Source organism: Falco rusticolus, chromosome 5 (assembly GCF_015220075.1).
Source record: "Falco rusticolus isolate bFalRus1 chromosome 5, bFalRus1.pri, whole genome shotgun sequence".
NCBI classification, from domain to species: domain Eukaryota; kingdom Metazoa; phylum Chordata; class Aves; order Falconiformes; family Falconidae; genus Falco; species Falco rusticolus.
In genome coordinates this window covers 74,561,124-74,849,481 of record NC_051191.1, presented here as the reverse complement: position 1 = coordinate 74,849,481, position 288,358 = coordinate 74,561,124, and the positions used below count along the sequence as shown (strand labels likewise).

At 41.4% G+C, this 288,358-nt stretch overlaps 7 protein-coding genes across 25 annotated transcripts; 3 read left to right on the top strand and 4 right to left on the bottom strand.

Moving 5' to 3' along the window:
* Positions 1–91,164: 91,164 nt before the first annotated feature.
* Positions 91,165–118,060, top strand: KRAS (KRAS proto-oncogene, GTPase). 7 transcript variants are annotated; one of them, XM_037387663.1, is made up of 7 exons: positions 91,208–91,318; positions 92,318–92,355; positions 92,453–92,575; positions 98,718–98,896; positions 101,260–101,419; positions 108,260–108,383; positions 114,550–118,060. In XM_037387663.1, the coding sequence occupies exons 3-6, from the start codon at positions 92,465–92,467 to the stop codon at positions 108,377–108,379; spliced, it is 570 nt and encodes a 189-aa protein (XP_037243560.1). In that variant the 5' UTR covers positions 91,208–91,318; positions 92,318–92,355; positions 92,453–92,464; the 3' UTR covers positions 108,380–108,383; positions 114,550–118,060. The 7 variants fall into 7 exon arrangements, with proteins under 7 accessions (XP_037243563.1, XP_037243560.1, XP_037243565.1 ...); XM_037387668.1 differs by adding an exon at position 111,294 and having other exon boundaries at positions 92,318–92,575; positions 108,260–108,375; XM_037387664.1 differs by having other exon boundaries at positions 91,222–91,318; positions 92,338–92,355.
* Positions 116,077–121,058, bottom strand: ETFRF1 (electron transfer flavoprotein regulatory factor 1). Its single transcript, XM_037387670.1, has 3 exons — positions 120,975–121,058; positions 120,110–120,210; positions 116,077–120,015 (listed from the first exon to the last, which is right to left on the bottom strand). Exons 2-3 carry the CDS (start codon positions 120,152–120,154, stop codon positions 119,800–119,802), a joined length of 261 nt encoding a protein of 86 aa, XP_037243567.1. The 5' UTR covers positions 120,155–120,210; positions 120,975–121,058; the 3' UTR covers positions 116,077–119,799.
* A 95-nt stretch (positions 121,059–121,153) lies between these two features.
* Positions 121,154–145,162, top strand: CFAP94 (cilia and flagella associated protein 94). 9 transcript variants are annotated; one of them, XM_037388103.1, is made up of 16 exons: positions 121,154–121,191; positions 122,467–122,487; positions 125,786–125,867; positions 127,341–127,432; positions 128,555–128,656; positions 130,980–131,117; positions 133,096–133,242; positions 134,378–134,481; positions 135,907–136,186; positions 137,936–138,038; positions 140,289–140,455; positions 141,396–141,540; positions 142,336–142,550; positions 143,246–143,413; positions 143,642–143,755; positions 144,824–145,162. In XM_037388103.1, the coding sequence occupies exons 1-16, from the start codon at positions 121,189–121,191 to the stop codon at positions 145,091–145,093; spliced, it is 2,151 nt and encodes a 716-aa protein (XP_037244000.1). In that variant the 5' UTR covers positions 121,154–121,188; the 3' UTR covers positions 145,094–145,162. The 9 variants fall into 9 exon arrangements, 8 of the variants coding, with proteins under 8 accessions (XP_037244000.1, XP_037244007.1, XP_037244005.1 ...); XM_037388104.1 differs by lacking the exon at positions 121,154–121,191 and adding an exon at positions 124,033–124,080 and having other exon boundaries at positions 122,471–122,487; XR_005104333.1 differs by lacking the exon at positions 144,824–145,162 and having other exon boundaries at positions 143,274–143,413.
* An 88-nt stretch (positions 145,163–145,250) lies between these two features.
* IRAG2 (inositol 1,4,5-triphosphate receptor associated 2) lies at positions 145,251–184,662 on the bottom strand. The gene is made up of 39 exons (XM_037389778.1): positions 184,080–184,662; positions 183,314–183,421; positions 182,384–182,564; positions 182,099–182,175; positions 181,941–182,019; positions 180,805–180,963; positions 179,522–179,639; positions 178,044–178,094; positions 176,724–176,801; positions 176,115–176,171; positions 173,967–174,026; positions 173,794–173,858; positions 173,599–173,698; positions 171,891–172,022; positions 171,441–171,542; positions 168,007–168,170; positions 166,251–166,365; positions 165,663–165,825; positions 163,323–163,384; positions 162,325–162,390; positions 161,242–161,353; positions 159,960–160,107; positions 159,064–159,145; positions 155,549–155,595; positions 155,396–155,460; positions 155,156–155,269; positions 152,935–153,017; positions 152,727–152,799; positions 151,859–151,913; positions 151,745–151,772; positions 151,040–151,180; positions 150,476–150,610; positions 149,498–149,645; positions 148,587–148,630; positions 147,914–147,991; positions 147,745–147,809; positions 147,169–147,270; positions 146,880–146,984; positions 145,251–145,805 (listed from the first exon to the last, which is right to left on the bottom strand). Exons 1-39 carry the CDS (start codon positions 184,660–184,662, stop codon positions 145,562–145,564), a joined length of 4,389 nt encoding a protein of 1,462 aa, XP_037245675.1. The 3' UTR covers positions 145,251–145,561.
* Positions 184,663–194,456: 9,794 nt separating this feature from the next.
* Positions 194,457–204,327, top strand: SPX (spexin hormone). Its single transcript, XM_037388078.1, has 6 exons — positions 194,457–194,786; positions 195,719–195,799; positions 195,929–195,986; positions 197,407–197,469; positions 198,117–198,200; positions 200,389–204,327. Exons 1-6 carry the CDS (start codon positions 194,781–194,783, stop codon positions 200,445–200,447), a joined length of 351 nt encoding a protein of 116 aa, XP_037243975.1. The 5' UTR covers positions 194,457–194,780; the 3' UTR covers positions 200,448–204,327.
* Positions 204,217–251,615, bottom strand: GYS2 (glycogen synthase 2). Of its 4 annotated transcripts, XM_037388074.1 has the most exons (17): positions 251,075–251,557; positions 249,330–249,353; positions 241,543–241,724; positions 238,545–238,736; positions 237,506–237,691; positions 227,110–227,254; positions 221,247–221,364; positions 220,716–220,836; positions 218,132–218,238; positions 214,914–214,973; positions 214,203–214,281; positions 213,441–213,554; positions 210,390–210,516; positions 209,276–209,371; positions 207,520–207,683; positions 206,258–206,338; positions 204,217–205,134 (listed from the first exon to the last, which is right to left on the bottom strand). In XM_037388074.1, exons 1-17 carry the CDS (start codon positions 251,193–251,195, stop codon positions 204,919–204,921), a joined length of 2,133 nt encoding a protein of 710 aa, XP_037243971.1. In that variant the 5' UTR covers positions 251,196–251,557; the 3' UTR covers positions 204,217–204,918. The 4 variants fall into 4 exon arrangements, with proteins under 4 accessions (XP_037243971.1, XP_037243973.1, XP_037243972.1 ...); XM_037388076.1 differs by lacking the exon at positions 249,330–249,353 and having other exon boundaries at positions 251,441–251,615; XM_037388075.1 differs by lacking the exon at positions 249,330–249,353.
* A 13,632-nt stretch (positions 251,616–265,247) lies between these two features.
* LDHB (lactate dehydrogenase B) lies at positions 265,248–276,814 on the bottom strand. Of its 2 annotated transcripts, none has more exons than XM_037388117.1 (8): positions 276,690–276,814; positions 275,763–275,894; positions 271,668–271,785; positions 270,998–271,171; positions 268,744–268,917; positions 267,409–267,526; positions 266,365–266,488; positions 265,248–265,598 (listed from the first exon to the last, which is right to left on the bottom strand). In XM_037388117.1, exons 2-8 carry the CDS (start codon positions 275,886–275,888, stop codon positions 265,431–265,433), a joined length of 1,002 nt encoding a protein of 333 aa, XP_037244014.1. In that variant the 5' UTR covers positions 275,889–275,894; positions 276,690–276,814; the 3' UTR covers positions 265,248–265,430. The 2 variants fall into 2 exon arrangements, with proteins under 2 accessions (XP_037244014.1, XP_037244013.1); XM_037388116.1 differs by having other exon boundaries at positions 275,763–275,897; positions 276,690–276,813.
* Between the last annotated feature and the right edge of the window lie 11,544 nt (positions 276,815–288,358).

Sequence of the window (288,358 nt, the reverse complement as noted above, 5' to 3'; positions counted from 1 at the left end):
GGACTGAGTGTTTAAAAGTGCTCCCTTGACATGTGCACTACTTAAAGGAACACTCAAGTGATAAATTTGTTTTCCAGTGCTTAAGGGAGATTGAGTGTTCCCCTGCTCATGCAAAAAGTCCCTGATCTTACTGAAGATGCAAAACAGATGCCACTTTGCTGTGATTCTGAAGCAAGGGAGGGATGGAAGCTCAGTCTTGTAGGATGGAATCTCTCTGAGTTAATAAGAAAGTGTTAATAATGAAGATTTGTCTTCCTCCAGGAAGGAAAAAACAATGAGAAGAAAGGTATACTGATGGACAGGAGGAATTTTCTGAACTTACAAAGGGAGTCAGCTACACAACTCCCAATAATCACACTAGGTTAAATACCCAAGGCAGCCTTAGAGGTTGTAGCCTATATAGATTTAGACAAAACCAAATAAAAATGGTATACTAATGGCTTTTTTCCCAGCAAAGAATCTTCTAATTTCTGATGGTGATTGATGCCACCTAAAGTGTGAAGGAGAAAGAGGATATACTACTTTTAATGGAAATGGATTTTTTCAAATGAAAGGCATTGCATAAAAAGTAGAAGAGCAGTGCTGTAAGTATTCTGCCTGTGATATGTTTGCTTACCATTAATTACTGACATCTAGGCTAGTTATTATAAAGAAATATACGTATTTTTTCGATTAAGCAGGGTTTTTCACTCTCAAATCAACTTCTGCTCTTTCAGCACCATTGGAAATTTGGAAATTGCTGAGGTTGATCCTGGCAGTCATTTTGCAAAGATCCTGAGCTGTGCCCCAGAGAAAGTGGAAAGCACTGGGGATTTTCTCTTGAAGCAGGGTGTCCAAAGTCAAACAGTGGCTGTATTTCAGTTTCCCCCTGTGACCAGGACAGGGACCAACTCCACCATGACCGTGAGTGTGGGGGGTTTGAGTGCCTTTTCTCAGCTGGCAGACTAGGGTACACTCAGCCTGGTGGTATAGAGTCAGACTGAAGTCTGTATTTTCAGAAAGGCTAGCACTCACAAATAATGATGAATTCAGAAGCTGCTAATGTCCATCATCAGTACAAGCCTGGTATTTGCATGACACACTCAGCATTTCATGTTGCCCAGCAATGGGAAGCTATCCTGGGAAGTCCTTGTTTGATACATTCCTTTCTCCAGCCAGTGCTCCCAGAAAAAGCTCCCCATACTGTCAGATTATTGAGTTGGGCCAGTGTTTGCCAACAGAGAGTTTGAACCTTGGATTGGAAACCCACAAATAACAGAACTGGAAAGGAAACTAGCTTTACTGGTTGCAACTGAAGCAATTAATATGGTTTTGTGTATAGTCTGAGGTATCACTATAGTAGGGTCTCAACTGAAAATAAGAAGACAAAGGATGTTGCTTTCCAGACTGTGCCCACTATCTGAGTACAGCTGTTATCCAGCAGAAGAAGCCATAAACCACTTCTGTGGCAGTGGGGCTCTGTTCCTGCCTTTGCCTTGGATGACTTTAGGCAAGATGATGACACTGTGCTTTAGTTTCCTATTCTGTAAAAGGAAGATAATGATGTGCTCTCCTTCGATATCATGCCAGAACTATACGTTAAAAATTCAGTGCATGGGCTGCTGCTCTTCAAAAATTACTTCCCCTCCAGCTAGTTCAGATGTATCTTTCTGCTGGTTTGAATAAGAGTTAGAGAGGTAGGTAGGGTCTAAGATGCAAAGAGCCAGATGACTTCATCATACCCCAGAGAAGCTTTAAATAGAAAACAACAAATACCTGCGCCTGATAGCCATGGTAATGAAAAAGGTTTGAATTAAATGTGATCTGTGTGTGGGCTTCAGCCGCCTCTGGGATGTACCTGCACTCAGAGCAAGCACAGCCTTTCCTGTACAGGCTAAAGATGCGGGCTGCAAGGCACCCTGCAGACCTCCCCAGAAATGGTTTTCTCTTAGTTGGCTGTGATGCACCAACTATTCCTACTCATCCCAAAAGTAGTCCTTTCTGAAGTGCTCTGATCAGTGCTGAAGTCATTGACAAGGTTGCTCTTCCCATTATCATTAAAGGGCTCTTGGTTGAACAACTGGCTGAGGTAGAAGGTCCACCACAACTTCTGTTTCAGCAAGTACAAGCAGAAAATTTCTGCTGGTTTATTAATTTCAAAGGGTCATATTCAGACTGCCACCTCTTGCATCTAGAATTCATGTAGAATAGTGCCTGTCAGACAGCCAGCTACAGAGAACTTCCAGGCCCCAGCTCCCTGTGAAAGCAACAGATAAACCAAGGCAAAATGTTCAAGTTAAATGCCAGTGTAGATGGTTGGAATATAGCCTGAAGCCTCTTTTACCACGAGTGTTTGTCTCTTCTTCTGAGATGAAAACTGAGGACTCACAGAATAGAAGGGGGGCAAAGTCCATGTTCATCCCCAAGGTCAGTGCTGGTCATGTAGCCCTGCACGAGCCCTCTCACAAGAAAGCTGGAAATGCAAGCTGGCAGGGGCCCAGAAGAGCCACAGTCAAGCCTGTCTTCTGGTCTATGTGTGAAAAATCCACAAATACACTTTGGCAGAGTGCTGCATGGTGAGCACTTTCAGAAGAGATCTTTTTTCAAGATACTTCTCCTTTAAAATTGAATGAGAATTGTTTTGGCTCCTATGCAATGTTTGAATTCATTTTCTCACAGATGGCAAATGCCAAATCCTTTAGGAACAGTGTTTGCAAAAGCATGTTATGGTTGTCTTATGTAAGAGAAATGTTTTTATAACAGGTCCTTTTGCTACTGTGTTAGTGATGAAGGTCACAGATAATTGTGTTCACTTTATAAAACACAAAGCTGTTAAACCTTTAGTATAAGGAAAAAAAGTACAAACGTTGTATAGTTTCCAGTAGAAACAGCTTTTCCCTGAACAGAGGGAATCCAGAATCAAGCAGGGACTGGAATTTTAAAGCTGATATCACAGATCTCTTCCAATGCCCCAGCTAACTTCAGAAAATAAAAGAAACTGCCTATTTTTAATCTTACTCTCAGCAAGCCAGACCAAAAATCCCAGGATTTACTATCACACCTTGAAAAATGTGTCTTTGCTAATCTCTATTAATCCACAGGAGAGGTACTTGAAAATAATCACTATAACTAAGCTGCAAGTCTTGAAATGTAGTTCTTTCAGCTTTGATTTCACAGATCAAATAGTGACCAGTGTTATAAAAATCAAAAAGGAAAAGGAGAACCTGATGATTTTACTGAGTTCTTATATTGTATAAATAACCAGGAGCCTTTAACCTAATGGCTGATTGATCTTTGCAGGTTTGGGCAGCAGATGCTACAGTGCTTCACACACCTCCTTCAGGTTTCTTTAGAAGGACCTGGAGAGATTTAGGACAAGCCTTGACTGTGCTACCATTCCCTGTGAGCCTAGCAGTCAAGTGAGTGCCCTGAGCAAAATCACCACGTTTCCTTATACAGACAGCTCTATCACTGGACTCCCTTCAGAGATTTGGGATCATATTTTTAAAGTCCTTGTAGAATCAAGCACAAGCAATCCAAACATAGCAAAGCTGCAAGCACTCTCTGTTAATCTTGCTTTAGTGTGGATGCTAATTATTAGGATTTGAAGGACTGAAGAAAATCAGTAAATTGAGGACACCATCTGTTGAATGGAAGGCTAACATCCTCAGCCACTGAAGCAGGAGCTCCACAAGTGTGCACAGCCCACTGTCCCTTTCCACTGTGTTTCAGCCATGAAACATCCAGCTGTGCCCAGGGCTATTCAGTCCATGGCTGTCTATTAGTAACTGTCATTGGCTTGGCAACTGTGTTGAATATTTTTAAGCAAACTTCTGTTGACTTGGGGATGAGAAAAAGTCCAAGATCATTTTTTACCCTATAGTTGTCCAGCAGCAACTATAGTTTTGGTCATTTTTAGCTAGACAAGCTCAAACTGGTGACAATATGGAAAAGACCTGTGATTTTCATAAACAATGTAAGTTATACAGCTTCCCTAAGTTAGCATAATTTACACCTTCCAAACTGTTAAGTGAACGTTGACTTTTGATCTCACCTTTTCACGTTTGCTCCGATTCTACCTCAGTCTGGCTGTACTTGCTATTTCATCAGTACCAGGAAACCAGAGGCTAAAAGGGAACTTGGAGATGTGATTACCTCTGCCAGGATTGCTCCTGGCTGTGGCTCACCTCGGTAGTTCTGGAAAACCTCTAGTAATGGAGGCTCCACCATGTCCCTAGGCAATCTGCTTTAGTACCTCACTCTCTGTATGCTTAGAAGACCTTTCCTAGTACCTAAACTGAACTTCTGCCTCCATTTTAGTCTTTCCTTCTTGTCCTACCCACTGTGGACATGAGAACAGATTGCTTTTTCTTCCTTCAGCAGCCTTTGACATATTTGCAAATTGTCATGTCCTCTTTTCTTCTTTGTCTAGTTTACTTAACTGGAGTAGTGAAACTTCAAGGCTCTTACATGATGAGTCTGCCCTAAATATTTTTAAAGTCTCCAAATGGATTTTGAAGACCAAAGAAAAAAAGCTGCACTTTCGTGGTTGCAATTAGTATTTATCTTTCAAATTATAAGTAAGTCAGAAATACATTGGAGTGCCTACCCTTTCAGCCCTTCCTGGTTTGTCTACAATAAACAATTATCTTGATGAAAAAATGTAGAATATAAATAAGCAGCGATGTGTTGGCTGGCTTTCATTCAGGCTGTGGCTTCGTATGCTCCTCACTACTGGAACAGAAGGCAAGGATGGGTGGCAAGAGAGGAAAGTGAAAAATTTGAAAACGTTGTTGAGAAAGTTAGTATAACAAAGTAAAAAGAAGGATGGGAAAATATGAATTTACAATAACTGATACAAAGTGGAAGGGGGCTAATACATCAAAAACAAGGAAAAAAAGACAAAACTTCGTTAAAAGGTATTTGACATTCATTGTGTGTGCCCTGTAATTGCAGTATTGTGCCAGACTGGTTCTCTAAGTGGATGCTTTTAAATGGGCATTATGGTAAGGAATTTTTGAAAAGTTTTGGAATTTTGAAAATAAGAGTTAACTTTAACCTTCAAACAGGAACCCATCCCAAAACTCTTGATAGGAGTGCATTCATTGTCAGTCAAGACTAAGTGGAAAGTAAAATCCAGGTAAAATTCCTCTTAAAATGTGACTTTATTATTACATATTAGCCTTTGAGCCCAAGTATTTGGATGGCACCATTTGGAGACCACAACTTGGAAAGCTTTCAGCCAAAAATATTGATGCTCACAGAACTATCTTCCTTTGTCTTGAGAAGGGTGGGCCTGAACTCAGTCTTCTCTCAACCCATTGTGCTTTGAACTGGGCTAGGGACTGATAAACATTGCTGCAGAACTGTCCTCTAGTCTTTACATCAAACTTAAAATTGTCACACTATGAACCACAGAAAAAGTGTGGTTCATTGGTCTAGCTGCAGACAGCTTGGTTTGGGCACCCTGGTCTCAGTTAGGAGCCCCTGAGCTGAGCCATTCACTGTTTTCAATAAGGAATGCAACACTGGTGGTTTTTTCTAAGTCCCTTCCAAAACACTGGTTCCAGAGGCTTTTGAGTCAGGTTCGTAACAGAAGAACATGTATTTCAAATATAAAAGATTGGCCAATCTGGATATATTTTCACAGGAAAAGAAGTGAGTCACCCTTCTCACGTTTGGAGTAATTGCTCTTCCCTAAATTTCTTCTCCAGACTGTTGACTGTTGCAGAAGGTGAACAATTTTCAGCATAGGTTAAACTGGCTGTTCTTCACAGGTGTTGTTCTTAAAAATGACCAAATCACTTTTGTTCAAGCTCTCCAAAGAAACTAAGTCAGAAGCAGGGAGAAGTTATGTAAAAATTCAGTGTAAAGAGTTCAAGTCTGGCAGAATTATAGCCAAAAGCAAATGGTAAATTATAATGTGATATGTCAAATAACATAGAAGTTGGCAGTTGTTCTACCTACAACTAAATGCAGAATATGTCAAATATATATGTGCTGTTTGTTAAGTATATTGCATAAATTTAATGTATGTGTGCAGTAAACACAGTAAATCTATGCAAAATACAATAATAAATATGCTAATGCAATACAATAAATAATGCAGTAATAGATAGAATATACATATTTTTTATATCCTGTGCACAAACATGCATGTGCAAAATGTGTGAAATACACACAGTAAACTTAATTGAATTTCTGTTCACGGGGGAAAAAAAGACCTCTACATCCCTTTTCCCTAATCAGAGTCCCTGGTGCCAAAGCCCAAACTCCCCCACACACCCTCACTTTTCTCTGGTTAGACCGTTAACCATGGGGAATGATGGCAGCAGTTTGTGCACACCATCCTGGTGTCAGCCATTGAGGCCTGACCCTGCACCACGTGAATCCAACAGCAGATGTGGTATATGCTCTAGCACGCGTGGTGGCAATGGGCTGGATTTTCTGACACGAATAGCTTAAGACTTAAAATATGTATATGTTACCACCTCTTACTTCTATAGCAGTGGTCTGAAACTTCAGTAATTATGCACCCGTATCAGACAAAAATGTCTGCACATGCACTCCCAATACATGTACATCTATTTATTTGTAAATAATATACATTTACCACTGCAGTAGTGTATTGTGTGCATTAGAAAAAATGCACACAAAGAGAAATGTAAAAGAATGAGATAAAAGTAGAAAAAAAACCCTATTTAAAAGTATTTTTAAATGTAATTTATTAATATCACAAAAATATTTTCTTCCCACACCCCAATGGACTGTCTTGTGCTCCCCCTGGAAGACCACTGCTCTATAGAGCTGCATATTTCAGTAAGATGTGAGGAGGCTATTGTGACTAACACCGATGCATTTAGGAAATGAAAGAAAACATTAGAAATCAGTAAAAGAAAGAGACTCTTATATTGGCTGTGAATTGTTAATTAGGCGCTGCTGAGAAAATCAGCATGTAGTTCAGGTATGTCAAACCCAGAAAGCTGTTGACACACTGGAAAGAGTTCAGGGGAGGATGACAAGAGTGAGAAAGTGTTTGAAGAGATCGATTCATGAAGATTAAAAAGAGCTAAATGTGTGTTGGACAAGCAAGGTGATTGTTGTGTGAGGGGGTTCAAGCATCACAGCAAGAGGAAACAGTCTTGGATCCACAAAACAGAGCTAGAAAGAATAGGACCAAGTGAAACATAGGAAGGCCTAGATTAAATACATAAATAAAAAGGAGTTTTAATGATCTATAGTATAGTCTCCCAGTTGTGCTCATTGCTCCACTTGGTATTTTAAACCACTGACAAATTTTAATTGCTCAGCTGCTGTTAATTTTAAAGGAACTAGGTGAAGATGGTGAGGCACTGGAACAGGTTTCCCAGAGCAGCTGTGATTGCTCCATCCCTGGAAGTGTTCATGGCCAGGCTGGACGGGGCTCTGAGTGACCTGGTCTAGTGGAAGGTGTTCCTGCCCCAGGGCAGGGGGTTGGAGCTGGATGATCTTTAAGGTCACTGCTAACCCAAACAATTCTATGATTCTATGATCCAGCTACTGAATATAGATTTGTAACAGTCACTCTTTCTTTAGTGAACATTTAAAACCAGACTGGTCAAATTATTTGAATAAACTAAGGAGGTCACCCTGTGACTGGTGTGGACAGGTGACTGTGCAGCTTTCAGGAGTTTTTCCCCATTTCTAGGAGTGCCAGCCTAGCAAGAGCCTTTCATTTTAGGCCAGGAAAGTGTTTATGCACCTGCTTAGCTTTACATGCCCAAATAGTAATCCTGCAGCCAGGGGATACTGTCAGGAAGATCCTTCTCAAATGTTAAATCCAGTCAAAGTAGATTAAAACCTGATGGAGTCAGTTGTAATAGACCTAATTTCATGGTTTGTTTCCTGCTGTTGTCTTAATCACTGGTAACATCAGCTAGTCTGTGTCTGGTTTGTGTAATCCCAGTTTGTCTCACGTGCTAATACTTAGTTTGTCTCGTTCTGTGTCACTCTGGTCTTCTGCAGAGCTGGGTCCCCCATACCTGTTCTGCTAGTTTCTTGGAAGCTGGGGAGAGAGGGGGAATCAACATCTGCCAACCGGGGGTGCTGGTGGCATCAGAGGTTGTGTTTGCATGAGCAAGAGCTGTGGACAAATAGGAATAGGTCTGTAGAGCAAAACCCTTGATGCTGCAGACCTGGCATCCACGCTGTACACATTTTAAGGGTAATTTACTTTGTCTCAGCTCCAGGCTGGCCCAACAGGCCATGAAGGGGCACCTGCATCTGTGTGACATTAGCTCTTTTTTGGGTGTGAAACTTCCCAGGCTGCTGTGTAGCCCACTCACGCTCACCACTTCGCTGCACAAAGTGGTCTCTGTCTGAACACCTGCTTACAGACAGAGTCTTGAGGATTGACCCCAGAGGATGTCACCTGGCTTGGTTTCATTCAAGAGGAAGCCAGCTTGCGCACTTGACAGTGCTCTGTGATGTGAACCTGAGCACAGTGAGTGGGGCGAGTGACAACTCCACTCCACAGGTGTGCTCCTCTTCGGACCCACAGCACTATGGACACACGCAGGATGCCCCCCAGTACTTCTGCCAAGCTAAACGGAGTTTGCTGGCATGGCATGGGTGAGCTGCATGCAGTTCTTTTTGCTACATTCTCATCTTACGTTGCATCTCTGCAGATGGAGGTCAGTGCTCTTGCCATGAGCTTCATCTGGTTCCAAGATTTTTTCCCTTACAACTGTTAAGACTAAAAACTTTTTCAATAAAGCAGGCAATATGAAACCAAACCAAACCACTTCTGAGCGTAATGGAATCACGTTCCAGGACACAGGGCTGCAGGCAGAGGGAAAGGGCCTGTGTGCAGATTGGTTTCCTGAGTGTGGGAACTCTGAAGACAGAACTCAAAGCAAGACGGTCTGTCACACACTAAATATATCTGATTTCTGTAGGTTTTCACATGCAACCTGCTCAACCTCGGTCTCTCCTTCTCAGATCTTTGGAAAAGATAATTCAGCTCTATTTAGTTATGGTTCATTTGCAGGTCTTCACTGAATTATGAAACTATTCCTCTTAATACTGCCAGGAAAGTTAATAATATCAAAAATCTCAGATTAAAAATTAAATATGGGTATAACAATTATTTTCCTCTGATAGATATTCATGTCTAGTACATATTGCTGCCTAATTTTTCCAGAAATTAATATATGGAGAGATGTAAGCATCATTCTTATTTTATTACAACACAACACAAAAATTACAAGTGCTTTAGGCAGATTTATTCAAGTATGCCACTAGACATTATTACTGATGGTGGTGGAATGACAGTTTTGAAATATATGATGAAATAATGATTTTGAAATATAGGACTACTTTCTTTTTTTATTTTTGATTTTTCTTGCTTAAAATTTTTTAACTAGCAGGCTTATGAACAACTGGGGCCCACAATAATCTGCAAAAATGTAGTCTTATGTCCTGGTCCAAGAAAGCTTCCCAATTCCGTACAGACTCTTCAACTTGTTCATTGTTCATGAATGCTTCATAATATCAGATTTACAGAAATCAGTATTATTAACTTACTTGTTTTCCTCTGCAAACACATTTTTAATCACTATTATCTTTAAATATGGATATTTTCCTAATGCCGTAACGTAGCAAAGTTAGGTTAATGTCTTTGAGTCAAATTAGTGATTAAAATTATTTTTGCATTTTCCTCTTAGATACTTAATTTTACTGTTCAAGATCAGTTTGCATAAGCTGATATTCAAAAGTACAAAGGCCCACTCAAAACTGCAAAGAGCCTTACAGCTGAAATTGTTTGATGGTATTTTTTTATTAGCTTAAAGTATTTAGTTTTTCTACATCTGTTGTACCCCTTCTGGTTCCTAGCTTTTCTCTATAATAACCAAACATTATCTTCCAGTTACTTTTTGGGGGATGTTAACAGCAGCAGTCTACAATATTCCAGTACAGAACGAAGAGTGTTTAGTGGCATGATTGTGTTTTGAGACTTGTTTGCCTCTCCTCTCCTCATGAGCTCAGCATTTTACCTTTCTAGCTGCTACAGAACAGGGTTTTCACTGTGCAGTTCCAGTGACTCCTGTGGCTTTACTCTTGAACCACTGCCATCGATAAGATGATGGTAGAGTGTGTGGTGGCTGTTCCTTTCAGCACATACCTTTCAATGTGACATTTTAAATGGCATCTTACTGTTTGTCCACTTTGGCTTATGAGTCCCTCCTGAAGCTCCTCTGAATAGTTTTCTTCAGTGCTGAAAACGAAAGACCTTGCAAATTATCTACAAATGGTTTCACTTCATTTCTCACCACCTTTTATTTCTAATATTTTTTATTAATTGTTGAACTGGCTGGCTGGCTTCCTTTTTACCCAAGTAGCCCCATTTCCTTCTCAGACTGAGAGGTAAGAGGGGAAAAGTTGCTACTACCATAGGTCACAAAGTTTGAGCTGAGCTCCTACCTCCCATTTTTCTCAGAAATGCATCACTCTGGTGATGGTGTTTTTTTGTTGTTGATGACAAATTTCACTCTGAATCAAAATGTTCAGCTGTGAATTTTGCAAGGAGTTTAAAAATAACCACGGAGCGTGTTGTGAAGTGAGCACTTTGAAGCCTCAGCCAAACCCAGCAAGTTTTGTCAATCAGAATGTTTCCCCGTTGCTGAGGAACACTATTTAAGCTTTCAGTGGCAAATTGAGCCTGCAGACAAGGAGCATACTTTGCACACATTTTCAGCGAAAAGGAGCCAATTCCAAACACCATCTTCTCTAGCAAGTGGATCAAGCCTGCTAGCTTTCTGTTCTTCCCACTAGTTCACATGGTTTTTTGTCCCAGATATTGAGAGTTGAGTGAGATGAGATGCACTCATGATGCATTTGCTCTCTTGACTTGTCCCAAGGACTTCCATAGTCTACAAGACTGCTCATGTAATTTCCAGTTAGAAGTGAGAAATGTTTGCAGATTCATCTCTCTTTTCGTAGGATGTTGGCATATTATGGGCAAGACTAAGCAGTAACATTGGCCATTATAAATGATGTACAAACACACAGATGCACTTTTTGAGTAGCAAGAGGTAGAACAAGATATTACAGTGATATCCCATAGTAAGAAACTAAGTCAGCTGCTTTCTCCAGTACATCAATTGACCAGTGTGGATCAATGAACTGACCTAATCATTCTAAGACACAAAAAGAAGGATCTCAGCTTGCTCAACACAGTGTCATTCACTCTGGCTGACAGTCAAGTGCTCCGGTATTCTGCACCTTTGAGTGCATTTATGTGCCCTCTGCAATCTTCAGTTCTTCTGTAGCCTTCAAAACCTTAAAATAACTTTTCAGTTTCTTGCTGAGTGCAGATTAATTACCTGGAATTCCAAGGTTCTGCGGTGCTGAGGAAGAGGATGGCCCAGTAAAGGAGACCACTCTGGTCTCAAAATACAAAATACTCAAAATACACTCTAGCTACCAAAATATTCTAACTTCATTTTTTAGGTACCAAATGCTCTACAGTAATTTTTGTTTCTTTATCACTGCTTTCTCAGCCATGATATCTTATGACCTGACACTGCATTTCCCTACCTGCCAGGCAGAATGCCAGTCTGCCAAAAGTATTTCCTTATCTATTTGTTGCTTACTGCTTAAAAAACACTGATGTAATGTCCATCTGTCTATTTCCAGTGCTGCAGGAAAGAAAACAACAAGTTATTCTGATCTAGGATTTTGAAGGAGGGAGAAACTTGAGAAAGTCATGGGGATAAATAATGATTCTCTGTGGTCAAATGTGGAAATTGTGAAAGAAATTAAAAGATTATTGCCCACGTCTTCAAATAATATAAACAAGCACAGCTCTTTCAACTCACCTCCTTCTATCATGGCCAAATAAACTACATTATGAACAACTTCAATGCCACTGAAAAACCCCTGAAGATTTTTCCATGATTTTGTGGAGAGAGAGAGATGAGGTGGTGATCAATAACAGGCTTTCGTAAGACTTTAGGAAACCCAAACACCTCTGCCACTTTTGATGTGGGTGACCAGAGGTGACAGTAGGGGGTGTGTAGCAGGCTGTCCTGTGAACTGCCTCAGAAAGTCAGTAGCACCGACCTGCTTGGTGTTCATTAGCATCACTTACCAGACAAAATGTCATCACCATGCTGAGATGTGCTAACACATTTGGCACTTGCAAACTCCAGTTGCCACTGAGAGGGAAATCTGGAGAGCTGCAGTGCCTTTGAGATGTGAACACTTCTAAGCATGCAAGTCCCCTGGAAATATCAGCAGAGCTGTCTGAATGAAAAGTATATTTATTGGGGAAACTGTGGCTGCAAGTGTCACGTTGGCCTGTGAAAAAGCAATTCTCTCACAGATAATTTTGGCAGAACAACCTGACCTTCAAGAAACCATGACTAAGGATAGCCCTTTTGTCTCCTTGTCACCCATTACAGCCTACAGCCTGTGACCAAGTCATATAATGGAGTGATAAAATGAAGTCCAGAGATTCACTTTTGAAAATTGCTCTCATGTAATAACAACACCCAGCACTTACGAAATCTCCAAGTGAACTTGCTCAAAAGCGGTGTTCATGTCAGTAGAAATATGGAGTAATTTCAAAGCTGATTCCATGGTAAAAGTATGTCCAGGGCTGAGATCAGGTTTGAATACAGCTCAAGGAACTGACAGTAATCCAGCGTCATGGGGTAGAAAAGCTTGTTCCCTCCCTGTCATGAATTTATGGAGAACTGAAGGCACTGAAAACAGGGAAGCAAAGACATGATGATTTTTGCAGTGAGACTTGTGGAGATGGTATAAGGCAGGTGGTGTGAAAGCATCAACTAGAGGGAAAGTGACAGTGAGGAGGAAATTACATGATCTCCATTCAGAGGCTGCTAAGGGTTTGAAGAAGTGCATGCTCATGGACAGCCAGTGCAACTGTGATTTTGGCCAGTCAATGCTTGCTGAAATCCAATTCAACCGAAAGTCTGCAAGAGAGAATTTTATCCTTTAAAGTAAAGGTATCTTAGTGACAGCTAGTGACCTTGCATGTGATTGTGTGTTTATCCCAATGTGGCTTTTATTTAAAATGTCCTTCCATAAAGTCAGAAGAAATAGAGTTTTTGTTGTTAGTATGCTTCTCCTACATTGACTTTTTTTTTTTTTTTTAAATAGGTATGTGGAAATAATGACTGTTGTCATCAACAGTCCCTCTGTATGCAGGAACTAGCTGGAAGAAAAATCCTTCAGTCCCCAGCTGTGAGAGTGGGGAAGGCAGAAGAAGGCCTGCTCAGTCAGCAGGGGTGAGTAGAGTTGCTACAATAGTTTTCAAAATAAACAAACAAAAAAACCAAGGAAAAGAACAGTAGAGTTTTAAAAACCCACAATTCAGGATACAAGAATTTCTTAATTTTGTTGGAAACTCTTTTGGTATTGTTTCTGTGAGAAAGACCTATGCCAGACCACAATGCATTCAGGCATTGCAACTTGATCACAGCTACAAGCATCTAAGTCTAGAGAACTTTGTTTGCACCTTAGGTTTGCTTTCTGTGAGTTTTTTGTTTGTTTGTTTGTTTGTTTTACAATTTACACTGTTCCTTCTAGGAAAAAGGTTTAAGTGCACAAACAGATATATTTTTTTTAATCTGTTTGAAGTCTCTGTTGCTTTCAGTATCCTACATAAAGACCTAGAATCTGGGGTCAGTAAGTAAGCCCTCACACATAAATATGTAGGCCCTCAAATCTGAGTTGTTGCGAGTCCCTCTTTCAAACTTCTTGATTTCTAGACTCTTCTCTGGGAGTTGGTTGTTTGATTTTACTTAACATCAGTTGCATGATTCATTGTAATGCAGGATATTTTCTCTATGTTTGTATTTGTACTACAAAGTATCTAATGATACTGGATGATGTTGGAAACGTCTTGTAGCTTGTTAAATATAATTCTAGTTTCCTATCTTGACTTCTTAGGTTCTGTTACAAAAGTTACAAGAGTTGATGGATTTTGAACATTGAACAACTTGTATATAAAACTTGTTATTATTGCCATAACTACTAAATTGTGCAATATGTACTGATGTTACTTACAATGGTTAATGTTCTCTGAAGTATTATATACATTTTTATATATATATATATATGACTAATAACAAGAAGAAGAATAGACAACCTATCTACAACAGGTAGAAACAAAAAAAGAAAAGAAACTGGAAAATTATTGCTTGTACCTATCTGCTTTCTCACTGTACACATGAAATGGGTTTTTTTTTCCCAGGTACAGACTTAAACAAATACATACATCAGTGCTACAGTTTTGTCTTATGCAAAATTATAGTAATAACTATATCTCCTAGGGGCAGCGTGAGTCAGCAGTGTCTGTAAAAAATCTTTTCTATCTTTAGATGAGAGGCACTTTAGAAGCGCAATGACCTAGTGTTTTTCTCAGCAACACTAGATTAAATACTTTTTATTAAGAATCCCGCAGTTCCCGAGCAACTTGCTGAATTAAAATGACCTGAACACTCAAGAAAATGATGACCAAGTAACTTGCTTTCTAATCTCTAGGTTTGCTACATGATAGTCAGGGTTTAGTGGAGGAACTATTGCAATAGCCGAAGACTACTGTGTGACATTTTACAGCTTTATGGGGACAAAGCCCTTAGCACTACGGGCTTGATGCCAGTTCACACCATGAAAATTTCACGGCTCAGAAAATGGCTCATCCTGTGACCTGTAATGTTATCAGCAGTAACTAAGTCTGTACACACAGTTCTCTCAGAGAAAATAAAAAAAAAATGTTTGCTTTATTTTCAGCAGAAGAGATTTAAAAGAATACTTCAGATTACAGCATATTAAAAGTTTGGCTTGACACCAATGTAGCTGACTTGTAGCAACTTATTAAACCCTGGTGTTACAGCTGTGCTGCTGAGCCCTAAAAATATATCTGCTTCACAGCCAAGTCAACCTTTCATTCAGATATTCCTTACAAAATCCTTTTAACTGATAGTTATGCTTTCAGTCAAGCCAGAGTGTCAAGAGCGCTAGCTTAAATCCCAAGAGAAGCTATGATTTGGGATGGTCACTTGCCCATTTTGCCATGATGAGGTGTCCAAACCAGCCGAGAGAGAGATATGCAAATCTCTAAGTTCTTGCACAGGATAAGAAATAACAGAGCAGCTCAGTTTACTGCAGCTTAAAGGACCATGGGACGTGCTCCTGAAAGTGAGGTGTGTACAGCACCCATGGAGACACAGTAACTTTTTTTTTTGCAGCGTGGCATCTCATGCATAAGCAAATACACAATCTAACTGCCTTATAGAATAAAGATAATTTTATATACTTTACTTCTAGTGATTGTTATAGACAGTTGTTCATGATTTCCCCAAACACTGCATGCATTTGTAGTGCTGTAGCAATGATGGTTATTAAGACAACATTTGGGCATAAGGTCTTTTTACTCACTATGGTCTTACGTCCTTACAGACACAATCATAACGCTCATGTAGTCCTAACTTCTCAGTCATGAAACCACATAGTAGACACGAGATTCTGAGACACCAGAGACTGATGGCTCAGAAGCACAAAAGTTTTGGTCCCCTATAAAGGTAGTTTCAATCTGGGAAACTGGAATAGATACAAGTAAATCACTGAATGCATATTATATGGATAGTCTTATTCCAAACTAGAACATCTTTTTTTCTGGCTTAATCTGTTTCACTTTCAAAATGACATAAACTAAACAAGAAAAAACCCCAAACCACAACCCTCTTATTTTGAATGGGATGTCTACAGAGGCAGTTAAATCCCTGTGGCCTCAGTGGTATAACTATACTAGTAAGTTTTCCCATACAGATTGCCTTAATGAACACCTCCACAAAGTATCCTATAGACAACATGTCTTTTACTATATATTCATTGTAGGGGAATATCTGTAAATACAAACTGAGATCAAATAACTTAATAATGAAACTGAGCTCCTGGTTTCCCAATGAAATACATCTCAGATTGGTACTGAGTGGTTATCTGATGTTGAGAGGAATTGTGTGCTTCTTTCCAATTCCCAGTGGACAGTATTTGCCAACACAATAAATGGGCTTCCTTGGTTTGCTATCTTAGTAGACGAATGAAAAATGGAGTGGGAAAGGACTAACGCCTGGCCCCTCTGGCTCCAGTAGGAGGCATTTCTGAAGATGGAAGTAGCGTGTTAGGATGGAGTGAGGAAGTCTGCAACAACCATAGGCTTTAAAAATTCACTTGGAAGAAATGCACGTGCGAGGACCCCATCTGCCTCCCCCATTCAGCTCATCTTGGAGAGATGTTCACGTCTTACTATATGCTGCAATTTCACTTTTCTCTAGGAGGAAGACAAGCATATCTACCAAACAGTAGGATTTCCCAGGGTGTGGTATCTGCTCACCAGCTGTTAGGAGTAAGGAGACATAGCAACTTGTAAGGCATCTGGTTGGCTTATAAAGGAATAACTTGTTGGACTTCAAATGTTTAGCTTCTCAAGATAGGTGAAGAGGCATGAAATCCAGTTCGGGTGTTTCCTAAGTAGAAAAAAAAACCCAGAACAAACCATACCAAGATAAAACAGTCTGCTGCTTGGTACTCATTGCATTCCTAAAAAAAACATTCATTCCTTTCTCCTTTACCTTTGCTACTAAGCACTTTATGAGTGATTTTTGCTGTTCTTCAGTTTGGTTCTTCATAGCATTTGATGTGAGGAAAATCTGATTGCAACAATCAAGAGGGTTTACCCTTGAAGGTAATTGACAAAAAAAATTGCCTTTTTTCAAGATGGCAAATGAACAGTTTCCATGCCAAATAAGCATTGTGAAAGTTTAGGATATTTGACAAATGTAATTTGATTACGTGACATGGCCCGATTAGAAGTATAACTGTCCATCCCAGTGCAGGTGTCCACTCTGTTGGTGAGAGAAGGCAGCACAGAGAGAACAAGTCTGGTTGCCTTCTGAACTCACGTGTGGAGCTCAGTGGGAACTGGGGGATGGGAAAAGGGGCTGGCTTATTCTGTGAGCTCGCGTGTGGACTGCAGGAGTTGGGACAGGAGATGCTACGTGACCTGGCCCCTTCCCCATTGTAGTGGTCCCCACAGTTGTTTTTCATCAGGAGTCCTAGTGAACTTGTGCATACATTTAAAATCCAGATTTCAAGTCAGCAAGGTCCTGTGGTTGACAAACAATCCTTTTGCCTTTCAGTTTGGTTCTTCTGCAGTAGTTATGGTTCTGTTCCAAGGTATTTTTTTAAACAATGAAATAGAAACAGTCCAAACAAGCTCTGTGCAGGCACACATGGTCAATTGTCATAATAATAGTGCAGAATTAATGTTGATATCCTCCTCACTGCATTTCAGGTCATCTGGAATAGCTCAGGAACAAGTGACACTCTAGATTACTGTTAGAGAGAAGAAGGAACAGGCAGTCTCTCCCGGTACCCTTTTGTTTTCTCATTTTGTTCTACCACACTCCAAGTACCTTTGCAGTCATGCTCAGTGCTGAGACTAAACAGCTCCAGCAGTGGGGATGCTAATGACCGGGATTTAATTGAAAAGGCTCTCCCACCTGTGTGTCAGCTGTGTGGATTGTTATGACGCAGTTATTGTCACAAGCAGATTGCAGCCTGTGTGGGACATGTCCACAGGCCTCAGTTTAGTGTCTAGTAGAGAGGCCATGGCTTTGTGTGCTGCTAGCAGCAATCCCGACAGCAGAGACAGAGACTGCATGGGCATAGTAAAGAAGCAAACCTGTGGGACAGTTTTAAGACAAACGAGATGAGCAGCATAAAAACACTGTTTCTACTGCTTACCTCGTGTTGTGGATTTATGGGTTTATGAAGTTTAGGCTCCAAGGCCAGCAATATTGCTTCTTTTACAAGCTAAGTGAGTGTCAAGGACCTCAAAATAGACTTAGGCTTTTCTAAAGGTCTGTGAAGATAGGCTCGGTGTAATGTTATCCCACTCAGTTCTTTACACCCACCTGAGGTTTCTTTGGATACGGTAGGATAAACCAGGGTATTTCAATACAAGGAAATTAAATCTGCACTTTTTCTCTGAGCTCCTTATACCCTACAGTTTACAGTTTTCATGGTGTGGAAATCCTCTCTCCAGATTAATCCCATTCAAGTGATGGAGGGCAAGGCCACTCCATGTTCTGTCTTACCCTTTAATGAAAGAGATTGTTTCAGAAAAAAGCTTAAGTATTAGTTGAGACAAAAAGTAGTTCTGAAAAATGAGCTCATAGCATGGAGAGGGCTTGACCTATTTTAATCCTATGTGTATATGTTACAGGCAGCACGTCTGACCTGGATACGATATAGCTGCCCATCAGCCTCCTTACAGAGTGGTTAGAAACAGCAGCACAGAACGGACAGTGTCCCAGGTGATGTGTGTGCACTAACTGCACTCTGACTTTAGGAGAGATCAGACAAGTTGTAAACAGGTCCCCTGGCTTGTGTACAGGACTTGGCAGAAATAAGGAAAAGGTGAACCTAGTGGCTATTTAGTGGGTTTTAAGTCTTACTAAGAGAAAACAGTAATTTGCCTTGGAAGCGAAAGTCAGGCTCTGTCTAAAGTGTTTTGATGGGAGACAGGAGAAAGCTGGATATGTTCAACACAATATTTTAGTAGCTTAGAAAATGAAGGTATTAAAGAGTCACTAGTAAAAATGCTTGTTGGGTGATGTATTCTTGCATGGAAGGGTGTGTGTGCACGGTAAGACAGGTGCAGGGGCCTCCCCACCATCCAGGTACCATATCTGACATCCAGCATCATATCACATGCACCAGCTGTGCTCGCCCATGGGTTTGGGCCCTAAGCACCTCATTGTGCAGGAGTATAAGATGCAAGTGCCAAACAACAGAAGCACAGACATAACTCAGTTCTGGAATAACGGCAGTCACAAGAGTGCACAGGCAACACACGGTGGATGGAGAGTGCCCTTTTTTCTTATAGTCTGCCTCTTTTTCTGTTGAAGAAAATACTCGGTGAATCACAATTTTGCTGTATGCTCCATCCAGGAGACACTGTAACACACAGTGAACTCCCCCATGGACTTGATAGGAATTTTAAAAATTTATTGCCCGATGTGTAGGTTGATGTAACTGTGCATAATCCCAGAGAGTTGGTACATGTCCATGTGTCACCTCACATTTTCTTTAGATAGAGCTCTGAAAGCAAAGTAGAATCACAAGCTATTTATATCACAGTTATTAGAAAGACAGCAGATGTAATAGAGCTTAGAAAGATAACAGGGGTTCCTGTGCATTCTCGGGGCACAGTAGAAGCCTACTTTGTAACCTTGCTGAAAGAAAATGCATTCCCAAAACGTTATGAAAGGGCTGTACTTTTGACAAATCCCCTTTTCTTCCCCCCAAAACTTAAAGCCCCCACAAATTTGTCATTGGGTACCTCTTTACAGTTTCAAAGCTCAAGCCAATAACACTGAAAAGCCTTGTACACATCTGCATAAAATGTTTTCAAAGCCAATGCTGGTGAGAAATTTGATGTAAATCAAAATATTTTGAAGGCAGAGACCTGACAAAGAGTTGGAGGAAATTGAGATCCCCACATTTTGGAAAGAGCCAGTAGCTGCCCATAGGAGAATGGAAGAATGTAGTAGTTGGATAAAGAGGTGGTAAGAAAGAGGACGGGGAGCTAACTGCATGTCCTGGTTTCAGTTGTGATTGAGTTAATTTTATCCTTGGTAGCTGGTGCAGTGCTGTGTTTTGGATTTGATGTAAGAACAATGTTGATAGGACACTGATGTTTTTGGTTGTTGTTGGGTAGTGTTTATACTAAGTCAACGACTTTTCAGTTCCTGGGGCTCTGCCAGTGAGAGGGCTGGAGGGGCACAGGAAATTGGGAGGGGACACAGCCAGGACAGGTGACACCAATTAGCCAAAGGGGTATTCCATACCATATGATGTCATGCTGAGTATATCAACTGGGGGAAGGGGGGACATTTGGCATTATGGCGCTTGTCTTCCCAAGTCACCATTACCCATGACAGAGCCCGGCTTTCCTGGAGATGGCTGAACACCTGCCTGCCCGTGGGAAGTGGTGGATGAATTCCTTGGTTTGCTTTGCTTGCGTGTGCGGCTTTTGCTTTATCTTTTAAACTGTCTTTACCTCAACCCTTGAGTTTTCCCATTTTCACTCTTTTGATCCTCTCCCCCATCCCACAGTGGGGGAAGTGAGTGGCTGCGTGGCACTTAGTCACCAGCCAGGGTTAAACCATGACACTGGGGAACCTAGGACACGAGCCAGCTAGCAGATATAAGAAGTGTCTTGTCAAAAATACTGGAAAACATACCTGGAGGATACTGGGTCTTGATAGCAAAAGCTTTGGTACTTATGTGCATGCTGTGTGGACCCAGAAAAGTGATGTAAGTTGCATTGCATCATCACTGGCAACCACTGTGGGGTCATTGTGCTGGCTAATGATAAAGACGTAGGAATCCTCTGAAATAATTTTTTCACTCTATCTTTATGTGACTTTGTAAAATAATTGCTGAAAGCTTTGTTAGTTTTAGTTTATTTTCTATAGTCCCTTGAAGGGGATCAATATGACTCAAGCAACAGGAAGTGTATCATTTTCCATGCCTCTTTTGACTTTCAAAACGTGGGATTTTTGTTCTTCTGTTCTTTGCCTGCCTTTTCTCCTTGACTTGAGCAGACATTTGCAACAGGATGATATTGGTGTCTTCTTCCACCATAACACAACTCTATTTTTGGTTTCCATTTATCCTAAAGTAACTGAACTGCAGCCTGTGAAACAGCTGGCAGGTAAATACACTATGTAAATAGCTTTGTTTCATTAGCTGACATTGGGTTTTAAGGGTGCTGTGTTGTCATTTGCCTTCCTTGCAGCTGTTGTAGCGTGTGCTGGACCATTTCACAGTGTACGCTGAATATGAGCGCATCAAACGGCTGCAAGGTGGAAACTAGACAGAGGGTAGTTTCTCTCTTTAAGTATGAATTACATTTTGGAAAAACAGGTTCAATCTATCTCGGCTTTGCAAACAGTTCTTGCAGAGTTGTGTAAGATCAGTACATGTGTGCACATTCGAAATGGCACGTGGGGCAGGAGGTGCTTTATAAGCCTGCAACATTGCATCAGTGGTCTGGAGACTGTGGGGAGGTGAGTGTGCTGGCTAATGATGATTAAATAAATTGTGAGCAGCCGTTTTCTTAGTCTGTGGAATTGCAAGAACAAGAGTGAGAGGTGCAGGCAGCAAACCAGAACAAGCCTGTCACAACACAAGGCAGGAGAACTGGTTTTGAAAAGAACTGATGTTGGGGTTTTTTTACTGACAACAATTTCCTATTCTTTAATTTTTCTCACTTACAGGGTTTTTTTGTTTCATTATTTACACAAGCTGAGTCTTACAATCTAAACAGAGTTCATTGAGCCACCCTGAAATGTTGATCATTCTCAGTTAGCTCTTCCGCAGACCCAACAATTTGCATTTGGAAAGGCAGTCAGTAATGAATCCAGAGTGCTGTGGTCAGATCTCCTGTCATTTCATCGCTTTCACAACACACTGCTATAGCACATTTAATGGCCCTCCATAAAGTGTTATTACAAATACATAAACCTAAACTTATAATTGAAAATAAATGAACTGAATTCTTTTGGTGGTGCAATATCATCAACTGTTTTAATCATGGGGGGTTGCCTTGCTGATTTGCAAAATTCATTAAACTTCAGTACACGTGAAACCCTGGGCTTCTCAGAGTGTCCAGGCTGATCTTCCTTGAGACTTAACTTTTATCCATAAAACAGAGGGAGCCTGAGAAATGGCAGGACAAGTTTCCTCTCATCATCTGCTGAAAACTGTTCATGACACTTTAGCCTCTGCACCCTTTCATTTGTAAGAGCCTCTGCTGAGAGTGTCAGAAGAGAGATAACAAATAATGCCGGCTGGGCAGTAATTTTATTGAGGGTAAACAATGTCTCAGTAAGGGTGGGGTTAAGGGCAACTAATCATTCACAGAGGTCACCAAATGAGCACGTTGCATTACATTTTCATAGTGCTGGGTGAGTTATTTGTTTTGAGCGAATTATCCAATAAATTTTGGCCTTGGCTGATTTTGGAACAGGCCCTAATTTTCACAAATATGACAGTCGCACAGACGAGTGTGCCATCTTTGTTATTAGGACAATATTACGAATGTACTCGGTACAAATGCACGGGTGCGTTGCCATGTAGGATTTGTAGATAGTCTGTGAGCTTGCCCTTTTTGTTCTTTGTCCTCTAGGGAGCCAAATTGTTCATCTGAGTTTCAAGCTGTGATTGAACCTTTAATAAAAAGCGGTGGGCAGGGATGGAGCTTTGGGGAGCCTAGGCAATACTGCAGTCGGTAGGGCAGCCATTCAAACTTGTGGTAATTTAGACCCTCTGACCCTGTCTTGTCCCTGTCCCCCATAAATCATGGATGGGGCCTTTCTAGTCCCCCAAGAAGTGCTGAATTGCGGTGTTACGGAGAGCTGGAACTGGCAGCACAAAGTGCTGGGGACTGGGCAGAAGTAAAGGTGGCAAGTTGGGTACTATCTGATCTGTGGCCTGGAAGGTGGTGGGCTTGAGAAAGTACCTTCAGGTCATCTCCTCCCACTCCTCACTTCTGTGGGCATTAAAGTGTAGTAAAATCCTGCTCTGCATCTGGCAGTGTGAAGGTGTGGTTGCCAAAACAGTGTAAAGAAAAGCAAAGACACAAACAGTGCATCAGAAACCGTGTAACTTCAGTTTCATTCAGTCCAAGTCTGAATTCTCACATTTGGAGTTGGCTGCAGCAGACCAGCTACTCAGGCAGCAGCAGATCCATCATATCGTATGCAACAACCTCAGTGCAATGCACATTCACAAACAAGCAATTCCCTCACACATTTTATGAGGTGAGGGAGCAATGCACTATCAGACACAGCAGAAGTAACCCTTCCCACACAGTGTGCACCGTTACCTTAACTAGACCTCAGGTCTCTTTGATGCCCATTTTGTGTTTTTCCTGCAAAGCCTGGGGAAAGAGCAGAATTATGTTTTCTGGGGAAGCAGAGCCCTCTACGTCTCCCCATGTAAGTACCCATGCTTAACAGAGAGTAAGTTACATTAATAATTCATATAAAGTCATGCAGCCTACAGAGTTTATATTCATTCCCAACAGCTAATACTTTGTAGTGGTAAAAACACGACATAGTTCCTCTCCCCTCTTCTTTCTTGAAGGAACTGAAACCCAAGGCTGTGTTTCTCAGCTGAAAACGGACTGACTTCAGCGTACATTCTGTGCCAGCTGGGAGTCTGGCTCTGGGCTCTGACTTCAGCAGCTCCGGCCTATCCCTGAAAAAAAAGCTGCTGCTTCTGTCATGTATGGATTCTGCTTTATGTACAAGATACATATAAAAAACAACCTTAAAGTAACCAAACAGTGACCTTGACCGTAGTGTCAGTTAAAGGAGAAGCAAAGAACTCCCTACAGCATGCAACATCATTTATCAAGGTATGCTTCCATCGGCTTTGTTCCTTCTAAGGAAAATATCTTGATATCAGGTTTTATTACTGAAACTTTGGGAAAAGTTTGGGTAAATCTTGGCAGTGGAGGCTTAAAAATTTGAAAGCAGTTAAGAAAGTCTGCTACTTTACAATCTTTCTCCTCCATAGTCCCAAGCAACCGTCATGATGACCATGCAGGTGTACAACACGCTGACTTCCCTTGCTGAGTGATGCTCTCCGGCTGCTGCAGTCCCTCCTCGTGGCAGTATGTTTCAGACAGTGGCACACTGAGCCCGTGCTCTAAAGCACCTCTGAATGCTACAAAGTGGTACTTGTACGCGTAGTATGAATTCAAACCTAACATAATGAGATCTCATCCCCTTGCAAATCTGTGATGTTCTGCTGGCTTCAGAGGACACATGCTGATTTACCTGGGTTGAGGAGTAGGTGTAGAGAGCAGTAGAGTGTATTTTGAAGACTTTAATAAATAACCTCAGAAATTCAAATAGTAATTGCATGGGAGCTGTCAAACTCTTTTTTTTAAACTCCTAATTGCAAAAAAATATATATTTATTGTTGTATAGATAAAGATATAAATACACTTGGAAACTGTCAGGACAGACAGTGAGAGTAATTCTCAGTGAATATTGTATCGGATTTTTCTCTTTTATAGACCACTACCTTTTCAGATCTGGAGCATACCTCATCTCCCAGTTACTTCTTTTTCCTTCCTCTCTGACAGGTTGCTTTTAAAAAGGAAAGTAACAACTGAACGATCTTCCACCATTTCCTTGCTCTGATTTTACAGATATTATTTTCCTTTTCTGCACCTATTCTTTCATTTAAGCTGTGCACAGAATGATCTGTCACTCCTTACACTTGAGAAATACCTACACAATATAGAGATTAAGTCCAGATCCAAGCTTTATTTAAGACAGTCTGTTCAGTAGACTTTGGATCAGGTCCTAAGCATTCCTTGCACAAAGATTCTCCCCAGCTGAGAAACTGCTTATTTAAAGGTATGCCTCTGTGCTTTTAAAATCTTGGGTTTCCTTTCCTCAGAGCAACTTCATAAAAATGAAATCTCTGGCCAATATGTCTGTGTCAAGAACATACTGTTTTCTTATAGCATATTTTGATGACGGCATTGATTTTTCACTCCAGAAAAATGGGCGATACTTAAGGATCAGTGATGTGCTAGTTAACACATTGGACTTCTATATTCAGCTCAGCCTCTCAAGGAAATTGCTTAGCTGCCCGTTTGCCACGGTTTACCCATTTGAATCCAGGGCACAATGCCTCTGTGAAGTTTGAATTATGCTTGTTTTTCAAGTACCTGAAACAAAGGGGATTAACTAACGCAAAAAGAGAAAGAAGCTATTTGTTTAGAGGGAAAAGAAATTAACAGCATTATCATAGGTCTGAGGAACAATAAAAATGGGTTTGCTAAATACGGACATAAAGCTAACCTTGAAAATGTCCTTTTACTCTGTTTTGGATCTCATAACAAACAGGCCAGGTTCATAATTTCAAAGAAATTATGTAATGAATGAGAATCTTACCCATACTCTAATCACGCTTCATGGTACATAAATCAAGCAGATTGCCTATTAGACTCGTGTGTCTCCAGAAGAGCAGATGCAGTCTCACTCTAAATGTGTTGGGAAGACATGTCCTTTTGGGCCAGAACACTGTGCCCTTGGTCAAAGCCTGGGCCTGAAAAAAAAAAGAATTTCAAGTAGGAAAGTAATGTGCAGCACTGAGAAACACCTAGTCACACTCATCCTGTAAAGGGTGGTTTTACTGCAGGAACCTGCAGACACAGAGTTAATTGATTCAGCAGCAGGGCACCATGCTGTGAAGAAGCCTGAGGACACAAAAAGACACATGATTGTTTCAACCATTTCTATTGCACGACAAATACATTGGCCTTATAACTGCACCACATTTCACTAAATTACACACTCTGTGGTTTGCTTTGATTGTATGGTGGCACCACTTGCTACAACCACAAACCACAGGGAATTGACTTTGTCTCCATGATTTCACTGGTTTTGTCATAACCATACCCTTCGGCATTGCTGTGGGTTTCACCAAAAGGAAATGCTAAACTGGATACACCATAGAACATTTTTAAAATGCCTACTCCCAAACTCTTTTAAAGGCACATGTCTGTAGTCAGTGCTTCTGCCTAGTGTAAACCTCCTTGCGAATGCAACTGAGGCAGGTCCCTCCTGCCCTGCCCCTTGGTGGCATTGGACTCCAGGTCACCCAGAACTGAAACACTGCATGCTTTGATGGAGGTCATGGGCCACCTAGCCCTTCTAGCTAGCAGATTTAAATGTGCTTGTGCTTGATAATGAACAAAGCCTAGTTGTTGCTCAGCCTCTTATTTCATCTTGATTACTATATGCAATTGTAGTGTAATACTTGATTGAAGCCCATGATAAAGATACTGCCCTGTGAGATGAGTTGCCAGGTGAGGTGGAGGCCAGGAAACATCCTCACACAGTTGGCACAATTTAGATGGTATGGAACTGAGTAAATCCAGGGATCAAAATACCCTGTTCTTATTATCGGCTCCTCTATAAGAGAAGAAGAATGCAACTGGCTTACAGTGAGAGTGGTTGATCTTTCACTCTTCCACTCCTTCCCTCCACCCAGAGGTAATGGCCTTCACTTATCCAGTTTTTTAGTTTTACGTCCCTTTAGGACATTGCATGTGCTCAGGCAGCTGGAAAAGGAGATCTTAAATCATGATTTCAGTGGGTGGGGCCAGAATCTCATAGCACTTGAAAGCATTTATAAAATAATATTGACAATCTGTAGGGCTGCAGTACTTAGTTCCTCATTATTTCTGACAGTGGAGGTCTAGGAAGATCCAACTAATAGACTGATTGAGGTTATACACATACAATAGGTTATGGTGGGGAACATATTGGAAACATACCTGAGTGGTGCAGCGGGGAGCCACCTCAGGTTGTCCAGAGTGTTGCTGTGCATTAGTGTGTGAGCTCTGCTCGTCTCAGGCAGGCTTCTCCCTGAGTCATTCCAGTACCTGCACCCTGTCCTCTTCAGCTGGGTACACCAGGCAGAGAGCTACCTATACCAGGACCAAGTGACGCCAGCTCAGGTTGGGACAAAACCGCTCAGCCTCAGCTCTTGGCACAGCTGTGTTTCCCCTAGCAAAAGCAGTGCAGCTTCATTCAGTATAGCTTCATTCATGAAGACTGTTCTGCAGTGAACCAGAAACTGCTTGGATTTCACCAGATCCGTGGGACGACCTGTCTGTGCCAGACAGGCGGCCCGCAGAAAAGGGGAGAGCTGACTGTAATGCTGTTTCTGTTGGCAGGAATAGCATACAGTCTCATTACAAGGATGAGAATACACTGACATTTCTTAGATCTGTTCTGTAGAAGAGCAGAGAACTTCAGTTTCAAGTGCTGTTTATTTGGCACATTTTAATAGTGCTAAGGTTCCTTCTAAATGGTGGGGGAATGGGCTGAAGTATAGTGAAATGTGGGGGTGATTTGTTCCAGGCAGTCATGGCCTCACTAGCTTGATTAGTTTTCGTGTCATCCAACTGCACTATTTCAACAAATTAGAGCATTTTTATGGCCGAATCGAGCACTGTGGTGCACAGTCCACTTGTGTCATATAGATAGTTCCATATATATCTCCTGCCAAGTAGGTAGTAAACAAAGGCTATGAATATCTACACCCAGCTGGAGTAGCTCTGTGTCCCATTGTAATTTGTGACCAAAATAACAAGATATGTTGTACACTAATGCTACGGCATATATTTGGCTCTTCTGAAAGGGCATCCTTTGAGATTTTGCATCCACACAAGCACATACACACACTCTCCCACACTCAGATGCTCTCCCTCTCTGCGGGGTTGTACAAAGAGAGATGAAGCACATAAATCTTTCCATTCCAAGAATCTAGTGCTATAAAGAAATCCTTGGCTAGAAACAAGCTTGTATATAGCGGTTTTTCAAAGCAGCATAGTTCATGTTTCAACTAGATAAATGAATCACAGGCTAGATTCTTATTTGACCCTCTTTTGTTTGCAAATTTAATTTAAAAGTAGCAGGAGAGTCACTTTTTCCTCTTAGAATTTACCAGACTACTTGAAAATCTGGAAGAAATAGGTGGACATTGTCTTTAATCTGGTCCAAATTTCAGACTTGCATTAATTTCAAAGAAAAATCATCTATCTTCAGTCCTTCTGATTCTCAAAAGTATTCTTAAATACTGAGATGTTACTATTGGCACCTAACTTCTATGAATGTATCAGTCCCTATTTTTGTGTAATTATATCTGAATGAACAAGATCTGCCCATTTTTGCTTTAAATCTAATGATTCCCCAGTTACGGAGAAGCTTACGAGTGAATGCAGAGGTACCTCCAAGGATCCCCATCTCTGTACCACCAGTAGGACAGGATTCTGTTGGGAAGGCAGGAAAGTGGGACTGACAACCCTTCCGCCTCTCTATCAGGAATGGAAGGCTGCAGCTGTGTGACCTGTTAACCTCATTCTATCTGGAAGTTCAGCATTCATTTTGTAAACAAAGGCAGGATGAAACCTTCAGCTGGTATAACCCAGTACACCTCTGTTGTCAGAAATGAACCTTGCCAGATTACTCCATCAAAGGAATTGACCTGAAGTCATGGGAATTTGTTACTGGAATATAGCTTGAAGGTTTTCAGACTGTATTCCTTCTCCTGAAAACTCACTTTGAGTTTGGTGATCCTCCAGAGGCATTTGCAAAGGCTGATTTTTAATTCATTTGAAATCAGGTAGACAGGAAAAAAAAAATCATTAGAGTTGGCTGGGACTCCAGCAAGAAAAGACCTTATTTAGAGGGAAGGAAAACACTGCTGCATTGAAGTTGCCTTTACTTGGCAGAAAGAGGGGGAAGGAGGCTGTGAAACGCATGATTGGAGCCAAGGTGTTTTCTTTCATTTCTGTGGGGTTTTTAATCGGTGGCAGTGCTATTACTGTGAAACAATACAAAGATTTAAGGCAGCTCATGCAGCCACTTTGGAGGGGAGGTGGAGTCAGCAGATGCTGCAGACAGAAAACCAGCCTCCACCCACAAAGCGAGAGGTACGTAGTGGCTGCAGGCACATGGGCTTCTGCCAAGAAGTGTGTAGTAGCCTTGGAAAGCTTCTAAAAGCTGGGTCAAGGCGTGTGGTCGGTGTGTGTTGATGCCTACACATTCCCTAACGAAGTAGCGATCAGCTTCTTAGGCCATTTCTTTTTCCATACCCTCTGTGCCCATATACACAGATGATACCTGTTCTGGCTACGATATCCATGGAGCTGAGAGCCTTCTGCCTGACAAGGTGGGCAGTTATAAAAGCTGCATGCGTTGACTTCACTATGTACACCTGTGGGGGATGCTCTCAAACTCAGTGTTGCCAATTTTTTTGCATAAGGTGGCGATCCAGAGGGAGCCAAACACTCACTGGAGTGATTTATTTACTCAATATAATGAAGGGGCATCAAGAAGTTATATAAATGCAGCACATTAAGAACTTTAAATCTTGTATTTAAAGATTATTTTTGCTTACTATGCTAAGTACCAAGCAAGAGGAATAACAAGGACATGCATGAAGTATACCCAGAGCTTTTACTGTATTCACAAGGAAGGAGTGAAAGCACAGCGTTAGCACCTGGCTTTCCTTACTGAAGTTTAAGATTGTCACCTAGTTTTCTTGAGGTTGCCCTAAGCTTGATTGGTCCTACTTTTAAACTGGCATTTCCAGAATAAATAGCGCTTCACGTTCTATTATCAGGATCTGTTTGATTGTGTGACAAATTGTTGGGTTTCCACCATGAAGATAGAACAAGAAATTGTTTGGATTGAAATGTAATGGTACTGCAATTTAGAGTAAGACTTCCTTCATTTAACCTTAGGCATAAAAAAATTAGATGTCTAGCCTGGGTCTGGGCTTTGTTGGTAGGCAGTGAAGAGAGAGGTGCTTCTGGAAGATGATTCATCCTACCAAAATAGGTGTCTAGGACTAACTGGACAGTTTTCCCTCTAGAGGTATATTTCTCTCTCCATACAGTGAGGGTTCCTGTATAACTAACTTGGACAGGATCCTGCCTTTTAGATGGTTACATATTTGTGAAAAAGGTGTGCTGAAAGGTATTTGGTTAAAGTCCTCTTCTTTGGCTTCTCTATTACAGTCAAGGCTTTGGATCCAACTAGAGCTCTGATAAGGTTGTAGCAAAACTGGCAGAAGTAGATAGTAAAGGTAATGTCATTCCCAAAGGGAAAAAAAATTACCAAGAAATGTGTATATGCACTGTGGTATAGTTTTGCCCTCCATTGAGAAATGGCATGTTCCACAAAAATGGAACTGAGCTATATGATTTCCATCAACTGTCAAAAAACCCTCCATGTATTTTAAGTTGCAGAACTGAGACTCCTTGGGGCCAAACACATCGTGAGCGGTCACATTCAGCAAGTTGTAAAGATACGGATAAAATCTAGTCATCCAGAATTCCGAGCCCTGTTTCCCAGTCAGTACAAGCAGAAGCGATCTGTGTAGTAGACCCATGCCCAGCCACGTGTCTCTATGATTTGGCATCCAGCTGTGTGCCCCAGCCCTGTATAAGAGACTTGGCCCTGCAAGAGTGCCCTGAGTGGTGCACGTGTGGGTGAAGGGGAGCAGAAGTCGATGGGCATCTGTCTCCGTTCCAGAGATGCTGACTGTTTTGTGGGATCTGAGCTATCACACAGCATGTTTTTGGATCCTGTGAAAGCCTCTGAAAGATGTGGTTTCCCACTGGATCTTCTGAGAGGACAAATTATAACTAAAGTGTTATCTTCCATATCCAATTTCTTACATTGACTTCTTGACACCTGGAGTTTTATTAAAATAGTGTAATTTCTCTCTTTTTATCAGTAATTAAAACTAAAGTGGAACAACCTACCTTCTAAATGTGCTACTCCATAATTACCCCTCTAAAAATCCTTTGCTGTCATTAACAGATAGTCCCCTTTGCTAGGCCAGCAGACTAATTACGCTGATCCATATATTAGGCTGATGTTTACATCTTCTTTCTGATTCATCCCAGATATAGAAGAATAGCCCAAGTGGGTATTTCTGTCCTTTTAATATAGACGTAACCCAGGCCTCCAGGATCATGCTGTGTCCCTCAGGTGACCACCTAATCTTTCTGATGATACCAGGTGCAAGAATGGGGTAAATGACAGAGAAATTGATAATGAGGAAACAAATCATGCAAGTTGGAACCCCTTAAAAGTAAACATTTTCGCTAACATCCTTCCTGAATGAGGATGCTTTCCTGACTTGGAGCAAGATGTTTTATGAAGTTTTACTGCACCTCTTCAGCAGGTCTGTGAGCCCATCTGCCTGGGGACAACCAGCTTCAGTCGCTGCTGCTGGAGTGAATCACTGTGCCAGCAGATATTCCCACAGTCAGTAGGTGACATTGGCAAAGCTCAGAGTATCAACTGCCTCTGCTGCATTTTCCAGCGGTGGGATGCAACATTGTGTTAGAATTTGTACATTTTCATTTTAATCACTAGCCATATCAGACTTTGTGCCCCCAGAAATATGATTCTAGGAGAATGGTGACTTTATCCCAGGCTAATCACTCTGGCTTTAGAAATGCACTCATTATTTCAGAGCAAAATCATCTCTTGTCCAGCATGCAGCATCAGCGCAGAGAGTTATTTTGGTCAGTTTCCCATACAGAAAAGCTTTGCGTCATGTGGGTCATACTGATTACAGATAACCCTGAGCTGAAATTAACTTGGTCCTGCAGATGAGAATGAGGTATCCTTTTGCTGCCCTCTTTCTTCTGCTTGCAAACATCTCTCCTACATGTGTTAGTTTAGTCACTTTGACTTTCATCCAAGGAAGTCAACACTTTGAAATGAGGGGTACAGTTAAAATCAGATTATTTCAAAAAGATTCAATGTAGTGAAAGCCTTTTGAATCTGTGGCTTCACTACATCTCAGAGCATCGCAGATTTTAATTTTTTTGGCAGAGAGTTTTTAAAGGATTCACCTATGTACAGAAATGATCTGTTCAGAGCATCAGTCCCGGCAGATTTATTCCTACGATAGATCTCCTTGTTTAACAGATAAAGATAATCATATTTTCCCTCATTTTACATAATGGAACTTATTTTCCCCTAAAAAATACTTATTCTTCCCAGATATGTATTTAAGATTGCTATTCTAATAAAGAAAAAATATTTGAACATTTCTGATGACCACGTTGCATTGAAATACAGAGATCAAAAATATCAGCAGATATATGTCTTTAAATTCCCCCATGATATTGCCATTTTAAGGACTAATGCTATTTGACATTAGAAGCGTAAGAATAAACAATATCAACATGTGATGAGAATCATCAGAGACAACTTTTCATGCAGCAGTTCTTATTTAAAGCACTTTTTATTTAATCTCAAAGTGCCAATATCTAAGAGTTTTTTATTGGGTTTCTTGTAAACATCTTAAGCAACAACTAAATTACTACTTATTATTAGAAATCAGATAAGACAGAGAAAACAACGTCTGAAAGAAATCATAAATTTTCACAATGGCAAAGGATTATGAGCAGGTGTCTTAATGATCCATACCGCCAGATGTATTCTTTGCTGGTTTTATTAATGGTCTGGACAACTGAGTGTGCAGGGAGGTAAGAAAGTTTCCCAGATGACACAAATTGGTTGAAGGCCACTGAGAACTAAGGATGGCTATGAAAACTTTTGGAAGACTCTAGGAAAGCAAGGTGAGATAGAAAAATGAGAGCAAGCAGAATCTCCTCTTTTGAATAAATACAAAATAATCAGATTTTGGGGAAAGAAGAAACAAAACCAAATGTCAGCTACTGTTAAAGGCTGAAAATTACTCAGAAAAAAAAGTGGGTCATCAGTGGTGACAGTGAAAATCCCTATTTAAAATGCAGAGTCATCCAAAAACCAAATCATGTGAGTACTGCACAGCCAAGGATAGAAAACGGGCTCTGTAAATATTACAGCACTGCTTTATAAACCAAGCGTATTGGCGTAACTGAAATACCGTATTCATTCTTGGTTATTTTTCTCTTGAAAGTATTTTGTGGAAATAGAAAGGTCTAGAAATGGGACATTGAAATGACTAGCTAAAAGTGTTCCTAGGAAGAGAAATGGAAAAGATTGGAGCTGTCATTTATAGACGAATAAAAGGAAAAACACTAGAGAGAGGGCAACTTTTTTTACTTCAGCTTATTCTTTCTTCTCAAGAAGAATAAAAGGAATTTAATTATTATGAGCATTTAAAACAGATCAAAGAGGACTCTCCTCCACAATGTACAGTTAATGACAAGATCTCACTACAGGGGATAATTGAGCCCAGGAGTCATCCTGTGGGGAGGCTGCTCTGCAACCTCCCACTTCTGCCTCTTCCCTGGGAACTTTTGGTCCTGTCTACCCTAAGTGGCTGGGTACTGAACTAAGATTGTCACTGCCTGGCGATCAAATTCAACATCAGCCCCCTGTACCTTGCACTGGGAAACGTCTGTGCTCCTTTGATTTATACTGTAGGTTCATTTACAGCTAAAAGTACTGCCACTCGGCAGGGAATTGTAACAGCCGAACTGCAGGGGCAGCAACTGCCAACACATTTTTCTTAAATCACTCTAGATAGCTGATCCTGAACGTAACCAGCTAGAGGGGCCAAATCATTATAATACTGGTTTTCACTTCCTTTCTGCGGATTTGAGACTTCAAGACTGTGATTAACTAAGCCTCTCAACCAGCCTTGTGTCCTAGGTATTATGAGACTGATGCCTAATGTAACCTTCCCAAGGTTGCAGTGTAAAAAGCTTGTTCTGCCTGTGATAAATCTCTTGAGTTTCTCTTGAAAACTGCTCTGCTGCTTTAGCCACTAGCCCACATCCTTCCACACCAAGGTTTCTTTCTTACTCCTCTGTGAATTTCCAGTCATGGCACTGCAATCATCACAAGCATCAAAAACCGTCTTGCAATATCACATCATACTTGGCATACCAGTGTTTTTTGACAAATGTGTCAACTCACCTCTGTCTTACACCTCATCTTCTAAGTAAATGGACAATTCAAGCTGAGCTGAACATAGTATAAGAGAGATCTGGGACTCACAGTGACTTAACATCATCTTCAACTTTACAACTACCTTATGGAAATCCCACTGACTTAGAAAAAGAACGCAGCATTTTCATTTGTAAGAAGGAGCACTATATAGTTTAGTGAAGTATTGCTAAGGTGCAAAAGTCCATATAAGCCAGAGGAAGACCCTATTGACCCCGTCAAACTCCATATTTGGCTTTTCATTTCATGAGTACTTTAGCAGTAATAGCATCACTGAAATGACTTCATATTCATTTGAGTGGTTCAAGAATTGCATTTTTTCATTTCCATGGTGCTTCTTTGTGCAGCCATCTGAAAACGCTTCTTGTTCTCCTCAGCTTCTTGCATACTGACCAGACCTTGGGAACAGAGTTAAAGACTGCAAGGCAATAAAATTATCAATTTGTTGGCATGAGTTCTTGAGTGCAGTGGCTAAAATTGGGACACTATTTTTTCCCAGATGTAGAGTGGAAAATGTAAACTTTTGACCTTCCAAATATTGCCTGAATGTCATTAGTTTGTACAGTTCAGGTCTTTTCTGTTTGGAAAGGCATCAGTGATCTGCAATGCCTTGGTATTTAGGTTATAATCTCCAGTAACCATTGATTTCTCCAAAAGTAAATTGAATACTCATCACTCACTGAACACCAGGCCCTGCTAGAATAATACCATCTGCATTCTCCATGATTAGTAGTACCCCTGGAAAATATTTGTTTATTTTTTTGCTTGATTTTTTTTGCTCTGATGAAATTCCAGAAAGGAGCTAGGCAGAGCAAATACAGATCAGAGAACTGGGAAAGGCAGGGATGCTTATACTACTAGGGTACCAACCTGACCTTTTTTTTCCAGTGTGATTTACTAGTAGTGGTCAATTTACAGCTGGGAGGGGGAAGTGTTCAATATAAAATTGTGTGCAGTCCAATTCATAATGAACAAATGCAAAGGGAAATAACACCATGATCTTCACTGATACCAATTAGCTTCCCAACAGGAATCTCAGGAAAAGGACCTAGACACAGAATGGACATTTGTTGGACCCTTGGTGTCAGGGCCAAGGCAGCAGAAGTGGCAAAAGAGGTATTTCTGTTGTCACTTGACCTGCCAAATACTGAATAAATAATCAGAAGCACTCATAAGTACTTAGATTACTAAGAGGAAAGAAAAGCTAAACTACAACAGCAGGGATATCATTAAAAATTATTGATTGAATGCTGTATACACTGCCAGTACTTAGAAGAGATCTTGGCTTTTTTCTTGCAGCTTGATTTTGGTGGAGTGGTGTATGTAGGGTCTCTCCCCACAGCTGGCACTGCTCTCCAGAAGTACTTTGTCACTTCATCTTACAGCTCTATGCTACAAGCACATCGCTTGCTCTGCCTTCCAGTACCACTTCCATGAATAGGAAGAGATTATCTGGGCCTTTGAAGAAACAATAATCCTTTGCAAAACAGTTGTGCATGTTTTTGCTTCAAGAAATGAGGAGATCTGGCTCTGTGGTGACACCAGAGACTGTCAGCCTTATCAGTACAGGCTGGCATGTCCCATAAAATTTACTTTAAAGGTTCTTATCACTAGCATTTCACATTAATTCCATATTTGTACTTATGCACACTGAGGTGTGTATAGTATATAAACTTTATATGTATACATGCATGTATGTAATGTTTAAGAGAAAAAAAACATTGCTACATAAGTCAGTGATTTTACCTCTAGAGCTCTTCAGAAGCAACGTCCATTTTGCCTGCAGAGGCATGGGATGTTGAAAAGATTTTGCAGTGTGCTCTCTCTGCTGCAGTCACTGTTTGATTTCTGCTGTAGCCTTATAAGCTACTGGCAAACCATGCACTGGAGTGCAAGCTGCTCATATATCCAAACGGGAGGCAGAGCTGGTCAGGTGGAGTGTCCTCCAGGCCAGCAGGAGGTAATGATCGGATTAGCTGAGACATAATGGCCAACCACAGCCACCACGGCTCCCTTCAAAGGAACTCATCTGATCAGATCTGTCCCCAGGAATATGTTTATCCTGTCAAGAGCTTGGCTTGCAAAGCAATTTTTTTTAGATCCCAGCTCCCCATAAACCTAGGAATGCCGAGACCCCAGAGGCCTTTTGATTTTTACTCATTATGAGAGTTACGAAATTTAAGTCCTGACTCCGCCTAGGACAAATGCCTAGTTTTTCTCCAGACATGGAAAGCTGTGGTTCAGCCTCAACCCTGCTGTTCCACAAGAAAAATTTGCTCTGGTTCTTTCCACTGTTCTTTACAGATTATTTTTTCTTTTAAGACTTTATTAAACTAAGTCCTTTAGCTTTAAGCATCTTCTCTGGATTATGAAATTGCTCCCTTACATGAATGACAGAGAATAGCTGTCCCCACGGGAGGCTACAGAGGTGCATGGTTTCTGCCACCAAGAGAAATGCCACCAGGAGAAATTCCTGTGCTTCTCCTCCAGTGGCAAAGGTTGAAAAGAGTTTCGTGGGCTTGTAGTTTGCATCCCCAGAGGTGCGTTGTTGACCTCACTGATTTTTACATTCCCGTGAACAATCCATATAGCATCAACAAAGCCAAAGAAGCTCAGGCTTTCAACCGGTGACCGCAAAATGTGAGGAGAAAGTCAGCTGAAGTCATACTGGAGGAGGCAAAACAGTTCTCATTTCCTCCCTCTGAAGTCCAGCTTTCTTCTTGGCTGCTTGCACTTGAATCTTTCCCCAGCATTAACACATGCAGCGCCGCTCAGGTGACCTGCTCTGATCCTTTAAGGTGTAATACGGAGAAATACGTGTGCATAGGTGATTCTGGAGTTTTTCATCCAAAATCTGTGTGCATGGATTGCACCAGCGCATCAAGTGAGCTCTCCTTCCCAGACAAGCCAGTTCTGCAGAAGCAATGCTTCTTACAGCTATCCTGACAGTGCAGCAGTTCTAAGCCAATGAGCTCAACTTCTCATTGCTGTTTATTTGCAAAAAGAAAGTCAACTTTTTTTTGTCACAGTTTTTGAGAAGTGCCTTTAAATCCTGGTTCTAACACGTGTGCAGCTGAGAAAGGGGAAAGAGCTGGGAACAGTGAGGTTTACCCCAAAAACTATGGAGATATTTACACCACAGTTTTGGAAGCAGCTTTCACTGATAAGCCAGAAAATCTCTGCTACACTTCAGTAGCACAGAGGGATCTGTACAACTGCCTGTAAGCCAGGGAGGAAAACTGCATCTCTCATCAGTAAAGCCATGCCTGTTTGCTGTGCTTTTTGCTTTGCACTGCATTTGTAGCCTCGCGTTTGTCAGCTTTTCTTCCCTTCTGTTTTGCCAGGCTGTTACTCCCGCATAGAAGTCACTAAACACAAGTTTCAAGCACTTTTTCATTTGTGATTGTGGTACAATGTTGCCATTAAATTCTTTTTTCCATATGCTGGCTCATCCAGAGGGATCTGTTACTTTCTGTCAAACTCACAATTTTTACAGTAAGCCACGCGCTCACAGAAGAGAGTGAGGACCGTGAGGCTTCTGTTAGGAGGGGTGGTGGTACCGAGGGTATTCAATACCTGAAGGGAACTGACAGCAGTGGTGGAAGATGATCAAGTTAATTCCTTCAAGAAGGCCCATGTTGCCATTTTACACCCCTGTGCTCATTCTTCATCCAAAGGATGATGGCTAACAGAGTAACCTGTCTTTTACAACTGCTGAGTTCCCTTACCTCTAACACCGGCTGCATTGACCCCCGGCAGCCTCGCGAGCTGGCTTCCTTCCCGTGTGCAAAACAGCAACTGCAAGCTCTGCACTGCAACACCTTCACTGGGAGCAGCCTTTGATGAACGGGAATAAGGCCCAGCTGTCTAACAGAGAGCTTTGCTCAGACCCGTGAAGCTCCTGAGGTCCCTTAAACCCATTAATCTGAGCAGGCATTGCACTGGAACAGGCTCAGCCAACGTAGCAGCAAATGCGCCCCTGTTTCTCCTCACTCGCCCAAGCTGCAGCATCATGCCAGGATTGCTGGCACAAATTATTCTGCAGGCTAGACTGAAAACATGCTTTTGTGCTATTTTTTGTGTCAGTCACCCCTCCATTTCTGATATGCACAGTGACTGTATCAATGCGAGTAGGGAAAAGGAATTGTTTAGGGTGGGACGAATTGTAACTAGGGGCAATGGGAGGAAACAGAGCAGAGAAATGTCTAGGCTGACTATCAAGAAAAACATCGTAACATTGAAGCCCAAAAAGGCTGTTTAATGATCTCCCAAAGGAAGTAGTGGGAACCTTTATCAATGAGTCATTTCAAACTGTGAAGGACAAAGCTCTGAGTGCGGGGAATAGTCATGTGTTGGCAGGGCATGAAGGGTCTTTCCCATTCCTACTTGCTGACTCCATGCCTTTACCCCTCTGAAAGAAACAGAGCCTGAAAAACACAATGCAAGAAGTGGTTTCCTAACACACATACAAAAAGAAAAACAACATGCTTAAGTGATCCTTTGAGATTGGGAGCCTGGGAAATGCTTTTTAAATTAGCTTTAATAACATGACAGATGATAACAAGTTTTAGAGTAATTTTTTTTTTCTTTTTTTTTTTTTTTTTTTCAGCCGCATTGCCAGAGCGTGTGTCTATCCTGGCAGCAGTCTTCTTGCAAATTAATGAAACATCAAGGCTGCACTACCAGCCAGATTGGAGTAATGTATTTCCAGGAGAGAGCCTGAACTGGCAGATCGTCAGCTGCTACAAATCAATTAAGCTCCCTTGATTCCAATGCAGAGGGCCACCAACTTACAGCTGCAGAGGATCTGGCCCATTTCACGTAGGAACAGAAATATTGATTTCATTTTACTGAGAGCTGGACTATTTAAAATTTAAATGCTGTTAAAAATTAAAATCCCTATTTAATTTAAAATTCCCTTTGCAGTTTCTTTTAGTGACAACATTCCTCATTTCTGCTCCAAAGAGTTGAGACTTTACATTTCCCCGAGACAACCACATCAAGGTTTGCAGGGCTTCAGTGTCCTTTGGCCAGCAGGCATGATATGCCTTGCTCTTGGATTTTTTGCTGATCCCAGCTTCTCGCTTCTGTTTGTTAAGTAACTAAAAAGAATAAACAGCATTAAATGTTAGCCAACAACTCACCACACTGCCCAAATCCCTGGAAAGCAGCAGCATGCCTCAGTACTGGGAGCGGAGTGGAAGCAGGCTGGAAAAGGACACCCTTGCCTATGGAAAAGCATTGGCCGTGGCTTTGAGGCTCAGACAAATGGCTGCAAAGACAAAGCTTGCTTCTCGCCAGCATGACCCAGCCCCGCACACCCTGTTTGTGTGCTGGAGGTGTCAGTTTTGGGAAGGGGGGATTCTCCCAGCTCCCTGGACAGATCTGGGCCCTCAGGACATGTTGCAGGGCTATTGCAGTGCTTACGTTTGTAGGGAGTTTGACCACAGCCACAAAGAGAAGCCCGACATCTGATTGTGCAGACCCTGGCAAGCCCTGGCGTGTTTTGCTGTGTCTTAGATTGACAGGTGGGTGTTTTACCTCATTAAAAGTTATGTCAACTGGTCCCCAGTTAGCTGGGTAATGAGGCTGGCACCAGTGATGAAGAAAATCCTCATTTCCCTCAGCCCATGGCCATGAGGGAAGAGTCTGTCCCAGTTAGCTGCAGAAAAGAGAAAAGACAGTGGTGTCGGAGACAGGGAGTGGGGAAAGGAGACCAGAGGTTAAAGCAACTAAGCGAAATGAGGGTTAAAGGGAGCTTGAAGGGGCTGGGGAGGTGCTGGGAGACCAGGGAGGCTCTAGCACCTTCACCCAGCCCCAGCAGCTGTGCCCATGCCCGTGCCCACAGGGCGAGCTGCACCCCAGGAGGCAGCGCCGAGTGCCTGGTTGGGCAACATCTGTTCAGTTCACCACTTGCCTTCTTGTAAAGATGGAAGATTTCGCACTTCCAAGTTGCAATTGGGTTTATAATTTGGCAAAGAACCTTAAAAAAAAAACCAACTAAAACCAACCCAAAGCATGTCATTACAAAGTGTTACAGCACATGCATTAGCACCTCGCCACAAAGCCCAGCCAAGAGCCAACTTTCCAGAGTAATTTTCCTGTGCATCTGCCAAGTGGTGCATGGAAAGAACCATCTGTGGTGTCTTACAGGGGCATTTCCCGGTCACAGCTTCCAAAGGGTAACTAAAAACTGAGTTCTGAAAAACATATGCCATTGCCCAGAAGGGCTTGAGTTTTATCAAGAATATAAGTAAAAGTTGAGAGAACAAGTGATGACTCCCACTGTTTGGTCTGCTCTGTCTGTATCTGGGGCTAACCAGCCCACTCGGCAAAATTAACATCTCCTAAGTACTTCATAATCCAATTTATATTTTCAGATTTTTTTTCTTTAAAGGATTAATAACATGCCTGTCAGGCAGCGTTCATTAAACATTTTTGGATCAGGCAATATCTTAGCTCACCAAGACCCTGATGGCACTTACATTTTAATCTCAAAATGATTGATTACCCATGGGAACAAGCGATCAAGGGAAATGGTGCATTGCCCATCCCTGGGAACCACCGGTCTGGACTGAGCGCCTTTCTGGGATGAAGACTTTTGCCAGGCACATCTTGTGCAGCTCAGAAGAAGAATGTCTGGATGACAGTCCGTACACAAGAGGCCAGACTACATGATCTAATGGTCTCTTTTGGCCTTAAAATCTTGAATCAGTGAATTAAAATCTATGAAAAAGAGTCCCCAGCTGTAGGAATGAACTGGCTTAATAGCAAACAAGTCAAAATGACAACCTCCTGGATCCTCTTTAAAGTTATAAATTGGATTGAAAGGGATGCAAGTATAATTAAACTTCTCCTGTAGTTTCAAGCTAATACAAAATGCCTCGCTTCCTATCTGACACCCCTGTGTAATGTTTCTGTGCTCTCCTGAAAAGCTGATACATTATTTTCCATGTATCTGTAGAAAGGTCCGGCCTTAGAGACTTCCAGCTGGGCCACAATGTGGTGAGCACCGACTGTGGTTGGACCAACCAAGTGAAAGCCCCCACCCTACCTGGGCAGGCGGCAGACACAAGATGTCCCCTCCAGGTGTTAAGCCAGGTAATTCTTGTGCTGAGCAAAGGAGGGAGACAAGAGGGACCCTCCAGCCCAGACTGCTACTCCAGCGTGTGCCCAAAGGTCAGGTTCACCCACTGGCATGGCAGCTGCCGTTTGCAGGGCCAGACGTTGCAGGGAAACCTCTCCAGTTCATGTGAATGACCCAGGGAGCAGACCGGTGGCCAGGCACCTCCTCCATGCCCCATCCCTGCTCCTTGCAGGTGGCTACACCCAGACCCTGGGGACCAGCTCACCCAGACCCTGGGGACCACCTCACCCAGTCTGGCGAGCAGCTGCCACAGACACCAACAGCAAACGTGTGTCCTGCAGTGCTCCCCTGCAAAGGGCTCTGGTAGCGACGCTCCGCTGGGCTTAGTGTGGAGGGGCTGCAGGGCCTGGGAGGAGGCATTTTTTTTTATTTTCCATGAGTATCTGTACCTGGGCCATTAACTTTCATTTATGGGCAATGGATAGAAAGGTCTCTCATTTCTTCAGCACTACAAAATAATTGCATGTTCAGCACAAGAGCAGGGCAGGGGGAGAAATGTGAGCAAGGGCAGTTTTGCGTCTCCCAGCCCAGCTTCTTCGCCCAGTCCCTTTTTGCTGGGGCCTTGAATCCCTTTGCTCTCTGCCTGCACGCCGACTCCTCTCTCACCTTCTTCCTTCCCTTCCCTCTCCTCTCCCACTGCTGACACCTGTCCTACCCCAGCGCGCTCATCCCCTCCTCTTCCCACAGCTTCTCATCCCCTCTTCCCTCACCCCTCTCCCGCCCCTCCCTGCGTCCCACCACACTTTAAAACACAAAGCCGTTCCGAAATGCTGGGAATTGGATTTTAGAGGCATCAAATACTGCCTGAGCCGAGGCGGTCTGTGAGCGGCTCTCTCGGCCGGCGGCAGCCGGGTGCGGGTGATGCTGCAGCAAGGCCCGCGGCACGGGGGGCGGGGGGCTCAGCCCCGGAGCGCGGGGGGGCGGGGGGCTCAGCCCCCGGGTGCCGGGCAGAGCCGCCGCCGGCGGGCGCTCAGCGGCAGGGCCCGGCAGGGCGCGGGGCGGGGGGCGGCCCGGCGGCCCCGGTGCCCCCCGCGGGAGCCGAGCGCGGCCGCAAAGTTAACAGTGCCATCTTTTGGATACGGCGGAAAACTGTACTAACTTGCCCGGTGCCATCGACAAGCTCTCCAGGCGACCCTCCCAGGGAAAAAAAAGCGCTTTTTTTCTTGCTGTCTCCAAGACCGCTGCTTCAATTCCCCTTGATGCTTTTACCGGGAAAAGTTACTCATCCCTTCGAATTCCGAGTGGCTCTGTGGTACGTCTGCGCGGCATCCAGCAGCGCTGTCTCGCTTCAGTCAGTCCCCTTTCAGCGGTATAGCACAGAGAAAAACACTTTGAATTAGATTTTTTTGAAGGCTCTCGGGTGCCTGATGAAAGCTGCTGCGGGCTGTGGCTGTACCTGCCGGTGCCCGCCAGGCTGCCTGCACCCCGGAGCAGCACAGATGCAAAGGGAGCAGCAGCTCCAGGATTTGTCTGCGCTGCACTGCACTTTAGGGCTGAATAAAGGCAAAAGGCTAAAAACCAAAAATGCCCTGTATGTTATCTTATACCGCTCCACGTAATACACAAGTGATGCTGTTGTAGAAAGGAATACTGCATCTCCACTGGACCTGGGCTTTTAGAATTCAGTGAAACATCCCGATTCCTGGAGGGGCCTTAACCAGGAATATGCTCATCCTCAGTAGTCACGCTGATGCTTTTTGCATCTGAGCCAAGATTTTGTAAATCTAAGTCAGCTCTGTCTCTTGTGCCTAATAATACGAAGCAAGAAATAGCCCAGCCTTATAAAAACTGTGGGGTTTGGCCTCAGCCCATATTGATTATCTCGCTCACAAATGAAGACCAAACTTCTGGTTCTTGTCCAAACAACAATCATCTTGAAGCTTTGTGCCCACAAATCAGACTGGCAGATATTAGCTGTTCTGTTTGCTGTAGTTTGCTTAGATACACACTTCTCAGTTTAAGCTGAGCTTCCCTTTGTTTATGCACGTTTTTCTTTAGTAGTCTTTTTCCAGTTGCGTGCTTTCCACAGAATCAAAATACTCACTGACTTCTGTAGATTTCCTCTGGTCAAATCCTACTGCCATGAAATAAATGGCAAAATGCTGCTGATTTTATTGTACTCAAAATTTCCCCACTGGGATGTTAGTCTTTGAGGTAGCTGCTAGAAAACAAAGGAAACCAGGATAACTAAGCAATGCAATTAAGCAGAAGATATTCTGCTATCCACCCAAGTAACCCCATAAATGAGAGCTGGACAGAAACATCTGAGCTACTTCTATCAGCTCAGCTAGGAAAAAGTGTAACTCTCTGACTCGCCCAGGTCATCCCTGTGTGCCAGCTTCTGTCATGGATCTGCAGCGAGAGCAAGTATCATTTCAGCCCACAACTCATCTCATTGAAATCAGCATAAATAAAGACGGCAGAACATAGCCTGGGGTGCTGCCACCCTGGGTAGAAGCCTAGGACATCTTTCCCATGTTTGCATCGCTGAAGATTACAGCCACCGATTGTCTGCAACAACTGCACCCAGCTGAGAGTTTCTCTCTCCCTACTCGGCAACCAGTGTCACACCTGGAACCCATTCATGCCACTAAAATACCATTTGTAGGTTTAAATGTTGTGTATAAAGGCTACATTGAAATGCTGCTTCTAATTATGACAAATTAAGCACATGCTTTTGAAGAGGTGAAACAGACCCAGAGCAAGCTTTAATTAGCTGGAATTGATAAGGTAAGGCTCGTGAAATCTGCTTGATAGCAGGGCCTCTCTCAGCACACTTGTGGCAGGACAAACTCGTTCAGAGGGCTTTCGCCTTCTCACCCCTCTTTCCCTGCCACATGGAGCTGGAAGTCTCTGGAGATGAGGGGGAAAATGCCTTCGCTCAGGGTGGTAGCATGGATGGAAGGCTCTTGAGCATGGGTGACTTTCCACGCAGTTGGAAAGCCCTTAGATGGGGAGATGGCTGTTGCCCAGGCTGAATTTGTTTTCTCAGGACTGAACACCAGGGAAGGGAACAAAGTGATCACCACATGGGGAATGTGGATCAGATGGAGGGCACTGGTGCTTTTGAAAGGAAGGCTCTCTACTGCAGGACAGGTTTGGCCAGCTGTGGTAGGGTCCTAGGGTACTGAGCGCTTCTGCCCTATCTGGGCAACCGAGATCCCAGGGAAAACCTTGTGAGTGACAGAGCCCACTAAGCTCTTTCGTGGACTTTGAGAGAAGCCCTCAAAATGGTGGGGAGATGCCTGTGCTGATATATATGCACTATTACTCCCTCTATGCCGTTTCCTTTGTGTGCTGGCTGAAGTACTTTTCAATCCCTTGGAAAAATGCGCATGTCTCTCCAGCTTCACAGGTCCCTGCAGTTGTGAATTGTGTGCTGGGATGTCCTTGGAGAACACATTCTGAAGCCACATCATGTGAGTAGGTGGGGGAGGAAAAACCTCCTGGGGTTTATGAAGGTGATTTTGCTGGGAAATGCCAGGTCCTGCCTGCAGACACTGTTTGTGTGCAGCAAATGTGGCAGAGAAGCCAGGAAGAGCAATCCTGGAGACCTGCTTAGGTGAAGGGACGCCTCAGAGAAAACCAGTCCAGTAAAATGAACTTTACTAGGTCTCCATGACAGATGGATTGAATTATTCAAGCTTAAACTAATATAAACTTTCCATATCAGACACTCTGTGTTTCACTTCATGAAGACTAAAGTGTTTTGGGCAGTGTCTCTTTAACATGCTGCTGAAGTTTGCACATGCAGATACGTACTTTGGGCTGCTAAAATAATTCTGTGTAAGGGGGAAACTATGAGCAACTGAGGGAGGAAATAACACTTCTGAAAAATAAAATCTGCTTCAGAAACTGATGCATCCTTTGAAAACCGAAATGTTTTATCACTGAGGATTTCTGGCTTTCAACCACGTGCCAATCTGAATCCAGTTTTGCAATTTCCACTCGGCCATATCAACTCTTACTCTCATTGGAATTTTTGTCTGAGTGGAAACAGGAGCACTGAGCCCTTTGACAGCAGTTGTTCCTTCCCCAGAGAGAGAGCCTCAACAGCGGGGTATGGCAGCAATTTTTTCCTAAGAACGTGACATTGCGAATGTCCACATCTATTTAGCAAATTGGCTCACCCCGGCGATGCACCCCATGCATTTTTGGCCCTGTTTCTTCAAGACTCCCACTTTATGCTTACAGGCAGCCTCCCTGAAATGAAGCTTAGCGTGTGCTTGCATATTTTGCAGCGCAAGGATCAAAATTTTCATAGCCTGGAGCCCAAATAACAGGTTTTTGCTCTGTAAGCCACTGGGCTCTCAGCTAAATGCTATCAATTCAGCTGATGGAGTTAACAGCAAAAATGTAGAAGGAAGCAGAGCTGGCGAAATAGCTTGTGATTATTATCTGAGGGCTGGGTGGAGTACCTATTGGAGAGGCAGCAGCTGGGAGCCGGCATATCCAGAATAGAGAAGCTGACATTACAGAACTTCTTTCCCTGTTAAATGCTTTGGTTTTCTCTGAAGTTCCTAACTTCCCGGGGAGGGGTGGCAGCTATGTGACCTGCAACCCCCGGGGAGACCGGTCCCAGCTTTTAGATCAAGGAACTCAAAGTGACAATGGGAACAGAGAGAAAAACAAATGCTTTTTTTTTAAGGAATGCACTTTGAATTATTCATCTGCATGTTACTGAAATCTGTTCTGTTCCTCACTGTACTAGCTATGAGGCACTCTAATTACAAGTATTTAAGACACCCGTAAATTACCTTGCCAGCCAGGATGAATACTGCTTGTAAGGCCTAGAAGTACTATTCCTGCAACTGCAGCCAAGAAACCTAAACAGACCACCTGTTAGCTGAGATGCAAAATGATTGCTAGCGTGTTATGGATAATTTGAATTCCAGTGAAAATAGGTGACACCTCTGTTGCATCTTGGAAATCTCTAGACATCCTCTGTCCATTTGCTACACACCTAATGTCTGTTCCTTAGGGGTTTAGCTGGGTTCATTTTTAACTAGAAACTTGAAGAACCAGCAAGGTACTGGGAGGACAATGATCTGGCTTTGTGTGGCTGTCCAAAGCTTTGCTGTCCAAATGCCACATGAGTGCTGTACCGGGCTTTCCCTGCCTCCCCACCCCTTTTCACTCTTGCCAGCCTTGAGAAGGTGCTTTTTGTCATTCCCACCAATATTCAGTGGTTGTGGCTGGGGAAAAAATGACAACATGGAACATAACCACCGACACGTAGCGACTCCATGGTTAGTGGTGACATTGATAGATGCAGACTTCTGAAAATACATGACAGACTTCAAATGTCAGGTTGCTTCTTGAGCCCTAAATAAGCCTACTTAGACTGCTTCTTTTGTGTTTTATGGCTGCAAATTTAACTCCTTGCAAACGCATCCTGTGATCTTTCACTTAGTTCAAAGCTGTTGCATGTTTGCATCTCAGACACGCTGTCTTCCAAAAGCCTTAAAATGGCCCGAAGCAAAGATCTGTGGTGGCTGGGGAAAGAGCACACTTGCAATGGGATGCAAAAAAAAAAAAAAATCAAAAAAAAAAAATCCAAGGTTGCAATCGGATGCAAAATCATCCGCCCGGGTTGCAGCCGGGTGCTCTCCGGTGATGAGCAGCTGGGGGCAGTACACACTTCTCAGATGCAGCCAGAGCCACAGGTCCTACCTCTAAAAGTGGCTGGCTGGGGCAGGAACGTTTTCAGCTCACAGAAACTCACGTCTGGGTCATACAAGGTCTGTGTGATTCTCTAGGCTTCAAACTAGACTTAGGTAGGGCAAGAGCGGAGCCCAGGATTCGTGTGAGGTACAGGAAAGGATCGGACCTGCTTAGCCTGTGTACGGTGTCACGGAACAGCTACCTGCTAGTCATCCTGAGACCTCAGCCCCTTGATACATGGCCTTGAACCCGGGCCGAATGAAAAGCCAGTGGTGGTGTGAGGTGTGCTGGTTGGACTGGGACCGCAGCGACACGGGCAGTGTCCCTCCAGCAGCAGCAAGCGTTGGTCAGCTGGGATTTGCCATATAAAGCATTAAGCTAAACTTCGCAAAAGTTTCTGAGGACTTTTTCTGGGGCAGACTGTGCTTTCTCAGCAGTTTTGGGAAAACGCCATGGGGAGGCGGGAGAGATGACATTGCGGAGGGTGGGTGGGGTGGGTGGGGGAGGGGGGCACTGCTTGACAGCCTTTTCCTGATCTGCATTAGCACTTTGGTAGGGAAGAGCTGCAGGAGAGGCTTAGGGCTGCAGCTCTTCAGGCCTGGCACAAGCTTGGTGTCGCTCATCTGTGTATCTGCAGCTCTGAAACTTCCCCTCAGGCGTGACTTGGCGCAGCGGCTCGGTGCGGCGAGGCCTGTGGAAGTGCCCGGTACATTCTGTGGCAGCACCTGCGCCGCGCGCGGTCCAAAGCAGAGCTGGGGGTGCTGTGCCTTCTGCAGAAAGCCTGCAAACCCAGCAACAGACCCTGAGATCACCTCAGCAGTCAAAAGGATGGCGTCAGACAATTAACTCTTGTGGCAGGAGGTACTGTTATGCCTTCCCTGGCAAAACAGTCCAAGAAACCATTCGTGTTGGCAGCATCTGTAGTAATGAGTGCATCGGCCAGGGCCCCTTCTCTGGCCTGGAGGTCAAGCAGGCGTATGCAGAGCCCAGCTCGTGTCCTCTGGGCTGACCTAGTTTTCTCCCCAGGACAGGGTGAGCTCACCCATTCTGCGGTCAGGACCAGCCCTGGGGTTGCCAGCTGGGAGAGCCCTGGGCGTCACGAGCCAAAACTGTGGCAGAGAATGTGCTAACAGTTAAAAAGCATGGAGGGCCGCATGCTGCTGCTTGAGGGCCCTGCCCTGCCCTTCTTTGGTTTACTGGTGTAGATATTGTCACTGGAAATATGACGAGCTGACTGGGGCGATGCTCTGCTCATTTGTAAACAAGACAAAAGCTTAAATTATTGTCCCCTCCCCTGGCAAACTGCCTGGTGGCTGGAGAGAGCTTTCCTGTGTTACATGGCTGCATGGTCTCTCCTCTGCCCTGGCCCCTCTCTGCCTCTCCTCCCTGCCTGCTCACCAAAGGGATGGGAAACATGGCGGGGTGTTGGGCACAGCAAGGCTCGTCTCTCAGAGCCCGGGAAAGATGGCCATTTTACACTTCTGCGCTATTTACAGAGGAGCTTGCCATGGCCTCCCCGCTGTACCGGGGTTGCAGTGTGTGGTGTGGCTGAATCCAATCCCTCCAGTTGAGCTGTATCCCCGTGTAATCCCACCGGCTGTGCAGGCAGCCAGAGTTCAGAGCCTGGCCAAGCTGCTTCCCTTGGATGACAAAGGTGTGAGTCAGTTACAAGCTCGGGGTAACCTATTTATTTATAAAGACTGTATACAAAGACGATTTTTTTCCCTCCTCGGCTATGGCAGACACTTCCAGCAGGGAGAAGCCTCTTTGTTCTGAACTTGCAATGAGTTCCCCCAGCTCTGATGAGGCCTCACTTCTCTTTTTCTTTACAGGATCCATTTGCAGTGGGACAATTTGCAGTCCATAGAGTTAGCCGTGAGCCACAGATGCTCGTTTGCACTTTCCAGTTTGGAGTAAGTGCCGAGGCAGAGCAATGGCTGCAGGAGCCAGGTTGTGGGCAAGATGATATCACACATGTAGCCACCTATAGTGTGACCGAGAGGGAAGCAAAACTCCTAATTGTAAAGTTGTGATCCCTCAAAAAAACCCATCCTTTCAGCTTCTACACAGCTCTAGAGGCAGTAATTTTGTTCTTGACCTTAGTTTTTTCTAAACACTTCATCTGTGTAATCTGTGTAGTCCAGCAGACCAAGTCTCCCCCCTGCCTGGTATTGAAATGACATAACAGGGCAGGGTTTCAGACATGCCAAGGCCACATTCGTTTGCCTAAATGTAGTCACGTAGTGCTATTTTAAGCACATCCATTTACCCTGCCCAGCCTCTAACTGGCTGGTTTACGCATTCTACAATACCCAAAACACCTGTACAGGCCTGGCACGTCTGACACGCAACCCATGAGAGTCCCACACCCTTCTGGACTGGCCGGGAAGGGCTGAGCTGGATACACACATATGCCTAAAATAGCATCAGACACCTCTGCTTCACCAGCTAAATCCTTCCCACCACTAGCTTCAGTGTTTCCCTGGCTGATGTGCACAGTCCCATTGGTCCAGCTGCTAAAGTCTTACTAGCAGGGGCTTATTTTCCATGTCAGTGCAATTTTAATTTGCCAGAGTTGCACCTGGTTGGGACTGGTTATTTATTGTTTCAGCAAGAGCTGGACTTGATGAAATGTTCAAAGCCATATATAATAAAGTTCAGGATAACCTGGCACGCACAGGAGCATTGAACAGTATAGAAATGCCAAAAGCAATACAGGATTTGATAGGACTTGGCTGGCTGCATGGTGTAACTACTTACAGATCACTGACCTGAATCTTTATGGCACTGCATCTTGTGTGGTCATTTATTATAGCATAAAATAGGTATAAGAGTTAGCAGTCAGCCTTAGAAGTACTTCATAGCAACTTTACACCAGAATGAATGACTGCAAAGCATGCTATTATTTCGTACTTTAAATCCACTAATGCAACAACATCTTCCTACCTTAACATTTGTATTGTCTCATGATCACGTTCCAGTCATATTTGTGTTTTGGAGGAAAACTGGCAATCTCTGGGTATGCCTGTACACACAGGTAAAGTGATAAACTTGCTGTGCCAATTGCATCACCTAAGTAGGTTTTGATTACAACGCACCCCTTGTGCAAAAAGTATTTAATTAGACAAACCAACTGTTGTTGTGGTAGAAAGAGCCAACAGACCTACAGTCTAAGTAGGTTTCAGCCGGTGAGCCAGCACAGCTCCATGGGTACCACTGTGCTTGCTCTCCGGTAGAGCTGCTCCAAAAGGCTTTGGACATCAGCAGGAAGCAAAGGGGGAAAAGGGCAGGTATGCGAGAGCAGATCCCCCTTTTTAACTGGCTCTGTTAAGCCAGACTGACTTTTTCTGCTGGGATGGAGGGTCTGTGCTCAACACGCAAAAATGCATTGGCGCCCCGCAGTTAGGTACTGAAAGTTTGAGCCCCGGAGTGCTGGGATTCAGATCCAGCTCCAGCCACAGCACTGCCACCGTGAAGCCCGCCAGCCACCTCAGAAGTCAAGGTGACATGAGGGCCGGCTGAGGCAGCTAGCCAGCCTGTGGTGGGCTCCTTCCCGTGGTGGGCTCCTTCCCGTGGTGGGCTCCAGCCCGTGGTGGGCTCCTGCCCGTGGTGGGCTCCTGCCCGTGGTGGGCTCCTGCGGGGCAGCGGGATGGGAAGGTCCATGCGCGGGGCGGGTTTCGCCGCCTGCCCACCTCTCGGAGCCGTCGGGTCCCTGGCCAGCCTTTAGCTCCCTAAGGATCCCCGGTGGTGGTGGCCCCTGGGAGCGGCCAGGCAGGCAGGGCTCGGGGTTACAGCCGGGGGCGGCGCGCAGGGGGCGCTCCGCCACCGCCGGCCCGGGCTACCCGGCGCAGCCCCGCCGCTCCCGCGGCCACCCCCGGGTACGAGCCTGAGCTCACAGAGGTCATTTAACGTGGCCCGCACAGGGCGAGGTCCCACCTGCCGCCCTGCACGAAGTCCAGTCTGCAGATAGGTCTGTCCGAGCCTCCTGGGCATCGGGACCATTTCTTGGGGATGCAAAGGCAGAAACGGCTTATTCTTGCAGGTAAATAAATAAATAAAAAGCATGAACATTAAAGGTCTGGACTCCTCTCCCTGCCAGTTGAAATGGTGAAACCAGGAGAGGGGAAGAAGTATGAACTGCAGGTTTTAACTGTTACCTTCTAATACAAGAGCCCCTGTTGTATGCTGGGTTGTGATCACATTTTCTGCTTGTCCCTGGCATGCGAATGCAATGGAGCCGTGAAACGCCAGTTAACATGACAACTGAAACTTGCAGCCTGTGGTTCTCAGCCTTTTTTGTTTCCTTTTTCTTTTTACTCTGCATTTCCTTCTTTCGCCCGCACTGTACAAGCCCTGTGACAAGGCTGTCACAAGTCACTGAGGCTGCTGCAAAAGCAGTACTCCCAGGTTATGACAGTGGCAACCATTTAGCGGTTATACAATATCCCATCAAGTGATGTGCTGAAATCCTGGTTGCCCACCCCCCAACCCCTCTCTGTACCACATGTCCTCACTTTAGCTTGACAGTGCCTGCACGGGATCTGTACAGCTGCACCTTTGCTTGCTGCGAGTCGAGGCACCCTCCTGCCCCCCTGGGAGGTGGCTCACCGTGGCCACTCTGTGTTGCTCTGCCGGAGCCCTGTGACGCCTTCTCTCTGTGAACGTGTCCCTGGAGAAGGGTCGCAGGAAAGCTGGCAGACATATTTTCAGGCTAAATTGACAAAATACTGAACACAGGCAGTTTTAAGCTCTTGGGACTTTTTGTGATCTAAAATATCCAATGTATTATTGTTACTGTTGCTGTTAATAAAAGTAGGTCCTGATGCTGCAAGCATCCCCTGTGCAGATCAAATCCATGTTTGTCACAGCAGTAGGACTCATCTGCCCTGAGAGATGCTGGATGTGCGATTAGATCTTCCAGCCCAAAACTTGTTTTCCAAGAGCCAAAAGAGTGAAGAACAGCAAAAGCGAGAGAGATGGAGAAGCAGCAGCCGCTCTTCCTTGGTTCATTTATGGAACAGCTCGTCTTGTGAATGGCAGTCTTCACACTGAAGACCAAATAGCATGGGAGCTTTGAATGTGTTTAAATAAAGCTAGGTTTAATTAGAGCTGTTCAAAAGTTAAATGCAGAAGCAGAGTGTATTTATGTTTGCGCTCAAAAATATATTAGATCCTCAGGCAGATCTAGGGCAGCACAGCTCAAGTAAAATTACTGGGAAATGCAGCACGCGGGTAGGTATCCAGGTTTGCCTGTTCAATGCGAGCAGGTTAACTCCTACGAGTGCTGCGGTACCTGCACCCACAACGCTGGCCTTCAGTATCGCCATGCGGCACAGCTGATGCCAAGAATTCAGAAATCCTGAATTATCATTCATCCAACAGATTCTGACTTATTTCGCATTTTGGTTTGGCTTTTGTCTCCCTCCCTACTTGCGTGTCCTTTATAGCTACCACAATGCATCTTCCTACATATTCATGAAATCCAGAAAAATTTTCTTTTTAATTAAAGCTGAGATCTGTTATAATCATATGACTCAAGAGTGCCATAGGTCTAAGAACACCCGATATCTAAGCCTTGAGGTAATTCCCCATATACTGGCAACTCCAAATTGCATCGCTAAACTGTTACATACTAAAAAGTAAAAAACAAAAACAAAAACAAAAAACAAAAAGCAAAACCGAAAACAAAAGGTATTTTGTTTCCTAAGAAATACTCCGGCTTTTGGTTATGCCTCTTGTTTCCCAAGCGCCAGTCTGCAGGTCTAGACTCTGCCTAAGGGATCCAAGCTGCTTACCCCTGAGTCACTATTTATGTGGATCGCCTTGTTTTCGTGAGTTGGGGACCAGCCGCGGCAGGTGTTGCACAAGCCTGGCAGCATGGCGGGAAATTGGAGGCGCCACAGATCAAAGGGCTGGGGAAGGTCAAGGATTTTTCATGGATGGGCTTTGGGATCAGCTGGGCTTGAGCTAAGGCCCCATGACTGCTGCAGGGCACAGGAGACCTCTCTCCTGTGTGCCCATGAGATTCCTCCTCCTGCCGGCAAAGGAGAGAGGGTCTGTGCTTTGCTAAGGACTTGGGGCAACAGCGTGAATTCCAGGAGCTGTCAAAATTCCACATTTTCATGCCAAGAAGCCTCAACAATTTCTAATATTATTTCAGAGTGAATCAGCAAAAAGTCAACAGCGGCGTTCATTCTTTATTTGGCCTCGTTTGAAATAAAACACTTTCAGAAATTGTAACAGACCTAATGGAGCTATTTGGATGGCCGTTTGGGATATAAAAAAAGCAAAATTTTGCTCCCGCAAAGCACGTCGGGGTTTTTTTGTCTGGCAACTGTTTAAAAGGGAGCTGTGTTCTCAGAGCCGTTTGGACGTTGTTAGTAGCTGCAAGGCGCTCGGTTCCGCGGAGCCAGGGCTGCAGGCTGCCGGCTGCCGGCCTCCTGCGTTTCGCCTCCTACCCTGCGCCCGGCTGCGGTTTGCCGTGTCATCCCTTGACCCCAGCACGCCACGCTGTTGACGTCCGCAGTTTCAAGGGCCTTGTTTGTCTTTCCCACCCCACCTAATTCCAGAAATACACCAGCGGCAGCGCGAAACGCGCTGCCTGCAGCCCGCGCCTCAGCCCTCTGCGGGGCAGGGGGCGGCTTCTGGCCTCCCCCCGCGACCCGCGGCCCCGTGCTGAGCCAGCGCCCCGGGTGGCCTCAGGCACACGTGCACCACCGCGGCTCGGCCGGCGGCCCGGGGGAGCCGCTCTCCGCGGCGCGGGGTGTCGCCGGGCCGGGCGCTGCGGGCCCGCCGGGGGGAGGGCGGGGGGACGCGCCCCGCGGCTGCCGCCGCCCCGCCGGGAAATGGGTCACCGCGCGCTTGCACAACCCGCCCCGCCCCCACGTGACCCGAGGGCCCGCCCCGACATGCAAATGAGCCGGGCGGCGGCGACCAATGGGGAGGCGGCCTCCGCCGTTGTATTTATAGACCCTATTTAAAGAGCCCCTGGGAGCCTCTGTGCGGCGCTGGGCGGTGGCGGGGCGCGCGAGCTGCGGAGGGGGCACGTGCGGCCGGAGGGGGGAGGGGACGGGACGGGGCCCAACCCCGAGCGGGAGCGGCCGCGGCCGGGCCCCGCAGGAGGAGCCGCGCCGGAGCCCCCGCTGCAGCGCCCCCACGCCGCCCCCCTTCCCCTCGCTGCAGCCCCCCTTCCCCTCGCTGCAGCCCCCCTTCCCCTCGCTGCAGCCCCCGCAGCGCGCCGGGGAAGGTCCCTTGTGTGCGGCCCGAGGGTCGGGTGACGGTTGGCATGTGCCCTCCCGGTGCGTACGGACCTAAAGGGACAACCCAGGGCTCGTCTAAGGTAGCCTCAGTCGAAAGCCACCGATTTTCCAAGATTTGCTTTCAGCTCATCCTGTCCGGACGAGGACCTGGGACATGTCCCCTCTTTCCCCACCCTTACAAACCCCGACAAGTGTGTTGCGGGGGGGGGGGCGTCGTGCCCCGGTTGCGGACAGCGGGACGGGGCGCCCGAGGGTGGCAGGCGGTGCGGGGCCGTGCAGCGCTGTGGCAGGGCCGGGCGCTGTAACGCCGTGCTGCCCGGAGCGGCTGCGGTGCGGAGGTCACCGCTGAGGGGCTGGAACCCGAGCAGCTCTGTGTCGGAGGTTGGACGTGAGAACAGCAGCTCTGTGACTTGTATCTCCGTAAGAAATGCACACACACCCCTCCCCCAGCTTTATGCAGCATGCGGTACACCCCTTGCAGTCCTGCTGAAATCAGTAGCGTTTTCCCCTTCACTTAGAGACTGAGCCGTCCATCTCTGGGTGTACGTGTACTCGTACAAATCCTCTCATCCGGCTCATATCCTCTCATTCCCATAGTACTGTTGATCCTTGACTCTAATAAGAATTGCAAATTCTCATTCTCCTATTTTGAAGAAAAAAACCTCCACGACATGCTGCTGGCAAAGCAGCTTGGTGACTCTGCTAATGTGTAACACAGCGATGGGGACAGGGACTGCGCTGGCTTTTGCTCTTCGGCCCACCAGAGGCAGACTGACAGGTTTCCCTCTGGCTTTTATTAGGATTTGCCTCAACCCGGGGAAAGAAAAAAAAAACCCAAACAAAACACCTTAAAAAAACTCTGCAACCCTAAAGCCTACCCCTGTGTTGAGAGCTGATGGACTGCAGGGCTTTGAACAGCCTCCAATACCTGCTGCTAGTTTTGAGCAAGCGGTTTATTTGTTTGGATGGTACTGTTAAGTGCACAGATTGACTTGACCCCTGTTTTATCGAAGCGTCACAGTAGTTTCCAGGATAAAACCTAAATGGATTTGGGAAAGGGAGAAATGTTGTCTCTAATACTAAGTAAATCGGTAAAAAGGACAGCAGATTGCTTGTTGTGCATTTAAAACTGTAACCAATGCCCAATCATTGTAGATTACTGGAACAGTAATTTTAATAGAATTGGGGTCAGACCCTTGAAGAACCTGTGTGCTGAACTATTGTGATGGGTAAAAGCATTTAACAAGGGCTTTTTGAAATGCTTAAGCTGCCACAGCGGGAGAGATGAGGAAATGTATTTCATAGATGGAATGTGCTTCAATTGAGTGGTTTTCAGTTGGTTGGGGTTTTTCTCTGTTTTTTCTAACTGCACTTTTGTTGGCAACTTCTTGAAAAAATGACTGCGATGTTTACATTCAGTTTTAAAGCTGTAGGTTTTAACACCCTCTGCAGTTTAATCTGTAAAGTGAATATAGGGAAATTTACACAGTGAACTTCTTGACCTCTTTAGTGCATGAAGTTGACTAGGCCAGTGATTCTGTGCCTTCTTTGTGCTCAGAATTATATTTCATAATAAATGAAAGCACAAATCAACCAGATCCAAAATGAGTGGAGTTAAACTGGTTGTGAAGCATGACTGGCAAAATACCATCTGCATAGTCATATTGGTCAGTGATATAAAGGATTTCCAATTCCCCACCCCTCTACTCGATGTGTACAGAGATGAACTTCTTTTAAATTTAAAATTACCAGATAGCAGCAGGGAGGAAAGAAAGGAAGGAGGCTTTTGCACATCCCGGTGTAACTGTGATGGAGCTGGGCAGCAAGATGCAGACATCATACCAGTCCCCCACGGCTGCTGAGCAGAAGGCTTTTGTTCTGCAGGGTAAGATCAGGTGGAGAGGCAGGGCCTGTGCTGGCAGAGGACAGGAAAGCAAGCTCCATCTGTGATAGTACAGCCTGTGAGCCTAACTGGCTTTCTGAAAGGCTTGTGCTGAAATTTAAGAGCCTCTGGTGTGCTCTGGCAGGGATTCATACTTGTTGGTGAGCCGCCTGAATTGGGGAGTGATGCTGAAATCCCTCTGTTCTTCTCCCAGGTACTCACCTCTGTGTGTTTGCCTACCTATTGTCCTACTAAAGGCTCATTCTAGTTACAAGCTGTGATGCAGTAGTGGAGTTTTTCGATTGCTACCCCAGAAAACTGAATAGCCTAGTGGATGCCTCAGGCCTGTCAGTGTCTTGTCAGCAGGCATCAAGCTCCACTGGTGTAAAGTCCCCCATAGCTTTGGGAACAGTACACACACTCGCTTACCATAATTGTGCCCACACTGAGACTTGTGCCAACACAGCTCTTTAGTAAAAGATGCTGAATGCTAATCAATGTAGTTATACCTGTATATAAGTGTGTGTATATATACAGAGGGGTGCGTGTATATATAAAACATCTAAAGGGGAAAATCTGGTATTGCTTCTTTGCAAATGTTTCACAAGGGTGTAAGGTTGGGATTCTCTAAACGTGGAAGTTTGAACTGCACTGGTAGAATTAAAACACTGTGGGGCCTGTGACAGGGAAACTATTACACCGGTGTTTCCTATTAATATTTATTCTCATAGATGAAAACAAAATATATGTGACCCTTTGGAGTTTGTAGCTATGTGGTGGGGACTGTGCAGATTTAATGGCTTGTTGGCATCAGAAGGGAAGCGATGTGCTCCCACCCTTCCCTACCAGGCTCCAGGGTGGGTGACACTGGCCTGACCGATACGTTTCACTGTCTCTGTGGCTTGTCTGTTCCCAGGTAAAGCTGGCTGAATTCACTCACAACAGCAGAAGACTACTAGTGCTAAGGCTAATCACAGCAAAAGGTCACTAGTTCTTTGCTTGATTAATGAGTTGAATTGTTTCCCACGTGTTTTGTTGAGCAATAGGGCAGCCTGGAGAGGGAAGAGGTGATGTGCTACCTGTTTTGGAGGCCACAAGCCACTAGCTATGTGCAGGATGCAGCTGGGCAGCACAGCGCAGAGATTTTTCTCCCAGAATCGCCACATTTACCTTCCCAGCATGGTTATTTCAGTGAGGCTGTAGGAAGATGTCATTTTTCACATACAGCTTTTTGGCTGTTTGTAATTGTCTCCTGGCTGAAGACTGCTGTTCCCATCAAGCTGCTGGTCTGTGGGAGCACATTCTAATTCTTTTCAGGCAAAAATCAGGCAGGCTGATTTGAATAGTTGCAATAGTCAGTCTGAGCTCATCTGAAGTGAAAGGAGGAGCGCTTGCTGGAACTGCTCCATCTGCAGTTGGATGAGGCCAGCTTCCAGCAGAGGGGCTCAGGGTGGTAACAGATTTTACCGGCACAGCCAGATTCAGAAGATGACATAAGTTCACAGCCAAAAAAAAAAAATCACCTCTAGATCCAAAATACATCATACCCTTACAAAACGCAGCGTTCAAGCCTTTCTTAGAGTAGCACTCTGACTATGTTAATTCACTTCTTGTTCAATTTTTCCACCTCTAAGTTGTACTAGTCTTTGGATCCTTATACCAGCTTGAATCCTGTCTATCAGTAGTGGTCTGAGGGCATTTCAGCATGTGAAAAGGAGTCAGAGTACAAGAATTGGACTTTGAGATGTGGAGTTCGGCTTGCCATCTGCCTGACAGTGTCAAGGAAATGGCAGGAGTAAGGGCATGCTGAGTAGGATCCCACGGGGAGCACAGACCCAGTAGAGTTGTTGGGGAAGGTGGTTGCATTTTTCATGTGCACTAGAAACCCAAACAGGGTTGTTGATTTTTAGCTGAATTAAGTATATACCAAAGGAACTTTGTGAGAATGGATTTTGGCCTTCTGGAGATAGCCCTAAATGTGGTTCTCAATGCGGTCTTTCTTTTCTCCTCTTTTTTTCTGTCCTTCTGTCTTGTTAATTATTAGTCCACTGTGTTGAGAGCTGCATTCTTCTGAGCGACTCCTCCCATATTTCCAGCCTGGGCAACCTGTCTTGCATTATTAGCCTGCGGACTAAAATTGCTCCTTCATAAAATACTGTACTCTGGAAAGAAACCCAGGTAGGCATAGTGTACAGAAGGTGTGTCATCCAGGCCTTGTGGCCAATTACAAGAACTGCCTTGCTTATCCATTATGCTGCTTTCTTAAATGACCTCTGCAGCGTTCAGTAAAATGGCTTCAGGTTGTTGTGGACTTTGCAGTTGTTTCCGCACATGCAATTAATCAGGAGGGAAAAATAGATCTAGCATCAGAATGAGTATTTTACTGGAACCAAACTGCAATTTCTGTGCATAATTTAACACTTTGGGGAGTGATCGTTTTCTGCTTGCTTGAAGTAATTTAGAGGCAGTTTTGAAATAGAACACATTTGTGTAAACACATCTTGGGATTAAAGATCTCGTATTTAGTTTTCTCCGGCTTTACACCTCTGTTTATAGGATGTGCCATGCAGTGATCTCTGAGCTCTGTTCTGCAAACCGTTTCTTTTATGAATAGACTCAAAATAGTTCTCCTGGCATAACTACATTTATTCCCCCTCAATAAGGGACTGTAGGATAAAACCCAATGCAGGGTAATTCTGTGCCTCTTTTATAGATGGGAAAACTGAGAAGTTTGGCAGAAAGTGGCCTCAAGCTAGTGCTTCACATTTTTCAGCATTTAGCAAGGAAAGCAGCTGTTTTAACATGTGGGTTTTGCCGAAATTGCAACCCTCAGAGTTACAGACCACTTTTTAAAGCTGTCCTGAAGTTACCCGATTAATCTGCGGCAGACCCGAGTGTATCGTTCCAAGGCCAGGTATACAGTTCGTTCTGTGTCCCCTCCTGCACAGGTAATACAGCCCCATTTGTGGACCCTCAGTGCGAAACCCACACTGACAAAGTTGATAATACTTTTTGGTATGAAATTGGTGTGAAATTTGCAACTATGTTCAGGCCCATTGGCACATGCTGTTTACAAACACCTTTGTATTGCCCTTCTTGTTTCTTCTGAGGCTAGGGAGCTTATTTGGGATCAGATGATGTTAACCTGACTCTTTGAAAAGCTCAGCATTTTTGTTCAAGGGCTAAAGGATCTCTCAGCATGCACCACCGCCGCAGGATCTGAATCTCGAGCAACAAGCATTAGTGATGGCATTTAGACATCACTTTTTGCTGTGACAATGTTGTGATGTTTACTCAGCTAAGAATAGGCAGTTGTAATAAATTTTCCTTATATGCTTTCAATATCAGTAAACCAAAAGCTCTCTCAAGTAAATGAGCAGCAGTGTTTTCGTTAATGTGTTTTTAAAGCGAGGGCTCATTTATTTTACAGTTAAATAAAACCTGTTAGGTAGGTTAGGGTGTAGGTTGCCACACTTCAAAACACAGTAATTTACACTCCTTTGCCAGTGGCCTTAGCATTTACCTTCTTGCGTGTTATCTGTAAGACAGCAGAGATTTTGAATTTCTCCGGGACAAGGAACCTCCTTGGTTAGTACAAAAATGCATTTTCAGGTTTCTGGGTCAAGCATATTTTCTGCAGCCTCAGGTGGCACCCTGGTTATACCCACTGCATCAATGGCACAGTGCTGCCTTACCTTGGTGGACCTTTTGTGTCGGTGACTTGGTGCTATGCAAAGCGCAGAAAGCAAGAACTAGTGAGTCCATCACTGGGTGAGACTGAGGGTTATAGCGAATATATGGTTTAGGGGTCAAATTAGTGTTTGGAGTAAGTGGAACTGAAGGGGCACCTAAGTTCCTAAAAGTCCCCCTGTTCAGCTGCTGCTGCACAAACTCCAGAAGTGTCCCCGCTCCCGTCACGCTGCCCATTCAGCTGTGTGGCTTCTGGCACCTGGCGTTCTGCCTGGGGCACTTGGGCACCGTCCCAGCCCGAGTCACCCTGGGGCTGCCCCCGGAGGGGCACAGCTGGGCAGGGTGCCCACAGGCAGCCCTTGGCCGGCTCGCCCTGCGGCTGCTGGGGAGGGAGCCCAGCGTCCTGCAGCTGTGGGAGGGTCAGGGTGTTTCAGCCACCTCCATCAGCTCTGCAGAGGGGATGTAATACCCGGGGGTTAGAGCACCTGTGCAGAGATGAGATAGAAGATGTTAATGCTCTCCCAGCCAAAGGAGGTTCAAAACCATATCTCCCTTTCCCAGCAATGTGCTCTTACACTGTATTATCAGATAATCTGAAAAAGAGCCCACTTTTCCTCTTCTTCTGAAGGCTCCATGAGTTTGATTTTTTTTACTCCAAGTTTCCTAATGTTCCTTTTGCAGACAGGTAAGCAGCTTAGTTGTCAGGATTGGCGTTTCTTATCCCACTCCAGGAAACAGGCCCCTGAGGATGAGGCATGTGAGACTTCCATTGGACCCAGCTCTGCGTGTTTTCATTTGATGCCTTGAAGCTGAATCACTGTTGCTTGGTGGAAACCTACTGCTGTGAAGCCTGAACCCGATCGCTTGCTTGTGGGGTTATGCAGTCAGGTTCCTGGTTCATCAGATAAGGCTAACCTTATTTTCCTATTGATCAGTTAAGCAAGAACTTTCAGTCTGCTGTGCTCAGGGTACAGGATATTCAGGCCTGCAGCAAGGCATGCTCCTGTCTGGGGCAGGACAGTAATTCCACACTCTCCTGCTTGCCCTCCTGCTCCGTGGAGGCTCCCCGCAGGGTCTTGCACTGATCTGCAAATCCACGAGGAGCTGCTGTATTTTGTTCTCATCCCCGTTTTGTACCTCTGTTGGAGGAGCATCCAGAGCTGGCTTGCTTTCTGCCCCACCCTTGGTACAGCCCTGAATATACCAGTGGCCCGTGGTTCCTGGAGAACCCAAGGGAACCACAGGATCGATTTTGGCTATAAGTGATCAAAACGAGGATTTTTAAACAGGTGTTACAACTGCTACTAGTAATAGGTTTTGGAGAGGGATGATTACTTCACTGTAAAGCAAGTTAGAATTTTGCCAGGAATTAGTTTGGCCAAGTGTTCTTACTACACCTCACAACAGAAAGCAAAACACCACCAGTACAAATCCCAGTTTAGCCTGGCAAGCTGTTGTTAATAGTCAGGGGAAAGGTACTTCTGCAAAGCAGACAAAAGCTGCATTAAGTTACCTGTGTGGAGTGGCACACGGAGAAAGAGGAACACATTTTACAGAGTAGGGAAGCGTTGAGTCTGAAATGGGTTGACCTGTGAGAGTGATTGAATACCTTGAGCACGGTTCTCTTGCCTGCCTGGGTTCTGTGCACGCACTTGGAGCATGAATTCTTGCACAGTCAAACCTGAAATTAATTTTCTGCAAATGCTTACGTGTACAACTGAGGAAGTGGACTGATGGAATGTTTTTGCCCAGGCACCTCAAGTGCTTGCAGAAACCTGCCACAAAAAAGCTGCGAAGACTGACAAAAAGATTAACTGAACAAACTGACTATATTACAATATTTGTATTGTTCCCTCAACCCCCACTACAACACCTTGTAGCTGACATTTGCATGAAAAATGCACATGCAAGGGATACAGAAACAAAACCACAGCATTATTGACTGCTTCAGTAAATAGTTCACACATACAAAAAGTTAAGGCTAACAAATTCACATGTAACAGCAGCTGTTCTGTAATATGTTATCCCTCATCAAACCGTGAAGTAATGAGAAAATGATATGCTGACAGTTCCTATCATTATCTTGTAACTCTTGGGCTTTATTGCTGGGCTGTTGCAGGTTTACTGTGTCATCTTAGGCAAGTGACTTGAGTCTGTGGTGCCTCGGTTTCCCCTGCTGCAAAATGGAGCTAACGCCTACTGCACAGGAGTGATTTGGCCTTGGGAAGCAGCTTGCAAAAGCAAACTGAGAGCCATTATTTAAACAGCCCACCTCTAAGATTGCAAAATGTTATTCTGCAGTCTGTTTCTAAGATCGTAGTGAAAAAGCAGCAGTTCTCTGAGTCTAGATGTGAGTCCAAGGTGCTGACCCATACCCATTGTTTCTGTAAAATACAGAGTGTTGTATGTGAGGTGTTGCTGGAGACGTGTGCTGGCATACTTTCTGTACAGCCGTGTCCATTAACAGCTGGTTCATTAGCACAAAACCTCTTCACATCTGTACTGTAAGACACAGTGTACTTCTACTGTGTCTTCTTCTTGGTTTACTTTCTATTGCAGGATAAGTGGAGCTGACTTTTCCTTCCTTCCTTTCTTCTTTCCTTCCTGCCTTCCGTCCATCCATCAGTGAATGTAGTTTTGGTGGGGGCAGGGACCTCGTTCTGAGTTCACTCGATACCTTCATTGAACACAAGTAAAAAGTGTTGGAAAAGTTAAATGTTTCAGTTAATTTTGAAATACTGGTTTTGTTTTGGGAAACACCAAAATAAGAGACTGGCAAGATTTAGGACTTTGGAAGCAACAACTTGTTCTTTTTGAGATTATTTTATTTAAAAAAAAAGTTTCTGTGATCTAAATCAAAAATATTGGGGTTTTTTTCCCATATCCATACAGAGGACAAATGAAAAAAACCAAAAAGGCATGCTAATAATACAGTAAAAATGTACTTATGCCGATGGTAAGGGAAAACAGAGTCTGAAAATAAGAGCTAATTCAAACCAGCACCTGAGATCCAAGCACTGAACGCTTTTGAGGACTTCTGAAATCCAAACATTGGTACTGCAGACTTTTAAAAAATAAGGCAGAAGCATATGAAATGTCAAAAATTGAGATTGTTTTTTAACATTTGGCACTGTTTTTTGGGTTTTTTTTCAGTAGCTATAGTGAGCACTTGGGCAGTCTCTTCCTTCCAAAGAGATACTACAGAAGTAAAAAAAAATAATAAAGAGTGGGCTGTTTTGTCAGAATACAATTTCCCCTGGATCTCATCACATGGTGACAATGCTACTCTACTAGGCAGTACTGTCTCTTGCTGCATCGTGGGTGGTCTGCTTGGCGTGGGTGTATCAGAGAGCAATACGGTAGCTTTGAGGTGGCCTGCGCCAGGATGTATTACCACCCTGGCTTTGGGAAATATCAATGGAAGGAGCTTTTGATTAATTGCTATTATTTACACAGTCACTATTTCACAGTATTCTAGTATAATGCTAAAAACACCCCACCAGGTTGTGGAAAACCTGCTGTATTACTGAGGTTTTGGAGAATTGCAGGGATGATTTCTCTTCTATTAAATTCTTTTTTACTTATCATATTAACTTGTGATTTTATAGATAGCCCAGTCTCTGCTTTTATTTACGCCAGACCTTATCTACAGCTTTTCATGTGTTTCAGTTTTAAATGGAGACAGTAGCAGATGAAGGGTATGGCCTATCTTTCTTTTGTTGTTGTCTTTTTAAAAGTGTAATTTAGGCATGATAAGGGAGAGAACATCCCAGAAAAGTTCTCTCACAGGGACTTCAAAGTCTTTCTAGCACCCTGTGGCATTCTCTTGTGTGGTTTATTTGGGGGTGAACATTGGGAAAATGCCTTTGGAGACTTTATTATAGTTCTGATCACTAAAAACAGAATGGATGTTTGACTGCAGGGTGGAAATGAGAAACAAAGAGACCAGTTCACCCCTCCCCAACACTGTGAACCCTTTAATGCCTGTGAAGCTGTTCAAAGGAGACACTACATGGTAGAACTGGCTTTCTTTGCAGTTCCATGCTGCAAGAGAAGGTAACGCATTCATCGGCTGCCTGTGGTCCTTCTGTCTTGCTCCTGATATGGGTACATGCCAAGCATGGAGAGGGTGAACAGGGCAGAGGTTACACTGAGAGTGTTTGCCTACTCCTTTAGATATAATCCCGCAGCTGTTTTAATTTATGCTGAACACAGGGCAGGTCCTGCGAAGAGGCAAACATTAGAGGCCACCTTGGTGGTCTAGAATAAGGGAGGTGCCTTCCTGTAGAGTCTGATACAAGCCTGGAACAAATCATATGAAATCCTTTCAGCTCTTTGAGCTTAATGTGACGGTATTAAGGGTAAAACTGATGGCATTAAAAACCCTTTCTGCTTTCTTAGTTGTAGAGCAGGCTGTTTACAGCAAAGGTTATAAACCATGGAAAATTGATTCAGGGAGCATTGACCTTGAATCACACTGCATTACTCTGTTGAAATCATCATAGGACCATTAGAACTGAGTACTAATTGCATGTGTTTTCAGTACTGCGCAGGGTATAAAAAGACTGCCTACCCAAAGAGAATTGTCCAGATAGGTGCTTTATAGAGCTAAATTTCCCAATTACTGCAGAACCAGTTTGTGATCACATGCTTATTTTTGACAGCTTATGTTATGTAACCTGGAAGCACTATGATGTACCAGCTGATGGGCTCTCCTTTGGTGATGTAGCAGAAAGTGTTTTTTCCAGGGAAAGCTGCGCTGGAAGGAAGCGGCCTGTTCCCACATACCCAGACAGGAGCTGCTGCTCTCCTGTAACTATACTGGCTTCAGTTTTAATTGTGGACCAGGACAAAGGCTTAGCACTTTCACAATTAGCAGTTGTAAATAGACATGATGTAAGGTCTAAATTTAACTTATGCAAAGTTCTATTTTATACCTAATTTACATGTGTAATTGCCTGCATAATTCCCTGTACAGGCTGAGAAAGTAAATGAGCATATGCTTCTTAAAACCCATTCCATAAGGTAAATTTTCTTCCCCCTCTTCCTTTGGAATGAGGATCTGAGCCTCTTCACTGGGACTTCAACAGGACGTGTCTGAGCCCTCAGAGGTCAGCACCAAAGCTGCTAAAGTTTCCCAGGTAGCATGATGCAGTTGGAGTGGATGGTTGTAAAATTTAGGGATACTGTGGTCTGTGTTGACTCTCCTGACCTAGAAGGGAGTTGCTAAAACTGTGGAGGATATGCCATCGTGCTGATGGTGAACTAGGTGAGCTCCATAACCTTGGCTTTGAGAAAAACTCACGTCAGTTCTTTGGATGTTGGGCAATGTTAGGTATGTTTGTTAAGTCTAATTGTTTTTTAGTTCTTGCTGTTGCTGTTATTGTCCCTTTACAGAGATGATCTCAGCTGCAGTTCTAGATTTCAACTTCCCCATTTTTTTTTCGTTCAGATTAAAGTGCATTGTTCAGTCCATCACCACAATGGGTGGAAGAGTAGAGAACAAAATGGGACAATATGATCAAACGTAAGAGATTAAATACTTAGTTCTTTGTCTGCGTGATATTCCGTGACGGGAGAAATAATGTTGTAGGGTATGAAAGATGGCATTAATGAAGTAGGGCAGGAGACTGATAACTTCAGATAGTCTTCAAATATTTAGCAGTACGTGGAAACAGAAGTAGATGCAGGAGGGGAGTGTATGAAAGCTAGCAGTGCGGGGTTTCCTTGAGACAATTAGATGAATATGCAAAACTTTGGAAGGTAAAGAAAAGGGAAAGGGAAGAATCATCCTTGAGGAAGACCTCATCAGGAGATACAAGAAAGCTGCCTTTGTTCTGCCAAGAGCAAATGCAATTTAGGTGGGCCTGGATGACAGCTGGAATACATGTGCATGGTGTGAATGCTGCCTCTGTAGACTTTCTGTTTCCCTGTGAAGCTGCCTGTGGCTAGGAGGTGCAGTCTTTGGCTCCAGTGTAATAACTGGGAACACATGGGCAAGAACTGTAGTCAGTATAAAATTTGACTTGTCACTGATGGCTTGTAGGTGTAGGAGGTTGCTCACCTACTTTTGATTGCAGGATCTGGGCCTTAGCTGGCAAAACGTCTTCTGAATTGCTACTCCTGGAATCTGTTATTTCTCAATCTTTCAAACATGCCAGAACTTGGCTGGCATTATACTATTCTTGCTGGACAGGAGCATATAAAACTTTAATAGAAACAAACCTCTTTGATCAAACTGATCACTTGATTAGATTGTCTCCCAAGGAACTGGTTTGGTGTAATGATCGTAATGAATGGAAGTGGCTCTTGCTTCACCAGAACAGGGTTGTTCTGCTGCACATCTGCTCACTGGTGGGACTCTTTGCTCAGTGTTAGGGGTTATGCTAGTGGAAGCTAGCTGGTGTGTAACCAGATGTTGAGTAGATATTACATTCTCAAGTACATTCTTGATGAGGCAATGAAGATGAAATGTGAGTCTGTGTTTTATTCTTGTCTTTTGAGTCATCATGGTGCTTTCCTGCAACTTTTAGAAAATCTAACCTCTGAAATGGTTTGCCTCTGAAATAGCTGAAGTAATACATCCAGCAGAGGTAAATAGGGAGTACAGGAGGCAGTGAGAGTTTACAGCAGGTGACCTGGGTTCTGTTTGCAGCCTAGATGCTGATTTTTATGTCCATTTAAGAAGTTTACATAAAACTTCATGTACCTTATATTTCTATACAGTGGGCATCATAGTATTTCCTTCACTTAAAAATAGTGATCTGTAATCCTTGGACAATGTGCTATTGCAGTTAAAAGTACTGTGCATGCACATTAACCTGTATAGCTCCCTTGTGATAGGACATACACTCTTCGCTGTATTTTGGATGGACCAAGTCATCTGGTACTCCTGCACCAAGGTACGGTCAGACCTTCCCAGTCCAGATTCCTCTTGGTTTGAAGGGTAGGAAACCAGAACAGCAGGGGTTAATGTAGTGATGACCTTTGCAGCTGGACTCCAGCCGCTGGTCCCGGCTGCCAGCTGCAAAGAAGGGAAGGGGATAGAGAAAAGAGCTTCTAGTCCAAAGGTAGGAAAGACTCCTACAGAAATGAAAGGTCTCATGCTCGTTTGCCTCCCAAGAAGCCCATTGTACATAATTTTCCTCATTGGTCCCCAGGGAGGGAAGAGCCCTTTCTAAACTTGAAGGTACCCTGGAAGAGATAGAGACCATCCTCTGTAATGAGAGCAGAGCACAGACTGTGCAGAAGTGGAGCCTGAATATGAGCTAACTTTCCCATATTGAAGACTCACCTATGCCTGACATAGCCTTGCATCAGCTGTGACTGTATTCTGCGCTAAAACGGGTGGTCTTTGTCCCAGTTTAACCTCCGTTCACTTAAATGGAAGCTTTTTTCCTGGGGACAACTGAGAGACTTCTTCCATAAATCTGTATTTTTTCAGATATATTTCTGTAGGGGGTGCAGAGAGAAGTTTAATTGATTTGTGTAAAGTCTAGGAGTCATAAACTCTGAAAAATGTTCCAGAACTAATATCATAACCCATTTTTACTGTCAAACCTTTTTCCTTAGAGACCTAGAGGGTGACAGCCTCTTTTTAATGTGACATTCAGTTTTTACATCTCTAACCAAAGATCCAAAACCAGACTATACGTTTGTTCACTGTAATTATGAGTCAGCCTTTACTGATGGTGACTCAAATATGCAACTCTGGCACCTGTTTCATGTCTGTCTGGGTTTCGGATAGTGCTGATGGTGGCACATAGAGCAAAGGTAAACATGAGTGTGTTCCTTCCCAGAAGCTATTTGCTCAATGGGTTGGATGATAAAGAACAAAAGCTGCTGTAAAAAGGTGCTTACAAAATTGCAGCTGTAATAGTGGGGCTTTGTAGGGGGTGTCTTATATCATTTTCTTCATAGAGGGAGTGGCCTCAGGACTGGATGCCAGTGACTCTTAACACTTCCTTTGGTCTTCTTTTGCCTGTTCTGTGCACATTCAGGGGGAAGGAGGAGGAGGGAGAATTAAGTTAGCTAATTGTATTAACACTAGTGAGGCACCTTGTGGATGAAAAGTGCTATTTAAGTGTTCAATATTATTACTATCAAGGGAAAAAAATTACTCAGGGGAGGAAGCTGTTCTGCATCTTGCCCAGTCATGCAACTGCAGATGTGAGAAGCGGGAGGAAATCAAGGCATCACTTCACGCTTGTAAACAAGGAGGTACCAAGTGTGAAATTTAGGTACATAATGCTTATTTTAATATACCCTGGCAAATTTGTGATGTACACCCCCAAAACCAGAACTGGTCGCCCAGCTTTCCCTTGTATATTATTGCCTGAAGTAATTAATTACCATTGGGTGAAATCTCGGTCAGGAGCCAGCACTGCATGAAACAGGCCTGCATAGGTATCTGTCTTAAGTGTGGTTGCCCATGTGCATATTCATGTGAAAAGAAAGTTCAAGTGTAGGGGAATGCTCCTCACCGAGTTTGGCACTTGGTCCTGTCAGGTGAGAAAAGGCATTTTACACCTCTTCAGGGACAGCTGTGACTTATCAGGCCTGGCAAAGGGATTAGTATTTCCAAAAAAGCTACAGTTTCAGGAGGTTTGAAACCAGTTCTTTAAGAAAAGGTCTATAAGGATTGGAAGCAGGGCCAAGATGGGAGAAACGTGAGCTGTGAATCCCAGCAAGTCCCCCGACAAACCCCAAACAAAGGTAAAACTGCAGAGCTGGTGTGATGCTACCGCCTGCAAATGCTGCCCGAGGGCAGGAGTGTGCACAAGAATCAGGTCCTGACCGTATGGGTTAAGAGTGGATCTACAGCTTATCAGCTTATGGGGGAAGGAGAAGAGAAGGATGATTTAAGGATTTAATCATGGGATAAATTATTTTCTTTCTGTCTTCTTTGTCGCCTCTGCCTTTATAAATCTTTACAACATGTAAATGATTTTGGATTTTGTACATAAATGTTCTTACTTGCTTTTACCTTACTATGACTTATGTTAAAGGCAATTTCAAAGTAAGAGCCTGCCATCAAGATACACCCTACCTGCACGAGTGGCAGTCTTAAAATCAGGATACTAGAATATTGTCACTGTGCCCAACAGCTCAAAACCTTTCTGTAGGATATCCAAAAGCTCTCTAGTATATCTCCAGTGATCCACATGGGCCTGTTTGTGTCTCATAATTCAGGAGTCCATGTACAGGTGTTTTCTGGTGGCTGGCATTAATCATGATAGTCAGAACAATGCCAGAAGCCCAGAGCTATGGAAGGGATTTTATGACTGTGGTACAATTGCGTAGTACCTGTGTTTGTTTGCCAGTTAACATGAATCACAGTCTATTCCTGATAAGTCCAGTGATAGCTGTAGCGTTTCAGTGACAGAAAGGGAAAATTACAGTAGTTTTGTTTCTCCTGTTCTTTTTGGGTGTACACCTTTGCTAGCAGAAAATACAGTTTCAAGAAGAAGCACTGTTCCAGCGTGGTAGGGCACAGCACAGAGGAAGCCTTTGACAGAGAAAGGTACGCTTCTGTTTATCCTAAGAGGTGCTTGTTTTGGTTTCTCAGGGAACAAAAGATATCTTCTTGCCCCTCCGGTGTGTCACAAAGAGTATATTGTAACTGGGGAGGGGTAACCTCATGCATTAATACAGGTTGGGGGCCAACCAGCTGGAAAGCAGCTTTGCAAAAACAGACTTGAGGCTGGTGGACAACTTGAATATTAGTAGCAATGTATCCTAGGGACAAAGAATGCAAGAGGCTTCCTGGACACATTAGGAAGAGTGTTACCAGCAGGTTGAAGGAGGTGATCCTTCCTCTCTGTTCATCACTGGTGAGACACGTCTGGAATGCTGGGTCCAGTTCTGGGATCCCCAGCATAAACAAGACATGGAAATACGTGAGCATGTCCAGCAAAGGGCCACTAAGATGATTAAGGGATTGGAGTACCCGCCATAGAAGGAGAGGCAGAGAGTGCTGGGCTGAGGAGGCTTGGTGGATTTTATCAATGTGTATATATGACAAGAGGATATAAAGAAAATGGAGCCAGGCTTTTCCCAGTGGTGGCCAGTGACAGGACAAAAGGCAGTGGGCACAAACTGAAATACAGGAAAATCCACCTTAAACAGAAGAAAAAGCTTTTTTACTGTAAGGGTGATCAAACACTGGAACAGATTGCCCAGAGAGGTTGTGGAGTCTCTGTCCTTGGAGATATTAAAAACCCAATTGGGCATGGTCCTTAGCAACCTGCTGTAGGTGACCCTGCTTTGAGCAGAGGGTTGGACTAGATGATCTCCAGGGGTGCCTGGAGAAGCGATTAGCTTCCTGTAAGACCAGCTAGACAAATCATGATGTACCACATTGGAATACGTGCGGCGTCAATAAACCATACTGTGAAAAATTTAGAAAGCTCTTCAGAAAGACATTGATGGTGTGAGGGAAAGCCAGAATGAACTCAGTGTGTTGCTAAGTGCACCTGACCATACAGAGGCTGTTGGGTCAGGTTTATTTTATCCCTGGTTGGTCAGCCACAATTTGGGATAGACAAAAACATCTTTAGCTTACCTGTCTGGTTGTGTGGCTAAAGGGACTGAAATCAAAGCAGGCAACATAGGAGGCTTAAGCTGTTCTAAGTCAGGTGTGGGAAAAGCAGACAGCCACCAGGAAGCCTCAGAAGCGAGGTCTGGGGAGGTAAGTGGAACTGCGGGAACAGGAGGCAGACAGGCTGAGTAGGACACGTTGCAACAGAGGCAAATTAGCATCCAGCATCTCAGGAGCAGCTTATCTGTTGCATCATTTGTCTGTAGGGGACTGCGTTACAAGGAAGACTCCTTTCGGGTGGTATCTTGCATCTTTCAAAAGGATGGGTGATGGCTCCATGCTACCTGCATTAACTTTCACAGTGAGAAGGAGCAGGTTTGGCTGTTGTCAGGCCTCTTAAGTCCATCATGAGTATCACTTACAGAAGCTCCTTTCACCAAAGTTTTGCGTTATTCCAGGGACACTTCACCAGAAAATCTGAAGCTTCAAGAAGCAAAAGGATGCCAGTATCTTGAGAGTATATGTTAAATTTCATATATGCTAGGAAATCAGTTAATAACACAAGAACAGTCAGAATGTGTTTTGCCTAAACAGAGGACAGAAAAGAAAGAAATCCAAGGCTACCTACTGTCTCCAAGAACACATTCAGAGAGCAAAAGCCCCTTGTTCTTTCTCCCTTCCCTACATCTAGCTGACAAGCTGTAGAAACTTTCTAAAAAATACCTTCAGGCGTTCAGTCCTAGCATACATCCTGTGTCTTTAGATTGCATTCAGATAGGAAAATCTCAGTCTGGGAAGGTATTCTAGCTTTCATATTTCTCCTTGCATTTATTTCTGTTCTCTGTGTTTGCCTCCAGTTTATATTGAAGGCAGGCAACTGGATTGAATTCTTCCATTTCTACCCTTTCCCTCCCCTCCAGATATTGATCAGAGAGCAATTTCATCATTTCCCATTAATTAACCAGGCTCAGTCACCTTCTGGGCTTGATTCCTGATAAATTGGTAACCCATGAAGGTTTAAACTGCTCTCTGCCTTTCTCAGCAATGTGCTGACCTCAGTCTGAGGTGTGTCCTCCCTAAACATATAGATGTCTGAACCGATGACCATACTTCATGCACAGTCACATCCACGCATCCAGCTCTTGATACACAGCATCTACATCCCATGGCAGTCAGACACTCTGGTTGACAAAGGGCGTGGGGTGAAGAACATTCTATTAGAGACTTCTACAAATAAACAGCTGGTGTTTGTGCCATGTGGGTGGGCTGTTCGGGTGTTTTAAAAGGCTTTCCAGAGCACAGAAGTGTTTCAGAAGCAGTGGTGTGCTTTGCCCAGAAGCAGAAATGAGAGGACACAACGTTCTTCATGTTGTGGAGACCCTGGTAGCTAATTAACAACAAGGACATGCTCCAGATCCTGGAGTTGACCACACCTTCGCCCTCTGGGCAAAAACCTAGGGAATCCAAAGGGACACAAGGCAGCTCATTGAGCTACAGTATGCATACGTGGAAAGCTGCCACTGAAGTCATCATTTTTTTGTGCTAAAATCTTTTCAACTTAACTGAGAGAAATTTAATTCTTCCCATATACAGATCAACAAATAACTTGATCCCACCCACGAATATGCAAACAAACGTATAATTTACGCCAAGTATTTCTCCTTCTAGCTGCCAAGTAAGAAAGGGAGATTGTTACTGTGATTTCTATTTTTAAATGCTTGGGAGGTGCTCCAATACTACAGCTAGGGGGACTGTATAATAGCTAGACTTAAGCTGAAAGAACTCCAACAGCAGCTCAAAGGTTGGCTGGAAAGGCCGAGTGGTGAGATTCTCCACCTAAATGATGTTAGCAGACCCATACCTTCTGCTTTAAGTGAATGCACATATTAACCTCCTTGAGCGTAGCTACCTTGCTAATTGCAAACAGGCTGCAACTATCCTAATGGCTGTCCCACAGCTTTGTTGTGCATGAAACCCAGCCCATTAAAACACAGCCTAAACCTTGCCTAGTCGTTCCCTCCTAACTCTATTCTATTTTGGTCCGTGGCTAGGTGTACGGACCAAGCCATTTTATTTGACAGAAGCTTGAAGAAGAGGCCCGTTGTTCTGGATGGGAGGTGCGTTATGTGACACGCTGTACAGAGGATGTGTGCTTGGAAGGGCTGATGTGCAGCAGTCATTAGCAGGGTGTACACAGCACAGATTGGGGAACCCAGCCACAGGAGGAAGGAGCCAGGAAGGGGAGAGCAAGGGGGGATGAGGGTGGAAGGAGCATCGTGGAGAGACAAAGACTAAGACAGCGATTGGGCCAACAAAAGTCACTGCTGGATGCAAAACACCTGAAGATAAAGGGTGCCTAAGGGGGTGAGATTTGCTCTTAAATGCTGATTTGATTACCTTAGAAGAGCTACATCTTCAGGCCCAAATGAGCTGAACTGAATGCAGCACCTGTGGTGAGAGTGAAGTCTGTCAAAGTAATCTTTCTGTTCCCTTAAAATTTTGCAGGGCTGGGATCAGTTTGGCTACAGGGTATATAATCCCATAGCTTCTTAAAATAGTCTCATATGGGTGGTTCTGTTGCAGGGGGTGCCTTAGGTCTGGCCCAGTCAGTGTCCTAAAGAGTTTCCTGATCTGGGTTGGGAGCAGGTGGTATGACCCATCTTTGTACCAAATCTGGATTTCTCTTGGTGTCAAGAAAATGCCAGCTACTCTTTTAGGACACCCCTTTGCCTTTCTGGTATGACACAAAGAGGTTAGCGCTAGCAGCTAGAGCTGAATTTGGCCCATGATATTAAAGGGAGTCTAAATCACAGAAGAGGGATTGTGCAGCAAAGGCAAACAAGAGGGTGAAAGTTGAAGACCAGAAATGGACCTTCCTGTTTGCTCTGCCTGCTCCACACCTTTTCTGTCCCCCTGCTTAGCTACACCAGTGGTTTAGCATCTAGTCTCCATGGAACCACTAATTCCAATCCTGGCAGGGTTGACTCAGCCCCTCTGTAATTCTGAGGCTGAATGAAACTGTAAAACCAAAGGTTTTTGTGGTGAAGTGTTTGCCCCAGTATGCTTGACCAAAATTGTCCTAATGCTTTTTTTACGTGGCATGCTGGGCTGATGGGTGTCCTCTCGTTGGTTCTTCATTTCTTCTAATGTTTGAATTACTGTAATTACTGCCTCAGTATTACTGAATTAGTCACATGTTTTGGGGGAGGTAGTATACTATATGTTTACTAACCCCATCTTCAGCGAGTGCTGGTTGATGTAGTTCTATTACCATTCCTGGGGTTACAATGACTTGTATGAGTTAAAAACCCGCTCATTAAAAATAACTGTTGAAATTCACAACAGTGCCTTGATTTCAGTTTTTAAGGATTATTAGCTGAGATGGATTATTTACTCTTGAATATGAAACAGGCTTGTGGGCAATTTTAAAAGGATAAATCTGAAATATCTTTTATTATCTGTCAAGCTGGAAGCAGGTTGGATGGGGATTTTGTTGCTCTTCTTTAAAGGAAAAACAAACAAACATGGGTGTCAAAATGTGACCCAACCCATGCTTTTTAAAACTCTCTCTTTAACTTTCTAAACTTTAAAACAACCTTCTATGTGTTTCTTTTATTTTTTTAAATAAAATATTGCTAAAAATATTTTCCTGACCTGAAAGCTTTGACTGCCAAGATTTAAGTCTTCAAGTATGCTTTTATGTCCAAGTTACAAATCCATGAAAAATAGATTTATCACTTAAGTAGAAATTAACTTGAATGTCCCTAAGCCAAGATCCACATGATTCCTTTATGTTTCAGGATGAAATGTCTGCTGTTCTCCCCTTTCCCTCCCAACTCTTGTAAAGGCTGTCTATAAAAGCTAGGTATAGAGAAATGCTTTTTAAAAGTATGTTATAACTCAGGTGGTTCAAAGATAAAGCTCTCTAACATAAAACCAGCTCAGAGCAACTCATCATTCAGTTCCTTCTCCACAGATCTTCCATGCTGTAAGTGAAATAATGAAAACTAACGGTGTTAAGTGGACTGTTGCTCAGGTCTCTATTTAGCTGTGTTTCTGCAAATACAATTGCAGCCCCATGGGACAAAGATTTCACTGTCTAGGTCTGTGGGACTCCTGGTGAGAACATCTACTTTACTCTTTTGATGTTCTCCTTGGGGGGGGGTCCTGGCTGTGTACCACAGTCTGAAATCTCTTGGATTATGGTGGTTTTCCAGCATGTCAATCTATGTTTACAGTACCTCATATGCTCCGTGTCCCAGTCAAACTCATGTTCAACTCTGAATTCAAAAGTGAACAAAGTCATTAAGAAGTAGCTTTGTGCATGGATACCTGACTCACACAGCTCTTGGGGAAGCCCAGCACCCCTGCAATTGCTCCCCAGAGCCTGCTGCAGCAAGTTCTTTCAAGTCCATTGCTGAAGTCCCCAAAGTTCAAAGAGGCCCTACCAGCAGTAAGCACAGAGTTTTGAACTAAGCTGCCATATTTCTAACAGTAAAATGAGGATGATGGAGGTAAAGATAAGTAACTAACCCAAGTCACCCCCCCACTAGATTGCAGATGTAGCTGGGAACGTCTGGGAGGGAGTACGTCCCAGGCAAATCCAACCTTGTCTGTGCCTTGGGCGTTCCAGCTATCCACCCATCCTGTCTCGGAGCCCTCCTGCCCTTCCCAGCCAGAGCTCCTATCCTGGTTGGCTTGCCTGACACCTGTGATGAAGAGGCCTGTCCCTCCTCTGCCTCTGCAGAGCCCTTCAGCCCTTCCCGTTCCCCACTTCACCCTCCCTCCTGCCAGGATTGTCCTTCTTCTGAAGCCCATTTCCCACCAGTACACTCCACTCCTTCCTAAACCCAAACCCCTTCCTCTGAATATGCCTCAGAAGTTCCAGTCTCTCACTAATAATGCACTGCCTCTGCCGTCTTGGCTCCTCCAGCCCTGCCTGCTGAAACACGGTTGCCTTACATGTTGGCTCTCCTTGCCTGCTACCTGCTGCTGTCATACCTGCCGCCTGCCAGCCTCAGCCATAAATGCCAAAACCACAGACCTGCTCTCACGGGAACTGCAGATTTGGCTCAGCTTGTGCTTCCTACAAGTGTGCCCAGATGGGATGCTGAGAGAAGAAAAGGGCACATCATAGGAAAACCCGGATCTGTGGTACCTCTCTTCCAAGAGCCTTGTTTGTTGGTTTGGAGCAGCTTTTCAAAGTTGTAAAAGCTGTAAGTATTTGTCATTTTTTCCCCCATCACAATAGCTGCAGATTAAAGCTATTTGTATTTTAAGTATTTCTATAGCAACAGCTCATCAGCATGAATTTTGCTAAAAAGCTGTGGTTTATCTGTGGTATTAAAGTCAAGTCTATAAAATACTACTCATTGAAGACATTTCAAAATGCTTGTGAAAAAGGGAAAACAGAGAAGATCGCATTTTATACAGCTGGCATAAAAGAGTTAATAGAGACAAAATAGGCTTTTTATGTAAAACTACCCAAGATCTAAGTAAGCAATTCCAGAGTGTAATTAGGGTGGGAATAACCATCTCCATATAAGAGGCAGTGAGGAATACAAGCTATTACAAGCTATTTTTCCATTAGATGTGTCCATGTGGCTTTAGCATAGGCTACTTTGGAAATGTATCAAATTAAACCACAAAAAGGCACTTTTAATACAGAGTAAGTGTCCACGTGGGCAGTTAAACCACAATAACTAAATTCACTCCCTAGCAAGTGTCACAATAGCTTCCCCAAACAGCAATGCCTAATTCTTGCAAGCTAACTGCAGCTGGGGACGGGGACTTGAAGGACTCCCATGATGGAGAGGTGGTTAGTGTCAGTTGTAGGCTAAAAGAGCCTGAAGTGACGGAAGGGGAAATGACTCAGGCTAAGAGAGGAAAATCATCCGATGGCACTGTTTATTAAAGGAGGTGGAGGAAAAATATCCATAACATCATCAGGTCTGTGCAAAATATTTTCAAGGTATCAAATTGCTGGTATGAACTATGATGCATCGGTAGATCAGAGGATCCTGTATTTAGAACATAGATAGACAATGGCTGAAATGTTTTTTTTCCCCAGCCTCCCCTCCCTTTTCCTCTTCTCCCACCCACTCTTTTCCTTCTCTGTAAACGCGGGTTGTTCAGATAAACTGAAGCATGGATCTTCCCTCATCTCCCATTAGAGTTTACAAAAGGAAGTATCTGCAAGCAAGATGTTATAAAACCAGTACTTAGCCATGTGCATCCTTCCTTTATAGTGGCTTCTCACTTGTGGTTTCAACCTTGAAATTATACATTCTCAATGCCAGTAGAATATAAAATTCAAAAATGAAAGTATAAACAGTTTAGTTGTTATTTATTCATACCCCAGTTTGTAAATGCACAACAGTGGGTAACTGCTTACATTAGCCTGAGACAATAAACCACAAAAAGAAATGCCTTTAAATGACAAAAATTGATTTATACATCATTTATAGAAATTCCTTCACACAAAGAGATTCCAGAGCCATTGATGTACACTATGCACTGAGCAATTTTTGACCCAATTTTGTGGCTGTGTCTGATGTACAGCACATTTTGACAAAGGCTCAGTACATTTGTGTTGTACAAACTTTGTAAAACACAGCCATATAGGAACTGCAGCATATTTTTTTCCTAACTGAAACTAAGTGGGAAAGCTAGGTAGGCAGAGTGCATTTATCTGCTGAAGTTTGGACAGGATTTTGAGACTAACATTACTCTTGCTAGGCTAGGAAAAACTAGGAATGGGCTAGGAAGTAGGATTTAGGTTAAAGGTACCATGACTTTTATGTAGGAGCCAGCCTCCCACATAATGGGCTAAAGGGCAAATAGCGAGTAAGCATTCACAAATAAAAGCTAAATCTAAGCATGAAATTCTGTGTCTGGAAGTTTGCATTGACCCAAGCACTTCACACTGGTTTTGGTCAATCTTTGTGTATGGGGTAGGGCACCCAACTTCATTGAGCATAAGTTTGAAAATTGTCCTCCATGCATCAGCCTTTGTAACACTGGCTTCTTTCCTCAAGCTTATGAGCTGTTTGTTTGCCCCAAAATTTGAATGTTTAATTTACCCAAAGTTTTCTCTGTCTTTTATGCTTGTTTTTATCACAAGTTTACCAGTGAAGGAGTATGCTTTGAAAAAAGACAATAGCATCTCTTAAGGGCTGGGAAGGGAGTCTTGATGTGACTTCATTAAATGCCACACAAAATATTTCAAAAATTTGTGAGAACTAGTTCTTGAAACACTTCTAAAGAAAAGATGCATTCTTACCCTGCCCCCACATTGCTAAAACTCTGCTTTGCTAGGTTTAACCTTTGTAGCTTATGCATTCAGTGTAGGATTTTGAGTACCTCAGCTTATGCTAAAACCCAGAAAACTCTGATTGTAAAATTCCTTCTTTTCATAGAACAGCTAGTTTGAATAAAAATACGTGCTTGTTATTCTCAACAAAAATATCTTATTTCTAAAATTTAATCCTCTACTTCTGTTCAAGATAAATCATCCCTCCCTACCTGCTTCTGTCATAATACAACTGTTAAGACACAAATGCATTTCAGGAGAGTGGCAGCAATTAAACTGAACAGGTATTGATTTCATTCCGAGTGACGCCCGGATTCTTTTCTTTGGTATGATCACATACACTGCTATGCATATATAGTGTCATGCCAAGACTTGCATCTAAGTGAAATGTGTGTATCTATAAACATAGGTGGAACAAATTTCTGTGCATGTGTGCACACATGCGTGTATGTGGACACATGATCTGAAATCAAGGGAAGTCCATGGAAAGAGCAGCACTGACTTTATTATGCTTCATATTAAGGTCTACTTAGGTTAAAACTGATTCGTTCTCCGTTTTGCCTTTACTGAGTTGCCAGGCAGGAACTATGTTTGCCTTTGTATGGTGTCTTGCACAATAAGCCTTTTGAATGAGATTTTACTATCTGATTACTGTATATTAATATATGTGATATAGGTTTATTACTCACCTAGCCAGCTTTTATCTTATTTCTTCTTGAAACAAAAGAACTGCAGAGCAGAATAGCCTTGAATAGTCAGCTAAATTAGATTTCTTTATTGCACTCTGATTGTACTGTTTGATCACATATTTATACGCAACCTTTATTTCTGACTGTAATGTCAGATGGTACTAATTCTTTCTCTGCCTTCAGTAAATGATTATTTTACTAATGGACATTTAAAAGAATGGAAGCTACAAATTTCAGGTGCTGATAGCAGTTTATATTTTCAAAAAGTAACATTAATTTTATCCCAAACAAGTTTTCTTCCAAATAATTAAAAAAAAAAAATCCCAGAAAAACATTGACTTGAGCACCATAGAAAAATGAAATTCCATGCTGATTCCTCTCACAAAGCTCAGGGAAATTTAGATTTGAACTTTTTCTAAGGAGCATCTCTCTGTTAAAAGGAAAGCTTTGATAAAAATGTAAGTGATGTAAGGTGATACTGGTCCATAAGGAACAGTGTCTGGAGAAGTATCTGTGAGACATGTGCAGACTAAAGAAGGAGAAAATCAAAAGGCATGTGAAAGCAAGTCAGAAATTACTCTTTCATTTAGGACTGTATGTGGCAAGGAGGAATTTTCATCTCAGAGAGAGCTATTGAGAAAAACAGCAAGCTAAGCTCATTCCCTGCTGCCTTCTGTCAGTCTGACTATAGGCTCTCAAAAACTGAAACTGTAAGATCTTCTAGCTTTAAGATGATACAGCAGGAATGAAACAGAAAGGTAGAAAGCAAAAGGGAATGTAGGGAAGTAATCTTGCATAGCATGTGTTAGCTGTCAAGAAAGCGTGAGCTAAGTGAACTAACTGGCTAGGGGTGGGGTTCAATTTGTTGCTATGATTGAAAATCCGAGAGAAAAAGCAAAGATAGGAGAGAAATTATTTTACTGCCTTGATTATTGCCCACCCAAAAAAATCTTTGTTCTATTTTTCACAACCACAAGCCCTAAATAAATACCAGCATCTTCACTAATTATGTATGTCAAGGTGCTCTGAGAACAGCTTGGAGGCCAAATATATTCCATGGTGTCCTAAACACTGTGTTCCATGGTCACTCCCTCCCCATAATTGTAGGGTGAGGACAGGGGTAAGTCTTCAGGGTCTTATTTTTGGTGAACTACACCATTTGTGCAATGACATCTTACAGTCATACATCATCTTCCTTTCCCGGGTCTCAAACAGATTTATAAGTTTTACCAGCAGTGATGCTCGAGAGGAATTTTAGAGGTGTTCTTCAAAAGTCAGTAAAGTGACATCACATTCCTTGTATATGAAGAATTGTTCTTCACAAAAAGCAGATCTATGCTTCTGTGTTTGTTTGTCTTCTTGATAGAAAATATACCTGTCAGCTCATATGCTTCCACTGATCTATTGCTATCTTTGCCTTTCACCTCAACAGGCTTTCACTCTTCCCCTTGCCTCATCCATGCTCCCTGGCGAAGCAGATTGCTTTCCTCCCTAGGAGCTGTTCCTTGCATTGGCAGCTGTGGTGGCAGATGAACCCTCCCTGGCAAGCGTGCTGGAGCAAAGAACATAAGAAATTTATCTACTAGAGATGTATTTGCCTCAGCAGCTTTAGCCCTTTATACCACAAAGCTGAAATCAGTCCATGACATGAAGAAAGATTTAGTAGCACTGGTAGGTGACTCCTTTGCAGGCATGTAAAACCTTACAGAGCAGCTCAGAGCTTGCTGCAGAAATGCCTGGGTGAGCTTTGTTCTGCGCTGCGCGAGGTGTCAGACTGGCCACCAGCTGCGAACGCAGAGTTCAAACCACAGCGGTTGTATTGCTCATGCCTATCCGTGGCTTACAGGATTACTCATTACAGAGGGCTGCTAACCCACACACAGGACCTGCTGGGAACAGAGAATGTAAATGAATCATGGTTGTCCCTGTTAGGCTGATCTGTGAATGTGTGTACCTGCTCCCTGTCCACACTCATGTGTAGAGCGCCACAGAAATGCTCTTGGCCTCTTAAATAGAGGCGGAAACTTAAAGAAGGCTGTAATGGAGAGCCTGAGCCCAGTGTTGCCAGTGTGCTCAGGAGCACACTTTATGTCCCTGCTCAGCTACCATGAACAAGTCTTCCAAACACTACGATGCCTACGATAAAGTATCTCATCCCAGTCAAGAGTGAGGTGGTTCCAATCAGAAAAAGAAAACAGTTGAGGCCTTCACTAACTCTTTGACTATGTCCTCTGTAAAACTGTACAGCCTCTGCTCCTTAAACACCAGTTAGCATTAGTAACTAATGATCTTCCAGTCACACCAAGCGAAAAAGCAGCTCACACAGCGAGGTCCACATCAGAAGCACAAAGGCTATGTCTACATCTGTTCTCCAGATCGTTTTAACACTGCTTGCATCCAAATGGAAAAAAACTCCGAACTGCATGTAAGTGGCATTCCCTAAGCATGCCTACAGGCCAGTCTTACCTCCCCACACCTGAGACACAGCAGGCCTGTGTCCTCCCCTGTGGTCGAAGCCAGAGCTCAAGTCACCCATCAGCACCACTGCTGGTGCTAAGTGCCTGCAGAACTGGCAGCGCCCTGCAGGGAAGTGCCCTGCTGCTCCTCACTCCTGCTAAGGTCTCAGTTCAGCCATCCTGCAGAGGCAAGGTGCAGACTGGAAGAAGGTTACTTTATCAGGTATTTTCCCCTGGATCCCACTGCTCCCATCCCTGGCACATGCTCTTGTCTCCACGACTAGCTATACCTCCCTGTGGCTGCTGTTCTCAGCGGGAGCTGCATGAGTCAGAAGCCCTGGCCCGTCACTGAAGTTAAGATCTTGCCTCAGTGAGGAGCAGGGATGCCTGCCATCTGGACAGACTTAAGACATGGCCAGAAGTATGGCTTGGCCACAGCTCGATCATGCTGAATCTCAAGTCGAATGTGAGCGTGAATACAGCAATTTAAGAATTGACAGGGCAACAAACGCAGTGACTCGTGTTTCTTCCTTAACTGCAACACTTCTCATCCTTCTGCCTGTTCAGGGAAGGTCCACTGACAAGGAGCTATACTAGACACAGAAGTTCTCTCTGACACAAATTAAATGAGATGTCAGCTGTTCACAAGGAGTTATTTAGATGCCTTTGAAAAATGAGAGTGTGAATCAACAATTCAAAGGGCAAATTTGGGATAGAGATGGGCTGTATGGAGGAGGACAATGTAAGGCATTATTAGCAGTTGACAGGCTGAAGTGTGTTTGTAAAGCTGATTTCCCCTAGACTAAGTCTTATGTGTTTTTACATGTAAGTGTATGTGCATCCTTGGTACATCCCCTGCGAAACTAAATTGGCTTATTTATTGCATTTCCTCCAATATATATATTTCTGTAAATGGCAAGTTTTTCAGGAAAGGCTGGTCAAAATCTGACAAGTAATAAAGGAAATGTATTAGAAAAAATTACATTTCCCCCACTCATTCTGTTATTAATGAGGTTTTAACACTGTATTATTACAGTTAGTTCTGATCTCGCTTATGGTAAGGTCATTCCCAAATGGCTTCATTTGCTTCAGTATCCTCCTTTTAGCTTATACAACCAGATTCTGATATAAAATACTGTGTTAAAAATCTGGCATGTTGATCTCTGTCTTCTGTTTCTTGTTTATAATTGCAAAGTTTCTGACTTCACTGAGCTAGCAAATTGCAGTTTAATGGATGTGTGTGTGATGCTACAGTTCGCAATGCCTTTTCAGTGCTTTTTTTTCTTCTCTATTCTGAATGTTTACTTACATAATATTTTTGAAGTCACATTTTTTCCAGATGTCACCTGGTTACGAAGACCTCTTTAGAGATAAGTATTCCAGCGAAGCTGGTTTTAGAATTACTGTCGCAAGCACCGTGTCAGTTTAAAAAACTGTAGTTCAGAACTTTCTTTTGTAGGCAGTGAGAAAGGAGGAAGACTATCTTGTCTGTTCTTCTGATCGACTGCAACTCTATCCTCATTTTGCTTAACACAGTCTCTAGTGGTTTGTCTTGTCTAGTTTTAAATTATTCATACAGTAAGACTTGAGTATCAGATAAAAGAGCAGTAATTTCCTGGGACAAATATTTGGAAATATATATTTCCATATTTAACAGCAATTACTGAGAATAAATGAGGAATTTATAAACTAATCAATTATTCAATCATATTCTTTTTGCTTTACTTGAGAAGCAGTTCCTTGAGGCCTGGTTCTTTTCTCATGGCCACTTGTGTTAATTATGGAGCAACTCCTCTAAGTAACTGGAGTCACCCTAGAGTAAAACTGACATATGTGAGAGCTGAACCAAGCATGATGGAGCTATGTCTCCAAGAAAAGCAAGCAGCAGTCTGGCCTTAGCTAAAATATTTCTGCCCCTTCACCAAGCTGCAGCGAATTTTGATGCCTTGTAGGTCAGGTTTCCTCTCTAAGAGCAGGATACAGAGGTGCTGACTTGGGTATTTCCTTAGGGTAATGTGTCTATTTAAAGAGCATACAGACACTTGCTGATTACCACAAGGGTGGTTATAAACAGCACACAGTCAATTCCCCTTCGCAGAAACACCACAGCCTTGTGCCAAGAAACAGATGCTTTGGTAGCCTTTCTTTTCAGGGCACTCAGAGGCAGCTGTTTAGACACATCCAGCACCCCTTTTTCTCCTCTGTTCCTGCCTTTGAATGGGGGAAATTTTGCCCAAGGCTCTGACCCCATGGTGTGGAAAAGTGGCTGGATCATTAAGCCTGGTTTTTATATCTGTGCCCTGTTTCACAAAGGATGCTTAGAAACGTCTAAATACTCAGACAAAGAGGAGAGCTTCAACCCACAGAGTATCCGTAACAATTTTGTGTGCGTGGTTACTGCTTGGGATTTTAAACTTTTCAATGAAGAATTTTATCATGGGTGTGATACATCATGTGTAAACCATTAACTCCTTTCACCATAGCCATATATTTTCAAAAACAATAGTGCTCTTTATTAAAGTACTTAAAAATAGCATTCTAGTGCAAAAGGTTATCCAGTGCCTTTCTACTATAGAGTATGTCAGCAACTCTTTGACAGTTTGCAGTGCACGTCAGTGATTTGTTTGTGAAATTCTTAGAGAGCAGGGGCAAGCTGCAGAAAAGTCTTGATGCATCAAATTCAATGATATGTAATAAAAAACGTAGCAGCTGATAATGCAACCATATTGAGGAGGTTGCGAAGAGTACACTTTTGGTTTGCAAAGCTGTTGAGATCTGGAACCTAAGGATAAGCAAACGGAAATCATTATTGCAAAGCTCAGATTTTATTTTAATGTGGTCAGGCAGGGATTGGCCAGCGTGGTGGAAAGAGAGGAGGAGGCTGACCTTTATTGCCACGTAACAAGGGACAGGGTCTGCTACCTGGCCACAGAGCTCTGCTGCAGATGAGAGCTGGACTAGGACAAATCCCTGGTCTTGCCCTGATGCAGGAGTCTGGTAATGCTGACTGTCCTTAGGGCCTCAAATCACCAGCTAATTTAAATCAACTTTGCTGTATTGCTTTCTATTGATACAGGACATGAGCTGGTTCCAATAATTTTAACCTAGCTTGCAGATTTACACCATCTGAAAACCTGGCTCCAAGCAGACTGCGAGGGAATTTCCTTGACTTTTCTCCCCCTTCCCTTTAGAAATAAATTACTGCTGCATGTTTTCCATTTTCCTATAAGCTTTCTATCCAATGATCCAAACACTCCAAAATAAACATGTACATTTCCTTCCTTGGTACTCTATGTCAGAATCTATTTAACTGCCTCTGCAAGAGCAAATGATCCTAAAAGTCCCACTGTTGTGATTAAACAGAAGTTTCTTTTATTTTTAGAACCATCTCTGAGTGTATGTGTTACACCTCAGCAATGCTTCCCGCCATTTTCACATTCTTGCAGGGCTTCTAGATGCATTTCCTAGGGCTGTACACTGCTATTGGACTTACTAGCCTCCACGAGACAAATTTTGCTATAACTTGTTCTAATTCAGGTCTGGAGTAAATGCACCCATTCCGGAATAATTCTGAGCGTCTAAGATGATAAGTGGAAACTCCTGAAATGAAATGGGATGAAAACTGAATTTCACTGCAGCAATGTAGGACCTGTATTCTTGAGTACAGTGACCTTTTTTTAAAATTAAATTCTAGCATTGGAGTGTGTATATGTGCAGGGAAGCAGGTAACCAAACTGCTGCTGCTGCAGATATGTATTACTTCTTCCTGTGTTTATTTATTTATTATCACGCGTCATAGTAACAACCAAAGGCCTAAACTGAGATCACAGAATTGTTTTGTAGGTTGCCATAAAATACATATATTAACATACATAATTTATTTGGGTTGGCTTTAGATGTAGAGCAAGAACAGACCAGGACAGTAAGGGAAGACGCAGGAACAGTGTGGCCCCACTGTCTTTTTTGCCCTTGGCTGTGGCAGCATGTGGAAGCTGCTGTGCTGAGGAAGAGCTTAGTTATGTGGGATGAAGATGATAAAATGTTTGGGGTTTGCCATACCCAGCAGTAGCAACCGCTGCCCCATGCCTCCCCATGCCTTGGCAGCAACAGGAGTGGACAGTTCAGCTCACCAGAGGTTTTGTCCCAGTTCCACATCCTTGTCTCCCACCACAGAAGTGGCAAGGCCCTCTCTGCCTCTGGCCACTCTGTCATTTGAGTTGCAAAACTCAGTTTCACCTATAGCCTTGGGAAGCCCAGTACTGGCTGTAATGGAGTATACTGGTATCACTCCACATACACTACATTCCTTTATGCTGGTGGAGGGCCTGGCCACAGGGGTTGTCCCAGAATGTTTACCATCTAAATTAAGGCACTATTTAATTGAGAGGTGTAAGCACAAAATTTGGTATATTCAAGCTTGGTTTTCGGTTTGCAGAGTAATCTGGTCACAGACTAGATGTGTTTTAGGTGCCCCATGACTGGGAACGTGGGTGCACGCTTGCCCCTCTCCCTATGTAAAATCCCACTACTTTCATTTAGTGACCTTGTAAATGCCCTGCCACACAGATTTTGGCACTGGTGTGCATGAGTGCAGAAGTCCCAGGGCACAGGGAGTCCAGTCCTGCACTGTTTGGATGGGCTAAAAGTACCATTCTATGAGCCCTGTTTTAGCCTTTGGGGCAGCAGTGAATGAAAATCATTCACAGGTCATGAAGGTACTGCAGCAAGATAGGTATGCTTCTGCCTGGAAGGGGCAGCGCCACATTTTCTGTGGGAGAGGCTACGTTAAGATGAGGCCAGCATGCTCCTTGCCGTCTGTGTTCAGGGCATCCCAGCAGGAGTTAACACAGCCCCGCACTGACCAAGCTTCAGCTGGCTAACAGCTGCATCCAGATGATGGCCCTGATGGAGAAACAGGGATTTGCCGACAAGAACTTTCTGTGTGAAACTGGTGATTTCAATTTTAATTTCTTGCTCGCCTGTCCTTTGCCTTGCCAGGATCTTGGGCTCCAAACCCACCAGGCAGTTCCCTGGACTGCAAGCCTGGGTGCCTAGCTTTTCAGGTTCTGAGTTCTGCTGTCTGAGAGATCTGTGAACCACTGAGATCAGGGGCTCCCAGCCTTCCCTAAATCTGCAAGTTGTCCAGTGTCTCCAGTGGGTGAGTCTCCCAGGCTGGTTCCTATCCCCAGGATAACTGACTCCCAAGCACAGAGGTTTGTGAGGGGGCTACCCTGGGATTCCACTTTGTTTCCCAGGGGAACTGGGGAAATACATCCTGTCCAAGAAAAATGTGAACTGCTACTGCTGCTGGAATGCTTTTTACTTCTTGGAAAATGTTAGGTCTTCATACGCTGTCCTGAGCTGTAGCAATGTGCTCAGCTTACAGGTCTAGGCAAAATAGGCAAAAGATTGTTGGGGTGGAAAAAGAGACAGTTTCTGAAGTGCTGACAACATTTTCTTTTTTTTTTCCTGAAGTGAAAGGTCTGCAGCAAAAGAGTAGCTGTTTTGGAAAGAAAATATTCCATTCTTTTTCTCTTTATGCAAATTTTAATATTTTTCCATGTGTTTCTGATCATCTCAGGGAGATATATAGTTTTACCAAACTCCAGAGAAATAAAACTCTAGAAATCTGCTAGATCTCAGATTTTCATCATACCAAGGGATATGTGTGGAGGCTAGTGATGCTGAAGGGTAGGCAGTGCTAACGTGTAAACCCAGGCATAAGCAAGTGGTGGAACTGCTGCTCACTGAGAGCAGGATTGAACTCTAGGTCATGCCAAAAGGCAAAGTTAACCCAGTGCTGTACTTTGGTGTTGCTCTCAGCCTGGCTTAGCTGCACACACAGATTCCTCTTGCCCATGGACAGGGTGCTTTTAAGCAAGGTGGACTTAGCTGGAACCAAAGGTTTTGCTCAAGGCCTCTCAGCTCTGCAGTGAGAGCACAAGCTCTGCTAAGGCACTAGTTACTCTCCACAGTTGAAGAAAGAGAGACACGAAATTCATTAGGAGAGCACCAGGGAGCAGCTGACCCTAGCACAATGCAAAAACCGTGGGATGTAGCAAGGTGTGCCGCCATGCAGCACTGCCGTGTTTCCTCAGGTACCTGATTTCTCCCACCAAGTAGAGCTGAGGGGCCATTTGCAGAGGAGAACACGCAGGAGAGAGGTGGGAATTGCTTACGAGGGGTGGGTGATGCTGGGGCTGGCATTCTCTGTTCACCTCCCGCAGGTTCCACTTGAGGGGCAGATGTCTAGCATGGCTCAGGACTACATTTTCTGCGACTGACCCAGCCACACTGCAGGTGTGTGGCGTGGAGCCCCCCGCCACTGCTCTGCCATGCTGTCTCGCATAGGAGAGATCTACTTACTTAAGTCCTTCTTCCTAGAGTTTCTTTCTGGCACCCTAAAGGCACGGGTGCAGCAGGATGGTGAACTCCCACTGTGTTTAATGCCCTCCTTTTCTCCCCAGGGGGTAGTCTTCAGTCCCTTGAGAGACCCGTTAGATCTGCAATGTTGCAGATTCAGTGCGTTTTGGGTGCTGAGCTGCGGGTGCCAATAACAGAAATAAGGCCTTTGATCGCTCGGTTTAGAGAGGCAATTTGGACACCCCACTGATTTTTTGAAACATTTCTGGGCCTAATAGGAATGAAGCCCATTAACTTCAGTGGGCTTTGGATGATTTCCTATATACACAAAACTTGAAAAATCATGCTTTAAAAGAAATACCGAAGTTAAATTGGGAAATTTTAACAATTCTCTTTGTATTTTAATTTAGTGGCTGTATGCTGACAATGTAATTAGAGAGATGCTATGTTAATTGATGCCAGATGACATTAGTGGGATAGCAAAAGCATCCAGTTTCCTAAAGAATAGTTCACAGTTGAACTGTTCCTCTCACCCCACCCCATTTTTAGCAGAGAACTATATTCAAAAAGTCAGAGACAGCTGAATTAAACCAAAAGTCAAACCATTTACGAATACCAGTAATGTGGTGTATTTTAGCACTTTCAAGACAAATCTGATGTTAGTGCAGAAAAATACATTAACCATGTTTCCTTACTGCCTACATATAACAAAGAAGGAAGGTTTGCAGGACCTTGTGCTATTCTTTTGTTTAAAGTGGGTAGTGGACAACCTAGCTGTGAGTTAGAAGTCTTGGAGAATATATAATTGTATCCTGCTGTGTCAGCAGACAAAAATTTGTAAGGGCATTTGTACTGCTCCAGATAAGACTTAAAAAGAAAGATCTTCTGTAGGTGGTCTTAATAATAGGGCAGCGTAACAAAGTTGGCAGGACTTCCTTAGAAGTCTTAATTTTCCTGGGAGGAGAAGACGAAAAGGTAAAAACTGCAGGCTGGTATGTCCCAAATGACAGGAATATCTCAAATGCTGCTCCTGGGTAGACACATGGAATCTTACACCAGAGCAAAACAATGTGCCTGCATAAAACATAACACACAGCCCATATAAACCCATGCAGCCAGATCAAATGTCTTTAAGAACTTTGTCATGTAAACACTTTACAGGCGCAGGCTGATCAGGTAGTGTCTGTCCCTGTGCAAAGTGCCATAATGGTGGCCTAAAAGCATGAAACCACCACTAATGCCAGTATTGTGGCCTCTGGCCAAACCGACTGAAGTACAACTGTGTGCTTACACGTGGCCAGGGCTGAATCTATATTGGTGGTTAGCAGGCAACATATGCATCTCTACTGGCCATACTGGCTAGGGACCCTTGGCCTGTCTGTGTGTGGCAGAGAAGTTCTCTTTACTAATATTCCCAATTCGTGGCAGGCAATCTTGACGTTGCACAAACCCACTTATCTTCCTGTAGTAACTCAACATTGGCTTTGCATCTGCTTTGCATAGAGTTCAATGCCAGGAAAAGCCACAGGAAAATTAACTCTTGTCTCAGCTTGTCTGACACTCTCTGTTAACAGGGAAAACTTCGTATTTATCTTGAGGCTGGAGCAGTATTTTACATTTCCTCCCCCCAACCTTGCAACAGCTGATGGGTGGTGAATGCTTATACATATCAAACTTAAATGTCACTGAATTTTTGTGTATTTATTTTTTAAAAAATTGTGTAAATTAAATATTGTGTAATATTTAGGACTGGGCAAATCTGAGTAGTTTAAATAGGTAGCTGATGTGATTGTACTTGGCCTTGATATCGTAAGGGAAGCATCTTGTCAGAGTAAGGAGCTGTGACTGGTGATTTGTCCTCAAAGATCCATATCGGAGGATCCAGAAGACTGGAACTGGAGTATTTTAAGGCAAATGTGAAGAAGCCTTTGAACTGATGAATATGCTTTAACTTAACAAAAGTATTTAGCTCTAGCACACTGAAGTGCTTTGGGATTTGAGGACGTGCATCTTTGCCTGTGTTCAAAATTCTCTGTGCAAATTGCACTGAAGAAGCAATCACTGAAATGAAGTCGGTAACTCATAGAACAATACTTCTGCAAAATCTAGGAGGTGTTGCATCACTTGTGCTGACTTTTCACCAGCTTTCATATCAATGCAGTGTATGGGTTGGCACTTAATATTTTTGATCGGCTTTATTTCAGCTTGTTTTCAAACCACTTCACAAATAAGTCTGAGAAGATATTTCTAAATGAAATTTAAATAAAGCAAACAGCAATTTCATAATAGACATTTATAAACAAATAATGCACACAGACAGAAAAAAATCAAGCTTTGCATTCTGCTTTTTCCAGAATCCTAAAAATTCATTTTCCCTCCCAACGATATGCAAAATGATTGTTTGCACATTTCATTGAGATTGTACGGAGATACAACGATTCAGGCTGTCATCGGGATCCGAAGTTTTCACAGAGAATATTCTACCAAATGCAGCTGCTCTCTGGATACTCTTCTGATCCCAGCTGTGACTGTGTGGGTTTAAAGATGAACAGCTTCTCCCCATATAAAGCCCTGTAAGATGAGAACAAACCATCAAAGCTGTTTGTGGAACACCAGCATTATGTGCAGAACTGGGCAAGTTTTCCTGTTACGCAGGCATTTTCCCACTGCGTTAGGAATAACCACAACACTCAAATAGTTTTCCTAGGGGGGGCAAAATATGAAAGTGAGATCCGGCTATCCTAAAATTGCTGATCAGGGCGTTTACCTCGGTTACCAAACATCTGCATTCAAATCCTTCCTTTGCCTCTTTCACACCACAGATGGGAATGTGGGTTTCCCACATCCCAAGTTTGTGGTTTTACCACCAGGCTACTTGTTCTTTGAAAGCACGTCTTTCTTTTGGTTTTTATATCTGCTCATGTGAGATTGCCTAGTTAATAAGCAAACTGAATCACTCAGTTTTACCTCTGATCTGCAAGATGATTTCATGTTACACTGTCACACGTGTTTTTGTGAGTCTTTTTTTTATTATTATTGAGGCTGTTAGGAAATGATCTAATAACATTTAACAAAAAAATGACCAGGTTACTAACACCTAAATCCCTGGGAGAGGAGAAAAGGGGATCATCAAGAGTTTTCCAAATTCATTTTCTCCGCAGTTCATGACAGTATATACCCTCCTGCTGTAGGAGTATCCTTACAGAAGCTCCCGTAAGAGACCACGAGACTTTTGTCACAGCTTTCGGTGACAGAAACGACTCGCTTCAAGAATACAAGAAAAGCTTGTCTGATCTTTTGAGGTCTTTGCCAGAGAAGACACCATTTTTCACACAACAGCTCCAAGATGTGTTTGTTTTCTACCCGAGTCTTAACACCTTAGCGTCAGGGAGTAGTGCTGAACACCACCACAGGGGCTTTGCCTTACTTATGTGAATTAATCACAGGAACACACTTTCTAAATTAGACAGAACAGTCCCAGAGGGTTAATGCCTTCAATGCTCAGCTGGGTATGGCCCAAAAGCAGAGCCCCTTAGATGCACACCGAGAATGAAAGAAGCTGGAAGTTGTCCCACGCAGTTGCAGAGAACAAAGCTCCAGCCTCTTAAAACTCTTGCACACCAGATGTGTAGACATGACACACTTATTTTTGACCATCCACTTTAAAGAGGGAAAGCAAAACTGGCCAAATTAATCCCTTGTGTGAGCCAGCTGGCATTGCTGGAGTTACCCTTGGAATAAGCTTCATTAGGAACAGGGTTAATTACCTTTGTCTGAGACCTGGCGATATATTTCAAAAAAAATCTTGCTCCTTGGGATGTAACACAGGCGTATAAATGACATTATAGTAGATTAATCAACACATTTGAACCTTTCAATTAGATGAAACTACATTTTTGGCTTTTTAATAAGAAAACAGGCTTCTATGCACAATTGTTAACTTGCTTCCACAAAAACTTTGTGTTCATTAACTTTTATACAGAGCATCCCCACAGCTAATAATGAAGACATATACGTTTTATTTGGAAACGACTGAAAGCCGACCAACTTTAACAAGCGCCTAAGTTTTGCGGCCATTCCATAAGGCCTCTGCTGACATCTTCGTGACCAGCTACGGATAAAAATGCTTTTCACGCTCGGCCAGGCACTGCCTCACGCCGGCCGCGGCCGGGCCGCCAGCGCGCTGCTCCCCTCAGGGCGCCCGTAGCGGCCCCGCTCCCTCAGCGCCCCGCTCTGCGGTGCCAGCCGGGTCCCCCTCAGCGCCGAGCGAGGGGGAAATGGCGAGGAAACGCCGGAGCTGTACCTCTCTCCCCTCACCGCCCCCGAGCGCACGTTTCCCCCACAGACCCTCCCTCCCGCGCCGAGTCCCCCGGTGCCCGCAGCGGCGGTCCCGACCTCTCCTCCTCCCCCTCCTCCCGCCGCGCCGCCTCAGCCGCCCGCAGGCAGCGGTTGGGGCGGCGGGGCGGCAGAGGGAGGAGGAGAAGGAGGAGGAGAGAGAGAGGGAGGGCGGGCCCGCCGCTGCCGCAAGGGGCGTGGGAGCGCGGAGCGCATCGATCGCGGCCGTCCACCCATCCATCCACCCGCTCGGCGCTCGGCTCCCTCGGCAGCTCCAGCCCCAGCCCTCCCCGTCCCCCGCCATTTCAGACCGGGACGGAAAGGGACGCGGAGCGACCGCCGCGGCGGGGCGGGCAAGGGAGGCGCCGGCGTGCTCCCGCGGCCCGCTGCAGTCGCCGGGCAGGTATCCGCCTATCCCTATCCCTACCCCGCTCGAACCGGGGCGAGCCGCCGCGCTTTGCTTTCTTCCCCCCTTCCCTTTCGAGGTGGGGCAGGGAGAAGCGGTGCGGCTTCCCGGAGCGGGGCACCCCCCTTTTACCCGTCTTCCTCCCGGCTTCGCCCCGCGGTGGGGGCAGAAACCCCGGCAGCCGGGCGGGGGCCGCCTCCCGTCGCCTGTCCCGCTGCCGCCCGCGGGGCTGCGCCCTGCCCCGCTTCCCCTCTACCGGCATCCTCCGAAGCCTCCTTCGCCTGCCCCTCCGCCGTCTTTCCCCGCGGCGCGGGCGGTGGCTCGGCGGCCGCGGGAGGGGGCGGCGGGACAGGTGGCCAACGCCCTCCGGGAGCCTGGCACCGGCCGGCTTGTGCCGAGTCAACCCCCCACCCCTCCCTTTTTCCTCATATATATATTTTTTTTTCGCTATTTTTTATTTTTACCTCCTCCTAAATCCTTAAGCCTTCCGTGCTCGGGGCCGAGGCGCCGGGCCGGAAAGTTTGGGCGGGCGGGCCGGGCCGCTGGCTGCCGGCTGAGGGGAGCGGGGCGGGCGGCGGCACCCGCGCCCCGGGGGAGCTGGGGGGGCCCGGCGGAGCTGGGGCGGCCGCGCTGGGCTCGCCCGGCGAGAACAGCCTGGGGAAGCGAAGCCGTCAGGTGGAGCCGTGCCCGCACCCGCGCCTGTCCCGCCGCGGCCGTGTGCGGGAGGCGCCTGTCCGGGGTTGTGGCCCAGCCCGAGGGACGCTCGATGTGGCCCGGCTTCCGTAAAAACCCGGGAGGTCTCCCGGAGTCACTGGGGCTTTGGGAGAAGGCAGTGGAGAGCAAAATCTTTGCCCTGCAAGAAATACTCTCTGACCTTTTCCAAGATTGAATATATCCTTCTGTTTCTTATGTCTTTGTAACCGGCGCCCTTCAGCTTAGTGCCCGCGCTATGTTTCCTATGTATAGTTTTGTTTGAGAAATAGCATTCCCTCGTAGCTTTTTGTCTTGTCTTTCAGGGAGGGAGTTGCTTTCCGGTAATAGTGAAGGAACCTGATACTGAATGAAACGCACCAACAGCATCCTCATTAGTCGGAGCCTGACTCTGCATAACGTTGGTTTCTTTGTCATCAGGTCTGCTAAAAAATGACAGAATATAAACTTGTTGTCGTTGGAGCTGGTGGTGTAGGCAAGAGTGCCTTGACAATACAGCTAATTCAGAATCACTTTGTGGATGAATATGACCCTACAATAGAGGTAAATGCTTTCATCTTACACTTTTTATGAAGAGAGATTGTTGGTGATAAGGGTAGTTGTTTACTTCTGGACAGTTACCACAAAAACATAGAACAAGGCTTTATAATAAAAAGACCTCGAAGATAATGGTCAACATTGGAGTAGCATTGGAGAGGCAATTGCTGTGAGAAGGGAACAACAACTGCAGTAAAAAACTAACAATTTTGATCAATTGAAGTATGGTGTTAATTGCCATGTTTTGTTGGACAGTTTGGATGCATGCTTTTAGGTTTTCTGTGAAAAAGTATTTGCCAAATTCACTTGGAAATAGTTGGCAAAAATATTTGTGGCTTTGCATTCAACCTCTTAAATGTGACTTAACTTTTTGATATCAAGAAGGAAAACTTGTAGTTCTGAAATGTATGCGTCAGGCTTTCTCAGCTCCCATCATTAGGATCAGTTTCACACAGTGAGAAATGTGTCCTGGAATATTATGGCAAATGCAGCAAAAATTTGGAGTCTGGTTTTATTTTTTCCCCTTTTTTTTTCTTAAACATACCAGTGTGTGTTTCTGTATCTAGTAAAATGTTGTAAGATGCTGTAGTGGATTCTTTGAAATACATGTCACAGTTTCTCAAAATCTGAAATTGTGTTGGAGCTTTAAAACTTGTGATATTTTAAAGGTCTTTAATGAGCGGGCAAGCTCTGCCTCTTATATTTAAGAAAAATACTGGTGGTGTCTGAAATCTCCTGTGGATCGTTGGATTTAATAACCACAGACTGTATAAAAGGAGAAATGACACTATAATTTACTCAAGATTTTTATGTTCCCAGCACTGAAGCTCTGTAGCTTATGACTTCATTTATATGTTTATACAATGAGGTGCTACCAAGCTCACTTGAAGGAATCACAAAGGCTTAAATCTAGTCTTAAAATGGTAACTTGGAAAATGGCTGTGTAGTCATTCTCAGGTAGACATGAGCGAAAGGATACAGTGCCCTGAGATTGTAGGAAGCCGTTCTACTTGAGCAAAGTGCAGGCCCCAGTTAATATGCTCCAAACAGAGATGTGTTGACTTGAGTTTGAGTTTACCTTAATGTGCCTGTGTGTCTTTATGTCTCTCTGTTGCATGGCCAGGTGACCTCATGTATGCTTATAGAAGATTTTGTGAAGAGACCTATGGAGAGAGGAACAGTGTTTGCCTTGCACTAGGAGAGCAGCACTTTCAGTTACTAAGATGTCAAATCTTAAAACAACCACCACCCAAAACACGCGTAAAAAACAGAAAACACACAAAACTCATTGAAAGGAACAAGCAAAATAGGTTTTACTTTTTCCTGCAAAAGAAACTCCAGAGGGTGTTGGTCTTGGTAATTCTTGTTCATACTTATCTGGATTTCTCTTAGGTTAGAGGTATGCTTACACATTACAAAAAGTACTGTGGAGGTTCTTTGTTGTAAGTTGTATAATGCCGGAGCTGTGTAAACAACCGAGGAATAATGGCATTTTTTGTGTTGCTAAATCACTCGAGGGATTTAGCTAATCAAAAAGCCGAGTATTTTGAAGAATATTTTACATTAAAATGTATTTGGTAATAAAACGAAAATACAGTTCCTTACAGAAAGAACCTAAATTGCCAGAAGTGTCTGTTACTCAGTAGTGTGCAGGATGAGTGTAACACTGTGGTGGTCCAGAATCAGTTAAGCTTTTCTGAAAGAAAGAAACCTTTAACCTACTGGGTTTTACCAGCATCCACAACTTGTTGTGTGCAACAGTATTATCTTCTGCAACTCCTACAAGTTCTTGTCTGAGTGCTAGTTACCATTTTTGTCCTGTAAATTCTGAGACCTTGAGGATGGAGACTGTATCTTCCTACTCGTGTGGTAAATCACTTTGTGTGCACTCATGCAATCATGTAGGTAAGCTTGTAGGGAAGAAATAATTCAGTTCTTACAATAAGAGTGCTCTGCAATTTGGAGTGGCTGACAGGTTGCAGAGAATGGGCTTTTAATTGTCTTTAAATGCTTCAGTCCTTGCCTGGGCAGAATCCTGTTTAGTTGAGAAGGGTTGCTTGTTTGTGCTTCCTGTTGTAGATGCTGTTGTGGTGCCTGATCAAAGAACAATAGCTGTAAAGTGTTTTCTGTGCAGTATGAGGAAATAAGGCTAAAGTGGCTTTGACTGGTAAATAAGAATAGTTAAGATGGTTCGGTAGTGTCACTACTGTTGTTTCTCACTTGCTACTGTTTCTTTCATTGCTGTATGGCTGTTGTCAAAATACTCAAGTTTTCCTCACAGATAAATAATCAAGCTAAATGTTTTGGGATAGACAGAGAAAAGGGATCACTGTTTGTAATCTATGGTGGATTTCATAACTGCACGGTTACTGAATAATTTCTTTCCTGTGATTAGCAAAATGAAACTCGACACTTTCAAAGTCTCGTGTTGTGAAGTCATGATGTAGTTGAAGGGAGAAAAAAATACACTAGCCACTTAATCACAGATGCATTTACAATGTTAATGTTGCTGTTTTCAGTGGAATAGACTTAATGATTCAATAAATAACTTGTTTGGAAAATGCCAAGTTTCATGGTCTGCTTGAGTATTCTATTTGCTTATATTTGAGCATAGCAGATGATGGGGAGCAGAGGGAGGAATTAAACTGAGTGCATGTTTGGGTGGCTACTGTTGCTCGTATATATATGCTTCGTATGTGCTTCACAGTTTCATATCTTATTTTAAGTAACGTCCAAGCACAGATTTATAGCCAAGCAAATTAAGTGTGGGGTGTCCTTTAACTATATGTACACTAACCCTTGTAAATCTGGCGTAATACATAGAACAGTTGGACTAGTGCCCTCTCCTGGTCGAGGCTTGTTAAATCTTTACTTGGGATATCTTCTGTAACAATATAATTTTTTGAATTTAATTTTAATTTTTTTACAGCTTCAGCATGTTTTAGTGCTAAATATATGTCATCTTTTAAATGTCCTAGAGAAAGAATGGCTTTCCTAGTTGCCCGTCAGGGGGTTTTCAATTGGATTAGCAAAATCCCTTGGTTGATTTAGGAGTACTGATACTTAAATCTGTGTTCTTAAATGACCTGTGCACCTGTGAAACTTCCACCAATATTTAATTATAGCTTAGTCTTAGTAGCTGTGATATTTTAACATTATATCACTGGTATAATGGATTTTAACAAAATTATAGTTATTCGCTTAGATGGGATTTATTAGGCTGTGGGTTTTTTAGATAAATTCCATATGTATCGTGTAGCTGAGATTTCCTATCACATTTTCTTATCAGTGCTTGTGAACAGATGGAATTATTACTCTTTTAGCATAATTCATGCTGATTTTTATGGTTTGTGAAAGGCCAATAAAAGCAGGTTAAGTGACTAATGAAATTAACACTGTTTATATAGATATACTGAGTCTTCATACAGGGGAAAAATTGCAAATTCGTATTTGGAATGAGGTACCACTTTGAAATTAACTGCTAGTTTGCATTTTGTTTTTACTTAATTCCATTCATTACTGCAAATCTTCCAATGTGCAGTAAAGCTATTGGTTTTTCATACATTATGAAATTTAGAGCTTAGGAGGTTGGGTTTTTTGTTTTTGAGGGGGAATCTGGCCTTGTGGGTTCTGCGATTGCATTTTGAAGCAGAAGTGCCATGACTACTGTAGTGGCATAACACTTTGTTACAGCCTACGTTCTGTTTTGCAGGACTTGATTTTTACAGTATGGTAATACTTAAATAAACAAATTTATCTTGGGTATGGTTACACTGATATTGACCATGATGGGAGTGGGGGTCCCAGTAGCCTGAGCTTTGAATGTGATGTTTCAATTTTTCTTAGCTATGGTGACAAATAGGATTTCAGGTTTGATGTTTGGGCCAGAATGGGGTGGAGGGGGAGGCAAAAAAGTAGGGTTTATTATTTCAGTAGCTTCTAAGGAAATCATAAGCTTGAATCTTCTCTCCCATGTTTTTCTTTTCCTTCCACCTCAAATCCTATTTCTAGCTAGTGACAGAATTTTCTCTCCAGAAGTGGGCAAAACAACTATAATCTCAAAGCATACCTCCCCCCCCCCCCCCATCAGTACCAATGCTGTGCTTTATGCTGGTGCATCTTTGCTGCTACTGCTAACCTGGTGGGCATGCTAAAGCCAGCAGTTCTTCAAAGTTGTTTTCTTTTTCTCTTAAAAATTATTTTCTTTGATGAAAATTACTTAAAGCTTTTGTTTTTAGAGCTCAGTTGAGCGGAATTTCTTTCCCTTTGAAGTGCTAAGATGTAAAGGAATAATACAGGCTTTTCAAGAACTGTTTTTCATATTTTTAAAATAGCAGTAAAATTGCAAGAAGAGAAAATGAAAGCTTTGTCAATATGCCTAGTATAACGATAGAAGTTGTACTAGTACTTTGAACTGTGATAAAGGTATCATAGGGCATGGGGGATCTGCTATTGAATTGAATTGAAATAAAAATGTGTCCTTTGGGGGTGGTTGGTGGGGTTTTTTGGTTTGGTTTTTTTGTGTTTTTTTTTTTTAAGCAATGAGAGAGAATATCAACGTTATTTTAAAACACATTGGAGGTTGTGTGTTTGTCTCAGCTGCATCAATATTTAAAAATGGCTTATATGTTTCTAAAGTAAGTTACCTGCTTCTTACTTGAACACTGAATTTGCACTTCTGTGAAATATTTCCCAAATCACGTTGGAGGTAACTTTTATCTTTAGGGTAAACAGTCAATATTGTTTTACCTGATACTTTTAAATGTCATCCAGGCTCAAGATAGTTGTACAGAATCAGTATCTTAAACTAAACAAACTCTCTAATCTCACATTTATGTCCCACTTTTTTTTAGCATGAGCAACAGGAAAGAAGAGAGCCTTTCGTAAAAATACAAATAGATAGAAAACGCACAGGTGTAGGTGTACTGTGCCTTAAAATAGGTACAGAAGAAGGAAGGTCATTCTGAATTTATCTTGAAGATGGCTAGAATTGCAAGTTTAATTCTCGAATTCCCTTCCTAGTAGTTTTAAGTTTGCTTCTGTATAGTGTTAAAAAGAACAATCACAATATTGTGTTAATCTCTAACCAAGGGATCTGAAAGGTAATGTCAAGGTTTTGTGTTTATACCTTTTGTCACAAGTACTGTGTACTTACTTTTAAAGCTTATTGACATGGTTTTATTTTCAAATAGTTGTTTATAGAAGTTAATTGGAAAGTAATGCTTATATACATACTGCTAAAACTATGTACTCTTAAAAGCCTAGGACCAAAGAGAGTTGTAACTAGACATTAATATCTTGTTGCTTGGGACTTTGTACAGATTTTAGCCACTTGAATCTGTGACCTGAAAGCTTTGAATTGATAGCATTGAAATAATTTGTTCCAACATCTCCTCAACTAACACATCAGGGCTTTTATATGACTCTCATAGTCTGTCTTGGTTAAAAAGTTTGAACTTCAAGTATGTCAACTCAACTTTGATAACTTAAAAACAGCTATCATTATGTGCACCTGTTTAGGCATACAAAACATATTTCCTGTCCCAAACACAGAAGGCTTTTTATACTTCATTTCCTTTATAGTGGCATAGATATTTTTTTTGGAGTTGTCTTGTGTACTCTCGCTGTGTTGTGGCCCACAACACTTCCATAAACATTCATAGGATGAAGGTCAAATTTTACTTAAATAATTGGTAAATTGAGTAAGATTAATCAATTAAGTCAAACTTTTTAAAACCAGGATTACAAGTTTCTTCAGTTAGTCTATTAACAGAGACAAAGGGGAGGTTCTTTTGATCTGGATCCATTTTGTACTTTTTGTCCTTTTGTACAAAATAACACTGCCCTTTTTCTGTGCGTGTATGCACTTATGTACTGTTACTCGCTGAAGATTCAGAATACAGGTAAGAACATGTCCTTTCAGTGCTCTTTCTACTTCTGGATTACCATATACATGTAAGTATGGGACACTATTTCCCTGCTGTCATTTGCCCTTCTGTAAAGTTGGATTTTAACTGTGAAGTGTTTTCAGTCATGCTCGATTACTGGTAAACAACTTTAATATCTCCTGATTTATAGGTGTTCAAATTCTTACTTGTTTGTATTTAACAGAGGTTTATGTTGTTTGGGTTTTTTTTTCTTTTCTTAGGATTCCTACAGGAAGCAAGTAGTAATTGATGGAGAAACCTGTCTCTTGGATATTCTTGATACAGCAGGTCAAGAAGAATACAGTGCAATGAGGGACCAGTATATGAGAACAGGGGAAGGCTTCCTGTGTGTATTTGCTATAAACAATACAAAATCTTTTGAAGATATTCACCATTATAGGTGTGTATGTTGAAAGATAATCTACCAACTCTTGTGTTAGGTAGATAGGTTGCTTGCTCTTCCACTAGATAATAGAATGTTCTCTTATGAAATACCATCTAAGGACACAGTTACCAATTAGCAATATTGCAACTTGTGTGTTTATAGGACTGGAATTTTGGGTAATCTGAAAATCTGCCTTGTTCACAAGTTAGGCAGGCAAAGTATCTGAAAGCTCTTCTGGTATATACTAATGTGACTTAGTATTTCTGTCTGTTCATAGTGAAGACTTAGTTAAACTCTGCCCATTCCGTAGATAAAATTGTGTGCTAAGATGGAAAAACTTAACGCAATTGCAGTTGTACAGACAATAATGTCAAGTGCTAGCTTTTGTTCTGGGAGTGGAGGGGAAATAACCTGTGGAATGTTACTAAAAGAGTAACATGTGAGCCCTGATGCCCAAGAAGGGCAGACAAACGCAAAACCAAAGCTCCAGGATGAGTGCTGAAAAACCATGTTACTAGTTTTTTGGTAGCAATTAGTTAAAAATTTCAACTCATACTTGCTTTGTCAGCTACAGAAATACAGAAATAGAAGCAGTCTGTGGTCATTACCATACCAGATGATTTATAACTTAGTAGCTTACTATTAAACTGAATTCTCCTTGGGTGTTCTGTTAGAAGGCCATGCAAATCCCATCAGAGATCACTTCAGCAGCATCAGTTTAAGATTAGTCCCAAACACATAATGTTAAGCTATTCCTAGTTAAGCATTTATAATGCTGTCAGTTCTATGCCACCATGTGGTGGTGAAGTGTTTTGCTGTTGGTATTACCTGCAAACCCAAGATCTACTCATAAGCTGAAGTTGCAGATTTTTGTTATGAGTAGATGTTGCAGTTTCTCATTTAAGGTGGGATACCATGACAGTTCAAGGTAATCTAAGTCAGCAGGTGCAACTGCCCTGATCACAAGGTACAACTGCTTTGATTGCATAGCTTCGTTCTCTCCTGTATGACAGCAAGTCAGCTCGCTTTATAGTGTAGTATGTTGATGTGAGTAGCTAAACAGGTAAATGGCTACCTACAGAAATAGTTTACTGCTGCCTTATCTCCCTGGAGAAGCTGCAGGATCAGGAGAGTACTGTTGCAAATGAGGGGCAAAACTGCTGCATACTAACCCAGAGAGAGATCAATATTGAGAATGTGGGCACTTTCTTTTTCTTCCAGACTTCGTATAAATTTCATTATATATAAAAATGTTCTTATTGGTACTGGTGACTTAAAAAAAACCCAGACAAAAACCATGGTAAGAATTAGCACAGCATGGGTGACAAATTGAAAAAACATTCTATTGCTCTTGGGGGGGGGCGGGAAATGGAAACTTCTCTTCATTATCTAACCAAATCATTACAAATGGGTTTCCTCTGGTTGTAGAGGAAGAAGGGAAAAAGGTAAGATGTATGTTGATGTAAGGGGAAGGTGGAGCATAGGTTTGTGTGTGGAGTTTTTCTTTTAAAAGAGAGTAATGGATTTGTAGAAGGCCTTCCCGGTTTATTTCAAAGAATGTTGTGACTTGAATGCTGGAGTTTCTACTGTGTATTAACACACCTGTTGGATGACCTTGCAGACTGAAGCTGAAGGCTTATAAACAAATAACTGAAAACAGTGACTATATTAAGGAACATACTGCTAGATTATTTGGGAAGGCAGAAGTCGTAAAATTAATTCCTGTTATTTGAGATTTTTTATGAGTACATCTAACTAGTATTTCAAGATGCTTTCTAACTAATGGCTGAAAGGACTCTTACCAGATTTCTCTTTGTAGAGAACTAGACCAGTGGTCTTCAAAGCTGAAATCCCCTGTCTAAATGCAGAATTTGTAATGCTGTCTTTAATTAAAAAAACCAAACAAACCCAAACGAGCCCAAATCCCCCCTGCCTCCCCCACCCAAACCAAAATCAAGACAACAGGCATAGTGCTTCTGACAATGTTTTATCTTAGCAAATGAATTGAGTATTGAGTGTTGAGTAGGAGAGATAAGTAGTAAGATTTATACTGGAGCTGCTTAGCCTTGTTCTGGCATTAGCTGTTGGGGGGGGGGGGAGGGGAAAGTGTAATGACATCAAAATATATAGTTGTTTGCAAAATGTCAACCTCACTTTTTTAAAAAAAAATGAAATTATAAGCTTTATGGTGACAGTGTTGGTCAGTTTATTATTTGGTGGCTTCTAATGGTGTATGTGCAGTAAATTCCAACATCATTCTGTATGTTAATCTTATTTTTTTATTGTTTAAAATATACCACATAAACTATGACTATTAATACCTGTTAAATACCATCTGTCCTTTTTTTTTTCCTTTTTTTCTCTTCTTTTCTTTTTAGGGAACAAATAAAGAGAGTTAAAGACTCTGAAGATGTCCCAATGGTGCTAGTAGGAAACAAATGTGATCTGCCTTCCAGAACAGTAGATACAAAACAAGCTCAGGATTTAGCAAGAAGTTATGGAATTCCTTTCATCGAAACATCAGCAAAGACAAGACAGGTAAAGCTCAAAGCCTGCTAGATACAAATGCAGAACTCTTATCTGAATTACCATGTTCGTCATTGTAGGCACTGACAATTGCTTGGTCATACTGATAGATTTCTTCAGAGTAGAAATTCTTGTGGTCTCTTCTTTCTGTAAAGTCATTGACAGCCATTAATTGCTTATTAATGAGTGATTTGCTTCAGCTGGGCAGACTCAAAGAATGAGACTGGGCCTGCTATTACTCTCCATTGTCAGATGGTCGCAGCATTCTTAATGTTGTGACAGGTTTTAATAGAATAAAAAGCACTTCTACTTTGAGGAAACAAAGCATTTCACCTCTGCAAGAGGATGAAGCAGACAAACTAATTAGTTTATTCTGTTTTAAGTCTTTTCAGGTCCTTTCCAACCTAAATGATTCTGTGATTAATAACAAAAGGATTTTTTCTTTAAGGCATTGATTCAGTGCTAGTGGGACATACTTGATATGCCTTTTTATAGCTAAGCAATGGACCATAAGTGTGTTTTGAAATTACTGGATTAATTGCTTGTTTAAACTTACGTTCTTCTAAGACTTAAAGAGGCAACCATTAGGGTCCTTGGGTCCTTTCAGTGCTTCTTTCAGGGTTTGCTAGGACAAAGGTATACATAGTGTACATCTGTGCATTCAGAAGAAGAGATGTTACACAGATATAGATGAAATAGGTTCTGTACTTCTGTAGTTTTTGAAAAATGCTGGTTTATGCTTTTTCATTTAAGGGTAAGGACTTGGTATCAGTACAAATTAGATCAGGCCCGAGTGGCTGAATAACTTGTACTCTCTGCATAATCAGAAGTGTTATGTGCAAGTTATGAATCAGGAATTAGGTGTTGCAGAAGGAGGCTAATAAGAGCAGAATACTGCAATGTGAGTAACTGCTCAATGCAACTGCTGAACAGAATTCGGCTGCATCACTTGGCAGAATTTCCTCATAGACAGTAATAAGTTATTTTTGGATATAAGGAATGAATATTTTATTAGTGCAGATTTGCCACACCTACCCAGGTGTCTGACAATTTGAAACCTGGACTAAATGGTAAAACTTCACAGAGGACTCAAAGGAATGCTAACTTTGGCAATAGAGAAAGTCTGTGTTAGGTAGGGTTAAAAAACAAGAACGACACAACTTTTAATGGCTGGAAATAAATTAGGCCACAAGAGTGTTCTGAAGAATGTGGCATATGAGTGGACTGAATAATTACAGCATTCTTGTTTGGAAGGTCTTGTATTAGTGGCTGTCATTGAGATGTTAGGATAAAAATGGAAGAACTCTGATACTACATGTAAGGTTTGAAATAATAGAAGTTCTGTACTAACATCTAGATTTTACTGTGTTCAGCCTGTGTAATAGAGCGTCAGGCTTTGTTGAGGAAGTGCTCCTTTTGCGTAGCCACTTCTAATAAAAGTATGTTGATATGATGGTGTATTTTCAAGATTTCTTCTCCCTACCCCACCTGCAGCTTACTCCTACAAGCAGCCCCATCATACCTAACCAACACAAAATCACGTGCTCAAAAATTAGCACTCCTGTCCAGTTTTATAATATTTGTTTACACAAAGTAGTATCTGCTTTTTTATCATTCAGATTTTAAGAGGTCAGCCAGAGGTTTGTACCTGTTTCAGAGGAAAATAGTTCAGTCATATATGAATTGTTATTCTATAATTTGACTGCTTTTATCTGTGACTTTGTATTTCTGGAGGTGCCAACTGAAATGTTACAGAAGGGATCTGACTGTTGGCTTTAGTTCTTCAAAACTGAGCTTTACACCCTCTACAGATGAGGGGTCCCTAAAGGTGTCTTTTGGATTTTAAAATAGACGCCCAATAGACTCTTGAGAATGTTGGCTTCTGTAAGTTGGAACCACTAGGTATGGTTGCTGATTCTTTTGCAGTCTGTTCATAACATGTTGTGTTATGAAACTGCTTAATAATATACGGTGTTAATAAAACATTTTTGAGAAGATGAAAGGGAATTGGTGGAAGAACCTGATCTTTAATTATAGTAAGATCATCTAAATATTTGTATATGTGTTTATGTGTGTATATATCTGTGTATACATGTGTTTACATATTATGATTTTTCATTCACCCTGTCATATATAAAAAATACATGCATATGCATATCTATATATACACCTTTCTCCAAAGTAACTTTTTAAATTAGGGGTTTCAAATAATTTTGCAAGCTTCACATGGCCCATAGACTATATTTTTATTGAGCAGAGTTCAGGCCTTGGCTAAATACATAAATAAATAATCTAGTTCTCTCTGGTTAAGTGCAGAACTTCCAAGTATGAACAGATGTAGCTGGTTGTCTGGTAACTTATGGAGTCTGTAGAAAGTGTGACATGAATATTTAAAAGTAGGAACCTTTTCCTTTCCTGTACGCACCTTCCTACCACACTGAAACATCAGAACTAATGCCCTATTGAAGGGGCCCCCACAATCTTCTTGCTTCAGCCCTTTCCTGTGCCTCACTTTTGCTGGAGCTCTAGGCCGAGTAAGGAAGTTTTCTGGGGAAGGAAACAGGGGAGATAGACTATTCCTTTCCATGTTGTCTGTTTTGATTGCCAAGACACTTTTTTTAATGACAATATTGTATACTTATTCAGAATGATCTCAGTTCCAACTAAGTCAGTTGTTAAAATTTTAGACAAGCAAAAATAAGTTGTTTTAGAAGTTAGTGTATTTGATTTTATTTGCTTCTGACTGGCAGTAAAGATGTAAACTTCAGCTTACTGCAAAAAGGTCATGTTTTAAGCCAAATCACTGTGTGAATTTTCATTCAAATAATTGAGTTCATCAGTGAAATGTTTGCTCGTGGAACCTACAACTCGGGTACAATACTATAGAGTAGTAGTATTTTTTTAATTAGACCACTGGCTGTAATGAATATAATGTACTTTATGAAATATAGTGATAGTCCTATTTCTAAATGTAAATGTGTCAATATTGGTGGTTTTCTAAGGCATGTGCACCACTTATTCTTGCAGAATCCTTATGCAAAAGGTTATGAATTTCTTAGATTCATTTTGATAGCTCTTTTCAATTTTCTGTGTTTGACATAAACTTTAAATTCAAATCCTTCCCTGCCAACATGAGTGTATAGCTCCCAATATTATCGATAGTATCAATGAGAGATGAGGCAAACTTGATTTAGCCCACCAAAGCTGCATCCTAGTTAGGCCCCAAACTTGTGACAAAAGCAAGTTCAGAACCCGTGCCTGGTCTGAACTTCATTCCTACATCTCAGTTAAGGTTCACGAATAACTGATAACTTACAATTTGCTTGAATCAACTTGCCATTTTTTTAGGGATTTGTCATATCTGTTTAATGATATTATATGTGTTTCACTCCAAGCCAATTTTGATGTAGTTCATGTGTACAGGTTCCATTTTAAAACATTATTTTCAATTGGTTACAGCTTTGTCAGATGTCACAATGTGGCTTGAGTTTTTTCATGTCACTTGTTTGCTGTAAGGTAAAACTTCCAAAAAAGCTTAGTCCCCCCTTTAGTGGGGAGAAAATGTTCTGATTATGTTGAAACAAGTTCTGGCATCCAGCCGTGTGCTGAATGCCTCAGGGATGCTGAGGAAACAGGTTTGTTGTTTGCATAATGTACAGATAAATAGGTGCAGCAAAAATAGGATACATGTGCACTGTGGGTGAAATTCAGGTAGGGCTGATAGGTGTAATTCTGGCAGTTCCTTAACTTTGGAGTGATTACCTTTGTAACTTCAGTCATGATTTTGTGCAGTATGAATTTACTGCTGTATGTCTGGCATTTAACCATCATAAGATAATGACTTGGTCAGCTTTACATCCCCCTTCTCCCCACAGTGGTGGGTTCTGCATGTAGCTGAGTTGTAGTAACTGTTCCAAACACCTTCAAAGTATTACTTCTGTTATACAGAGGGCAAAAATTAGCCTTAACCTGTAAGCTAAATGTTACACAAGCCAGTAGATTTTTGCAGATTTATGTGTTTTCCAGTATTGGCTAAGCTGACTTTACTGCTATGAAGTTTTATTTTGGGAGTGTTTTTATGCAAGTGAGTGTTCTTTTTGCTCATGTCCTCATGAATAACTTTTATTTTATTTGACTAACAGTTGGTTCTAGGGGACCAGCTCTGATAGAGTGTATAAAGGTGGATATGGAACACTTTTGAGATGTGAAGGCTAGCTTTCATTAGTTTCCTTGAAGCACTATTTAAAGAACTGGAACATGTGAAAATTCCTGTTTGTACTTTGATCTGTATTTGAAATAATCTTTCTTTACACATAGTCATATTTAAAATCAAATGTTTGGCTCTCCTAGGAGTCAAAAGCATCTTGAAAACATTGCCTCAAGGTCATGGGTTCTTTGGGCTGTTTAGATTTGGAAGTTTTTAATATCTGCCAGAGGATATTTTTGCTTCCAGTTCTGACAGCTAAAAGAACTGGTTTAATCATATCTTAGATATATGGCCCATGCTCATTTAAGGAAAAAATACTGAAGAATCTTAAAAGAAATTGGTATTGAAATGACTTCTTAAGTTTCTAAGGCTGGCACCTGGCTCTGGCTCTTTAAAATGTCACCTTGTGCTAATGAAATTACCGAATATATTTCTGTACAGATTTTCTTTCAAAATAATTTCTCTCAACAGGATTTATAAAACTATTCTTGGTGGTGGCAGTAGTAGCAATTTCTTCTCTCACTCTGTCTGTGTCTCCCGCTCTCTGCATTGCTAAAGCAAATTACAGCTCATATTGGTGATGGGAAAGTTGGCAATAAACATTGACTGAAGAATTGTTATCTAATTATTAATGTGAAAGCTCCATAATCAAATGATGTATTTTTATTGCAAAACAGCAGGTTTGCAAAAAACGTTGATTCTTTTACAGCCTGTGCTTTGGCACATAGCAGCTGATCAGTGTTTACTGTTTCCTCTTCAGGAATAAAATTCCTTCCAGGACAACATGAAAGTATGAGCTTTACTTGGTTTTTGCTGCTTTTAATGGTTTTACATTTTTTTGGAAACTCCCAGACCTGGGATGTAAGACTTGTCTCCTTGTCAATACTTCACTACATTCTAACAGGGCACATCATATAGAAACAGAGAACTACAATCTAAGAAATAAATCTAATTTCACGTTTAAATTCAAGTCGCTGTAGTTCAGAAGAACCCTCAGATAAGCAGCAGTACGTTAAGAATGAGTCTTCAATGTGATAACCTGTGGCACGGTTCATACAAAATGAACTGACAGTAAATGCTGGCTCTTTTTCTTATTAGGTACTTAATATGAAGATGAGTTGGAAAGATAATTTATGGGGAGTCTGCCGAAGAAAAGCCAGGCTGTGCATTGGGTTGTAATAAAGTTCTGAGGCTTAAACTGTTTTCCATGATCATCTGCCTGTTCTGGTTTTGTTTTCAAATACTCTGTTGATCTGATTGAGGGGACAAGTTATGAGATTGACAGTAAGGCAGAGGAGAGATTTGTGCTCTCCTTTAAAAGCTGCAACTAAATATTTTGCATCTTTTTAACAAGAACATTCTCACAGATTTATCTACATTTTAAAGTTCATGCACAGATTTAATCAGTTTAAAATAACAGATACTATAACTTAAAGCTGGTGCTGTACCTCTGTCTTGTATTTGCTTAAAGATATCTTCAGTCCTCTTTATTTTTTTTTTTAAATGCTTATGGTATCATCAGTCATATCCAATTGACCTAAACACAGCTGCAGAAAGGTAGGGTGTGAGACCAGAGAAGTAAAACATACAGTTCTGTGTCATCCCTGAAAGACTTGGAAGAGCTCTCTTCAACCAGAGAAAAATCTGAGCAGCAGGATTTCACAGGCGTTTGCACTTAGTTGTTATTATGGGACCCTCATGGCTTCCCGAGTGTGGCCCAGAAAGAACAGATTAGCTGTGCCGTGTACCCTACATGGACCAAGCTCTTAAACGTAATAATAATGAACTTGTTGCTTTTTCTGCAGGGAAGAATTACTGTAATTATTTTTGAGAGGTATGCTGAAATACAGTATGCTTAAGGTGCTTCTTAAAAGCACTTTGCCATCACCCAAATATCCTTTTCCTAAATTTAATAGCATAGTGCTTGCTCTGGAAAGGAAGTAGCTTTACAAACAATATTGCCCAAAATTTAGTATTCTTAAAAGATTTTTTCTCTTTGTAACCTCTTAGGAAATTACCTGTTTAGACATTTTCTGTACTTTGTTAGTTTGCTCCACAGATTTCTACAAAGAAAGTACACTTCCTTATATAAAGAACAGAACATAAATGAGCTTACTTTTCTTTGCTTGTCCGAACAGTCAGGTTCTTACTTTGGCTAGGAAGTGGAAAATAAGTGACTAACTGCATGTGTTTGTAAGTACCCCACAGTTACCAATCTAATAAAGCTTTATGCCTGCTAAATACATCCATGCCCACAAAAATTAAAAGATTCAGTAACAACAGCGGTATTATTTTCAGTGCGATATTCAATGGAAGAAATATAATTCTTTTTTTTTTTTCTCCAAGTGTTACCTTGCACAGAAAAAAAAGGGGCTTGAACTGTGGATATTCACAATAATCGGTAATCAATAAATTCGTTGAGCGTGTGTCTTTTGCTTGCATTAAAAAGTATTTATCAAGCAGCAAATATGCAATCCCAGCACTTCAAATATATAAATGGAGATCCATATACTTCTCTCAAGTAAAGCTCATAATTTCAGTGGTTTTCTAGTTGTTTTTTTTTTTTTTCCCCCCTGCCATGGGTGTTCCAATATGTCACAATTGTTAATGAAGCAGTTTTTAAGGAGTTGTGTTTTACAATGCAGAGAGTGGAGGATGCTTTTTATACATTGGTGAGAGAGATTCGACAGTACAGAGTGAAAAAAATCAGCAAAGAAGAAAAGACTCCAGGGTGTGTGCAAATTAAAAAATGCCTTTTAATGTAACAGGGTAAGTTTTGTAATGTAACAGGGTAAGTTTTACAAATCACTTGCAAAATAAAAATGATTGACAGTGTCTTGCAAATCAGACGTTTTATGGTTAATTGATGACATAATTTAAGATATAAAACCAATCAGATTTCAGTATAGTATTCCTGAATAATATTCCTAGCAAACACCCAGGTACTATGGATTTGCTTTGTTTCATGGGGTTTTGATAAATAGATTAACAAGAAATCTTTACTGCATATAAGCTCTCAACCTGTGAAATGGGGACCTAGTTTTAAGTGTGAAGAAGTTAGAGGAAAACGTTTTATTACAGATATATTGCAGATACTGTTGAAACAAACAGTGATTGACTGTTCAGGTTGATTAACTGAGTGGAGAGAATTATAGTATTTATAGTCCTTCTCAAATGCAGAAACAGGAGGTTCCTAGTGCAACAAAGTAGTATTTGGCTAGCAGCTGCATCCAGAGTATCTTATCTCAGGCCCTTCCTTATGCCATGCCACTTTCCCCTTGTTTTCCACTAGCTGAAAAAAATTTAGTTTCCAGAAGTACATTGATTTTCTTTTTTGTCAGCTATAATGCCATGAGGGATCCAGATTTGGACAAAATGGTAAGGTTTCACTTTGAGAGCATTTACAAGGGGTAGGGGGAAAGCAACAGTGAAATAAAACTGGGGGGGGGGGGGGGGGGAGCACCAATACCCAAATTCTCACAAAATTGGTTTTTATGCATATATTCCACTGTAAGGAGAAAAAAAAAAAAAAAAAGAGAAGGAAGAAGAAAGGTGATAGGGAAGAAGTGGTAATCTAATCTAAATCAGTGCTTTTTGGACAAACCATCAGACTAGCTCCTTGCATATATTACTATCCCATTAATTCTTTATCTCTTCCTGCAGCAGTGCAGAGAATGGGTTGTTACTCTATGTACTTGTCCAACAGGCGGGTGACCTGGAATTTCCCAATGTGTAAAAGAAAAACTGTTTGCTTTTCAAGGTGTTTTTTCACACTTCAGAACAACTTGCATGGAAGTAGTGGAATTTGATTTGTATCCTAAAGAGACTGTCACAACTGTAGGAATACTCACTTCAGTAAGGGAGTTTTGCTTTTTCCAGGGGAGGGAGAAGAAATTTTGTTTCATATCAGTGTTTACTAGATCTGCTCAGGCCTATTATACTCTTAGCTTTTAAGCGATGAATGACTGCTCTGAGATGATTCTGTAGGTGTTTTCTTAGAAAAGATAAACTTTGTAATATTGTTTGTATCAAAGGTTTCCTTCTCAGGAAACTTGAAACTTTGGTTATGAAGCTCCCCAGTCCTGCATCCAAACAGCAATAAAATTGATGCCATCAAAATACCTTGGTTTTTTCTTCCTTAGATATCAAAAAAACAACTGATGGCACCTTGTGATTAACTTGTGATAAAAGCAATATGAACTAAATTGCTTAAGCCTACTTCCTGTAGCATTCTCAAAACCAGCTTTGCCATTTCTTACTGTCTTACTAACATAGGCATACCTTAAAGTAGAATTTCTTTTTGTATGCTGGGACTTTAAACATCCTGAATTCTGTCTGCTTTTCTTCCTGTGGACTTGAGGTTGGTGGGATTTTATCCCATATGTATGGGATAAAAAAAAATGACGTAAATAGGATGGTAGGAATTGTGGTTTTAATTATTTTTTTTTCCAGTGGAAGTAGCTCCTCAGATTTTAAGATTCTTTTTGGTAGTTCATAGAACATGCGTTCTTACCACCAGCTTCCTAGGTTCTTTCTGCCTATGTCCAAGACAAATACGTTTTTTGGAGTTTGTGCATGGTTGGTTAGTTGTTTTGGTTTGTTTTTTTTTTTTTCCTCGGATAGGAGAAATCTCTTATGTCAGAAATGGATACTGTTAGGTTTTGGGGTTTTTTTGGTGTTTTTTTGTTCCCATACCCAATTTAGAAAATAGTTTTGGATACAAGACTCTAGAACTTCCAAGAGTCTGCTCAGTGGAGGAAACGTCTTTATACTCAGGTGAAATCTCTCATGGTATCGATAGCCATTTCAGCAACTTGGTGTTCAGGAGGTTAAGCTGGAGAGAGCATATTCCAAAATTATTGTGGTACAGCTGTACTTCAGTAGTGATTCTAGTGGAATGAGAAATCTGGCATTTAAAACAGTCCGGCTTGTATTGCTTTCCATTCAGTAAGATGATGTATATTATTTCAGTCTGATGCGTAGTAGTTAGCTAAGGAGAGCAGCACCTAATGATGTGAGTCTCAGCTGGGATTTTAGACTTCAAAAAACCTCATTATAACACAGTTTGCAGTGATAGTACTTATTTTCCTTTATTGTTTGTGGATAATCACATTTGATGGTTGAGTGTGTTTTGCTACTACTTAGAATATTCAGTTTATCTTCTTGCTGCTGATGGAATGCTTTCTTAGTTCCATTAATCTTGTAAAAGGAAAACTTTGCCTAGATTACCATTAACTGCTGATGCTTCTCAAAAGGTTCATTCCTTTGGCTGTTGCACAGTAAGGCAGAAAGTCACATTTTTGCTGTTTGTAATTTCCAACTAGCAGGAAGAAAATTCTAAAACTCCATGTAAAAATCCTCAAAAGATCTCTTTCTGGAAAGCGTTGAAGGTTTTTATAAAAAAAATGCTTACTATAACAAAAAGTTTCTCTAGGGCATAAATTAGACACCTAGATAATGTAATTCAGATTGATCTGGGTTAATAGTAAAAAGTTTGAATTACAGAAGTTACAGATTTGAATTAAGAAATTTCCAGTTTAAAACTGTAATTCAATGATTTTTCCACACTAGAGGTGTACAAATAATTTCTTTTCCTCATGACTGATACATGTGTATATTATATATTAAATATATATATATTGAAAAAGACTCTCTTCTACAATCTAAAACTTGTTTAAGGGTCTACTTTGAGGGCTGGGGTGTTAAGGAATTTCCAGTTCCTTATGAATTTAGGGTTTCTTAGCCAGGTTACTTGCAAAGTTTTGTACATGCTTGCAGCCATGCATATCCAGACTTCTGTATGGTCATGGGACCATGTGGTGCTCCAAAGGTAAGTTGCAGCCAGGAGCAGGCTGTTTCTGTGGGAACAGTTTGATTTTTCTGTTCCCTTTGCCTTTAATAGTTGCCCTTTGGAAAAATGAGTGCTAGGAGCAAGCTCTGTCAATGCACCTTTATTGAGGCAGTGTGGTATAGTTCTGAGCGTGCACAGTGAATTTTGATTTTCTAAGCCTGAGCCTGGATTTACAGCACTCATTCAGTACATCTCACACTTCCCGCAAAGCTTGCACACAGTAACTCAATTGTTAGGGGGAGGAAGGTCAGCTGCATGCAGTCCCTTCTTACTGGAAGTAGGAACTAGAAAGGTTGACCGCCTTTGGTCTTACAGTATTGATGCCTCTAGGGAACTTCTGTAAACAGAGTATCTACTACTTACATTTAAAATTTAATGGACAGGCTGAAAAGTTAAAGACTGCAGTTTATCTTGAGTTCTCCAGTTCTAATTCACAAGTATTCTAAATGTAGTTCTGTATGTCATGTTACATTCATTACCAAAATTTAATGAGGAATTGTGGCACATTTCAGCCTTACTTGTGAAGTTGTGTGTTTGAAGGCCTATAACAGTCTCTGGATATTTCCACTTATTTTAAAACCAATGTAATGTGGGAGGGTTGCTTGTTTGAAGGCATCAATTGCAAATTTGTTTGTGTCTCATTTGAAGACACCACTGAAGGCCAATGACTGTCCTTGGTAACGAGTATTTATCTAGCGCATTAATGATGAGTGTGAAATACTGATAGGTAGTTTTGTAGGGACATGTGAATGGTCTGGAGAAGAATGTTGTGCAGAGGTTTTTCTTAGACCATTCTTGTGTTAGAAGAATGGAATTACTCTTCTGTCTTTTGTGATTGATTCTTAGTACTGTCCTCCTAGCTGGCTGGCTGAGATAGGAACTGCAATAGATACACTTTGAACCGTCACTACTTCTAGATTATTTCCTTACACGAACATTGCTGAATACTCACTTTGTGTGTTAATGCTGAAGTTTCAAGCAAAAGAGACAAGCTATATGTAAAATAATACCAAGCATTTCTAATTCTCAAGATTCATGGGGGATGTGACCTTTTCCAGAACTAGGGCTACTCTTCCATTAGGTATGCTACATCAATTTTATATTCATCAATCATATTTTAAAATGTAGAATAAGTTATTTGCAAGTGTATTTTGTGTATTATGAGACCTCGCAAAAGTGTGCTATTAGTACTGGGAGATAGGCAGCCAAGGACTTTGATCAAACATCAGTTGTTTGTAAATGTTTTGTGAAATTCAATGTGAAGGTTTTAAATAAATTTAGGTTATACTGGGAACATTACTTTATAAGTGAAGCTAATTAACACCTCACTGTTGTTTGAACTTGCCATATGAATTTTTATTGCTATTTGGTGTTTGACTGAAACAGTAATGAATTGGGTGATTTTTGGCTTGCGCTTCTTTGAGTTCACTTTCAGTTCTTTTACTGAAGTAGAACACAGGAGTAAACAGAGTGTTAATTTTTATTGGCAGCTTGAAGGCAAATTCTGCTGCTGATAAAGAGGTAGGAAGCTGTCTGCCAGTTGCAGAGCTAAATTTCTAGACCAGTTCTACAGTGGTGCAATTGGCTGCTGTGATGCATAAACATTATACAACTATTTCTGGTCTATCTAAAAGATAATATAAGGGATAAGGCAGCGAAGAATAAAGATCATTTTTTATCTTAATGATTTTATAACTGTCGGTACTCAAATTATTAACTGTAGAGACTGACTGACAACATGGGTACTTGATTGGAGTTTGGAGCAACCTGAAAGCTAGGCAGTAAACTGTTTCACCTAAATAGGTTGTTACTTAGTGACATTGTAATTGATAATGGTTCATATCTGGCTTTTAAGATATTCTGGTCTCTTAATGAGAGTTAATTTTTAATTAATTAGTTAATTAACTGAAGTTAATTAATTAAGTTAATCTTAATGGGGTAATTCAGCTAGAATTACCTCCCACCCCCCCAAAAAACCTTCACCAAGAACCAAAAAGCAAAAAAACCCTGTTTAATGTGAAGAAACATTAGCTTTAGTGTTTGTATAGGTTAAGTGTTGGAGCTGTTAAGTGACTGTATGTGATACAGGACATAAATAATGTGTTCCATGTGTCTTTAACGGTGTAAGCTGAATAGAATTATTTATCAATTAATAACTTATCATTGGAATGGGGATTGATTTGATTTGCATATGTAAAGATTTATAAAACTAATGTGATTACTGGATCAGTGTGCTTGAAAAATGACCTGAATATGTAGATTAATCATACACTATGTCTTTGGTATTGAATTCCTGCTAGAAGTCTTTGTATTTACTTTTTAAGCCTGCATATAGATTAATAAGGCATAAACAAAGCTAGCTTATGCTTCACAACTTCATTCTGTGGTAATAGTATACATACTTAAATCTAAATGCATGGTATGTGTGCTTTTCTAGGTTGAGGTGGGACAACATGTGCACTCTTCTCCATCTCAAAGAGGGCAGTAGGCTAAATTACCACATTAATAATGGAATTAGACCTGTCTGTCAGCCTCTGAGCAGTAAGTCACCTGCAGGTGGCTGTGACCCCAGTTTGGGGAATGGCTGAGAGAGAAGGCAGGTGTTAGCTGTTGTTGGCATCAAAACAGCTCATTCAGGTGGTTGTTTCGGTGCTCCTCGGAACTCTGGAGAGGAATAGCTTGTAGCCAGGTTTAATTGTTCAAATGATGGCAGCCCACTCCCTGAAGCTACTCTCCTGCAGGCCCCTCTGCATGGTGATGCAGTCAGGCGTGTTCCTCTTATATGACAGGACACTGCAGTTCCCCCTCCACCTGAGTATGTTTTTCCCAGCACACCCATTCCCAAGAAACATGAATGCTCGAGAGGACTATTGCCCTGGCAATTCCTCCAACACACAGTCTACTTAAGGGGACATCATAAAAGCCTCAAAAAGAAGACAGTACAACTTCTTCTGGCAGGCAGCAAAACAGACTGCTGATTGAATACACTTCACCTGCTTAGGTCAGATGAAAACAAGCTCTACCTAAGTGGGCATCTGAGTCTGCTAATGTGATCTTAATGTGTGCATGTACGTATCTTTTCAGGGTGTTGATGATGCCTTCTATACGTTAGTTCGAGAAATCAGAAAACACAAAGAGAAGATGAGCAAAGACGGTAAAAAGAAGAAAAAGAAGACAAAGACAAAGTGTATAATTATGTAAATACAATTTATCCTTATTCTTAAGAAGTACTTAAGTAATTTTTGTACATTACACTAAATTATTAGCATTTGTTTTAGCATTACTTTACTTTCTGCTTCATGATCCTCTTAGCTTTACCTGAATGCTTGTTTTAAATGACAGTGGAAACTTCATTCCTCTTAAAAGTGCCAGTATTCTATGACTGTTGGTTCTTGAACTAGCAATGCCTGTGAAGAAAAATAATAAAAAAAAAGAAGAAATGAAAAAAAAAACCAACAAAAAATCACACACAAAAACCTGAGAACTGTCTTTGGACTCTTCGGTGCATGCACAGTTGCTAACTTCCTATTTTTCTTACTGATTGTGAACTTCTGTTCTGTGTGCAAACCAAACAATGAAACGATGCTCTACACGTTCTAACATCCCCTTTAATTTTTTTGTTTTTAAATCTGGTTGGGAAAAAGGACTAGGTAGCAAAAGAGACTTTCATTTCAGCGTTTCTTTTATTCTAGACTGACTGCAATATAGAGAGACCAGAAGCCTTTATAGTCTTCCTGTAGATTTTGCTTCTAGGCATCTAGACTTGTAGCATTTCAGATCAACTTTAATGAATGTAAAGATAAAACTTTCACAAAAAAATTTTTCACCGCAATTTGTCACAGTCACTCCTTAAATACTCTATTTTTTCTATAAAAAAAGAAAAATTAAAAAAAGACAACAATGCACATCTGGCAATGGAAAAAGTAAAAGTTCTAATTAGGTTGATTTGCTATTATTAATGCATTGCTTTAAGACTTTCACTAACTTTTTGTGTCTGAAGACCAAGTGAAATCCTAGCTCTCCTGACCCCCAGTGGCAAATCTTTAAGTAGCTTTGTTCAGTAGATACGGGATTTCACCCTTAGTGTCTCTAGAAAATACTAGAAAGCCTTAACAGATGAGTTGATTCAAATTCTTAGGTTAATTCATACATGGATCCAGAATTTACCACAAGAATTAAATCAGAATGAATCTTAAATTATGTAGCAAAGTAAAACCATTCTTCCCTGCCCCCCACCCCCAAGAGTGGCATGAAATACTTCCAGATGCCCATTTTGTTCTAAGATAGGGGAGGAATTTTAAATTCTAGTAACATCAAATGAGTGAATGTTTGAGTTGAATTTAGCTGCTTCATGCAAATAATTTGGAAATCCACTATGCCATAAAAATGGTGTGGAAATTGCACAAACTGTAAGCATAGAATATGGTTTCCAGAGTCAATGTTGTTTGTGTGATGTTTGTGAAGTACTAGTTTTGTTGCACAGATTAAATGGTTGGTGAGTGGCATTCCAGTGTCTAGACCGTCATGAAGCTAGACCAAGTTTTTAATGTATGTCTTTCTCTGTGATTAAGTTCTCTTGTGATTACCTCCCCCCCCCCCCCCTTTTTTTTTTTTATTGCAATTAATGCAGAATTTTGGCAGAAGCTTTTCATTTTTGGTACTGCAGTAGTCTAGTTATTCTGCAGTAAAGTAAGAGCCAGTAATTGCAGTGTTGCCAGTTCCTGTTACCTTGATGTAAATGTTACACTGTTTGATAGTTTCATTCAGGCTTGGGTTCCTGCAGGTACACTTCTTCATAGTACCTAACTCAGCTGCAGGGTAAAATGTGAAAATGTGACTCTGGTATACCCGAAAAAATAAAAACACAAGTCATTGAAGTAGGATAGTTCAGGACACTGGAAAGTTTGGAACCAGGGATAGCAGCACTGCCCTAACCCAAGGTATACCTAAACAGTTAGGTGGGAATTTTACACAGTACAATTTTCATATACCTGTGTAACTTGGTCCATTTATATGGTATCAAAGGTGCAGCTGCATGAGAAAAAGTATTCTTTTGAGTCTACAGGAAAAAAAACCCTATAGTGACTCTCATAGGTGGAGAGCTGCAAAGCTGGCAGGGGATGTGTACTGTCTGGATTGCTGCGTGTTCTTTAATTTCAATGTGGCTGAGAGATGTAATGCCTTTCCTTGCCTGCGCCCCCTATTCCCCACTCTCCACCAAAACCCAGACCCCTTTTCCCTCCTTTCAGCTTCAATGTGAAATATAGATTATGAAATGTTCTGAAAAACAGTAATAGGAGAACCTAACATATCATAAGGACCAATAAGGAATAAGAACAGAATCTTAGGTTGCAAAACATTTACAGCTTCCAAGGCTAAAACATTTTGGAGTCAGTTAAGTTATTTGCACATTTTAGACACTCTTGATTATATATGAAGAACGTAGCAAAAGTGGGTAGTATACCTTGAGTTAATGGAAGTAATCTTAAGATTACTTTTTTTTATAACTGAGTCACACTGCATGTAAAATTAGGGCTGGTCTAAAATTCTTACGTTCATTTAACTAAAAAATGTTAGGAGAAATTTTAGCTGAAATGTTTTAATCATCAAATGTGGATTTATATAGCTGTACTATAAAGCTATATATAAAATAGTTCAGTATTTTTAGTAAATGTGGTCTATAGCTGTCAATTGGGTTAAATTAGTACAAAATCTATTTAGATTAGCCCTTAATTTACTTTTAAAAAAAACAAACAAACACAAAATGACCAACAAAAAACACATCCTTGCCACTGTTGTGCAGTTTTGTCTTAGTATTTGTTGAGATTTGGTGAAGCATGTTGGATTGCAGCTTGCACAAGTTGATCTCATAATTATTCTGTCTTTCCCTATTTGAAATGCTTTCAAAGAACATACCTGGATGCTATCTCTGATAGCAACTACTAAATGAACATGTGAATCACTTACCATGTTAATACATTAAATTGCCATGCGTCAGGGAGTAACACCTTCTTACAGTAGCTTTATGTAACTCTGGTAAACAACTTTATCATTGGTTTTCTCAAAACTGAAATTGTTTTGACTAGTCTCATTGCCCTAAAATTTTTGCTAAGTTAAAAAAAGTTTCACTATAGATTTTGTTACAGTAACAGGATCTCTGTAATGACTAAATACTGACACACAATCTTCTGCTCTTGTCTATGTTATAAAGCAATACAAATACAATTATTACCTTCAAAAACCATCAAACTGTAAATTAATCATATTGTCTCAAGTTTACATAAAGCTACATAGATGGTAAATCTTTCCTAACATTTCTTTATTCCACTGTCCTGTGTTTTCATGTTGAAAATACTTCTGCTTTTTCCTCTTGAGTGCCAACTTCTTACTAGAATGACTTCTTAATGTAATATGTTTACCTGGAATGTATTTTAACTATTTTTGTATAGTGTAAACTGAAACATGCACATTTTGTACATTGTGCTTTATTTGATGTGGAACATATGCAGTGTGATCCAGTTTTTCCATCATTTGGTTGTGTGACCTAGGAATGTTGGTCATACCGGACATTAAGTTAAAAAAAAAAAAAAGAAAAAAAAAAAGACCACTGTTTGTTTTAAATTTTTTAATGTTTTTAGGAGTATGTGCTGTGAGGTGATCTGGAATTTGTCATTTTTTTGTCAAACTGTACTGCTCCTATTTATTGTAATGTAATAAAAAATAGTTATTGTGAGTTGCTGTCCCAGTTTCCTTTTTCTGTCCCAGGAATTTGTGCCTCATCTCTGTAACAGAGTAATTGCACATTTGGCAGTTGTTCTGTTTATTTTTGGTACTTCTCCCCGTCACAAAGCTGTTGTCCTTGCCCATTGGGGTTCCCTTCCCCTGAGACTGGGTGCTGTGCTTTGACAAAGTACCGATCCGCCTGCTTTGGTCTGTGCTGCTGTCACGTTCTGCGCTCTGCGATGAGCAGAGCCTTCCTCAGGTAGATTGCATTTCTCGTTCACTGGTGTGTGCTGCTCAGGCTGTACAGTCTTCAGTCATGCCCCAGAGACCTTGCTTTCTTAAGTCTTAACAGCAGACATGATTTGAATTGGTCTACAAGTTTAAAATACTCTGAATAGCTGTCTGATATTCATTCCCAGGTACACATTTTTCTTCTATCAAATGCCTTCCATGGACTTACAGAAAACATGGAAGACATTCTTTATTACTGAGTGTGTCCCATGAGGAAAAAAGCATGAAACTCCTGCTGTTCTATAAAGTTACACTTTGGCCCTTTGTTACCATGTCTGGATAATCTTTTATCAGTTATTGAGAAGGGCAGGTTAAACTTTGTACGTAGAGGTATTAATTTAGAACAGGTTTAACTGCAATACACTGTAGAGGAGTTTGGTTGATGTGGAAGGACTTTCTATATGTCCCTGCGGTGCAGAAAACTGAAGCACATAGATTTCATTGCAACATACCATACAGTCGAATTTGCCATTATTTTTTAATTCTGTTCTAGATTTTGTTTGAAGACTTGCTACTGCCAACAGTTCTACCGCAGTGATTGCTTAGCTATATTTCAGAAGAAAACCAATGTTTTATCTCGTGTCATTTAGTTCTTGGGGGGGGGGGAAGGGGGGTGGAAACACCAACCAACCTGATTATGCAACAGAATATCAGTTCTGGCACAAGTTTGGGCTAGTCAAGCCAAGGTCTACTGGTAGCCATGGAGCAAGCATCCACGATCAAACTTTTCTTTCTGGGGAAAAGGATCAAGTTTTGTATTCCTGCTACAGCAGTTACACAGCATCAGACGTCAGCAGTAGCAGGGATTCAGGGTGTAAGTGCTTCAACCACTGCTGTTCAAATTGATTGCTTCAGCACCTGTGCCAGCCTGCAGATGTGAATCTGGCACACCAAGTAGTTAAAATTTTTAAGAATTTACTTTTCTTTGAGAACATGCTCATTTTCAGTGGAAGTGAATTGTTGAAGGGGGAAGACTTTTGAAGTCAGATTAATCCTCTAAGTGTAGCACCTTGAATTGGCATTCCAGTGCACAGCTATTGGGTAAGAGGAGCTCTGTTCAACATGTGAATCGAAGTGAAACGGAACAGAATCATGTTACCACTACTTCCTGCAAAATTGTTTCATATATGTAAGAAAAACCTATTGCCCATACAATACAACCCCCAAATCCTTCAGGCGACTACCTAAAGGGAAGCAAAGTCCTAACCTGTATTTTAGATGGGTTGGAAGGATTTAGATTTCATTTCTTTTGTGGTTACAGCTCTTTTATTGTTTATTTTTATGGATTTATATAGTTACATGCAAAGTCATTGGCACCAGTTACTGATTGTCATCACTGTAGTAGCGCTGTTTCAGAGCTCTGTATTTTCTGAGAAAGTACAAAGCCTCCAACTCTTTCATAACAAATTCTCCTCGTGCAATCAGTTCCTTAATTTTTTCAGGATCTTTCACATCTTTGTTTTTTAGAAAAGCTGCTTTCAAACGGCTTCTAAAGTAGTCTCCTCCTTTGGGATACTCCCTTCCAAGGTACAGCAGCTTGAAGAAAAAAAAAATGTTTTAAATAAATTGAGTGCATGGTGAAAGGGTTTTGTCTGGTTAAGGGAAGTGCTTGTGGCATTTAAGAACTTACATTTTTGTATAGATTCAGCACTTCACCTCTTAAAGAATTGGCCATTCTCACATTTCAATGAATTCTTTATTCTCCTCTGCTACACTTTTTTTTTTTTTAACCTGAAGAATAATGTTCGATATTAGCCTTCCATGGGAGTCTGTAAATCCCAGCCTCATCCTCCACAGAAACTGCACGATTTCTAACTGAGCACTGTTCTGGTTCCACTCTCTGCCTCTCCTGGTTTTGGCTCCGTTTGTTTCCCTTTAGCTTCTTTCTCTTCTCCCGTTCCATCCGTCCTCACCTCTAACAGAAAACCAGAAACACCCAAGAACTTTCACTGCTGCAACACCCGTTTATCCCTGTGCTGCTCCTCTGCGCTTTCTACACGCTCAGTTTTGTACGTGCTGGCCTGGCACCTTCGTTATCTCTGGTCTGCTAAAGAAACATTTATATACATAAATGTATATATGCATACAGTGCTAAATACATATATATAAATAAGACCAGGAATCCCTGAAAATTTTGCGTTCATAAATCTTCCTTTTTAAATATCGTTTAAACGTATTATGAACTGGGGCCCGCACACAGCGGCAGAACGTAACGTTAAAAAAAAAAAAAAAGAAAAAAAGAAAAAAAGAAAAAACAACGTTAGTACCGAAGAAGTAGGCCGGTTTTTATCTGACCAACGGCAGCTGGGGCGGAGCACTGTCGGCCCTCCTGGCACTGCGGGACGGGGGCCGCCGCCGTCACCCCCTCCCCTTGCCTTGCCTGGGGGGGCTGGTGCCCGGTGCCCGCCACCCGCCACCCTGCCCGGTGCCGCCGGCGCCCGCTCGTACCGAACCCCGCACCCCCCGGCCGGGGCCCGAGAAGGTCAGTGTCTCACCAGCTCCCCGCCGCGTCGTAAACCCCGCTGGCGCCGCTTTACGGCAAAGCCGTAAACGGGAGGCACCGCCCTTCTGCTGGCCGGCCGGGGGCGGGCGGCAGCGCGGCGGCGCCGAGGGGCGGAGCGGGGCCGTGGGAGGAAGGGAGGCCGCCATTGGTGGCGGAGAGCACGTGGGGGGAGGGGCTGGTCGCCTAGGCAACGTGACGGCGGCGCCATGGTGAGAGCGGGCCGGGGCTGGGGCCGGCGGTTTCGTTGCGGGGGCCCGCACCGCAGCGGGCAGGGGCGGCTGCCGCCCGGCCCGGGTGACCGAGATGCCGGCACCGGCCTTGAGAGTGCGGGCTGCTGGCGGTGGCCCCTCAGCTGCTGCCGCGGTCTGGCGGGCGGCAACGTCTGGGACCCGGCCTGTGGGCGGTGTGCCGGCGGGCGGGGGGCCGCGGCGGGGTGGGCCCGGGCGGTGGCCGGTGTGCCGGTGGGCCCGGGCGGTGCCGGTGTAGCCGCAGGGCCTTGAGCTTCTGCAGGTAAAGAGGGAAGGCAGGAGCAGGGTAACAGGTGCCTTGAGAGGCTGGTGAGGTGGATGAGGGTTGGACCAAAGTATTTCACATCGGTTACTGAAGTACCAGTGTATGGAAAAAGAGATTTAAGACTGAAAAAAAATCCCCTTGAAGGGCCTGTTAGCTTTTCTGCAATCCCCTGATCAAGCTTCTTGTGCAGTGGTTTGTTACTATGGCTGCTTAGCACGTCACCCAGCTCGGAGGTAACTAACGCTTCGTTGTTGGTGTCGCTCCATTATAAGACACTTCGCCGCTGTCCCATGCACAGCCTGTCTTCTCCTTCTTCCCCTTTTGCCACCCCACAGGGAATATTCTCGTGGGTGTAATTAATGACACCGACATTATGTAAATTCACATAGCAATATTTAGACTTTGCACAGAAAAGGTAATTGTCTTGTAAATCAAATAAGGGATTTGCTGTTAGATGTTTGGCTTTCCAGAATCTGTTGTATTTTCTGTAGTCACTTGGAGAAGGCCCCTAACTATATTTCTTCACTTCAGGTGCAGTTTCCCAATGAATGACAAAAGAGCCAGTGGTGGTTTTGTGTTCTTCTAGGTCATCCCATGATGTAATTCAATGTTACTTGGAATAGCACACAGTATCAGATTAGGAGTTTAGAAAACACTGAAAATGTTTTTTTGACTAAATTATGTCTTGGACTGAATTACATATTTGATGTACATTAGGTTTTTTTAACACTGGGAATAAGTAGATATACTTCTATAACCGTAAGTGTAATCTAGCCTGATAGATTATGACCACTTGTAGTCATGTGTTAGCGGCTAATTTTCTGCAATATTGAAATTATTGTCATTATAGTTTTTCAATAGTTAATCTAATTTTACAGAACAGTTTTATTTTCTAATTATTCCTTTATACTTAATACCCTGTTCTCTGATGCTTACTTTCCTTTCTCCCCTCCCCCTGTCTGATCTTCTAGGGTCCAAAAAAGAAGAAAAAGGTAGGTAGACACTAGTTCACATACAGCGTTTTGACCCTTGCAATATTCATTTCAGTGTTATGTCAGCACAGTTCTGTTATTTTCGAAATTATGTGAGTAAAATTACAAAGCGCTTCATGCTGAAATTAAAGGAAGCATCAGTTACTTCTGGCCTTAATGTCTACAAAATATATTTTGACATTTTTAAGAGGATCTGTCATAATAAAGGTGGTGTGAGACCTTAATTGTAAGCAAATGTGATTTTTAAAAAGAAAAAAGATTTGTTGTTGTTTTTTTTAAAATTTTTTAATCTGTATTTCTGAGACAGTTGGTCAGGCTTCATGAAATTTGAAAGAGGAACAGGTGTCTCCAGGACACTTAAGTTTATGAGCCTTTTGCAAGGAGGCTGAGTCATGTTCCTGCAGAACTACTAGAGAGAAGGTGACGAGCGCAGCCAATGTGTGTTTCGCTTGGCAGCAGATGTCGGGGCATAAAGCCAGTGTCCTGGCTTCGAGCCACAGGCTAGACACAGACCACGTGACGGGCAGGGGGGACAGCAGACAGAAGTTTGCGGGAAACTGGATTGCATAAATTCATCCCGTGGATTATTCTTAATTCAGTGATAATTAAATTATCTACCCCTTCCCCCAAAAGAACACATTCAAATGCATTACTTGGGGAGCTGTGCATCTCAATTTTGTCAGTACTATGTTGTCATAAGAATGTGAAAAGAAGTTGACTAAAAAGTGATTATAAGTAATTGAAACAAGCAAATTTTCTATTTTCATTGGAAGAAAAGTAATCGAAGATTTATATAGATATTTTTTTTAACTGAAAGGAACTGATTCTTCTCTGAAATCTTAAAGGGTAGAACTATGGCTTTTACTGACTATTATAGGAGTCAGTAAGTAAATGCTTTGGTAGCAAATGTGAGATGAGATGCATGCTAACTCTGGTGCTTTTTAACTCTAAATTTTCACCTTTGTTTTTGTTCAAGCTCCTGCTAACCTTTGTACACAAAGTTATATTTATGTATATATTTATTGCTGTGTAAAGTGAATAGCTTTCCAAGTAATTATTTATATCTGAAAATACACTTGTCAGAATCAAAATGTGAAATAACAGTATTTGTAACACGCTTTTTCTGTGATGAATGACAGAAGTTCTCCTTGATTATTTCTAAGTTCCCTATCAACTGAATTACTTGTAATAATATTTACCAAATTATTAGGAATACTCAGGTGGGAAGATGTCGTAATACCATCGTGTTCATTTGCAACTGTCTGGACTTAAGTCCTCTTTTTTTGTCTCTCCCTGTCAGCTGTGTTTGACCTCTTTCTCTATTGCCTATGGGCACTGTGCTACCGTACTGTGCTGGTTTGGTACCATTCTGTACTCATTTCTCTATGGAAGAGGAGGATTGGATTCCTGACAGATGCTTTTGATCCTTAGGGCTTATTGATATTGTGATACCATCCAATTATATTCTCTTACTGACACTGTGGATGGAACTCACACTGTTTTAGTAATTTTATCTTACCTGGTTGAATCGTTGTCTCTCACCAGTGATGGCATGGAGACTTGGGATTCGGCTCTCTGATGTGCAACATCCAGGTTAGATGCCTAGATAGAGGACGTGTCTCCTCTTTTCACGTTGCCTCACGCTCTGAACCCATTTACAGTGTATATTTTCTATGTTTTACAAAAGTAAACATTTGATTTAATTGTCTTTCATTTGTATGTGTCAGAGGCAGAATACCGTTGTTCAGCCAGTACATAAATACGTCACCAAATGAAAGTAATTTGTTTTCCTGGACAGCTTTTGTCATCCGTATCTTTGCTTTCAACCTTAGTTTAGGCTGCTGTCACTCTTTGTTTTGTCCGTATGTTGGAACCTATGCAGAAGAATATCATGGTTTATATTCTCATGTGTACAAAAATATAGCTTTATCTGCCCCACTCATAAACAAGAATGTTGGCTGTGAATTAATTTTGCCATTCAGTACAAAATCAGCCTGCTTGTTTTTACAAGCTCCACTTCTACTTCCTTGCACATCTTTCTCCTCTGCCCCCCCTTCTTTTCCTTTTTATTTATTTTTTTTCTCTTTTAAATCTCTTTTATTCAGCCCTTGTCTTTGCAGGATCTGCCTTCAGGAACAGCACTCCTCCCTGGTATCATTCCATCAACTCCAGATGGAGTCCAGACACATTAACTGCAAGTGTGTTATACGTGCAATACAATGGCAGTGTTACCTGTTTAAACACTGCATAAAACTGCATAAAGATGATTTAGTCCTTAGTCACTATGCACTTGGTGAGGACTGCAACCTTAGGCTGCCTTTTCTGCTTCATTAACAGGAAACCAGTATTTTCCTTCTATGTGTCTTTGTTTTAAGTGCTGTTTTGTAGTCACAGTGCTGATCCTACATATTTGATTAGGCATCCCAAGACTGTTGATGCTAAAAATAAACACACACAAAAGCCAAACAAAATATAATAAAAAATCAAAATTCATCCAAGAATCTTCCTTTTTGCCAGTGAGGAAAAGAAGTGAGGGGGTTATTAGCAAACACCTTCAAATCCAAAGAGAATTATGCTTTCTACGTTCTACTGTTCAAGTCTCTTAAAGATAATGTGACCTCGTGCACAGATCCAATTGTCAAATTTTTATGTGTATCAGTGAAGAATCTATGAATACTGTGTTACAGTATAAAAATAAGTGTTTTGTTTTCATTAATCTGTTACGTGACAGTAGATTTTGCATGTTACTTAGCTTGTATTTTATTTTTTTTAAATGTATGCCCAGACTGCAAAGAATTGATAAAGACGATAACTTCTGAGAACAAATTTTAAATATAGTTATTCTAGGAACAGCCTAGGGCTTGAACTTTTTCTTAGTTGTCTTCTAAGTTAGATGCTTCTGAATGCCAGACTTGCCTGTGTCCCCAAATACATTTCCCAGTATTTCCTAAAATGTTTGAAATTTTAACGTCTACTTTCTTAGTAGATCTGCCTGTTATTCAACTTCTACATTAAGAGAAGATACTTTAATATTCTCCTATTGTGTCTGTGTTCAGGAGTGTCTGGCATAGAGTAATAAATTAATTGTAAGAGCATACACTGCATCATGAAAATGAGAAGAAAATTGAGTCCAGGATGTATATTGCTGTTTTGGAGGCTTCATTGACTGTATAGGGAGTCTAGAATATTAATTCAGGGATCACATTAGAAGGGAAAAGTTATAGTTGGCAAGTACCTCCCAAAATGTATTAAAATTATATTGACAATTGTTTTCTTTTAATTTATTGCAAACATTAAGTCCAGTGGCAAAAAGAAAGTTAGCAAAGCTGAACGACTGAGATTACAGAAAGAAGAAGAAGAAAGGAGGCTGAGAGACGAAGGTACTGTGCACTTAAGTTATTTATGCCATCATATTCCCTATAAATGATTTTAAATAAATGGACAGAAAGTAATTTCCTAAACTATATGTGCATCAATGTCTATATTTCACAAACACAGGTGATTCTTCTCTTTTTTCTTGTGTAGGCTAAATTCTGTGTGACTGCATCTCACTTTCCTATTAGAGCCATACTCTTTTCTCTAGTTATTTCTCCTGTGATTAGGAACTTGGGAAGGGGGATGCCTAGAATAAATAGATATTTTTTTCTCTTTTACCATTACCTTTCCAAATATTCTCAGCAAGTTAGAAAACCACAAAACATTGCATTTCTTCCCCTCCCCCTGCTTAAGCCTATGTATCAGTAGTCAAGAGAAATTCTCTGAAAAGGACTTTTTCCAGAGAAGGCCAGCAGAATACTGCTGTTGGCAGAGGGCTAGCTGGTGTTCTGAAGGGGTAGCAGTTAATGTGGCTGCGAACTAGGTTTGACTGAAATATAGTTTGCTTGAGCTTGTTCTGCCTCTACTGAGCGACTGGTTCGCCACCCACTTCTTCAAGATCTTTCTGTTGTACATCGCTGTATCCCTTAAAATGAAATCCCAGTTGCATAACTTACCTGTCCTCACCATTTGAATGTGCCTGCTTCTGCAGTTTAGTATCACGACCTGATACCCTGTCTGAAAATCAGATCCATCCCTGCTACTTCCCTTTCTGCCACCAATCAGATCTGATGGGGGCTTAGGCATACTATGATTGCTAGTAATAGTGACTACTAATCACTAGTAACCTTTGTGGATGGGAGTAGCAGCTGAGGCAAGTACAGGCAGGCTTGGGAACAGCTGTTGCTCTTGCCTCAGTGCAACACAGATACTTGAAGTGATTTACGTGTAGGTGGTGACATTCAAGCCACTGTCTGGGAACATGTGGATTGATGCATAGGCTCTGCTAGCTTAGGCTGAAGGCTTAGCAGTTGAAATCAATTTTAGTTTTCACATCCTCTTAATTTCTAGTCCCTATGGCAGCAAAGAAAAGCTAAAACTGTGATCAGGAGTGACTGATCCTAAAGAGGATTTCAATGAACAAAACAGCTGCAAGATTGAAGTTGTAGGAAACCAAAGGTTGTAGCAAAGGAGAATAATAACTTGGGACTGAACCACTCAGTTTCACCATAGATTTTGGATTGAGAACCAGGGTCCATTGAAGCTGTAGATAAAAGAAGAGGTGCTCCTGCTGCTGTTCCTGAGGGCTTGCTGATCCGTGTCTCCACTTGTATTGTCACAGGCTGATAGGGGTAGTGCCATAGATACTGTGTTTCAGTACCATGATTCAATTTAGTTTGGCTTGTTTGGAAGATTTCTGCACAATATAAGATACACGTTTGTGTTGCTCATTATGGTTGTCATTACAGCTAATAACAAAATACTTTTTCTGGTTTTATTAAATATAATTATATATTGATGTATTTCCCAATCTTCAGAGGAAGCCCAATTTCGAGCTCAACAAGAAGAAGCAGCAAGACTTGAAAAGGAGAGAATTGAAAAAGAACAGATGGAAAAGCTTGAGGCAAAAGTTAGTTTGTACTCACTGAAAAAATCTAATCCTATTTCTAATCTTGTGACAAGGTTTGTAAAACATTAGTAATTTAGTGTGAGCATAGAAATAAATTTCCTTATGTCCTTAGTGTTGGGAACAATGTAGAGGAAATTTTCTAGCATCACTAGATTAAAATTAATAATAAAAAATCTCTCCAAGCCTGAAAGGTACTCTTATGGAAGATCCCACAAACTGAAACGGTAGTGAGCTGGATTAGTAGTAAAACATAATGCGTGTAGAATCAAGGGAAATGGTACTGAATATTTTTCTGCGGTATTCTTTCACTAAGCAAATGTTTGGCTTAGTGTTGCTTTGATTCAGAAAAATTCCCTGACATGAGTAGTCTTGCCTGGTTTTGCTACATAAAGGTGCTGTGGTTTAAATGCATTAACTTTTGTGATTTGTGATACTCCAGTTTGAATAAATAACTCTTTTCATTTCCACTATAATTTCAATTGGGTCTATTTTTTGAGTTCCCCATAATTACTTTTGGTACATCTATGGCAAGAGAATTTGGTATAAATTCTGTAAGTTGTTGTAGGTTAGAGCAGATACATTGATTTGTGTGTGTACTAGGTTATGTTTATTTTTCCAGGAAGACTGGAATTCATAACAACACCTGATTGGAAATACCTAAATATTTTTGTATTTTAAAAAAAAAGGAAGGTTTACTTAAAAAAACTAATTTTGTTTTCTTCTTCAGAAAAACAAGAGGAATATAAAATAGTAGTAATTATACGGAAAAAAAATCTTGCACAAGTTTTTTCAACATACGCTTACATTTTTTAGCAGCTCATTACAGCTAGTTCCAGGATGATGATTTGAAAACTGTTCAAGTGAGAGGTTAACAATTGTGTTATACATTATGTTTATCATATATTTCAGCAACTAATGTGATGACTAACATATTATGAACTACTGCAGTTTTCTCAAATGTTTCATGAAAAAAGCAAGTGATCAGTGTTTTGGTTTGTTTAAATGATAAATCGTTCAAATATCCCAAATTTTTTCCTTTGATATAAAATAGTTGTAAAAGGTAAACCAAATATTTAACTCTTCTGTTTGACATATATATATATATATATACATATTTAACAGAATCAAAAACGAAGTGAGTCTGAACTAGCAGAACTTCATTCACTGGAACAGAAGTTTTTCTCTGCACAGCAGTGGAAAACGGATTATAGAGCATATGCAAAGGTAAGCTTTCTTTCCAAAATCTGCCAAGTGTCATAGAGGTTTGACAATGAAGTCTTAGGCTGTGTCTCCATTACAGGATCCAGGAGTTTCCGGTTCTTGAATTTAGGTGTGTGCTATGCCTGCATTTCAAGTTCCATCTCAAGGCTGTAACTGGCCATGCTCACTCTCTTCTATCTTGTATACTTTGGTGTACACCGAAAAGAAACATGGGCAAAGAGGAGCTTGACTGGGTCATGAAAGTATTAGGACCCTACAGCTTACCCCAGCAGTCAAGAGCATTTGTAATTTAAGATACTCTGGTATTTGTCTTTCCTTTTCTATTTGTTTAATTCCTTCTACTTTTAAACATTCCACAAAAAAATCTCAGCCAGGGCTTACAGGTATTTTTGTAGTGTTTGAGACAATTGACAACATTTGTTCCAGTGATTTCTGGATATCACAGGTCATTATTTGGGGAGAGGCTGGCAAAAACTTTGAAGGACATGGCACACATCTAGGTCAGATATCAGGGCTGGAAATACATGAAAATGCAGTTAAGAGTTGATGTCTGCCATTTAGGAATGGTACATTTAGGAGGGCATACACAGTACTATGTACCTGTAAAGTTACATTTTGAATAGTGAGATATGGAAGTACACTGGTAGAACATTTTGCTCTTGTGGATCCGTCTTGGAGAAACATCATTCAGTAAGAGCCTGGTATGAGGTTTGCTCAGTTTGGCTGCAGGTAAGGTTAAATAGACTTGTGGACACAAGGATTTTCTCTTTGTCTTGTATATCGCTTAATCCTTTATAAAACCTCTGTGGAACAAATCTAGAATCACAGCATAAATCCCATTAGAAGGGACTCGTGAAATTCACGTCGCTAGCCTCCTGCACAAAGAAGGGCAAACTCTGAAGTTAGACCAATGTTCTCAGTTGGGTTTTGAAAATTTCTAAGAATGGGCATGCCACAGTATCTCTGAGCAACCTTTTTGACTGCTTTACCACTCTCACTGTAAGAATTTTTCTTTAAATGCAGTTGGCATTTCCCTTGTTACAGCTTGTGATCATTGCCTAATTGTCATGATGCATCATCCCTGTGTGCCTCTGAGGAAAGTTTTGCCTCTGTCTTCTCTGTAACCCCTCTCTAGGTACTGGTAGATTGCACATGCTAATCCTCTCCAAAATAACAAAGCTCAGGCTTTCTTTATGCGTGATTTTCTCCAGTACCCTAACCATCTTGATGCCTCTTCTCTGGAGCCTCCAGTTTTACTACTCTCTCTCTTGTACTGAGGGACACAAAACTGGGTGCAGCCCTGCAGATGTGGAGCCATGCTCTCTTTTAAGTGCAAAGATGTTAAAAAAAGAGGTCAGATGTTTTAATTACTGAAGGTTGATCAATCTTTTATACAGGAGTTTCCAGTGTACTAGACACTCACCTATTATTGCTTTTTTTAAGTCAGTGGAAATGGTTATGGAGGTGGTTGGGAATGCAATTATACAAGTGCTTTTGCTTTATAAGATCCATTTTACATTGTAATGCAATCAGCAGTAACATAGCATTAATAATCTTCACAGTAAACAGGGAGGCAGTGTTTCTTTAATATCTTACTATATGGTTGAAAAAAATACATTATAGGTGATATATTGATCCCATGAGCCAATGTTAGGCTCGTGTGTAGAGTTAAATGGGTCTAGCCTGTCACTGAGTTTTTTTTCTTCCTCCGCCTGTAAGAATGACCAACAGTTGCTTTGAAAATAAAATTGTTTTAAAAAAATATCTTGGATTTCATCTCCCCAGCAGAGGTTTCTGTAACAGTGGAGTTGCTACTGGTAAGGGGGAGGAACCTTCACAGACAGAGAAAGGAGGAATAAACTTGTTGGAGCAGAAGGCTTTTAAGCAGCTTTGTTGCCAGTGTAGGAATTTTCAGGTTTGTTGGCAGGATTTGGTTTGAGAACCATCTGCCTCTTCCTCCTGCACTTACATTCTCATTTATATTCTCAGTTATTGATTCTTTCCGCCCGTCTTTTGTGGCAGGTACTGAATTTGTTGCTTTTGTAGGCATGCAAGCTCTACCTAGCAGAACAGAAACCACTGATAAATGAGTAAGTATAAACAGCAAATGTTAGGTGGGCAGAAATATCTTAACACATTAATATCAAAGTAAACCATCTTTTTCTGGGATAGTAATAAGCCAGGTGGTGTTACAGCCCTGTTTAGATGCAGGTGTGAATATATCACTATAATATATTTGTCTTTCATAATCCTCCTTTTTCTTGTAATAATGATAGTCATTTGTACCACATGCCTGTATCTATTTTTCTTTGAACATTTCCTGTAGTGGGAGCATTACCTCAGTTGTGATGGAAGTCCTGACCCAACTGTACTGCAGGAAATAAATACTTTCATGAGCTTATGGCGTGAAGATCAAAATGAGGACATTCAACTTGTGATGGAGAAGGGGGAACAGGTGCTAAATGTAAGTGTTAAAATGGTATTTTTCAGTTTAAGCTTACTAGAACATATCCTTGATGCCCCTTTTTTTCTTTCTTTTTTATCCTTTTTTTCCCCCAACAAAATGACTGAAATTGGCTATAACCTTCAAAACCCAGAAGTTTTTCTTCAGTTTTTACATTTTTTAATTACAGATTTATTGTTTGCTCTAAAGAAGTTGACTATTGACTTTAAATATGCAACTTTAAATTGTGGCAATGTTTTTACACTAAGCTCTCTTATCCCAACATCCATCTTCCCTGCTTATGCACATTTTAAAGTCTTGAGCCAGAACATATGAGCTCATGTATATTATAGAATCTTCAGTGGACAGCAGCTTTGTTGTGTAACGTTTAGAGCTAGTGAGGCGCCATGTAAGAGCAGGAGTTTCCAAAATGCAGTCCACCAACCATTTGATAGCTTGCGAAGAAATTTTAAGGAATTTGTGGCTGCTCTGTAAATTTAGGATTTTATTTTAATTTATGCTAACTTCATAGTGTTTTTCAGAAAGTTACATGGGGTCTTCCAGAAACTGGGAGTGAAAGTTGCATGTGTAACACAAATTTCATTTTGGTTCCCAGTGTTAGATTTCCTGTCTTGCAGTGCTTGCTGGGTGCTGCAATTTTCACCTTCTGCATACTGCAACCTTTTTCTGACCCGGTGGGGAATGTGCTAGTCCTTTCCAAGAATTTCAGCAGATAACTCTTCACTTTTTCTCTTCTACACTGCAACCCAAGCCAAAAGCCTGGCAACTGCCCACTTCTGTTCCTTCTCCCCACTCTTCTCCCTGCTGTCAGCTCTCTCCCACAAACACCCTTCCTCCCCCCAGCTGTATGTTTTCCGTCCAACACTAAAGTGGTTACAGCTGCTTCAGGTCCTGCAAATGTGTGCTGCCTTGCACTGTATGCTCAATAGAGTATTATGTGATAATAGAAGGTAGGTATTTTTGTTTTGCCCCTGCTGGAAATGCAAGGTGATGTCAAAAAGATTGTTTGTCTTATAGAACTGCTTAGGTTGGAAAAGACCTGTAAGATCATCAAGTCCAACTGTTAACCCAGCACTGCCGAATCCACCACTAAACCATGTCCCTAACTTCTCTTGGTCTAAAACACTTGAGCATTTCTTTCTTGTTCTACGTGTTTTTAAAGGAAACTGTTAAACACTCTGAACTGTGAGATCATGTCTACCTCATTGTCGAGGTAGACCATGTTCAAGGTGCAGTATAAAAAAGATGGTGGTAGTTGTAATTCTGCTGCTGCTTTGCCACACCTTTAACGAGCAGTAGCACTGCAATTCCACAGGCTACAAGGAAGAGGAGTCTGGCAAGTGTGGAAGGGAAGCATAAAATAGAACTTGATCCTCCCTTTGCCTCAGTGCTGCAGGTCACTTTAGTAGCTAGGAATTTTTTAGTTCTATACAATCACTTAGATGTTAAAGATACTAGCCTGTAGTGGAAGACAACAATGTTATGACAGAGTTCCAAACTTCATGCTAAGTATTGTTCTGAGAATTAAAATATAATTGCTGTATGTGTATCTGTTTTTGTTGGGTTTGTTTTGTTGGGTTTTTTTTTTTAAGATTTCATATGGTTCCAAAATAAAGCTGTAAATTACTTTTTGACCAAAAGGTTTCCTCATATGACCGATCTGTTCAATAAATGATTTATTTTGTAAGCTAATTTTTCACAGCCCACAGGTTAAGGAATGAAGGAATCTGACTAGAGGAATGAAGGCAGACAGACTTGACCCTGGAATTTCCAGCGCTTTGCATGGTTGGCTGTTTATCTGATAATGATGGGTTAGCACAATTTCTAGACATATAATAGAAAAAGATTATTTCTGCGACCAAGATATGTTTAGGTACAAAGGAAGGAAGTTTGCCTTGATTTTTATATGACAGAACACACAGTATATTAAGGGTGGTGTCAAAACAGAGATAATTTTCCCACCTATTATGTCTCCTAGTTAATTGAGAAGTTGCAGTTTCTTTTATTGGACACACCATCAAATGAGATAACAGAAAAAGAAACAGCTCAGTACCAGGAATCTATTCTGAAATTGCAGAATCTGCTTCATCAGAAGTACAATGGAGCTACAGAGCACCTGCTTAAAGTAAGATTTACTACTATGAAGCTGTAGTATGCGCAGTGCATGCAGGTTTAGCTACAAGTGTTTTGTTGTGATGGTTGTTTTTGTTTGTTCATAAACTGTCGTAGAGATTAGCATGTGAGTCTCCAAATCTAGCACTGGAGTTTCCAGATCATGTGTATAGCAGATACCAGACTTGTAACCCTTCAGAACCCCTGAAAATCTTAGCTTTGCAGGCGAAATTCCCATCATTAAGAAATTTAAGATTAGATTATGGTGAAATTTTGTGAGATTTGAAGATGTTGAAAACAAGGGGCATGGTATGACATTTTTTTCCTATTTTGTATCAGTGATTTAAATTAAAATTAGCTGACTGTATAAAAAATTGTAAATGTGAAAAGCAGGTCATAAGGTTAGCTTATATATGTTTTTTAATACAAGTTCATGTGACTAAAAAATATTTTAAACTAAGATCTTGAGAGGAGTAAAGAGTCTTTGAACAAGGAAATGAAAAAGTTCTTGGGAATCAGTTTTCTGGGTTGCATGTATAGGTAGTGATCTTGCTTGCTATTTTAATTGTATTAATCCTGTATGTAAGTATGTTTAGCAAAAGAATATTGCTAGAGGAAACAAAAAAGGAAAAGGGGTAAAGGAAATAGTGAAGCAGTTGTATGTTCACACTCAAAACCCTCTCCAAATTAAGAAATATTAAATTCTTGTCTTTACAGAGTTTAGGATTATACTCCTAATGTAATTATAATTTCACAAGTTTTACATTGACAATATTATAATCTGTGCAGTGACTGTGGGATAGGAGTCCATTAGTGCTAAGTATTTTTTTTTTTTTTTTTAACTTGACCTGAGATATGTTTTTGAGGGGACATGATTAAGGGAGGTAGGCAGTACTACTGAAGGGGATAATGTAAGATCCCGTATTTGGCAGTATTTGATTGACAGAATTGATGAAGTCAGAGGGAAAAAAAGAACATAGTTCAAATTTTAACAGAGGTATTTGAGTTTATAACTGTTAAGTTTTGGTACATAAATACAACATACTGGTCTGGTGTATTTTTATTTCTGTGTGTCTTTTTTGTTTAAGTAAGTATAAAAGTGATATAAATAAAAGAAAACATGATTTAATTGCCTTTTTTCTTTGAAGACAGCTAATATGTATGAAGATTCTGAAACTGGAAATATGCAGGCAGTCATAAAGGATAAGAATGTTACTTTCTGTATATGGGCCAATCTGAAGAAGAAAGTAAGGTACAGCATAGTGAAATTCTTAATTTGAAATGAGGCCTGGCCTTGTCTACTCAAGTTGAGTAAGCTCTAAGAACCAGTTTCTCAACCTTTTTCGTGTTGAATACCATTCATTCGACAGACTCCTAACTGATGAATTTCATACCAATCTGTTGCTAAGGAAGGTACTGGTTACATCAGACATTTATTAAAGAAATAGAAATGTTTTATATATGGAATATATAGATGTATGATTTGTTTCTTAAAATGCTGCAGTAGAACCCTGTTACTGCCAGCACAGTTTTTAAAGGAAAACTGTAAAACTCATGCAGAGAAATGAAATTGCTCTGGAAGTAATGTTTCTTGATGATGCGTTAAGTAATTTCTAAGCTGTTACAGTTGTTTGCAAAGCGATGAATGATGCTTTGTGCTCAGCACTGTTAGATAAAAGATAATAGAACCTGGGATGCAGGTATCCTCCATAGTGGGTTCTGAATAAAAGATATTTTTTTTAATTTATTAAATTACTGTTTAACTTTTTTTTTGATTGATATATTTTTATTTTTAATTTTTAATTGACATACTTTTCAAAACAAGATTTTTGAGCAGACTTCCTACTCCCACTTTGCAAATATGAGGAATAAATTGGTAAAATGACTTTGCCTTGACTAAGGACCTGTTGCTGAAAGCTTTGGTAAGATAACTACAAGTCTGAGTGCTCAGCAACGTCAGACTGACCTGCAGGCAGAGCCTATCTGGGTTTTAATGTTAATGCATTTTGGATATCTTAGAGATGCACCTAAAATTTTCAACTAAGAATTAAAAAATAAATGTTTATTTACTGGAAGATTGTTAGAACTCGTGACCAGATGATCTTACCCAAAAATAAGTATTATTTTAATTGTTCTGGATTCGGTTGGGCAGGAATTGCAATGAGCAGCAAACTTCTACATCTGGTGAAAGAACCCAAGTTCACAAGTTTGGTAACTCGATTTGATGCAAGTTGGTCTCCTGTGCCTGTTCTTAGCCTGGTTCCTACACTGTCACAAGGATTGATGGCTGTGTAATACTGTTGATTATCAACATTTCCTTTACATCTGCGTATCTCTCTGGGTTTTATGTGGAAGATGCTGAGACTGATGTAGCACAGACAGGTGGTGACTTCACCTATGTAGGATTTGCTCATTCATTTAATTAGTGAGTTTTACCATGAACGTACTGTGTAGAAGAGCAGTGATCTGATTTTGCCTCATTGTCATCCTATCAGGACTGTTATTTTTGCAGTTCCTGAGCGCCTTAATGTAGTTACAGCTTTTCTGGAGAGGCTTAACAGACAGCTGTCAGTACACGACAGGAAGCATATTGAGACATCCAACTCTATTTCTTCAACTGTGCCATGGGACAAAAGACAATCTTACTAGGGAATGTTATCTTTTTAACTGTTTACAGGTGCAAAAATCACATCTTTTGTGGTGCACAGCATGGATTTGATCTTCCAGAGTCACTGGCTGTGAGCAATGTTGCTGTTCGCATATTGCATACTCAGTATGATCACGTATCTCCACTTTGGCTGCAGTGTCAGAGTGTGCCAAAATTGGAAGTCTTAGATAGCAGAAAGTTAACTCAGCATTCAAAAGACAATGTAGAAGGATCAGAAGAAGAGGAAAAGCAAGCCAGGGAAGAGCCCAACATGTCCACTGAAGAAGAAACGTGTACCGATGGGAGAAAGGTAGGTAAAAACCCGAAGGATATTTTACATTGCTGTTGTTTCTCAAGGCCCAGTTGCAGTGTAACAGCTTCTTAATGTGTCCTGTGCCTGAGGGTGCCGCGTTTTTAAGTGGTTTATAGAAAAAGGCAACTTGTGTTAATACTATGTCATAGATCTTCTCAAGGGAATGGAAGGATGAATGACCAGAGTTTGTTGTATGGAAGGTAGAAGAGGAAGTTTGGACAGGGTGTGGTAGTCACCATTCGGTTGGCAGTTTAAGAGTAGGATCAAGCCATGAGGAATATCAGGTACCATTGTAAGGTATTTCCGTAAGTGTGTGACGTATGTCCAGATGAATGGATTCTGCTTCTGAGAAACTGACAACCCTATAAAATCACTGCAGGAATCCCAGATTAGGAAAATTTGTAGCATGCAGAATAAGATTCATAGTTCTGTAGGTGCTGGTTGTGCAGCAGCTTGGTTGCTCTGTGTCTGTATACTGAAGCTTTGCTGTTAGAAGCTTTCCAAATACTGTTGCTGGCTGCCAGGTCTCTTACCCAGCACACTCCAATGGAGTATGTTGGCTTTAGGTGTTGTGGAGGTTGCCTGTTTTTTTATTCTTCTTACTGGGTTTGGGTTTTTCACTTTTGGTACCATCTGTGACCTGCAGATAAATGATTTGGATTCTTCATCTAAAACTTCTGCACAAATAACTGTAAAGCATCATGTTTTATCCTTCTTAATATGTTTTGAGCAATGATCTTTGGCTTTTTCCTTTTCAGTCCCCGAGACCTTTGTAGTGAATCAGTGCCTGAAATCCCATTTTTGTTGGTTCCTTTTCTCTTTTTTGTATGACAAATCTTGTCTTTTGGCAGTTTTCACTTACGTTTTTCAGACTTCCTTCAAGCTCCTCACTTCATTCCTTCTCTTTTTCTTTCCCAGATCTTACTCTCTTTGTCTCAATCTAGTTTTGTGAATTTTCCTGTTCCCTCTGAAGACTCCGCTTCTCTCAGCTACTGCAGTCTCTCCTCCTGTCTGGCTCTGCCTTGAGTTCCCCCACATTTCTGTGCATAAACACTTCTCTCCCCTCACCTTCTGTCCTGCTTCAGGAAATGTGTGTTCTTTCCACACACTGGCAGGCACAGCACAGGGCACCAAATGGACGGCTCGTAAAATGAACTGCCACTTGTCTACTGTGGTGCTTCCAGAGAAGTCTGCTAGGACAGGGATGAGTTCGTATCTGGTTTGGAAATTTGGCTGGGAATCTGGGGTAGTGTTTAGGAAATAGAAAACAGTGTGAGAAACGGAAAAAATTCACGGGCAAGGCACAGGCTAAAACTGCAGGTAGGGGTTCTGGCAGAATTTCAGTAGGGCTTTGGATTCAAGAATGGCTTAAGGTTTTTTTGTGTCTCTCTTCAGCTGTAAAGTCAGCATAAACATAATTTTTGAGTGTACACACTGCTAAAATGGTTAAGTGCTTGTATCGTACTTGGGGAGCTTGAGATGGAGTTTGCTGTGGAAATGAAGTCATTATTTTATGTTTATCTCTATTTATGTATCTGATTCCGAAGTTGATAAGTACCTTCAATCTAAACTGTTTTTGCTAGCTAGGTAAGAATGATTTCTCCTAAAACCCTGTAGCAAGATTGGTGCAAATGCTGCTGGAGGAGTGGAACTGTACTGTTTCTCCTTGGGCCTTCTTGAAGGAGATGATGCTTTCTTCTTTATTGTGTCTTTGACTAATGAAAAAGTGTCTCTTGCTTTATATAGAGTGCTATCTCATTCAAAGAAAACAGCAGTAGCATAGCTGATATAAATGAGACAAAGGAGGAAATGGAGAAGAAATCAGAAATCTCAGACGTATCATCACAAGGTATTTGCTTAGTTTTTATGCACTGCATTACAGAAATAATTGTACTAAATATTTTATTTTATATATGGAAACACTATGATATAGATCCCTTTGTGAATGGCACAAAGTTTTATAAAGATATTGATGTTCTGTTAACACTTGAGTTTTGTTGACGTATTACATGCAGGGAGAAGGTAGGACAGATAGGAAAATGGATTTTGTCCCTGCACTTATTTTTATTTATTTATTATGTTTATTATGTTTATGTACATTTGTGTATTATTATGCATATGTTTATGTATGTTTGTGGGTGAGACACACAATCTTTATGAATCTGCCAGGCTACCTGGTGAGATTGACTTCCTCAGAAAAAAAATTACTCAAATGCGTGTGATGGTCGGCACTCAGGTAGCGCAGGTATTACTGAGTATTACTTATAAGTGTGCTTAAAGCGAGATACCTGCTGATACACTTTGCTAAAACAGGGTCTGATTCCAGGAACTGAAGCTGTTCATCTCTCCCACATAAGTTGTTACAAATTTCTTCAGTGGTGTGGTGTCCTTTGGTTTAATGAGTGAGATTTCTTGTAGTACTGTCTTAAATAGAACAACTGCAAACTATTCAGCATAGTTTAGCTGACCTTTTTAAAAAAAAGTACAGCCTTTTTTCTTTTAAAACAAACCAAACCCCACCCCACAACACTTTCTGCGGAGCACAGTCCGAGCAACCAGTTGTCAGACGAGACTTTAAAGACCACCCCAACAAGACAGTTTTAAAAAGAATACAAACAACTTGGGCTTCATTTGGAGGAAATCACTATTTTATTTTGGTAAGGCTTTGAAAATCCCTACCATATATTAGGTGAAATGTATGTGCACAGAAGAGTACTAATTACACCTGAATGTCTTCAAGCTTGTTTATCTGCTTTAATCAGGAGAGACAACTTACGAAACTATACTTTTGCTGGCATGCTAATGAGTTGAAAACCCGTTCAACCATTTTTCAGAATATCATTTGAAAGGATACGTGGTTACCACAGTCAGTGGTACAGGCAGCCGGGTAGAGGAGAAGAAAAAACCAGGAGTGCAAGAACAGGGGAAAGAGCGAGAACTACAGCAGGTCTCTGGGTTGAACTTAATTGTACCAGCGTTAAGAAGTTAATTTATCATGAGAGAATGAACAGTTTTGTGTATAAGACCCTTAAAAAAATATTTTTATACTATTATTTTTAAAATCAATTTAAAGAGCAAGCTGCCACTGTGGCTGGTAGTAACGTAGTTTTTACTTCCTGTAAATTTTTTGCTTGAAATAACTACAGCAGGAAATTATGCTGTTATGTGAACAGAGTGGAATGAAACCTCTGCATAATGCAACTAAATCTGACATTATAAAATTAACACATTTTTTTACTTGGTTTTTAAAAAGTTTGAAGGCAGTTTATATAAGTATTTGTCATTTTTTGAGATTATCTCACTCCCAAAAAACAAATTTAATAACACTTACAGTAGCTGTTTTTACAGTACTGAACACTTTATCTTGAGCCCTGTAAATAGGAACTTCTGTCCTCCTTCTGTAACATCTGGCTCAATGTTTTCTGTGGGCATGCTTTTTTTGTTTTTTTTAAAGAAAATATTTCTAGGCATTTTTTCCATGGCATTGGTGCCTTCTAATAACATTTTCCAAGTAATTAAAACTTAAAATTAATATGTATATGTAATATTCACATTATTATGCTTTGAAAAAATGTGAATTATGTTTGTTATATGAAAATTGTTTAATGTTAAATTACTCATGCTCTTCATAAATACCAGCTTTCACCTTCAGCACATGACCTGTAGGTGTGTTATATCTTATTTGACTTATTTCTTTTCATACCACTACCATCTTACTAGACCTGTCCAGAAGCTACTGTATTGCATACTTGTGAAATCCTTCTGTAACTAATGACGTGACTCATTTTGTCAGTAAAACCTTAGTCCTATATAAAGCATTTTGAATTGACTACAAAGTTAAAGCAGAGATCAATCTGTTAAAAAGCTTAGTACCAAAACAAACAAGAAGTGCTTTTCATTGTCCAGCTGTCTGCTCACATTTAAATTAATTCTTAAAAGATCTGGGGAACACCAGTAGATGGTGCTGAAATGCTGTGGAGTGTAAAGCACATCAAGCATGTGGGATTTCTGTGCAAACTGAAAAATTAATAGAAGTGGGCAAGTTCAATGTCTTGGTTTAAGCACCAAGTTAACTCATGTTGTTTGGTTATTTTTTAAGTTCAGGATCCACTGATGCAGGAAGAGGCAAATGAAAAAGAAGAGGTGGTAACTGATGAAAACATCATTGATTTGCAACAGTTTGTGCTGGTGGGTGGTGTGTACCATATCGATGCACTGCAGCTTCCACCTCAGGTCAAACAAATCAAGGACTGGAGTATGGTGGAGGTGAGGAAAGAGATTACACCCTGTGCAGTCCTCTTCCCTGTCATCCTCGATAGAGCTATTCCCGAGGTGTTTTACCACTGTATATAAGCAGTGTACGTGATTACCTGAGCAGCAGTCTAGGGGACAAGTTTTCAAATAATTTTTCAATTACATTTGGCCAATTTTTGGAGCAGCTGTGGGGAAAAGATAAGCCTGCAATTAGAGAGGTGTGTGCTCATCGGCATGGCTAGCACAGATCCTTGTGCTGGAAAACGCTCTTGGCCTTAGTGAAAGCAAAGGGGTAAGTTCTTAGTTTTGCATATGCGAAAGGTATACTTAAAGAAGGCTGGTAACAAAATTACTGCCAATTCCATTGCAGGCTCCGCAAGGTATTTGAGGACTATAGCCAATGTATCCTACTTTTCCTGATGCAGTGCTAACCTACACTGCAGTTTTTGCTGTGAAGCAGAAAACCTTTAATAAGTGAAATTCCCGTACAAACTAAGAGAATGGGGACTGTGAGCAGACCAAGAGGCATGGGATCTTTGTTCCCAGATGAGCACACAGACCTGCATTATCAGTCATGTGAGCTCTTTCGTTCCCTTTGACACTGTGTGGGCAAAGTGGAATTATATCTGGTTTTCCCTTTCAGGTGCTCTTGGGGTTTTTTTTGAGATTGTGGCTCTATTAGAAAATGACCATGCCTACTGTGTGGCACTGCCTTAAGGGTGCCATCAACAGCACATGAAGAGTTCAAAGGCCTTGTTGGTAGTCATCCTTCTACTGTCTTCAAGACTGTAGCTGAAAATGTGCAATATTAGCAAACCATTAATAGTAATACATTTTAAATGGTGTGTTAGGAAACTCCACAGGAGATTAGGTAGACTTAAAGAAAAGTAGTAAGTAGGGTACTGCATTTTCTAGTAAAAATGTTATCTGCTACTTTCCCATCTTGCCAAAGGTACTTGATGTTGGATTGGAACTATACCCATATCCCTCAGAAGACACTGAAGATGCCACACATCCACCAATACAGATAATCCTTAGACTTCCTGACAATGTGATGTATTTTGAAGATCCTGTGATAGGCCGATGGGATTCTACAGGTACAAATTTAGGATATACATTTAAAGTTTGAATAATTGAATTTATACCCGAGTTTGATTATTTCCAGAATGTAGCTGTAAAGATAAGAGCCAATTCAGAGCCCAGAAATAATCTGGGGAATTAAATGTTAATTGATTTGGTGGCGGTGGTGGCAGGGTTGTTCTGTTTTGCTTTTGCATCGTATCTAACAAGGGACTGCTTGTTGGGGCTTTTTACTGTAGCTTTTCAATATGAATGGAAAAAACCCACGCCATTTAATGGGCAGTAGTACAACACTGTATACCACAAAACAAGTTTTGCTAGGGTAAAGACATGTAAAGTCCACTAAGCCAAACTAGCTCCTAACTACATGTATTAATTTTCTTATTTTAACTAAATACTAAGTGTTAATAGCCAAATGTGATACTCATTAGATAAATACAACATACCTCTGACTTTGAATTCATGAAAGAGAGTAGAACCTATTAAGATGGTTTAATGTTTGAAGTTACTCTTGAAAATGACCTTATAGCCTGCTATATAGCAAATAAGAAATAACAGTTACGTTAGTATTTGTATTTCTTTTGAGATTAAGGAGAAAATTTCCTGTCTAAATACAAGATTATACTAATTTTAAGATAATGAGGGAAATTTTTGCCTTAAATGAATTCTCTTTTTTTTGTGCCTAATAGTTTATCTTAACTGTGAGGAAGTACTGGTTAATGTAGGATGCCTTAACTAATTCTTCCTCAGCACGTATCACAAGCCAAAGCTTTACAAATACATCTTTGCATTTTTGCATCCCTTTTGTAAAGGCCAACAGTGGAGAACTGATGGCATCAGCAACATAACTTATAAAACACAAGAAAAGATCGCCACCTTTGAGATGCATGCCTTTTATACAATAGCACTTTTCCAGGGTGCTCATCTCAACATGCCATATCAAGCATGGGAATTGCAACCTACTGGTATAGATGAAGCACTACTTGCAGTTATTACAGCCTTTGCAACGATTCAAATACAAATTAAGGTACTGTAAATTTTTTTAATAAAACTATTTTGCAGATTTTTTTTAAAAAATATAGATTTATTACAGAGTCCTTAATAAAGGACTTGGGGTGCTTCCACAAGAACAATTTGAATCTCACTCTGAGCCGGTGAAAAGGAGGATGTCATTCTTTCCTTGCACTGTAAGGAACAGTACTGGTGATTAAATTTCACTTTTTTTTTTTTTTGTGAACTGGTCAAAAGAAAGCATCTGTATGATCTGCAAAGTTCCAGGAAGTATATACTTTGGTAGTGATACTACCTTGCTGAATTCAAGACTGTTTCACCAGTTAGAGACTTAGAGTGTTTCTCTCTCCTCCCAACTACACCAAGAGAAATAAAAGCATTTCAAGCAACCTCCTACTAATGCTACTTGTTCCTTCTAAAGGTTCAAGTTACACATGACTATCCATATGCTCATTGCCATATAAATCAATCCAGTAACACACAAGATTTTAAGCGAGTCTGTACGAGCATACGCATGGGCCACTAGACCAGTGTATTTCTGAAATCCTACAGAAAAGCAGCTTTCTTCAGGATACATAAATGAAAGTCTACAGTGCAGAGTAGTAGATTGTGTATGCAGCATCCAGAATGGCAAAAATATTAATATTTGATGCCTGAAGTAGAAAATAGCTTTCATGACCAGTAAGTTGCTTTCACTGGTTTGTACAACAGGGTAATCAGTGTATGTTGTCTTCAGTAGTGGTGGAAGAGAAGGATGTGCTTTCCCACCTCACAGGAAAATGGACAAGTCCACTTGACCTAAGAGCAGTTTTGAAAAAAGCTGGTGTGAACATTTTCCCAGAAGAGTTTTCTCACAAGTATGTCCCTGTGAACAAGAAGGTGAGTGCAAGAACAGATAGTTTTCCTATTGTTTTTTCCATCTATTTTTCACTTGGATAACATTTTCAGTATAAAGACCTGTTGTGTAGAATCAGGTGGTAAATATAAGCTGGCAGAACACATAGTCAGTGGATTCTGGGTAAAGCAAGCTTTTTCTTACAATTGTATACCACAGGGAATTAGACTCAATTATATATATATTTTCCAACTTGTACTTTTGCATTACAGGCTGCCCTAGCAGAAGCTGGAGCCTATCGGCAGATGGCACTGGTTGCACCTGCTTTTGCCTTTGCCTGGAGCAAGTGGAATCTAGAAGCTGGTGAAGAGCAAGTAGTGTTCAAGGTCTGTGGTTTAGACTAAACTTTTAGAGAAAAATCAGCATAGAAGTTAGAGATGCCCTATCCCTGGAAGCATTCAAGACCAGGTTGGTCTAAGGTGTCCCTGCCCACAGCAAGGGGGTTGCAACTAGGTGATCTTTGACACTTTCCAACTCAAACCATTCTATGAAAAAGAAAAATGCCACAATTACAGAAGTCAATTGTTCCTGTGTCTTTAAGTGACACTCATCTCAAACATTGTCTTCAACCCCTGCCCATGCTTAGTGCAGTGGTTTTAAGATTTGGGGTTGACTAGTTAATAGCATTCACCACTAGCTTAGCCTGTTTCTGCACTGCTTCGCAGCTTATGCATTTGTGAGATCTCTAATGGGACACAAGCCTCAGTAACAAAGACACTTGCTGATGTGCTAGGATGCATAACTGGTGAGTCAGCTATTGAAGCTTTAGCCAAAGCCGGGATGGTACAGCTGGATGCCAATTTTCATGAAGTCTCCTAGTGCAGGAGTCCTTCTGAGCAGCAATCCAAGCTGCAAGTTTTATATTTACTATTGGAAATTTCTTCTTGTCCATATGGGGCTTCATTTTTTCCCCTACTGCAGAGGCAGGGGAATAAGCAACTTAAGCATTGATTTATTTCCATCTGTGAACTAAACCATATGTCATTAAAACTTCTCCCAGACAGACAGAAAAATACTGCCAGTTGTGCTTGTAGATGCAAAACCAACCATACTGTTGGAATGTTGAGCAGTTCTCCCCCCCTCGAGTTAAATGTATGTGACATGCTTGATCCCAGGAGCAAGAACTAGAACAAGTGATGCCTATTGCACCTAGCTGCTCTCTCCACAGGAGTCAGGAGCAGCAGCTGGAGGGGCCAGACCTTTTATAGGGGCAAGCTAGATGGAAGATTTTGATGCTGATCCAGTACCTGGTACATAGTCTCTTAGGCAGAGAGAGCTAAAGCAGCGCCTTGGTTTTACACTCATGAATATACTAAAATTTAGAATTCCATACTACAATTTATACTGTCAGTGTCACAGGCTTTACCTTAAAGCACTTTTTTTTTCCTCAATAGGTAAGTGAGCATCTTAAAGCAGATTCTGTCAAAGACTGGTCTCTTTATATGTTTAATGGTCAGAAAGCACAAAAGCTCAAGATCACTGAAACCAGTGAAGCTTTTTCAGAGGAGTTAGAAGAAGATTCTGAATTTCACTCCACACTCTACCATATGCTTAAGGACTTTGCCAGCGAAGCAGCAATTGATAGAGTGGAAAGAGCTAGCTTTCTGTTTATTGATGTTGTATATCAGCTACTCCTTGCTACAAGAGTTTTAACATACTCTTAAGTACTGTATGCTTTCCTTTAAGACTTTATTATCAAAAGCTTTCAATAAAGTTACATTTAAAGTCTTGAATCCTTTTCTATTCAAATCACTGAAGCAGTTTCAGTGACTAAAATGCAAACAATTTGTTTTTGTTAAAGCAAACTAAGTTCTTTATTCTTTTGTGGCTAGACCACTTAGTCGTGTTTATTGTTAGCTACATTCAAAATCACTGTTTTGTTGTAAACCTGAATGGAACTGAGACCCTTTTAGGTACTTTTAAAGATTACTTGTCAGAATGGGGAAGAAAAAATAATTTCAATTTCAAGTCATGCTTTCAAAAAAGCGAACAAACAAAAAAACCCAATCTCCCCAAAAAGCACCCACAACCCAACAAAACAAACCTGAACATGTAATCTTAAATATACTATCTTAGCTTCTCATACTGTCGTCCAGAACTTGTAAGTATAACTTCAAGAGTCAGAACCTTTGTTATACTGGGGGTGGTCCATTGTGTTGAAGTCCTGTATATGGCCACAACAGTTGCTGTAGTGAAGTCCAGGAGTCCCCAGTTCCTACAGGTGCTGCGTCTGCTGGTCTTTGAAGAGACAGCCCAGTGAGGAAGCTTGTAAGAGCAGCAAGCAGGACCAGGATGGAAACAGAAACCCAGAGAGTTTTGTTAGCATTGGAAAAAGAAGCCTTGAAGTGGGATGCCCATGATGACATTAAATTGCACCTGCATAGAAGAGGAAGTTGTAGAGCAGTTGAGTTTTTCTTCAAAACTTGGAAACCCTCTTCCCACCCACAAACCCCTAAAGCAAACCAGACTCCACAAACATACATACAGATCCTTAACTACCAAAGGCAACAAGGTTGTAACTGTACTGGGACCTGTGTACAGTTGTAGCTTGTGTTCTGGGTTTAAAACGCAGGCTTCAAGTAAGCAAGGTTTTGATAAGCTGTTTGGGTGACTGACCCAGCTTAGAAGTCCATCCACGCTCCCCGTACCACACACGGTTTCTGAAGAGGAGTCATGAAAGCTGCTTTACAGATCGAGATCTTGCTTGTAGAAAGTATGGAAGGTGCTAGCCTTACGTTTTATTGTTTTCTAGGGCTTTGGCACCTTCCTTGAGGTTAGGGAGAAGTCATGAAATCCTAGACTTCTCATGACATTGGGTACCTCCATCCTTTATCAAACAATATAGAGAAAAAATACATTTGTTCTCACTGTTTTCTCAGTTTTACACACTAGCGTAATTGTCATTTCTCCCCCTTGATCAGGGATGCTCACAGTGGAGGCTGTGTTGTGTATTCATACGGAATGAACAGTTTCCCTGCAGAGACAGCAAACCTCCTTTCCTGTAAGGCAGGGGTTTCCAAGGGACAGTTTAGGACACCACTCTCTTCCTAGACTTGAGATAATCAGAGAAATTAGCAGGAGCAGTCTGGAGTTAGTCTTGATGACTGCCTGTGTCTCAGCGTGTGCCAAAGCTGCTGCTAAGTTTTGCACAGGCCTCAAATCCTTGATCATTTTTACAAGAGTACCTGTTAGCGTGACCTAGTAACCTAGCTGTTAACAGTTGTGGAGCAAGCAAAAGAGGTGGGATCGTAGCACGAGGCTCCTCTTTACCTCACCTTTTAGGATTAGTAATGAATCCCTGGCAGGGTGAGTCTCTGGCACCTGAGATGACTCATTCCCAGTTGGTTTAAGTGGGCATTAACAACCAAACCAAAGCTACAGCTTTACTTCCTCTTCCCCCGTCCACCACCTAAACATTGCTTTACCTCACGATGATGTGAGAAAACTTACACTGACTCTAGGTTCCATTTTGATGGATATTTTCCTTTTTCAGAGATACTTTCCTTCCTGGATGGTTGTTCTTGTACTTCAGCAGGTGATTCTGACTGCTCATTTCTAGAAGCAAGCATCAACAGTTCCAAAGCTTTGCCATCAACATTCAACTTAACAGAGCTCACTCACAACAGCTTGACTTTATAGCCCTGCTCAGGTGGCAGACAGTTACGAGCTCATTAACAACAAGCCAACCAACCCTGCGCACACACCCCCACACCCCTGAGGAGGTTGTTGTCCAACTTACTTTGTTTCAGAATGTTCATCTTCATACTCTGCCCAGGAATAGGTGCTAATGAACCGCTGTAGTGAAGGACGCTTCTCATTTTGCTTTGCTCCTAGTCGCCCCCTGTCATATTTTACACAAGTTTGCCTTAATTTCTCCGTCAGATATATAGCAGGAAATTAGAAATTCAGCAGCAGCCTACTCATTTGGGTAGGCCTTGGACAAATAAGTTTCAAAATTAGTTGCCTGAAGTGAGGATTCTTAAAAAAAAAAACCCACACCAAACAAAAACCACTAAGCATGAACAAAACAAACCCAAAGCAAAAACTAGATCCATCAATGCCAGCCGGCTAGATTTCATATTTTAGTTCTAAAGCAAGAAAGTCAAGGTAATCTTTAAAACTTCCAACCCTTAATAAAAAGGGAGCGCTAACATTTAGTCATGAAGTTTACCTATCGAAGCATGTAAAACTAATGTGAAAGGAATAGCCTAAACATTATTACACCTCAAGATGTTCCATAAGCTGCTTAAATACAGGCACAGTTGGAAGTGAAATATATTTAACCCTATTCAAAACCAAGCCCAAGTAACTTTACCAGCTGCTTGATCTCCTGTTGAATTTATCACTCCATTCTTCTCCATCAGGTTCATGGAGCTGGGCCTAGAGAAGAAGTTTGACACACTTACCGCATTGGCATTTTTGCACTTCGGCCCAGCCAGTTTCGAGAAGGTAAAGCACGTCACCATCTGGGAACCCTTACTTACCAGTGGCAACCCAATACCTGCATTTCCAGCACTCCTAGGCAGTGTTGCAATGCTGACTCTTCGTAGGGATGCTGGTGGCTATACAGATAAGAGGCGTTACTGACTATCAAGGAATGACTGGATTACTCACCGATCACATAAAATACCATCTGTTTTTATACAGACTATATTAAAAAAAAGTAGGTGTTGATACTTAGCTTTAAGCATATTCTTTAAAGCAGTATTAACTTCTTTCCTCCCCTACTAAGCATCTGAAGTGAGGCTGGCTACACAGCTTCCAGCAAAGTACCAAAACTGAATGTGTCTGTATTCCCCTAACGGCACTCGCAGGAATTCCTACGGTCAATTTGAGTTGCTCACATTATTTTTTTTTCATCTTTCTGTGCCAAGAGAGAACCACACATGAACAGTATTTTGTAACCACTGCATGAGAGCACAGCCAAATCAGCTTCTGTGAACACTTCATCTTTTAAGTGGGACCACATGCAGTTCCCTAAAGCGCAGGGAGGTAGGGGTGACTGAAAAATATATCCTTGTGTTTGATGACATCAGCCCATTTCTGAGACAGAAACCCACCAAATCAAGCATGTAGCAGAGCACTAGCACACAACAAAGCAAAGAAAACACAAAGTGTGCACACACACACTTGAAATGTCATTTAGGCTGTAAGGGCCGTTACCTTAAAAGAATTTGGCAGTTTTTTATTCGTAGATTCATCTGTGAAGAGACCAAATATTAGAAAGGCTCACAGGAATGCAGCAAGCTTGATTTGCAACCAAAGGTCTGACTTTGCAGTATCCATTTAAACAAAGGGTATATAGGAATACTCTCAGAAAGCAGAAATGAGATTTCAGGAAAAAGCTTTCTATTTCATTAGATAAGTGCATGATATTTACACATTATACATCCTCTACAGGCATCAATTTCTGTTTCTATCACTGAATATATTCTATTATTGTATCAGTGTCCTGTCACAGGACAATCTTTTACAGTCAGGAATGAATAGCCTACGATTCAGAAGGCTCCTGTGATGATTTTACTAGTGTGGAAGACTGCCCTTTCTGTTTGTAAAAATACATGCTCCGTTTTTCAGAATAGTTTAATACTTCTCTGGTAAAGCCACAAGTGCACAGTGCTGTCTGAAAGCCTGACCGCTGTACCATCTGCTTAAAAGGGGGAAATTCAGAGCACCTGCACTTAAGGAGCCAGCAATTCTTAGAAAAAAGCAGGAAGCATCTGTAGAGAGTAGTCAAAGCTCAGCTACCTAGAAATAGCTGCTGGGAACGCTCCAGTGGGAGTGAGCACCCAGATTTACTGCTCACAAGGAATAAGATTTTTCACCACCACATGCATGTGCACTTTCCTAGAAGCCAGAACATTACTGCTTACTTTCAATATTTTCCCCCACCCTGAGATTCATGGCAGCTTACATACTAACAGTATTAGTTGAAATTAGAGTTGTAAGTTGCTGATTTTTCCTCTATTTTTAGGAAAGGAGATACAACAGTCACATAACCCCTCAACTCTAGGGTCTATCTGGCAGGTGCTAGAAAGTGGAAAGATGAAGCAGCTTTTCTGGGTTACCTCGATCTCCAAGAGAACTAAAGGATCTCTCATTCTGGAGCAGGACCTGTTTCAGCTCCTCAAGTTCTGCATGCTCCTTTGCATACATGCGCTTCAGGTTTTCCACATGTTGAATCATTACTTCCACCGCCTTACTGACCCGGCTCTCCTAAAGAGTGAAGGCAACAGCAGTAGAAAAAAGCAGCAGCTCTTTGAGGAGCTGCATCACATTTAGATTTTAAAACTTCCCACTGCTCCCTCCCCCTTTACCATTACTCTCATGTCACCACAATGCGACATCCTCTGGTTTTGTCCTCCTTTTCAGAGTTTCACTACAACCCATCTCCCACCATGTGCCAGAGTTACACAGGTCTCATTTCTCCGGTGATTACTCTTATCCTAGAATAAATTAGTCTTCATTTTCTGAGCGCTTACAACTCCTCCTCATTTCTTTCTCTGATCTACAGTCTCAGCTGCCACCACACTTTTGCTAGTATTGCCAAGTTATATTTTCATGTTGTTCTTTGGCATTATACACAGTTACATGTAACATTTGAGCAGGTCTATGGAAATTTCCATAGGTTTACCTTATTAGCTACCATTTCCATAAGGCACAGAAATACAATTAGAGCATCAAGACTGTTGTTGCCACATTGCATTCTTGCGTTTTCTGCTGCACAGATCCCTCTGCGGCAAATTAATTTTTGTATTTTCGTTTGCTTTTTTTTGGTTTTGAATTGGGACCATATTTCTGTTGTGCGTTTTTGCGCAATGCTAGTGTAACATAGTTGCTCGTAACGCCTGGGATTCCTTGTAACACACAAACGGTGTGTCTGAGAAGAGAAAGCTAGGACTAAGCTGTACTGGTCAGTCTGCATGACATACACAAGATTCCCAAATTAACTCTGGAACTAGAAGCCTAGCAAGCAGATACTGCTATCCTTTCACCTGTAGAAGCTTTTAACTTTGTAGAAGATACACTTACATAGAAGTAGTTACCTGATTAATAGCTCCCAACATCTCTGCTCTACTGGCGACTCGAGCTGCGTACTGGCTAAGGAACTGCAAGCTTTTCTGCAACTTCTTAATGATCTCCTGTGCTTGGTTATCTTCTTCACACAAAGGAACTAAAGCCTAAGATGCATATCAGTAAGAAAACCAGCGTGAAGAAAATCAGCAGGGAAAGAAGGATGAGCCCAGCTGATGACACTGAGGAGTTGTGCTCAGGTCCACACAGTCACAAGATCAGCATCCAGCATCCTCAGTGTAACCTTGATACGGACTTCACCTTATCTAGCATAAAATCAGCTGAAGACAAAGGTTTTTGCCAGATGTCTGTGTAACAGGAAGATTCCCCACTGCCTGAGCACACAGTACACTCAGATGAAGGTTACCCCTCAAATGCCAGGTCTCTCATATTTCAACTGCATCACTTAAGAATTTTGTTCAGATTTGCTTGTAATACATTATGCACACACACTCACCCTAAGAAGTGCTGTATTGAGAGAGACACTTTCACAATCCTTCATCCCATCCTCCCTACCAGCCCTGGCCAATACTAACCTCTAACATTTTTAGAGCATTTGTGATCTCCTTTTTCAAGTTTTCTTCAGCCAAGTCTCGGGACCTTTCTTCAAGCCTCACTCTCTTGTCCAAGGTAAACAAGTCGCATTTAAAACCTAATGACAGCCTCAGAAATTCAGCCTGTTATGGAAGAAGAAAAAAATTTCAGAATAATCCAAGTAATGCAGAAGTTTTTAAAGTAGATTTGGATACTGACATGACATTTGGGACTATACACCATGAACAAAGTTATAGGGGAGATACAGAAGAGAAAGTGAACGTGGCTCCCTTCCCCAGAGCCAGTCTTCCCATCTGTAGTCATGGGGGGAATAATCTGCAGCCAGAATAGGTGATATCCTGGCAGCATGCAGTGAGCCATCTGTGTCTTTCGACAAAACTGTCTTAAATCAGCACATTCCCTCTGGGAGGAGGTCACAGCTATGCTCCTTCAAGCTTGCAAACAGATGATTCAGTAGCGACAAATCTTTTGTTCAGTTTTACAGATTTCCATCTTTTCCCATCCCATCACTTCCAGAATTTCCATTGGGCTTGGAAAGACAGATTCAAGAAGCCCATTTATATAAACATACCCAGTCTAAGCTACTCAGCATCGTTCTTTTACATAGGATAAGATACCAATCCAGGCTTATCTACAAGATCTTTCTGATGTCTGAGATATTAAGGATACAACCAGTTGAGACTTACCTCCACTTCTTTCTCATTAGGGGAGTCACTGTAGGATAAGAAGAAGCAACCATTTAACAGACTGCAGCTTTAAATTCATACCTGCAGGTGATTATTGAAAGTCAACACACTTACGGCTCATTTTGCTTTGTTTTATCCCCTTTAATGCCACCTGTGGTGGGTGAACTGCCTGAGAAGAAAGAAAAAAAGTTCTCAGGCAAAAGTGAAAAAACAGCCTCCCAAAGAAGCAGCCTCCCAGCTTCTGAAAGTCTATTAAGCTGCAACAGAAGCCACTGTTGAAGGTTTCCATTGTTAAGCTCTTGCCAAGAAAAACAACTTCTTTACCTCAGAGTATATCAGGGTTAGAGTCAGTAAGAAGCACAGCACCATCACTTGTACAAAGCCCCAGAAGTTAGTTTAGTTAGCTTTAGCTGGCATCTAATTAGTACAGAAATGGTGAAATATAGGTTTTGGCTTAAGTCCCCAGCCCATAGGTTCAGGATGTTGTGTGACTTACTACCTCACTAGCTTTTAGTGAGCTCCAAAGGCAAAAGGTGAGGTGACTAGAGGAGTGGAGATGTCTAAGCACAGTTCAGTAGAAACATCATCCTGCTGGCCTATATCATGTTACCCCAGGTTCTAGCTAGCATAGAGGATGCTGCTTCACAAATCTTTGGGGTGAACAGGCATGCCAGAACTGTTTCAAATATACCAACTCCTTTGAGGCTTCTAAGAAATTTTCCCTCCTGTGCAGGAGAAGATGGAGCTAGTTAGATCAGTATCTGTAGAAGTCAGAGAAGCAGATTTTGCATAAGACTCTTTCCCTTCTCTCCACTGCTAATCCGTTTTGATCTCTGACTGCAGCTACTATTCCTTAAAACAAAATCCCCCCGCAACTGGTGTGAGGCAGGAGCTCTCTGCACCTCTTTACACAGCTCGACCCTGGTGACCAAGGCACACGCTCCAGCAAGTTACACCAAGGCATCAAGCAAAAACCTCTTACCTTTCCTACTGGGAACCACGGCCGGTGCTTCCTCACTCTGCTCTTTATTATTTTTCTTTTCCAGGTCCGCTTCCTAAAGGCATATCAGAGAGTAGCTACAGCAGGGAACAGCCACACCACCGCTGGAGAGCCTGTCCCCTCCTGCAGCATTCTTTGTCACTGCTCAGCCAAACCAGCTATGTCTCACTGTCGCCACCGGGGCTCTTACCTGGTCTTGCTTTAAAACGTTTTGAAACGCTGTTTTATGTTCTTCCTTCACGGGGCAGAATTGCTTCTTGGTCATATCCACTCCTGGGGAGAAACATTTCCAAACCTAAATGTAACTACAAAAGCAGAAAAAGGGCAACAGCCAGTGTACCAGCCACGGGACAACAAAGCTAAAAGAAATTGCAGCCAATGCCAGGAGAGGGCATTAAGGAGGAGAGGCAGCAGCAGAGAACACTATAAAGACATAAAGAAATGTGATTATAACTATATTTGGCTGGGAAAAAATCCCAATAAATAGCGTTACATGTCTACAAGTGAGACTGTTACCCCTGGTTGTAGTTACTCTAGTTGAAGTTGCAAGAGTTACAGTAATATTCCCTTGGATAAATAATTTCATTATTTTGCCACCAGCATTGGTGGGTGTTTGGTTTTGGTTTCTTTGCTAATTTTAAGCAGTTAAAAAATTAATTTCTATTTTGAAATCTATAAGCACAGGAATAAGTAAAAAACAGTCCTATGCACAAACTAACAGAAATGAGTATTTGTAGTCCTTGTCTTTCACATCACGGAGTATCAGATGAAGTCAAGAAACGTATGCTACTTCAGTTGCCGTTACAGAGGAGCTTGGGCATAACCAAGTCATGAAAAGCACACAGTTGTGGTATTCCAGGTGTCCATCAGGTTCAAGCACAGTCTGCACTTGGCCTGTCCTTTGTGCCTAAAACCTGAACTAGCAGGGTGCTGACAGAGCCAGCAAAATAACTTTCTTCCCTAGAAGATGAGCGGTGATTAACTGGTAAGTTCAGGAACTGATGATGCTAGTTCAAATGCAACATGGACTTTCAAGTGCCACAATTTAGAAAAGCTTTAGAGCAGGCAAAAACCTCCAGGAGGACAACTATTAAAAAGATTTTAAAGGAAGACATTAAAAAAACTGAAGAAAGTCTGAGAGTCACACTAATTTCTTGTGTGGCAGTAACTCTGGTAGCTATTTATACCTTTTAAAACTTTTTTTTTTTACCCCTTTTCTGTTTACGTAGTCACACACCCAAACCCAAGCCAAAGAAACGTCATGGGGAGGGAGGCACAGGGGACAAAAACCACCACACCACCAAAACCCCACCTTTGGGTCTGAAGCGCTATCTCTTCCTTCACATGAGCCACCACCTTTGCTTAGCACTCCCTTTTGTCCCTGCCAATTTTCACAGCAGCCCTGTGGATCTGACCTGGCTCCCAAGCACCTTTAAAGGACATTGCATGGTACTAGCAAAAAGCACAAGTGAAAATTCATCAATGCCTCTGTTCTAATACTAGAAATGCTTTCTTTCCAGGGATGTACAGCAGCTAACAGGATTTTTAGAATTTAAAGGTATTTTTGACTCTTTCTGATCTGTTTTGCATATCTGTTTCTTCCTTGCCAAAGGTACCGCATATGAAAATTAACATTAGAGGCAAATTAGTAGAAAGAAAATACATTTAAGTGAGGGGCCTGAATTAGATTTCAGGAAGATAGTACTAAAGGAAAAACAAAACCAAACCAGAAGTGACGACAGAGAGTCTTAAATTTAGGTAGAGATTAAAAAATGGTTACAAACAAACATGCACACATATTCTGGGCTGCTTATTCAGATCAGCTTTTTTAAAAATAGTTCAAACACACTGTGAACACATACTCCAGTTTTGTTTTGCTTTTAGTTTTTAAGAGGAAGAAGTACGATCAGATGCAGTAAAAATAATTGTTCTGGTTGTTGACTATAGCAAAAGAAAAAAACCCAACAGAGCCATACCCAAAAGCCTCTATCCTCATCTCTCCTCTTGACCCATCTCAGCTTCTTGTGCACTGAGCAACAGTTTTGAGAGGAAAGCATTATTTAGTGTAGCTGTGTCACTAAACTTTTTTTTAAACCATGAAAACATTCTCTGCCCTCCCAGAATTGCCTGGGGTTTAGTACCCACACAACGCCTTGCCAGCTAAGCAAGCATCACAATTTCACTAAGCTATTTCATGTTTGCTCCTTGCAATGCTGTAAGCTACTGGCCTTCTCCAAGTAGGTAAAGCCTTGTTCCTACTCGGAGTTTCAGGGAGGGTAGAGAGCACTTGCAGGCAAAAATAGAAATTCACAAGTTTTTTTTCTTACTCGGCTTCCTCACTTCAAAGATGTGCTGGAAGCAAGCCATTTCCTCACAGCGCGAGTGCCAGCATGCTGCAGCAGTTACTGTACCTGACACAGGACCAGCCGGATCCTTATCGTTGTTTTTCTCCATTGCTACGGAAGTTGGCACATCCTCTTTTTCACGTGAGCACTTGGGTGATTTTTCCTCCATAACAAGGCAGCCTATAATATCAGGTAACAGAAGACAGGGCTTTTACTGTTCAGTGAACACACAGACTTGAGCATATCTGTTTCCAAGACTTTCAGTGCAAAAAGTTCACACATTTGTGACCCACCTTAAGGGCTTACCTGTTACTGGTACAGTGCTTTCCAAAGACGATGTAAGAGCTTCTTGGGGTGAAGTTAAGTGATCACTGCCAAAACAAAGCTCTTTCAGATACTCATTCATATTATACAGTCTTCATAAAGGTTTTTAAATGCTTGCACAAAACAAAACCTGACCTGGATGGGATCAGACTGGCTGGTAGTGTTGGCTCTGCACCGTTAATCTTAATGGAAAAGAGAGAAGAGTCAGTATCAGGGAAAGGGTTGCTGTGCAAGTAGATATTACGTATGTCAAAGTTCTAGTAGTTCCCCCAGCTGCACAAAAATCATTTCAGCAGTGAAGAACTAGTTGGTAAGCGCATACAGGTCCCAAGTGCATACAGATCCATCGGCTAGTCTAAAGCCACCCATACGTACAGTATGTAGCTTAGCATGTTATCATCATTAGGAGCAATAAGATTTCTGCAAAAACAGTTATCTCAGGAATATCATACTTAGAGATGCATTTGGGTTCCTGACTTCATGTTTTGCTTCTAACATACCTTTTCAAACAACCAATGTACGTGTTACCACACCATTGTTTTATCTTAACGCTGTGCATCAAGATATATCCATTTTCAAAGTGTTGACCTCAGACTCTACAAGTGACATGCACAGAGCTTCAACTCTGCTATAGACATCACACTTGTTTCAGTAAATACAAGCGTTATATTAACAGCTCGACCAAACAGGTGATTCAGAACACAGGAAACTTGCATGTTGTGTTCTACTTTTTCATGTTTGTCTTTGAATGACACTAGTTTTCAATATTATATATATTAATTACCTAGCCATTTCAGAAGGCTTCAGGCCTCCTCCTTTGTATGCAAACAGCAGAAAGGAATTAAACAGAGGCTGGTACGCAATTTTGCTCATGTTCTTTTAGCCACTGCAGTGCGGTTCTGGACCACAGTCTTATCACATCACAGACAAAACCAACATCCTCTTAAGTCTTTTAACGCAATGGAGCTACTAAGTGGGAAACATCCCTCTTAATGTCATCTGGCATAGCTCCAGCTTGCTTATTCAATTGATAGGATGGTCTCTCTTTATAGGTAAAAAATACAGGGTAAAACAGACGTTTAAAGGGTTAAGTTGGTAATGACTTGCGACTAACTGCAATCCAGTTAACTGCATCCACTGCTGAAGAGGAGTGAATAACCCCAAGCAACCAAAAAACCAAACCCAACCTATATCCCCAAGCAGAGAAGGTATAAGGCTAGCCAGCTTTGGGTAGCTCCCTACATACCGAGTGTCCAAGAGCACTATTAAATTTGAAGTGGGTGTAACAGAAAAACTGTATCAGCCAGTGATCACCTCCATTCTGGTACCCTCCCTTCCCCCTCACACATCCTCAGAAGGTCCAGGAAACCCAGCAAAGTAGAAAAGGAGTTGACAAGGGTTCCTGGTCACTCCAGAGAGCAACTGACTGCTCCCAGCATCAGTAAGTGCCTTCTCTCCCTTCCAAGCCCCGCCCCCCCCCCATCAGAGCTTCACTGCACTCACAGAGCCTTGCCCCAGCCAGACTGATGTTTCCTCTAATGCAAATCCAGGCTATTTTTATTCTTATTTGAATTCTCTATTAAGCTTAAGGAAGTACAGCATTGTATTTGCCTTGTTCAGGCCATTAGGTCTACAGGAGCACTGGTGAAGAAGGTTAAAATAAAGAGCATGTTGGAATGAAAGCAAAAGAAATCTAAAGGGCTTTTTAAACACACACACACCCCATCACCCAAAAAACCCAAAAAGACCTTGCATCACCTGGAACTGAATACAGCAATACATTATTCTGCATGCCCTCTCCCTGTAATCACACAGTCAGTGGTCTCTTTGTGATGAAGGAAAATCCTCAGTTCGGTTTTTAGACCCCGGTGCTATTAGGATTGTGAGCTCCCATGGATTGGGCAGGGAATACTTAAACAGGAAAACTCCACATTCCAGATTTCCTAATAAAAACTGTTTGCACAAGGCATGAGAGAACAGGCATTCTTCCCAATAAAAGGATTGTGTCAAAGGTGATCCTGCAGTACATTCTGAATCATTTTCCCCCCCTCCATCCCTTTGATAAGCATAATAATCCAAGGATGCTCTATCACAGCAGACAAATTCTGGTCACAGTCCTGTATAACTTTTCCCAACCAAGCATTAACAGCTGGAAGGCCTATCATCTGGTTTTGACTGTGATATGACTTTTACACTTACAAATCAAAACAAGTATAAAAAGCCCAAGCTTTGCCTGGATCTCACAAGAGTTTATTTATTAAGTAGCCTCTAAACTCCTATGGTGACAATGCTTTGACAAAATAATTTGTGTTACTTACATGCTGAAGGGCTCGATCTGCTCAAACACATCTGCAACCACAGTGTAATAAAAAAACACTATGGAGACTTTTTCTATTAAACAAGGATATTCAAATTTTGCTGCACGTCACAGTTCTTGGAACAGATACTGGACACAGCCCGTTTGCCTTTTCTCTGGGGTAAGCTTTAATATTTTAGGTTTTCTCCCTCTTTTTAATATAAACTTTCTGTGTGAATATTCTAAAGGCAAAAATGGAAAAATGACATTTCTGAGTCTAGCTGGAATTACAGAAGGTTCCAGACCAATGAAGCACAGACGTTTCAAACAACTGAGCAGGGCTGTGACTTTCCAGAAGGACTGGATAAAGCAAGAGCCCTTGAGATTATCCGCTTTAAGGTAGCTTAAGTAGCAGCAGCACAAACTAGGGGTTCCTCACCTGCTCTACCCCAACCAAGCAGTGTGCTGAAACCACAGGCAGTCCTCACCACCTAATTTTTACCCTTGCTGCACTTTCTGCCTTGATTTGCTGCTACAACCAGACAACCGCTGCGCTTGCAGCTGCCATGCACTAGAAAGGGTGGGTTTGAGGTTGACTGCTCATTAGTCTGGCACTGGTCATTTCCAGTTTGACAGAAACTACTGACCAATATTCTTCTGTCATCACCACCACCACCAATGCTGAAATCTGTAAAGCTAATGAGAAGCCTTGCACGACAGGGCTGTGGTCTAGATTTCAATAGCAAGCACTGCGGCACGGAGCATATCTAGGTGTGCTGAACGGGAGCTCATCTTGCTGTTGCTATGATAAAGCCAACTGGCAGCTCAGGCTGTAGATGAGGGATTCAATACAGCAGTGAAGGCATATCCGAGCACGGCAGCCGAAGGAAAGTTTTCACACAGCAAAGATGTCGTTTTTCAGCTGTTACATGGTAGGCATGGGAGAAAGTGCAGAGAAAGGCAGCATTCACAATAAAGCATCCTGTGGCTTCTTGCAGGTAGGTAAAAGGACCGAAATCACTCAGACTTCCCTGTCAGAACTAATATTCCTGCACAAACAGCACTGTCTCAAGCCTTGAAACCACGTTTAAAATACTCCCCAGCTAAAAGCGTGACCCAGATGCATGCAAACAACAAGACATTTGGGTCTAGAACTACAGTATTCCAGAAGCATGCCCAAATAGAAGGGACTACCCCACACAGAACAAGATGTCCCAGCACCCCACTGAATGATGCCAGCTCCATTTGCCTTGGAGCAGTGCTGGTTTACAGCTGCTCAGTCTGGGTCCGAGTAAGGCACTAAATGCTTGAACCCATTCAAAACCATACCTCGGGCATCAGAGACAGCACTCACCTCAGTAAGTGAAGCGTCCATCATTGTAATGGAAACAGGAAGGTCTGCATCAGTATAGTTACCAGCAGAGTATATTTTCCACCTGGCAATACACATTTTATTTGCATATTGCCCAAAGAACAGTCAGATATATTGCCAATTTTTCTTAAGTACATAACAACTGAATTCACTGCTATCTGTATAGTCAGACAGCTGGTCTCTCAGAGAAAGAGAAATTCATCACTAACATCAATCCCTCCTCCCCCGAACAGCAAGAACCACCACCAGCCCTTCTCCCAGCCTCCTCCACACTGCACAATTCTATAGAAAACCAGTGGCAAAAGCTTTAAGATCTGCTGAGTCTTTTGCTGCAGACTGCCTGCCTCTGCATCTTCAGGAACATCCTGGCTTTTAAAATATTCACCGACTCTAGTCAGCTAGATTTCATAATCTTAAGATGTTCAATCTCTATTTTAAAGATCTAAGAAAGCAGTTTGATAAGCAAGAACCTCAGAATTCCTGCTTTAAACTCTGCAAAAAAAGTGTGACTTCTCAGATCCAATAGGATTTTGGCTCCTCAATGGGAGTGTCAGTTGTGAGTTAAATACTGAGAATAGGCATAAGGGTGCCTACATCATGCCTCAGTTCTCCAGCATGACATGGAAACACCTTGACTGTATCTGTCTGGTGGTCATACCAACAGTTTCAGTAAGAAATTTTAATACTACATCTGTGAACAGAGGCAAAGCGTTACCCCATCACACCCTTAGCTGACCACCAAGTGGCCGGTATTTCCTATAAGAGATGCCCTGCTGTTTAACTCTGCATGTGCTGGGGCTACAGCTTTCCCTTGGAACCTGCCAGATCCCATGGACTCTTCCACCTTTCACCCCAAAGCAGTTATCCTGCCATCGTACTTGCTCCCCACTGATGTCACATCGGAGTTGGACGTGTGTCCCAGGCTACAGCTTTCAGACGCGTGGCTGCCAGAGCTCTGCCTACAAGGCTGATCCCAGCCGTGCACAGGAAAGTTCCTTGGGCGTGAGGTTTCCAAGGTCAGAGCATCTGTTAAAGAGACAAGAGTAACAGACATTAGTAAAGTTGGATTTAGTCACATGCCAGTTCTTGACTATGTCTAAAATAATCAAGCAGCCGACCAACCAAACAGATTTGCAATAAGGCAGCTTCCACCTTAGTATGAAAGGGTTAGGTTATAGGGCCTTAACATATTTTGTAGATGGAGAGCCCACAGCATCTGGGGATGAGGATTTTCCATCAGTCAGGTTATAGAAGCTTCCATGTAGGACAGTTCTGTTGTAGTGAATCGTTTTGTGTGGCAGAGGGGGCTAGGAAATAGATCTTCTTTTATAAGTCAAGTATTGACTGGTGCAAGCTGAGGATACCTGCCTTATTTGTGGCTGGATTTTGATATTACAGCAAGTTGCAACAGCGTTCAAAGTTGGCCTGCTGAAACAGCCTGCTCAGGGCAGCGCGGTAATCCTACAAGGAGCACGTGCAGTCAAGGAAAATCTACACCCCACTGGAGGAAACGGAATAAGGATTATGTTTCACCACTTTATAGTTTGCGTGGGAAGAGACTCTTGACTCTGCTGGAAGAAACGCTTAGGCTGTAAAATTCCAAATGCACTCTGCAGTTCCGTGGCCCTGCAATGCTTATCTGTCAGGGACACTTACCATAGCCATAAGGCTTGAGCGTTGCAGGGAAGTACAAGCACCTTGTGGATGTAGCAGAAATCCAGATGAAATTATTTTAATCTCAGTAGCTATGTCACCCATTCAAGCTTTTAAACCAGGACTAACCTCGGTAGCAAAGTAGCAGAACATCACTTGCCATCTCAGTGTGTGCCAGTCAGAGTGAATGGGAAGGACATAAATCGAGCGCTCTTGAAACAGACTGGCAAGCATCTTGTCAGGAACATGCTTAGATGCATGGGTTGTACTGGTAGTTCCTTAAGCTTTTGGGGACTCCTGCTAGGCTGACAGACAGCCACCTTCTCAGGACTTTCTTTACGAGCATTATAAACATGGTTCAGCCTCTTGGATTACAGGCAAAAATAGGCTGAAGCCAGCAACAGGTTTTCCACACTACTAGCACTTTTAGCACCATTGATACTGTTCTATCAACTCTTCCTATATTTCAGGAGAGACAGAAAAACGGCCAACACCACCAGGTCTTACCTAGCAGAGGCGTGCTGTGCTGGTATGAAATATCCGAGGGCAGTGTCCTGGGAAGTTCAGTGCACAAGGTGGGCCCTTCACTCCACCACAGCTGTTTAGAGCAGTAGAGCTGCTAATTGAAAAATAGAAAGTGCTGCTGTTTTTCAATCACGCTGAATACATTAATGCCACCAACTACCCACACACACGCACAGTTGCATCTGCATAATGTAATACTAACAGTTATACAAATACATTATCTGTTGCTTTTTTGTCTAGAAAAGCTCATATCCTTAACATGCAGAACAGATACAGGAAAAGATAGAATAAGTCAACTTCACATTTGCACAGACACGTCAGTTCAAGCTAGGTATCTAATGAGATACTACATAGCCAGGCAAGATGAGCAGGACAGAAGAACAAAACAAACACCCACTCACCCAACCACTACAAAAAATAAACACAAAATGCCACATAAAAAACCCCACTGCCCTTTTCAGCCAAGCCAAGCAGATAGACTGAGAAAGGGAACATTCATCCAGTGTTCAGCACCTGCTACACAGGTCAGGTTTCCCTCAGCAGGAGCAGGAGGGCAGCTCCAGCTCAGCAGCATGGAGACAGAGCACTGCCCTAGCTGTCCCCTGCCCCTGAATGCACACCAGTTGCTTGCTGCTTGGTGCTGAAGAGGTTTCATCTGAAGGTAGCTAGAAGAAACTTCTGAAGCAACACTTAGGCAGCTGCATTTGACCCAATGTTGCTTAAATGATGAAAAATGGAAAAGAAATGGGAAGATGTAGCCCCATCTTCAGCCTCCGATACCTCTCAAAACACAATTTATCAAACACCTGTATCTTGTCACAGCGACTGTTCAGAAGCAATAGGAAACCAGTTTTGCAATAAGGTTTTGAGTACACTTCTGTATGTGTATACATGTGTACGCATGCATACGTAAAAATAGTTCTGAAATTATTTTCATTGAATGTTTAACTTGGCAAAGTTTCTCACAAGAAAGTTATTTCTTTCAAGTCATTAAAAAAAAAAATCCAAACAAAACTAGCGTCACATTTTAACAGGCTCAGCAACAGTCATAGCAAGCACACTTACCTTCCCTTTTACCAGCTCAGCTGATGTGGGCAGCAGACCACACTCAGATTCTAACTCTGCACAGCACTGTTGAAATGGAGAAATAGTTTAAGGCAGGCAAACGTAGGGAAAAAAAAAACAAACAAAAAAGGAAAAAAGAGAAGGAACAGTACTACCAATTATGAACAAAATGGAACGTTATCCAAATTGAACTGTTTTCAGCTATCAGGAAAACTATGCAGCCGTTTCCCCTTGCTACTTCCAGCCTTTAATTCTGCAGACCTTTATGCATGAATACAAGTTTTATTCACATGCAGCTGGTCCATAGTTTTAATTCTCCTCCTCGGATGCCTCTGTTACAGCCTAGGATAAATTTTAGGTTCTTCTGTTTCTCTTTAGAAATACACTGTTATTCTGCATTAAATCCAGACCGTTCAGACCCTGAGCTATAGCGTTCCTTACCAAAGCCAGTTAGGAAAAAAAGTCTTCCCACAATGTCTCCCCCTCCACCTCCTTCCAAACTTGAAGAAAGTATTTTTATTCAAAGCAAAGCACTCCAGAGTTATATAATTTCCAACACATTTCCACAGAGGGGCACAAAGGTAATAACTATTTCACTGCCTATTCCAATATCTGGATACTGAAAAATATTTTATTACAATATTTTAAACATTTGTTTACAAGACTGTCTGCAGAAGAGAGGGCTGATTGTGACAGACAAATCACACCAATGCATCAGGGAAAGCTTCCCTCAGCCCCATTTGATACAATCACCAACAACCATTCTCAGTGAATACCAACATCACACCTGTAAGCCCATTTTTTCCAGAAGACTGAAGGAAAATAATAACGTACAGATCAGTACATGCAGTTTACTGCCCCCACAGTCGTGTATATGTTAGAGAAGGAACCAGATGCTGTCAAATTACTTGTAGCCTATCTCAGCTGTAGATATCCTTCCACCAGAACACCTCCTGTGCAAGCCTACCTTTTCTTCTCCCACCAAACAAGCATCATACCTGACACAGCAATTCACAGAATCGCCTTTGAAGCAGTTCCCATCTCAGTGCATTAGCAGTTGCTATGAAAAGACATTTACAAGTCTTACAGGGTTCCTTATAATTTGATAACAAGTAGCTGGACGTTACAGCATCTTTAAACCTGACCTCTGCCTATCACAAACCCATTGTACTTTGCTTTAGTCTGGTTATACCTAAAACCATTTTTCACAGGAAAGAGAATTTTAGAAGTGCATTTTGTTTTGTGAGTTCCACCCTACATAAAACACCGGGCACTTTCTTCCCTGTGGTTACATTTCCCCTTGCAATAAAGGTGGGGGCAATGCTTCCTCATGGCAGTGTTCAGGTGCCACACACAGCTCCTATGGAAACGGATGACTCCATCAAGGCTTACTGGAAGAGACACAATTGTCCTTCCAACTTGACATCTTATTCAGAATTCTTAGAGTCGATGGGCACCATGTTATACTTGGAAACAGTCTTTGTTCAAGTCCGGCAATGCCAGGGCCTGCCTTTGGTGACTTCTACCAGAAGCCATAGCTTTTATGCTACAGTTAATGATGTGTGTGTGAGAGAAAGGAGGTTTCATTAGCACTGTCACTTTAGTGGCCAAGTGAAAATTCCAGGCGGCTCTCAGTACTTGTTCAGTCTTTTCACTGGATCAGGGCCACGGCAGTTAGCGGTGAGGCGTGATTAGTCATCTGAAACAGAAGGAGCTGTGCCAGGCTGGCTGAGGTTGTGTAGTAGCTTCCTTGGCCAACAGGTTCCCTAATTTCTCATTTCTTACCACACAGGTGGGAGGAAGTAGGGGAATGGAGTAGGTAGGTAGGTGGGGAAGGGGCACTAGACCCATCTGGCTTTCTGCAGGAACCAAGATAAATCGTTGTCCTCCCCCACTCTCATCCTTGTTTGGCAGCCCTGTTCTTCATAAGACTTCACAACATCTCTACACATCTACTGGTTGATTTCCATTTATCTGCATAAAGAGATTTTTGCAAACTACCTGGAGTCATTTAAAGCTAAAGTCACAGCCGTTTCCAGAGTGGCAATGTTTGGTTTGGTTTTGGTTTTTTTGTTTGTTTGTTTTTGGTTTTTTTGTTTTTTGAGTGGGGAAGGTCTTTTTGTTTTGGTTTGTTTGGTTTTTTTATAATTTACTTTTCTTTTTTTGAGTCACAGAGGCACCAGTCTCTCCCACATCTCTGGGGTTCTCTCTCTTTTTACTCACTCTAGCTCACTTTGCAGAAGAGCTTTGTCTATTCAGAGCTGTAAAATGACACACTATTTCCATTGTTATACCTCAAACTCCACACTTTGAAGGAAGCAGTAAGCATGAAAGCAACATGAGCACACACATGTGAAAAATGCTAAACTGCTGTTCAGAAGTCAGCAAGCAGTCTAGAGCTGTTTCTGCCACATCAGTGCATAACAATTGTGCCTTAGAGCTAAAGCACAGGGTTCCCATGTAATTTTTTTCCTACAAGACAACCTGTAATTTGCACATAAATTTTTTTTTTTTTTTTTTTTTTTTTTACAATGCACATAGTCACATTGCCCTGGGAAATGTGTGCCTGAGGCCAAATCTTCAGTAGCCTGTCAGTCATTTTTTTTTTTTTCCCTATGAGGAAGCGATATGCACTCCAGAATTTGGAAAGAAAAGTACTGGAATCAAACCACTGTATTCTCCAATTGCCCAAGATTTTGGAGTATTGATGTTAGCGAGTGAACAAGAGGTAGTATGAAGTTTCCATGGTTCTGTAGCAAGAGTTGCATGTGTACAATGCAATGACACGCTTGCTTTCTACTAAGGAGAGCAGTGTAATACATGGCATTACTCAAAAACACAAAGCAAATACAAGCAGAATGCAGAACGTAAAGATCAGTTCTGTTTGGCACAGGAAGCTGAAGAAAAAGGCATGACTTTACGAAGAATAAGGTGGGCCATTCAGGTATGGGAACAGGACCTTTGGTAAAGGAGCGCCAGTGCCACCCATGGAGTTACTAATGCTTCCTCCTAGGACTGCAGATTTTGGTAGGAGGTTCTGCAGCTTTGGTCCAGCCCAACAGCCACTCATTGAGATCCCACCCGATTCTCAGCCCAGATGCTGTGGTTGCAGACCTCTTAAAGGAGAAGGGAAAATAGAAGAGGGGACACACACACACCACGACACACACACACAAACAGACGGGACAGGGAGAGAGAGAGGTGGCAGGGGGGAGGACTCCACAGAGCATTCTACTGGATGACCTGCAAATCAGTCCTATATCCCCTTGCCATAACTAGACCATAAAGGATTTGCCCATGCAAGAGTGAATGCTGGCATGCTGCCAGTAGTTACTCACTTTTCTGGTCCTCCACCTTTTCTTGAAGCAACTGGCAGGTGCTCATTAAAGCTGCATTCACAACCTTGAGTTTTTGCAGCTCAGAAATGGCTTCCTCTAACTTGCATTTTGAGGATGCAGCTTCCTCACAAGCAGTGTGAAATGCTTCAATTTGATCCTCCACCTAAGCACAAAACAATATTTAAGAAGGGAATAAAAATGAATACAGCAGCCTGGCTAACACAAGGAACCTCTACAGTTCATGTAAATGAAACCAAACTGCATCTGTTCTTTCTCAGGAAGTGATAAAGCTCCCTCTGAACTTCTGCATTTTTACGTTGGGGTGGACTGTGTATGGAAGCTATTTTTGGCTGGGTTTTTTCTTTTTTTTTTTTAACCCACCACAAATATGCAATGCTGCCTCTTTCATCAGCAAACTGTTGTCACCACCCCCTCAAATTTTACTTCCTCTGCTGGTTACACTTTTGCAACAAGGCACTCCGTTCCGAACACATGATTTCCTTTCCCCAAGAGCAGCGATGCATTGTAGGTAGCCTTTCGCATCTGCTTGCTTGTCTCCTGCATAGAAGGAACTAGACTGTCCCTCACCTGTTTACTGGCATCCTCAAGTTGCTTTGTAGCTTTTTGCAGCTCTAAACCAAGGGCTTCTGCCTGGCCAGCAGTTTCTTCTTGTAACTGTTTGACAGCTACTATCTCACGTTGCCTGTGGGGTGAGAGAGCACAAACCACAATCCGTTACTGACATTTAGAGCAGGCATGCCCAGGAGATGACACACTTTAGTTGTCGAGACACGCATCAAGAACCACATTCAGCCGTTACATATTGCAGCTCCCCAGGACCCAGCACCAAGGACTTAGTTCTTGCTAAGCACAATTCAACCCAGTAGGCAGACAAGGCTTTTCTATGGCAGCTCCAGAATTAGGAAGGGGTGGAGATTTTCCCTGGTTTCTCCCAGCCTAACAGCACAAGGGCAGGGCCAGCCTCAACCAGCTGGGTACTGTAGAGGTAGCTCATGGAATATCCAGAGAACTCTTACAGAGGAATAGCTTAGCAGCACAAACTTTTACAATTTTGTCAAAAGAATGCATTGTCTCATGGTTTTGGAGAAACAGTATTGGGATATAGAGTCAATCATTCTAGAAAAGAAACACCAGAGCTATTAGTGCAGCTACACAGCTTCACCAGATTGATTTCCCAGTGTTTCAGAGGGTATTCCACTTGACAGCAAGCAGATGCCATCAGAACCAGCGCTAAAGATGATAACTTTCAAGGAACCCTTTTTTTCCACTGCAGAAACCCTTTGCCTGTTTCTTCTCTAACTTATCTTCACATATATTTTTCTTGTTGCTGCCGCCATAAACAATTTTGATAGAGAGGCAGCTTTAAGAAACCAAGCCATCAGTTTTTTTGTCAGCTCTTTTCTGAGTAAAGGGAAAGCATGTAAGAAGTCTATATTAACAATGTTAAATGGAATGTAAGTCAAGCTAAAGTGCATCATGACTGCTTCATATTGGCTCTCCAGGATGCAAAGCCCTAGGGAGCTCCTTACACCCCAAATCCAGGTAGAGGCATGCATGCAAAATTTTATATTTAGCATACGATAGCAGAAGGATGATACTATAGGTAAGCCTGGGTTCCACAAAGATAACAAATTCAAGTTAGTTGTTCTAGAAAAAAAAAAATAAATTTGACTGGCTACTTTCTTGGATGCCCAAGGAGAAGAGGAAGGGTGGGCAGGCAGAGGTTTACACCTGCTGTCATTTGCTGTCATATTTGTAATATCAAAACTCATAGCAGGAACCATGTGCCAATAAACTGAAATTTAAGTTACATTTTTGTATGTAATGAGATAACTCATTGAAGTGATACCCTTAAGAAACTGACACAGATCATCTGAAGCTAGCAACTGTCTCCCAAAGCAATAATACCTGCAGGCATATATTTTACAGGTCTTCTGCTTCACACAAACCCAACATTTTATTTAATGGTTGCACCTGTTAGATAGGCCCTGCCTTCTTGCTATAACTGCTCAGTCTGTGGTCTCCCTGGTGTTTCCAAAGGCAGCTCCAAGACTCTACTTCATACGTAAACCTTAGAGTCCCACATAGCGTATGTGTTATGCTAAAACCAGATCCACACTTCAAACCAGCAGACTATTTCCTCCATGAAAAAAGCCTTCAGAAATCAGTAAACTTTTTATTCCACAGGACAAAACCCCGAACCCAACAAAAAACCCCACCAAACAGAGACGCAACCACCAACAACAAAAAACAAATAATAAAAACACCCCAAGGGAGGGAAAAAAAAACCCCCAAGACAGACCCACATGCTTTGAAGGGGTACCTGGCAGAGAGTTCTTTCCTTAGGTGAAGTTGCTCTGTCTTGGTTCTCCTCAAATCGCCTGCCATTTGAATAAAATCCTTATCTAGGGATTCTTTGTATTTTTCCAAGAGATCAAGTTTCTGGATCCAAAGGTGTCTTTTTTCTCCTAGTTCTTGCTTGAGAGCCTGTGGAATTTTGAAACCGAGCTGTCATGTGGTTAGATGAGGAGCAGAGCCAGAGAGTAAACCAGAGCCCCAATTTACATGATGAGAATAGATTTCCCTGTTCCACCATTTAATATCATCACCTACATCTGATGCTATCAGTAATAAAGAAGGTGGATGATTGACAATGTTTTGTCATCTACTCACTCAGCATCTGGTTGGGATGGGGGGGGGGTGGGGCGCAGAGGAAGAGATAAGTGAGGAGAAATACATTTTAATAAGGAAGAGATGAGGGAGAAATGGGTGGGTTTTGTGCAAAAGTGTTTTGTGCAGTCTAATGGGTTAACAAAGCTACCTAAACTTCAGACCTGTGCCTTCCAATTCCTGAATCTGATAGGATATGGGGACAGAGAGGCTAGACTCTTGCCAAGTATTAGGACTTCAAGAAATTTTTTTTTTAATTTTTTTTTTTTTAGATTGAGCAATGTGTAACAGTTTGCACAAGAGATAGTAAGCTAGTTCAATTTTTGTCAAATGGCTCCCACTTTTTTCAATAAGTTACTTCTGAGTGAAAAGTCACTCTCAGCCTTTCTTTCTGGGCAGATCTAGAGTACACATACAGTCCTCTTCCTCTTTAGCCATTGCAGAATAAATACATGTTTATCAAGTACATATGGTAAGTGTGGCAGCTGATTACATGGTGCATGAGGGAATCTTTACAACTTACTCCAGAAAGACTCCATCACAAGATGCCCAGATACAGCAGAAAAAACATTTCACAATGGAAAGTTTTGATAACAACCATCTTGCAAGAAGCCCTAAAATTGATAATTTAGGCTTCTGTAACCCTTTCCTCAAAGTATAACTGAGTCCATTGGCACCAATTTAAGTTTGCATTACAGCAAAATACAAAACCCCACCAAAACTATCAAGACAATATTTCAGTTTGTCATACACGCCTAGCAGATGGCATCTGTCCAAGGGATGACCTCTGTGACCAAGGCTTTTGCTTTTACCTCTAATTTGTGGGAAGAAAAGGGGGGGGGGGGGGGAAGAGGGTAAAAAAATGAGGTGTTAAGTGACATTGCACCCTTTGTATTTCTCTGAACAGTGGCTTGCAGTATAAAGTACTGAGAAAGAACAATCCAGTCCTATTTCTCTGACCTTGTTCAACTGAATACACAAAATAGAGTTCTCAGCTTTTAAAGAATGTTTAATGAGAGTCAAACAAAGGTCAGGTAAGAATGATGTAAAATCCCAGAAATATGAACATTAGTTCAAAGGGGAAAACATCAATCCCACAAATATGGGCCACGTTATCTACTTGCTTCACTCAAGAAAAGTGTAACACATCAAGTATCAAGCTAAAAATAAATAAAAATCCACAGAGACTGAGCAGTTTTGCTAGATATGTTTCCTGGGATGACATGGGATGTGACCATATGCAAATGCCCACATCCTGAAGATCAGTTTGTCAGCCAAGACAGGCAGCACTTGCTCTCAGAAACAGCATAGTTTTGACACAAGTGGTATAGGTTTATCAGGGCACATGTGCCACAGTCTTGCCTTCCTGCAGGAGAAGGGCGTAAAAGTTTTTGTCACCATCAGTATATGCATGTACACACAAAACCACAGGCATACTTAGAATTTACTTCATGTATAATATATATTAAAATATATTTAACGCTGAAACTCAGTAAAACATGTCCATAATATATTTCAGAGGGAATTGTGTGGAAGTGTTTAGTCTTCAAGTGACAGTACATGGTCCAAGATATACCATAGACCATACTTCCCACAGATCTGGCTTGTTCTAGCTAGGTGAAGACAATACATTTGACATGAAGTCACTTTCCATCCCCACAGGTCCCAGAAGGATAGGACGCTTTTGGTTTTGAAGAATCTTGTTCTTCCTTGATCATCTCTTAGCTTAGTTTCTAAATGCATCACTCTCTAAGAGCCAGAATAGGGTTCATTTGCCACGATCAACTGCAACACCCACACCAAAAGTTCAGCATCCCATGTTGAGCAGGAATACAATCCCAACACAAATGGTAAGTTAACAAGCACTTTGCAGCTGTGACAGCTTCAAAGGAGAAAGTTTTCAGTCAAGATCAAAAACCTACATCAATGCACAAGCCAGCAGTTTCCTAGAGTCTACTCAGAGTCACACCAGGGTGAAGAGACCAAGATGCTTGCAGCTTCTCCAAGGGGAAGATTTCAGGATTTACATCAAAAAGAAGGAAAAAAAAAAAAAAAAGCTGGCTGCCTCCAATGATTTCTCCCATCTGCCCAGAAAAAAAAAAAAAGTGAAGAGGGCCAGCTACATTTTGCAGTATTAGAGGAAAAGAAGAGTAGCTTTCTGCTTAAAAGCTAACAGCTTAAAACAGCACATACCCTGGTACCACTTACTATTACCCAAGTGGGATGAATTAAGGGTTTTGCATTATTAAGGAGCTGAAAGATACCATTAATATACAGTTTAGTAGAGTTTTCTATAACAGTATTCCTAACAACAGATTAGCAAGAAGGAGCAGATTAGAGAAAAAGCTCCCTGCAGTAAGATCAAGATTTCAGAAACCATGCTCTTACATGGGAGGGCAGGATAGAGCAAGAGCTTGCGTCCACAGATCACTGCTACCACATGTGGAAGTTATTTTTGCCAGTTACCTTGAGCACAAGTCTTTACTTTCAAGCCTTCCTAGAGATATGAGAAGTAGTAAAAATAAATTATGCACGAATAAGTTGTAAAATATGTACTGTGGAACGTGTCCAGCAAAAGCAGAACTCTGCCTTTGAAAAGAAAGCAAACCCCATGAGGGTTTTAGTTTGGAAATCTGGTTATAAACCTACCTCCTTCCTCCTGTTGATGGCAAAACTGTCTGCTACCATAGCCAGATTCAGAACACAGGGGAAAGGAGGTGCTCAAGGCACACAAACATGCAGTAGTAAAAAAAGCTTCATAGCTCACACAATATAGTGTTGCCACCTGACCTCATTTTCCTCTTCAAACTGACTTTATCTACCCTTCAAGCACAGTTTTAACAAAGTGAGCTCTTGCACAAGTCAGGAGAAGTGCAGCATTTAAGTGGAAAAATCAATCATCCCCTTTCTCTTTGAAAAAAAAAATGTTACAAAACATATCTCTCCATACAGACATCTCTAACTCCCAAATGGATTGCTATGATCTCAAGTAATTAATATACCTAGCATGCAGCAGTAAGATCCCACCTCAAGTTTTTGCACAGCCCCTCTATTTGATAAAATAGCTTCAGAGAAGCAGTTGCTTACCAGAAGTTTACTTTCCCAAGCCTGTTGCATGTTCACATCAGGGTCTTTTACCCATTGTAAAGCAGTCATGACAAGCTCCTCTGCTCCAGAGGCTTCCTTTTGCTGAAAAAGCAAAACAACACACCCTCAAAACCCCCTAAAACAACAAAAACCAAACACCACCACCACCCTCCTCCTCCTAAAAAAAAAAAAAAAACAAAAAAAACACCACACAAAAAAACCAAACCCTGGCTGGCATTTTTAGTACTAGCCTGACACAATGCCCAGAATTACCCAAGTTATAAGTTACGGTGTTGGAGTAGGTGCAAAATGTTGTTAGATTAAGTGTAACCCCCTCCATCCCCAAGAGCAGCTATTCTTATTTTTTCAAAAGGAGAAAACATGATCTGACCATCAGTGCTTAGAGAAATCCTAATTAAAAGGCTGATAGAAGAGCACATCCTTATTCACACAAGCTCTGCCACTGACCAGGTTGTGCATGACAGTCTTAAATTTTTCTCCTGCATATTCAGGTCCTTGAAGCAAAAGCAGCACTTCACGATCCAGCGTTTCATCCAGGGACGTCCATTCAGCCTTGAGAATCTTTGAAGAGATGGAAGATCCAGCTAGCTTATTTTGACATCTCCTTATTACAAACCAGCATCAGTGACATTTAGACTTTTCAGAAGTATCCCTGCATCCTATTTACCAGAAGGTCAGAGCTACTGAAACTTGAAGCTTGTAAAAGTTTTCAAACCCATCATGTCATGGGGATTTTAAAAAAGCAAGCCAGCCAAGCTGCTGAGCAATCCACGGTAAATTTTCATGTCAGGAGTAGGCAAGAGGAAGTCAATAATTAGTTATCTTCATTCAGAAGAGGCTTTGTGAAGTGATGAATAAGCAGAGCCCTTACTTGCTTTACAGGTGAATTGGTGGGATTGTGTCTCACTACAGCATCTGGGGAGGTAAACATAGTGACTCACTGTGGCCGTGGGGAGCTGCAATAGGGGACAATACATTATTTTTGAAACAGAGCTGCCTAGCCAAGTACACCTCTCATTTTTGGGCCTGTAGTTCTAGTCCATTATTAGATTCTTTTTCTTTTGCAAATGCCCCACATACAAAAGCAAGTAGCAGCACAGTGAAGTCTTACAAGAGAAATCACTACAATAGCATATATTTGCTATCAGCTTTGCTGCACAGCTTGCATCTGAAGGGAAGACAGCATTGTAAGAAAGGATGGGACTCCACGGAACGTCTTTAGGGAAACAGGCACAGAATAGCTCAGATAAAAACTCTGAAATAAAACCATAATGTACACGTAAATTGTTTTTCCCAGTAGCGCTCCACTGGAGTGCTGGAAAGCTACGAGAGCAGTAAACTAGAGACCAAGCTTCCAGTGTTACATGAAGCATGTCTGATCAAAATCATAGTTCCCAAAAGTCATCAAACCACCTGCCAGGTGTTCTTCAGAGGACATGGGGGACACTGCAACTCCAACAGGCTCAACTGCAGTATTAAGAGTATGTTAGCTTGTGGCAGACTCAGAAGGATGCCTCTCCTGTCCTCCTCCAAGTCACTACCCAAAGACCCCAGAAAAAAAAAAAAAAAGAACAGGGCAGTACTTCTAAAGATCAGTCTCCATCACACCTGCTGAAGAGCAAGGTAGTAGTACCTACAGAAAGATGCTTATCAGAGTATCTAAAGAATAAATTAGATGAAGACTCCTCAACATTGTCAAGATGCTTACTCTAATTTTCTTTTTCACTGCATTAGACTTCAAGGAAAAAGAAGCCTCCTCTCCTGCAATTGGAAATTGTGTCTGGTGTAGGTAGTACAACAAGAAGACAACTTACTTTCTTCAGCATAATACCCTTTATATATTTGAAAACGTCTATCTTCTCCTATCAGTCCGCTTTTCTTCCAGCTAAATGTATGACCCTAGTTCTTACAGATGTATTTTGTACATCACATTTTTCAGATCTCAGTGCTGTTTGCTTTTTGGACTTTCTCCAATGTACTTGGGACAATATTGTAACCCTCACATTTTATCCTTGTGTGCTAGGATTAATGGCTTTGAATTCCAGGACTATCTAACAATTCACAGGGAACAAGCTTTCTTCTTCCTTTACTGATACAAGACAACTGGGATGAGATTCAATAAAGATTTGATTCATACCTCAGAAGACTGAGCAAGTTCCAGCTCACAGTGCAGTGAATTCATCCCTTCAGGAATATTACCGTTAGATTTACACAACAGTGGGAAACTCAACCCATTTCTAGAAGAGACAGGGGGGGAAAGAAGAAAAAAAATAATCAGCCCTTTTTGACATTTGATGAACTGCATTTTCTGGAACATGTTCACAATACTCACGAGATCAGCTCTTGCTGCATATGTTGCATGTTCTCCAGTAGCTTATTTTTTTCTGCCCGTAAAGTCTAAAACATAGATCAGACTTAGTTAGAGTGTTAGTTTGTTACACAGAATAAGCATAGGATATGCATGCTTTCCCCTTGTGTAATTAAAACCTAAGCTCAGTCCCATACCTCTATTACTGAGGAACACTCCACAATGGTTAACTTCAGTTCCTTGATGTCCTGCTCCTTCTGCAGGGATTGTGGAGAAAAGAGCCATTAAAGCTTACTTCAATGTGCTAGATGTCAGGTTGTGTATTTGTAATATTTACGGCTATGATGCTTTGTAACCAAAACAGCACTCGCTATACTTGATCCTACACCACAGCAGCAAGCTGCACGATTTATGTTTGAGCAGCAACATAGTTACATAAAAAGAGCTTCAATTTTAGAAGAATACAGTCAATTACCTTGCATATTGGCTAACAGAAAGCCAAGATGACCTTTTCTATGTAACTCCCGAAGGAGATGGAAAAACACTTTCCAGGTGCTGTGTTTTAATTTATTACTTAACAGGTTTCACTACCAGCAGTAGCAGATTAAACTGGACAGAAGCACTCTAGTTCTAGCTGAAAACCTAGACTATATTATGCCTGGCATGAGTTTTAATCCCAAATGACCCTTAAAACAAGTTGCAGTGTTCTGAGTTTACTCTCTTGGTTTTCATGATTAAAGTCACAGAGCATAGCACTCTGCATATTAAACACCACCTAATTGAAGGGCTGATAGAGAACGTATCAACCCTCACGGCAAGGCTGAGGTGTTACTAGAAATATTATCTTTCTCACTATCACAAACTAGCAATGGGCTTAAATCCTGTTATGCCATTACGGTGGAAGACACTGCATAGACAAGCCGAGTGTATCTTTGCGAAAACAGGAACTTCAGGTAGGAGCTTTGGTCCTCTCATCCCTTTTATGAGTTCTTCCTACTCTTCCTCTTAAAAAAACAGTTGAGTTTTGAAAAAGATGAAATACACAGAAATCCAAGCATGAAAAGTGAGGTTATAGAACCAGGCTTCCAGCCTTGGCAGTGTCAGACAACAGATACGTGGTTCTGAAGCTTGGGGGGGGCAGAATAAAGTGTTTTCTATCTTCCAGGCCCGCAGAAGGTATGCAAAAAGAAAGGTTATGCCAAAATATTCAGTGACCCATCCTATCCAATCTACCTTTGGATAAAGAGCTGTGAGGGGGGATTTTTTTAGCTTTTGTATAAACTTATCCCACAGATCCTAATGCCAACAAGCAGTCAGTTTTCCACACCAGTTTCTTCAAGATTATACAAACCGGTTACCTTTATCTACAAAAACATGCAATCTATCAGTCTGCTTTCAAAATTCCCATTTATTCAACAGACTAAAAAAAAAAAACCAACCAAACCTTTTTAAAATAAAAGGATACCAGAGTGGCCAGAAAAGCTTTGAATCATTCAAAGAGAAGAAAGTGAAAGCTATTTTGGGAAAAAAAAAAAAAAGTGAATTCACTTGTGCCCTCAAGCTGCTTCTGGCAAATAAAAACACTATTAAAAAACACCCAGCTACAAAATTATCAGCTGGATCACATTGAAATTAGATTCTCTTGCCACTGTCTTAATTCAGCTGCACTTATTTTTGCAGACAGCCTAACAGTCAAATATTTTATCAGCTGATTTAGAATGTGTTCTGATAAATAAACACAATTAGCCTAGAAGGCTATTTGTGTAATTCACGAATCCAGAGAATGTCAATGCCCTTATGTATTCTTAAGTCTTTGTTTTCAAATAAAAAAAAATTACATGCTTAAAAACATCAAAAATGTTCACTTTTTAGCAAAGCCTAGATAATTACACATCAGAAATGAGAAAGGACAAATTTGCTTCTCCATTGGGCTCTGAATCACCATCTCTAGTTTGACACAAATTCAACAATTTAAGTAAAATTCACGAAGGGAAGGATCTTCTGCAGATATATTCTCTTACCAGCTGCTGAAGGAAGTAGCCGTTGGAAGTTTCCATACATTTTTCTGAAGTTTTCAAATTTGTTTTGTTTTAATAGGTTCTGATATTTTCTTTCTTTTTTTTTTTTAATAAAAGTATACTCCTGAAACCTTTAATTATGCTGACTCATATGCAGGTCCTAAAGCAGATCTCGCCTACTTTGAAGCCATTTATAGGATCAGGTTCTGCAGTGTGAGAACAGTAGAAATAGAAGTGCCACAGTGAAGACTACTGCCTTGCCTTTTTACAAATCATCCCATAGTCAGTATTCTCAGTCAAGACAGTAATGAAGCAAAAGCAACTAACCTGGAGCAAGCTTGCCTCTTTAGTCACCACAGTGTTCTCATAGATATGTGCTTGTATCTGAAGAATGAAAAGATTAAAAATAATTCTAGTCATCAGCATGCACCGTAATACAAGTCTGTTCTGATCTCCTACTCGAAGGGGGAAAAGGGTAAACATTCCTTGTTTAGAAAAAAAAATAATCAAATTCTTCTTTGAATGCCTTGCCTGGTGTGTTTCAAAGTTCAAATCTTGTACCCAGTTAAAAGTGGAAGCGTTCTCCACTTTCGGTCACCTTTGTTTCCTCTTGTCTGTCCAGACTAATAGTTTCAGCAACATCAGGCAAAGCATGGCTGTGATATATTTTCTCAAATACTGGGGGAAAATTTCCCTCAAAGTTTAACTTTGAGGAAAGAATGAAACTGTGGATTGTTTATATTAGCCCAATTTTTAGCCTCCAGACAGCAACCTTCTTCGCCAGAGCTGTGGCACTGTCCGAGCGATGATTGCACTGCAGTTCTTTAATATTGACAGGCTCAGGGCTGCCTACCTTCCAGAAGCAGAAATTCCCTTCACTAGACCCGAATAAGCTATAGGCTGTCTTTCTGTTCCTCCTGAAGTTGAAATGCTTACTTGAAGATCTGCTGCATTTTTTGACAGCTCTAAAATCTTCTTTTGAAGTCCATCGGTGTCCATGCTATTCCTAATATTCTAAACAAGATACAGAGTATTTAGGCACAGCCTGAATGGATTGACAGCTTCTTCTTGAAGGAGCTAAGCAAAATGACATCTCCACCCCCAAGATACTGCCTACTCTAAAGCACTACCAACAGTTATGCATGTGTGCTTGCCCCACTGAAATAGTTTGTGCTCCTTTCCTCCCCATTTCTCCAGAACACTGTTAAAAAAAAAAAAAGAAAGAAAACCTCAAAAAGTGATTTATAAAGTACCACCAGACCTGAAAATCTACAGAAAAGTTTTGAGGCCTGCAGCACGAGAATTATTTCTAGAAAGCTGCAGTTTAATAGCTATTTGGACTTACAAGTTTTTCACAAAGACTGAATTTTGAGCTTGGTAAACATGCAAAGAACAAGATTACCACGTTGTTATAATAGATGAGAAATTCCAGAATCTACTACGTGCTTTTCATTACTATGTATGATGTAACCTGTTTCTCTATTGCAACCTAACCAGTCTAAAATACAGATTGTAAGCAAGTATTAAACATTTTATCACCTGGTAAAAACTGATTAATGAAATATTTAGTTTTATGAAATAAAGATTTATTACTTCTCTGGGGAAAAAAAAAAACCCAACAAAAAACAGGGGGGAGTGTGGGGAGGGAAAAAGGTGCGCCTAGGGATATAGCTCTATTAGCAGTATATTCTCTACAAGACTCGTGTAGATTCCTGGCCAGTGTTGATGGATCCATCTGAGTGGAGCCCTCAGCCACTGCAATTTTTTTGTTGTTTTTGTTGTTTTGGGGTTTTTTTTTTTAGGGGGGGGGGTGGGTGGAGTTACAGCTCCATACAGGGCTCCTCCTTTGGATCTTAAAAGAGAGAAAAAGAAGTGAATATGAAAAGAAAACGTGTTAGATTGAGATTGTTTCAATATAATATATTCAATATATACCAATATATCGGTAGCTGTGTTAACTAGAATTATTTGGAATGTTTATAGTACTTTGAGAAAAGGAGAAGGGGAGAACTGTTTGTCCCTGTCCCCCATGCTTCTTCAACCTTGTATCCTTACCTACCCAGCAAACACAAAACTTGAAGCACAGTGCAACTTCAAGATACAAAGCTTTATGTTAAGTCATCCTTGTAAAATGTAAGGTATTTTGATAACCTAACTAGCATGTCAGGCTTCAAAGTCTGACAAACATTTCACTTCTAAATTGTGAGCATTTAACTAGACAAGAACACACACTTGCAAAGTCACAATTTATTTTACCTCTTCCTGGAGAGAAGTAACTTTGGTGAGGAGAGACTGATTTTCCCTTTCCTAATCAGGTTTAGGAGACAGACACACACACACACACAAAAAAAAAAAAAAAAGTTGTTTTTAGCATGTCAAGTTCAACATTCAAAGCCACCCTAAGTGAAAAAGCAACAGACCACATCATCCAGAGCCCAATATGAAGCTGTGGTGCTCCAGAAAGCACACCAGGAGGGGAGTGCTGGGGCTGGTCCAGCTCATGAACCCTCACTGAAGGATTTGACACAGGCATTTCAAATCAGAGTAAAACTCAAACCATAGATGATAGGAAGGAGGCATTCAAGGCCAGAGCGAGCAAGTCTAGTTGTGCTCATCCTGGAGTTAAGTCTGGAAAGTCTATAAGCCACGCTACACTTTTTTTTGTTTGCTTTTAATCAGACATGAAAAAGGTAGTATCCCACTCTGTACCTCCACTGCACAGGGGACAGTAACTAAGGGACTTCCAAGCACGGCTACAAAACTTCTAACAATATTTCTCTCTCCTACCCCACCTCCTTCTCACAAGGTGAATTATGCATGTAATCTCCAATCAAAGCAAAACAGGAAGAAATATACACATGCTGCAGCAGGATAGCACCAAAAAGTCTTGTGTTCTTGCTTGGCCTGGAAGACTTTTTCCTGCTTTCTAAATGCCCAGCACCAGCAGGGCACAGAGCTGTAGAACACCAGCTTGCAGCTACCTCTGCACAGCAAGATGCAGGGTGGCCACTGTGGCGTGAATCACAGGCACAGCAGCAACGCAAACCTATGTCCACCAGAGACCCTACACTCTGGTGTCTGGCAACACCTGCCAAAGCTGCGGCCACATCAGCCTTATTGCCAGGCTGCGTTACACTTCTTACAGCCACACAGCCTCTGCTACTCTGACACCTGGGGTGCGATTCAGATACTCTCACTTGTGCCCTTTCAGACACGCCGAGGTGTGCTGCCTGCCTTCCAGCTGTCAGCCCAGCACCGACAGGTCTCTGATGGGCCCTTGTCATATCTGCCAGCCCACATGGGTCTTGACAACATCCTAGGGGTGTTCTGAAAAGTGACTTTTGTGAGCAGACATCTGAACAGAGTCTCCTGTCCCTGCTGGTTCTAGAGAAGTCACATGGATTTCTGGCATAATATCACCAACTTCAGAACAGACAGGGCTCAATGATGGCAGCATGAGAGCTGTGGTCCTTAAGCACAGTTATATGTGAGACTGTCCCTTTTAATGGTTTTCTTCATTGTAACTGACAATAGTTTAGAGAAACTTCCATGCAAATACTTCATTGTTTCCATAACACTAACACAACACGTTTCAAGACACTTCCAAGAAGCTTCAGTACCCCCTGGTACAGAGAAAGTCATGCTACTGATTTTTACAGTGTGAGTGGCCCTGCCAGTGTCACAGCAAGGTACGAGATACTGTACAACATAAGCTAAGAAACAAAAGCACCTACTAGCTGTTTATTCTGGCAGAGAATCTGCTGTCTCATCTCTTCTGACAGGTTCAGGTTAGTTTTTGTTTCTTCTAGTTCTTCTTCCAGTGATTTTGCTCTCAGCACAGAATGCTGGATGCTGTATGTGGGGAAGTAAATCCACAGAAACTTCAGTGAGTTACTGTTGGTCATTAGGCTTGAAATACCAAGAACAGTATTTTTAGAAGCCACCAGGGACTTATTCCTTGGCACAACAGAAGAGCAGCAACTAAGTTTAAGCCCATTAATTTTGTTCCGTAAGTAAAGGCTCATAAACTTATCCTCTATTTATGAGCCTCCTTTGCTCTCACAGTAAGGTATGAAATCCCAAGCAAACATAGCATCAAAAAAAAAACCAAACCAAAACCAAACCCCACTCTTGTTTGCATCCACCTAACAACCTAGCTTGTTACAGTCAAATATATCAGGCTACCTGAGCACACAAGCTCATCCTTACAATACTTCATTGTTAGCAGTTATGGAAACCATTTCAGTTTGGTTTTCAGGAATAAGATCTGCATCATTTTCTTATCCTGACCTGATACCCCAACCAGTGTATAGATAACCACTGGGGCAAGGCCCTTTTCCTGGCTAGCTCCAGGCTGCAGAGGACATGGTCCGGCATGAGGGCACACATCCCATGCCAGCTATGCTGCAGGACCCCTGCCTTAATCTCCCAGATGATACTGGCAACAGTTTGGTAGTTGACATAACTATATCACATCTGAATTAATTAGATCAGATGAGCATTATGAATAGGGTCATATTTGCGGCATTGATGGGTCCCCAGGCTGCAGCACTACTAAGCTGGCAAGACAACTCACTAGTTTCTCAAGGGACTAGCAAAACAGCTGTTGTGTGCTCATTTCCCCTCTGCTTGGCAGCAAGTGTGTGGTCCAGGATTGGTAACCTCCCAGAACTTGGCTGTTCTCTTCATAATGTTAAGGGTAATTTAAAAAAAAAAAAAAAAAGTAGTTTCATTTTGTTTAGCTTTACCCTAAGATTCTGCCTGTGTGCTTCTGCAGCACCTCATGCTGCAAGAGGCAGACTATAAGATGAATGACTGATTTTAGAAGAACGAGGAGGTACAGAGCAGAACAATCACACGAGGGATAAACCTTACAGGTACTACATTAAGTCAAGAAAGTTGCTCTCATGAAGCACTGGTGAGGTTAAAAGCATAAAGTAAGGCTAGACCACTTGGAAAACTACTGTAATGGCCATTACACTGTAGACCTGGTGCCATCAGGGTCTGTGTCTCTCACCTTTTTATTTGTTGACGTAGACCCTCATTATCTGCCAGTAGCTTAATGTTGGTCTCATCCACAGCTTCCAGCGAGAGCTTCAGCTTGTTGTTCTCTTCCTGAAGCTTCTGGTTGTTGTATTGCAGGTCCGCAACACAGGTTATCAAGTCAGAAGTCTCCCTGTTCCAGTAACAAAATGAGGAAACATTAACTGTAATCACCTTTCTCCATTTAGACTTTTTTTTTTTTTTTAGAAGTCTTGATGCTGTGCTCCACTGATCAGAGGTGAGAGGAGAGCCCACAGAGGACTTGCAATGCTGCAGTGTACAGTCATTTTCTCTGCACAGAGATATTTGATCATCTCCAGATCAGTTCTCTAATTCAGTGGACACTAGGAACTGTTTTGTTTTTAAGTACTTTTAAAATGCTCCCCGTAATTGAGGTATGCTACTAGACAAGTGCCACATCTGGATGCCTGCATGACAGTATCTTAAGCCTTTTCTAAACACCTCTTTAGGACACCAGTAATACTTTTGTATTAATGCCACAATTTCTGGATCCTTTTCTTTTCCCCCTAAATCACCTCCCACTTATGCTTTCAACTGAAACTTGAACAAGGACCACTCTTGAGAACCCAAGAAACAGTAGGGAAGCAATGGAAAGCAGATCTTAACTTTTACATTTTATGCGTAGTCAAAAATCTTATCTTTGAAATTTCTGATGTTTAAGTGATTTGTTATTAACAGAACCCAAATCATAGTCACGACTATAAAGAAAGAAAACCAAAACCCAAGCAAAACCAAGGACCAGATTTTCAGGAGATAATGTCTTTATTGTCATACTCCTAAAAACTCCGAGGAGGGAAGGAACCAGTTTAAAAAGGAGAAGAAACACAGCAAAACTCTGGCCACAAGGAATTAAGGCGGCAAATGGACACAGAAGGACCAAGATATCAGTAGGGAAAGTTACTAGTGTGTTTTTAAGTTGGAGCAAAAGCTGAGGAAGAACACGATAGCATCAAAAGCTACTGCAGACAAAGTTCAGCATTACAACTCTGCCAAGACAGTTTTCTGAAACAGTGGTTCTAGAAACTGCTCTCAAGTAATTCAAAACTAAGAGTACTAAATTCTGAGCAAGAATTGCTTAAATGAACTTACATGTCTCCTTTAGACACATCACCACCAAAGGCCTCCAAGCTTCCTGATGTAACATTCATCTGGACAGGCATCTTTTTTGCTGAAAGAGGTGGGATTTTTGGTTATAGAATAAAAAAGTGGAGTTTTCCCAAATCAAACAAGAATAAAGAGGTCTGCACCTTCAGAGGTGTTCTTATGCACTTTAAATTCCAGGTCTTCCATGTTTGCTGTTGGGTCCTCAGTGGCATCATCTTCCCTGAAATAAGGAAGCATCAAGAGTCACAAAATCAATGTCACTGGATTGCTTACCAGCTTTGCAACATTTAAAAGCTTTCAGCCAAAACTCACACTGTAGTCACAGTGTCCCGATACCATCTGATTACAGAAGGCACAAGCTACAGGAGAGCTTTCTATTCTGTTTTCACGGAAGCTTTTATGAGATTGATTGATAAAAACACTATTACCATTTTCTCTTACAGTCCTCAATCCACTCTTTCATGATGGCATGGTATGTTTCCAGGTCCACAGAGACATCTTTCTGATCTGGGTCAAGCATGTTGCACAGCTCTTCAAGACCACTGTCTTCCGATCCCCGACTAGTTGTGTGTCTCAAATAATCAACTATCTTGGAAACTGATACTTTTCCTAAAATAGATACAGATGTCCATGCACCAGACTCTAAAGCCTAGCAGGCCATCACACAAAGTTGTAAAAAAAAAAAAAAAAAAAGCACACTACTGATCTGCACTAGTGCATATTGAACTGCCCTCCAGAGCTGTAGACAAGCAATTGACACCTGCGTTCTAGTTCGATCTGGAAAGAAACAGTTGAGAGCTTTTTGTTTGGTTTTACTAATACAGAAGTGTGAAAACACAGTTTACTAGTTTCGTGGACTTCAGTTTAAAAAAAGCAAACGACACATTTGCAGTGCTATTGCTTTCAGGTATGTCATCAAACTAGGCAAACCCTGTGACATTATCTTACTCTGCTAGACAACTACTTTCTTTACCACTTTTAGTCATGTTTGAGGTGGAACTCAGAGGAGTTCTCTTGCTCTGAAGTTTCCCAAAGTTCTCTTTTCTAAGAGGAATAAGCCTAAGAGAAATAAACAGTCATTTCAATAAGGGTGATTGCTGGAATCATGCTGCCTCTCAACTTCCTTCACTGCCTTTTAGTGTAGAGATCAGCTGGAGGAGGAAGGAGGAGGGAAGAGAAGGGCACCATGCAGAAGAATCATAGGTTTATTCTGCACCTGCCACACACACCTAGCTAAGGGAGCTAGTCAGTCTAATCATATCACAGATTAGCATGTTTCAGGAATCATAACTCAAACCCAGCCTCGAAAATTCATAGAGAGGAGAACAAAACAGAGCAATGAAAAGCCACTGGCAAACCTGTATGCTCTAAGTCACATGCACAAAAGATAGTGGTCAGTAGGTCTTCTTCACAGATCAAGCTCACATCATACAAGTCAGCTTTGCACTCCGGTGGCTGCTTCCATTCTATGGAGAATAAGTTTGTTGTTGTCCATCTTTATTTGCTCATACCCCACTGTTTTTAACTACAGTATTATGTTTGTAATAGCGTAAGTATACATAGCATTCCACAGCTTGGATGACATTTTTTGTAAATTTTTGATTGTATGGGTTTTTTTAGATGATTAAAAAACGAAAACACAGGCATTTTTGGCAACTCTGGCTATTCTTTTGCATGAACTAAACATACAGAAAAGAATATTCTAAGAGGCCAGCTCTTCTCTCCCCCTCCAGATATATTGTAGAAAAAATAATCATGATCATATTTTTAAGGATTGTTTTCTTAATAACTTAATAAGAAGCCTCAGAAACCCACCCCCAAACACACATATCTTTTTATATTAAAGGCAGACTAAATTAATAGCTAAAGGTCTTATCCACAAAGAGGAATTAGAAAATTTGAAAAAGTGTTTGGCTTGACTCATTACTTGTTTGCTTTTTACATTCACATTAATATTTTTTAGAGAAAATACAAGGTTTTACTCCAAACTTTTTGAAGTCTTATTGGAGTGATTCTCAAATGTATTGTTACTAGTTTAAGTAGTAAATAAACGCCATCTATGTAGGCCGAATGTTCAAATGGTTAGTATTTTGGATTGGGAGGGTGTTTTTCCAGGACTGTTACCTCTTTCACTCAAAGGCAAGTTCTTTGGCACAGGAGATGGGATCACAGTGCTTTCTGGCTTTTTATCAGATGTGAAGAAAAATAAATTTGGACTAGACGTAAGATACTTCTGTTCACACCACATATCTTTAGATTCAATAGCTGATAGAGCACAGAGTTTATTCTGGGTATTAGCCTCTCTGGATCTGAAGTAGGATGGAGAACAGCTCTCCATAGGGCACCCTGGCACCGACAAGCTGCTGGATCTCTCTTCACTTTGAAGAACTGAATAGGTAGCATTTGCAGAACACAAGTCAGAGGAGAGACGCCTGAGATAAGGTGACATCAAGTCTGCAGAGAAAGAACTGGGACTGATTAAGTGCAGACCAGCACTATCACATTTTCTAAGAGTTCTTTTCTTCAGTATTTCTTCCAGATTTTTTTTAATACCGCACTGTGGACTGTCGAAGTTACAGGACTGAAACTTTGGTATCTGCAGAGCAGGGTTAGAGACCTGATCCATCATTTGGATAGATTTGATCTTTCTGCATATACTGTCCACTGGGTTGTGATGCCGTTTGCTAGCTCCATGTTCTGAAGACATTATCAATGCCCCTTTCTTGCAAAGTATCTGGAAAGAACAGGAACAGGATGTCAGAGCCAGGACGATGAGCACACACATACTCTTTGTGCCAAGTTTTCCATTCAACAGACAAGCTGGAGCTTTGGTATCAAGGGGTTTGAAAATCCTTGGTCTACATACCAGCTGGGACAGAAACCTTCAGTCAGGATGTTTATTTCTCCAGGCAACTAGAGTGATGTGGATTTGGAAAAGGTAGGGAAGGAAAGGAAGAAATACTTTCTGAAACGTCACTACTTATTCCTACATACAATATCCACGCCAGGGAGGGCAGGGAGAACAAAAATAAAAAAAAGAACTCTCTGCAACCCAGGAGCTGAATATCTTTTTCCATTAAAGGAAGCACTAAGCAATATTATTTAGACGAATTTATCACAAATTGGGTGTCTTAAAAAAAAATATCTAAAAAGTGTTCATTAAAAAGAAACAAAAGCCTCACAGAACTTTTGTAACTATTACTTCTGATCACGTCTGTAGCATGTACTTCCTCCTCTGCTTCCATAACTTTTTGCTCAGGTCTAACAGCAACAATTGTCCAGCTATTTACTGAAGGTATCTCCGACAGCTATAGACATTATCAGTTTCTGATCTCCTTCTGTGGCCTCCCAGTCAAGCCCTGCAGCCACAGCTACACAAGTCAGTTGAAGTATTCTTTCTTGAAAGCATCTCGTGACAGGTTTCAGAAGCAAAGATTTAAATAAGTTTACTTTCAGGAAAATATGAGGCTGTCCTTTGGGTTTGGTCTTTGTGGATACTGGGTTGGGGGGTGTGAGGAGGCAGGAAAAGTGAGTCCAAGAAGAGTTTCAGCATTTCAAGTGAGCCTTCAAGGACAGAAGAAACAAAATCTATCTTCCACCATTCTATCACTTTCAGCCCCTCAGCTCTAAAAATACGCTATTGCTTATCTCCACAAGATTCTATACAGTGTTAAAAAAAACCCCTCAAAACCAAGACACATACAAATCATAACACTTGCTTTAAAGTACGAAGCAGGGGAGCAGCGAGAAGTCCAGTGTATATTAACCGTATAAACTACATGACCAACAACAACCATCCTCACACTCTCCAAGACTGCATTTCACTTGTAGCCAGTCTATTAGAACAGCACCATCACACATCAGACTTCTGCTAGGGGTAGAGGGAAAGGAAAATTAAACAGCAGCTTTACAACTAGAGCTCATGAGGCAGCCCACGCGAGTGAGAGGGACTGACGTGGTTGCTTGCGGGGACAGAACACCAGACTCCTTGACCCTGAAGGGATTTCCCCCTGCATAGTACAAATACCAACTCACCCCCCAGAAGGACAGAGACTTCACTGAACTGTGTCTTTTCACTCAAACTGTGCATCAAGAAACAAAATGAAGCAACTTCCCCCTCCCTGGGAAGTTAGCTCCCTGCTTTCCTTTTCAGTAGAAAAAAAATAGTTATTTTCTGAAAAACAGCAACATGCTTCACTAGCATTTAACGTGAGAGTTGCCACTTGTATAATCTTGTGAAGCAAAGCAGAAAAATCACATGTAAGTTTTAATTTAGATTGCAATAGACATAAATACTTAATATTTTACTTAAATTGGTTTATAGCAACTTTCTGCATGCCAGAAGCTTGGTTTTATATATGCAGAGTCAAGATCTCAAGGTTTATTTTTCTACCTTTGTTTCTGTAAGCAGTAACATCTACCTTAGCAAACATGTCCTTAGCCACAGGATACTTCAAAAAAGGGACAACAGTAAGAATCTTGGAATAATTTTAAAGAGACTTCTTTCAATTATTATGGTTGTTATAAAATATGTACACCTTAAAAATAACTACCAGGAAGCTGAAGCAGTCTCCTATAGTAGACACACAGAACATCTCTTAAAAAGAAAAAAACATTGCAGCTAGATTATAAGTATGTTCTCTAAATGCACACAAGCCTTCAAACAGATATAAGTAATGCTCCATTAAAGAATATTTATCTTTTTATTTACAATGTGTTTTTAAATATTGCTTGTAATTCCCCATTGAAAAAAAAAACAAAACCAAAAAACCCCCAAAAAACCAAAAACTCAAAGCAAGCAACCAAGCAAAACAAAAAACAGTCCCACACCTTATACTTACACTAGCACATGGAAGACACTTTCTATTCCTCTCTGGTAGACAGGGCCCAGGGTAACAAAAGCTATTTGAGCTGCTTCTCTGAGAAGGACTAGCTGAATGAACTTTGGCACTCAATTTAGCAGAGGGCTCATTTGCTGGAAAATCAGCTTTACAAGGGACACCTGTTGCTGCCTGCCACAGCTCTCCGGCTCAGGGGGGAATGAGCTACAACAAGGTGCAAATCAAGCATCAGTCTCCACTCTACTTTTTTTTTTTTTTCTTGCATCTCTCCTGCAGCTGTTTAATGAATTGCCTGGAATTTCAGTGCATCCTGAAGTCTCTCTGCTATTCTACCTTTTTTTTTAAAACAGCGAGGGAAACAATGTTACAGCTTACTGCTGTGTCTCAACTTCGGTACTTGGGGTGTTTCTTGCTTCTATTAGCAGCTATTTCTTGCTTTTCCCACCTACTACAAAATTTCAGGCAGGAGCAGATCTCTCCCAGTTTCTCCTGTGACAGAGCAGAGAATCCAGAAACTGTATACATTTCATAGCTCTTACCACTTTTTAGGGGAAAACAAGTGTTGAAGACTCTTGGGCTGATGGTGTACTGAAGAATCTGTTACTCTGCTCTGCACCTGGTTTTGTAAGCAAAATAAAAGAATTTTGTCATTAGGATTGATAACCAAGTCCTCTTTTTAGTAATAAATTCTCAAACAAGATATTCATTTTAACAGTGTGGATCTTAAGGTATATGCTGTACAAATAACAGGAAACAGAATAATGTTGAGGGGATACTACTGCCTGCCCAGTAGCTTTTAACAGCAGCCCATCAGACTTCTCCAGACACTTGGAGAAACGACACCTCCCCATCTATTGCAGCACTCATAGGAAAAAAATTAGCAGTGCTCTCACAGGTACTTTGTGATTAAAACCCAAAATGTGGAAGTGAGTTGACATTGTTCTTCCCTCTTTCATGGGAAAACTGTTAAGTAAGAGTGAAAACTTGGCACTGTGATCCAGCAGCATTACCAAAGACCATGGAGCTGATGGAATTTGTTCTGGTTTGATTAGCAGATGAGTGTTTTTAACTAGGCACTCTTTCCTCCAGGAGTAAAGTTGATAGTAATACAGAGGTAACAATTCTGAGATCAAACCAATCCAGGTGAGGATCTTTTATCTCTTATCTTTGAGACATTTATGTGTATGGGGAAGATTTTTAACTTATTGATTTAAAGATAAAACCTCCCACATTAAAACAGCACCCCTATTTTTTCCTATCTTGAGAGGAACAAGTGACCTCTCTTCAGGGAGGTTCCCCAGGTGGTGATGCTATTTGTGCTGCTGTACAGCACTGTGCAGGTGTGGGAGCAAACGACCCTTGCCTAATTGCCTAAGGACTTTGCAGCCTACACTGAGAAAGATGGGAAGAAAAGCAGGGGCACAGGAAGCAATGCTTCATTCGCAGGATCTGAGATACAAACTAGGTACCTGATACACTCATAAAAGCCTCATACGCTTAGTCTGCCTCCACTTTGTGTTGCTTCAGGTGACAAACCACAGGACTTTGTAAAGAATTAAGTCTCACTGTGTAATAGTTAAGCTGTTAAGCTGCACAAAATCTTGTGATGTAACATTCACAATAAAGTTTCTAATTCAAAAAATAGCTTGCAACCAGTCCTTTCCTTTGTATTCCTTCAGGACAGGGGGAATCAAAGAGTCGTGCAACAACTGAATCAGTTGTGGGTTTTGTGCTATTTTATTCAGCTCTGCAAAAAGAAGTACACGTAACCTCAGTGATGGGGGGGTGGAGGGGATCCAGCAGCAGGAAGGTCCCACTCCTCCCATTTGCACAGTGTGCAGCTCAAGGACACGTGGCTCATGGCCCTTCTTTGCTGTGCTACACTGTTTTGCTTAGAGCTTCACTGTGGGCTGAGACAGGTAGGCACTGACAGAGCCCGCTGAAGTGGTTTCCCACCCACTTTGGGAACATCTGAAATGCCTGTCACTTCTGATGACCTGGTGCATCAGGTAGAGCTATTTTTTTCGCCCCTAAACTGGACTTCTGCCTCTAGAACCAACCTTTGTTTCAAACCACAGTGATGCTTGTTGTTAGAACAGTGTAACACAAAAAACTACTCTTATTTTAGTAAGATTGCTGTTCTCTGCATGGTGGAACTTAAATACATGCTACTTAAGGGCAAAGTGTACCTCATGTTAAGTATGCATAGGCAAATATTGGGGACAAATGTTTTCAAAGTTTACCAAATGTTAATACAGCAGAGGTCCTAAGTTATGTGGTTTGTCTTGAAAATACTCCCCAGAGTTTCCTGTTTAGCCAGTAACAATATTTTCCTTTACACAAGTTATGTATTTTGCATATAAATATGTGTATTTCTATACAAATGTATCAACCCCTCCCCATCCCTAAAGGTAATGGGTAAGGAAAACCAGCCCGAGAGACTGCACATTTTATGGACCGTGCTCACAGAGGTCGGGCACTTTGTCAAGAACATGGAGCAGGCTGTCTCAGTCTCTGACACCTGTCTGGTTATCATGCGGTCTCTCGGTGTAACTTGCCTTTTTTTGTATCTCCCAATTCCATCCACTGTTTACAACAAAATGTTGGCATCCAGCTGCTCAGCAGCAGCATGCATTTCTTGCCCAAGGTTGGCGAGCTCCAAGGGTGAGGCTGTGTGATGGATGTTCTGCTCAGCCAAGAGGTGACAGCTGTGTGCGTAATGCTCAGTGTATTTTGTAGCCCACTAGGTAGCTTCTTGACAAAGACAAAAATCCTCTTTGCCAAGCTCATGTGGGTGGAAGAAAAGGTCAGATGACTTCTTGGCCTTTGGAGCTTCTGTCATTACAGAAAGGTATGTTCTGTGAGATGTGTTCAGTAGTATCTGCCTGTCTGAAGAACTGTACAGCTTCTGCAAATGTACTTTGTAAATGCCTGTACTTGGTTGGATCTCTTTTCCAGCTTGCAAACCGGAGAAAACCGTTTTTCAGCTGGTCTTTCTTTCCTGATGTTTTCCCCAGACTTGTTCATTACTGAAAAAAATATTGTACCATCCCATGGTTCACTGAACTTTAGAAGTAATACCCATTCTGTCATATTTACGCCTTTCAACTATTCGTGGATATCTACTCTTTCCTGATACCTTTAAACATCCCTCACCCCAAATAACATATTTAACTTTTTCTTACAATTATCCCTTGAATTTCTTAGCTTTCAATACACTGGTGAGAACAGTAGTGCCAGGACTTGAATGTGTCATGGATCACGCTGTAGTCTTCAACAAAGGCTCTGTTACTTCTGTTGTGTGAGGCATTTACATAATCCCTAGCAGACTGGCTTTTCTACAGCTTGTTCTGTACCTCAGGTAGTTTTTAGTACATTTCTTCTCGAGAACAGAAGAAAAGCAACTCTCGTAACTATGCAGTAGCACTGGAATCAGGCCCATAGACGTTATGGTGCTGAATAGTGACAGAGTAGTCCGATAAATTTTGGGCCAGCCACTAATGGCCTCTGTAACCACGGACCTGGTTTACATCGGGGAGTATCTTTTCCCTTCAGAGCTGCACCACGAAAATACAACTTCCTAGAGAAGCTGAAGATGTCCCTGCTCATTGTAGGGGGGATTGGACTAGATGACCTTTAAAGGTCCCTTCCACCCCAAACTATTGCATGATTCTATGATTCTAGAAGTTAGGGCCTATTCTGAAAAATAATGCTGAAAAAATATGTTTGTGTGACATAAAATGGATCACATAACATGTCCTGATGGATTGCAGATAAGGTTTGCTTGATCAACAGGTTTTACAAGGCGAATATGGAACTTAGACACAAATTTCCCCTGGTCTGAGTGGGATGTACGGGGTTAAAGTCCAGAGTCAGCTTTGAAAGACCACAGAAACACAAAACCCAGGCCCGAACGAAGATGTTAAGAGGTCGTATGGTTCATCACCATGTTTCTGGGTAGGACCAGCTTAACACTGAGACCTGAGAAGGGGCTGGCTAATCTATTCTCTGAGTTTCTCAGCGATAAGAGACCCTTCCAAGGCAATCTATTTATATTGCACTGTGCTGCTGTTAGAAAGTTTGCCTTACTATCTAACTTAAAACCCCTTACTGCAAATTAAACACAAAATTCTTTATTTGCAGTGTCCTGCTTTGCAGACTCTGCCATGACATTTCACAGCTTTTTAAGATGCTGTGGTTGGTGTGTATGAGCCAAAACTCCACAGTGCTAGGTGCTGTTCAGGTGCCAGGCAGAAGTGAGATGTATTTCCCAAAGAGTTAACAAATGAGTAGGAAAGCACAAAGGAAACACCTACTGGCCACCTTCACACAACAGCTATACTTTTTACTCACGACCAAGCGACAGATCACTAATGTCCTAACCTGCAGTTCAAAAATCGACCACCACAATGTCTGTCTAGGGAAGGATCTGGGGAAGTATGTGGTTGTGACACAAGTCAGTGATGGATGTTTGACCCCACTAGTTAAAACTCCACCACACAAAAACTTTTTCACCCACCTCAGCACTGAACTTCAATCCCCAAAATTGGCTTTTTATCATTTACAGTGTCAGGATAAGCAGTCTCTGCCCTTTAGATCATCTTTAAGAATAAGAATAGGTTATGCTCTTTCTAATAAGGGGTCCTGCTGCTATAGCAAGCTTCACTCTATTTCCCTCACTTAAGGTATTGATTACATGCCAAAGCCACTTCCTCATTTATATGAATCAGCTGAGAAATGCCAGCATTGACAATTGGTGTTTCATGTACAGCTCATCATCCTGAAGTGCTGTAGTTTTTTAGTGTGTTATGATCCATAACCCAATTATAGGCTACTTCATTTTTCAAGAGTACAAGCTTACATATGCCCATACAAATGCACATTTTTTTTGTGAATGCAAGCACTCCCAATACATGCATTTCCTTCCCAAAGTATTGCCTCCTAGTTCTGTTTGCAAATAAATCATGTCCCATACGCCATCCCAGAAGTGGTTAGATTTCTGGGCAGTGTAAGATGACCACCTTCTCATAGGATCATGACAAGAGCTGTGAATAGAGAAGAAATACCTTTTAAATTTTCAGCACTAAAGTAGCATTGACAAACCTGGAGTTCTTTGCTTTGCATGCAGACTTCTTACAGATTTCCAGGGAAGTGGGTTTGAAATACTTTTTTTTTTTTTTTTTTTAACACCAAAGCAACTTAGAAATGCTGGTCATAGTAAAAATAAATGGATTTAGGGCCCTAAGTCACAAAAGCATGCAGAATTTAAGGGAAAAATAAAAACCTTTTGGAAAAAAAGCCATTATGGAAATTTAGTTTGTGATGGGGTTCATTTCACCTGATGTTGTCTTTGTAAAAAAATGTTGTCTGAAGCTGGTGACGAGATGCAGACATCTCCAGAAGGGAATTCAGTCCTTCCTTTTTAATACTCTGCACTCTGTGGCCAGAGGGTGCTCTTTGAAGTCCTGTTTCCCTCCACTCTGTAGGAGCAATTCAGTTCCTAATCAAAAGCAATTAGTGTCATTTTAGGTGCTCTAGGGATACTGCCTACCCTTCAGCTGCTTCTCCACAAGTCTTGGGTCCCTTGCAGGTCCTGTGTCACAGCTGGCAGCCCCATGGGCATGTCTCAGGTGCCCTGGTTGGTGTTTGGGCAAGGTACCCTGCCACTTGCTACAGGTTGAAGTGAAAGGCTTCACTTTAAGACACCTTAGTGCCATTAGAGACATCTCATAGTAGAGCATTAAAACTGTTTAATTTAAGAGGACGCTGTCAAGGCCCTGCATGTGCTTCTGAGCTGACGATCACCTGATCCCACAGCGAGCCAGGTCAGGTTTTGACCAGTTTATATTCCTGCTGCCCTCCAGGCAGCCTCAAACAAGCCCCCATCTCTCCAAGGAGGTGAGTGGGAATCTCGCAATACAGCCAGGTTTGAAACAGAGTGTGAGACTCCAGCAACACGAACTCAGAGCAGCTCAGGCTTTGCAAAGTGGTCAAAAGGTAAGAAAAGCTGAAGTTGTCTTTCTACAGTGTGGTAACCAAATAAATCTATCCCCATGACTCCCATTCACCTCCCCTTTTCCCCAGTTCCAACAGAAGGGGCTGAGCTGATTGTCTTCACAGTTTATTTTCTGTTTAACTTGTCTCATTCCAGTAGCAGGAGAACCAGGGCTTATTTTCAGTGCCAAACACATTGTGGTTTTTCTATCACGGAAAACCGTTGTGAAGAGGGAATACTTTACATTGACCGATACCAAAGGAATAGGGTTAATTTTCACAGACTCAGTTGTATGTTTTGATTCTGGTCCTGTGGTCTGCACATAAAGAAAAGGCTCTGAAGTTACTCCAGAAAGCAATAGGCGAGTAGCTTTATCTTCTCCAAGTCTTCGCTGTTAAATGTCTCCTAAATGCAATGCACAGTCCCCTTCTAAGGCTAAGGTTAAACATCATCAAGAAACGTCTCTGATCTGTCAGAGCAAGAGGAAAAGGGCAGAGAAAATGTAGTCTTCACATTGAAATAGATTCAAGTAGAATCCCTTCTGCTGGCTAGGGTGCATCATGGCATGGCCTTTTTAAAAGGATGGACGTGTAACAGCAGCTCCCAGCCATCTCTGGAGCGGCACGAGGCCAAAACCTGAACTTCCCTCTTCCTTCCTGCATCTATTACCAGAGTGAGCTGCAGCTAATGCCAGAACTGTGTTTGATGAACAATTCTGTCCAGCATGAACAGAGAACAGAGCAATATCCCCCCAAAAGCAGGAGAGCAATTGTACCTTCACTAATGGTGTGCTTCAGAGCAGTCTACAGATACCCCATGTCAGGGAAGAAAGATTCATAGCAAGCCTTAGCAGTGTCTACCTGCACAGTCTTCACTCAGAGTCCGCATAGGTGAGCATGTGCTTGTCACAGGTATGGGCTGACCTGTATTTTTGTTACACCACAAGCTGGTCCTGCTAGTGATGCTGCCTCAGTAAACTTTCTATTGGCCAACCTTCTAATCAGCAAATTTCTAGCTCCTTTTTTTCTTTGCTTCCCCTTCTGCTTCCCTTTCCCGTTTTGCAAAGGGATAAAAGAAGGAGGAGAGGAAAGAACCCTAGCTGCAGAACCAGCAGGGCTAGGCATTGAACATGAGTAGCTCTTTGCCTGAGGACTAAACCCACTATCCGTGACTGCAAAGAGTCCAACAGTCATGTGGAAGCAGCTTATGGAAATGGCTACTCTGATTGCCTCTTCCTGCCTTTTTTCTCTTTACTGCTCCACTGCCTGACCCATTCAAGCCCATGAGCTAGGTTTTTACTCCAACCAATCCATGAGACAGAAAAGTGTTTCTGACTATTAAGGGTTGGGGTGGTTCTTGTGGTTTTTTAATTCATCTTTGTATTTTTACTTGTGTATAAGAAAGCTAGACACAAGAGATTGTCAGAGAATCAAACAAGACACGGCAACCTCTAAATATATGCCAGCAATAACCTCAAGCTAGCAACACTGGGCAAGTCACCCTTTTCTTCATGTTGGTATGTTACAACTGGAGAGTAATCTACTAACTTTTCCAGCTCCCACAATGGATAGGAATCTGATATATGTTAGGTTATCCTAGGTTAACACTCATTGTCCATATTAATACCTGCTTCTGGCTGTGTTTATCGATCATCTAGCAAGAAGGTGACGTATTGCAAATGCACAGGACTGATGCTGATGTATTCAGAAGGTATTCACCTGGCTAATGGGGTGCATCTCCAAGCGTATTTATCTTTCAATCATTTCTCTGACTTCCTGCAAGACTACGGGTTTCCCTCAGGAGCCATCAGACCTTCTGCTTCTCCATCTACCGGGTTGACAAGAGATCCCTTTAGACTCCTCCACCCTGCTGCAGAAGGGGAGGGTACCTTCATTCTGAAGATTTAAAAAGGGATCCCCAAACCTGTAGGAGATCTCGTGACCCATTATCCCAAGAGAAGAAGACCTAAGATTTGCCACTGAACTGAATATGAAGGTGAGTGAGACTCTTTGGTGTGTGGGAAATATTTAGTTTGTAGTTAATGCTTTTCCATGTAAGTATAATATTTAGGAACCGCAGGGGGGGCTTGATATTTTTAACTTCAAAATGACCTGAGAGAAATATACACATAGTTATATTCAGTGTGCTTGAAACAACTGCACTGAAAAAATAAACTAATAGCATGGTGCACTCTCAAAGCCAGGATGAAATAAACCACCGTGAATCACAATGTTAGATGCTTTCTGTTGCCCATCACTGTTACCAATACGTGGATAATAACATGGTCTGTGCGAACAAGCAGAGGTGCAACTTATTCGCAGAGGATTCATGCTCAATGCTTTCATTTGCATGTGCTGCATCAGTGAACAAACTCCTAGAATCAAAAAAGCCTGTCTCGTGACACGTGTCTAATCGTGGTTGATACAAATTGGATGCTAAATTTTAAATTTTCCTTTTCCTGAGGAAGTAGTGATTCACTTTCCTGGATGGTTGGTTGGTTTGTTTGGAAAGGCAAGTCTCCTACATTTGCTTGTTGTCTCAACTCTGTTATTCAAGCTTTGGTAAAATCCAGATATACTTTATATTGCCTTTCCCCCTTAGTTCATGCATTATTCTACTTTCTGGAGAATGTAATGTCCTTGTAAATAGGAGCACAAATGGTGCTTGCCTCGATGGCAGTTCTCACCAGTATGGAACCTTTATAATGAATATAACTAAAGAGAATAATGTATGTTTGATTTAACATTCATCCTCCTATCAGATCACTGTGTATTGAAGCTGAAATAGCCACTGAGCCAAGAGGATATTTGATAGCAAGACAGGGAGAAAGAGTGACTGGAAATACCCTCACATTTAGATGTGAAGTTGAGAGGATCTACAGATCTGAAAAGCTTTTCCTGCACCTTGTGGTTCTTTGTTGTGCACAGGGACTGCGCAAACTGACAGCGGCTGCAATGGCGCTGTTCCTGGCAGCATCCTTCGTATCTTTCTCCTGGAGTGCACCTCAGGTAAACTGCTCGCTCAGGCTGAATGTGCAGCATCCATGAATCTCACAGGTTGGTGCAGTTTAAGTACTTGTACTGGTTAGTAATGACATGCAACATTGACGTGTCTCTTTTCTCTATTTTGGCATAAAGGCTCATTTCCAAAGGAGAAACTGGACTCCTCAGGCTATGCTCTATTTAAAGGGTGCACGTAAGTCCCAAGCCTTTTTTGTTTTGAGGAGGTAACTTTCATTACCACTGGATTATTCCTGATCTGCTTGGCTCCACACAAGCAGTAAACCTCCAAGGACGCTGTGGAGGTAGTTGTTCTGAGGCCTGCAGGGATGTGCTGATTAGTTGTTTTATCTTGTCATAGTTATTTCTTCTTGTCTCTGAAACAGTGGCATCACCAGTAGTAGTAGTATTTCGCAAAGAAATCAAAATGAAGAAAGCAAGTGTTGGAAGAAGAAAAGCAGAACAAAGCGCAGAAAATGTACATAGTTTAAAGCTTGATTGTAAAACCTGTTGGAAAAAGTTTCCTTATCTGAAATAATCTTAGAGGGGTTTAAAGACATACTGGATGTAGTTATCATTCCTAAGTCTTACTCAGGCATTATTGAAACATCTTCTCAAGCAATAGAACACATATTCCTATTACAAGCATCTTGCATTAGGGTTGGTATTAACACCACAACCACCTCTTCTAAGGAGAACTTGGATGTAAGTGTTATCAATATTGCGGTGTTAAGGTTGTGCAAATGATCTTTAGAGTTTCTATTGTTAGTTGAAAGTTAAAGAAGAATTAAATAGAAAGATAAAATTTAGAGCCAAAGAGAGATTTTGTTCTTTGATGCAAATCCCCAAGATTTAACAGAAATAAGTTTTTTTAAAAAATTATATTCTGAATTGTTTCAAAATTAAGAGCTATCAGGTGGGGTAGATATTAAGAGATCAAGAAAAATAGCTTCCTTGGAAAAAAAAATAATGGACCTCACAATCCAAAATGCAAAAGAGAGACAGTACAAACAATAATACCACAACATAAATATAGGCTCCAAACAACTGTAAGTGTAACTGAAAGAAGTTCTAGTGACATTAATTATTTCTGTTCATAAAAGCAAAGAATTTGGCCCTCTTTTGTTTTAATTCTTCCAACTGACTAATGCACTGTTACTTCTATACCAACCTTATTGATGCATAGGCAGTAATGTGATTTTATTTTTTTCAGTGGTTTTTTTTCATTTTTGAAATAGAAATATTCCTTTTAAAGGCCATACTTTATAGTCCAGCAAAGAGATTGAAGGCTTTTGACTGTACAGCAGGCATGGAAAGAGCGAGGAAAAGACAGTAAATACCTCCATACATACGGTTCCTACAGCAGGTGAACACAAGCATGAAATGTGCCGAAACACCAGTTCTATGGAATAACGTGCATTTTGGAGTGTTCCGGTTCAAGATGGGCTATTGCTGATTTGGAAGGACCCTGGGATGGACTTATGCCTCCCATTTTATGTTTGTAGAAGTAATGCTGTAACTTTGTAAACTGAAAAAAAACCACTGTAGGGATTGTGAAGTAGGAATTACAATGGATTTGGGAGGTTGTTTTCACCCTTTTCCCGCTGCTTTTGTAGAGGGACGTCGATTCATCTCAGATGAAAGGCAGCAAAAGGATCTGTATGACAGAATGCAGCTTGGTAAGTACATGTGCACAGTTGTATGTAACACATCAATCTTTCCTCAGATTATGGGAGAAATCTATGGAAACTGGAGGGGATTTGTCTTCCTGGAATCAAGTTCACGGAAGCAATTAAACTCCTTTTTGTTAGTTCCTTCATTCTAAAACGCACGTGATAAAGATGTCTGACTTTCCTCTCTCGTGTACCTGTGTGACTTCATTTATGTAAGTTCCAAGCTGACCTGGCTGTTAAGTGGGATTACCATCAGTACTTCTGACTTCCTATTTCCACTAGAAAAAAATCAAATCAAGTTATTAATTGTGCTGAATTGAGAAATGACAAAAGTAGATGACATTAATCCATGCTAGATAATATTTCTGGAGGAAACAGAATATTGTATCAGACTGAACATATGAAAAAAAGAAAATGTTCTTTTTACCTTCTAAGTGACTTTGAAATAGCCTCCTTTTAAAAAAGATTGCTAGTCTCTTCAGTGTTAGATATTTATCGGGCTGGTTTTGAGCAGAGAATGTTATACAGTGAAGGAGACAACAGCATGTTTTTGTCTTTCGGTCTCTAGCTATAGAGATGAAAAAGCAAAGAGCAAAATAAAGAAATGTCGTCAAACACTAACAAACCATGCATCTTTGATTTTATAATTCTAGAAGCACGCAGCCAAAATGCAAATCCTTTATCTCTTTCTGAAGCTGCAGCACTGTTCCTTAGCTCCTTATGGAAAGCACAAGAAGGTAAACACATGTTTTGTCTTATCCTGACTTTTTAAAATGGGGTTAATCAGTATTTCATTTACTAACAATTTAGTAAATAGATCTAAAAGGTCTGGTTTGAAATGAGATATTATTCCACAGAGTGCATTGTGTTAGAGTGTACAGTTACACAGATTAGAACATGAATCAGATAAACAACAGTAGGTAAACTTTTGTATATTCTGCTTTTAATTTGCTTTTCAGATTTGTATTGGTTTAGATTCAAGGGAATGGCAATTTTGAATTGAATTTTCCAAAACAGAACTCTACTGGGGCTCCTTTTTCTGTAGCATATTTTTTGCTTGTGAAATTTTCATTCCTCTGTTGGATCTTACATCCTCGTGTAAAGGCTTAAAAGAATCCTTAAAACCCCCAGCACAGAAGCTGTGGGATTCACATCAGGGTCCTGAGAGGCACAGCTGGTGAGGGGTTCCAGTGACATTTAGAGGCAGAGCACTGAAATGGTCTGAAAATTCCCCAAATTCATTCATGTGTTCCTAGCCTCCCAGAGATATTGCCTAACCCTCCTGTCTCTGTATCCTCACCCCCTGCTCCCTCACCACCTGCTTACATGCTTCCTCACTTCAGGGCCTCAGAGCCCACATCTCCCTTCCACAATAACCCCCAGCAAAACCCAGCTACTGAGTCAGGCTGAAATAACTTGCGTTCCCTCCTGTCCTTCATGCATGTTGCACTCCCTTGGATGAAGATCCCCTTTCCAGTGTTCCCCAGCTCCCTCACCCTGCTATATATTTCACCTTTCCTCCATAGACCAGCTTTCCTGCTAAGCCATTATCCTGAACCCCTCGTCGTCTGATGCATACATACAGCTCACCGGGCTGAGACTCTACATCTATGCTATCCCTGTCCTCTGTCTTTCTACATTTTACCTCTTCAGGTGCATAGACTGCTTTTGGAAGTGGGTCTGGGGATAGGGAGGTTGTAAAAGGAGGATCCCCCCTGCAGGCTGCGGGGAGTCCCCTGGTTGCTGTGGAGGCTGTTGGAGCCTATACAATCCCAGGACTTTTTCTGAGTTACACTCTTCCCCTATTTGATTCAGAAGATGTCTAAAAGCTACCTTTGTTCTGGTTGTCCTGGTTGTGAGTTCCTTATTCATTGCTGTCATCATGATGGGAAAAAAAGAGCTCTACTTGCATTAGGAAATGTGAAGTAAAACCTTAGTAAAATCACAGAAATGAATGATAAGAGAGGCTTCTTACTGCCCTTGACATCATCAGCAATTAATAAATAATTGCTTGGCCATCACTGCAGTATCATCTCTCCCGAGGTATCTCCTCAGCACACACCTTTCCTGAAATGAAAAGAGGGTGTAAGGGTCACCTCACAGTATTTACCTGGTGTGTGTACAGATATGCTGGAGCCACTCCTGCTCTCACCACCTCCGAAAATCTCCCACTGTACCTCATGTAGTGCTGGGGCTCGAGGCTCAGCTCCCTCCCCCTGCTGTGGCAGAACTCCCCTAACCACAAAAATCCAGTGACGTTTCGACTGGGAGAGAAAGGCAAAATTAACAATGAACGCAGTGCTTTCGACAAACTATTTCAGAAGTTCTAGAGATAAATCAGTGACTGTCATTTGTGTGCTAACAAAAAGAGAAAATCCTTTCAAGTTCAAGATTCATAAATTTTAGTGGTACTCTCCTGCCTGCTGTCGCTGTTCCAGGGGAGACAGTGGACAGCAACAGCCCCCTGAAATGAAAGGGGCCATATCTGAGAAAGCTAGGAGGAACTGGCAGCTTGTCTGAAAAACACTGTGTGGAATAACATTGCCATCATTGTGGTAGGGAATACCAGGACAGCCAAACCTGGGTAAGCCATGCACTTTCAGAAGATCGCTTGCAGGTGATTTTAGAATCCTCTTGACTGAGAAAAACGTGTAAATAAAGAACAAATATGTTATTTTCTTCTGCATAAAAAATTTGTGCCTTGTACTAAGATACCTCTCCGGACATGGTTTGTATCTTTGCTTTTCAATTCCTACGTTTAAAATGGGAGAAGACGTGATTATTTCTACAGGTGCCTGCATCTCAGCTAAGCAGTCACATTACACTAGGCCTGTGCCTGAGGCACTTCTATCTCCTGCAAACTCTGGCTGACTGAACTTTCCTTTATCTACAACTTACTTTTCCCCATTGTGTTTTGTCTTACAGTTGAAGAAGAAAACAGTGATCACCCTGGCTACTTGACAGATAATCTAGCAAGCTGGTGAAATACTTCAAATGTCTTTAACATTTGTATTGCATAGACCCTGAAATCATGACTTGTGTAAACAAAGTATTTAATCCATCCTCACTTAAGTTCCCAAAGGGTGACGTATATATGCAATGCAAAATTTTGAATGCAAATGGATTAAAAGTTACTAGTCCAGATAAGGGAAGTATTTGTAAAGTTTGTGCTTTGTTTAGACCATTTTGTACGTCCACCCAGCATTTAAAATACACTGTACCATCTTACCTGAAAAGATGATTAAAGCCATCTTTTTGGACAACTGCTGTATTAAAAACAAATTTTCGATAGTCATTGGAAACATTTTACCACCTTCTACCCGGCTGTATATGGAAGCCTTTTTATTTCTGGTAAAGGTAGATTCTTTCACCACTTCACTGCTGGCCCTGTAAGCTGCTGATGGTCAATGTCGTCAGTGAGATACTAAACCAATCCAGCTATCTTTGGCTGCAAAGCCGGTGATTTACTTGTTTGCAGATATCTGTCACCACAGAGAAGAGGCGACAGCACTTACTCAGGCGTCGGTGCTGCCCCAGTTACACGCATGCAGAAACATATACTCTGAACAATCCTACTGAGCCGGTCCCACCATACAGAATTAGCAGGGGGATAGGTCTTACAGGGTCAGGGCCTCACGCGTGACCAGCATACAGGTGCCGCTGCTGCCAGGAGGTGCAGTACTGCTGGGGTTAGTGGGGGTGTACCGGGTACAAATCTAGCACCGCGCCTGGCAGTAGGCACACATAATAGTAATTGCATGGCTATTGTACTTGTGTTGGCTTGGGTTTTGAGTTGCAAAACTGGAATTATACATAAAGCCATTAATTATCATTCCATGCTGATAAGGATATATTTAACATTATTTATGTAGTTTTGTGGTCTGACTGGAAAGCCCTCTGTAGTCTTCATGTAATTAAAAAGTAGCCACGTGATTCTTGTGTCCAAGCAACTATGTTTTATTTTTTTAACCTTTATCCCTAGTCATGCTCTTCATCTTTCAACACTACTTTCCTCTGATCTTTCTCATGTCACTGTTAATTAATTTTGTTAACTCACACTAACTATAATGTAGCTCTTCCTAGACACAATGAAATGCAGCTGAAGGAACAGGGAAATTAATTTCTATCATGGGGCTATAGGCACTTTCATTAATTGTTTATAATCTATATCACTTCATGAAGGAACATAACTGGAGAAATCAAAATGTCCTTGTTTGTTCGTTTTTAAGCACTAATATGTCTTTCAATAGCAGTGTATGTTGTACGGCAGAACACATTCATGATGAACTTAATCTAAAGACCAATGGTATCTAACAGAATCTTTTCATTAGTTTAATTGCTTTGTTTAAAGCATACTCTGAATATCTCAGGTGCATCTAAGTTATTTTCGAGCATGTTTTACAGTATAATCAGTCAGTGCTCAGTCAAAAAGTAGAAGGCTTATACATCCTTAAGTTCATTAGTGTAATGAAATTCACTACGCCTCTAAATGTCCCAGAGATACAAAAACTGCATTAATCACGCTCCCAGTTGACTGATTTTGTATGCATTCCTGATCTAAGCTCACTAGCTTAAACAATTCTCTACAAATATCACAAAACAGAATAAACATTCTGCCTTATTGGTGAGCTGTTTGTGAAAACCTAATATTTTCAATCTGACAGATAAGTGCTTATGTAAGAGATAGCTGCTACCAAGCTTGTCAGATGTCAGTAACTGTTGGAAATGCGTGGCATTTTAGTTAGGCAATCTGTCGCCTTGACTGAATGAAAAGCCGTTCCCTCTAACACTGCAAATCCAGAAAGCAGAAAAGCGTTGCTGTAGTTAAATCGCCTTGCTACTGACAGCTAGTCCTAGCATTGAAGGCAGAACTAAAATAAGCCCAGAGGCATGAGGCAGAGGTCACTTTGGCCACTGTGGGACCATTTCTGAGAAGAACGGACACAGCATTCACATTAGTCACATCTCAAAAGTTGTGTGCTTTCTGTCACACCAGGCAGGTGCTCAAAGCATGTGAGCGTGCTGAAACACACACAGCTGGATTTGTGCATGATGTCACGCCAGCTCCCTGCCCTTCCCAGGGAACTCAAACACCATAAGCACTTCTAAGAGAACCTGCAACCTGGATCATACTTGTTTATTCTTCTCCTCTGGGACTTGTCCACAAAGAGCAAGCACAGCTGTCTTAATGTAACCCTAGGAAAACCTTTCCACTTTCCATATTGCCTGTGCTGTGCCTCCAACGTTTAGCAATATTTACAATACATATGGACTGACCTCATCTCTCAGCACTACAACGAAGCTGAGTCTGGACGGATGATAAATAGATGTTCACCAGTCTGTGGCTACTAAAACATTTTTAGGCAAGAAAGGAAGTGCCTGATCACTTTCAGATGATGCTAATGCAATTTTCATAGCAGAGAATTTGGGGTGGAATGCTTTTTTTGTCCATACAACAGTGCATCAAAATACAAGCAATAATGTCAGATTTCTTGACATATTTTTTTTAAGCCAACTTTAACTTAAAATGAATATGCCCTTTAAATGTTATTTTGTTGGGACTTTCAGCCATTACATTCTTTGACTCTGCAAGGAAACTTTGATTAAAAGCACTCTGGGGAAGAATATATATTTATGAACTCACAAAATGCAGTTGTTCTCCACTTAGTAAACTGTGTGAAGGAAAATATTTGCAGTATCTTTGCTTTCACCATTTTCATATGAAAAATATTCATTGTTTTAATTACTTCTAAAAAGGCTAAAAATTAGTGAGTCCTTTTAAATCCAATTAAATTTTGCCATAAAAGTCTGAACCTGTCTTCTGAGACTAGTTACTCGTTCAGATAACCAAATCAGCTTAAGAATGAAAGTCCAATTTTAAAACAGGTTTTAGGTGGGCAAGAATACATATAGGCGCCTAATCCCTTTTATCCTATATGGCTTATAGTAAGAACCACATCATCAAATGTTGAAGTGTTTGAAGAGTAGGTGTCTAATCAAGGTTGGACATCTAGGCTCCCCCGGGATTGACAGTGCGGGTAAACACCTCCAAAGGTTACACAGTCCTGCCTGTTGAAGAACAGGCTGAATCAATTCCTGGAAATGTATTTTCTTGAACAACATGAGAAATTTTTGATGCACAAAGTTCTAAAATAGAAGATTAATCTTGTTTCTAATGTCTTCATGTCAAGATCTACTTCTGAAGAGCATGTTCAGGTACTCTCTGCATCTCTAGAAATTGAAATACTTGTTGTGGTTTAACCCCAGCCAGCAACCAAGCATCATGCAGCTGCTCGCTCACTCCCCCCCAGAGTGCAATGGGGGAGAGAATCAGAAGAGCAAAAGTGAAAAATACTTTTGAAAGCTTTCTGTAAGAACGAAATGTCTAGTTCTCGTTGTGAGGTTCAATTATTCCCCGAGAACATTGAAGTTTGAGGTGCTTCTCAAAGTTATGTCTGTGGGGCAGACGTGTTCTTGGAATTCTTTTAGCATTATTTGTTATGATTAGATCTCTTCTAGAAGTGAAATAAACCATGGACTAACTGGGAAATTGGAAAGAACTAGAGTTACTCCTCTTTGAATGTTGTCACATTGCTCTATGGCATGTAGGTCTGTCTGCAGGGGAAGGTATTACTTCAGGGAATTTTGTCATTCTCTTTAGCCAAGTCACATTAATTTCCTCCTAAACCAGTTTGTTAACAAACTTAGAATCTGAGACAAGATGAAAACAATAAAAGAGACATACCAGAGGAATCAGAAAATAAATGGTCTGCTGTTTATTGTGGGTCTAAATGTCTTTAGAAAAATGACTTAATTTGTCTCTCAAATTCAAATGCCCACTACATAAGACTTTATATTGTTCCACAAGCAGGATGTTTCATCACTGGATCAAGACACTTCTGTGTATTGCAAAAAAAATTTTAAATGATGTAAGCTTACAATAAACAGCATAAGGAAATAGAAAGACCATTTTCTTTTCAGTGTATCTTTTTCAACCCTGCCAAGGCTTCCCCAGTGTAACACTTCTGTTTCCCTAAATTTTTTGAGCTCTGGCTTAAAGTTCATGTTAGTTTAGGAGGCGAAAAGAGAAACATAAAGGAAGCAGGAATTAATGTGGGGCACCCATAATGGACCTATCAGCATAGATTATGATTAATATAGATAATTATGTAGAGAAAGGTGTGCTTTGCAGTTTGTATAAGGTCCTGAGAGGACTGTCACATTCTCTAGGTTTATTAAGCTTGAGAAATCTCTTCTACCTCAAAGAGACACAGAAAAATTGTCATTTAAACTACTTTCAAGGTGGAATAATATTAGGCTTTCCAACAGTGTAGCTCAAGTAACATTTAAGATTCCCCTAATTATATCTCACTGTCCTTAACACAAAGCTTGCCAAGCCTACAGGAGAAACTGTTGAATGGATGGAGAGACCCTGCCAGGGTCAGAGCAATGAATTCAGTTCCTGTATTCTCCATGCTGCTTCTTTTTTCCTTGTGGCAATACTCCAAGAGAAAAGGGAGACTTTATGTTTTGCCTATCCCTTTCAGCTTCCTCATCCTCATCATATCTTTCATCCTCATCTTCATCTTCGCTGTGGTGAGGGCTGGAATGTTGAGAGACAGAAGGTGATGGTGGCACCGATGAAGGCCTGGGGTACCTGAAACCTTCCGTCTGGCAAAGAGAGAAGCAAGTTGTATGTATTATTGCGGTTCTCCTCAATTGGTTGTATACAGCAATGTAAGGCTATCAACACTTCAAAGGAAACCAACAGTGGGATGTAAGCTAGACCTGTTCTGCACTCTAAAATTAAACTCTCCTGAACCCAGATCCCCTCAGTCCTTCTCTGCCAGTAAGTACACACTTATATGGCAGTGATCTTTAGTCTCTGCCATAAACAATATGCTGCCCTTCCAGCACTGCCTTTTGTAAAATATATTTATTGAGCCTTAAAACTGCTGACACAACACAAAATCCTTCTGTATTCTGTACTCAGAATATGCTTATTGAAATACAGAGGTTTTCTAGTTATAACGTCAGTGTCTAAAAACCAGAAGCAAGCAAGGGGGTTTGGTCTGAGCATCCTTATCTCCTCCTTATTTAAAAATAAATAAGTTGCTCTCTGGAGGTGTCTGGAGGTTTGGTTTCAACTAACATTGCTCTTACATTGGATATGAGCAGCCTCCCTTCTCAAATTGGTGCTAATATAAACTATGCAAGAACTGTTTAAAGGTGTGCCTTTCAACTGAACCCTTGCAGTTCCAGCCATAGCCTCATCCTCACATACCATGTTTAGATGAAGGCAATACATTGCCTTGCTTTCCCTAGAACATCCTTTTCTCAGGTCCCATTCGATTTGGTTTGTGCAGAACGTCTCCATGGCATTTATCAGAAGCAGAATTAGAAGCTTCCACTCTTCTAATAGGAATTTCTAGACCAGCTGAGGAACTGGCCCTTAAGTGCCATAGTTCCACCCAGGCCACTCTAAGTCACCTGAAGAACTGTTCCTGCATTGCACCCGGTACCCCTGGTGTTTGCATCTAATACCATTACAACTCCTGAGTGGAGCTAGGGTTTACAAATTGTTGAGCTTGTAACTGTAAGTTCCTACTTCCCTTCAGTTAAAAGAAAACTTGCTGTCTTTTCTCTCTTTCTGAGACAGACAAACAGACATTCTCTCTCTCTCTCCCCCCCTCCCTCTCTCCCCCTCCCTCCTCTTCCACCCCACACCCCCCCACCTCCCCCTCCATACAGTAGCTAAAATGAAGATGAACTCATCTCCAAAATTCGACTGTACCTTTGGTGGAGCACTTGGTTCCATCTCAAATTTATCTGGGAATGTTCTGCTGAGGGCCAAGTGTCTGGCATGCATGTAATACTGCAACATAAAACAGAAGCCTTTACAAGTCAAGTAAGTCTTGGGTAGATTTAAGAAAGAAAAAAAAAAAGAACATAAAATTAGTATCTTCTAAAAGATGACGCTGAACAAAAGCTAAACATGTTTTCAGTTAAGCATCCAATTGATATCACTGCTTGTAACACACACGTTGCAGTGAAGTAGCGCACCATTCATGTTAGATTCACACTGAAGCAGAGTCTGGAACAGAAGCTGAATAAGGTTTCTGTAAGACTAAGATGTATTAAGATGGAAGCCAGCACTTGTCTCAGTCTGTATTGCTCTTACTAAGAGACAGGTATTCTTTATCTCTCAAGATAGAATTGGCTCTTTTTTAACGAGGAAAATGTATACCTTTCAGTGTGCATGTGAAATAACACACATAAACTTTGGACTCATCCTTGCATAGGAAGCATGTGTAACAGTTACAGAGAAGTAATATTTATGAGTTTACTGAAGCCTGGTATTTAAGGATTTGGCAAAAATATTTACGGATCCACTATATTCATGAGTCTGCATCACATGCGTGGAAAAAGCAGCTTGTCGTGTCAGGGTCTTTTGCTGTGTTGGGAACTGTATAAACAGAAAGGTTCACACACAGGTATCAGGGCAGGACAAGGTCCAAAATAGCTACAAAACTGATACACGTGCATCCACTTCTTTGCTCCTGTGGACCTGAGAATACTGCCTTGCAACTGGCTTCTTAGTAGACAGTACTGCAGTGTTTTCTATGTCAAATTAAAAATACTGGTTTGCCTTTAAGGCACAGAGGTACTTTAGAAGTGTTGAGGACCCACAAGGCCAGGGAGCATTTTAGGAAGAACAGGTAGGATTTTTGAAAGAGTCCAGATGACTTTGGAGCACAAATTGTACTTAGTGTAGGGTTGCCAGCGTTGTCAGAGACACAAGCTTTTCACATTGTCTTCAGCACCGGGAGCACAAAGACCTCAATGTGACTGGCTTCTGCTCTAACCTATTCAGTTAAATCACGTCTCTCCTTACCACTGGAGAATGGAAGCATTACACTGAAACATAAGGGCAGGCTTTGCCTTTTCAGAACAATGATGTCTCCTTGCATTGCAGCATGATGCCGAAGACTGCTAGAGAGATCTATGTGTCTGTGTCTGGAATTTTTAATACTTCTGTTACATAGTTTCACACACCCTGCCTAAGTATCTCCAGTCCAACAGATCTGAGAGCCTCTCAGTTCGGTTTCTTTGGATGATCCTCTGGCGACGGGACTGCTGACAAAACCCATACAGGAACTGAGTCAGCTGGTTGCATGATTCATCAGGTGAGCGGAACCTTCTGTCAACTATGTAGATGCCTGAAGGACACAAAAAAAGGCAAAGATGAGTAAAACTGAAAATGGTATCTGACCTCTTACATTTCCATCCTACTTTCTGTCACATAGTCTTACAAACATTACATGTATTATATGTTCTTTTTAGTGTTAGAAGACAGTTATATCTGGAATATTCCTCAACATTCTGATGGAATGAAAAGCTGCAGAGAAATGTGTATTTTTTATTTTAATTTTCTTTACTTTTCAGGATTAAATTCAGCAAATTATTCAAAATTTGGAATCTTTGTTGTTGTTGTGTAACTATAGAATCATAGAATCATTTAGGTTGGAAAAGACCTTTGAGATTATTAATCCAACCATTAACCCAGGACTGCCAAGTCCATCACTATGTCCAAAAGGATTCAAGAGTTTCTGGATAAAGACATATCATTTTTATCTCCCATGATTACTGACTGCTTAAAAAACCAACTAGTGCTTTCATAGTTTGCAATAGAATTTATAAATGTAGATGGTCAGAATTAGCTTGTAAAGGGGAGGTTGTATTTTCTGTAGAAATATAAGTGTTTCCATAGAGATAGCTATCTTGTATACATTAGTCAATATACAATCCTGGCAGAGAGAGCGCCAAGGTAAAATTTGCCTCTATGTAGTTTGTGGAGATCAATACTTTATTCTTGCACCTTCTTTACACCAGTGTGTTGGGAAGAATAAGGCAGTAGACCTCAGCTATCTTAATGGACAAGACAGACACAAAACTACCTTAACTGAAGTGCTTGTTGTCCCCTAGGAAATGTACAGCCATTTATGTCAACGCTCACATCTATGTTTTGGCAGAGAAGAGCAGGTGAGCTATACTCTTGGTCTGTGACCTTTCTGAAGGTTCTCAATGAGATATCTACCCAGGCAGGTGTAGCTATATTTTGCAACCAGCTCTACCCCTGCCCCTGGGTCAGGGCATAGTGGGTACCAGTCTGGAGCTTCCACTGCCTGATGGTGCAGACAAGCCAAGGTACTTAGAAAGAGGCCTTAGTTTGGGCACATTTTCAATATTGTCTTGAGACACCAGGAGTTGGCTACCTTCCCCCTCATCACATTCCAATCACAAACTATTTCTAAACATTTATGAACAAGTTCTTATTTGTAAGTAGATTCCTTTTATTTTCACAGGTTTATTTTTTAGACTACATGATAATTTATTCTTTGGTGTGGGCAAGTTCACTGGCCTCAAAGTCCCAGTACATCCTTCTCGGACTATTCAAAGAGAAGCAGATTTTCACTGCTTCTTTGGAAGGGCTCAGAGTGTAACCAGAGGCATTAAAGGGAAGTGCTGGGAGACTTTAGACTGGTATGAGGAGTGCTGAGTTTGGAAAGATAAGCCAGACAAAAGGTTAAAGGGAGACAAAAAATGAGAGAACCTGGAAAGGGTTTGCATAAATATGAAAGCTTGAGCAGCTTGTTCAACATAATGAAATATTCAGAACTCTGATTATATTGCCCCAATGAACTACACTGCACTAGTTAAAGCATGAAATTGAGCAGCAACAGCATTGTTGCTGTGCTTTTTGCTTTCCCAACTCAGAGGCGGTATGTTGATAGGGTGTTAAAAATTTTACCATAAGCCGCTGGGTCAGCAACATGTTCCTGCATGAAACAGCCGAATCCAGAAAGGTTTGTGGTTACACTGGGAATGCCCATCACAGTACATTCAGCTGCCAAAAGAAACAGACAAAAAGCCTTTCAGGGCAATATGCTTTGAATAGTTTCACCTTGAGAGAAAAAACGAAAAAGAAACAGGCAGACAGAAGGTCCCATAACACTAGGGCTGCTCTGAAAATGTCAAGTGAAAACTATTATGCTTTGCTGTGGATTTGGAGAAAAAGAAGAAAGAAAGAAAAAGAAATTTTAAAGAGAAAATTTCACATTGTTTGTAAGAACATATATTTGTGACTCCCAGCAGCTAAACTGCAAATTTTCTGGGAGTCCAGTGTTGAAACAGAGAACCCAACAAATGCTCTTTAGAGGGGCACTCCAACTTTCAGATGTGTGTCGAGACTACAGAAGGTATTTTGGAGGACACAAAAACCCCAGGCACCTAGGCTTTGATCTTCATATGTATCCAAGTTCATAGTTTGCACTGATTTCATCAGGTGTTAAATGTGTTTTGTAAATCTGGCCCAAGTTTTTTAAGTCAGAAACTATATGCTGTCTGTATTTTTAGAAATTTTCATTCAATTCTGTGAAATTCTCTACCACTGCATGTAGTTGTGGAAAATATCTTTGATATGGTGTTACATAATTCTATAAAACTTAATTGTTATCTGGAATTAAATCCATTGAATTATGTCAACTGGTAGCATCAGGTTTCTTGCCCTACTTTTTTCAATATGCACATTCCTCTAAATCTTCTTTTCAAATCCTTGAATCAAGTTAAGAATGAAGTCTAAAAAATGACTTTTTGTTCTAAAGCCACATAAAATCAAAAGATTACATGTTAGTATGGGAAAGGGTCCAGCGCAGGGACAAATGTGAGTAGTTGTCAGTCAGTAGATGCCATTTTATACCACCTTGCCCCCAAATTTTGCCAGCAGTAAGACCTTTGCACTGCAGAGGAAACAGAGTCAAAAGAGTTTTTTCAGCACTCCAGAAGAAACTGGCTGCAAAGCTATTCTGAAACAACAGAATGGGTATACTTCACCTAGTATTGAAAGATGAATACAGATTGCCTACCTGGAGTGTAACCCCAGGGTTCGTAGTACGATGGAAATACACCAAGGTGGCAGCCTCTAACAAAATCCTCATAGTCCAAGGGCAGCAACGGGCTTGTTGAAGAAAGAAACTCTGGATGTAGGATCACCTGGATATTCAAAACTTACATTAGAGGTGAAAGAAAACCATCTTCAATACATTTTAACTATCAATTAGCTCAAGCAATTTCTTCACTCTGGTCTTTTCCTAAGTATCTGGACAACACCTCCTTTGCCCATCTGTTACTTAATTGACTTCCCACACTGAAACATATCTTCCCTGTGTAGTCTTGTCCTGGAAACAGTACTGATAACGAACCCTTTTTCTGGACAGTTCTTGAGCTTTATCCTTGTTGATCAAGGAAGACAATGAGCACTGAGAATTATGCTTAAGGCCGTGGCATTTAGCAATACTTAATTTGATTCTCTTGGACTGTTGTGCCAAGGTACAGAGTATTGGGATGCCTTGTTCAAGAGGAGGCCTCAGGAGAATACAGCACTTCTGAGCTTCACAGCATCCAACTGAAATACAGGAATGCTTATGGTTCTTTCAAGAAGTGAAAGAATTATTAAACCAGGCATATTATAGCCCCATGGGCCTGAGCGAACCTCATCAAGTTCAACAAGGCCAAGTGCAAAGCCCTGCACCTGGGTCAGAACCTCTCCTAGTATCAATACAGGCTGAGCACAGAATGGATTGAGAACAGCCCTGAGGAGGAGGCTTTGGGATGCTGGTGGAAAAAAAGCTCAACATGGCCTGGCAATGCGCACTTGCAGCCCAGAAAGCCAACCAAATCCTGGGCTGCATCAAAAGAAGCGTGGCCAGCGGGTTGAGGGAGGTGATTCTCCCCCTCTACTCCACTCTGGTGAGATCCCACCTGCAGTGCTGTATTCACCTCTGGGGCCCCTAAGATAAAAAGGACATGGACCTCTTGGAGTGAGTCCAGAAGAGGGCCATGAAGATGATCAGAAGGCTGGAGCAGCTCCCCTATGAAGACAGGCTGAGGGAGTTGGGGTTGTTCAGCCTAGAGAAAAGAAAGCTTCAGGGAGACCTTACAGCAGTCTTCCAGGTTCTAAACAAGGCCTACAGGAAAACTGGAGATGGACTTTTTACAAGGACCTGTAGTGACAGGACAAGGGGTAATGGTTTTAAGCTGGAAGAGTGTAGATTTAGATTAGATATTAAGAAGAAATTCTTTACTGTGAGGGTGGTGAAGCACTATAAAACGTTGCCCAGAGAAGCTGTGGATGCCCCATCCCTGGAAGTGTTCAAGGCCAGGCTGGATGGGGCTCCGAGTGACCTGGTCTAGTGGAAGGTGTCCCTGCCCATGGCAGGGGGTTGGAACTAGGTGATCTTTAAGGTCCCTTCCAACCCAAGCCATTCTGATTCTATGATCCTTTGCCTAGGCTAACTAACCTTGCTGGAAGACAAAGCTTATTGGGCTAATGTCCTGCTTTCAGGACCCAGGCTAGTTTATCTGCACGTCTCTGCAGGGCTTGAGGTCACTGACTTACATTCCTCTACTAAGGAGAGAAATGCCTTGTACATGCTGTCCAGTCAGTTTTGGGAGGGAGAAGCATGAGGAAAGGGTTTAACCTTCTCTGGGCTTTTTCCCCACATAAACCTACTGCAGCCATTATTCCATGTCAAGGATATGCTTTTATCCTTTCTTAATAATATACTCACTTGAGTAAATCAACACATGAATGCATTCAACCAGTAAGTGGTCTGTAAACTCATTATGCAAGCTTATTTGACTCCAGTGAATCAAATAAGATTTTCCATTGGCATTGCTGAGGCTGTTTTTCACATGCCAACGGTGTCTGAATGGATATAGCATACATCTCTCAAAATTGCTTTCCATTTGAAGTTTACAGAAATTTTGTCCATGACATTCAGCTCATTTAGTATTAAGCCTGTTCATGCAGGAGGTATTTTTCCAGTGGTAATGACAGGTTTGTACAAACTTGACATATACGTAGCCAATCAAGTCTACTGAGAAGCAGGAAGAAGTGTGTGCAGTGTTTATATGCTATCTGCTTTCTCATGAATTCAAGCAGTTAGTTCTGAAGACTTTTTCATTACATTTATATACAGTGCATCCTTCCACCCTACTTTTGTTACATCAAGTTTATTATTACCATATAATGCTCTCAGAGCTCATTGGAGACCCACACTTGGCAGAGAATGCGTTAAGCCAGGAAGAAGCAACTAGGAAGTTGAGGAAAATGTCTACTCAGTTATTGCCATGGGTTTAAAAACCGAAACACTGGGAACAAATGATATGTCATTGTAAGAGATACTATGGATCTGACGTTAAAAATGTTTGGAACAGAAAAAAATGCAATTTTAGGTTCTACTTTGAATAGATAGATGATGAGATAGTCATAGTTAGCGAAGAGAATGTCAGACATTCCCAGACCAAAACAGACTTTGGCACACTTATGAAAGCAGGAGATGATCATTTCTGTTGTCTGGCAAGATAGACATGGAAGTCAGGAAAGGATTTATTTACATGCATCGAGCTTCAACAGTTATGTAAACAAGACCACAGCAGGAATGGGAAGTATTTCTGCTCAGGATCAAAGCCCTGGTTACCTTCTACAGCAAACACTAAGCGTCAGGGTGCTGTTCTTAAGAGACAAACCAATACTCCAGAAATGTCTGTGCTCAAACTCTGACCTCCAGTTTTAAGCAAATGAATCTATTACAGAGTTTTACATCTGGGTGTAAATGACGTGTGGCACTTTCTGAATTTCAGGAGTAGTAGCTCCTCATTCAGTACAGGAGGCAGCAATGAAAACAAATCCCTAACATCAGATTTCTAATTTGGTTAAACGTCAACTGAGGATATCTGTGAAGTGACTACTTGTTATTCCTGGAAACTAAGGAAGCGGGAGGTCTATCAGTATACTACATTAGTAAAATACTTCCTTATCAAGAAGTTGACTGCATTCCCCATGATAATGATCCAGAGTGAGACTGTTTAAAGAAATTCCATTTTATATCTAAAATGAAAATGACAGAACGTACCTTTACTCTGTCTGTCCGGTTATTGAAAAGGCCAATGCGTCGGATGGTGTTGAGGATTGGATCATTGCCATCGTCAATCATGTTGTGGGTGGTCACTGGGGGCAGACAGTGTCGCTAAAGAGAGAAAAGACAATCCAGAAGCCAGACAAAACCATTGCAAAAAAGTCCTGTTACCATTTTCCAAAGTTAGTGGAAGACAGCAGGATATTTTGTTATCAATGCAAATAGGTTTTTACCCTTTCAATTTAAGGTAAGAAGAAAGTTGCAATCATATAATATTGTCTTCTGTATAACCAAGGCCATAAACGAGACCATAAAATCTGTCACAGGACTTGTTTCACTTACCTCAAAATACATGTATTTGTACTACCTTTTAGAAAGGTCTACCATTTAATTTTAAAGGTTTTTAGACAATACATTATGTCTCTTAAGAGATTGGGTTTGCGTATCTAATAAAAATGGAAGAATCCAGGCTTCAGGAACAATGCAAAGTTCACACTTAATGAAGAAGAAAAGAATTAGGAATTTTGGTGTCCTGCATGTAACTGGAGGAATATTCGTGAATTCCTCAGAAGAATTAGTTTGGGTTGTACTCTCATTAGAAACAGTCACAGGTGATCTTTAAATGCTACTGATGAGAAGCATATTTGCTGAAAACTTCATTTCAATGCATGCATATTGCTATCTGTCATACACAATCCTTGTACACAGTCATGTTTATCATTTATACTAGATATTTGTGTAAACAATAAATTTTCTGACCTGAGTTGAAAAGATGGCTCTTTTCATAATGGTCATATCATCTCGGTCAAGAATCTTGTTCAGGTCTGGAATTTCTCCTCTGTGGAGGCAACACAGAACCTATTTTACCAAATAGCTGTATAAAGAAAATTAAGAAACAGCAAACAAGGTCTGATCTGAGGCCTGCTGATGTCAACATGAATCTTTCCTTTGTTTCATGAGCCTTCTATATTCCCTACATTTTGTTCTCCCATACACTTGCCGACTTTCCAATCAGCTTCCAAAAAAGCTAAAGAATTCTTTTTTTCTATTTGTCAGCCATAGCTTGGTTTTGCTGAAGTTCCAGTCATCTAATCTGTGCTTTGGGTCATTCACTTCCAACTGTCTTTAGAAAGGACATGACTAAGCCACTAATACTTATTTCTCTCATGTTTTTTTTAGGCTGACCCAGCTTGTTTTTGACAGCGAGTAAGCCTTTGTATTACTTAGACATCCTCAATGTCTCTTAAGACTCTTTCCACAATGGGGTGTTAATATTTTTAAATTTTTCTCCTTCGATTTGCCTGTTGATCAAGTAACCTGTATATGGAACAGAGGGTTCCATTACCTTCTCCTGTGCCCTTCCTATAAATGCCAAATTTTGTACAAAAAGAGTAGAATCACAGAATTACCACGGGTAAGAGAGCTGAATACATAGATCTGCAAGGTAGAGCAAGTAACTTATGTACTCACTTTAGCAGGGCATTGTAGAGTTTCTTTCCAAACTTTTCTTTCACAGATTGTGCAGTGTCCCTAGGAAAATAAATAAATATATGTATAAAATAGGAGAATCCAGGACAAGGATAGAATAAAAGAGATTCCTGCTGTTGGAAATTAAATTAAATTGTGCTTTCACATATACTGATGGAACCAAGAACGTAGAAGCAGATAGAGGTCTGGTTGTCAAAGCTCTTTTATCCAGCCAGCAGCCATACCGACAGATTTCCGCACAACTGAGGATTTGACCTGCATCCAAAGATGAATACACTGTGAAAACCAGGAGCAGACCTCACTAGCGATTACTTCTAATATTTTGCTCTGATAAGTAGACCACACTTTCATCTCAGCTATGGAAAAAGAGAGCATATATATGACTCTACACAGAGAAACATGATCATTAACACTGGACACTAATGAAGACAGATAGGTCTCCAATTTAACTTGACCTGGTAGAAAGATGTAAGATCAATGAGTTAAACAAATGGCGATTTTAAAGCAAGCTTCTCCATTCACTTCCTGCCCTATTTCCTAACTCAAAGATTTTTGAAAACAAGTGTTAGATTAAAGGTAGTTTACTATAAACTAGTTTGCAAACCAAAAAACAATTCCTGGAAAGCTCAGACAATGTTTTAAGCTAATAATAAAGCCTGTGCCAGACAAATGTTATATTTTAGCAACAAAAAACTCCAGTGAACAACTGCTCTAAATTCCAAGTGTCATTTAAATTATCCTGCCCCTAGCTGAACTAACTTGAAAGTACAGTTGGAAGTGCTGCTGCCAATAGCAAGTGAATGCCCACTTTGTGGAAATTTTTCTGCCTTTAGGATTTCTAAGAATTATACTTTGAGCTAAGACAAAACTTGTTAAATGAAATCCTAAAATTTACCAAGCTGAGAATCCTCATACCTAATTTTAGTTCTTCTCTCCTAAACATCAAACCAAATGGATCCAAAACCCAGCAAGCTAGTCCCTTCATGACTGTATTTTCACAGATTTGTTCCATGCACAATATCCAAAATTTAACCCAGATAGGATAGACTCTTTCAAAAGCAGAAGAAAGAAGGGATTTTATATCCCAGATCAACCATCATCTATTATCTTGTAAGTGCCAACCTCTTCTTGTATTCAGTTTCTGTGGCATCTTTAAATTATGTAATACTGATACCAGGTGGTTTTATCCAGAAGCTCCAGATTATGACCATGATAATGCTACATATAATGATGCAGAGGGTATTTTGCTTTTCACAGAACACAGTGAGAAGAATAGCTGTAAGTAGCAGTTTTTGCATGATTTCACATCTTTAGGTTTACCTTTACTGTTACTATTATGCCCGTATTATTGAGTACCAGACAAATAACCATGTAGTAGAGATGCAACAGGAAAAAAAAAAAGCTTTGCAATTTCATTTAATTTAAACTTTCCTAATATCCATATATCATTTATTTAATATATAACTGTTGTATTATATTCAAACATTACATACGTTATATCAAAGACAAAGCAGAAGCCAAAAGCACTTGTTACAAGCATGGCTGTTTCTCACTGCACTCATGGTTTTACTTTCTCATTAAAAACTCTGGCTATGTTACCCTGCTTTAGCCATCTACCGTTTAAGCCAGTTGCACAGATCCTCCACACATCTGCAGAGGGTGACAGTCCATTTCAGAGGATGATTCCCTTCTCTCATCTTAGACACTTGCTGAAGTGCTATAGGATGAAGCATCATTTGGAGTGAACCATCACTCTCCACTGGCAGTGAAGGCAGCTGAGATGCAGTATTTTTAGGAAGCCAGAGTTGGACAATTAATTCCAGCCTCAACATTTGTGGTACCTGTTTCCAGAGTGGTAACCAGGTAGAATGTTTCCTGTAAGTCCCAAGAAATGTTGTGTGATGACTCCAGAGATAATCTAGAGAGTAGATATATTTCTCACATCTGTCTTCTTTTCCAGATACGGCAAAGCTAAATGATTTCAATGATCCTTGTTAAACTATTTCTGTCACTGGTTTTGTGCAGGTTTAGTATCCGTTAATCAAAGACTTCAACTTGATTACTGATATCCAGAAACTGAGCCAGAGATCATCTGCTGGAGGCAGTTAATGAGATAACAAGAAAAATAGTATCCTTGTCTTACACAGTGCCTTTCATCTACAGATCTCTAAGTCGTTTAGATTTCTATCATTTTATAAATATAGAACTGGCAGCAGAAAGGTTAAGCACAGTGAGACACAGGCATAAAAGCAGAAACTAGGTCTTGTGGGTTTTAGTCCCTTAGCTTAAAGGCCAGCTTCCTTACTTCTGCAGCAGAATTTAACCACCCGAGCCACATGATAAGGTGCACTTTTCCATTTCCCTGCTTAGAAAATTAATGTGTAAATACATTAAATGAAATGGAATTTTTCACTGTTTTTAAACAAAAATCATCATTGATAACCCGCCACTGGTTCTGTTTATGAATTTGAACCTTCAATTTTGCAATTTCTCTCAGTTCAGAAATACCTCACAACGTGTGTCTTTTCCCATGTAGAATCACATAGCAGTTAAAGTGAGGTAACGGTTAAGTCTGCCCCTGCTTTGCTTTTCTGTTTGGGAAGTTGTAAAATGAAAACTGTTAAATTGAGAAGGGCTGTGACAATTTTCTCTTTACAGCTCTAAGTTTCACTGCTTGGACATGGCCATCACTTATTGTAGGCTATATAGAAAATTACAGACAATTGTTATTAACTGTTATTCTGCTGGATTAGACAGTAAAATTTCCATATTTCTAAATAAAAAGGATGTGTAATTAATTTCTGTTTCCCACCGGTGGCAGGGAAGCTCACGCTGATAAATTAGTAGGCAGTCCTTATTTTGTGTGAGCTCAATGGTATGTCCAAGGGAGTACCAGAAACAGGCAGAAGACATCCAGAACACTGGATTTTCTAGAATCTTTCTCTCTGCAAAACAAGTACTATTTGCTAACTTGTTACAAAGAATGGCAAGGCAAGTTTACTAAAAATAACCTAGGATAAAAAAGATAAATATTTGCCCTTATTTATCATTCCCATCTCTTTCATCCCTACAAATACATTCTAGTTACCCACAATCCTCAATTTTAGCAGAGCAAAAAGAAAGAGCATTATTCTTCGTCAGAAACTTTTGCATGTCTCCTCAATCCACTGTACAAGACCCTCAGTGAGAATGGCAATTACCAGAGCTGCTTCCGCACCGCTTGTCCTTTCAGGGTTTCCACATTGAAATTGTTTGTCTTTGCTGGCATGATGAAGAACACGACAACTGTAACATCAGTCTTATGAACCTACATGGACACAAGATGCAGAAAGGTGAAAAAAAAAAAATCCCACTACAAGGTATCACAGCCAACTTCAAGAATTAGCCACAGGAAAAGCCAATGCACTTTGATGAATTGTCCAGGAAGGCTCTGATCTTCTACCTCTCCTTTTAGCTATGTAGTTTTTGCCAAGTCAGACATATAGCTAAGGATAGATACAGGTAAACAGATGTCACCCAATGCCAGTTTGGGCTGTAAAGATCTTCCTGACTTCTCACTGTTTAGAGGCCATGGCTTAGGATGTGAACGTAAACTGCAAAAAATAAAAATCCTACACATTTTCTCACCTGACACAAACTATGTTGGCTCAACAGAGTAAGCAATTAGTTTACTAGCCGAGGTATGCCCAGCATGGGGTGAGGGATTCCCTACAGCTGCAAGCTGAGCTACTTTCCGTAGCAATAGTGCCCCAAATCTATGGGCCGAAAGGGGCATGATAGCAACTGCTATCTAACTGAAACCCAGCAAAGAATCTGCCAGACACACTAAAACCTACAGGTAACTTCTTGCTCATCTCTCATATCCAACTACTGCAAAGGCAAAAAGGATAAGCTGTAAAATCTGACCCTTTACTTATAGATGGTTTCACTTGCTGGTTTCTCCTGTGCACTAACAAGTTCTGAATGCCAGGTCCATGAGGGATTCCTCACATGGAGCAGAATGAGGTTGTATTCCTGTCAACAGCTATTTAAAGAAAAGCTAAGAGTGAACTCTCTTCAGGGCTGTAAAAATTAATTTACCTTGAATTGCCTCCATTCTAAACTTTAGACACACAAACATGCTATTAGTATCCATGATCTCAGATTGAGGTACAGGGAAATGTATAAAATAATCTATGGGACATATCTATCACTGTAAGGTTCTTCCCTTTTCTCTCTTCAAGGCAGGTACAAGGTCTATCATGCTATGATCTCAACATGTATTAACAATCTGTCCCAACATTCACATTTTATTTCCAAGACATTAGTAAGGTTTTTAAGTAGAAAAGGAAAAGAACTCTATAAAATAAAATGATTCCATCCAATGCTATGCATTTTTTATGTTCAGGCACACCACCGGGACTTTTTTAAGAAGCACCATCATTCGCAAATTCACAAATAATGCAGGCATTTTGCTGTTCCCCATGGAATTACCTCTTGAAATATTTACCGAGCAAGTGTTCTTTGAAAAGCTGTTCGGGTGCTGGCATGCATATTAGAACAATAACTCAATAAAGCCAGGCTCAGCTTATGGAAGAAGCAAGTGCCAGTATCTGGTTCTAGAGAACTCTGGAAAACTAGCCTGTTTCTTTTGACATCAGCCTAGCTTGTCATTGATGTCATATAAACCATCAGATAAAATCAGAGATTGCTGCAATTGTTGCTTAAGCAATTCTTTCCCTCTTACCACATAAGACCTTCCGCATTATCAGCATTCATAGTTAACAGCCATGTTAAATACCACTACCAGGTAGCTGATGTTGCACAGCATTGCCAAACAACAAAAGTCAGTTGTCTGGCAAAGTTGTAGAAGAAAAACTTAAGTTATGTGAGGCAACCTGTTGTGTCAGTGAATGGATTAATTATTTCCAGAAAGTCCACAGGCTCTAACGCTGTATTAATAGAAGGTGGCAGTAGAACAAGTGCACATAGGGCCTTGAAAATCAATATTTTTTAGCCCAGCTAGCAATACAGCATCAAGATTTTAATCCAGGTTTTCCATATCATTGAAATGATAGAGTACAAAAGAGAGAGTCTGGGACAACAGATAATTGATTCTTGCTAGATGACTGAAAGTTATTAGCATGATTTTTATTTTAAATGTATCAGTCTTTGGGATACATCTGGAGACATTTTCAACAATCTCATTTGTAGGTGGCAAGTGCTTTGCTCTTTGCTTATGACAAGGCTCAGGTCTTATCTTCATTAAAGTATTCCACAAAGGCATATAGAAACATTGCACTCATTTTTTCACCTGAGGCAACAGAAGCAGGAGTGACTTCCCCATGCTTATTCTTCAGGCCACTGCCACACTGTGAATCTTGATGCAAGATTCCCATCCAATGTGATAATAGTACTCAAAGATGTAAAAGATCATGGTCAGGTCCTAATGAATTAAGCAGTTTCCTTAAAAAGGTATTTTTTAATTGCATCATTAAAGGATTATTTCTATTTGCCTTCTAATATGTAAACTTTCAGGGTAAATTCTTGAATCATATTTTCAGTGTTTTTCTCTAAAAAACAAGGAAGTAACCATGGATTAACTTCTTTGACTATGTAATCAATTATTTTTAAGCAGCCTGAGATCATTGTATACTCAAATGATTCAGCGAGAGCGCTTTATGAGAACTCTGAATATCCTCTAATTATTTTCCTATAAACCAGAGTATGACATAGAAATCCTTGCAGGTGACTTCCATTTGAGCATAAGCTCTATGTTATCTACATTTGAAGAAGCTTTCTTACCCTCAGCAAAAAGTTTAATCTTGATAAGGCTTCTAGAAACATATCAGCTCCTTTGTTGGAAAATTCGTATCTCCCAGCAATGAAGAAAAATAAGGTCTTCTCAAGACTGAAGTCAAGGTGGCTGAAACCAAGCAAACAGAAACAAGCACGAAGTATTTCTCAAAATATAATCAAACAAAACACGCAACAGATTTCTATTCTGGAGGAACTTATTATTCCAAGAAAATAATGGAAGGGAGGCTTTTTTGCTTTCTTTAAATTTAGTTAACTATCTTAATCTGATAAACTGCATCTTGGGTAAAAAATGAAAAAGAATCAAGATCTTCTGCCTGGTCCCACAATCTGTTAAGCAGAGTTAGAACTGGTGTCTAAAATTCCTTTAGCTTCTGACTAAAACATCCCAGACAGATATTTGAATACATTGGTAACATTTCACCTTCTCTGTGAAGTACTTGTTAGTCTTCCTGCTTTGGTTCTTGCTTTAAATAGCATTGGACAACCATTGCTAATTTTTGAAAAGTAAAAGCATACCCATAGAAATGACCTCGAATGAACTCTTGGATCCTAGCCTTGTACATGGAATGCAAATTCTGAAACTCATGCATTGCTGAAAATTTCTTAATGTTCAAGCCATTTGGGGTGACAACATCTGGAAAAGCAGAGAAAAGGCAGAGGTAGATATCTTCAGAGTCAGAGAAATCTTTAAGGCAAGAACCAATGTGTCTTTCAGTTGTCAGTATATGAAGAGTTTATGTACTCATCACTCACGATAGGGAACAGCACTGTCTTAACACAATGGTCTTCCCCAGCTTGCTCCACAAAGCCATTGTATGTGGCACTCCACCCTCTATAGTGTTGAAGTGGCTTGATACCATTTTGACCTGTACTCAAGCATAGACCCTACTGGACAGTGAGGTCTCCACATGCCCTTCCATCCCATCAAGACTTAAGTAATGTCTCCATTTAGCCATACTTTTTTTTTTTTTTTTCCCCTCAGTATGTCCCTTACCTCTTTTATTCTTGATACCACTGTTGCCTGCTTTGTCACTACAGATTGAAAACTCTTGAAAGCAGAAACTGTGCTGTACTATGCACTTGTTTACAGCATGGCACAAGAGAAGTCTGTTCTGTTAAAACTTCTGAGGATTTACCAGAAAAGGGAGAATATAAGAAACAGTTTTTAAAAGACCTTTCAGTAGTTTGTTGGATTTCCGCTAAAAATAACCACAGAATAGTATGCTTTACACTTTTATGGCTACTCTCCTCAAAGATTCCAAAGCATTTTACAATTAAAATTTGTTCATTTCCAGTATCTTCTAAGGTAGAGTCGCAGGATATACACAGAAGATAGACATAGTATGTTCCAGCCAACACTGAAATTCAGTCTCTCTTCACCTTTCTGGTAGAGCACAGCACCTATGTAAAGGCTTGCCCTAAACTGAGTTGAAGTAAAAGGAAAGAAACCTGTTTTGAGTTGGCTTGTGGAAGTCATGTATGGAAACAAAAGCGGAGGCCAGTTCCCCAACAGATGTATTTCATAGTAACACAACTGACTTAAACAGACCCATACTAATTTGTGACACCAGAGATTCTTTAAATACAAAGAAACTTCAAAGCAGCAAGGAGCGCTAATTATTAGAGGATACACTGGTGCCAATTTATGCTTATTCTCTTGGCAAGTGTCATTAGGTGTCTAGTAATCGTTAACTGTGTTTAAAAGTTCTATGCATCATCCAAAGGACCTTCAGTAAGATCTAATTCCCTGCCACACATGGTTCACACAAACAAAACAGTATCTCCTTTGATCTCAGTGCCCATGGTTAACTCCCCACACACATCAGGGTTACTGATGGGAGTACAGTCTCTTCCTTGCCAGCGATACAGGACTTGAATGTTAGTTCTACTGTGGTTTTTCAGTCAAGGATGCCTGACATTCAGGGTTTCTTGTCCCTTCTCCCAAAAGCAAAGGTTTGCATGTCTAGCATTAAGCATCAGACTTGATAAAAAAACTGTCTCTTATTTCTGGAGATACAGAGATGTCTTTAAAACATCTATGGTTCCTTTGGCCGACTACTGTCGTGGTTTAACCCTGGCTGGCAACCAAGCCCCACACAGCCACTTTCTCACTCCCTTCTCACACAGAGGGACGGGAAGAAGAATCAGGAAGGAATGTAAAACTCAAGGGTTGAGATAAGAACAATTTAATAGATAAAGCAAAAGCCGTGCGTGCAAGCAAAGCAAAACAAGGGATTAATTCACTACTTCCCACCGGCAGGCAGGTGTTCGGCCATCCCCAGGAAAGCCAGGCTCCATCATGGGTAGAGGTTACTCGGGAAGACAAATGCCATAATGTTGGATGTCTCCCCCTTCCTTCTTCTTCCCCCAGCTTATATACCCAGCATGATGTCCTATGGTATGGAATATCCCTTTGGCCAGCTTGGGTCACCTGTCCTGGCTGTGTCCCCTTCCAATTTCCCGTGCCCCTCCAGCCCTCTTGCTGGCAGGGCCTGAGAAAACAAAAATTCCTTGACTTAGTATAAATATCACCCAACAGCCAAAACCATCCATGTCCTATCAACAATATTCTCGCACCAAATCCAAAACGCAGCGCTACAGCAGCTACTAAGAATAAAATTATCCCAGCTGAAACCAGGACAATTACATATCAGGATGATCTTAAAAGTAGTACAATCGGTTCTCCATATGCTGTCCTGTACATGTGCCTGACATTTTTCATGCAAATGCCACAGACATTTCTAATGACCTCCTTGAAATTTACAGTCTGCTTTAGCAGTGTATGTATTCCCCTGCCAGGTAAGAGATCCCCGATTAATATTTATCTTGTAAAGTGCTTTTAGATTTTCGAGGTTAAACAGCAGTAGATAAAAAGAATACATTTATTAGTAACCATGAAATACCAAAAATTTCAATTGACCTGTCTTGAAGTACACACTTGAAACTAAAGACCAGCCTTTACCAGAAAATCAGAAATCTTTACTTGAGAGGTACTTCAGATTTGGTTCTCAGTGGCAAGAAAGGAGAATTGAATTCCTGTCTTCTGCTACATAGCCCTAGGACCAGCTCTGCACAAAGACCTATGTGACCTCATGTGAGTGGGGGATCACCAGAGCAGAAACATCCTCCATTTCTCTTTGTCTTTACCAAAAACATACCTTCTCCTTCCTCTGACCTGCTTCTTGTTCAGCATGGAAGAATCGGCTCATGCAGGACATAGCTTTGAGACTGCAACCATTTAAAGTTCTTCCTAATAAAGTAAGAAGCCCTGACTGGGTATTTCTGGCCAGTTTCCATCCACTCTTTCAGATGTATTTATCAGGGAGTTTTGGACACTCATCATCATCATCAGCCTGTATATAACCTACTCCCATATTCTTTGATTCAACAGCAGCGTCTTTTACCCTTTCATCAGGATTGGGGCTCGATTCATCTCTTATTTAAGCCTTTGAGATACCGAACAGATGTGGTGGTCCAAAGCATCCAGTTTACTATTTCTGCTCAACATACAATAATATTTTGAATATGAGCGATGCAATGTGCCCTTGCCCCAGGGAAGAAGTAAAGGAAGAGAGCTTTGCTCCTATTTTAAGGGGTTTGATTTTTTTGTTGTTTAATGAACGAATGGCATTTGTGTTTTAAAACTGACCAAAGTAGGTCAAATCAGAATGCTTTGACTTCCATATTTACAGGAAAGAAATTTGCATTAATTTGTGTAATGATAGCACAGTATGATGTTTTCTGTTGATAAATCACTAAGATTCAGGGTTGACTCATACTTTTTCAGTTTGCTTCTATCATCTTGATCAAATATATACAGATACAAAGTCTAGATCTAGGTCTTAAACAATACTTCAGTCTCTTCAAATTTTGATTCAAAGTCTTCTCTACTACTACTGAGAAATACGTTTCATATATGAATGAAAATATTAGAAATCCCATAATATCAGTTTTCACATCACAGGAATATAATTTATGATCACTGACAGAATATTGCATGATATGTCAAAGAAAACAGGTTCAGCATTAGATACTTAAGCTTTTGATAAATATGGTTTGATAAATTATTGATCAAATAACAGCAGCAAGTGAAATCAGTATAATGCAAGCAGTCATTCTGCCAAGTTTAGACTGGTAAACTGGTCTTTGTCCTGGTGCAAAATCTTTCTATGCAGTCATGTCGAATGAATTTTAAAGGGTCTTTTCCAAATGATGACATTTATAATTTGAATTATAATCCAAGTATAATCCAAGTTTAATAATGAGAAAACAGAGACTGCACTACTTACTACATTTCCTCAGTTATTAGTTAACAACTCTGTTACAAAGTTTACTTCTGTGTATATATATATATATTACTTCAGTTTACATCTGAATAAATTCAAATGTAAATTAAAGTGAATTGTGCCAATTCAACATCCCCCTTTTAAAAGTTTATTTTCAAAGCGGGTCAAGAAGTGTACACATTCTTTCAATATTCACATTCCTTTGCAGAATTCAAGCTTAATGATCTACTGAAGGATCGCTGACCTTTCTGAACAGCCAATGTCTAAGTTGGTTTCACAACTTCAGAAAGAATAGATAGTATGAGAATAGACTCCTACAGAGTTTATTTGTGGGCTAAGATTCAAAGAAACTATTACTTATTCCCATCAGAACATATTTTCACTCCTAAGTGTCTCCTAGGATTTGGGGTATCAGTTTCTATGGATTTTTTTCCTAGCTCTGTCAACATGAAGCATGATATGTATCACAAACTTTTAAATCCAAACAAATATATTTACTTGGTTTCTTTAAAGTTGCAAGAATAATAAAAAAAAGCTCAAGCCTGTGAATCTCTGCATGGAATTCCCTTCAGCTTCAACTGAAATTCTATCTGTGAGCAGTCCACAGCTTTTCTCTCCCAAATTAAACTGGATCCAGACCCATTTCAGTTTCCTAAAATGCCAAAACATAAACTAAGATTTTCAAGAGTAGCTGTTGTGGGCAGAAACTTCATGCCAATATAAAACAGCTTCAAAACTCTGGTTTTCAGAGGTCAAGTGCTCTGCACTTTGTAAAAAACAAGGCCTTTCAGAGATATCCCAGATTAGATGAGTGAACACTTAAACTACTTCTAAGAGATAGCTGTCATGTTTAGCATAAAAAGGAAAAAATCTTCTAAGTTCATCATCCTATTAACAGTTAGTCAGGAATGAGTCAAAGGATCCAATGGGGAACTCTCTTATCCTGATGCGTGAACCATGATTTGAGTTGAAGTACTGAAGTTTAACAAGGATAACTGCCCCAAAGTATTATTAGCATTGTGATTTACCTTAAAAAAAACTACAAAGAATAAGCAAACAAAAAAACCCCAAAGTCATTTGAGCATTATTATACCTAAAATAACCAACTAAGATGTGTACATACCTGCTAAACAGTCTCAAAACTTTTGTGCATTTTTGCCCCCATGATGCTTACCTGCAGATGGAGTATTTTCGCTTGTCCTTATAAAGCACTGTGCTGATTTAAAAAGAACTTTAATAACGTATCACACGGGGATCATGACCTTATTCAAATGCCATGCATGGAACAACAAGATTTGTTGCTAAGTTCCATATTTTATGAGACTAATGCAAAGGGAAAAATCAGACAAACTGTTGGGCACGTATCTTGACTATTTTTTCAAATGGCACTGGTTGGTCTAATAGAAAATATATCTGTCTATGCAACTTATCATGGTTAGGTCCTAAGATCACGATGACCACAACCACACTGCTACTCCTAATTGTGAGAGATATAGTGAAACAAACCGTATTGATTTACAGCTTGTTTTTTGCCTTCTCATTTCTTTTTAAGAGATTAAATATTAAGAAAGCATTAGCACTGGAAAGTAAAACTCATCTAACATTCTGTTTTGCATATGAAACTTCTTGCTACATTTCTAAACGAATCTATCACTCACCTCTAGCAAAGCAACAAATCTTACACCATAAAAGCTGATGAAGTGTATTACAAAGGTTCCAGCTTCTGCTTTCATCAGTCGACCAGACTATAACACCATCACTGGAAACCCTGCTACTGACAAAACTCCTGAAGCTGAGATGTCCTGGCAAAGAAAGCCTAACATCCGTGGAGTTAAACTAAGGCTCTCCTGAAATGGTACTGAAAACAGTTAAGAAATGGTGCCAAACTTGATTTCTCCTGGAATACATATACTACTAGTTTCAAGTGATACTATCTGCACTTTGGAAAATTTGTTATTGTCTGTAGTGTAGCCAGACATACCTATGTATGTACCCTTGCTCTTCATGTTTGTATACCTTTCTCTGTTATTCTCATTCAGTCTAAGGAGATGTAGGAACTCAGAGAAAATATAAGAAAATAAATCAGGTCTTACCAGGATTTCTTTTAAGCATATGTTCTGCTTCCACAGCTGTTATCTGTGAGACTGTGGTGAACACATGGGCACAATGTACGGAGGCCCGTTCCATACAGTACCGATGGTAAATCTGTCTCTCTCCTGCTTCCTTGTCAATGTCAAACTGTTAAATAATAAAACAAACAAACAAACACACCTGTGTGATATGCTTATCAGACTTACCACCACAAAGAAGGTCTGTTGCATTAAGCTTGATTTCCCCAGGGAATAAGAATCATGTGATTATGCTGCTGTTTTGTCTTTCTAGTTTTTGAACCATTTTATCAGCCTCAAAGAGTTTGAAGGGGCAAGAGATATCTCAGTTCCTGTATGTTTGTGAAAAAATGGCAGTTCTGCAGTGGAAGGAGATCTAGATTAATGATCCCATGAAAGGTAAGGATCTATGCTATTTGACCTGCTGGCTGGCAATACGTCATGCTGCGTCTTGCCTGGGCTTGTTGGAAAACTAGAGAGCAGGGAAGTTGCTGGTAACTGAAGGTATAGGGGAAAAAAGGAAAAATGAATGGGGATAGGAAAGAACCTGGGGACTGGGTAGAATGGTGGGAATCATGGGTAGGTAAGAGAGAAATGAAGTTGTGGTGGGGAGGTGGGATGTAAGGACTCAGTCACAAATCCTGAGGGAACAAAGAAAAATAGAAAATGAGAAATTTTCTGATATTTAGTGATATTCTTCCTCCAACTCCACCATTTTTTTGCTGTTCCTTTTACTTCAATTTGAACTCCATTAATTTCTAGAAGAAGGTGTAAGTTGAGCTGCTAGGTAAGAGTACCTCAAATACCAACATACTTCTAAATCACTCTTAATCCTTGCAGCTACCCTTTTTTTTTTTTTAACTGAGCTTGTGCTATCCTGATGGGAAGAAAATGCACTACACCTATTGAGCCCATGCTTAAAAGTTCGAACGTCCACTAATGAAGTCCACTGAAAAAATCACTAAAGTGTAGTCTAAGAAAGAATAATGTCTATGGGATGTCAGTGATTACATTTAAATTACCATCCTCTCAGCTTTACATGATGTTTCACCTCTGGGAAAAGAAATGCTGACCTCCTAAGGTCAACAGCATAGGCACCAAATAGACCGTGTGAGTTACATGGAGAATGACAGTGACTCTCAACGAGCTCTGTCATTATCACTGCCTAATGCTAGATGCACAGTCTGATTTTGATTGCATTTGAGCCTGTAACCCCATTGACCATAACAGATTTAACCATTATTATAAGCTTTGCAGACAGCACTTTCTATAGTTAGGACTATCTGACCTTTGCCACAGCTAGTTGCCTTTAGTACTTTAGAACTCAGTCAGAAGTAAAGCTATTTAGACTGACTTTTCATGCCAAGCCCATGTTTAATGTTAGTATAAAACATATTTTAAGAAATTTCAGCAAATGTAAACCATTTCAGGGAACAAGATTTAATCAAATATTTTTTTTACCTACATAAGTGTGTGTGTATGTATATATATCTTACAACCATTTTGCTAAGAAACTAAAGTACTTCTATCCACTGAGCACTCTAATTTTACAGTGGTGCTACACTGTTGGTGGGAAAGTGGCTCCCACTATATTCATTGAAAATGCTACCCTAACGCGACCAAAAAATGAGTCTTGAAAAATCTCAGCTGAAAAGTTCTAGAGAAACTCGATGCTTTCTTTTGGTACTGATGATCCTGTATGTCAAGAGTTTTAAAGCTTGCCAAAGAGATGTTTAGAAAAGCTAGGAAATATTTTTTACCACATAATATGCCAATCATTGTGATACCATTTTTCAGTTATATCATCATATGTCATATTTTATGCATTCCCCATGTGAACCTTGGTGCATAAATGCAACCATGTCAAAGATCTTTTCTCTAGAACATACAACTTGTTTGTTACAGACGTTGAACGGTAGAAAAAGCAAAGGGCAGGAGGGTAGAGGAAGAAGAAAATAAAGGTGCAATAATTTGACTCGGAGTTCCACAGATCTCTAGCATAATGCTTCGCTTACTCTAAACCGATTCATATACAGTTCTTAGCTGCGTGTTCCTCCTTTAATGGGAGAGTACCTTAATATCTTTGAATCTGATCTGTTGAAGTGTTGAGCATTCACATTTACATCTGAAATCCACTGGAGTACTTTGCACTGCTAACTCTGATAAAAACTCCCCTAAAAAAAATGCTCATGATATATCTAACTCCCTTCATATAAGTGTGGTGAACTAATTAACTAATGTTTCATAGATACCACTGACGAATACTGCAAAACAGCTGTAAAGAAAATCACAGATATGATCTTCAGAGCAGAAATCTTAATTACATATTGTAAACAGGGTAGGAAGACACATATCGAACAATAACAAAACCAAAAATCATGATTGTTCAACCATTCTATGCACCAAAGATATAAAATGGAACAGGTCTTTAGCATGCTGGGCAAACACACAAATGGATGAAGTACCACTGCACAGTCAAAACTATGCAATTTTTTTCAAATACATCTGACTGTGTTAAAAATAATGTTTAAATTGCAAACAGCAATCTTGATGAATTGTAAATAAAAACAGCAGGCCAAATTTTAAAAGCTTTTTGTTCTCTTTTCCCTTTCTTACCAAGAAAGAGATCTTTACAAAATGTTATTAAAAACTAGATTTGGGGCATGTTCATTAACTGTAGATCGACACTCCCTGGGAGAAAGGTTCATAATAGGACTGTTCAAAGCATTATGGCTTATTTCTTCCTAGTTTTTTTTTTTTTTTTGATTGCATGAAGGCATTTTTCACATTTAACACATACACATATTGATGTTTACTTCTTCATTGTTATTAATTTTTTCATCTTCTGGAAACGGGGAAGATTTTATTTTGCACATGCTTGCATGACTTCTGGCGCACTTTTTCAAAGGTACACAATTCCATGTCTGTTAGTAAGTATAAACCAAGGTCACAGACTTCTCACATTTCATTTGCTCTCGCTCTCCAGCAATTTCCTCCACCAATTGGTAAAGGAAGATCCTGACCTTTGACGTCACTTAGTGTGGAGTAAGAACCCTCATTGTGCACTTCTGAGCAGGCCAGATGAGTGACTTCAGAAAATAAGCCTTAGACAAGTTGAAGGGCAGGTTAAATGGAACTTAATTAATGAGACTGTGCAGGAGACAAAATTAGTCCACACAGTGCTGCGCAAAGACAGCTGAGCTTGCTCCGACAGCATTGGCTCCAGAATTAGAAGCAACATGGGGCCTGGCACTGTATTGAGCCAATATGCTGCAATGAAGCAGAACACCGGTGCAGTTTGCTCTTCACCCCCAAGCCAATGTTTCTGCTCAGCAATCAGCTCTGCAGTCTGAATGCTTGACTGCTCTAGATCAGGCACCTGTGAACTATGTTCCACAGGACTCACGTTCAGCAAGAGCAAAGCCAAACCTCTGTGAAGTGCGTCATGCTAACTTTTGTTTGTTTGCTGTTATCAGCAAATGGGAACAGTAGCAAAGCCACAAATCAAAGCTGCGCTCAGGGGGAAAAAACAGTTTAAGTCAGATTAACTGTTTATAGAATCATTGAGTTTGGAAAAGACCCTTAAGATCATTGAGTCCAGCTGTTTCTTCCCTCAATGACTTTAAAAGACTAACAACTTCAATATCCATTTCCCTGTGAATATTCCACTGCTGTTCCCAGTGAGAATCCCCTCCTACTCTGACTTAGAGACCAAGCAGATTATAAGAATTTATATGATGGCAAGGATTATAGGGAAAAATGTCTCCCTTATAAGGCCGCTCTAATTTCAAAGCAAACCAGGAAGACGTTCTGCAGGCATAATGCTTTGGAGTAAAACTTGCATTTACTGCAATGCAATTCTGAGGAAATTTCAGCTTATTTCTGTCCTTTTTATGGATCCATTTGAAGAGTATAACATGTCTTAAAATTTGTCACATTAGGGGGCACAGTAGGTAATCACTGAGCCTCCCAGCATGATATTCTGTTTAACACCACTAAGATGATCTTGGAATGCAAAAAGAACACAAAGGAGCTGTGGGATACTGGTGTTACGTTTCTCTTGGAAACAGAGAACAGTCACTGAAGTAATGAATCCGAATCAGACGTTCCTACTTCAAAATGACAGACAAATTGCAAACTATTTACAACAGAACAAGAAGAATCATTTGGGAGTGGAAAAAAAAGAGGAAAGACTATACTAACTATGCAAGTACTTTTCTGAAAGACAGAAAAATTACTTGTCAGAGTCTGCACACATGCTCTAGATACCGATACTAAACTATGCTTTCATAAGGAAAAAAAAAAAAGATGATGAAAGCCAATGGAAGTTAAACCAAGAAAAATTCAAACCAGAATTACAGTATGTAGTTCGATAATGAATAACTGCAACACCTCTGCATAAATAACATAGAATCCCTTCACCATCTGAACCCTACCTCAAGGGTCAATGTTTTTGTAAGTAGTTTGTATCTCAAATAAAAGGTATAGGTTTGATGCATAGCTTTGCCATGCCAAAAAGGAACAAAATTTACACTTCCTGGCTTAAGTCAGATTTCCATTAGCTGCTCTACTAACAAAGCGGATCAGCTTTGCATAACAGTGAGCTCAGTGACAGTCTTGACAATACTGTACTAAGTGGAACGAGAGCTTGTGCTCCTATATTGTCAACATAAAAGCTCTTGACTGTTCATTTTCATTGGGATTTTTAGCACTTTTCATTTTAGACTTCTTGTGATAGAATTCTCCACCACTTTGCAGACTGGATTCAGCTGCGCTTGTATGAACAGAATGTAAAATGTTGCTAGGTCTAAATAAAAGAGTTACACATTGGCAGAGCAACCTTATATAAGGAAAAAGGCAATAAAGAATGAAACTAATATTTTTTCTTCTCTTTAGAGCATTTTTTCCATTATAAATCCATGATTTTTCCATTATAACTCAGTGATTTTTAAGTAATAAGTATCAGAGGTTGAAACCTAAAAACTTCTTCATTATGCCAGTTCCACAAAAGCATTTCAGATTGTCACCTCTCAGAGGAAATTCCAGATTAGATCATTTGCCAAAAAGGCTGTTCCAAATACAGCTTTCTATTCACCTATGAACTAGCCTGGACCATCAGCGTGTCTCAGTCAATTTATGAAAGGTGTTGGTCTATTTAAAACCCTAGAGGGATGAAATGAAACAAAAAAAAAAACCCCAACTTACAAAAGTAGAATAAAATTAAAAGAAAACAACCCCACCTAAATAAGTCAGTCCTCTTAAACAATTGGGAAAGGAATAAAAGTTTAACATTCTTGATCTTCAGCTGAGAAGTCAGTTCTTCCTGAAGAGAAAAAGGTTCCACAAGCTCAGAACTTTTTTCACAGACCTTCCTGTCTTCTGGATTAGCTACTTCGGTTCAGTTTATCTTGGCAACAAATACAACCTGACTGTCACTGCTGCAAAAGCTACAGTGGACATGGGGACAATGGGGGAAAAATGCATTGCTGGTTGGACTATTTAGTTCTATAAAACTTCTTCGACTTCGTTAGGTATTAAGCTCATAACATACTCTGCTTGTTATTGAAATTAGGGCATTGACATTGGAAGAGTTCAACCCAGTAAGCCAGGGTTAGCAGTCCCTGACCCAGCCGTTCACCCGGAGTTCTTCAAATGCTTAAAAGTAGATAAAACTATCACACACTGCCTGTTACTATGCAAGTCACCTTCTGTTTTGTTCTTTTTTTTTTTCCTCCCTTCCTTCCTCCAGTATCAGAGTGAATTAAATGTGAATTGAAGAACTAAAACACACACTGAACAGCTGTTACATGGTTATGGCCACAGGGTTCCTTAGCTCAGACATAGCTCATCTGTTGTTTGCTACATGCTGCTGAGGACACAGCAGTGTTACCTCTGGCACTCACTGTGCTCCTGTGCACACTGTTAAGGGTTTAACACCCAGGTTTCCACTGGAGCAAGAGGCAGCTAAATTTCTCCTGAGTTAAGGCTGTAAGAATATAGTAATTGTATAATCTCATATGCTGTATAAGAACCAAGATCCTGTCTCTGATCGAGGCAAAGAGCAGATGGCTCGGGAGGAGGTCAGGAATCAGAGAGTATTACAGTCTTACATCCATAGTGCACCCTCCTATCTTCCAGGAACCTACAGCTCAAATCTGCTAGGTTGATTAGCTTTTCAGTCCCCCAGAAAATTTCCTCTTAGAGCTTACAGGCTGACACATGCCCTCAGCTCATGAAACAAAGACTTTTGGTAGCCTACAGTTAAGGCCTCTATGTGATTTAGGGAGTCTGTAAAGAATCATGCATCACACTGTGGCAACCCTTCACTAAGTCATTCTTACCTTTTCCCCAAAAGACTAGTAAGGCTGAAGGTCAAGTTTTCATGGGTCCAGTGTTTATGAGGCCTATCAGAAGACCACGTGGAACCTTCCCTTCCAGTTTTACCACCTGACAGGGGCTGGTGACATTGTTCACAGAAGTGCTAGCAAAACTATCAGCCACCCTGCGCTGCACAGCCCTTTGCCTGATCATTGATACTGACCTTCACTCCAAATAGGTTTGGATTTGGGTCAAAGTATTCTCTGGTGTAAAGCTACTGACCTCGTTGGCTTACTTCAGAGAATACATTTGTACCCTCTATACTTGTGCCAATTGGCACCTATTGAGCTTTGCTAGGAAGGTGAATTAAAGTGGCATTTCCAACTTGGAATCCAGAGAAAGAAAGAAAATCTCAGTGTTCCTTTATATTTTTTAAAGGGATCTTTCAACTCATTTTGTATCTTCTGATCCTGCTTATCTACAGTAGTGATTTGACACCGAAGTGGAAGAGTGTCACACCGTGTGGCCAGCAGGTACACATGGATGCACATGTGTGTGCAGAGCAGGCAGGGCTGATGGACAGTGGAGGACCTGAGAGCGTGCTAGCGTCGGGGCTAACAGGAAACATTATAGGGAGGAACAACGCACTGGTCACAGACCCCCAGGGCACTATGAAGGAGAAAAAGGACTGTGAAGATGCCAGGTAAATATCTTATCAGTCATCAAACAATCATGTTGTGGCTTTGCCTGTGGATCCCGTTGTTAAAACCTTCAACATCACAGGAAAGCACCTGGCCTCAGAGAGCTGAGTAGAGCTCTCTCTAGCAGGTGTTCTAAGCCAGCTTTTTGTGGACTGTGTTGGGGGCTAGAAAAGAGAACATGAGGTTTCCTCTTCTCTGTAGGAGCTGTACATGCCCAATTGCCTCTAAGCACAATTAGGCCATACCCTTTCCTTTTGCACTGCAACCATTTTTCTGTGATATCTGGCACAGCACATAACTACAGTTGCATCTTTCCCACCTATCTCAGCTGCTGTGCTTAAAGCTGGTGGAAATTGTGTTCTAACCATAAAATCAGGATCAGGAGAGAACTTGAAGTCAATTACTATTACGCTTTAAAGGACGAAAAATATGCAATAGCACTGCAACAGGGAAATTAGCTATTGTACTTTGGGGTAGGAGGTGATGACATGCCCTAAAAACATATTGTCTCATCCAGAGACTAAACATTAGGAAGCCCTGGAGAATCTTCTTCACTGGAAAAACTGGTTGTTTGACCTGAATACTTTACTACTAGAAGACAGCAATGAGAATAGCCTCTGAAGTCTTAGCTATATGTATAATTTAATTACTGTACTCTACATCAACCTTTCATGTTTCTCAACTGACTTTTGGGCCAAGTTGAACTTTTTAGAGCCAAAAGGAGCCTCATTAAGGTATCTGGTCTCTTTACTAAAAGTTAACTTTGTCAGGAAGAGCTTTAGTACCCTGTAAGTACGTCAAACAGTAGTATAACAGCTTGGCATCCTTTCCTCTATTAGCACTTCTAAATGTCAATCTCTCCCCAGGGGGCATAAAGCATTATGGTCTAGAAATCCATAAGTTTCCTCCCTTATTTACACCACTTCATTATTATACTTACAACTAATAAATGTTTCATTTCAAATATTAGAATAAAATCTGAATATAATTTTCTGTATTTGTGACATAGCTGATAGGTACCAATATGACTTGTGAAGCTTTGCAGAAGGATGGACAGTACCTGATGACATGAAGTTGGCCGTGTCATGTATGAACAGTAAAAATTATATTAATAATATGACTAGATTATAAATATATTAAAAAATCTGTACATCTGCTCTAAGATCATTAATTTTTCTTTTGAGTACACAAACAAGGGTGAGGCCCCCAAAGTTATGAAGAGAAGAAAAAGTTGCTTTTTATAAAAGCAGACTATTTTGCCTGACTGCTTAGATCACCAAATAAACCAAAATACCAAACAAACCAAAATTTTTTAGAATGTCCTTTAAAAAAGGAAGGCAAGGTTTTGACACAGTATTTTTAACATCAGTTTGTAAAACAGTCAACATCCTTTTTTGTTTTTTAAACTCTAATTTCTTATTCTAAATGCCCTCCCCAGCCCTTTTTTTTTTTTTTTTTTTCAACTATAGCCTCCCTACTAGCAAATTACATCTAAGGCGGCAAGGGCAAATAAAGTTACTGCTGAAAAGTCCCCACTTTCTCAAGTGTGAAACCTGAAACCATATGGTTTCAGTTCTTTCAATCTAGCTCTCTCCAGAGAAAAACAATTTAATGTGACTTTAAAGCTAGACTTTGCATATATACACATAAGATTAATATGGGGAGAGTAGGAATGTCCAGATTTCTAGACTGCATGACTGGGTTATTCATGCTGCCTCATTAATGCACCTAACAAACATACCTAAATTAGGAGACTAGTTTTCCTGGGTGATAGATGAGGACAGATCTTTCAGATGGCAATTTGAGGATGCTTGCCTTACACTGCCCTCTTCACAATCAGTGTAACTCCACTGATGATACAGGGAGCCTAGGAGAAATAGCCACCTATTATTACCACAATTATCTCATATTGGGCAGAGAGAATTCCCCCTAAACACTACCATGTGCAACCTTTACGCATACGAGTAAATGAGGAGAGGCAGTCTTTTACTGTTAGTGTGTTCAGTAGATTCAGTAGTTGCTTTTGGTGGGAAAGAAAAAAAAAAAGTGGAGTAAGATGACTTAGGAGTAAGAATGACTCTTTCCTTGAAGTACAAGGGAATGGCAATCTATTCTTTGCTTTTGAATAAGGCCAGTAACACACTTCTACTTGGGCCTTAGCTTTGGATGACACTGTTCCACAGTGTGTCAAGCTTCAAACATCCAACTGAAAATTGCCAACAATTTTCTTCACTGATTTTAGCCAAGGAAATGCATGGACAGTGAACAAGGCAATTATTTTAGCCTTTTAACTACCTGTACCCTCAGTAAGTGCTGGAATGCAAAAAGGTCTTGAACTCAGTTTGTCTGTAACTATACTAGAAATCCCAGATCATGTAACGTACCTCTGCTGAAAGCAGGGCTAAAGACATCTGGGCCCTTGAAACGTTGGTTTCTGTTATGCTTGGAGTGGAAAGAGAACAATGAAAACCAAAACCACTAGACAGTTTACAAAAATTCCAAGAAACAGATGTAGGTTGTTTGAACCCAGAAAATACTTCCTACATCTGCCAGTTAGAAATTAAGCCTAAACCAAAAAGCTTGAAATTAAAAGGACTTATGACTTGCAATAATTAGGTACTAAGCTGGGGAAAGAAGAAAAAAATAAATGGAATTCCAGGGTAATTTCAGCAAGAGAAGGGCTGCTGGCTATGTTTCCTGCTTCCTTTCATTAAGAAAGAGAGCTGTGAGGCTGCACCTGAAGTGTCAGATGATGACTACAGCTGAACAGGTTTTACATGCACTGGTTACTCACACTGCTAACAGTAACTCCCAAACCATAGCAATCAACTCAAGCAATAAATGCCTTTCCTGAACACAAAGGGGAAGAGTCTCAAGGACACTTGACTTGCAGTGATACATGGGGCCCATAACTCTCCCCTTGCTTTTGAAAATATGTCTGAAACCTTTGAAAAGAAGGTTAATATTCTCTGTTGGCAAGCCTGTACTGCTGAAATATTACTCCATATATCAGTGGATTGGACTAAGACGCTGATTTGACTGGAGGCTGAATTAATTTCAGTACTCTGCAGTGCAAACCTGGTAAATCAAAGTTCATTGAAGGTAGCGCAAGTATTCTAGACTTCACTGAGCTTTAAGACCTGCCAGATGACACAAAGGCACTCATACCTAGGCACCTCATGGTCTTACAAACACTGTTGCTTCTGCTCTGGAACCGACAACCTATCACTCAGCTGTGGGTCAATCATAAGCAATCACACAGAAATAAGAAAATACAATATAAGGTGTAGCACAGTAAACAGAAAAGGACCCAGGAGCTAATTAGCTGAAAAAAAAGGAAGAATGAGGAAAACATCTCTTACCTGGTCAAGATTGTTGTAAAAATCTATACTGGCTGCACACAGGTATCTCCCAAGCAGAGTTGCATGGGTAGTAAAAATTGTGGCAACAGGAAGTTTCTGAGATCGAGACAGTATTAAACCCACTCCTGCCTGCCACTCATGGAAGTGGGCAATTACATTGGGTTTGTCAGCAAACTGACAGGAAAGCTGAAATTAGAAAGAACATACATGAAACACATTATCCTGCCCATTGTTCCAGCCCCAGAAACCTCTTTTTTCCATGCCTTCTTCTGTGTGCTTGCTCTCTTTCATATGACAAAGCAGTGCAGTGTTTTAAGTGGTCGTGTGTCTCGATTCCCATCAGCCCTAATCCTTAGGCCAAGAATCACATGTACTTACTGGTGCCTCAGTACAGTATCCTTCCTAGAGTGTTGGGGAGCTCTGGCAAGCAGTCACCCTTTTTTGTTTTAACTTACTCTTTTGCTCTTGAAAGTCTTGTTTGGATAAGAAAATCATGAGCACCTATGACAGATTATTCTACAGATTAACTCTCCCCTCCTCAGGTGGGCTGTGGAAGTGTGACGTGTGAAGTTGCAGTACTGTAATTCTGTCTATGTTCCCTGTACAAGGTAATAGCTAATCACTGAGATATGGCTTGACTGGCTTCAAGGACAGTTTGTGAGTGTGACAACTTTACTACCAACTGCTCAACTAGAGAAGAAAAAAGGAATTTGAGATCCTACTTGTAAAGAGCATCTGGGGATGGATGTTGAGAAGAAACAGAGGGGGAAGTGACAATAAAGACACAGCACATTTCATATAGGACAACCGCTGCCATCATTGTCATGTCCCACCCCCCCACTCCCCTATTTTCCTGGAAAAAAACATAGTTAAATGACCACTTGAATCTTAAGTTTTTAACACAAATTTGATCTACATCAGGTATCAACTTCCTTAAAATCATAGTTTTCGAACTGGAGAACAAGAATCATATCCCAAAGCTTTTTTTGCCCTGCTAACAAGGCTGAGGTTTGAAAATATCTAGATTTAAAAACTTTACCTCTTTTAAAAACCAGGCTGTTAACGATCCAAATATCACAGCATCATTGGCTTCTTGGTCATGAAAAGGGATCCCTATGTTGCTGACATCCCAAAATTCACCTTTCCACCTGTCCAGATTCCAAGCTGCTGCTCCTATATCGAACAGTAAGACATATGGGCTGCCCTCTATCAGCCATCTTCCAAAATAGACCTATGGGAAAAAGGCAAGGATATAAGCAGAAAATGTTAAAGTGAATGTCAAGGCCAGTTAGCATAAATATTTTCATCCATCAAATCTTAAGTATTTTACATAAGGAATATGTGAACATAGTCTTACATACTGAGGATTTGTGGGTTTCCTTGCAAAATACATGGAGTAATACTGGATCAAAGGCAAGGGCAAAAGGAAACTACAGTCTTTAGGAACATTTTGCTTTTACGACTTTCGTTTTAGATTTTCATTGCAGTGTTAACTTTCTTCATGAAAAATAGCATAGGAAGACTACACTTGGTTGAATAATGAAGTCATGTTCTTATTGAAGTATCTATGCCACTTTTGTTCTTATTAAATTACTTTCTTCCAGTCAGATTTGTCACCAGTTTTCTCCCATTTACACAAGATTACTGCTGACAGATTTTGGAGGACTGGTGCTTGTGACCTGTACCTACCATGACATTTCCTCATTCTGCCCAAGCAGCACAGTCGATGCACTTTGGCAGAGTAGAAAGAACAATCTGAAGGTGTAATAACAATTAAAACCACATCAGCCTAAACATACAGCTTTCCTGCTTTATCTGCATCAGTATAGTTAAACACCTTTTAGAGTATTTAGAACTTTAATTATATAACCTACCTTGCCAGCCTGCTCAACCAGGAGAGGAGGCTGAACTGTCATAAAGCAACACAATGCAAGTGGGCCCACTCTACAGATTGTACCAGTCTGCACAGTCAAATTATTTCACATTAATTCTACCATCAAAATGACTGTAGCAGCAGAGACATATCAACTGGCAAGAAGAAGGTACTATAAGGAAGCTAGTGCAGTTTACACCCCACGTGGAGGAATCTTTTTATGCCATTGTTCAATCTCTCTTCATTCACCAGCCCCTGAGACCTCAGGGGTTAAACCCAGCCCTTACACTAGAATGGGCTGAATAGAGCTCAGGTCTCGAAAACAATGAGATGAAAGCTCCAAGATCTGTTTGCACAAAAAATACCTGATGTAACAAAGACAGGTGCGTAAAGGAGGATCAGCTCCTTATGTACTCATTTCAGGTTATCCAGGTTTCTTATTCAGGAAAATAAGGTTAAAAAGCAGGGAGTTTGTGTGAATGCAGACTTCATCTAGATAGGGAGTCAGGTTTCAGCCAGAAATACCCCTGCCATGAGAAGTTTGGAAGGTTCCTAGGTCCCCTAGTGTAAAGGGATCCATTCTGATGCATAAGCAAAATCCAGACATAAATGTTAATAGGATAAGCACTGGAAACTAGAGCATCGTTATTAGAGATCAAAGCTATACTTGACGTACCTGGGACAGATTTACTGCTATATATGAATGCTCCAACAGCACAATGCACATGTTAGGCTGGCAGAGCTGGCTGATTAAATTGAATATATTGCTGGAACAGCATGAAGTGTATATATAGCATTGCAATTAATCTGCCCCACAAGTCTTTAGCTGTTTTCCATACAAAGGAGTATTGCACAGCTTGCAGACATCTCTTTGTAAGCAACAGGCAACATGGAAAACTTGATCAATCACTTACAAAAATCTGATTAGAAATATGAAATGGAAGTTAGATTAGACCTTTTAGTTTGAACCTCAACCTGAACAATGCAAGCATCACATAACGTTAGTGCCCCCAGCAGACACTTTCCAAAGCTGTGGCACATAGATATTTGACAATATACTTCTACATAAGAGGCAATAGGGCATTAGATCTCACTAACAGCAGAACTGCTGTTGCGAAGGGACATAACACGTTGCCAGTGCCACAGCTAGTGGCAGTCCAAGAACTTTATGAATTTCTACATTAAAGTGTGTCATGCCCCTCAGCAACAGAACCTTGTAAGAATGCTTCCTTGCTGCTGCCTCTCGATGCATTTCACATCTGTTAGGCACACACTTTAAGCAGACAATTTTTCCACCTGCAAACAGCATCTCTGAGAGACTCAGTGCTGAATCAGAGCGAAGGTTAGTTCTAGATGTCTGATGAGGACTTTCAAGAAAGGAGGTCAGATTTAACACGTGTTATCTTCCACCCATTTTCAGGTAATCAATTGTCCTCCAGGTTGCAGCTGCTTGCAGCTTAGTAGCTTGCCCATCAGTACAGCAGATTCTATTCCTTGCAGCAGATCACCTTTATAGGAAGAAGTTTATGTCTAGTTTATTGTTGGAGAAACCGAGTAGCAGAAAAGCTATGAGGTTTGACTAACATCACGCAGAAAACACAGCTTAAAAAGTGAGTAGGAAACACAGATGAATTCACTCCTTGTGCTATGGTTTAATATCTCTTCCTAGGGAACAGGCAGCTAGTCTCATTGATCTGAGGAAGCAGATTCTTTGTCAGTTGGGTGCTTTTTCTTAATTCCACCTGTGATTTGTCCCTTTCTAGCTTTCAACTGAATGTAATGTAACAAGAAAAATTGTGAGCTAGTGGAAAACTGTTCTCTCTCTAGCACAAGAACACCAAATGTAAGGGTTCAGTCAAAGTAAGGTCATATATCTACTGAAATCTCACTGTATTTAGAGACCAGATAAATCAGTCATTAATCCAATTAGGCAGACTTGCAGATAAATGACTGTTAAAACCTGTAATTGGATAAACTGCTTCTTCCTCAAAAATAACCTTTAATGAATTGACTCTGCTGTTCTAACAGTGGATTCTGAGCCCTTCCCATTGTGACATTGACCAGGACTGCTGTGTCAAGTGGAACAGCAAGAGCATTAACCAAAACTGTAATCCCCTCAGAGTCAGCTTAGTTGCCCTGGGAAGCAGTAGAACATCTGATTTACCTGATACCCTTGGCTTTTCATGGTGTCCATTGCCTTCTTAACTGCCAGGTGTGGAGGCTCACATGCTTCCACCTGAGTCTTCACATTGTGCTCAAAATAGGGACCAACCAGAAAATAGTTTTCACCCCATTCATCTGCTGTAGTTTTAGCTTTTGTCTGGATCACAGTGTAAATGCCTCCCACTGCAAAAGAAGATCACAAAGAACAAAAAGTAGAAAGCCGCACAGGCACAAAGCTCTGGAGTAAGCTCCAACCCACCTGTGGATCAGATACACCTCTAGTTAAATCACTTCACATAATCAGATTTTAAGTGAAACCCAGACTCTATCAGATAAATAGAAGTTCAGTCTCTCAAATGGAATCAGAGCTTCATGGTTCAATTGAGAAGTATGCACTGATGGCAGACTGTGTAATTCTTAAATGACAAATTAACGCTTTGCTTACTCCTGGGTGACTGCTTCCCTGAATTTCTCCTCTATTCTCAAATGGGCCCTTTCTATCCTTTACTGTTACTTTTATCTAGTCTGTGATTTTTTAAATTTTCTTTTAGGTATTCCAAGTTACACCACAAATGTTCAACAACTGTATTATTTTATTCTTATGTTATTCCTCTCTTTTTTGATTGTGAAAACTTTACACTCAGATTGCGGGATTCAAATCCTGGGGCTCATGCTTCCACTCTGCCATGCCTAATCTTGATTCTACTGCAACCCAAGCAAGACTTCTGCTTTTTTATTGCAGCAATTATAATTTTCAAACATAGTTTGTGATGTGGAAATACATGTAGTGAGAACTGAGCTGGCACTTCCAGTTTGTTTTACACAAATCACTGAGAGAAGTTGAGGGGCTTATGGATTTCATTGACTATTGACTATAAAAAAATACTCTCAAAGCAAAAGGTGTCATGTTCCATTACCATACTGAAGAGTTGTTAAAGTTGGAATGAATGTAACCGACACTGCCAATATAAATGTCTGCAGCACCTTCCACCAAAATACTCTCCATTTTAAAAATAAAAGCAATATTAAAACGTATAAGGGAATGCAACAACATCCCCTGACAAGTCAATAGAGATCTATCTAGTCTTACACATGGTATGCAAGATTTACTTAGCTGCTCTTCCTCACAGTTTTCCATAGCCAGCCCTGTAATTCATGCACTGGCAGGGCAACCTTGCAACCCTGCTTTGCCACAGGACCCATGGTACTAGCCAGTAGGCATTCCACCACCACAAATTCAGAAAATTGTGCATCCTTGAGTCCAGCAAGTGGAAGGGAAGGCAAGGGAAGAGAAAATCAGAGGTTAGGTAGCTGCTGTACATCAGAGACTAGTATAGCTCCAGTGATTTTAAAGCATGGTAAGATAAATGAAGCTCAACAGGTTCAAGCAAACAACAACAAAAAATAAAATAATAGGAAGGGAATTAGTGTTCCTACACAAAAATTTCATCCTCTGCTGAATTTGGTAATACTCCAGCCAAGAAGCTGTGCTAATTACATAAGCATCAGCACTGAATGTTGCCAGTGATCGACAGCAGGTACTCCAGACTTACTTTTTTAAAGGTACTAGGGTATCCAGAAGTGCCAATGCACTACATCCAATTACATATGGCAAGAATCTTGAGAAGTTATCTGAGTCTCCTTAAAAAAATCTACCACAAATGACCACTATTTACAATAGAGTAGCTGAAGTTGCTCAGCACTTTGGGACATTAGTTCCCCGATTAATTAAAGTGTATCACCTGACAACGATAAAAAGCCGCCTACCAAGCCTAGTATCTTGCATCCCTGAGAAACTGAACAACAGACCTATGTTTTTAATTCTGTTCCTAGAAAAGAAATTATGCACTTAAAATCCTTTTGTCTAGAAATATCTCATTTGTTTGGGATGTTGGGAGGATCCCTAGCCCTACTATTTTTATGTCAAGATGTCTCAGGATTCTAGGTATTTTTTAAAGAAAACCAAATGCAATTCCAATCTACCAGCTTGCTAAATAGAATTATTACAATAAATTATTACCCTACGCAGTAATTCACGACCTAAGGAGACAAGAATCTTACAGATATATGATCCTAAATCAAGCTCATAGGTGAAGAGTTTCACATCATGTGGACATGGAAATGCAGAAGGAATTTTATGCATAGGACTATTCTCCACTTCATTAAGACCAGAAAGCCAAGAACTTATAGTCATCGTACTCTTCCATGCCTGCTCTGGACAGGGATTTAGAGAAGTGACACTATTATGTTCCCTTCAAGTCTGTCTGCTCACAAGCTGAGAAAGACTACTTTAATAGCTTGGATTCAGATAAACATATAATTTTAATGATATGAGACCAATCAGAATGTTCAACCCATAAAGTGGTACAGTTACAATGACACGTCTGTTCTTATGGAGTGGTAAATACATTGTACGAGTGTAAGGCACTTCAACATGGATAAACTTGGAACTTGATAGAAATCTTAGTCATTAAACTAGCTGGTTTTAATTGGCAGAAATACAGAGCTTATAATAAGGGAGGATTTTTGTGCAAAGCAGCCTGGTGACCCAGGGAGAAAAGAAAATATGTATTTGCAAGATGAACAATACTAAATAACGTGATAAAGCTGTATATGAGTGGTGCAAAGCTCTTTCCCCACTATCACAAGCATGGAGATCAGCCTCTTTTATAATGCAAGGCATTCAACATTGGAATCGGCAAGGTAGCAGAGTTTCCACAGCTATTTAATTTTAAGAGTAATAAGAAAGCTGCAGCTCAGAAGCTGAGTAAAGCCTGGACCTTCCTTTCGTACAGCCCACAGCTGAGTTTCTTTTCACAAGGTTTTGCTTAGGATCACTGTGTGTCCTGAAGCATGCCCTACCAAAGACGTATGGAAGGCCTGTTCTAAGGGAAAGAGTAGAGACCATGCTGTGCTCTGCCATCATAATCTGTTGCACAGCAAGGTAAAATCATTTCAGTGCACTGATTTGCCCAAAATGCAGTGAAAAGCACTTTCACAAGACAGTGAAAAGACAAAACCAAAAAAGAGTGTGTTTTACAGACTGTGAAAACTCTTCAGAAGATAACTGTGATAAAAGCTCTGGGTTACCAGGTCCCAAAACTTGCTTTTGTCTTCTCTGTTACTGTGGAAATATGACTCACAAAGCATGTCTGTGCATAAGCTTTAATTGACAGGGGAGGGAAACTGCAAGTGAAACTATGTATGTGGGAAGTGTTGAGCATAACTTAAAAAAAGACATCTTGAGAAGAACAGAGCGATGTCTAGAATAATGCATTGACTTTTGAAATTACACTTTTCCACAGCAAATTCAAGAATCACATTATATATCATTAAGATATATCTTATTTGTCTGCTCAGTTAACTTCGAATATTCCCAGACAATGCTTGTGCCAATAAGCAATGCATTACATATCCTACTGGGTAACAGAGTAAGTGTTTGCGTATTTACTTGGAGCCTAACAGAATTCTCAAATTACTTGCAGCAATTTGGTAAACCTTATTCTTCTCTACTATGATGGTTTAAGGTCATATTATAAACAGAAAACCTTTCCAAACAACAGGGAAGTACCAAAACACCACGATGTCGCAAGCTTCTGTATGCTGCCTCTGAAGTTTTGTACTTTGAAACAGGTTTTAAAACAAACAATAAAAGGCAAAATGAGAAATAGATGCAGAATCAGGAGAGATTAGATCCAGAGAATTGGTTTGGATCATCACAAACATGGAGACTTAGCAGTAAAATGTGGATGCAGGGCTAGTTTAGTGTTCTGATCTCCATTAAAATGCTTTATTCAAATATTTTAAGTTTTAATAATTTTTAAATGTCCTTGAAAGGAAAATATTTCTGTTATTTCTTTCTAAAATTTCTTTTTAACTTTTTTGCTAAAATAAAGGAAATAAATTTGGAAAGGAAATAAATCTTTTCCCCCATTTATTTCCTTTCCATTCTACCTCTTTTTCCAGGGAAAAATAAACTGGCATGCAAAGCAGAAGTAAAATGTTTGGGAAAGAAGGATTTTGTTCATTTAAGAGAAGTCTGACTGTTTTTTTTAGTGACCTCTAAAAACCAGAAGAAGAAAACAATATATTTTCCCAGAAAATATTTCATAGTGTTATTTTTTAAAGTTTGAATGTTTTCATATACATTAATACCTTCGGAAAAATTCATAGTAGTGGTATCTGCATCACTCTGGCCATCATCTTTCCTCATTTCAAGTCCTGGTGGATTATTTCTTTTGTATATTTAAAATCCAAAAAGCAATTAGAGCCTTGCAGGGTAGACAACAGTACTATTTAAATCAAAAGTCTACGAGTCAAGGAGAGTCTCCTGATATATCACTACCAAGGACAACATTAGGTAGAAGCAGAGATCTAACTATGCAACTGGAGATCTTTGTGCAAGAAGTAATACGTAGATGTGCTCTTTCTGCTGCAAGCTGGTGTATGGAAAGATGCATCACCAATGCTTTTTGTTACCTGGTGAGGAAGGGCCTGCAACTTCCAGGGTTATCTAGGAATTGCTCTGACACAAAAAAAAAAAAAAAAAAAAAAGTCTTCTGGAGCTGCAATCCTTTGAGCAAGGAATTGCCAAAATTTCTCAAAACTGCAAGAGATATCCACCATTCATTTTACTTGCTCTGCCACTCACCCCACATTACAGAAGGGCAGAGGGAAGGAACAGCAGAAACTAAAAAGGAAGGAGAGATAGGAAGCAAAGCTATGGAGGCGAGACAGAGGTAAGTGGAGACTGTCAATGATTGCCAAGTCCTTCCCCGCATACCTTTGCTACACAGCAAGAGAGGATCGGGGTTCTCCCAGGGCTCTTCAGCATCTTTGCCACAGCCTGACCAGGGCCACTCTGAGGGCACTAAAGCCTTCCTGAAGCCCATGGCTGCCATGGCATCCAAGACAACAGCAGGACCCAAAGTGACTTCACTGCCACAGTTACTAGTTACATCAACTATCCTTTCACCCCTTCCCCTCAGAATGTGTCTCTGATCTATAGAGATGGATAAAATTGGGCTTGAACTTACTTTTTTCTAATGTTAAGTTGGAACTTTATTTATTTATTTATTGATTGATTGCCTGTTGAGATATCTGGGGATGGTTTATAGAATAAGGTTGTAAAATGTGTAAGGTGAAAAAAACCCAGCATCTTCAGCTAGCAGATGTTTTTCATGTATTTTTTGGCCACATTTGTGGCCAGGACTTAGCAGATAGTTCTCTAAATTCTGTGAAATTCTGGCATTCCAAACATTCTGAAATAATGCTGAAACACTGAAATTTGTGACAGATGTCCGCAATACAGAAGCTATTTCTGTGTCCATCAGCCCCAGTGCACAAGATTTCCTTTGAGATTGATTTGATGTTGATATATCACCCCACTCTAGAAATGCACAGAGCTTTGATGCTGTGCTTATGCCAAGTTTATGCCAGCAGATCCCCACTCCCCAAAGTGTGTTAGTTCAGGTGTGTCACAGATTACAGCATTCACCTTCTTCTAAGGAACTTTCATCATGGAAAGACATTTAATACAGAGGAGGTAAAATGCTGGTCCTACTGACTTCAGTGGACTTAGGATTTAATTGCCAAAAGTCCATATTTTCACCAGAGAAACTGTACATAGAGCTCTGATCCAGGGAGAGCTGAACCAAGGTTTGTTTTTAGCAGAGTCTTTGTTCCAACAGGGATGGGAAAATCTATTTAGGATTCATCTACCAGTGACTCTTGAGCTAATCTGTTCATAGCTGAACGATGATACAAGCTGGCTGTTTGCCCAGCATTTTTAAGTGTTCTATTTTCTATCTAAAAGCTGTTAGTAGTACAGCAAGAGATGCTAATCTAAATATTACTGGAATGTTTAAAGACTTCTTTAGAGAGCACAGACCAGATCTTGAACATTCTCAGCCTTTCTTATTAAAGTATCGGAAAACCCACTAAACTAGTTGACTGTTACTCTAACTTATAGAATTAGATTTCTTCCCCCTACCCAGATTGAATACTTCAGCTTTCAGTAGGAAAACATTTAAAAGATGTTAAAGAGGATGGAGCCATTTTTACCGTGGAAAATGTCCAGGATTGCTGCCATTACTCCTGCAATGGCTTTTAGCTGCTCCTGTTGATAATTTCCATCTGTGGAGTTTCAGACACAACATCTTCAGAGCTTGTAGCCACTTGGTTTATGCTCCTGTCCTTAAAGTTTTTATTGGTCTTCATGTTATGTAGGAAGGAAAACCAGTCATCTTTTTCAATGTGCACAAAGATATGACCAGATCTGTCTGTACTGGAGCATGGTGACCAAGAGAGAAGGGGAAGTGTAAAAAAATGCTGAGCTTCTCCATGATTACCAGCAGGTAATGTGGCACTGCAGTGCACTGAGGCCCTTACCTGTCTGCTTTTTTTCCCCCCCTTCTGCCACAGAAACACAGTAGATCCACTTCACAGTACAGGTCTTGCCCATCAGTGAAAAGCCAAATAATGAAAAGAAAATCTTGCAAAAGAAACTACACTTTTCTTATTTCTTTTGCAGGGGCCTTTCAGTTGGGGGAAGGGGGAGGGACACTGGCAAGTGAGCCTTTTTATTTCTCATTCTTTACTTCAGCTACCTTATATTTGCTTGCTCCAGACAGAGAAGATGAGAAGGAAGAGTAACTGAGATGCCGGTGCTTTCCAACACATATGTGAGGTTGCCACCTTGCACAGGCAACAGCCAGGACAGATATAAAAAGGAAGCATGGAGAAGCAAAAAGCTCTGCCTTGTTAGAGCATGTGTTAAATGATCTAGACTTACAGAAGAAAAGAAAGAGAGAGGAAAAAAAAAAAGAAAAAAAGACACACCTTCACTGTGCTAGCTGCTGAGAAAGAAGTATCTATTATTTCCAGAGCCTTATAAGTCTCTGAGCACTAAATTCATTCAACTGACTTGTCCTTCCCTACAGCTGCATCTCATGGCTCAGTACCAACCAGCACCACCAGGGAAATCCCAGTAAATGCTTGCTGCCAATGGGCAGCCTGACACATGAAGACCCTCTCACACTATGTCATTAGATGCGCTCCAATTTGCAGGACCCCTTCATCATCCTCAGGTTCTGAAGGAGAATATATTTAAGAGGTTCAGGAAACAGCTCAGCACCTGTAAAGGGCACTGTTTACAGGTGTGGGAATAGCTAGCCATCTGTGAGCTCTGATAGCACATTCTTCACATGAAAGATGATGTTCAGCCTTGTCATCACTGCCACAGAGAAACAGAAACCACTGAGAAGCAGCACTGGTCAGTGAGGAAACGTACCCATAACCAGGCAGCTAGTGATACGCACAAAGTTAACACGAAGGCTTAAACTCTCTCCTGTAGGCAGTGGCAGCTTTTACACCACTTCAGCAGTGCAAACCCACTTCATGCTGAACTACTCTGACACATCTTTGTATTGCCAAAAAGGAAGAAAGAAACCTTCACCTCAAATGCTCAAAATTAGCTTGTCAGGCAATAAACACTGGCAATGCTTATCTTTCCCTCTATATTAGAAACGTATACAACAACATTAAAACTAAAACACATAGCAGTACTGAATCTGTGTGGGGTCAAACTACTTAGCTGAATAAACAGTTCTTCCTTCTGCTAAAGGAAGCAGGAAACATACAGTGTAAGCTATAATTTCCTAAGCCTATGCATCTTCTGTGATGACTCTCCCTGTATTTTGTTGGCTATTCTTTCTTAAGAAACACAGTGCCCTAATTTCTTCCAAGAACTGTTTATAAAAGTTAGGTCACCAGGGAACAGTATCTTACCATGTGACTTAGACATTGAATTGCCTGGAAGAAATAGAAAAAAAACCTTCAGTATCAAGAATTTACCAGCAAAATAAGCTGAAATAGGCTTATTAAAGAGTTTTTGCACAGATATTTCCAGTCAAGGTTGGTTAACAGAGATCTGGTTCTAATGCAGAAATTGTTTGCCATGGCTAATTCAGTCAGCCCCATTTAAATATATGGGTTTGCTAAATGGTGTAATTAACAGCACCTCTTATTTTTAAACGAACTGAACAATTATTCACTCTCATAAATATTAATTCTCTCATAAAATGTGAGAATAATAAATTTTAGCTGTGTCGGTCAATTTGGCTTTACTGAAATCAGCAAGAGCTATATGGATGATTAAATTACTCACTGCACTTTGTACATACACAGAAAGACAGATAAATCTAAATTGTTGTACTTTTTCTTAAACATACTGTGTAATATCTGCAACCAGTGGGTCCAAATGACTCAGAAAATATGCATGTACGAGTCCGGGGATGTTAGTGAGAACACCTGAGTTTCCTAGGTGTCTGCTGCCATCTGCTTGCCAGTGCTTTCCTTATGCAGTCTACAAAAGTAGATGCTGCACGCTCCACGTTTTGACAGTAGTAAATTAACTCAAAAAGCTTGACTGAAACTACTGAAAAATAAGCCCACAGGGCTTCGAAGTGCAAAAGCTTCTCTGTACTACCTCTGGGTATTGATACTCCTCACCACCATCAAGAGAGCAATGAAAAATTGCACTGCAGTGCAGATTAAATACCAGAAGCTATTACAGAATAGTAATTCCAGTTTCACGATGGGTATGAACCCTAGCACTGTCTGTTCCTCTCACACACATTTCCCCTTTAGAGTTAAAATCTTAACAGATTACAGATCCCCTCTCCTGACTAATCTCTATTTATCTGCCAGGACAATAAGACACGAGGTCAATCATTTACTCATACTAACTCACTTTCGTGGCAAAAACGGAGCCTGCTCCCCCTTGGTGAACTACACCTAGCTGAGAGAGGATGATTTGATGAGTGAATTAGAAATGGAGGCAGAAAGATCTTTGCATAACGAGCAGTGTGCACTTTGCCTGACAAGCTGCGTGCAGCGAACAAATTTTCAATCTCTACACATGCACAAAGCATGGAGTCCCTGCCTGGCACCACCTGTGTTTGCAAAGACCAGTCCAAAAGGGTTTCAGCTGGCATAAAGACTGCTGGTCATTGACATTTATTTTGTGTTCAGTGGCTTCAATGCAGCTATGTTTATTTATACCTATTTCAAATTTGGCCTCTTCTCCACACTGCTTTAGCAGGCTCAAGGAGACTGCTAAACTACTCTGAATCTGACGATGTCTGTTTTACAAGTCACTTTCATATATTACACTCCCGAGTGAATCTGCATGGAAGGTAAAATATAAATACGTACAAAGCAACATCTATATATGCATACATTTGCATACTCAAGCATAACACTCAAATGTTTGTTTAAACAACCTATCGCTGGCGGTGAAACATGTAAAGACACACAGATGTCCTGACTCATCCCACATAAGCACAGGCAAATGCAGCCCAGACGTAGCATGCACAATTACACACGATGCCACATGCACTCCTTCCATTAAAACAGTTCTGCAGCCCACTTTTCCCCAATCGCCCCTTAATGCCTTTCTTGTCCGAGCCCTTCATGCCTCCCTCCACTCCTATGAAACCAGTGATACTAACTTCTAAGAGTGTTGTACATACCTTTGTTGGTAACTTCCCAAGAAACTTCAAAGAGCAACAAGTGCTCCACTGGTAGGTCTTCATCCTCCCACTGAGGAAGCCCATTAAGAGAATTCATGGACAGTGATCTAGCCAGTGGCATTTTCTTCAGCCCTCGAGTGCTCACCACGCAGACCACAACAGTCAGCAAATGTCCACTTAACGTAGCAGTTCTCTGCAGTTCTGGTTAGAGCAGTCTGCGGGTGTGCCAGGCTCCGAGGAGAAAATTATTCAGATAGCTGGGAGCTAATGGGTTTAAACTGTCTGACCACCAGCATTAAATTGGCTCAGTGAAATCCTCAGGGCTTGGGAAGCAGCTGCTGGTAGAGGTAAGAATTTAAGACTAACCTGAGAAAGGTCTTGACTGTTTTGGGGCCAGGATTCTTTCTTTTTCTTCTCTTAGAGGGAGGTAAAAAAATAGTTTTGAGCTCCTCAGCCACAGCATTCAGTATCTACCACCTCAGGGACAACTGAAGCTTGACAGTTGTAAATTCAGCACTGCCCTGAGCAAACTCCAGCAGGGAGGACACTTTTGAGTTCACCACCTGATTTGAGTCCGGCCCCTGGGTCCTCCCCTTGAGATACACCCTCCCATTAACACCCATGGATGTTCTTTTATCTGCTAGCCACTTAACCAGCTGGATTAGTAGACTTGTTCTCTGTGATGTCTCTTAGATTACTTACCAGGTTAAATGCTGTTACCTACTCTTGCTCAGTTTATTGGTCTGTAAGCACTAGTTTACTTCACACCCTTCCTCCGCAAGCAGCTCCAGCTGTGCTCCCAGGGCTCTGCCGCAAGCTATTGCCTTCATTCTGCTCCCAAGCAGCCCTGCAGCCCTTAGAGCTTTTACAGAGCGACAAAGGCTCTATCCCTACTTTGGCATGCACTTCGACCCTCCTTGCAGTCCTGGTCTCTGCTTTTCCACCTGTTTTCTCTTTTTCTATGCTGCAGCTCTTTTATGGCCTCTGGGATCATGTCTTCTGCCCAGGGAAACTAGCGAGTAGTAAGTCAGGGAACAGTATGCCCCTGCCTTGCTCCAGCACAGAGCTGGGATGCTGCAGGGGTACACACACATGTGCAGGCATGTTGATCCCTGACTTGCAGCCTGAGACCCTCAAAGCTCCACAGAGCAGCTGCCTGCTTGGAAGATGCTTATGTGCTTACAGGTCTGGCTGAGAAGCCAGCACTTCTGGGACAGCTGTGTAAATTGAACCCAATTCTGAACTTAGAGCGCAACCTGCCAAAAATCCACAGTTCAGCAGTGAGCAAAGGTCCAGGTGAGGTTCAGGGTGTCTCTGGCACTGTGGAGAATAATGTTGCACCAGCAGGCATGGACTACATAACATCAGAGAGGAAAAGGCTCTGAGCTCAAGAAGTCCAAGGCAGTTGGTTTAGAAGACAGGCAGCCCAGCTGCATGGAAGTCTCTTAGACATAACATAATACAGCTGAGCCTACCTTAATAGCTAACTATCCCCCAAAAGGTTTGCTTTTCTACTTACACTTCCCATGCCCTTTCTAGGGCAGTGTTCTGCTGGTTGGCTGGATGCCAAGTAAAAATGAATTCCAAATCAAATACAAGAATAAATGCAGTTTATTATATTACAATACAGTAAAGGAAAATAGCATGCAATATGATAAAAGGAAACAGTACTAGTTATTATGCACAATATGATAGAAGAGCAATACGAGCAAAACAAATCATTACTGCAAAGCTTTACAGAGACTAAGAAAGGGATGTGGCAACAGTTACCACCTTAACATCATCCAGGCTCACACTTTGGCTGGGAAGCCCCATTGCGGCAGGCACCAGGAGTCTCTCAGTAACTGGGAAAATTCCTACGTGGTGTGTCCACCCATAGGTGAGGCTTCTGACCCAGTCCTACAGCTTGCCCACCTTTGTACTCAGTGAAAAACAAAAAGAGTTTCCATACCTAGTGTATGCAAACTTTTAAGTTTATGCTAAGTGCAGGTGTGCACTATCTCATGATTCATAAGATTCACACACACCAGGGACGGTGGCCAGATGCCTGAGTGTGGTGGAGTTACCGTCATGACACAGCTGCACACAATATTTATTGTCTGGATGTTCCTGCTCATATCTTGCTTGTTCAGGGGGCTCAGGCCAGTCACTACCTGCTCATTAAAGTTGTCCTTGAGCTCCCTGAGCTCCCTGTCCAAGTTAAACAATTCCTAATTAAAGACAGACTTTTTCACCAGCAGTAATCAATTTAATACATTTTCACCACAGGCAATCAGGCCTATCCCTGAGCTGGTGGATACGGCTCATCGAACGAACTTAAGGATGCAGAAAAACTTTTGCCAAGTTAGGAGCCAGGGCTGTCTCGGCAAAGACCTGGCAGGAGGGGATGGATCATCCGGCTGGGAGCTGGGGGAGTTGGGAAAGGCGAGAGCAAACAGTGCCTTGCCTTTCCCACCAGCGGAGACCTGGCCGTGCCCTGCTGCTGCATGTGCATGGGGGAGAGGTTTCCCTTTCCCTTCCAGGTTAACTGGGAGGCATTACAGCCTGCCCAGGGAAGGATTCAGGCTTTTACTGGCTGGGCGTCTTTTTGTCTCAAAGGTTCGAGTTGCCCTGCCTACTAGTTTGTTTTCAAGTAGCAGTGGCTTTTACTGGCTGGAGTAGGTAGGAAACCAGATCACGCTCTAAGTTAAAAATCGTGTTACTTAAAATTAAAAACGGCAATGTTTTAAGGCTTACGTCATTTCTGAACCATCAAATTGCACATTTTCACACTTTTCCCTGAAAACCCTAAGGGTGAGGCTGGAAGCCGCCAGCCTCACAAAGGCCCTCTCAGGTGAGGAGGGGAGAGGGTAAGAAGCAAGCAGCCCACAAGCCCGTCTCAACCCCCCAGGCTTTCGTGAGCCCTGTGTCCACGCACACACTGCAAACCCCGGCATTTTTAACCGAGACAGCGGCAGTGAGCCCTGCCCGCCTCGCTCAGCGCGCCCTGCGGGCCGAGCCCCAGAGGGCAGCGGCGGCCGCCGCTTCCCGCCCCCCCGGCCCTCAGCCCGGGCCCCTCTGCTGCCACTGCGCCCGCGGGCCGGCAGGGGGCGCCGCCTAACGGCTGCTATCTCAGGCCACGCCGTGCGCTCTGCCCCTGCGGCTACCGGCGCGGCGGCAGGCGGGGCGGGGGTGTCATGGCGGCGCTGCCGGTGGGGTGGCTGGGGGTGGGAGGCGGTACCTATGAACTTCTCATTACCGGTAACTAGCGTGAGCTGCGGCCGCCCAGAGGGAAACCAGCCGGGTTTGGAGGTGTATGGGCCCCGTCGTCACTGCTGGCTGGGTACCGCTGCCCTCTGCAGGCCACAGGGCCTCGTTCAAAAGGCCCGCCCTGGTCACCTCTCCAGGGGGGACAGCAAACCTCTGGCCGTGATGCCGGATAAATAGTGGCACTGGTTCACTGACATACCGCTGTCCCTCAGCATTCAAAAGCCTGAAAAAACAGGCAAATAATTTCAGAACAATAAAGTTGTAACAATAACATTTTTAAGCCTTTTATATAGTCTGTGGTTTTCAGGTTCTTGGTCGTCACGTTATTTCAGCTTTTGTTCATAATACTGATATGGAGAAATAGTGCAAAACAGGGACAATAAACATCGATTGTGATTGTATATGTCTGCTCAAGGAGTGTAAGTGGTTGGTCACATAACCATATAGTTTTAAGGAAATACTTACTCTTCTTCCTCTAACAAAGGGGCTATTTATAAAAAGGATGAGAAACATTCCAATGTTATCTAGAGATCTCCTCGCTAAAGAAAACCAGATGATCGACAAGGACATGAATTAGCTGCAAACTTGCAAGACCACCACATTCCAGGCAAAGGACTGATAAGCTAATTAACATACGAAGCGAGAGTAGGTGGGTTTAGGTAACGAATATGTATAAGCGTTAATTGAATATTCATTTGTTTTATTGTATAAATATGAGATGGTTCGTCACTTCGGACATGCACGCTTGTGGTGGAGCGATCCCCCGTGCATCTGCGTGCAAGAAACATACCTACTTTATAACTTTCGAGTTATAGAGTTTAATTCTGTACGTCAATATGAGAATACTTCTTTTACTTTTTGAATTTGACAAAAGACAATATAACCCCTTAAACCTTGGAGAATTTTGAAGGAATTGTCAGATACTGCAGATAATTTCACAAGCACAGGCAATGCCATCATCGGCTGAACCAGGGCAACCCGTGTAATTCGTCTTTCACAGGCGGGAATAATACTCATGGGCTTTTTTAAATGTTCCTGATCTGATAAAAAGTTATGGCACTATGAACATTAGTATTCCTTCATATCCTGAGCACATTTCACTTTATCCAATCTGTATGTCTTAAAGAAGGGTTTTTTTCACACAGTCCCATCCCGGATTCCTACTTTTTTCTTATTAGTGAGGGAAAAGCGTATGAAGTGCCGTGGAAATGTTAGATACAACAGACAGTCCAAAAACTCTCATCCCTGCAAATGCTTTTAATTGCTAGACAGCAAAAGGCGCTATTCATCATATTTATGGCCTGCCAGGATTAAGTGTGGGATCTCTCTGATGCACCTGGAGTTATCTATGTTTACTGCCAAACAAGAGGTCATGCGTGTAGCTTTGCACCTACAGCAACACGAGCTCTCCAGGAGAAAAGCTATATTCTGACACTAAGAATGGGCAAACGTAGCGCACGCAGCGGAGGGGCAGTCACCAAGAGCAGAAAGGAACACAAGGGCAGCCACTAGCTATCCTCCCTGTGAAGTGCACTGAGGCACAAGCCGTGAAAGGGATGCTGCTCTGCTGACACTAGAACAATGTGTCATTTTCGTCATAGAGAGGGAAAGGCTGTGACTATGACTATACAGTTTGTTCCTTTTTAGCAAAACATAGGACAGCTGCTGAAGTAGGAAGATGGAAACCTACCCAAAGGAGTGGTTTTTAAAATATAACATTGATTAAAGTACTGTCCAGAAATCTGGAAACTGGTTTTGAGTCTGGCCTAGTTCTCATATTGTTCTTATCACGAAAGTATACCAATGCTCTCTCGTAATACATTATTCATTGTGTCTCAATTCTGCCAGACATCATTTGCTATCTCACCAAATTCCTTTTCAGCTCACAGAAGTGGAATAATTTTGCTTGCAAGGATACTGGGCAGTAAGAAGGTTAAGTCTGCAGTCTTTGAAGAGAAATCATACAAAGTGCATATTGTTTTTCCCAGATTTCCTACAGTTCTCTGGAGATAGCAATGCAGGGACAGAGCTGTGAATTCTGCCTTACCTAAAACTCTTTCTGTAACCGTTACCTCCTAGGATGTTGTCTTCTCTGCATGCTTTGATCCAACTCCTTCTATTTGGGTAGAGCAGTTTTCTGCAAAAACTAACTCAGCACATCACCTCAGGCAGTGAGTCATGGATGTTGTCTTCACAGCCTCTCCAGAAGAACTGCTTCAGAAAATTTTTTTTTTGTTGGAAAATCTACTTCCAGCCTCCCTGGCTGCAAGAGAGAAAGTGTGTGATAGGGGAAGAAACACATATGGGAGTTTATAATGAGATAACTGTCTAGGTCTGGCTTGTTCTAAACATAACTCAGGTTTCAAGGTTTTCCTACGTCAACTGTAGGGAAAAAATAAGACATAGATGTTAAAAATGCTTAAACACATTGTGTCAAATTTTACAGGAGGAAGCTACGACAGTTTGTAGCAATTACTGATGTACACACAGTGTACTTCAGAAATAGAGCAGTAGGTGGCATGATGGTATTAACGTGAGTTCTCCAGTGTCTGTAATGTTTGACCAAAAGCTATTTTATCCCTCTCACAAAATCCTGGTTCATGACAAACTTTAGTTTTGTGAAGCCCTTGGAAACAGAATCACAACACAACCAGCAAAATGGGGGATCTCCATCTGGAAGAAAAGCTCTTGCCTCAGGCTGAGAGACGCAGGAAAGAGAGGAAAAGAAGAGCAAAGACAGGATCCTTAATAAAATGAGCTCTTACTACTCAGCAGTGTGGGCTGCCAAGGCTAGAACAACCCTTAAGAAAACTTAAGGAAATTAAAGATAGAGGCTGAGCTTTATTTTGTACCCCTACAAGTAATATCCACTCTTCTAAAGGGACACATTACAGACATTCTTTTGCTGAGGATGATGTTGACTTTAAAAAAGCAGTATGATAACATTTTTTTTTTCACCCCAGGTTTTTGTTCCCATCTTTCTTTTCCCCTTTTGAACTTCATTGTGGTATTTCCTGTCTTCAATTACCTAACTTGTAAAGGTGTTCCTTTGATGTCCATGTGATGTAGGTGTCTTTTTGACCCCACTGGAAGGCCTCACTGTTTAGTACCTTTGCAATTTAGGTGTACTGATGAACCTCCGTAGAAATATTTTCGAAAAAAACTCAGATTTTTACTTAGTTCAAAAAAATTTCTTTTCCTGACTTTTAAGGTAGATATGTCTATTTTCTGTGATTTAGTGTTGTGTTATACAACCACAGTAAGACATCAGCTGCACTTGTTTTTAACCCTTCTAAAGAGAAAAGAGTAAAGTCTTACTATATTTTGCATCAGAATCTAGGTTTTATGATCAGGCTTCTTAGCTCTGCTGTCCACCTGCCAAGCTGTCATGTGGTCTGAAACCCAATGGTAGAGCTGGATTATGACAGACAGACTTTCCTTAATAAGTAAGAATTAAGAAATGCAGGAGTGTACAGGCATGCATAAGACTGCTTGAGATGTTGAGGGTCTTTAGTTACCCTTAAAGCATTTGGCATTCAGTATGATCAAACTCTAGTCAAATTTGTTGTAAAAGTGTGTGGAAAAAATTCCTGGGAGCCTTACATCCAGTCCTAGTAGCTGATAAAATTAGAACCTGTTCTGAGGAGGTGGGGGACATGTCTGCTAGCTCAGCCACCCTTCCGCCTTTCTGCAGTTGAGACACAGCTATGATTTTGCTCCATTCAATACCCATGGTAAATCGCTTATTCAAGGGAGCTCTGGAAGAACCTGTTGGTGGGGATGTACACTCCCCCATTAATTAGTTTATCAGCCTGATCTTACATTTCTAATACTGTAGGCCAGAAAATCATGTATTATTAAGCACTTGGTAGAAGACTGGAGCCTCAAACTCAGCCTCAGACCCCTGCATTCTAGAGTAAATAGTTGGAGGATAGTCCCAAACTGGTAGAGATTTCCTCAGTCCCGGAATCCCAAACATATTAAGGATAGTGGTATATGGTTATAAGCCCCTTAAAGCCACAGACTGATAGTCATCAGCTTGTATCAACACCACAAACCATTTTGTATGTATCTGTTAAATGCTAACCAAAAATACGCAGGTCTTCATGGCATTTAGGCTGCTGTGAAAGGAATAATCTAGTTTTAGAGAGAAATGCCTGTTCAAAACTGTAATTACTGATGAGAGGATAATACCAAGTGCACAGCACAACAAAGAGCTAAATCATTTTATTTTCCTACCACAGCAGAATAACTACGAAAGTCAAAGGGATTCATGCTTCAGAACAGCATGCGAATGCCTAGGAGTGTTGCTGACTGCTCTTCTTGCAATGGCTGCCATCTTTAGGCTATCATCAGAGTCTTAGCTATTGGGGAATCAGACCCCATCAACAAGACTGTTCCTTTTTGCTGCCATTTATCTGTGTACAGTGTGAGCTCTCCTCCGCTGCTAGCTTTGCTGTGCAGACGTCATGAGAAGTGAGGCTGCCTGAGCAGTCAGCTGCGGGTTCCCCAGGATTGTTAACAGCATGCCAGAAAGCTGTCAGAGGGCAAAGCTGTTTGCAGAGAGAAAAACATAGAGAACAGCTCATTTTCTAGCTACGTTGGTCACTCAGGGTCATCGCAGAGTTTAGGGAAGATCGGGGAGTTGGTCAGAAATGCTCTAGGGACAGCCCTAATTGCCTGCCTGAACTCAACAAGTTCAGATCCTTCCAGCTGTGAAGTGACGGCCTTCACCCCCGCTTTGTGCCAGTCCAAAAAATGCTCCAAATCTCACATGAGTGGAGGATTGTTCCTTCCAATTAGAAGAGGGCTGTACAGTGACCCTGTAGAATGGCCTGTAGGGAGAAGAGGCTATGAAACCTTTTAATTTTGGGGCGTGATGTGATACAACAGACTTTTCTTCATAACATCTGGTATATGTTTTGTCCCAAATAGGTATGGAGTGTGTGGATGCCAGGACATGCCAAATGAGACATTCATATCAGGTGGCCTGAGAGGCTGATGTTCCCAGCTCTGCAGAGGATTGTGGCCTCTGCTGCTTCACCCAGGAGAGTGAGAATGAGTTAGCCATCCTGCAGATACCAACTTGCTAGGGGCAAGTTAAACATTAATCCTTTTGGATTTGGATTTGCAAAAGAATGCTAGGGTAGCTTGGCCACTAAGCTAGATCCTGCAACTTGGATAAGCATCAGAATGCTACCATCCTATTTAAAGTTTAAAATATATGCTGCAACTGCCAAGTATCCCTCTGAGGGACAGGACTATTAAATGCATAAAAACTCTACCAAAATTTATGTATGCCATTTTCCCATGTGAGTAGAGATTTGGGGATGTTCCCTTTTTAAGTCACCTCACCCCAGGCACCTGAAGTGATCTCTCCACAAAGGATGGATGTACAAACCACGTTCTCTGAGGGAGCAGTCTCCCTTTCTGTATCTCCAGTCAGGCACTAGGCATTAGACACTGAAAAAACCCACTAGTTCTTTCGGGAAATAAATGGATAGGCACATGCAAACAAAATTTCTAAGAAACACCAAGATTTTCTGTGTGATGTCTGATATGGCTGTAACTTGTAAAACTAGAATCTAAGACTAATACACTGTCTTTTCTACTGTACAGTGCCATGCCTGCACCTGTAATTCACACTCATGTACAAAGACACACTTTCATAGATATACACACACATATTTGCTTTGATATGTATTTGTTTACTGTGGTCAGCACACTGTATTATATTTAGCATGGGGATTTGTCAGTGTGTTGGTGTAACTTGTGGTATTTTCTGCTTAAATGCAAGTGGTAATCACAGAGAGACTGAAGCCTCCTTTGCCCCATGTTCTGGGAGTTTCCTTTTTCTCCCAGTTGCTTTTTTCATAATAATTGTTCATCCTTTCTGTTACTTCAGATGGGACTCTTTTAGGTTGTTTGTTGATTATTTTTTTTTTTTTGTTAGAAATGTTAAAACACTCAGGCTAGGTATGAATTCTTATTATCTTCTGTGACCTTGGAGGAACTGTTATCAGGGCTGGCAGCTCAGCTTCACAGAGCTTATCTGCATCTTCTCAAGTAGCCTGGACTGCGTAATTTTACTTCTCTGGCTGCAAACAAAGGTTTCTATACTTTGAAAGACCATGCTGCAAACTCAAAGGTGTAGTGCTGAAAGAGGCATTTCCATTGATTCAGCTATGTAGTATAGCAAGGACTTTCAGTATAGTAAGGATTTATTAAGGGTTTATGTTTTATTCTTTATTAAAACAGGTTACCCCATGATCAGCATTAAGATTGAAATTTAACATGTTGAAATTTAACCCCATTCAACAAACCACTTAAGCATAAATCCTACTCAGTGGAATATAGGCACTTGATCTAAGGTGACCCTGGTCTTAACTTCCTTTCTGTCTGTTTGAGAACCACTCTACTATGAATGCCCCTGAGGCACGGCGAAAGAGATGTTTCTGTTTATTCTCCTTCTGACTTTTATCTTTAAAAAAAAAACAACAAAACTGCACCATTCAGAATCAGCCCAGTACAGAAGTAATTGAAAAAATATTTCCTTCCACTGCACAACAGTGTGCTACGGGAAAAACAAACTCAGCAAAATGAACAGGTCAACAAATATGCATCTAGACGATCTTCAGTCTGAGAGTATCAGGGACTACTCTATTGCCATGTGTGGGTGGGAAAATGAGTTTGATGGGATTCTTAGGCATGGTAATCATGCCTGATTCCCCGTGACACTGGGAGAGTATTCTGGTACCTACTGCTGGTGGAAACTGATGATGAACAGAAACTTTGGAAATCATTCCATTACTGTCTTATTGTCTGAAACACAGAATTAGCAGCACAGAGAAAACTGTATCTCAAGCAAAATGTCTTTTTTCTTCCCTTTGCATTTTCATTTAGCACATCTCACAGAGCAAGAACTATGAATATTCCCTTCCAGAAATAAGTGCTGGTAGGAATCCATCTTCATGCTATTTTGACAAATTTTCTGGATTCTTTTTCCTCAGATACTGAATAAGCAAACATGTCTAAATAATGCTGAAGAGCTATTAAAGAGGAGAACATAAGGGAGAAAATATTTACTCAGAAATCTTACTTTGCATAGCCACTGCCTGAGCCAGACTGTGCTTTGTTGCTTATGATTCCAGGTAAATTATTCATTTCAAACACCAAGCAAATCCAGCCCTCCTGAGTCTGACTGCTCTAACAGATTAATCTAAGTTAATTATTTGCATGATTCCTTTGCTTGCACAGAATAACTCACATAGCAATGGTATCCAAGGAACCGTTTATAAAAACGTAGTACATCACAGTGATTGGTGTGGATTTTTGGAAGACTGACTACTGTATTGTCTGAAAAGCTTTGAAAGTTTTGGATTCACAGACATGAATTAGAGAACTGTTCACAGAAGAAATGCCCAAAATTAGACATTGCCCTGGGAGGCCATTACACTATAGCGTTGTGTTAGTCTGGAGCACAATATAGGGATCTGACTCTTGAAATGTTTTTGGGCTCCTGGTCACAGTGACATCAGTGAGAGCTCAGCATCTACATTCCCCTGAGAATTTGTGGCTTAATTGTTCTGATTTTTATCTGTAAATTGAGGAAAACAGCATTTCTTTGCAGCACAAGGCTGACATGGTGTGTGTAAACACAATGGTAACAGGAACTCTGTGAGCAACAAAGATACAAATCACTTACCATACGACACAGTTCTCAGTTGGCTGGTATGAAAATCATGTAAGCACTACTAGTTCAGCAAAACACATATATAAAACATTTCCATCACTCTATGCCTACATGGTCTTTTCAACACTATTTCACTGTTTAAAACTGCCTTCAGTTCCCTGCCTCATTTTTATCCTTTGACTACTAAAACAGAAGCTGATTTAACACTACATCTGAGCCCAGAACAAGCCCACCTCTTGCTTGGGTGATGGCTGATACAATTAACAGCACTGTTTAACTAAGCTTGCAGACAGTTGCTCTGCAGACTAATAACAAAGCAAAGGATGCTACACATTCATCTCAGTGTTCTGGATCTGCAGGTGGAAAACTCAAGCTCTCTTTCCTTCACATACATTTCTTCGGAAAGCTACAATACAAATACAGAGCTAATAGCATATATCCAAGGCTCAGCGTAACTCAGAGGACTTTGTTTTGGTCCTCTGGCACAATGATGCCAGTAGTATCCCTCCTGTCTCTGTTGTCTATCAGTATCTGCTTGTCTTTTGTCTGACATTTGCGGGGTAGTCTGACTTTCCATTCTATAGCCAGTATCTATATACCCACAACTGCAAGGGGGTCTAGGTCCTTATAGCTGTTAAAATAACATTACGGGTCTTACCTCATGTGAGTTGAGCAGTTGTCCTCAGTGTTTTCTGAAGTGTTCTGCTGTGCTGCTACTTACTGGTTGTACTACTGTGTCCAACAGCACCACAATGTTTCTGTTACACCAAGGAGTGACAAAGGTACTTCTTGATACACAGGAATGTGGTTAAAAACCTGTACTGCCTTTCATGGGATAAAACAAGAACAAAGTTCACGTATCAATGGGCTGTATAAACAAAGCATATACAAGATAAACATGTCTATTATGTTCAGAAAAAAACCCACGGGTATCTTTTAAAGTACTACAGCAATATAGTTATTAAGGAATTTATGTAGCTGGTATAAGACTGTATCATGGATAGACTCCAAATAACAGAAAATGATACACTGGTGTTGTGTAAACATACACAGGGACACTATTCTACAGCCATGCAACTGCAATGAAGTTAAGATACAAGATTGTGTGAGAAGGCTCCTCATAAAAAATTACAATATAATTAACGTACTTGCATAGGTCTTACAAACCTTAGTGAATGCAAAAAATAAACTGAAGAGTCTATTTATAAGAATCTCAAAATCCTCTAGCCTTAGATATACTCATTCCTATTCAACAACTTTGAACCAATCCCCCATAACACCCATCAGGCCACTTCATTGGTGTTTGGATTTCTTGGATTTTCCTTCATGACTGCATCTCCCCAAAAGCAGTAGTTGGCACAGTGAGGCTGCTGATGTGCTAAGAAAAGCATTCATCATGCAAATTAATGTTCTTTCCTTATTCCTTCAGTTACATGCTTCATCTGTATTTACTCTTTTTTGTAACAGACCACACTTTTTTTAATAGAGATTGTCATTAGCTCTCTGGTTGCTTAATATCTAGGCATAAAAGATTCTTGTACTGTTAAGTCTATGATCATTAATAAAAACCATCCCTCTGTGGACTCAGAAGGGACTGAAGTAGTTGACATACAGTAGGTGACAGTAGCGTCCCAGCTCCAGCACTGAATACCATGTTCCTCTCAAAACGTCCTACTTTGGGTCTCAGGTTACTGACTACAGAACAAGGTATGACCCTACAATTTAATAGGTGAGGATGCAAACTGGGACAAAACTCAGTTTTATTGTAGCTGACAGATCTTTATAAAAGACCCAAGATTCACTATCAGAAGGGAAAAGGGCCCACTCCCTCTCTTCTAAGACAACTGATGCCTCTTGATGCACATCAGTCCCAAGAATCCTGCAAGATCACACCCTAGAACACAGCTGTGAACTCTTTTGCTAACTGAGAACAGTTTAAGAACGAAGCCAGAAAAGAACTGTGCAAGGTAGCCAGCTATGTGTGCTCAGGTGAAAGTTGCTCATGGGTACATCCCACAGAGAGCAGCAGTTTATGCCATCTTCCTCATGACAGCTGACGATGAACAGTTCTTAGCAGGATCTTAAGCTAACCCATCCAGGTGTGGAAAGCCTTCCAGTAAGATCTCCACACAGTGTTATGAAAGCAGACTATAATTTTCCCTCTCCTACCAGAAGTCTAGCATTTAACCTGAAAATAAAAACATTAAGGTTTCCCTGGGAGACCTTTTGCAAATAAGGCTGTCGCCAGCATCTGTTTCACCGACTACATGATACTTATGAAGTCACAGGAGTTACCTTGCAATATGACAAGACTTGCTTGATCTCTTTCAAAAGGAGCTACAAAATTAAGCTACTTGCTTGTGAAAGTGTTTTAGCCCACTACTCAAGCATTTTAATGGAGCTAGAAAAGGCCTTTAAATTACTCCAACTTAGTCTCAGACCATTTGTTATGAAATAATTGCAGGCCCTTGAATTATGATACAAGATAGATTGATTTAAGACTCTTTGTCCTTTGGACATCTAGGTTGAGCAGTTCTAAGCATGCCAAGCAAATAGTGGTTATTTTACAGTCACTATCTACTCCATAATTTTAAGGATTTAAGGAATTAAATTTTAGGACTTGTTAAAAATCTTTCCCCCCCTCAAGTATATAAGCACTTGTGAAACAATCACACTGAAGTTTAGAGATTAAGGGCCCAATTTGACTTGTTCTATAAGCAAGATTACCATGGAACCCCAGACTAACTCTTGGATTTTGGTAATCAAATACAAAAGAATCTTTTTATTCTAAACATGATGAAAATCAGTCACCAATAACAGTCAAAATAGTTGAATCCAGAAGAGAGAAGGATCTACAGGACCCTTTTTCTAGGCCAACAGCACACAGAATCCTAACAATGGTGTATTTTTGGCAAGTGGCCCAGAAGCAAATCCCCATTCCATTTCTTCTACCCATCAGTAAAAAAAAAAATAGGAAGTACTGTATCAGAAACAAGTTTGGGAATGAACTACACTTAGTCTGCACCTGGACTGAAAATTCACATGGAAGAGGCTTCCAGTAAGGTTGTACCAGCATAACTGCCTGTAGTGGAATTTCTGCATTGTTTCTAACCTTTTAAGGACTTGCATGTCTACACTTCCATGTAGTCTGTGGAAAGCTTTAACAGAGAACGCTAGAGTAAACTAGGTAGTATTTGAACACTGTAAATAAGTCACTAGGACAACAAAACATGCCTGAACATTGCTTTATTTGTTCATAAGGTCTGTGCGTTACAGCAAGCATATGTTTAGCTACTATGGACAAAGCTCAGTCTGGAAGAGCATTAAATGTTAACCTTAGATACGTGTAGTGAGTAGAGCCCACATTTGCACACAACATGCTGTTTTTCTATTGCTGGAATTAACATTCATGAGTTACAGATCTTTGAGATCCTTCTGGATGTTCCACAATGTATCTGCACTCTTCTTCAGCTGAGCCACCTCATCATCCTTCAGCTTTTGATTGATGACACTTGTCAATCCAGAGGCACTTAGGACAGCAGGAAGGCTCAAGAAGACATCGTTCTCAATGCCATACATGCCCTGCCACAAACAAAAGAGATCACTCAGACATGAACCCATCACTCCAGACCTGCTTTTGCTTTGTATAGCAGGAAGCCTGAGAACAGAGCTCAAGAACATAATTTTGCAACCTGCAGAAAATTTTCCATCATGACATACTATTTGAGAAAGTCAAAAGTATAGAGATGTTCTAAACCAATAGATTGGCAATACTGAGATGACTGATTTCAGAAACCCCACCTCCAAACCCCTTATTTATATACAGCAAGTAGCTAACAGGAATCAGACATAGGATTAGGGTAGGTCTTTTTTTCTTACTATAGAGGGAGCAGTTAGTTCAGCCCGCTCAGAGTCCTTGCTGCACCAGAGGTTATACTGCTGGTACAGACCAGATGCAGCCAGTTACACTAGCTATAAAAAGGACACAGCTCTTTTCCCTAGCACCTTCACTAGGCAGTGGTTCATGGAATTGCAGATGGGTCTTCATGTATTTTTGTATTTTTTGCACTGAAACTTCCTTTTAATGAACCTGCATGCCACACATGGCAAACTTTACACGAGGTTAGTACAACATTGGGTAGAGTACAAAGAACTTATTTTCAGCTCCATACTTGTGAGAAGGGCAGGCTAAGAGGTCAGATTAGAAAAAGTTGCAATAGTAAGCTCCCATTTTAAATTCACAGTAGTGTTTTACAAAGCTTCCTTTGTTAAGCACCTTGTTAATTGAGACAATTAGCTTTTCCATAACAAAATAAACTAGAGCACTCATTTAGCCACCACTTCTTACCTTTACCAGTGTTGAGACTGAATGAACCCGGCACAAGTTCTTCAGCATTGTCTCACAGAGGTCAGCAACGCTAAGGCCAATAGCCCAGTTTGTGTATCCCTTAAGTCTGATTACCTCATAGGCACTAAGGAAATATTGAAATAGTTGCATTAAGATGCCTTCAAGACACTGTACAAATGCTGCTAAGTCTGAAGATAAGTGAATGTTTACCATTTAAAAAAACCTGAAACACCTGTGACATTGTAAGTTTTGGAATTAAATGTCAAAGTAGGAAAGTTATGTATTTCAGTGTTAAGAGTTTAAAGCATAAAGTCTGCATTATCCCATATGTGTAACAAATAAGCCCTATTGTTCTCACAGGATTAGCTGAAAAGAAAAAGCTTCCAGCTATGAACAGTTCCTAGTTTTAAGTAGGAAAACAGACACCTGTAACTGAACAAGTTCTCTATTCAGGTCAGTGGCTCAATCATTCCGAGTGCATTTGGAATCATGTAAACATTTAGAGTCAGAGCACTACCTACATACACACATCCTAATTTTTTTAATCAACATCTGCATATACTTTACACCAGCATAGTCCTTATTTCACAAGGAAGTCAAGTCATTTAGCAATATGTATAGTTACTTCTAGACAAGTTTTCCTAAATCAATGAAAAAAATTTTCCCAAAATAAACTCCAGTTTATTTTTATTATTATAAAAAAAACACTGCTCATAGGAACATACTACCTTCTCAAGAGTCTCGTGCCCTCTGTTCAAAGTTAACCATTTAAGAAGCTACTTCTGAGAAAAATGCACACAGCTCTAAGCACTGCAGTACTGAAGTGGGTATGTTATACAATAGCTTCTCTTGACACAAGATCATAAAGCTTACCAACTGAAATCCTGCATTTGTGTTTAAAACAGTAGTTCCACTTACTGATGCAACCTGAATAAAAGGGCATGAAAGCTGCAGCAGAATGGCAGGGCAGCGACAAGGAGGCAGTGTGTGAACTAGCTATTTTCAGCATTGCACTTATCCACCTTATTCCTCAAGTCACCGTACCTTTCAACCACTTGCTTGTGGACTTCCTTCCAGTTCTCACTATCTTTGTCAGTACCCATGGCCGGATTCAGCTCCTGGAGGGAAACTCCTGCCACATTAACTCCGCTCCAAACAGCCACTGTAACAGAGAGAAGACATAAGTTTCAACAGCACTTAGCTACTACCTCTCCACTTAAGTTAACCAGAAACAAAGTAGTAGTAGCCAGAACCACAATAGTGTTTAAATGAAAGCTTAATGTGCTTCAACTACAGTTAATTCTGAGAACTCTCGGAGTGAAATGAGAAATGCTTTAGTATTGACTCTTTAACAAGTAAAACACCACATGAACACAGAACTTTGTCCTTGGAAGGTGCAGGCAGCTATTTTTGAAGTCAAACTTCAAATTCTAGCAAAAAGACACATCTTAGCTGTTCAACCTTTAAAAAAAAATTTTACCCCAAAAATGTAGCAAGTACAGATTTGCTGTCCCACTGATCAGTACTGGGGTTAGCCTTCAGGAATTCTCTGAGTAACATGGTAGCAGTATGCAAACTTAAGAATATCAAGAGAGGAATCTGCAGGTCTCCCTTCATATTGGAAACTTACAGCAGACTTACTCTCTGTTCCAGTGAAATAACTAGGAATCCTTGGTTACATTAAAGCAAAAGCAACTATTACACTGAAGGAAGAGGAGTTCTGTCTATACTTAGCCAAGCTCTGCTTTCATTACAATGTAGGGCTTGCTTCAGTAAATACTGTTGATCAGACACTGTACTTTGATTAAATGCAGTGGGACACTGAAGAGGTGTCTCCCTTAAAAAAAATACACAGCATTAAAATATGAAGCAGTACCAATCTACATAGATTCTCTACATCGTTTCAGGCTTGAAATATGTGATCTGAACTAAGACAAATAAGCTTATTTGATTTCACATTTTTTTAAACCATCTTCTCATTTAAATAACATGGCAAAAAGTCACAAAGTAAGGTAAGGGATAATTTTCTTAGCCTGAATCTGGATTGCTAGCTTTTTCTACAACTTGCAACAAGCTCTGCCATTGACCTAATGAGCTAATATTGCTTTCAGAGGAGAACTGTGCTACAGGTTAAGTTACAATACTCCAAAAAATAAGGATAAACAGTAGCAGTAAACTGCAGCCTTTAGAACACAACTATTAAAAAGTGTTGCTAGATTTCCTGGACTTGTCTCAACTCTAATCTCCATTAAAATACACCAAAGTGCCAGTTACTTGAGCTCAGCTTCATCTGCTCTTTCAGATTTTTGTAACACTCCTTAGGCCTCAACCTCTAATACTGCATTGTTTATTCCCAAGGAGGTCAGAACTGCTCCTTACCACTAGAATCACCATGTTCTCCCAAGATCCAGCCATGGCAGCTAGTTGGGTGGATACCAAGTCTCTCAGCCATCAGATAGCGAAATCTAGCTGTGTCTAGATTGCAGCCGCTTCCAATCACACGGTGTTTTGGCAGGCCACTCAGCTTCCATGTGACATAAGTTAATATATCCACTGAAAAGAAAAACACGCACAGTAAGTTTAACCATTCACATACACCAAGAATGCCCCAACAATAATTTTACTGCAAGTAGTAGGGCAATCAGGATGACTCAACACAGTTGTGCTCATTGATCAAAGTATTTTAGGTCTGACCATTTGGGGGATTAAAACACATGCACAGCTTGAAATTTAGGACCCAACAAGCTGCTGTTCAAAGACAATTGAGGAACATCTTCTGAGATTAGTATCCTATGAGCTAAAGTTGGAGGCATTTTTTTGTCACAGCTAAATCCCTAGGGGCATCGAGAATTGGGACTGAACTTGTGCTAAAACATTGAAGCAACTTCCTGAAGTAATGTTACCTACCACTTCATCATCACAGTAAGGTCAAGCAATTTACAACAAAAAAATCTGAGATTTACATACTCTTTCTAGTTGGTAACTACTTCAGTTTAATTTCTTGAACAGATTTATGCATTAAGCAGTTTCTACACTTATTACCTCTGTAGCACGAAGAGCCAGGTGAACAATATGCTTTAGCTGTATTTGGCTCTAATTACAGTCTTAGAAAAAAAACAAACTTAGTTTGGGGCAGAGAAAGGAATGTCAGCAGAGAGAAAAAGCTCTAATCCACAGCTCAAAGCAACCATAATAAACAGGCTGCAATAATTGGTTATGGCTCTCAAAAGCCAGCCAGTTCTCAGGAGGGAATTTATTTCTGTATATAGGTCTGAAATACAGTTTGTTCTGCTCAGGCACCCAAAGCACATTACCTCAGTACAGTTCACACTTTGCTGTTTTCAGTGGCATGCTCATCAGCCACAGCTTCCCTACAGCTTCAGCTGGGGCAGTTCCTGTCCAGATGATAGTAATCTTTACAGACTACAGAGCACCTTCCTATCCAACAGGTACAACTGGACAGCCTGCCTTTCAGGTGCAGAGACACACATCTGGACTCTGAGCTCTGCTTTGCAATCACCACTGCCTACAGTACAGCTTTCCACAGGACAGGCTGCAGACAGCGCTATCTGAGCTACAGCCCAGACAGATCTGGGGAAGTTAAAACAGAGAAGGACATCAAGGTCACATACCAACACACATGCAGCTGACACCCTGAAGTCCCTTCTAACGGGCTCATAATAACTTCCACTATATGAGACTAGGGAACAAAACTGCACACATTGAGAAAACAAAGCATTATAAAAATAATTCTTAAAAAGCAATGCCATTCTCTTCCTGCAACTGCTCTCCAGCAAAGAGAACTGTAGTTTGAATTCAGCCTTGCTAGAACAAGAATTGATCTTTGACTCAGTTTGATTTTAAGATAAGTGCTTAGAATGGCCATAAACTGTACTTGCTCAGTACACTAGTATTCAGTAGTACTGACTGTGTACCAGCCAATTACTCAACTACCAGCTGAGCTGCTAGCTTTACATACATTGTTTTGACTCTGCCCAGTTATCCTTAAAAGCAGTCACTTCACTGCCAGGGTTCTGTAGTAATGGCTTCACTCAGATACTGAAGCAGTCAGCTTTAGACATCCCAGTATCCAAGCTGTCCCGCTGCAATGAGATGCTTGCAAGTTATAACTAATTCTTTTCTAATTTAACTGAACTATGTAGTACAGTTAACCTTTCCCCTACCATAGGCTTCAGCATGCAAATTCTTTTTCCTGAAAATATATCCAAGACTACATGGTAAGCTCCTCATCCTGAAAAATGGCCACATATCCAGACACAAAAGAAAGTTATGATTTACAAACAATTTAAAAGCAAAATGGTGTCTCCTTTAAAGATTAAAATTTTAAACTACCTACTGCTTAAGCCTAAATACATAAAGAACTGAAGTATTTACCATGAGGCATGCTTTTAAAATATGGACACCATGAGAAGTTCTGAATAAAGAAAGCATTGCAAAGTACAGAGTATAGTTTGTATTCTGCTGTTAGCACCTACATGGCAGATGTGCACACAAAAGGTATTAGTTTTCAATATTCAATTTGTATTTGAGAAGACTGATAAAACACCAGCTCTCCAACAAACAGAATCTGTAAGTATAAATTTTCCTATAGAATAGGAAAATACTGCCTTACCTGGGTTGGAAACCACTAGGATGGTGCAGTTGGGGCTGTATTTTATGATCTGAGGAATGATGAATTTGAAGACGTTCACATTCCTCTGAACCAGGTTGAGACGACTCTCCCCCTCTTGCTGACGAACTCCTGCAGTTACTACTACAATCTTGGAGTTGGCTGTGACAGCATAGTCTACATCAGAGCATGGGGGAGAAGATACAGAATGTGTTAAATTTTAATAGCATCATGTTCATACAGGTATTATGGGTAGCTTCTCCACTGTACATGCATTCAAACCCAAAAAGATGACATCAATATTAAAGCTAGCACCATCTCTTAACATTATTGTGACAGATCAATATATGGGTTTTGAGAGTACATTCAAACCCTCTGAATCTCATTTCCACTATCCCAATAGCAATACTATTTCTTCTCCATCAAAGTAGTACTAGAGTTTCATTAAGGTCAATTTTACACAATAAGCACAAAACTGAAGCGGTCGTGTAAGAGAAAGCCCAGATTAAAAGCCACTCCCATTGTTATGATGTTCAAACTCTCACCTCAATTCATACACTTTTTAACTTCTCAATGCCAAATTTTTTGAATTCTTTAGGACTGCACAACTAGTGCTCCAATATTAAGCAAGCTCACAGAATATCAGTCTTAAATTAAAGAAACTGAGGTTCACCTTTGTCTGCCACAATCTTGTGAGTATGAAGGAACAAGCTCCCATGCTGCAGATCCATCATTTCTCCTTTCAGTTTGTCTTCCAAAACGTCAACCAGAGCAAGCTCATCACAAAGACTCTGAAGACAACAAATATTGAACAAGTCAATGAAACAGTTAACTCTCATGTTAATGTTATGCCTGAGTTGAGCTATATTACATTTTAAAGTAACACCTTACGTATCTGAAAGTATCTCTTCTCCAAAGGTCAACCAGTAGGACAGCACTGTATCAGTATTCTGATGTATCTCACAGTAGCAAAGTCAGAGGCTACTACAGCACAGGTTTATAAAACTCATTCAGACTTTCCAAAAAAAGGTATTATTTGTGGGGACTTTGCATGCGTAGCTAACCTTTTGCTAGCCAGACACTGCATGGTTTAGTTATTACTATTAGGAGAAAAGTTGCAGCTTTCAAGCTTGTAACAAACCCCTACCTCTGTTCAGCAAATAAGCCTATTTAAAATACTTGCTAATTATGTGGTGTGTTCTATTAGGTATGTAAGTACTCTCTTGTAACATTCCTTCAGCCATTTCATAAACAGGATCAGACTTCATTTTCCTCAATACTAAAAACAGTACTGAGAAAAGATTCTTTACCTAATTTTTCTCTACTAGAGTTACTACATTATATTTAATTTGCAGAACAGATTCAGCCATGTATGCTTGCTGTCCAGGCAGGTTAAGTTGGGAGAATATACGAAAGTCTCAGAACAGGAGAACAGTGAAATACAGGGGTGGAGGAAAACTGCATTCTCCTCCAATACAAAGTTCTACTGCCTTTTGACAGATGTGTTCACTACCCTTGCAAATTCTACTATACTTCATTGCTTGTCATTCAGTACATTACATAAAATTAAACAGAGAAGCTTGCTTGCAGTAATACTTTTTTCAACAGCATAAAAAAAGTTTAATGGTTTCAGACAGGGTGTAGATACCTAGGAAAATGGAGAAGTACTAACCTGAATTTTGATATAAAGATAACGCTCATTACTTCACATGGAAATACTAATTATTAGCATCAACTAAATTAAGCGTGTAACAATATGCACCAATTTTCCTGTGGGAAAAATACATTTAACTGCAAGCATATTTAAGTTTTTCATGTCATACGTTAAAATGTTAGTTTATTGCTTTTCTACAGTGCTTCCTTTCACAGCTGTATCAGCTGCTGGAGAAAACCCATAAGAATCTGTACTCAGTTATTTAAACATTATGAAAAAGTACCCTTAACTGAAGTCATTGGTGTTAAATTAATAAGTCAGTGTAACCAAAATTTAAAAAAGAATATATGCACATGTGCAATTACAGATAGATTTATACACATGCAGTCTGACAATCTGATCTTTCAGTCTAGACTTTGCAACCAATATTCACCAGACTCAACAAGTTCAAGGAGCCAGTGCCCACTGAAACAGAAGAGCACCTGGAATAGCTCCAATGACTAATTTAATGAATTTGCATCAGTTTTGCTCAGAGAAGAATTCAGCTCATGTTTAGCACACACAGGAACAAAGTCTACACAGTCACCAAACACAACTTAAAACAGCTGACTTGTGACTGTGGAGATGTTTCCATTTCTAAAACACTATGGCAGCACCAGTGACCTGTCTTTAATTGACAGAGAGCTAAAAATAACAGACATGGAAGTTTCAGTGTCAGTCAAACTTATATAGTGAATACTACACCAGTAAACTAAAGTTAGTATTATCACACCGTTTAATTTTATAAAATTCAAAGACATCTAAAACTCAACTGCACCTACATATTGAAGTATAGGAAATTAAGTACAAAGTTTTATGCCATGGTTTAACAAAAAGACATCCTGGGGAGCCAGCCATCTTGCACAAGTCAAAGCCACACCATATTGGTCACAGTCAGCTGAATATAAGCCAGGTGTGTGCCCAAGAAGGCCAACAGCATCCTGGCTTGTATCAGAAACAGCGTGGCTAGCAGGACTAGGGGAGTCATTGTCCCCCTGTACTCAGCACTGGTGAGGCTGCACCTTTAATACAGTGTTCAGTTTTGGGCCCCTCACTACAAGACATTGAGGTGCTGTGTCCAGAGACAGGCAACGAAGCTGGTGAAGGGTCTAGAGCACAAGCCTTTTGAGGAGCAGCTGAAGGAGCTGGGTTTTTTAGCCTGGAGAAAAGGAGGATCAAGGGAGACCTCATCACTTTCTGTAAATACCTGAAAGGAAGTTGTAGTGAGGTGGGTGAAAGTCTCTTCTCCCAAGTAAGAAGTGACAGGACAAGAGAAGATGGCCTCAAGTTGCACAGGGGAGATTTAGATTGGATAGCAGGAAAAATTTCTTCTCCAAAGGATTTGTCAAGCATTGGAACAGGCTGCCCAGGGAAGTAGTTGAGTCACCATCCCTGGAGGTATTTGAAATAAGTGTAGATGTGGTGCTTCGGGACATGGTTTAGTGATGGACTTGGCAGTGCTGGGTTAACAGCTGGACTATTTTACAAGGTCTTTTCCAACCTAACCAATTCTATGATTTTGATTCAGTGACAAGAATCAGACGGTTTTGTTTTAAAAATATTCTATCACAAGTATAAGCAGCAGTATAAAATAAGAGAACAGAAGCTTGGTTGAAATGGATTATGGCATGATGGAGTCTAAGCTTGAAAAATTTAAAAACCCTTTTTTACTCTGGGTTTGGTGCATGCAACTCGTTAACAGCAAGACTTTGTGTCTAGACTTCTGAAAGCACAATTTGATCCTGCTTAGAGCAGCATGTTAAACACAGATGAATGCTGTATTGTACTGGTTTGTGGTAACTTCACCCAGCTCCCTCTGTGCCAGCCTTACAGGTTACAGTACTCCTTCAAAGATAATGAGTTCAGACCACAAGAGGCAAACATTTTCAAAAAAAAAAGTAAATTAAAACCCCACAGTGAACTGCCATTGTTTTTCCATTAAATTTCTCCTTTAGTTATATAGTTTTAAAACCTATTTGTTACTTTCATATCAGTAATTAGTTTCACCATGACCTTTTCTTATTGTCAGTTTTTCCTTGCTCACAAGGCTCAGGAATATCAGCAAGTGAAAAACCTTAAGATTTTTTTTTTTAATTATTGAAACCCCAGTACTATAAAATATACATGATCAATGTAATAGGTAGAAGAATCATCTCCAAATAAAATATAGATGGTTTAGTAGTATCTGCAAGATTTTTGATCTCATTGTGAGCTACCCGGTTTAAGATCTGCCCCTGCAAGTAGATAAGGTAAAAGGGTGTATCTTTTTATGCCTTCTTTTTTAAAGGATCTGCAGCTCCTGTTTGTCTTTGAAAACAGCACAACAGGAATCAAATTTAACTCATGCACAATATTTTCCAAAAAGAGTACAAAGTACAAGAGATCCTTACTGCATAATAAGCCTCTGCTTTGCTCAAAGACTGCAACATGAGATTTGCCAAAATAAACCAGTAACGGGAAAAGTCAGAACAACCTCTAAGTCCAGCCCTTTGGTTTTACCCTTTGAAAAACTAGCTAAAACCTCTCTGGAAACAATAAAGTCATATAACCACACAATAAGGGCTTAAGAGAAATAAGTCTACTTCAGTCTACTGAAGGGGATAGCAGTATTTTCAGTGATTACAGCACATGTGTTAAAGTAAAAAGCAAACACTGGTAGCTCTGATCCCTATCCTGTATTTCACATGGACTTCTGCTCTGTCTGCATTCTTTGCCCAGCAGAGCTCTCCCACCAAGCAGACTCCAGCTTTGTTGTGGAAAAATTAAAAAGAGAAAAAAATTTGGCTGGGACTTCAGAGCCATTGCTCATTACATTTTCCAAGCAGCCTGCAAAATAACTCCGCCTAATGAGAGATTTATTGCTAAGCCCAGATGGAAAGGTGAGAGAACAAGGAGAAGCTGAATGGGGAGGTCAGCCTTGCATGAAGAGTGTAGGTCACTGCTTGCTTACACGCGGGGCAAATAATTAATTCCTGTACTAACCGACCAAATTTCCCACCATTCGTTAAGACAAACAGGCAGTGCCTAACACTACAGCAGTGGGAAGCCGAAGAGCACGTTGCCCTTGAGCTGTACCTTTCCAAGGATGCTGATAGCACAGGCCATCCCAACCTGTCCAACCCCCACAACGGTTATCTTGTTGTTTGGGACCGTGGACGGGGCAGCAACAGGGGTCATCAGCTTCTCCTTGAGAGTGGCCATGGTGTTCTGCTGAAAGAGACAGAAAGGTTTGGTTCAGAGCAAGGCAGGGGGAACCGAAACACACTCGGAATTGTAAGTGTCCCCTGCCACAGCCAGGCTCACCGATGAAAGCGCTGTGAGTCACTGCTGACGGCGGGTTACGCACAGTGGCCCAGGGGCACACTGCCCTTGCCCACAGGGCTCCTGCCACCCCACAGCTACCAGCCCCCAGCCCCCCCGCATTCGCTGGTGCCTACGCGGGGCTGCAGCGCGGCAGAGGCGGTTTCGGCAGCACCGGACAGAGCAGCCTCCTGCGGGCAGAGCTTCCACAGCCTCCTGCCTCAACGGCTCTCCGGCATCCGCCTCTATTCAAAACGCCCACGAGTGCTCCCGCTGTGAGACTGGTAATAAACCCACGACCAGTTGGGGAGCTGTAAGCCTGCCGGGATTTCCCCGGCTGCTTTCCACCCGGCGCCGAGGCTCAGCCCACGGAGCCCTGCGCCGCACCTCCCACCTCCCCCACACCCCCGCCGAGCCGGCGGGACCGGGGCCGGGGCCAGCACGGCGGGTCCCTCCGCACGGCCAGGGGCCGAGCCGGCGGCCACCATCCCACCCCAGGCCGGGGGGCCCCGGCCCGGCCCCAGCCCCCGCCGCACCGGGCACCACCCGGCCGCCCCCGCGCAGCAATGCGCCGCGCCGGAGAACGGCGCCCAGCCCCGGCAGGGCCCAGCCGCCTGGGGAAGGGAGGGCGGGCTGCGCAACGCACCGGCACCCCCCACCCCGGAGAGGGAACCTTACCAGCCCCCCTCGCCTCAAACCCACCAGCAAGGCTCACGGCGGCGAGAGGCGAGATAAGCACCGGCGCTGCCGTCCGCGGCTCGGGCAATGAGGGCTCCGCAGCGGAAGGGGCGGGCCCCGCGGGCCGGGCCGGGCCGCCCCCCCCCCCTCCCCCGGCGGCACTCGGGGGGTGGCGGCCGCCGCGCTCAGTCCCCGCCAAGGACGGAGGCTCAAGGGTGGCGCTGGCCGCCCTCGGCTCCCGCCTCCCCGCGGGCTGGGCCGGCCCGCAGCGTGGCTGTGCCGCGGCGGCGCGGCTGCCTGGCGGGGCAGGGGCAGGCGGGCTCGGCCCGGGGGGCGCTGGCGGCGGGCGAAGCGGGGCCGTGGGGAGCCAGCCCCGGGGCGGGCGGCGAGGCCGGCAGCGGTCCTGCTGGCCCGGGGCCGGGGCCGGCGGCTGGTGCCGTGAGCCGGGCCCTGGGGCGGCGGTGGCGACTGATGGCCTCGCAGGCGGCCCGAGGGTCCCTTCGCCGTTAGCTGACAAGGCGGGCAGAGCCACGGGCCCAGCCAGAAGGGACGGGCGGAGAAATCGCTGCAAGCAAGAAGTCGCGCACAAATACAGCGTTTCAGGTCGTCTGCCGGGACAGAGGTGCTGAAGCTGGCGGAGCTTCATTGTTAAAGCCCTCCGGTTTCTGCCCTGCAGCTGGCTGCGGGTGAGTTTTTTGTGGTTGAACAAATCCCAGCGGGACGGTGTCAGGCTCTCCCTGGCTGTTTCCCCACAACCCAGCAGAGCATCAATTTAAAATTGTCACACGTAGGACCTGTGGAACCAGCCCCTGGAGGGTGAGTAGAGTTCTGTGCCTTCTGGCATGGTTTAAACCCAGCTGGCAACTGGGTACCAGGGCAGCTGCGTGCTCACCCCAGCAGGAATGGGGAGAACAGCTGGAAAAAGGCAAAACCGGTGGGCTGAGATAACAATTTAATAGGTGAAATAAATGAAAATATTATACTAATTAATAATAAAGTAATAAGTGTTGATTAATAGTAATAATAACAAAGGATGAACCAGAGAGGAATAAACCCCAAGAAAAACAAGTGATACACGATACAATTGCTCACCACCCACTGACCGATGCCCCAGGCAGCGATCAGCCCCTCCTGGCCAGCTACTCAGCGGGACGTTCAGTGATGTGGAATATTCCTTTGGCTAGTTCAGGTCAGCTCCTGGCCATGCTCCCTCCCGGCTCCTTGTGCACCTCCTCACTGGCAGAGCATGGGAAACTGAAAAGTCCCCATCTTAGTGTAAGCACTGCTTAGCAACAACTAAAACACCAGTGTGTTATCAATGTTATTCTCATACTAAATCAAAACCACAGCACAGTACCAGCTACTAAGAAGAAAATTATCTCAGCCAAAACCAGGGTGCCTTGCTGAAGTAGTAAGTACATCCATTACTGTAAGCAGCAGTAAAAATCAGATGATATGACACACTTTTCCTCTGACCTATGGAACAGATAAACTGAAAATCTGGGTGTAGGATTTGCCACTCTTGCTGAGCAGAGAAGGAGGAAGTGATTTGTTGAAATTCCTGCAGGACCAATGCATGCAAAATAGGAAAGAAGAGCAAAGAATATTTTCACCTAATGCTGTAACATTACTTCTTTCTAGCTGTAAAGGAAGGAAGCAGAAGCAAACCACTGAACTGTACACATTTGGTTTCACTGAGGAAAAAAAAGAAAGCTGTAGGTTTGTCATCACATGTGATTAACTCTCTCTCACAAGGGAGAAAACACAACAGTGGATTCCAGAGTCCTCCCAAGTAAGTCACTGGGTTAAACGTGACTAGGCAGAGAGCCTAGACCTGACTAAGACTATGGTTTCCTTTTTTTCCATTGTTGTGGCTAGTTTAAGGTTTTATTGATTTTTTTGCCAGGTATTTTGCCAGGTTAGTAACAACTGGATTAATTCCCTCTGGCTCCCCAAGCAGCCCAGTGCTGGTGCCAGCATGAGAGTGGTGAAAAGTGTGAGTGGTGAGGAAAGGGTGAAACCTGCTTTTCTGGGCAGCAGTAGAGATTCCTGCTGGCTTTAAATAACTATCTAACCAAGACCTACTTTGCTTCTTTCCATTGTTTGACATTGCAAAGGGTCCCCTGGAGGCAAAGAAGTGAGTTATGCCATACACGTGACACTTCAGGTAGCAGCTTACTATAAGAAAATAAATTCAAGACTTTGGTAACTACAGCTGAAGTGGGAGCTGGAGGTAAATAATAGTTACACAATGAAATGTAAGGGTCAGAAAATCTATCCTGTGTAATCACAACAGGAATATGTACAGCTGAACTTTAAGAAAATACGGGGGAAGAGAGAAGAAAAGGTACAGGAGAGGTTAGGGAAGGCGCAGAGCAAGGTTTTTTCATTCCTGAACCAGAACCAAGGAGCTGTGCTTGTCCTGCCAGTCCACTGCTGCATTCTCTCTTCTTTGGACAGGATCCTTCTCTCTCCTTATGAGCATTCAGCAATCAATTATCATAGTAGCATTTGTAATTAAATAAAGAGGAAAATGCCACTTCGCTATTTGCAAGACCTTAAATGCTTTTAAAGGGAGACCAGACCATTACCATGAGTTACAACAGCTCTCTCCTAGGCTCTCATGTAGATCAGGCTTCATTTTGCTTTTAGTGTTAAAAGCACAGGGTATTAATTTAAGCCCTTCCCTGAACCACTTGTGATCTAAACAGACAAGGCAGATGCAGGATGGTGGATGAAAAATTATTCCCTCTTCCTGCTTTTAGTTACTTACTTATTTATTGTTCCAGATGATGGAGGATTGAGGCACAGAAATGTGAAAAGATCTTCACAAGGTCACCTGGTGACAGGTCACAGTTTCAAAGTTCAGCTCTAGTGTGGCAACGTTGGCATTTTTGATGAAGCTTAGTTTTCCAGAAAAACAAACCCTAGTGTTAAGGGACACAGTCTAAATAAATTTGACTGATAACCTTCATACAATTACAACATTTTTTTTGTGTGTACATTTTAATCACATTTAACTTTAGGCTTGTATACGAAGTGTGTAGTTAGAGAAGTTTGAGATACTTCACCACTTGTGTCTGTCTCATCATCTTCCCAAAAGCCATAAAAGTAGATAGAATTTCCCCACAGTTTTGTTTTTCCAAAACCTCAATTAAACCTGATTAGAATCAGAATCTCACTTGAAAAACTCTGTTAATGGAACTTTTTCCCACAGCAAAATGTTGATTGTCTGATGGCCGTGGTCTGATGATGGCTGTAGTCCAGAGGTAGTAAACATAATGAAGAATATAACCTAGGAAAGGATGGAACCCATCACAGTGCAAGAACATGGGGTGTAGGCCTGGTGGCAGGAGAACAAAAGGTGATCTTCTGTCACTGGGTTAGACCTGGTACATAGGTCATCAGACTGCGGGTTGGTTATGCTCTAAGCGTTATTTCACATGGCTGTAATGGAAGAAAAATAATTAGTTGCCCAGTTGTGTAAAATACAGAGAACTGGATTCATCTGGTGGAGTGTGCTGGCAGATGCCTAATTAAAATTCTTGTCCACCTGTATTTTAATTCTGTGCTTATTCATCTAGATTTTCCATTCAAAGGGGAAATACATCGCACAATAAAGAAAAATCATCTTGGAGTGGCAGTTTTGCAAGCTTCTTTTAGCCCAATCTCATGTGAGGGAATGGTTTCTTATTTTTGGCAATGGGTCTACTTTCTGTTTAATTTTTGCTTAAAGATTATACAGTGTAACACAGATAACACATTCATAATAAAGTGCTTTATAAAGTAGTTAATGAAAAAAATATGTCACATGCATGTGTGCACAAGTTTGCACAGCGATCACCCACATTGAGGTTCCTAGCGTTGGTGGAAGAGGTAACAGGATGGAAACCTTTCATGACTTCTGAAGTAGTTCCACAACTGCAGGTTTTGTTACCTCTTCAGGAGTCGATTCCAAGTTTCCTCATATGCATGTTGTACTTAGAGAAGGTACTATACTATTTGACTACCCCATATCTGGATGTTGCTTACACTAAGTTTTGCAGAAGAACAGATGAATCTCTCCCGCTCCCTTCCGTGTAGACATTCACTTAACATGATCCCACAATTTACCTTGTTAAAATTTAATTCTGAAGGCACACCGAATGCATTTTTGCCTGTTTTACAGAAACACATTTCTGTCTGTGCTCTCTTCTGCAGTCACAGGCTTCCAGCCACTGCCTTTGAAGCAGATTGCTGATGATAAGGGTCAAGGTTGATCGACCACCCTCCTTTTTGGGAAGCATCCATTGATATCTTAACTAACCTTTGCCATATTGCACTCTGGACCCATGCCGCTCTGCAGTTCACAGAGCAAGCTTTGTGGAAAATACTGTGGACACAACCAAGCTTCCAGTGAGCACTAACATGTTTCCCAGTACTGAGGAATGTTTGGCTCCGTTGCTACAGCCGAGTCCCATGTGAAGGCTAGGAAGGACACGCTTTGCACTGAACCCGCTGGGGACTCACGGTGGCAGAGATTTGTTGATGGAAGTTGGCAGAGGGCAATCAGGCGATGTAGGGGAACATCCTACCCTTAATGGTGTTTGCTTTGTGGGGAAGGGGGAGAGAACTGCTGGCAGATGCAGTGCATCAGTGGGTATCTGAATGCTGGGGAGACTCCTGGGGTGCCCCCAGTTACAGCTTATTTCAGTGTATATCCTGAGAGTCAGCAAGTGGCAGCAACGCAGGGGCTGCTCCCTGGAGAAGGCATGGTAGCTTAACGTTCTCTGTCAGCCTGGCAAACTTGGTCATGAACGTATGCAAGTACCTATGCTGGATTGATATTGTTAAAACATTTTTTGTATCTCAAACTAAGGAGTTTTCAAAATCTGAAAATAAGACTCATTGCCTTTAAATTCACAGATGGTGGCATGCTGAGAGGAAGGGCTACGCTGTGAGTCCAGAGTGCCTCCTGACTCTGATAATCTGTTCCTGGGATTAGAGGGTTTTGCAGGGGAAAAAATAATTTCTGAAAGTGAGGACAGGCACAAGTCCCACACGAAGCAATGCGGTTACGTTTTCCAGTAGTGGTCCTAGAGGGTGATGCACAAAGATCAAGTAAGACATCCATGGATATATTTTGAATCCTCTCCTTCAAACTATAAAACATATTCCAGTTATTCAACCAATCAAGATTCCACTTTGGTTTTTAATGCTGTAGGCAAGGCAAAGTGAGCCATGAGCTTTAGGATGACTGTAACAAATATCTTTGATGTAAATTTAATAGGTGCCCACTTAAAATTGCTATGATTTTTTTATATATAATTATTGTGAGGAACTGTTGTTTCCTTTAGCAAACACCATTACTATATACTGAAAGAAGAGCCAGTGAAATGCTTCATGGCTGGAATTTGGTAATGTGGCCTGGAGGATTTCAATGCAAACTCATTGCTCCAAAGCTGGGTCAAACCAGCAGAGATCAGAAGATGCTGCTTTCTGACTGTCTGGCTCCATCTAAAGACTATTATTTTGGATACTGATATACCTCTCTTCTAAGCAAAGAAGCCAAGACATAGAAACCGTTCCTCAGTTCTGCAAATCAGTGCCAAAGCAAGTTTAAGATGTAGCTTACGCCACCTCCTCCAGGCACCCCTTACCCACCACAGGCACCCACTGCTGTCTGCGTGTAACAGACCCCCAGCTTTGACCTGTCTTGCACCTAAGTGAGATGCTCGCAGAAGAGAGGGCTTGAATTCCCGCTATTATGGTGAGAGAATAAATGAAGCCTTCTGGAGGGCCTGTTCCCAAGTGCTTGTTCTTGCCCAGGGAAGCTGTTTTCATTCCCCCAACACAGTCAGCAGAAACTCTCCTCCAGAAGCAATTATAAGGCATCATAAGAGATGCCGGCTTCAGAAGCTAAGCCGGGTGCTGATGGTCTTGCCCCACGTGGGCAGCTTCCAGTTCTGCGTTGCTGTTTGCTGCTGCCTTACCTGCATTGCTGCAGTTGCACTGGCTCAAAAGCAAATCCCTGTTTTCAGGGAAATCATTTCTATCAGTTTGTTATCCAGCCCCACAACAGTGACAGCAGCCTGAGAACAGGGGTGGGAAATTATGGTGTGGGGGTGTAGGGACTCCTTTAAGCCACTTCCACTGTTAAACTCTCCATTTACAGAGCAGCCAAGGGTGAAGCTACCCAGCAGAACTGAGGTAAAGGATCAGCTCAGCACTGTGGGAACAGGCAAGTCTCAAAGCACTGCCCTCCACCCCTGCTCATCACTCGCACCCACCAGCTTTGATGCTTCTGAGCCAGTTTAGCTCATTAAATCAGCTGAAGACTATCACTTTTCTGTCCTTGAGGTGGTTTTCTGTTCATTAGCCAACTGACTGGGTTCTGTGAAGCACCCAGCAAACACTAGAGACAGCTCAAGAAGGGCCAGCATAGGCAGGTGCAAGGAGGGTCCCCTCCTTTTGCTGTGGCCGAGGCACACTAAATCAGCTTTCTGCGTCTCCTGTAACTTCAGCCTAAATTAACCTCATGCTCTGAACTGCCTTCTAGAGAAGCTTACATTTCCACAGACTACAGAAGGCGCCGGGGATGGGGATTAGCTTCACTCAGCTAAATTTAGTCTGTGTGAATACCTCTTCCTCTACCCCGTGATGTAATTCCAACACTTCTTATTAGTAATAACTCATGCACATAAACTACCGTAAGTTGTCTTGAATGGCATAATCAGCCCCAGCAACGATATCAGCTAATACTGGCTAGATAAGCATGACATTTTATTCCTTGGCACGTGCCAGAGGTTTTACTGTGTGCCTGTGGCTTGTACTCTTGAAATCTCCGTGTCGCTGTAAACTTACCAGCTAATGCTGAGACATATGCGTGCGGGCAGCAGGAGAGGTGATAAGTTCAGAAAACCACAAGCTCCCTGTAATTTATTGATTTGCTTTTAAGCACCTTAAGAAAAGTAGGTAGAAATTTACCCTGCCTGAATTTTAGTTTTATCGATCAGGACCTGGAATAGTAATGAAAACAGAGTGCCTGTTAGATGGCAGGAGATTTTGGCTTACAAAGGTGCAACTAGAAGTGGTTTATTTTGGAAGTTGAAAAAATTAGGGAAGCTTTTTGTATGAAAGCTGTTCTGAAAGCAGGTCAAAACTGTATTTTATGTGACCATTAATCGTCTTATCCTTTTATAACTTTACTGTGACTGCTCTGCCTGGTTGGGCTGGTTCTGCTCCTGAAAGATGGAGGCTCTTATCCCAGCTACTCTGAGAAGTTCATAGAACTGATGACAAAAAAAATTAATGAACATTATGTGATAGGTATCAATCCCCCAATTTTTCCCAAATCATCACTTTAGTTACAGTTTGGCACTCTACTCATTGCTGTCTTTAGTGGTTGTTATATTTATTTATTTCTACAACACTGAGTAGATTAAAAGCCCTTTAAAACTATGTGTTGTCCTAAACTTATTGTTTACAGTACATCTGATGCACCTGGTAGTCACTCACTTTTGCAAACTTATTCCCCATTGGAATTATGGAATATATTATGCTGCTTAATGCATTTCAGATTGTATTGTATCTGCCTGCATTATTTTACAAATTATGTTCAATATCATTACAGCTGTTGTATCTGCTTGGAGATGTGATGCTTACCTTCCTGATCAAATAAATACACAACAGTGATCACATTGAAGTTTCTCTGTAGTTGTTTCATCATTATACAAAACATAATTAAACTGTCTTGCCATGTGGTAGGAAGCAAGCTAAGAGGACATTTACAGCCAGCCCCACATCCCCGATTGTTACTTCATGGAATAAAGGAACTTGATGTCTGACCCTGTTTATACAAAGTAATTGTTTGCTGTCATGAGTTCTAAACAGCCCCTGGACAAGCTGCCTGAGCATGGAGGATTATCTTTGTGAATTGCTTATTGGTGTTACTCCTGGCACTAACTCTTTTCTTCTAGTTCCACCAGTGCTAAAACATCGTTGCTAGCAAGGACTTGGCAGCGCAGTTAGAATGTGAAAGTATGTCAGCCAGTTCTCTTGGTGGAGGCTCGTCTTGTGGAGCAAAATCCTGTTTCTGGGACAGTTTATGTCACCCCTGCAGATAAAACACGCTGTATCAACCAAATTACCTTTGATATCTAGTGTGTGCATGGGTATGTGTAGATAGAGAATAGTTGTACTATAGCATAATTACATTATTCCATATAGTAAGTGCTACTGGTGCAGCGCAGTGTTCTGATAAACTTCAAATTGACGTTACTGTAGCAGCAGCACTTCTAAGAATAGACCAGGGCTCTGCTTTATCTTTGGTGCAGTAAATGACAAAAAAATACAGTTGTGACTTCTGGGCAACTTGCCTTTTAATGTACCATTTGGGAACTGCAATATTATCTAAATATCAATTATAAGATGTTAGCTATTAGAGGAATGCAGAAAAAATATGCAAAAAGAGCCCAGCCCTCTGCCACTTGGTTTTGCCATGAAAAATGCCTGGGGGCACTGGGCTTGGGCAACCTTGGCTTCCACAAATGGCTCATCCATGAAGGAAAGCACCTCACTGAAAGATCTTTCTGGCATGAGGCTGACACTGCAATTCTGAAATCTGATGTGAGAGAGGCCACCGTGGGCTTGCTCAGCAGTGAACTCTTGACCCAGGGAATTTCACTGGAGAAAACACAGATCCTTACAGACATTAATAGCAGAATATCAGCACCTGACACTTCAATTTGACTAATCCTAAAATACAGGCTAAGAGGATGAAGTGCCGGTAGGGGTGTGTACCTCTCACTGGGATTGCAAAGGGTTCTGGTCAGCTGACTTAGAAAATTCCTCAATGTGGAAAAGACAGAGAGATGAATACACACTTCAGCGATGGGATTTTTCTCATTTACCTTTAGATAAACAGAGCATTGGCTTCTAGCTGTCTAGTCACCTTGCAGTGAAAGCAAAAAGGAAGAAAAGAGATGTTATTTTGATTCCTCTGTTCTAATCCAGTGTCTGTTGTGGGGGAAAATACATTGGATCTTGGAAGTGCATTTTTCCTTCCCTTCACTCTAGAAGTGGGCAGAATCATTTCAGGGAAAAGAAAAATATTAATTTGCAGTCTGATCAGTGACACAAGAAAAGTGGGTAGGGACATGTAGCCAGGGAAAAGGAGGAGGTGGTGTCACCATTTTGGTCCTTCTTAGCTCTGCACAAGCCAGTCATGAAGCTGTACCATCCGAGCAAAGTGAAGGTCACTCATTCCAGCTGAGATCCGGGCTGCAGGGGGTGGTGGGCATGTGCTCCTATTGTGCCCCTGCCAGTTTCACAGGAGAATTATTTTAGCCAAGACAACTGCCAAGGTCAAGTGATCGCCTGTGTATTTATAGCAGCAGGGCAGTGCCATTAAGCAGCATTCAGTGCCCAGACTAACAAAGGAAAATGAGCAGCTCTAGGAACACCATCTCCAGCTCAGGTTCCCTCTGCTGCTCTTGTGCTGGAAGTCTGGTGTACAGCTGTAACGAATTCTGTCACGAACTTTTTACTGGATGTAAAAACGTGAAATCAGATCACGTTGCTGTATGAACGAGACGCAGCGGACTCCTGCAAAGAGTGTTCTGTAAAATAGGGTGGACCAGTCCTCAGGGAACTGATGGCACTTCAGGATGAAAAATGACACTAGTGCTACCATCACAGAAATAGAGATCTAAGTGCTTCTGGCTGTTAAGAACCTCATAGGTATTGGCTCTGGGAGTTTTATGCTATTTAGACCAATGTGCTGCTTCACAGATAAAATGTCTTCATAAGGCAGCATTTGGTGTTGCAAAAGTTTATGATATTTCTGCCTCAAGCAGCAAGGTACTGTCAACATCTCCTGAATTAGCAGTTGTGAAGTACATGTGTCAGGAGCCACTGAGGTTCTCTAATTATGTTCATAATCATGTCTTTATCTATGATGTTTATATTGTGCTGCCCTCATTGACACTAGTATAACCCTCACCCATTTCAGGTATCTGGGTCAGGAATAAAGGCTGCTTTACTACTACCTGAGTTTCGTATCAGCCCTTTATCACTGCCACTCCCACTCTGAGTGTGCAGTCCCTTTCCAGCTGGTCTGAAGATGGAAACCCACAGTGGAGATGCCCCCACTTGTAACTGATCTATGGTTTCCTTCAAGTCGAAAATAAAACCCAGAGCCATACAGTTGGGTGGATTTCTTGGCATCTGTCTTTGGTGACAGCTTTCTGGCTTGTCCTCTGGAGGGATGAATTTGTTGGCTAGGGAGCTCAGGGAGTGGCAGGGTAATGTTTATCCACCTGATCAGTATCTTTTGCTCTATGCATTACTTGGAGCTTCAGCCTAAAACTCCAGTGGAAACTCCAACTGGAACAAAAATTGTTACTGCTTTTATGGAGGTTTCAAGGTTTGGTGGTGGTGGTTGCCGTTGAGTAGTTGGTGTGCCATTTTATGCTCTGGGATCACACAATCTAATTCAGATTCCCAAGCTCAATCATAGCACAAGCAAGACCGTGGTGTCTCACAGCATGTTGCATCTCTCTCTACCCTGGCTATCTTGGCTGCCCATTTGCTTCAGCACCGTTGCCACCTACAAAGTTATGTTTCAGCCCTGTTCTCAGTGAAATCTACTCTGTCCTGAATTCCATGTCAGGGTAGTATTTGTACGCTGTGCATACCCAGCTCCAAAGTATTTGTAATGATCACATCTCAGCTGATAATTTATTTTCATTGTCTGTTACCCACTGTTACCCACTTACTCTTTTGACCATAGAGCAGACTTTTGTTTCAACCACAGTGACAGTAATCTACATGAAAGCTTTATTGTCTTTAGTGATACCTGTAGTATCCAGACACTTTGGTCCTGCCTTCAAGGTCATCGCTTGTCAGCCTGAGAAACCTTAGGGAACCTTACCCAAGCACTGACTGGTCTTCCATTTTCCTCTTGGATCCAAATATTTTTCTTAGCATATATAGGTAATCTCTGAAAATGTGTTTTGGGTTTGGTTTTTTTTGTGGGTTGTTTGTTTTTGGTTTTTTTTAATTGCATCCACTATCCACTAGGTGCTGAAGAACATAAACCCAGAAACAAAATGTTTTACAGACTGTGGTCCAAAAGCATAAACTTAGATTTGGAGCTTGAGATTGCTTCCAGAGGGAATACAGCATTTTACAGCCAACACGTAAGCCAACAGCAAATAGATGGCTCCAGAGAGGTTTAGCCATCTGGGAGATGGTGGTATCAAGAGACAATATAAAAGGAGCTGTAAACATTGTGTCAAGACCCAGGGTTTTATAATTTATATGTAATTGGATTTGCTGCCAAATGAGGAAGAAAGTGAGGCTGCTATCATGAAGCAAAACCTCAGGACATCTAAAGAACTTAATGCGTTGTGAGTGACAGCCTCTGTTATTATTTATTTCCACTGCGTTTCATGTTACAAGACAGACAAATAAACAAGGCAAGGGAAGACAGGTAATCAGAATTAGAGCACAAATAAAGCTGAGAGCATGTTAAAAATTGTTGGTAGTGTCAAACTTACCAGAATGACTGGGACAGCAGCCTACAAACACCACCAATAAAATCATAAACCAGGGGCTTTACAAGAGCCAAACTGGGAATAACCACAGAAGAGAAAGGACCACCACAGACGAACTAAGGAAATCTCTGCAGTTTTTCTGAGTGCTAGGAGCCA

Excerpts from the sequence above, each read along its gene's own strand:
- ETFRF1 (XM_037387670.1), bottom strand. The coding sequence starts at position 120,154 with ATGGCCAATTCTTTAAGAGGTGAAGTGCTGAATCTATACAAAAAT. Across the intron at positions 120,016-120,109 it reads TGCTGAATCTATACAAAAAT|CTGCTGTACCTTGGAAGGGA; the intron begins GTAAGTTCTTAA and ends TTTTTCTTCAAG.
- IRAG2 (XM_037389778.1), bottom strand. The coding sequence starts at position 184,662 with ATGTCTTCAGAACATGGAGCTAGCAAACGGCATCACAACCCAGTGGAC. Across the intron at positions 171,543-171,890 it reads TGGTCAGTGGCAGAGCTTGT|CAAAAGGAAGCCTCTGGAGC; the intron begins GTGAATAAGGAT and ends TTGCTTTTTCAG. Across the intron at positions 161,354-162,324 it reads CTGAGCTGGTAAAAGGGAAG|CAGCTCTACTGCTCTAAACA; the intron begins GTAAGTGTGCTT and ends TTTTTCAATTAG.
- SPX (XM_037388078.1), top strand. Across the intron at positions 195,800-195,928 it reads TCTCCTGGAGTGCACCTCAG|GCTCATTTCCAAAGGAGAAA; the intron begins GTAAACTGCTCG and ends TTTGGCATAAAG. Across the intron at positions 198,201-200,388 it reads CTTATGGAAAGCACAAGAAG|TTGAAGAAGAAAACAGTGAT; the intron begins GTAAACACATGT and ends TTTGTCTTACAG.
- LDHB (XM_037388117.1), bottom strand. The coding sequence starts at position 275,888 with ATGGCCACTCTCAAGGAGAAGCTGATGACCCCTGTTGCTGCCCCGTCC. Across the intron at positions 271,172-271,667 it reads CAAGATTGTGGCAGACAAAG|ACTATGCTGTCACAGCCAAC; the intron begins GTGAACCTCAGT and ends GCTCTGATGTAG. Across the intron at positions 265,599-266,364 it reads CAGTCTCAACACTGGTAAAG|GGCATGTATGGCATTGAGAA; the intron begins GTAAGAAGTGGT and ends TGTTTGTGGCAG.
- GYS2 (XM_037388074.1), bottom strand. The coding sequence starts at position 251,195 with ATGCCACTGGCTAGATCACTGTCCATGAATTCTCTTAATGGGCTTCCT. Across the intron at positions 207,684-209,275 it reads TGCTGACCCAGCGGCTTATG|GCATCTACATAGTTGACAGA; the intron begins GTAAAATTTTTA and ends TGTGTCCTTCAG. Across the intron at positions 205,135-206,257 it reads AACCAAGTGCTCCACCAAAG|ACGGAAGGTTTCAGGTACCC; the intron begins GTACAGTCGAAT and ends TCTCTTTGCCAG.
- CFAP94 (XM_037388103.1), top strand. Across the intron at positions 133,243-134,377 it reads CTACAGAGCACCTGCTTAAA|ACAGCTAATATGTATGAAGA; the intron begins GTAAGATTTACT and ends TTTTCTTTGAAG. Across the intron at positions 138,039-140,288 it reads CTCAGACGTATCATCACAAG|TTCAGGATCCACTGATGCAG; the intron begins GTATTTGCTTAG and ends TTATTTTTTAAG.
- KRAS (XM_037387668.1), top strand. The coding sequence starts at position 92,465 with ATGACAGAATATAAACTTGTTGTCGTTGGAGCTGGTGGTGTAGGCAAG. Across the intron at positions 92,576-98,717 it reads AATATGACCCTACAATAGAG|GATTCCTACAGGAAGCAAGT; the intron begins GTAAATGCTTTC and ends TTCTTTTCTTAG. Across the intron at positions 101,420-108,259 it reads CATCAGCAAAGACAAGACAG|AGAGTGGAGGATGCTTTTTA; the intron begins GTAAAGCTCAAA and ends TTTACAATGCAG.